The sequence below is a fragment of the Callithrix jacchus genome, chromosome 11 (genome assembly GCF_049354715.1).
Source record: "Callithrix jacchus isolate 240 chromosome 11, calJac240_pri, whole genome shotgun sequence".
Lineage (NCBI taxonomy): Eukaryota > Metazoa > Chordata > Mammalia > Primates > Cebidae > Callithrix > Callithrix jacchus.
In genome coordinates, this window is record NC_133512.1 from 118,116,622 (window position 1) to 118,360,817 (window position 244,196).

The following is a 244,196-nucleotide window of genomic DNA, read 5'->3' on the forward strand; positions in this document are numbered from 1 at the left end:
TTTAAAACACATAGACTAAAACACAAAGATTATGAAGAAAGCCAACTATTTCAAAATATGGTTATCAAAGTATATTTAAAACTTTGATATGGTAATTTATATACTTCTATGCTAATACATTAAATGAGTTCTAGTGGCGGCTCTAGTAACTACCATAATTTTCAAGTAGTGATGAGCATAATAATACATCACAATACCTGCAATATACTGTAATATGAATAGTCAAATGTACTGGTAATACACTATGGTCTTTTGGCTATATTCATGACTGAAAGACATGATAAATTTCCATTAGAGGTTAGTGAAAGTAATCCCACCCAACAAGGTTGCAGATCTCTTTATTCTATCCATGGACTCCAGATTTTAAATCCCTGGTCTTTTTTTTTTTTTTTGAGATGGAGTCTCGCTCTGTTGCCCAGGCTAGAGTGCAGTGCATGATTTCGGCTCACTGCAACCTCCGCCTCCCAGGTTCAAGCACCTTTCGGCCTCAGCCTCCTGAGTAGCTGGGACTACAGGTGTGCGCCACCACACCCAGCTCATTTTTGTATTTTTAGTAGAGACAGGGTTTCACCATGTTGGCCAGGATGGTCTCTATCCCTTACCTTGTGATCCGCCCGCCTTGACCTCCCAAAGTGCTGGGATTACAGGCGTGCGCCACCGTGCCCGGCCGGAATCCATGTTCTAAATCAGTGTTCTGTTATGCATCCGTGTTCATTAAGATGGAGGCCATCATATCTTCTTTCCAGGGAGCAAGATGGAGGAAGTGATGAAGAAGGGAAAGGGGTGAACATGCCAGGTGTCTTTTAAAGAAGGTTTCTAGAAGCTTCTACACAACACTTTCACTTATGTCCCTGGGCTAGAACTTAGTCTCTGTCACCACAGTAGCTGCAAAGTAGGCTGGAAAATGTAGTTTTTATTCCTAGCACTGCGCCAGCTAAGAACTCTGTTACTGTGTTAGAAGGAGGGATTGGCTGGGAGCAGTGGCTCATGCCTGTAATCCCAGCGCTCTGGGAGGCCAAGGTGGGATGATCACTTGAGCCCAGGAGTTCAAGCCCAGCCTGGGCAACAAAGTGAGACCCTGTCTCTACAAAAAATTTAAAAATTAGCTGGGCATGACAGCATTTGCCTGTTGTCTCATCTACTCAGGAGGCTGAGCTGGAAGGTTGAAGCTACAGTGAGCTGAGATGGTGCCACTACACTGTAGCCTGGGCAACAGACCAAGATTCTGTCTCAAAAAAAGAAGATGAAGACGACAAAGAAGAAGAATCTCAAAAAAAAAAAAAAAAAAAAAGAATACGAAGAAGAAGATGACAAGGAAGAAGAAGACAAAGAAGGAGAAGGAGAAGAAGAATTATTAGGCCAGGCGTGGTGGCTCCCGCCTGTAATCCCAGCACTTTGGGAGGCTGAGGAGGGTGGATCACGAGGTCAAGAGTTTGAGACCAGCCTGGCCAACATGGTGAAACCCTATCTCTACTATAAATAGCCGGTGTGGTAGCGGGCACCTGTAATCCCAGCTACTCGGGAGGCTGAGGCAGAGAATTGCTTGAACTTGGAAGGCAGTGGTTGTAGTGAGCTGAGATTGCACCACTGCACTCCAGCCTGGGTGACAGAGCAAGACTCTGTCTTGGGAGGAGGAGGAGGTGGAGGAGGAGGAGGAGGAGGAGGAGAAGGAAGAGGAGGAGGAGAAAGAGGAGGAGGAGGAGAAGGAGGAGGAGAGGAGGAAGAGGAAGAGGAGGAGAAGGAGAAAGAAGAAGAAGAATTACATCAGAGGGCAATTAGCAATCATAGAATTTGGTTTTTTTGATGGAGTCTCACTTCGTCATGCAGCCTGGAGTACAGTGTCACAATGTTAGCTCACTGCAACCTCCACCTCCTATGCTCAAACAATTCTTATGTCTCAGCCTCCTGAGTAACTGGGGCTACAGGTGTGTGCCACCACACCTGGCTAATTTTTGTATTTTTGGTAGAGACATGGCTCCACAATATTGGCCAGGCTGGTCTCGATCTCCTGACCTCGAGTGATAGGTCTGCCTTTGCCTTCCAAAGTACTGGGATTACAGGCATGAGCCACCATGCCCAGCCTAATCATAGAAAGTTAATAATAAGATCAATACGTAATTAGCATGTGACAAAAAAGCCTGGCTCTTAGAATTTGATTGTTTAAACTGAAAGATTTTTTAAAAATCTGTTTGTTAAAAGAGACATTGTTTGGCATGGATTCTTGGAAGAGGACACTTCTGGGAGGTGGACATAGGCATTGCATCATCCCGGAGGCAGGAAATCATAGCCTTTAAATGACAATACAACTTATAATGGCAATACGGAGGCAGGAAGTTGTAACCAGTGGGCTGTGAGTACTCAGCAGTAAGCAATCTGCTGGTGAGACCACCTCTATTGTAGGATGGCAAGCCTAGGCCATCTTAGTGCTGCCTGTTACCACTGAACACTGGGGCTTCGTCTAATTGCCGTGTGTTTTCCATGGCCACTTGGCAATCAACCTTCTCATTTTCATGGTAACCCACTGACCAGAGGGAGTGTGCTGCAGAGAGACTCGTGGAGGAGGAGCAGCTGACCCTGTAACAGTCCCAATTCTCATGGTCGATGAGTGAATTGGCAGCCCGGTGTCTCCCTCAGCCTTCTATGTCCTTTTTCCAGTGTGAGCCTCTGTTCTGAGAGTCTGGTCCTCGATGGGTATTGCCAGGGGTGAGCCTGTGGCCCTTCAGGGTGGAAGGTCTGATCCTGTGATTGCCCTGAAGGAGTCTTTCCCAGCCCCAAACCACTTCCCTGAGACGATATCCATCAGCTTTCCTCTGGTTCAAAGGATATGTTAAAAAGAGTGTCAGAGTTGGCTAGGCGTGGTGGCTCACACCTGTAATCCCAGCACTTTGGGAGGCTGAGGCAGATGGATCACCTGAGGTCAGGAGCTCAAGACCAGCCTAACCAACATGGTGAAACTCTGTCTCTACTAAAAATACAAAAAAAAAAAAAAAATTAGCTGGGTGTGGTGGCACATGCCTGTAGTTCCAGCTACTCAGGAAGCTGAGGCAGGAGAATCACTTGAACCTGGGAGGCAGAGGATGCAGTGAGCCGAGATTGTGCCACTGCACTCTAGCCTGGTGACAGAGTGAGACTGCGTCTCAAAAAAAAAAAAAAAAAAAAGACTGCTAGAGTTAGCTACTTTTTATTTAATTATAGTTCTTTGAGAACTGGGAAGAGATAGTGGGAATGTCCTGGAATATATATGAGGTTTGGTATCAAGAGACTGGTCTAAATTCTGTCATTGCCAGTAACTACCTCTCTAAACCTCAGTTTCCTCATTCATTTGTAAAGTGGGGCAAGGTCATAGCTGTCTTGCTTGCCTTAAAGCTTTTAACACAAATAGTAAAACTCCTTTCTAAGGTAGATTATTATTCTGTGAACACCTGTGGTAGTCAGAGTTTAATACAAACAAATACAATGGGTATCCGTTAGAGTTACACCTTGTCTATAACTTTCAAGCAAAATGTCTTCCTCAGTAGAATACTCAGCACCTGTACCATGTCAGATAGTTTACAGTACCCAAAGGCACTAAAACATCATTTTCATCCTCTGTGAACTTACGGTTTTTCCGCTAATGTGCTCTTTTGTTTTCCAAAATGAAAATAGCTTTTAAAAATTATAAACATCATATATGCTGGCAGGAAAAATAGAAATGTATAAGAAGAAAGTAAAAATCCCCTGTAAGCCCAGAACTTTGGGAGGCTGAGGTGGAAATTGCTTGAGCCCAGGACTTCCAGACCAGCCTGGGCAACATATTTGTCATATAAATCAACATAGTGAGACCGTGCTTCTGCAAAAAATACAAAAATTGGTCTGGCCACAGGTGGTGCTTGCCTGTAGTCCCAGCTACTTGGGATGCTGAGGTGAGTGTATCAGCTGAGCCTGGGAAGGTGGAGGCTGCAGTGATCTGTGATCACGCCTCTGCACTCCAACCTGGATGACAGAGTTAGAGCCTGTCTCAACCAAAGCTCCTTAAATTTCATTGCTCAGAGGTAATCACTGCACATTTTGCTTATTTTTTTGAGACAGAGTTTCGCTTTTATCATCCAGGCTAAGGTGCAATGGGACGTCTCAGCTTGCTGCAATCTCTGCCTCCCAGGTTCAAGCAATTCTCCAGCCTCAGCCTCCCAAGTATCTGAGACTTGTGCTACCATACAAGGCTAATTTTTGTATTTCTAGTATAGACGAGGTTTCACCACGTTGGCCAGTTTGGTCTCAAACTCCTGGCCTAAGGTGATCCACCTGCCTCAGCCTCCCAAAGTAATGGGATTATAGGTGTGAGCCACTGCGCCCAGCCTGTCACTGCATATTTGGTGCTCTCTCTAGCTGGCCTCATTTATAGATATGTACAAATGTAATTAGAGGGGGGAAATTGTACTCACCAGAATGTAAGAGGGGAAGGCCTATTACTCTGTGTGCAGCGTTTCAATATAGTTTTTCTTTTTGGCAGGAGGGAAAGGTAACATACGTGCATAATAAATGATTCAAACAGTAAATAGCATATAATCCTGTAAAAGGGTGTCTTTCTTCTTTCCTTGATTTATAGCAGCCTTCCCCAGAGAAAACTTGTTACCACTATCTTGTGTATCTTTTTTGAGATTTCTTTGCTTAGCTATGTATTCCTTTGGATAAAGTTTTAAAATTTGTGTCTTACAAATTAACACACAGAAAAGGCTAGGTGGCTCACACTTGTAATTCCAGTGCTTTGAGAGGTCAAGGATTTGAGAGGACTGCTTAAGGCCAGGAATTTGAGACCAGCCTGGGCAACATAGCAAGATTCTATTTCTATTTTAAAAATTAACAAGACTGGGGATGATGGCTTACACCTGTCATCCTAGTGCTTGAGAAGCTGAGGCAGGAAGATCACTTGAGGTCAGGAGTTTGAGACCAGCCTGGCCAACATGGTGAAACTCTGTCTCTACTAAAAATACAAAAATTAGCTGGGCATGCTGATGCATGTCTGTAGTCCCAGCTACTTAGGCAGTGAGGGGGCGGTGGTGGTGGTGTGGTTTGAGGTGAGAGGTTTGCTTGAGCCCAGGAGGTCAAGGCTGCCAGTGAGCTGTGATCATGTGCCTCTGCACTCCAGCTTAGGTGGCAAAGCAAGACCCTGTGTCCAAAAAGTAAAATTTAAAAACATGGCCGGGCATAGTGACTCACGTCTGTAATCTCAGCACTGTGGGAGGCTGAGGCAGGTGAATCACCTGTGGTCAGGAGTTCGAGGCCAACCTCACCAATATGGCGAAACCCCGTCTCTACTAAAATATAAAAATCAGCCGGGTGTGGTGGCGGGCACCTGTAATCCCAGCTACTTGGGAGGCTGAGACAGGAGAATAGCTTGAACCTGGGAGGTGGAGGTTACAGTAAGCCGAGATCATGCCATTGCACTCCAACCTGGGTGACAGAGCAAGACTCTGTCTCAAAAATAAATAAAATAAAATAAAAATTCAAAATATATAAAAATTTGGGCTGGGTGCAGTGGCTCATGCCTGTAATCCTAGCACTTTGGGAGGCCGAAGTGGGTAGATCACCTGAGGTCAGGAGTTCAAGACCAGCCTGGCCATGATGGTGAAACCCCATCTTTAAAAAAATTATATCTATCTATCTATCTATCTCTCTCTATATATATACACACACACACATATATATACATATATATACACACACACACACATATATATTAAAAATTAACAGAGAAATTTACATACAGCAATATTGACCCTTTTTAAAAAGTACTATAAGTTTTAAAACATGTACAGATGCTTTTAACCACCTCCACAATCAAGATACGGAACAGCTTCATCATCCCTCTAACTCTCTTATGCTATCTTCTTTTGTTTTTTCTGTCACCCAGGCTGGAGTAGCACAATCATGGTTCGCAGCAGCCTTGACCTCCCTGGGCTCAGGTGATCCTCCTGCTTCACCCTTCCAAGTAGCTAGGACTACAGGTGCACACCACCCCACATAGCTAATTTTTTAAGGTTTTTGTAGAGACAGGTTCTCATGTTGCTCAGGCTTGTCTTGAACTCCTGGACTCAAGCAATCCTCCCATCTTGGCCTCCCAAAGTGTTAGGAGCCACCATGCCTGGCTTCATGCTTTCTACCCCTCGATTCCATATTCCTAGAAATCATTAATATGTACTTCAACACTATAGTTTTGTCTTTTTGAGAATGTCATATAATAAAATCATACAACATGTAACTCTTTTTATTTTTTTATTGAGACAGGATCTTGCTCTGTTGCCCAAGCTGGAGTGCATTGGCACAAGCATGGCTCACTGCCGCTTTGCCTTCCTGGCCTCAAGTGATCCTCTTACCTCAGCCTCCAGAGTGGTTGGGGCTACAGGCATTTGCCACCATGTCTGGTTAATTTTTGCATATTTTGTAGAGATGGGGGGGGGTCCCACTATGTTGCCCAGGCTGGTCTCAAACTCCTGGCCTCAAGCAATCCTCCTGCCTTGGCCTCCTAAAGTGCTGGGATTACTGGTGTGAGCCACTGCACCTAGTCAATATGTAAACCTTGAGACTGGCGTTCCATTGTTAACAGGTATCCCATTAAATGAATGTACTAACCAAAAAGTTTCTTTATAGTATCAGCCACTGAAGAACATCTGGATAATTTCTAGTCTGGGGCAATTATGAATAGAGCTGCTATAAACATTCACATGCAGGATTTTGTGTGCACATGGGTTTTCATTTCAGAAAATACCTAAGAGTGGGGTTGCTGGGTCATGTGATAGGCATATATTTAACTGTTGAAGTTGCCCAACTATTTTCCAAGTGGCTGTACTATTTGGTATTCCTACCAGAAATGAATGGGAGTTGCAGTTGTTTCACATGCTTATCAGTACTAGGTATTGCTAATATCTTTTTTTCTTTTGAGACGGAGTCTTGCCCTGTTGCTCTGGCTGGAGTGCAGTAGTGCAATCTTGGCTCACTGCAACCTCCACTTCCCAGGTTCAAGCAATTCTTCTGCCTTGGCCTCATGTAAAAATTACTTTTTACTGTGGTTAAAAAATATATATAATATAAAATTTACTATCTTCACAACTTCTTTTTTTTTGAGATGAAGTTTTGCTCTTGTTGCCCAGGCTGAAGTACAATGGCATGGTCTTGGCTCACCGCAACCTCGGCCTCCTGGGTTCAAGTGATTCTCTTGCTTCAGCCTCCCATGTAGCTGGTACTACAGGTGTGTGCCACCATGCATGGCGATTTTTTTTTTTTTGCACTTTCAGTAGAGATGGAATTTCTCTATGGTGGTCAGGCTGGTCTTGAACTCCCAACCTCAGGTGATCCACCTGCCTTGATCTCCCAAAGGGCTGGGATTATAGGCATGAGCCACTGCGCCCAGCCTATCTTCACAATTTCTAAGTGTACACTTAAGTGTTAAGTATATTCACATTGTCACCAAACAAAAAGTGGGTCCATTTGCCAGCATGCAACAGAAAGCCAAACACCAAAACACATGGTTTTTGCAGTGAGAAAGGTTTGTGAGTTGACAGACAAAGAGACAGAAAGAAATGGTCAAATCCGTCTCCTGGAGCTGGAGTGCTGGGTTGGGTTTTATCAGCATAGGGCAATGAAGTGTGATCTGACTAGATCCCGCCATATGGTCACCCCGGAGCTCAATCTGATTGGATCATGTGTCTTGCCATGGTATCTGCTTTTTTATTTTTATTTTTTATTTTAGAGATAGGATCTCACCAGGCTGCCCAGGCTGGTCTTGAACTCCTGGGCTCAAGCAGTCTTTCTGCCTCAGTCTCCCAAAGTTCTGGGGTTACTGGTGTGCACCACCAGAGCCCAGCCTGGTGTCTGCTTCTTCTTCTTCTTTTTTTTTTTTTTAATTTGAGATAGATCTCACTCTTATTGCCCAGGCTGGAGTGAAGTGGCATGATCTTGGCTCACTGAAATCTCTGCCTCCTGGGTTCAAGCGATTCTCCTGCATCGGCCTGCTGAGTAGCTGGGATTACAGGTGCCTGCCACCATGCCTGGCTAATTTTGGTGTCTGCTTTTTAATTCAGCCGGTTCCTTGGTCTAACACTTAGGTCCTGTTCATGGTTGCACACCTTGTTCATCCGGTATTGCCCCCTCCAACGTGCAGGGCCATGACCACCGGAAAATGACTCACAACTTTGCTACATAAAAGTTGAACCAGATTGGTCTAACGTGGTTACAACATTGCTGTGCAGCCAGTCCCCAGAACTTCCTCTGCTTGCAAAACTGAAGCTCCGTACCCATCAAGCAGCTCTCCATTCTCCCCTCCCCATGCCCCTGGCAACTGCCTTCTACTTTGCTTTGTGAATTTGACTACACTAGATACGTCGTATGAGTGGAAGCATATAATATTTATCTTTTTGCAACTGGTTTATTTCCCTAGTATAATGTCCTCTTGGTTCATCCATGTCGTTGCATATGTCAACATTTCCTTCCTTTTTTTTTGAGACAGAGTTTGCTCTTGTTGCCCAGGCTGTAGTGCACTGGTGCGATCTTGGCTCACTGCAACCTCCACCTCCTGGGTTCAAGCAATTCTCCTGCCTCAGCCTTCCAAGTAGCTGGGATTACAGGCATGTGCCACCATGCCCAGCTAATTTTGTATTTTTAGTAGAGTCGGGGTTTCTCCATGTTGGTCAGGCTGGTCTTGAACTCCCGACCTCAGGTGATCCACCTGTCTCGGCTTCCCAAAGTGCTGGGATTATAACCGTGAGCCACCGCGCCTGTCCTTCTTTCCTTTTAAATGGACTGTGGTGATGGTTGGTTATGGTTGCCTATTTCTGTGAATATACTAAAAACCATTGAATTGTAACACTTTAAGTGGGTGAATTGTATGGCATATGAATTATATCATAATTGAGTTGTTTGGGGGAAAACAGGGGAATTTGTTAGAAAGATACAGACTCACGTAATTCAGAGACAGGGACTGGGCCTGCTGTATGCTGACGGGCTGGGGACTCTTGCCCAGAGCAGGGGTCCTCACCGTGAGTCAAACCCCTAATCTGTAGCATCGGCACCACCTGGGAACTCCTTAGAAGGGCCTCGTGACTCAGAAACTCTAGTGCCGGGACTCAGCAAACTGTGGGGTTTTTCTTCTTCTTCTTCTTTTTTCCTTTAAGACGAAGTCTCGCTCTGTCGCCCAGGCTGGAGTGCAGCGACCCAATCTCAGCTCACTGCAACCTCCTCTGTCTCCTGTGTTCAAGTGATTCCCCTGCCTCAGCCTCCCATATAGCTGCGAGTACAGGTGCCTGTTACCGCACCCAGCTAATTTTTGTATTTTTCAGTAGAGACCAGGTTGGCCAGGCTGGTCTTGAACTTCTGACCTCAGGGGATCCACCCACCTCGGCCTCACAAAACACTGGGATTACAGGTGTGAGCCACCGACCCAGTTTAGTAATCTGTGTTTTGACAAACTCTAGGTGCTGGTGATGGAGGCTTATGTTTGAGCATCCCTGGCCTAGACCACCTCTGGAAAACGGGGAAAGTTTCCATCTCACCTCTGGTCTGCCTGCGTGTTTCCTCTCTTGATGCAGACAAGCTGTCTTCACTGATCTCCACATTCCTGCAAAAGTCTTCATGGTAGAAACGGCCACCAACAATGCCTAAGTTGAAATCTCTTATGCGGCTGGGCACAGTGGCTCACACCTGTAATCCCAGCACTTTGGGAGGTTGAGGTGGGCAGTTCACGAAGCCAGGAGTTTGAAACTGGCCTGACCAACATGGTGAAACCCCATCTCTACTAAAAATACAAAAATTATCTGGGCATGGTGGCAGACGCCTGTAATCCCAGCTACTCAGGAGGATGAGGCAGAATCACTTGAACCCGGGAGGCAGAGGCTGCAGTGAGCTGAGATCATGCCACTGCACTCCAGCCTGGGTAACAGAGCGAGACTCTATCTCAAAAAAAAAAGGAAATCTCCTTTGGAGCACAAGCCAATCTGAGGTGGGCATCCAGTTCCAGTTGCAGATTCCCAGGGAGGAACTCAGGTGATCCGGCTTGCATCAGCAACCTCCTCCAGGCTTTTCCTGGTACATCCCTGAATGAAGGAAGGCTGGGCTGGTAAGGCATACTTCCCAGAAAAGGCATGAGGGAAACAGAAAAAAAAATCATTTTTTTTTCTGGCAATAGAAGAAAATCTAGGGTAACCAATCATCTGTGTTTGCCTAGGATTTTTCTGGGTTTGGCACTGAAAATCCTGTGTCCTGGGAAACCCCCCAATCCTAAGCAAATGACAATTGGTCACACAAGAACTGAAAAGCTGGCCAGATGTGGTGGCTTAAGCCTGTAATCCCAGCAATTTGGGAGGCCAAGGTGGGTGGATCACTTGAGGTCAGGAGTTTGAGATCAGACTGGCCAAGATGAAAAAAAAACCCATCTCTACTAAAAATACAAAAATTAACCAAGCATCTATCGTGGCGGGCACCTGTAGTCCCAGCTGCTCCAGAGGCTAAGGCAGGAGAATCACTTGAACCCACAAGGCGGAGGTTGCAGTGAGCCGAGATTGCGCCACTGCACTCCAGCCTGGGTGAGGAGCAAGGAGAGAGAAAGAGAAAGAGAGAAAAAAAACCTGAAGAGCCGGCTGGACATGGTGACTCACACCTGTACTTCCAGTGCTTTGGGAGTCCAAGGCAGGAGGATCACTTGAGCTCAATTCAAGACCAGCCTGGGTAACATAGGAAGATCTCATCTCTATAGAAAATTTAAAAAAATAGCTAGGCATAGGGGCATGCACCTGTGGCCCCAGCTACTCGGGAGGCTGAGGTGGAGGATTGCTTGAACCCCGAAGATTGAAGCTTCAGTGAGCTGTGATCTTACCATTGTTCAGCTTGGGCAACAGAGCAAAATCCTATCTCAAATAAGCAACCAAAAACCTGAAGAGCCATGGGGAGTACGTGTGCTTTGACTCTTGGGAGCGCACAAAAGGAAGAAGAGTTGATGAGATTCTCCACTAAGGGCATGTGGAGATGTTTAATGTATTTTGAACGCCACCATGACTGGGGTGTGTTAGTGACAGACTGCAGTGCTTCCTTGCACAAGGAAGAACTGCCCCGAATGCCAGTGGCTCTCCCACTGAGAAACTCTTCTGTAACAAAATGAAGGCATAGCTGTCAACACAGTTGCACGTTAGAATCATCTGGGAGCTTTAAAATACCTAGATTGGCACTCCAAACTTAGCCCCAGAGTCTCAGATTTGATTGCTCTAGGAAGACATCCAGGCATTGGTATTTTTAAAAGTCTTCCAGGTGATTCTCATGTGCAGTGGGTTGATAACCATGATTAAGAATCAGAGCGATGGCCAGGCATGGTGCCTCATGCCGGTAATCCCAGCACTTTGGGAGGCTGAGGAGGGTGGATCACGAGGTCAGGAGTTCAAGACCAGCCTGGCCAAGAGGATGAAACTCCATCTCTACTAAAGATACAAAAATCAGCCAGGCGTGGTGGTAGGCGCCTGTAATTCCAGCTACTTGGGAAACTGAGTCAGAGAATTGCTTGAACCCAGAAGGCGGAGGTTGCAGTGAGCTGAGGTCACACCACTGCACTCCAGCCTGGGCAACAGAGCAAGACTTCAACTCAAAAAAAAAAAAAAAAAAAGAGAGAGAGAATCAGAGTAACAGAGAGTTGCTGAAAGTTGGAGTCCTGGAAGGTAAAGGATTTGGGTAGTGGAGGAAGAGAGAAATTGGAATGTTGGAGGCTGTAGAGAGATCTAGAAGGCTGAAGGACAATGATGAGAGCTTTGAGTTTGTTCAGGGAAAGAGGCCCTGGGGTCTAAATGCAGCGATGTGGAACCAGAGCAGGTATATACTCAGTACACACCAAGCAGAGTGACAGGGAAGTGGGGAGTTATGAGTGGATGTAAATATCTAAATTCTTCAGGAAGTAAGAGCTGGCTGGCAGGCAGTTTGGCCTCAGGAAGCAGGGAGCCACAGGCAGTGTGATAATGTGACGTGGTCTAGGGTGCTTGCTGGTGGGTAGCTGAGCCTTTGTCTTGTTTCCTGACTTGGTAACTCATTAAATACACAGTTCCTCCAGTGTTTCAAAGGGCTATTGGTTTTTGGTAAAAATCTGTAAATTATTTCTTTTTTGTTTTTTGAGACAGAGTTTTGCTCTTGTCACTTATGCTGGAGGGCAGTGACAGGATCTCGGCTCACTGCAACCTTCTCCTCCAGGGTTCAAGTGATTCTCTAGCGTCAGCCTCCTGAATACCTGGGATTACAGGCTCCCACCACTATGCCTGGGTAATTTTTGTATTTTTGGTAGAGATGGGATTTCACCATGTCGGCCAGGCTGGCCTCAAACTCATGGCCTCAAGGGATCCGCCTGCCTTGGCTTCCCAAAGTGCTGGGATTACAGGTGTGAGCCACGGCGCCCAGACTCTGTGAATTATTTCTAAATAAGACCAGAAGTGACTGACTCCACATATTTGTAAAACGGCGTTTAATCATTTCTAGTTGTTTGCAGTGAACCAATTCCAAGGCACTTTCACATGATCTGTTCTCCTGTGTGTCGGATGGGTAGGCATTATGAGCACCCCACCACCAGGCCCTGCTTTTTTTTGGAGGGGGCATCTAACTCGGTCACCCAGGCTGAAGTGCAGTGGCATGATCACAGCTCAGCTCACTGAAGCCTTGACCTCCCAGGCTCCAGGATCCTCCCACCTCAGTCTCCAGAGTAGCTGGGATGATAGGCTCGTGCCATATCACCCGGCTAATTTTTTTATTTTTTGTGGAGATGAGGTTTCACTATGTTGCCCAGGCTGGTCTTCAAGTCTTGGGCTCAAGCCATCCTCCCACCTTGACCTTCCCAAGTGCAGGGATTACAAGTGTGAGTCACTGTGTCCGGTTCCTCTTTTTGTAGGGGAAGCCAGCTTAGGAAGGCAGTTATTTGGCTGGAAAGAAGTGGTGTTGAGTCTGGTTTTTAGAACAGCTCTCTTTCTAGTGCCGTATGAGAGAGTCACGTTTTGTCTCCCGGTCAGCGGTGCTTTTTGTATTTGTGCGGGAAGATCATTCCTCCATCAGCCTGGCTGTCTAGCAGTTCGGACAGATCACACCAGCACCAATGCCTTGCTCACCACCCTGAAGTATTAATAATGCTGGGCTGAGTATCAGTAAACTGAATACAATATGGATTATACAAATTAAGCTTTTGGGGTGAAAGCTACTTTTCCCCCTCCTCTGCATCTGGATTCCAAAAAGAAAACGGATGAGGAAAGACTTTGAGTGTGATAAGAGAGATGAGGTCAGAGGTAGTTTGGTGCTCCCTTTACTGAATTAGGAATTTTTTTTTTCTATTCTCTTTCCCTGGTGTTCTCTGTATCCTATTTCCTTTTCTGAAATGAATTTCACTCTGTTTATGTTCAGAAAACCGCATAGCTACTTAGTACTTTCCCACCCCAGCATTTCACAACTGTCCCTCAGAAAATCTTTGAGCAAGGCTCCTCTTGGCTGTAGGCAGTTAACTGGTGCTCTCAAGATTCATGGAAGTTCAAGTTCTCTCGCCATTCAGCATCCTCCACCTCCAGCCCCTACCACCAGCTTACATTTGCTTTGCAAGTGAAATCCAGTGAAAAGCTGGCTATCACTCGGGGTGGTTCTGAGCTGCAGAGCCAGACAAAGGCAGAGGCTGTCCTCAGTGTGCAAACTCCGAATTGGGTTTAACTGAGAAAAAAAGAAATGTGTTTGGTGCGGGGTTTGTGGTTGTCTCAGGTTGCACAGCTGCAGGAATTTGATCTAGAGTATGTGCCTTGGTGGCTGGTAAGTCAGGAGAAGCTGGGTCTGGAGAGGTTGGTGCCATGCAGCCTTTTCTCTGCAAACAGCCACCACGATTCAGTCAACATTGGCCCCTGACAATGATAACTTCAAGTTTATATATTTTATATATTTTTATTTTATTTATTTTTCTTTTTTTTCAGGCTTTCCTTACACCTAAAACTTCAAGTTTATAGTGTCATTGTTTTGTTTTGGAGGGCAGGGGAACTCCAGCTGTGTTGTTTTTGATAAAATACACTTGTTAAGAATGTAATCACTGGGTGTGGTGGCCCGTGCCTGTAGTCCCAGCTACTTGAGAGGCTGAGGCAGGAGGATTGCTTAAGCTCAGGCATTCAAGGCCAGGCTGGGCAACATGGGCAGACCCTACTTTAGCTGTGAGTGGAACAGGCTGGGCTGTGGGCAGCATCACATCATGCAGAGCAGAGCTGAGCCAAAGCAAGACCCAGAGCCTGAGCAACCATTGCCTAGCACCATTTGAAATGGTGATCAAATTTCTGGAAGTCATCAAGCCCTTCTGTGTCATCCTGCTGGAAATTCAGAAGCTGAAGAGGAAGATTCAGTTGAAGGAGAAAGTGCTGTGGACTGCTAGCACCCTCTTTATCTTCTTAATGTGCTGCCAGATCCCGCTGTTTGGTATCATGTTTTCAGATTCAGCTGACCCTTTCTATTGGATGAGAATGATCCTAGCCTCTAACAGAAGCATACTGATGGAGCTGGGGTCTCTCCCATTGTCACGTCTGGCCTTATAATGCAACTCTTGGCTGGCGCCAAGATAATTAAATTGGTGAAACCCCAAAAGACTGAGCTCTCTTCAATGAAGCCCAAATGTTATTTGGCATGATCATTACTATCACATAGTCTATTGTGTACATGATGACGGGGATGTATGCAGACCCTTCTGAAAGGGGTGCTGGAATTAAAAAAATTAACAGCCTGGGCATAGTGGCTCACACCTGTAATCCCAGCACTTTGGGAGGCCGAGGAGGGTGGATCACTTGAGATCAGGAGTTCAAGACCAGCCTGACCAACACAGTGAAACCCCGTCTCTACTAAATATACAAAAATTAGCCAGGTGTGGTGGGGCGTGCCTGTAATCCCAGCTACACAGGTGGCTAAGGCAGGAAAATGGCTTGAACCCAGGAGGTGGAGGTTGCAGTGAGCCGAAATTGTACCACTGCACTCCAGCCTGGGTGACAGAGTGAGACTCTGTCTCAAAAAATAAAAAATAAATAAAAAGTTTAGAAAACTATAATAAATGTAAACAATCACTATAAAGAAAAAAATTCAGGCTGGGCACAGTTGCTTACACCTGTAATCCTACAATTTTGGGAGGTTAAGGTAGGAGGATTGTTTGAGGCCAGGAGTTTGAGACTAGCCTGGGCAACATAGTGAGACCTCATCTCTACATGAAATTAAAAAAATCAGCATGATGGCACAGGTCTGTAGTTCCAGCTACTTGGGAGGCTGAGGTAAGAGGATCACTTGAACCCAGAACTTTGAGGTTGTAGTGAACTATGATCCCACCACTGCACTCCAGCCTGGGCAACAGAGCAAGAACCTGTCTTTAAAAGATTCAAATTGTGTGAAGCTTATTAACGCATTCAACAACTATTTATTTCCTGTCTACCATATGCCAGCCACTGTTCAAAGCACTGAGGATATGGCAGTGACCAACACAGAGTTTCTGTTTGCATTGTTGACCTAAATGAAAGAGGCAGAGGCACAAAATATAATCTGAAGAGTTTACTAGAGGCTAGGCAAAGTGGCTCATGCCTGTAATCCCAGCACTTTGGGAGGATGAGGCAGGAGGATCGCTTGAGGCCAGGAGTTCAAGACCAACCCTGGTGACAAAATGAGATGGCATCTCAACAACAACAACAAAGAATTTAAAAATTAGCTGGGCATTGTGGTGCACACCTGTAGTCCCGGATACTTGGAGGAGCTACTAGGCAGGAGTATTACTTGAGTCCAGGAGTTTGAGGCTGTAGTGAACCATGATTGCACCGCCACACTCTAGCCTGGATGACAGAGAAAGACCTTGCCTCAAAAAAAAAAAAAAAAGAATTTATTTGAGCCAAAGTGGGAAGAGCTGCCTGAAGACTCAGATCCAAGTACGCTTGGATTTGAGCTCCATTTGGCCTGCATTATAGAGGGTTTTTAAAGTCGAAAAAGGAAGAAAGGTAGTAGACCAATACAAAGTTATCTGTCAAAAATTTTTTTTTATTTTTATTTTTTGAGATGGAGTCTTTCTCTGTTGCCCAGGCTGGAGTGTAGTGGCATGATCTTAGCTCACTGCAACCTTGGCTCACTGCAACCTCTGCCTCCCAGGTTCAAGCGATTCTCCTGCCTCAGCCTCCTGAGTAGCTGGGATTACAGGCTCGTGCCACCATGTCCAGCTAATTTTTGTATTTTTAGTAAAGACGGAATTTCACCATGTTTGCCAGGCTGGTCTTGAACTCCTGACCTTGTGATCTGCCTGCCTTGGTCTTGCAAAGTGCTGGGATTACAGGCGTGAGCCACCATACCTGGCCCAAAAATTCTAATTGGTTTATAGAAATAACATTGACTATTGATTGCCATACACTGTTAAGCTACCGAATGTGGTTTATGGTGTCTGGTATGGCATTATTAGGTTAATTTTAGTTAATTTTCAGCTACCTGTGGCAATAGCAAGCATTTTCAAGGCACGAATACATAGTTCAAAAGTGGGGAGTAGGACATGATTATCATCTCATTTTATGCCTCGCTGGGCGTGATAATTTAAAGAACTCTCATTCCTCAGATAAAAGCTATTTTCTGTTCTCATCAGGGAACTTATACTTTAATGGAGGGAGAAGCTAAAAACAACAAAAGTATGGAATGTGTCAAGTGGTGAGTGGTGATAGCGCTATGAAGAAAAACACAAAAAAGAAAATATAAACCAGCTGGGCACAGTGGCTCACACCTGTAATTCCAGCACTTTGGGAGGCCAAGGCGGGTGGATCACTTGAGGTCAGGAGAATGAGACCAGCCTGGCCAACATGGTGAAACCTGGTCTCTGCTAAAAATACAAAATTTGCTGGGCGTGGTGGCAGGCACCTGTAATCCCAGCTTGGGAGGCTGAGGCAGGAGAATCACTTGAACCTGGGAGGTGGAGGTGGCAGTGAGCTGAGATCATGCCACTGCACTCCATCCTGGGCAACAGAGGGAGACTGTCTTAAAAAATATATATATATATAAACCACTCAAAATCTCATCACCAGAGAGAACCATTGTCAACATTTTGTTGACTATTCTTCCAAACGCCTCTCTTTGCCAGTATACAAATATGTTTTCATATCAACAAGCCTTTTTACAGGCTGATTCCTAACCTGTTTCTTTTCCAATAATATTACCGAGACATCTTTTTAAGTCAATAAACAAAAACTAACATGATTTTGTTTCTAGCTTTGATTTTTTTTCTATATAACGAGTCACCAAGCAACATTTTTTTTAACATGGAAAACTTTATAGAAAAGTAGAGAGAATGATAAACATATTTATCTCCTATAACAATTGTTATTTTGCCATATTTGCTTTACCTTTTTTTTTTTTTTTTTGGTAAAAAAGCTGGGTGAACTGTAATTCAATTCAAAGGGCTGTTGGTTTTTTAAAAAACAACCACTTTTTTTTTTTGGAAACAGGATCTCACTCTCATTCAGGCTGGGGAGTGCAGTGGCACAATCTTAGCTCATTGCAACCTTCGCCTCCCAGGCTCAGGTGATCCTCCCACCTCAGCCTCCCCAGTAGGTGGGACCACAAGTGTGCACCACCACACTTGGTTAATTTTTGTGTATATATATATATATTTTGGAGAGATGGAGTTTTGCCATGTTGCCCAGGCTGGTCTCAAACTCCTGAGCTCAAATGATCTGCCTGCCTTGGCCTCCCCAAGTGCTGGGATTATAAGCAAGTGCCACCATGCCTGGCCCAATTCTGATGTTATTTACCCAGAGTTAGTGTCAGACTCCACCGGGTTAAGGTCTCAGTTTTTTTTTTTTTTTTTGAGACGGAGTTTCGCTCTTGTTACCCAGGCTGGAGTGCAATGGCGCAATCTCGGCTCACCGCAACCTCCGCCTCCTGGGCTCAGGCAATTCTTCTGCCTCAGCCTCCCGAGTAGCTGGGATTACAAGCATGCGCCACCATGCCCAGCTAAGGTCTCAGTTTTTTACAAGATGCTCTCACTTCAGATGACAGCCTCACTTTGGGTGGTCCCTAAGCCCTTGCTTGACCAACTGGCTGCAAACTCAGGGGTTCCCATAGTTCCCACATGCTTGACAATTTGCTAGAACAACTCACAGAACTCAGGAAGGTATTATACTTATGATTAAAGTTTTATTATAAAACATGGCTGGGCGCAGTGACTCATGCCTGTAATCCTAGCACTTTGTGAGACGGAGGTGGGTGGATCATTTAAGCTCAGGAGTTTGAGATCAAACTCCTTTTCCAATAATATTCCCATATCTCCAAAAAACAATGCAAAAATTTGCCAGGTGTGGTGGTTTGCACCTGTGGTCCCAATTACTGGGGAGGCTGAGGCTGAGCCTGGGAGGCAGAGGTTGCAATGAGCCCAGAGTCCCAACCTACTAAACACATGATTTAGTCACCAAACCCCATCCTGAAGTTATCTAGGGGTCTGCAGAGAGTCACTTCATTACTGTAATGAAGGCATTGCCATCACTTGGAAAATTCCAAGAGCATTTGAAGCACTGTGCCAGGAACTGGGGATGAAGACTTGATATAATTCTTTATTATATCACATTGCACTTAAATACTTTAGTGTATGCAAACCCATAATATGTTGAAGATATTGTAAGTGAAAAGTACAGACTAGGTGCAGTGGCTCACACCTGTAATCCTAGCACTTTGGGAGGCCAAGGTGGGCAGATTGCTTGAGATCAGGAGTTTCAGAGCAGTCTGGGTGACATGGTGAAATCTCATCTCTACCAAAAGTAAAAAGAAATTAGCTGGGTGTGGTGGTGCATGCCTGTGATCCAAGCCACTTGAGGAGTTAAGGCATGAGAATCATTTGAGTCTGGGAGGTCGAGGCTGCAGTGAGCTGAGATCACACCCATTTACTCCAGCCTGGGTGACAGAGTAAGACCCCGTCTCAAAAAAAAGTGCATTTTTGATTTGTGATTTTTTTTTTTCTTTTTCTTTTAGAGACAGGGTTTCACTCTGTCACCCAGGCTGGAGTGACAGAGTGGCGTGATCTTGGCTTACTGCAGCCTCAACCTCCTTGGCTCAAGTGATTCTCCTGCCTCAGCCCCTCGCCCCCCAAGTAGCTGTACTGAATGTATATCACTTTTGCACCACTGTAAAGGCAAAAAATCATAAGTCGGGGACCTTCTGTACCTCTAAGTAAGGACATTTTCCTATATAACCACAATATCATTATTATACGTAACAAAATTAACGAGAGTTCTTCCTACTTGATTTTCAATGGCTGCCTACTATCCAATATCCTAAAGTTATTGATGGATATCAAAATGCCTGTTGATGGACATTGAGGATATTTCTACTTTTTCATTAGGGGAAACCACTCTAAGATGAACATTCTTATGCATGCATCCTTTCATCCTATAAGTGTCCCGTTACTACCTGAGAAAATTGTGATTGCTTGTTTTCTTGGCAGGGAGCTGTGAAATCCAATTGAAAGGCATTTCCTTTTAAAAAATAATCTTTATTTTCTTTTTTTCACATCAGGCAGGTAATGTGCAGATGTGGTAACAAGTTTGGAGGGAGGTACATCTCACACATACATGTGAAATTCCCATTATTATACTCGTCAACTACAAAAGGATCAAGGTATTGTCTTTCAGTAAAGCATAATGTATCAACATATCTCTGTCCCTGATGCAGTCAGCATGGCTTTGCCTGAACTTCTACTACAATCTGTGTGCCAAAGAAGACTGATGTTATCAGATTCTTCTGGAGAAGGATGAGTGCCTTCTACTAACTCTCCAAGGCCAGTGGGCATGATGGCAGACGCTATGGACTGAGTTGTGTCCCCCCAAAATTCATATGTTGATGCCCTAGCCCCCAATGTGACTGTATCCAGACATAATGTCTTTAGGAGGTAATTAAGGTCAAATGAGGTCATAAGGTAGAGCCCTAATCCAAGAGGACTGTGGCCTTACAAGAAGAGGAACAACGAAGTGGTCATCTGCAAGTCAGACACAGGGCCCTCTGTAGAACCTGATCAGGCTGGTACCCTCATCTTGAATTTCCAGCCTCCGACACTGTGAGAAAATAAATTTCTCTTCTTCAAGCTGGTATTTTGTTATGGTAGGTCAAGCTGACTAAGATTTTGATGAAGTTTGACTTCAAAATTTTTGGTGGAAGTGACAGAAACTTAATTTGAATTAGCTTAAGAAAAAAAGAATATTTCTTCAAAGAACTCTAGGAAAGAAAAGGATGGGTATTGAAGTAAAACCACTGGCCTGTGCCACACTCCCTTTATAACTTCTCCCCAGAGTGCAGTGGCTCACTTAACCCTGAGGTTGAAGGATGATGTGGGGTGAGGTGGGGTGGGTGTCAAAGGGAGAGAAGAGAATTGATGAGGACTCTATAGGGCCACAACCTATGCTTATTACTGTATCTTGAAGTTCACCACAAATCATGGTCTCATGGCAGATCAAAGCTTTTTTTTTCTTTTTCTGCTGGGGGGGAACAGAATCTTGCTCTGTTGCCCAGGCTGGAGCACAGTGCCGTGATCTTGGCTCACCACAATCTCCGCCTCCTGGGTTCAAGTGATTCTCCTGCTTAAGCCTTTTGAGTAGCTGGAATTATAGGCGCACACCACCACACCTGGCTAATTTTTGTATTTTTAGTAGAGACAGGGTTTCACCATGTTGGTCAGCCTGGTCTTGAAAGCTTCATCCTCATATCATTCCCTATTTCCATAAAAGCTGTTTCTTCCTTTAGGTTCCGTATCTCAAAAGCCTGGGTTCTCTTCCCTCTGGTCATACCTTGCAGCTCAAATAATCACCATTTCAAGATTCGTCCCCCTAAGTTCATAAGTACCTCTGTATCTCCATGCCCACCGCCAACACTTTACTCCAGGCTGCGGTCACTCCTCACCAAGATTATTACAATCATTTCTTATTTCTGTTCTTGCCACCTTCCCAGCTCAAGCCATTTCATGTTGAAGCTAGACAAGTTTTTTTTTTTTTTTTTTAAGACTAAGGAACTAAGAAACGCGTTCCTTAAGACATTTGCTAAGCACCCACTATGTATCAGGTAATGGTGGGAGGTCACAAAGATGGGTAAAACACTGTTTAGCTTCATTTCTTACTCCTACGCCAACTCTATGCTTCAGCTAGTTTCAGTCTTCAGAACGTAATTTTTCCCCTTGCCTCTAGGTTTTCATATTGCTGCTTCTGCCTACCATATTTAACCCTTTGCCTAATTGCTTCCTATTTATCCGTCAGTCTGGTCTCAGCGCAGACATTTCTCCAGATGGTGTTCCCAATCTCTCTACTCTGGGTTAGGTATCACCTCTATCTTCCTCCTCCTCCCCCAACTGTTAGCTAAATATCCAAGTGGTGTTTTAATAATTCCTAACCATAGAACTTTTTTTTTTTTTGAGACAGAGTCTTGCTCTGTCGCCTAGGCTAAAGTGCAGTGGCACAATTTTGGCTCATAGCAACCTCTGCCTTTCGGGTTCAAGCGATTCTCCTGCCTCAGCCTCCGAAGAACCCAGCCCATAGAACTTTTAAAAATTAGTTTTGGTCAGGCACAGTGGCTCACACCTGTAATCCCAGCATTTTGGGAGGCCAAGGCGGGTGGATCACTTGCGGTCAGGAGTTTGAGACCAGCCTGGCCAACATGGTGCAACCCCATCTCTACTAAAAATACAAGAATCAGCTGGGTGTGATTGTGGGTGCCTGTAATCCCAGCAATGCAGGAGGCTGAGGCCTGAGAAGCACTTGAACCCAGGAGGTGGGGGTTGGAGTGAGCTGAGATTGTGTCATCGTACTCTAGGCTGGGCAACAGAGTGACAATCCATCTCAAAACAACAAAACAAAACACACACACACACAAAACCCAAAAAACTGAGTTGTCTTTTCATTGTTGAACTGTAAGAGTTCTTTATATATTCTGGATACTAATCAGTTATTAGATATGTGATTTGCACATTCCCTCCCTGTTGTGAACTATCACTTCACTTTCTTGATAGTGTCCTTTGATACCCACAAAAAAATCTGTTTTGAGATATGGTCTCACTCTGTTTCCCAGGCTGGAGTGCAATGGCACAATCTCTGCTCACAGCAACCCCCACCTCCTGGGCTAAAGCAATACTTCTACCTCAGCCTCCCAAGTAGCTGGGATTACAGGCACCCACCACCACACCCCCACTAATTTTTTTGTATTTCTTTGTAGAGATGGGGTCTCATTTTGTTGCCCAGGCAGACTGGTCTTGAACTCCTGGCCTCAGGCAATCCTCTTGCTTCAGCCTCCCAAAATGCTGGGATTACAGTTGTGAGCCATCAATCCCAGCACTAAATCTTTTTTTTTTATGAATGAATTGATTTGGTAACTAAAATATCAAGTTTCTCTTCTGTGTCTAAAGATATCAACTCTGTGCAGTAACATTGTTTTCATTATGGTATTGGCAGTTAAAGATTCCTTGACTAACAATTCAGAAGCAAATTAACACACAAGATGATAGGGATCGTGTGATTTAACAGCTTTTGAAGCAACACTGATCTGGATTCAAATCCTAATTTTCATTTATGAACTGTATCTTTGGGCAAATTACATTACCTATTTCTCTTTCTTTAAAATGGTGTTTTTTTTTTTGTTTTTTAAGTGCCAGGTGATTATTCCCTCACATGTGAGGTGGCTCACATACACAATACACACAGTACACACAGGTGTTGGCATGGTGGGAGAGGGCAGCACCCATGGCTTCACAATGTAAGAAGGGAGAGGATGATTTCTCTCTCATCCCCTCACTAGGGCCCAGGGGACCCATACCCCTTCCACCTCTCAGCCAAGTAGATGTCACCTTGGTGACATTTAGTTCCAACCATTAGAGTAAGTGGAGAAGGGATTGGCCTGGTTCCAACCATCACAGGGTGAAGGTATAAATTGTAAAGAAAGATACAGTTTGGATGAGGCCATAAGAGGGGACAGATGATACCAGCAGTAGCTTATGCAGGGCAGGGGCAGTTACTGGGCTTCTGGGCTGCTTAGTCCCTAGCTTGGCAGGAAGGGTAGGAAAGATGGATGGTTCTCATTGTTTGGCATTGCTGATGTCCACGAATTCTGGACATTCTGGCATGAGGGAAGCACCACCCCTGAGGAGGCCATCCATGCCAGGCTGTCTGGCCAGCTCCTTGCAGGTTGCCCTGGTCACAGAGCCTCCATAAATGATACCAGTTCTTTGAGCCACCATATCAGAGACTTTGGACTTAAGCCATCCTCGATCTTCTCATGTACTTCCTGGGCCTGTTGGGGTGTTGCAGTCTCGCCCGTACTAGTGGCCCACACAGGTTCATAGACCAGGATGATCTTGCTCCAGTCCTTCACATTATCTGTGATGACTCTGTCTTCTGGAAAACAACCTTCTCAGTGATGCCAGCTTCCTTTTCATCTAGCTTCTTTCCACCACAGGCGATTACCCTCTGCCAGAGCACGGGCCACTCTCTGCCCAGTCAGCTCATCTGACTCCCCCAAGACATGCCTTCTCTCTGAGTGCCCCAGGACCAGACCATCCATGTGCCTCTGCAGTCTTTGATCATACCAGGGTTGATCTCCCCAGTAATGGCCCCATTAGTCACTTTGTAGCAGTCTGGGCAGCCACAGCAATCTTGAGATCTAGCTTCTGCCAGGCAAAGTCGATATAGGCAGTGGGGGGAGTACAAATTACCTCAGTGTCGGCAAGCACTGCGGCCGAGTTCTGAAGGCTGATGAGCTCCCTCAGACACTTCTTCTGTCCGTTCATCTTCCAGTTTCTCCCCACGGAGAACTTCCTGGAGGGCACCATGGCGCTGGAGCCATGGTCAGTGTCAGTGCCTAAAACAGGTTTTATTAATACTTGGTAAGGCTGTTAGGGGGATTAAATGAGATCTTGTAACTAGTGTTTTACACACTGTGAGCATTTATCAAATAGCAGTTATTTACTAGTGCACATACAGTTACCTTTTGTCTCCAGTTTCTCCATAGCAGTTTCCAAGATTTCTATTTTCTTTTGTGAATTGTTAGACCACTGGTTTTGGATTCCGACAGAAAGGCATTCACAAAAATACAGTTTAATGTGAGAATAACCCTACAAGATGTATGCAAAATGCTCTGGAGTTAGAGCACCAGGAACTGTAAGCAGAACGAAAGACCTCTTTAGGGCTTAAGACTTAATAAAGCGGAGCTGAACAGATATTCTAGGCATTTCTCTATGCGGCACATATTTCAGGTTTGTAAAACAGTTCCGTTGACTACGTGTCTGTCTCCTTCACTAGAGCCAGCGTAGGAACTACGTCTTAAGTCATCTTTGGATCTCTAGTACTGTGGCCACTCTACGGAGAGTTGAATTGACGCGCCTTGACCACCAGGGCAGAAAAGGATTCTCTGGAGAGGGATGGGGAAGTCGGAAGAGGGAGGAAAGAGCCGGCTTTATTTCCAAGGAGCTGAAAGCAGCTGAGATATGGTATACATGTCGGTGCTATAGCCCCAAGCTGGAAGCGAGAAATCCAGACAACAACGCTAGCACTTCTCGCCGGCTCCTGGCCCAACAGGGTCACTTCCGGGAGGGGGGCGGAAGACAAGAGGAGGCGTGCCGGGAAGGAGGCCGTTTGTAGTGCACCAGGCGGAAGTGTGCCAAAGGTGTCGGTGCTGCCGCTTCCGGTCCGGGTACACGCGCCTTAAGTACACTCTGTGGTGTGTGGCGTGCGAAGATGGGCTTCTGACGGCAAGTCAGCGAGTGAAGAGGTGAGCACCAGAATCTGGACTCAGAAGTCTAGAGTCTACTGGAAAAACGGGAATAAAGGCCAGGAACCTGAATACGACATAATATCTGTTTCCGAGGGGCAACTTCCATGGGGAACCTTCTGCCCTGGTAACGGCCAAAGAGGAGGAGATGGCGCCAGTCAGGGAGCGGCCGTGGCCCAGACAGTGAGGAAGCTCGAAGGAGGAGCAACCGGGGAAGCCTCAGAAGAAGAATCAGAGCCGTCGCTACCGCCACTGCCGCCACCACCATGGAAGGAGCAAAGCCGACATTGCAGCTCGTGTACCAGGCAGTGCAGGCGCTTTACCACGACCCAGATCCCAGCGGAAAGGAGCGCGCCTCGTTTTGGCTTGGGGAGCTGCAGCGTTCGGTGAGGGGCCCGGAGAGGCAGTTCTGTGCCGCGGGGCCGGGCCGGGGTGGAACCTAGGCTCCTGGGGAGAGCCTGAGCCGGGCGGTTGGCCTCAGGAGGTCCTCCTTGGGGAGGAGCTGCAGCCGTGGGGTGGGGCTGCGAAGCTATATCGTTGCCGCTTTTCGGAAACTAGTCGCTCCTGATCGGTCGCCTTTTCGACCTTTCCCCACCCGGTAGAATCTGATTTGTAGGTCTTCTACTTCTCGATTTGCGGCATCGATCTAGTCCTGTTTAAGTTCTCCCTTTGCTGTTGCTTCTTGGGCCGTGCTTTTCCGTTTTGTCTTCCCACTAAATCCAATCCCAGTGTTTCTCCACCTTCCGCTTAAGAAGGCTTTATTCGTCTCCCCTCCGTGTCCCAGAACTGCATCTGGCAATTTCCTCCTAGTCGTAGCCTTCTGCCTTATTCTTTTTGCCTGTTTTCACTCCAGTTTGAGTCTGCTCTTCTCGAAACTTCTCAGGTTTCTAGATTCTTACTCATGCGAATTTCCCCCTTGCTTTGGAGTGGCAACATAATATAATGAAAAAATATTAATTCTGCTTTCAGAAAATCTTTAGAGTTCTCATTTTGTTTCTTATTAATCCTCTAACCTTGTTATTTCTCTGGCTTTTAGGTTTTTATTTATAAGACGGGTATCACTGCTGCTTTGATGATTCCATATAACTGTAGGTGCATCCAGTGAGATATTTAATTGTAGCTTATATGTATTGTATTTCCGAATTATTTGATTCATGTTTTATGCTTCCTCCCCTAATTTTCACACCTTTGCTGTGCTTCATTTCTGTGTGAATGTGTATACTTGGTGATCTGGCTGAGGTAGGTCCTAAAGTAGGATGTACTTTAAAAATGGTTAAGTACTTTGAAAACTAAAGAGGCATTTTTACAGACTTGACAAAATACTCACCTTTACCTTTATTTTTGCATTTTATACTCACAAGCATATTTTTTTGCCTCCCCCCTTACCTTTATTTTAACTAAGGTGATATTTAAAGGTGTTCTTCCTTATTTAATCAGCCCCTAGGCTGCAAGCGCATTTGCAACTTTGACTTTTTAAAAATCTGGTCTTGGTATGGAGCAACTTTGGCTTTTGTTTGTTTGTTTTTGTTTTTGTTTTTGAGACAGAGTTTCACTCTGTCGCCCAGGCTGGAGTGCAGTGGTGCAATTTTGGCTCACTGCAACCTCCTCCCAGGTTAAAGCCATTCTCCTGCCTCAGGCTCCCTAGTAGCTGAGATTACAGGTGCCCACCAGGACGCCTGACTAATTATTAATTTATTTATTTTTTGAGACAGAGTCTGGCTCTTTTGCCCAGGCTGGAGTGGAGTGGTGAGATTTTGGTTCACTGAAGCCTTTGCCTCCCAAGTTCAACTGATTCTCCTGCCTCAGCCTCCCAAGTAGCTGGGATTACAGGCATCCGCCACCACATCCAGCTAATTTTTTTATTTTTTAGTAGAGATGGGGTTTCATCATGTTGGCCAGGCTGATCTCGAACTCCTGACCTCAGGTGATCTCTGTCTCTGCCTCCAAAGTGCTGGGATTACAGGTATTAGCCACCTTGCCTGGCCATAACTTTGACTTTGAATATTAAACTTAAAAAATTGGCGCCCATGTCCTGGTTTACCTCATCAGAAAATAAAGGAATAAGACTCACTGTAGGCTACCCAAGAAAATCATTCACATATGGTCTCATTTGGTGTTTCTGTGATTTCTAGGAAGTCACAATTCCCTGGTCTTCGTATAGTTTTCTAAAGTATAGATATTCCTATTTATGTATATTTCTAAAGTATAAATACTCCTATGCTATGCTTCAAAAGTCATCTCTTTCTAATTAAACCTGCTTGTTGTGTGTATTTTAAATCAATATTTGAGTGCTTACCATGTGCCAGCAACTGTGCTGGGTGTATGGATTTGGAAATTAACCAGACAAAGATCTCTGCCTACCATAGAGGGTAGTTGTGATTAAATGAGTTAATACCTGCAAAGAGCTTAGAAAAGTTCTTGGAACATAGATAGAGATTAAAATGTTAGCAGTAGTTATTTAAATGTTATCACTTTTCTCTCCATACTTTCCACTACTCTGTTACAGCCTTACCTCATCTTCACCATCACAGTTAATAGAGTCCAGACTGGAACTGATGGCACACTTGACAGGATAATTTGAGTTTATTTTATAAAGGTACTATTATAAAGATTTAGGTATGGTGGTTCAACAGGAAATAGTTTGGTAACCTGTAGCTGAACTGTTAACGTCCCCTAAGAGAGTGAGTAGTTACTTGAAAAGTATGGAGTTAGCTGCCTTGAGAGGAATGGTGACTTTTGGCCAAAGGGATGGCTAGTTTCAGGTGACCTTGAGGGAATGAAGCTGGAGGAATGAATATCCTGACCTTGTTCTCTTAATTTCTTGCTGAGATTCCCCATTGGCCAAACCCAACTGGAAGCCAGAGGACACAGTGACCTCTTGGTCAAGGCTATACAGGTCAGCCTATTGGAGCAGACCACATGATAGAGGAGGGTGGAAAAGTGGAGCTGGAAAATATCCAGCAGTCATACATCATGTTTGGGTAACTTTGGCATCTGGATTGACAGTTCAGCTAACACTTTGGCCTTTTGATTCCTTTACCTCTTCATTCTCTTCAGCCACCAAGTCACAGAATCACACCCTGGATCTTGTCTTTACTAAAAAGCTACCACCCAGGATGAGCAGAGTGGCTCACACCTGTAATCCCAACACTTTGGGAGGCTGAGGTGGATGGATTGCTTGAGGTCAGGAGTTCGAGACTAGCCTGGCCAACATGGTAGAAACCTGTTTCTACTAAAAATACAAAAATTTTTTTTTTTTTTTGTATTTTTAGTAGAAGCGGGTTTATACCATGTTGGCCAGCTCCACCACGCCCAGCTACTCAGGAGGTTGAGGCAGGAGAATCTCTTGAACCCAGGTGGTAGAGGTTGTAGTGAGCAGAGATCACACCATTGCACCCCAGCCTGGGCCACAGAGCTCTACTTCATCTCAAAAAAAAAAAAAAAAAAGTCATCAGCCAGAGCAGGCCCATTGGCTCATGCGTGTAATCCCAGCACTTTGGGAGGCCAAGGCGGAGGATCCCTTGAGGCCAGGAGTTCAAGAACAGACTGGGCAACATAGAGACCTCATCTCTATGAAAAAAAAAATAGGAAAATTAGTTGGGTCTGGTGGCATTAGCCTATAGTCCTAGCTACTCGGAGGATCTCTTGAGCCCAAGAGTTCAAGACTGAGTGAGCTATGATTTTGCTACTGCGCTCCAGCCTGGGTAACAGAGTGAGATTGTCAAAAAAAAAAGTCACCACACCTCCAAATCACTGATTCAGTCAGACATTCTGCTCTGATCCTAAGCCACTGTTTTCCCATTTGCTGGCTCAAGAATCTCAGCGTCACCTAGTTTTTTTTTTTTTTTTTTTTGAAATCTTTATGTGATTTTAATAATATTTAAGTCTTATTTTTAAAACAAAATTTTGTACAACCTTTTTTTTTTCTGGTGGTAATCAGATACCTTTTTTTTTTTTTTTTTTTTTACATTTTGTTTTCTATATATCCACAATAATTCATCTCCAAATCTCAGTAGTGTAAATATCCTTTTGTTCAGACTGGTGATTTGTTTTCTTTTTTGGCTGAAGGAAATATCTGTCCTGAGAGCCCCCCATCTCTCTGCTCCAATCTGGCCTAGTTCTCTAGGTCTGTTGGATAATTCTAGGGAATTCCTTTTGCCTCTTTGTTGTGCTGGATCCACTGATTCTTGGATTCCATGATGTTTTCTTGGGTTACTCTTCCATTTAATGGATAATTGAAAAGGAAACCTTCATCCTTTCTCTCATTGCTTTTCTGTTGGTCTGTTTTTCTTGGGCTGCTTTTATCTTCAGTTCTCTAGTTAGTCTGGGGGTTATAAGCTAGACTGCCAGTGTTCTAAAGCCAGGTCAGGGAATGAAACCAGGGGATGGATCTCACTACTAAGTATGTAGGTTTTACAATCTCTTGTTTTCAGCGTGATACTCCTGTCTTTAGCTGAGTCTGTTGTCCAAGAGTCCAGAGACCTTCTACATCAAACTTTCCATAGTAAACCTTGAATCTTCTGTTATGGTGGGAGAGTAGTAGCCTGGTTGCTCAGAGTCAGGGAGGAAATTTAGGAGCCTACTGCTTCTTACACAGATTTTGACCCTTTTATTTATTTAAACTTTTTTCTTTTTTTTTTTTTTTTAAGACTGCATCACTGGCATATTCCCCCCCACCCCATGCTTTTTTTTTAAAGAAGAGATGGGGTCTCGATATATTGCCAGGTTGGACCCCAAACTCTTAGTCTCAGGCAATCCTCTTTCCTCAGCCTCATTAGTAGCTGAAATTACAGGCACATACCACCACAACCAGTTCTACTCCTTTATTTTCTGTTCCGCCTGTGCGTTTGCCTTCAGATTACCTGTGCTTCCAATTCCCCAAGCCTTCCTGGGTGTTGCAATGGGAATAGTTGATCCCTTGCCTTCCTCATTCTCATCTCATTCTCCCTTCCCCCCACAAAAAGGCAAATTTCAGCCGTTTCGGTTCTGTTTAGACAGTTAACACTATCCTTTAGCTTTCCAGTTTCCACAGTTCTGTTGATAACCGTCATCTGTTTCCATTCTCTTTGTCCTTGTGGGTTTTTGCCTGTTTTAAAAAAGATCTTTACTCTGATATTTAGTGAATTTTTGGAAGGACCAGAGAGCAGACAGCTGTGTTCAATCAGTTAGTTTAGTCGTTTTAAACAGAAGTCCCTGCATTAGTTCTTGAATTTTATCAAAACCTTGGTTCATTTACTGTCCCTTACTTTTTCTTTATAAGGTATTCCTGTCTTTACTTCTCTCCTTATCAGATGTGGATTCCAAGATCTATCATTCTAGTCATTTTATAAATATACCATCACCCTTCCCCTCTAATTTGGTCAAACTTCAGCATGGGCGTATGCAGCTGCTTATTCTCTTGTCAGATCTCGGTGCTTTGCATCTCTGGATCTTCCGAAATCTTTGGGCCTTGATCTTTTGGTTTATCCTGTGTCTTGTCTGCATCTTTAGACTCCTTTACTGAGTCTTTTCCATCAGCATCCAAATAGCTGAGATATTTCTCATAGTGCACAAATGTTTTAGGGTAGAGTGGACTCCGCCTTTGCTCAACTTTATTCTGTGCTTTTACTCTTTCCCAACCCTGTCTTCAAACGCAGAAATTAACCCATCTTTTAAAAGTCCAACCTAAATTATGCTTTATCTTTGAAGGCTTAACTGCATCTCTTCAGCCAAAGTTATTTCTGCCCCCACTGAATGCCTAGAGCACTTTATTTCATTGTTTTCCTTGAGACAGAGTCTCACCGTGTCGCCTAGGCTGGAGTGCAGTGACACGATCTTGGCTCGCTGCAACCTCCACTTCCCAGGTTCAAGTGATTCTCCTACCTTAGCCTCCTGAGTAGCTGGGATTACAGGCACATGCCACCATGCCCAGCTAATTTTTGTATTTTTAGTAGAGACGGGGTTTCACCATGTTGGTCAGGCTGGTCTGGAACTACTGACCTTGTCATCCGCCTGCATTGGCCTCCCAAAGTGTTGGGATTACAGGTGTGAGCCACCATGCCTTTTTTAAAACCTTTTTGAAAATAAGTGTTTTGCCTCCCCTACGAGACTGGGATTCTTGTCACATTTGTTTTTATAATCTAGTACCCATAGTTGAAGATATAAATCATGGTTGTTAAGATAAACAATTGAGATGCTTCACACACAGGTTCTTAAAAATGTTGATTGTCAGAAGTGCGTACATGCAGATACTCAGATGGATAACTCACATTTTTATCTGCGAATTTTATTTATTTTTGCTACCACTCTTCACCATGTACAAGGTTAATTAAAAAGAAACAGTATTCAGCTCCTGTAATGCTCTTCAATCTTTCCAGCCTTTTTTTTCTTTTTAAAAAAAACTTTATGAGATGTATATATTGCCCTCATTTTATACTTGCAAATTTTTAGGTACAGAAAGGGAGAGGAACGTTTTGACTCAATAAGGCCCTCTTTATTTATTTTTTGAGACAGAGTCTGACTCTTATTACCCAGGCTGGAGTGCAGTGGCACCATCTTGGCTCACTGCAACCTCTACCTCCTGGGTTCAAGCGATTCTCTTGGCTCAGCTTCCTGAGTAGCTGGACTACAGGCATGCGCCACCACGCCCAGCTAACTTTTGTATTTTTAGTAGAGATGGGGTTTCACCATGTTGGCCAGGTTGGTCTCAAACTCCTGGCCTTAAGTAATCTGCCTGCGTTGGCCTCCCAAAGTCCTGGGATTACAGGTGTAAGCCACCGTACTCGGCCTATTTATTTATTTTTTTGAGACAGGGTCTCTGTTGCCCACTACACCGCTGTACTGCTCACTGCAGCCTTGCTCACCTGAGCCTGGGTTCAGGTAGTTTTCCCACCTCAGCCTCTCGGATAGCTGGGACTACAGGCATGTACCACTGCACCTGGGTAATGTTTTGTATTTTTTGTAGAGTCAAGGTCTTGCCATATTGTCCAGGCTGATCACGAACTCCTGGGCTCAAGCAGCTCTCTCACCTCAGCCTCCTAAAGTGCTGGGATTACAGACATGAGCCACTCTGCCTGGCCGAGGCTCTCTTTAAGTGGTCTCTAAGTGGCATTTGTAACCAAAAGTAATATGTGGTTTTTTTCTTTCCAGGAGATTTTGTCTACTGGAACAAAAGCGTGTTTTAACTGTAGTAATAAGTATAGCGTTTTAACATCTACTTGAAATTGGTAAGGCATAGAATTTGTGTGGTTTGCTGAAAAACTCCTTTTTGCAAGAATGTGTATTTGCAAAACTTATCCTTATTCTTTCCCGCCACCCCACCTAACTAATTTTAGAGTAATTTAGTATAGTTCTAATGACCTGGTGACAGTAGACTTGGTGTAGAGGTATAATTTGAATAAGCTTTAGCCTGTGCTGTGAGTTAGCATCTTTTCTCTTTCTCTAATATTTGTATAAAACAGTCATTTTCTGAAGAATCTATATTCATTTTACTTTAAACTTTTTCCACCAAAATTCTTGGAGACATACAGCCATGGTTATGTTTTATGTGAAGGGTAGATATCACTGATAACTTCAAAGTGTTCTAAAAGAAAGAGTATTTTGAGGCAGATCTTAAAGGAATCTTTATCTAATAGTAGCCCATCCTGTACATTTAGTAGTTTCATTTGTCCACCCTCAGAAGCCAAAATTAGTAGAAGTTGTAGAGAGCTGTGGAAGGAAAGACTATCTCTTTTTAGGGTCAATGACTTAAGCTACTCAGTTATAAGTTTGTAATTTAAGTTGTAAGTAGGAGATAACTTTTACAGAGATAATCTTTGGGTTAGATGTTACCTCAAAAGTTTTACGGTTCAGTCTGGAAACTGAAAAGGCATGTTTCAGCATATGGGTGTATGCAGCTTTTTGATGAAAAGCATCAAAAGCATAAAGCAGATGAAGTAAAATCATGCTTTGATGGACTAAGTTGGCATTGTCACATTTGGTTTATCACATGTCTATAGGAATTTTCTTCTTAGATCTATCTTATCAGAAAAGAAAGATTGTGGGCTGATATGGTTTGGCTATGTTCTCACCCACATCTCACCTTGAATTGTAATAATCCCCCCTCTAAGGGTGAGGCCAGGTAGAGATAATTGAATCATGGGGATGGGTTTTCCCCATACTGTTCTCGTGGTAGTGAGTAAGTCTCATGAGTTTTGATGGTTTTATAAGTGGGAGTTTCATTTTCCTGCCTCCATATAAAATATCCCTTTGTTCTTCCTTTGTCTTCTGCCATAATTGTGAGACCTCCCAGCCATGTGAAACTGTGAATCAGTTAAACCCCTTTCTTTTATAAATTACCCCATCTTGGGTATGTCTTCATTAGCAGCATGAGAACAGACTCTAATACATGGGTCATGGAATATCAGCTTCAGACTTCTTTCCTAGTGGAATTTCCCTTTTGGAATTTTTTGATTTTTTTAGCCTGGTTCTAAAACCTAGAGTTTTTGGCTTTTCTCTGGTAATTATAGTTATTGATTTATCTTGAAAGTTTAGGCATTTTTCGTGTAGGCTTATGCTTACACTTCCAGTCAAAACATGCTTTTGAAAGGAAAACTTTCTAGAAAATAGAAAATGTTCCTACACAACTCAGTAGATTAGTTCAGTATAGGAATACTGTATGCCTTGCATTGGTAGAAATTGGGAGTATGTAAGTAATAAAAACCAAAGATCTTTCTCCCAGAGAGTTTACCAGTGTAGCTGTGTCATCCAATGTAAGTAGCCACCAGTGCAGTGTGACTATTTAAAATTAAGTAAAAGTTAAAATCAGTTTCTTATTTGCATTCACCCACATTCCAAGTAACATGCAGTGCAAATGTAGAACATTTCATGTCTTTGAAGTATTGACTTGTTATAAGTAGAATTTTCGATGCCACATAAGAAGTAGTACTTGAATATAAATTTCCTCAGCGAGGCAATTTACTTCTATAGAAGGATGCAGCTCACAGATGGAACAATGGCGAGCACACATTTGGACAAGGGAGGAACAGGGGTACTTAAGCCTGATGGGAGTCACCCCTACTGGTGTCATTCCCCTCTTGGCTAAGGTTAGACTGCATAAGCTAGACTAATCCCAATTGGCTATTTTAAAGAGAGCAGGGGTCCAAGCTGGAGTGGCAGGGTGGGTGGTTTGGTGGGAAGGATGGTTACGGGTGGGTCAGAGCAGGTAGCCAGGGGTGACCTAGGTCAAAGAAGGTGATGGGGACCGGGCACGGGGGCTCACGCCTGTAATCCCAGCACTTTGGGAGGCCGAGGCGGGTGGATCACGAGGTCAAGAGATCAAGACCATCCTGGTCAATATGGTGAAACCCCATCTCTACTAAAAATACAAAAAATTAGCTGGGCATGATGGCACACGCCTGTAATCCCAGCTACTCAGGAGGCTGAGGCAGAAGACTTGCTTGAACCCAGGAGGTAGAGGTTGCAGTGAGCCGAGATTGCACCATTGCACTCCAGCCTGGGTAACAAGAGCGAAACTCCGTCTCAAATAAAAAAAAAAGAAGGTAACCAGAATGAGTCAGGATGGAGTGGGGGGCTGGGGAACAGATGTGAACGACTGATTAGAACTGGGGGAAAAAGGTTGTTTACTGAAACTACAAGGAAATTAAACTTTAAAATAGAGAATTAAAGAATAAGAGAGCCGAACATACTGACATACTGATTCTTTGAAGACAAACTTGGGGTTCACTATATCTAACAGATTCTGTGTGTGTGATTTTATGACAGTATTTCTGTTGCCGTGGTAGTCTGTTATGTGGTGACATTTCTCCGTATTTTGATGAGTTTCTCATCTTGCCAGGCTTTGGGCCAAAGTTGATAGTTTGATTTAGGATATAAAATTCCCAGGTTACTGCTACATTTTCTAATTACAGTAGTTTTTCCTAAGCTTTTCAGATATTTCTTCAGCATTCTTTTATAGTAATTGCACTGATGTTTATAGAGGAAATGGAAAGTAGGTTTTGTAGGTTTTTTTTTTTTTGTGGCAAAATATTCACAACATAAATTTACAATTTTAACTTTGTTTTTTTTTTGAGACAAGGTCTTGCTCTGTTGCCCAGGCTGGAGTGCAGTGGTGCGACCATAGCTCACTGCAGCCTTAAACTCCCAAGCTCAAGGCCATCTTGCCACCTCAGCCTCTCAAGTAGCTGGGATTACAGGCATGAGCTACTGTGCCCAGTCATTTTAACCATTTTTAAGTATGCAGTTCAGTGGTATTACATACATTCACATTGTTGTACAACCATCACCATCATCTATCTTCAAAACTTTTTCATCTTGTAAAACTAAAACTATGCCTACTAAACACAATAGGTGCCCATTTGCCCTCCCCTTAGTCCCTGGCACCCACCATTCTACTTTCTGTCTCTATGAATGTGACTATTCTTGGTACCTCATGTACTTGGAATCATATGGTATTTGGCCTTTCTGTGATGGGCTATTCTCACTTAGCATAATATCTTCAGGGTTCATGCATGCGTGTAGCATGTGTCAAAGTTCCTTCCATTTTAAGGCTAAATAATATTCTGGTGTGTGTGTATGTGTGTGTGTATCTGTATGTGTATATATATATATCTCACATTTGGTTTATCCATTCATCCATCAATGGACACTTGCTTGCACATTTGTGAATAAAGCTACTGTGAACATGGTTGTACAAATATCTGTGGGAGTTCCTGCTTCCAGTTCTTTTGGATATACAGTATACTCAGAATTGCCAGATCATATGGTAATTCTATGTTTATTTATTTATTTACTTATTCGAGAAAATCTGTTTCTCAGATTTTCAAGCTTGGTTGAACCTAAAAACAAATCTAATTCATAAGAAGTTGAGATTACTCAGACTATCTGTCCTGTATTTCCCTAGGTTGTACCATGGTGCTGAAATACTACCAGAGAGTATTTTTACAGCTGTATAGTTGAAGCCTCTAAGGATAACCTTATTTCTCTTTATTGGAAGTTCACAGTATTGCTACAGGGGATAGTTTGGTAGTATTTGGTGTGTAGATACTCTTAAAAGTACTGATTTAATTTTCCTCTTCTGGTAGAGTGTCCAAAATGAAATATTAGAAAACAAGTATTTTTCCTTTAGGTGAATTTTCTAGAGTTCGCATAATGGTTTTTACTTATTTTTTCTCAAGCCCACAGCACAATTCTTGTTTTTCTTTTGTATTCATTGCTTCCTATTTGTATTTTCTGTCTCAATCATAATGTAATATCATTTTAACAGTTATTTTCAAAGCGAGAGAATATATTTGGAACTGCACATGAAAACATACATGTTTTGAGTAAGACTCCATCTCAAAAACAAAAAAATTTTAAAAAGGGCCAGGTGCGGTGGCTCACGCCTATAATCCCAACACTTTGGGAGGCCAGAGTGGGCAGATCACTTGAGGTCAGGAGTTCAAGAAAATATACATGCTTTTATATAAATAAGCATTCAGAGATTTAAAAACTACTTTAATACATTATTACAATACTTTAAATTAGACATCTTACATTTATATAAGTTCGAAAAATTTGACTCAAGTACGGTTAACATATGCTTAGTATGTACAATAGAATTATCTTCTGGTTTATGTGAGTTACAAAACTGAGCAAGTCAGCAGAAATAGAGACCAGTGTTGAAAGAAAATAAGTTTTCTGTATTTTTGCTTTCAGGCAGCCCTTGCATGGGCTATTTGTTTCAAATGAAATGGTTTCAAGCTTGGCGTTTTCTATTTTTAAGCAAGACTACCTAGTATAAATAAGGCCCACAGTGAAAGGATTATAAAGCAGTGCTTGCCTTCTTGGTCATTCCCAACTGAAGTTGACTTTATGGATCTAAATTTATTTGTCTTTCTCAGGGTTATTCTTGAGATTAATACCCACATTCACAGGTAATTGAGGAGTATTATTTTGGATAGAGATTCTTGTCATGAAAAAATTGGGGCAAGATATCTCAGTACCATCTTACGTGTGACTGACCAACAACTACATAATTGAGCCAAAATTCATTTATCAGAGGTCATTATGATACAGGATTATTTGAAAATGTTTGTCTCAGAAGCACTGAGATTTTGTGAGAATCTGGGAAGACCACAGTGTTCAGTACTGTCATTGGTCTTATTCCTTTCTCTTATTTTGATTTAATTTCAGTTTATTTTAGAGATAGGGTTTCATTCTGTCACCCAGTCTGGAGTGCAGTGGCAGGATCACAGCTCACTGTAACTAGGACTCCAGTGATCCTCCCACCTCAGTCCCCTACTCTCACCCCTAGAAGCTGGGACCAAAGGTGCACACTGTCACATCCTGCTATTTGTTTTTGTCATGTAAAGACTGGGTCTTGCTGTGTTTCCCAGGTTTGTCTAGAATTTCTGGCCTCAGGTGATCCTCCCACTTTGGCTTCCCAAAGTGCTGAGATGACAGGCGTGAGCCACTGCACCTGGTCCCTCCTTTTAAGTACTTGTGTTTAGCTATTAATATCTTACCTCGTAAGGAAAATACTTTTTTCCCTTTTGATTATATATTTAGCTGTTATGGAGATGGCTGTGAAAATGTAAGTTGACTGAACTTATCTCTATAAGTGAACTTTTTTTACTTCTAGAAAATTTATTTATGTATACCCAAGTGTATTTTGTGGGTCTGGGAGCTTGCTAGGGGATTTATGATTTCTCTTCTTTTCTTTTCTCTTGGAGACAGAGTCTCGCTCTGTCACCAGGCTGGAGTGCAGTGGCACGACCTCAGCTTACTGCAACTTCCGCGTCTTGGGTTCAAGCAATTCTCCTGCTTCAGCCTCCTGAGTAGCTAGAACTACAGGTGCGTGCCACCATGCCCAGCTAATTTTTGTATTTTTAGTAAAGATGGGGTTTTACCATGTTGGTCAGGATGGTCTTGATCTCTTGATGTCGTGATCCACCCTCCTTGGCCTCCCAAAGTGCTGGGATTACAGGTGTGAGCCACCACCGTGCCTGGCTAATACTTTTCTTTTACAACTTTTTTTTGGAGGATGGGAGTTGCTGTATCACTGCTTTGGTGAAGATATTAGCTAAGTTTGATTTCATCTTGGTTTCTGTGTTTCAGGCCATCTTGCAAAAGAAGTAAGATTGAAAAATATTTTTAGGTAGTGATGGATATCTTATGTGCCCCTCAGTTTGTTTCTTAATTAATATCCTTTCAAAACATTTTTCTTCCCACTCTCTGAGAAAATTATCAGGAAGCAATTTGTTGTAACAAGTCTAGCAATTTATCTTGTTTTGTAAAATTCTCATAAAGGATTAGATAAAAGAACTTAAGATAGTTGATGACTTTAAAAAATTACTTTTTCTGTTTCAGGTAAATTAGACTTGTTCTTTCTTTACCTGCCTCATGAAAATGATTTTTTCTTGATTAGGGAAATTCTGACTTTTCTAGCTCTATACCACATGATTGCAGGACATATATTTAAAATGTTGTTTTCTTTGACTGATTTATAGTTTTCTTTTTAGAGTTCTTTTTACTCTGTGTTCTGATGTAGTCTTCTTTCCCGCAATATACTATAAATCTTTGAAAGTCTTCATTTAATAAATAATATTGTTCACTCATTGAAATGCTTAAAAAAATGCAGCACCCTGACACGTTACTTTTCAAGTCTTATTGAATTATCTGTATTTCCAGAACTTTGTTTTTTATTTGCCAGAGCTCTTTGGTACTCAGTGAAGTATTTTAGGTAATTCTGCTTAATTTGAGGAGTTTTTGTGTTGGATTAACTAGCAGCTGTAATGTGCTTCTAATTCTTGGCAGCTAATGAGTCCTTAGGCGCCTGTCTGGGTGTGTGCTTGCATTGTTGAGGGCCTGCTCAGTGATTCTGGTTGATTCGGTAGTTTTAGAAATGTTAGTGCAGAAGCGAGTCTTGGAGCAACAGTGCACCATTAAAGATAAAAGGGAGCAAGTACTTTAGGATCTGCTGTGAAGTATAATGAAGGGCTTAGAGCATGTTAGTGAAAGGATTGCTGGGCCATAGCCTGCCTCATATTCATCACATAGTCATGGAAATATCTTTTGAAAAGACTGACATAAAGGCCTGTTCTGCTACTGCTTTGTGAAATGAAGATTGGAATTAGATGCTTAAATGGAAAATGTTCTCTTGTTGCAGCCTCTTTGAAATGTGCTGCTAGTGGGAGCTGCAGCTTCCTCCTGCTGACTCTGAGCCCCAGGCTTCAGTTGAGATGGTCCTTTCAGAAATGTGGAGCTTAGTCCAATCCTGGATTTCAGTGGGTAGCACCTGGCATCTGTGGCTAGAAAGTCCTATGAAGTGTAAGTGCTTTATTCTCTCCTTATAAAGAATCCCTTTTCCTTCCTTGATTCTCTTCCTTTCCTTCCTTTTTTCTGCTGTTTAGCAGAGGGGAAGAACAGTAAGCAATGTACTGTAGTGTGTAGGGTATCAGGATTTGGTTGCATTTTCTTTATGACTCAGTGGCCAAAACAAGATTTCATTTTGTTTTCTTTTTTGAGACAGCATCTCACTCTGTCACCCAGGCTGAAGGGCAGTGGTGTGATCGTAGCTTGCCCCTGCCTCCAGCTACTGGGCTCAACCAATCCTCCTGCCTCAGCCTCTTATGTAGCTAGGGCTGTAAGTACACCATGCCTGAGTGATTTTTAGATGTTTTTTTGTAGAGACAGGGTCTTGCTATGTTGTCTCCAGCCTGGTTTCAAGCACCTGGCCTTAAGCAAGCCTCCTGCCTTGGCCTCTGAAAACTCTGGGATTACAGGTGTGAGCCACCATGCCTGGCTGGATGTCAGAAATTCTTAAACTCTCCTGGAATTCAAAGTGACAGTTACGGCCCTTAACATTTAGTGTGGGCAGTATCATCATGGGTGATTTTTTCATTGACAACATAGCTTTGATACCCAAGTTTACCAAGTGAATCTTTAGGAGTCACTCTCATATTTAGTTATTATTCTGAAAAAACCAATACAGTATTTGAAAGGAACAGTATGTTTGACCAGCAGGTAAGATAGTATCAAAGTAAATAGGGGTGCTTGAATTTAGGAGATAGTACTTTCCTTTTCCTTCTACTTGATACATTTGTAAGTCAATGTAAAAAAAAAAAAGGTTTGACTTACATGAGTAAGTCGATTTTTCTAGGAAATTCTTAGAAAAATTGTCCTAGGAAATTCATTTAGCTGCCATCTATAGTTTAGTTTAAAAAAACCCAAACTAGTTGCTCACGCCTGTAATCCCAGCACTTTGGGAGGCCGAGGTGGGTGGATCATGAAGTCAAGAGATCCAAGAGATCGAGACCATCCTGGCCAACATGGTGAAACCCCATCTCTACTAAAAATATAAAAATTAGTTGAGCGTGTTGGCACACACTTCTAGTCCCAGCTACTTAGGAGGCTGAGGCAGGAGAATTGCTTGAACCCGGGAGGCAGAGGTTGCAGTGAGCCGAGATTGCGCCACTGCACTCCAGGCTGGCGCCTGGCAACAGTCTCTCAAAAAACAAAACAAAACAAAACAAAACCCCAAACTAGATAATAACATAACGAACATTAAAAGGTGTAATTTTCTGCTTGTAGAAAAATAATTTTTTTAATAATTTTCTTACGTAAAGTTCACCTCCATAAGTGTATGACTCAATGCTTTTTTTTCTTACATGTTCATTTTAGGTAATCACCAATAACATCAAGGCATAGCACATTCTGCTACTCTAGGAGATGTATGAATGCCTCTTCCAAGTAAATCATTCCCCTCCCATAACCACTATTCTGACTTATATCACTATAGATTTGTTTGCCTGTTTCTTTTTTTAAATAGCTTTAGTGAAATAAAATTCACGCAACTATGTTTTTTTGCTCATTTAAAGTATACTGTTTAATGGTTTTTAATATGTTTATAGATTCTTTATCCATCAAGTTTTGGACATTTTCATCATGTCAAAAAGAGACCTGTATCCCTTGGCCTGCAACCTTCCTCTACCTCCAACCTCATTCCTAGGCAACTACTAATCTTTCTGTCTCTAGAGATTTGCCTATTCTGGATATTTCGTATAAATGGAATCGTATAGTTCATGATCCTTTGTGACTGTCTTTCAGTTAGTATGATGTTTTCAAGGTTCATCCATGTTATAGTATATATTATTACTTCATTCTTTTTTATGCTGAGCAGTATTCCATTCAACATATATGCCACATCTTATCCATTCATTGGTCAGTGGACATTGGGACTGTTTCCACTTTGTGGAGATATTTTTGAATAATGCTATAATGCATTCATGTACAAGTGCTATTGAAATTTTTGGATTATATGATAACTCTTTTTCTTTTTTTTTTAGACAGAGTCTTTTTCTGTCGCCCAGGATGGAGTGCAGTGGTGTGATCTCTGCTCCTTGCAACCTCTGCCTTTCTGGCTCAAGCAATCCTCCTGCCTTAGTATCCTGAGTAGCTGGGAATGCAGGTGCACACCACCATGCCCAGTTAATGTTTGTATTTTTTCTAGAGATGGGGTTTCATCATGTTGACCAGGCTGGTTTCAAACTGTTTGGCTTCAAGTGATCCTCCCACCTCGGCCTCCTTAAATTCTGGGATTATAGGTGTGAACCACTGTGCTTGGCTGATAGCACTCTATTTTTAACCTTTCAAGGAATGGCATCCTATTTTCAAAATGGCTGTACCATTTTACACTCCTGCTAGCAGTGTATAGGGTTCCTGTCTTTTCACATCTTCACCAACACTTGTTATTGTCCGTCTTTTTTATTATAGCCATCCTAGTGGGTATGAAATGATATCTCATTGTGGTTTTGATTTGCATTTCCTGATGGCTAATCATGTTGAGAATCTTGTCATGTGCTTTTTGACCATTCACGTATTCTTGGAAAACTGTCTATTCAAGTTCTTTGTCCATTAAAAAAAAAACTTTTAGGTTCAGGGATACATGTGCAGGTTTGTCATATAGGTAAACCTGTGTCATAGGGGTTTGTTGTACAGATTATTTTGTCACCTGGGTGTTAAGCCTAGGACCCATTAGTTATTTTTTCTGATTCTCTCCCTTTTCTCAACTTCCTACCTCCAGTTAGCCCGTGTCTGTTGTTCCCCTTTGTCTTCATGTGTTTTCATTATTTAACTCCCACTTTTAAATGAGAACATTCAGTATTTGATGTTCTGTTCTTGTGTCAGTTTGCTAAGGATAATGGCCTCCAGTTCCATCTATGTTCCTGCAGAGTACATGATCCTGTTCTTTTCTATGGCTGCATAGTATTCCGTGGTGCATATGTACCACATTTTCTTTACCCAGTCCACCATCGATGGGCATTTAGGTTGATTCCATATCTTTGCTATTGTAAATAGTGCTGCCGTGAACATTCGCATGCATGTGTCTTTACAATAGAACAATTTATATTCATTTGGGTATATACCAAGTAATGGGACTGTTGGATCGAATGGTAGTTCTGTTTTTAGCTCTTTGAGGAATTGCCACATTGTTTTCCACAATGGTTGAACCAATTTACACTCCCACCAACAGTGTGTAAGTGTTTCTTTTTCTCTTCAAAATTACCATAATCTGTTATTTTTTGCTTTGTTCATTTTTACATTGAGTTCTTTGTCTTGATGCTTTCATTTTAGAAATATGCTTTCATTGGCTTTAGAATTCTTTTCTTTTTTTCTTTTTTCCTCTCCATTTTTTAGATCTACCTCTCCATGTCTTCTGGCATCCTCATTCTTGACAAGAAGTCTGCTCTAGCTTTTTACTTTTGTTCTTCTGTATTTAATGTGTCCTTTTCTTCTGCTTGCCTTCAGTATTTCTGTTTATCTCTGGTTTCAGGAGTTTGAGTATGATGTATTTAGAATTTGTTCGCATATTTGGGGGAGGAGGGAATAGTAACATTCTCTGTTGCCCTGGTCTACCCTAGTCTTTAGCATTTCTGTTGTCTGCCATTCTCATTGGTAGGGCAGCCTCAGTGATCTTAGTTTTTCTTGTGGCATTCATTCTTTGCCTTGCATCTGGCAGGTATTGTGCAAAATAGTCCCCCCACCCCCCTTCTCTCAGTTACAGAAGACCTCTCATGGTGTTGGTAATATTATAGACTCAAGACTGTTTTATGCCTATCCCCTAGGGGTAGAGGTTTTTCTTTTATGCTTAGTGCAACTGCAGTGAGTCTTAACCTGTGCTTTGAGGGGTGACATGCTTTGCTGCCCCTTCCTAAGGCTTTTGTTCAGGGAAAAAGGGTTCAGTCAGAGATTTTTGCACTTTTCCAAAACAGAGGCTCTTCCCCTCCTCCAGGACTGCACACCAGAGGAGGTGATCTTCTGCCCTACCCAGTCTTTCTCTTGAGTATCTGGTCTGCGGAGGTGATCCTGCTGGGTGACTGAGTTCCCCTTGTGTCTGTGAGTCCCAGGGGTTCTATGTGTTCACATGTAGCCTTTCTCAATTTGTTAGAAGTGTTAGCTGAATTTTTATGAGCTGATTGCCAGGTGCCCTGAGTTTCTTCCTCTGTCCTGTTGTAGATGAGCCAGTGCTTGCCTTCGTTCTCATTGTTAGAGGTCTGTCCTTAGATTTCAGTCAACTTGGTTGCCCTAAGACCTCAGCTTTCTGGTACATTTAAGCAAGGTTATTTTGTAGTTTATTTGCCTTTGTGTATTGCTAACTTGTGGAAAGCAGTATTGTGTCTGTCATTATACATCTTAGGTGGATGTGGAACTCTTCTGAAGCATTTTTATTCTTCATATATTTTAAATCCCACAAGATATTATTGCTTTATATAATCAGTGTTAATTGGATTTACCCAAATACTTAGCTGCTTTTCCATTGTTCTTTGTTAGTTCCTGATTTCCGTTTTCTCTTTTCCTGCTAGGATTTTAATTATATGTTTTAGCCTTTTTCACTCCGTCCCACATGTCACTTACATTCTTCTCCTTGTCTACCTTTTCTATTCTTTTTTTTTTTTTCTTTTGAGACAAAGTCTTGCTCTGTCACCCAGGTTGGAGTGCAGTGTCACAATCTCGGCTCACTGCAACATCTGCCTCCTGGGTTCAAGTGATTCTTCTGCCTCAGCCTCTGGCTGGGACTATAGGCGCACACCACCACTCCCAGCTAATTTTTGTATTTTTAGTAGAGACGAGGTTTCACCATATTGGCCAGGCTGGTCTCGAACTCCTGACCTGTGATCCACCCACCTTGGCCTCTTAAAGTGCTGGGATTACAAGTGTGAACCACCACGCCTGGCCTACCTTTCCTTCTTTTTTTGACTTTGTGCTTCAGTCTTTCTGTTTTTTATTGGCCGGTTATCAAGGATAGTAATCTATTCTTCAGTTGTCTGATTTGCTGTTTGGCCCTATCTAATGGTTCTTAATTTCAGTTACCATATTTTTTACTTCTAAAATTTCCTTTTAATTCTTTTTAATATATTCCATTTCTTAATGGAAATTCTTCAGTTTCATCTCTAAGTCTTTGCATATATTAATCAGCTGTTCATTTTTTTAAACTCTATTTATTTTAACCTTTTAGAAAAAACCTTATAATGCCCTACTCCTTAAACATTTCCACATGTATCTTGTAAGAATGAGGACATTTTTCTAAAATAAACTGTTGTCACTCCAAGAAATTTAACTTTGATAAGATGGTATTATCAGCCTGTATTTGAATTTTCCTAATTGCCCTAGTTATAGATTTCTAGGTTTCTAAAATTTTATTTTTTCTAATCTAGGATCCTTCAAGGGTAATGCTTTTTTTTAAAGTTGTTATATCTCTTTAGTTACTTGGGTATTGTTTTTCTTTTATGATAATTGTATTAACAAACAAATCCAAGACAGGAGTGATAGTGCACACCTTTAGCCCCAGCTACTCAGGAGACTGAAATGGTAGAGTTGCTTGAACCCAGGAGGCCAGATTGGGCAGCATGTCGAGACCCTGTCCCTTTAAAACACACACAGCCAGGTGCAGTGGCTCACGCCTGTAATCCCAGCACTTTGAGGAACTGAGGCGGGTAGATCACAAGGTCAGGAGTTTGAGACTAGCTATGGTGAAGCCCCATCTCTACTAAAAATAAAAAAATTAGCCAGGCATGGTGGTGGGCACCTGTAGTCCCAGCTATGCAGGAGGCTGAAGCAGGAGACGCTGGAACCTGGGAGGCAGAGGTTGGAGTGAGCTGACATCACGCACCTGCACTCCAGCCTGGGCGATAGAGTGAGACTCCATCTCAACACACACACACACACACACACACACACACACACACACACACGGCGGGCCATTTTGTCTTAGTTTTTAGTATGGCCTACTATTTAGATTTGTCTGGTTCTTTTCTCATGAATGCAATCAGGTCAAACATTTTTTGCAAGAATACAGCATAGATGATAATTTGTTGTTTTTACTGAATCACATCAGTTGTCACATACAACTATTGATGTTTTATCACTTTAGTTAACACATCATTATTTTAGTCTTTGATAATTCATTATCTAGATAATGGTTATTTTCTATTGTCTGTTTCTTTCCAGTTGTTGGCACTTGGTTTTGTTTGTTTTTTTTCTTTACTCCAGATGAAGTCTCATTCTGTCACCTAGGCTGGAGTGCAGTGTTGTGATCACAGCTCACTGCAGCCTTGACCTCCTGGGCTCAAATAAATGGACCACCCACTACAATCTCCCAAGTAGCTGGTATTACAAGCATGCACCACCATGTCTGGCTAATTTCTTTTTTGTGTGTGTAGAGATGAAGTTTCACTTTGTTGCCCAGGTTGGTCTTGAACTTCTGTCTTCAAGTGATCCTCCCACCTTGGCCTCCCAAAGTGCTGGGATTACAGGTGTGAGCCAGTGTTCCTGGCCTGGCTTTGCTTTTGTTGTTTAAGAAAAGTTGAAGGGATAAATGATGTTTACTTCCTGAGATTCTTTTCTTTTGCTTCTGGCAGGTCTTTATGACAGGGACAGATATCTTTGAAATTCAAAAAGGAATTGAGCAGATTCTAAGCTGTGTTTCAACCTGTTCCTTTTTTTTTTTTCCAAGACAAAGTCTTGCTCTGTTGCCCAGGCTGGAATGCAGTGGTGTGATCATGGCTCACCGCAACCTCTGTATCCTGGGCTCAAGCAATACTCCCACCTCAGTATTCCTGCCCATACCCCCAGTAGCTGGCACTACAGACATGCCATCATGTCCAGCTAATTTCATCATATTTCCCAGGCTGGTCTTGAACTTCTAGGACTCAAGCAGTCCTCCTGCCAAAGTCTCCCAAAGTGTTGGGATTACAGGCATGAGCCCTGGTGCCTGGCTTAATTTCTGTTTCTATGAGTCTTGCTATTTTAGATATCTTATATAAGTTGGAATCATTCAGTATTTATATTTTAGTGATAAGTGTATTTTCACTCATCGTGTCCTTGAGGTTTATCCATGTTGTGGTGTGTGTCAGAGTTTCTTCCCTTTTGAAGGCTTAGTAACGTTTATTTCACTGCATGTATATACTGTGTTTTGTTTATCCATTTATCCATAGATGGGCATTTAGGGGCATTTAGTTTGCTTCTACCTCTTGGTTATTGTGAATAATGCTGCAGTTGGCTGCAGTTGAACATGGCTGTGGAAATATCTTATTTGTTTGAGATCTTTTTTTTCTTTTCTTTTTTTAGTTTATCTCTGTTGCCCAGGCTTGAGTATAGTGGCGTGACCTTGGCTTACTGCAACCTCTACCTCCCAAGTTCAAGTGATTTTCATGCCTCAGCCTCCCAAGTAGCTGGGATTACAGATGTGTGCTACCATGTCTGACTAATTTTTGTGTTTTTAGAAGAGATGGGGTTTTGCCATGTTGGCCAGGCTGGTCTTGAACTCCTGGCCTCAAGTGATTACCCCCCTCCCGAAGTGCTGGGATTACAGGTGTGAGCCACCACTCCCGGCCCTATTTGAGATCTTATATTTAGTTCTTTTAGATATATAGCCAGAACTGGGATTTCTGGAACATATGGTAGTTCTATATTTTTAATTTTTTGAGGAACCGTCATTCCCTTTTCCATAGTAGCTACACTGTTTACATTCCTACCAGCAGTGCAGAGGGTTCCAATGTCTCCATATCCTTGCTAACACTATTTTTTGAGGTTTTTTGCTTTGTTTTGTTTTTTTTGGATAATGGTCATTATATTAGGTGTGAGATAATATCTCGTTGTGGCTTTGATTTGCCTTTCCCTATCATTGGTGATGTTGAGTATCTTTTCATATGCTTTTTGGCCATTTGTATATCTTCTTTGGAGAAATATTTATTCCAAAAATGTCATCTAAGAAATCATTGTCAAATGCAGTGATTATGCAGCGTTTCCCCTAGGCTTTCTTCTAAGAGTTTCATAGTTTCATGTCTTACGTTTAGGTCTTTAGTCCTTTTTGGGTTAACTTTTATATATGATGTAAGGGACTAACTTTGTTCTTTTTCTTATGGATATTCAGTTTTCCTAGCACATTTGTGTATTGGTGGCATTCTTGTCAAAGATCATTTGAACTTTTGCAGGAGGGTTTATTTCTGGGTCTATTCCATTGTATTGGTCTGTATGTGTCTTTATGCTGTATTATACTGATTTGATTACTGTGGCTTTGTAATAAGTGTCGAAATTGGAAGTGTAGGATGTCCAATATTATTCTTTTTTAAGATTGTTTTGGTTATTTGGAGTCTCTTGAGTTTCCATATGAAGGAAACAATTCCATTCTCTACCAAAAATGTCCTTGAGATTCTGGTAAAGGTTACATTTTATCTATAGATTGCTTTGGGTAGTACTGAAATCTTAACAATATTAAGCCTTCCAGTCTATGAGCATGAGACGTCTTTCCTTTATTGGTGACATCTTTAATTTCTTTCAGCAATGTTTTGTAATTTTCAGTATGCAAGTCTTTTGTCTCTTTGGTTAAGTTTATTGCTATTTTATTCTTTTTTATTCCATTGTAAATGAAATTGTTTCTTTTCAGATTCTTCATTGTTAGTATGTAGAAGCAACTAATTTTAATCTGTTAATTTTGTATTCTGCAACTTTGCCAGATTCATTTATTAAGTCTGACAATCTTCTTGTGGGATCTTTTGGGTTTTCTATGTGTAAGATCATGTAGATGATTTTACATTATGTGTAACCAGAGATTATTTTACTTATTCCTTTCAATTTAGATGCTTTTAGTTTGTTTTTCTTGCCTAATTGCTCTGGCTAGAACAACACTACTGTGTTGAATAGAAGTGGCAAGAGTAGACATCCTAGTCTTGTTCCTGATCTTAGAGTTTTGAAAAGCTTTTAGTCTTTCACTGTTGTATGATGTTAGCTGTGAGTATTTGCCTATATGGCCTTCATTATGTTGAGGTTGTTTCCTTCTATTACTGGTTTGTTGAGTGTCTTTATCATGAAAGGGTGTTGAAGTCTATCAAATGCTTTTTCTGCATAAATTGAGATGACCATATCTTTTCCTTCTTCGTTCTGTTAATGTGGTATATATTACATTGATTTTCATATGTTGAACCACCTTTGCATTCCAGGTATAAATCCCACTTGGTCATGATGTATAATCCCTTTAATATGCTGTTGAAAAGCCAGGCATGAAGACTTATGCCTGTAATCTGACCTATTTGGGAGGCTAAGGCAGGAAGATTGCTTAAGGCCAGGAGTTAGAAACCCGTCTGGGCAACATAGCAATACCCCATTTCTAAATTTAAAATTTTGAAAATAAAAATTTAAAAATTGAGAAAAAATATGCTGTTGAATTCAGTTTGTTAGTGTTTTGTTGGCGGTTTTTGCATTATTATTCATAAGGGATGGTATTGGTTTGTAATTTTCTTATAGTTTCTTCATCTAGCTTTGGTATCAGAATAATGCTGGTCTCATAGAATGAATAGGAAGTGTTCTTTCCTTTTCAGTTTTTGGAAAGAGTTTAAAATGGATTATTCTTTACATGTTTTATAGAATTCACCAGTAAAGCCATTTGGTACTGGGCTTTTCTTCATTGGGAAGTTTTTCTTTACTGATTTAATTTCTTTACAAGTTATATAGGTCTATTCAGATTTTCTATTTCTTCATGATTTAGTCTTGGTATGTTATGTTTCTAGGAATTTATTTCATGTAAATTATTCAATATGTTCACTTGCAGTTCATAATACTTTTCATAATCCTTATTTCTGTAAAATTGGTAGTAATATTCTGACTTTCATTTCTGATTATTTAAATCCTTTTTTATTTCTTTTTTTCTTTCTTTTTTTTTTTTGAGACAGAATCTTACTTTTTCGCCCAGGCTGGAGTGCTGTGGCATGATCTTGGCTCATTGCAGCCTGGGTTTAAGTGATTTTTGTGCCTTAGCCTACCAAGTAGTTGGGATTACAGACATGTGCCACTGCGCCCAGGTAATTTTTTGGATTTTTAGTAGAGATGGGGTTTCACCATGCTGGGCAGGCTGGTCTTGAACTCCTGACCTCAAATGATCTGCCCGCCTTGGCCTCCCAAAGTGCTGGGATTACAGGCGTGAGCCGCCACACCCGGCTTTTTCTTATTTCTTAATTAATCTATTTTAAGCTTTGTCAATTTTTTTTTTAAATTTTGAAATACTTTACTTTAAAAATAGGTCACAACACTAAGCTTTTGGCCCTTTCTGCCATTGTGCAAGTTACAAATGCTTGCTCAGCAGCTGAGGGACACTCTTGAGTAGCATGTCTAAAAAGTGAATAAAAATCCATATAAAACAAATATTTAAATAGTTTTCATAGGGACACAATGTGTGACCCATATCCTAGTCTTTCATATTGCCACATCCATGCAAACCCAACTCTTATGAAATCCACTAATTCAAGCTGGACTCGTAGTTAACAAATGCAAGAGTGATATCTACATATTAATACTAACTGAAGCACAAGTTGCTGAGTGATGTTTCACTCTGTTTTCCCAAGCATGAGACACAGGCAGGGTGCTGATGTCCTGTTCCTCTACTTGGGGTGGGAGGTTGTGGTTGTAGATTTGCTGCATGAGTTGAGATGCTGGTCCTGACACCACATGTAGATTGTTGGCCTCTGAAATCCATTGAAAGTAGAAGTAGCAGCAACAGTGTCAGTGCCCATGTTTTCAAAGAGCATCCAATCACCTACATATGTTTTGGGCGGATCACAGTGCTCAACAATCTGATGAAGGCTGTTATGTGTTCTTCCCATATACTGGCTGAATAGTACTTCTCACTGATGTAGGTCTCTTTTGCAGCAGGGCTTTACATGTGCATGATCATAAAGGATGTGATTAAATGATCCATATACTTCATCATTCATGTAATCATAAAGGTCTGTTCAGAACCTGTTTGTTCTTTTAATATGATTTTTTTTGGCAGTGAAAGCTGATACCGCATAGAATATCTGCCTGGCTGAGCTGTAACTCTCACTCTAGAGCCTGGTGGAAAATACTTGTCTGATGCTGGGTTGATTACGCTGGTAATACTTCACATTTAAGCCTCACATCGTCAGATCCAGGAAAGCAACTGCCAGTATCAAGCAGTTAGATGCTGAAACCAAACTCAACTCCCCTTTCAGAGACACAGTGGACATTGGAGGCTGCCTGGGTGGAGGTCTTAGGATTGGTATAGCCACTTCCTGCATGGAAGCTGACACTAGTGGCATCAATATTTAGCTCTTTTGCCCATTCCAAAAGAAGCCTGCTGGCTTTGAGCATGGCACCAATTTTAACACTGAGGCAACTGATTGCTTTAGAATCATCATTTGCAATCTTAAAAACCAACTCTGCTTTGAGTGTGCTCTGGCAACTGGCATCAACTCGAAATCACCACCAAAAATCCTCATCTGGACTCCATTATTGGCAGTGTTTTAAATCTGAGACATTCGTTTGCAAGGATTTGCATAGATAAACCTTTCTGGGGGTATCCCCAGAATCGGCACCAATTGTATTTCAGCCTTGCTAGCAGTTAAATCCTATCCTGTTGGCAGTGAGAGTCTTCATGATGGCTCTGCTATCGATATATTTATATTTGACTGCATGAAGGGATATGACAAGAGGAATAGTTTTGTTTGTTTTTTTTTTAAGACAGAGTCTCACTGTGTCACCCAGGCTAGATTGCAGTGGTACAATCTTGGCTCTCTGCAACCTCTGCCTCCTGGGTTCAAGTGATTCTCCTGTCTCAGCCTCCTGAGTAGCTGGGACTACAGGCATGTGCCACTGGCTAATTTTTTGTATTTTTAGTAGAGATAGGGTTTCACCATGTTAGCGAGGATGGTCTTGATCTTCTGACCTCATGATCCGCCTGCCTCAGCCTCCCAAAGTGCCGGGATTACAAGTGTGAGCTACGGCACCCAGCCACAGAAGGGCTTTTAACCATCTTAGATGTATCTTTAGAATGTCTCCAAGGTCCACGACATAGAAAGCATCCTAATCATCATCAGAAGAAAATTTATTTTTTGGCCAGGAATGTCCTTGGCAGTAAAACCTTCATCAAGGAAGTGAGTGGCAGTGAAATTATTCATTACTAAACTTTTCATGGTTTCTTGCTGTTCCTCTGAAACAACAAAATCGAAAACTAAGAAATGGAATTGAAAGAAATACTTCCAGCTTCTCACAAAGACAATTCTCCAGGAATTCCAAATCCTGCCTCTCGTGCACTCAGAGCAGCAGTGGAAATGTTCTCAGAGCACCTCGGCACTAGGGAGAATGAAGATGCTGCTGCCTGAGCCACTGCTACAGGACGTCTCTGCTGTGCCAGTCAGTGCCTTGCTTCCACCCGCCAGAGATGCTGCCCCAAGGTGGCACTGGAGCTGTTGGCAGAGGGGTGGCCTGACCACGGCTGCCAGGACTGACCTTGTTGATCTTTTTGTAGCATTCCTTTGATTTCTCTATTGTTTGTCTATTCTCTATTTTGTTAACCTTTGCCCTAAATCTTCATTATTTCCTTCTTTCTGCTAGCTTTGGATTTAGTTTTTCTGGTTCCTTAAGGTGTAAAATTAGGTTGTTGATTTGAGCCTTTTTTTCTTTTTTAATGTAAGCATATACAGTTATACATTTTATTTCTCTTAGCACAGCTTTTACTGCATCCCCTAAGTTTTGGTATGTTGTGTTTTTTATACTAGTTCAGTTTAATAGGCAACATTAGAGTTTTATTGTTGTTCTGTTTCGTTTTCTAAACAAAAACATAGAAACACAATATAAATGTATAACTTAGCGAATTACTATATGTGGATGTCCTTTTAGCCACCACCCAAGTCGAGAAACATCTTCATTTGTCCGAAGATGTTTTCTGATTTCCCTTCCTTGACCCACTGGTTTTTTTAAGAGTGTATTGTTTAATCTCCATATATTTGTGAAATTTCTAGTTTCCCTTTACCTGTTGACTCGTAGTTTTATTTAATTGTGGTCAGAAAAGATATTTTGTATGATTTCAGTCTTTGAAAATTAAGACTTATTTTGTGGCCTAACATATCAGTCTTTTTAAGGAGTGGTGTATTTCTTGTTTCCTTCACTCAGTCCCAACTCAGAGTTTGGAGTGTTTACCAGGGCTCCTCTTCAGTATGCTTTGAAATTCAGTTTTTATTTCCCCAGTCTTGTGAAGCTGTCCAGAGCTCTTCAGCTTCTTAGCCTCTTGTCTTCCACTTTCAAATTGGCAAATGCTGTGAGGGGAAAAGTGGAGCCAAAGAGTGAACTGAATTTGCTGCTCTTCCATTCCCTTCTGTCTGGGATCTGTGGCCTCATACTTTAGTTGTCTTAGTAGCTTTGGTGTCTTTAAAAAGGCTCATTGTAGGGGGTATTTAATGAATCTTTTTTTGTTTTTTTTGAGACAGAGTCTTGCTCCGTTGCCCAGGCCGGAGTGCGATGGCAAGATCTTGACTCACCGCAACATCCGCCTCCTGGGTTCAAGCGATTCTCCTGCCTCGGCCTCTTAGCCTCCCTCTAGCTGGGATTACAGGTGCACACCACCACACCTGGCTAATTTTTGTATTTTTAGTAGAAATAGGTTTAGCCATATTGGCCAGGCTGGTCTCAAACTCCTGACCCCAAGTGATCTGCCTGCCTCAGCCTGGTCTTAGTGAATATTTTCTTAAGAGTTTTTGGCTAGAGAATTGGTATAATACCAGCTAGTCTGTTTTAACCAAAGTTGAAATGGCTGATAAATGTTATGAGAGAGATAGCATTGTTGTTTAGGGAGCATAGGGAGCATACAGACATGAAACTAACTCCTGTGTGTTAAAAAGCTTTGCTACCTTTTCTAAAAAATTTTTACAGAAAAAAATCTTACAGGCTGGGTGTGATTGTTCGTGCTTGTAATCCTAGCACTTTGGGAGGCTGAGGCAGGCAAGCCCAGGAGTTTGAGACTAACCCACGCAATATAGCGAGACCTGTCTCTACAAAGAAAAAAAAAAAGCTGAGTGCCATGATGTATGCCTGTAGTCCCAGCTATGTGGGAGGCTGAGGTGGGCAGGTCACTTGAGCCCAAGAATTCAAGGCTACAGTGAGCTGTGATGGCACCACTGCCCTTCAGCCTGAGTGACAGAGAGAGGCCCTGTCAAAAACAAACCTTATAAGATCTGCACCACTTTTTAAAAAATTGTACGTAAAGTACAAGTTATTTTTAATAAAAAGGTAATTACAAAAGACACTTAAACTGGGTTCTGTTGGGGGGAATAGGGGAGGGATGGCGGGGGGGTGGGGAGTTGGGGAGAGATAGCATGGGGAGAAATGCCAGATATAGGTGAAGGGGAGGAAGGCAGCAAATCACACTGCCATGTGTGTACCTATGCAACTATCTTGCATGTTCTTCACATGTACCCCAAAACCTAAAATGCAATTAAAAAAAAAATCTTATTCCTATGCACCACAGTTTTCAGTCAAGTATTCTTACCTCAGGAAGGGCATGTATGAGTTTGTACAGGTTTAAATGTACAAGTTAAAAAAAAAAAAAAAAAAAGACACTTAAAAAGTTTTCAAACACCAGCCAGGCACAGTGGCTCATGCTTGTACTCCCAGCACTTTGGGAGGCCGAGGCGGACCTGAGGTCAGGAGTTTGATACCAGCCTAGCTAACATGTGAAACCCATTCTCTACTAAAAATATAAAAATTAGCCAGGCGTGGTGCCTGTAATCCTAGCTACTTGGGAGGCTGAGGCAGGTGAATCGCTTGAACCTGGGAGGCGGAGGTTGCAGTGAGCTGAAATCATGCTGTTACACTCCAGCTTAGCCAAGAAGAGTGAAACTCTGTCCCAAAAAAAAAAAAAGGCAAACATCATCAAAGGTGCTTGAAAAATAAATCTCCTTTACATCCCTACCAACTAAGTTAATCAGTTTTGCATCTCTACTGCTAAGATTACTGGTTTGCCCAGGGGCAAGTAATTGTTTTATTTTTGATTCTGCCCTTCATTTTTGAGGTCTTTACTTTTAAAGGAGGTAGAAATGTTTAAAGTCAGAAATACAGATAATTGAGAATGGTTGGTGTTTTCTGCTAGTTTCTGCCATTTAATTTTTGCACAGCATGGCACTGTGCAAACAATTTTTTCCCAAAGGGTCTTGACCCTGTTGGGTTGATGGGTAGATTTCAGTTGGGAAAAAGATTTTGTTTGTTTGTTTGAGATAGAGTCTCGCTCTGTCACCCAGGCTGGAGTTCAGTGGTGCACTCTTGGCTCACTACAACCTCTGCCTCCGGGCTCAAGCAGTTCTCCTGGCTCAACCTCCCGAGTAGCTGAGATTATAGGCGTGCGCTACCACTCTCGGCACATCTTTGTATTTTTAGTAAAGATGGGGTTTCACCATGTTGGTCAGACTGGTGTGGAACTCCTGACCTTGTGATCCACCTGCCTTGGCCTCCCAAAGTGCTGGGATTACAGACCTGAGCCACTGCGCCTGGTTTCTGTTTTGTTTTCTAAATGTAAACACAAACAATGCAAATCTATTGCTTAGTGAATTACTATATGCAGATGTCCTTTTAATTACCCCCCAAGTCAAGAAATAGAACTTTGAGCACAGTCCTTCACACCTGTAATCCTGGCACTTTGGGAAACTAAGGCAAGAGGATTGCTTGAGCCCAGAAATTTGAGACCAGCCTGGATAACATAGTGAGACCTTGTCCCATTTTTATGAAAAAAGAAAAGGAAGGATCTAGAACTTTACTGGCCATTCCACTCTGGAAGCTTTTCTTGTACCATTTGACATAACTGCTTCCCTCCCCATAAAGGTAACTAACCACTGTCCTTTTATAGTAATCCTTTGTGTTTCTTTATGGTTTTATACTTAGTGGCTTGGGTGGGCAGTCTCACACTTTGTATTTGAGAGTCTAGCTGGTTTTTTTGTTTGTTTGTTTGTTTGTTTGTTTGTTTTAGACAAAGTCTTACTCTGTTGCCCAGGCTGGGGTGCAGTGGCACGATCCCAGCTCACTGCAACTTCTGCCTCCTGGGTTCAAGCAATTCTTCTGCCTCAGCCTCCTGAGTAGCTGGGACCTCAAGCGTGTACCACCATGCCCGGCTAATTTTTTTGTATTTTTAGTAGAGATGGGATTTTACTGTGTTAGCTGGAATGGTCTCCCAAAGTGCTGAGATTACAGGCATGAGCCATCATGCTGGTCCCCATCTAATTTTTTAATTTTTTGTAGAGGCACGGGGATCTTGCCATGTTGCCCAGGCCGGTCTCAAACTTCTGGGCTCAAATGATCTTCTACTTTAGCCTCCAGCAAAGTGCTGGGATTATAGGTGTGAGCCACATGCCCAGCCTAAAGCTAAGTTTTATGTCAGTAAATCTGTAATTAGGAAATTCAGGGTCTTTATTTTCTATTGACTTTAAGAATTTGTACAAGCCTTTTATTCTGCCGTCTATATCTTAACTTGCTGCATATCTATCTTTGGAAAGATCTTGAAGGATACGCAAGGATTATATATTGCACTAGACACTATTTGTTAGATTCTAATTATTGCCAGTCCACGTTAGTGTTCTCCCAAGGCTGTTTAGTGCAGAATTGGATTAGAATTAATCGAATTAATGAGTTGTCTACAAACTACTGCATATTTTGTTTCCAAAGTTATCTTCAAAATGTGACTCCCCTTTATAATTGTGGTTAGCTACTAGAGACCAGATATTATACTTTGGTTCTCTTTATTATGTCTGTAGATAAGTTTATTTTTCCTTTGAAAATGATTTCAGTAGCATGTGTAGCACTTTGCCAAGTAGAAATACATCAGAAAATAATTGAAGGGGCTGGGTGCAGTGGCTCATGCCTGTACTCCCAGCACTTTGGGAGGCTGAGGCAGGAGGATCACCTGAGGTCAGGAGTTCAAGACCAGCTTTGACAACATGGTGAAACCTTGTCTCTACTAAAAATGCAAATATTAGCTGGGTGTGGTGGTGCACACCTGTGATCCCAGCTAGTCAGAAAGCTGAGGCAGGATCATTACTTGAACCTGGGAGGCAGAGGTTGCAGTGAGCCGTGATCATGCCACTCACTGCACACCAGCTTGGGCGACAGAGCGAGACTGTTTCCAAAAATAAATAAATAAATTGAAGGATGTGAAATATTTATTTGTGCCAAGATAGTTTTTCTGCTATTTTATTTTATTTTTTTTGAGACGGAGTTTCGCTTTTGTTACCCAGGCTGGAGTGCAATGGCGCGATCTCGGCTCATTGCAACCTCCGCCTCCTGGGTTCAGGCAATTCTCCTGCCTCAGCCTCCTGAGTAGCTGGGATTACAGGTACGCGCCACCATGCCCAGCTAATTTTTTGTGTCTTTAGTAGAGTCAGGTTTTCACCATTTTGACCAGGATGGTCTCGATCGCTTGACCTCGTGATCCACCCGCCTCGGCCTCCCAAAGTGCTGGGATTACAGGCTTGAGCCACTGCGCCCGGCCTCTGCTATTTTATAAGGAACTAATAATTTAAATGTAGGGCTACTGAGACCAACATGAAATATATTCTCATATTCATAGATATATTTAAAAAGCTTCTGGATTCAATTCTTAGAGTGAACAAAGCTTTATTTTAAGCAAGAAAAGAGAAGAAACATCCAACCATAGATTAGGGTTGAAAATTCTACAGCAACATTATAGTTTAGTGGAGACTTTTGGGACATTTTTCTTCATACTCTCCATACCCACACAGTCACTCAAATCAACAAGATTATATCTATTAATTTAATTGATAGCTCTCATGCCTTCCTAGAGTGAGTCAGATTTTAGGTAATCACTGGGTAATATAGCTTTTCAGATTTTTCTTTTGTTATACTTTGGTCTAAATATGTTTATATAAGTATTGAGGTTATATGGCACTAAAATTAGAAAAGTGGTCTTCTTTAAGACATCTTTATCTAATACACTTTCAGGTTCATGCATGGGAGATCTCAGACCAGTTGTTACAGATCCGACAGGATGTGGAATCATGCTATTTTGCTGCACAGACCATGAAAATGAAGATTCAGACCTCATTTTATGAGCTCCCCACAGACTCTCATGCCTCTTTACGGGACTCATTGCTAACCCATATCCAGAACTTGAAAGACTTGTCACCTGTCATTGTAACGCAGGTAAATCCTGTGCTTCTCGTTAGAGAAATTCGTATGGCCATTTGGATTTATCAAGATTATTTTAATTGGTATTGCTAGGCCATGTGAGGTAATGTTAATTTCATTATAGATGCCTGCTATATTCTTGTAAGTGGATAGAAAAATGAAATTTTTAATCTTTTGTATTAATCTCAGAGTTCATTTGATTTCAGACTAACTTAATACCAGAAACGGATAAGGTGAGTATGTGTTTTCACAGGCATGCTAGGTCAGGAGTTTAGATAGTTGCCTTTACAGAAATTCTTTCCGGGCTGATTGGCTTTAGTAAAGGTCTCATGAATGAAAGGTTGAACTAGAGCATCTGTCCTTTCTCCCTTAGATAGGAAAATACATTAGATAGGAAAACTGGAAGCTTCTGTGAGTACCTACTCGAATGTGTTTTCTGCCTGTCATAGAAGTGCCCTTGAAGAAGAGTTTTTTGCTTAAGTCTTCAAGATGAGAAATGGAAAGAGAAGGGAAATGGCAATCCATTGCTTGAGAACTGAGTCAAAGGTCTGAGTTTGTTAGTAGCTTTGACCTTCGCAAAGTATAATTTATATATCTGTGGAGTTCTGTGGTATTGCCAAATAAAAGTAAATGTTGATATATTTTGAGGAACGTCTGTAATCTGTTGTTTCTGACTTCTTTTTTTGTTTTTAATTTTTAAAGGTTAACTCTTAAATTTCAGCAATTTATAGCTAACCCAGAACAGTTTACACCAGGTATATATAGTTGGAAGTTGGGAGCAATTGGGGGAGGGGGAGTTAGTCTTAGTTATCATATTGTTTGGAAGAAATGTAGTTTCTTTGCTTCCCAATGAATATTTATTGTAACCCTGTTTCTGTTCATCTGTCTTCATTTATTTAATCCCTCTTATTAGCTGGCTTTAGCAATAGCAGATCTTGCCCTACAGATGCCTTCCTGGAAGGGATGTGTGCAAACATTGGTGGAAAAGTAAGTAATTTGTATTGACTGTATGTTAGCGTTTGGAGTTGCCATTAACCCTCACAGAGAAAAATTATTAGAAATAGTTAGATATTTGACTATTTCCCTGAACTCTTAACATAGACTTATGTTATTAACCTTTGTTAGATTAAGTGAAACTTATCTAAAATTTTAAATACTACCGAAATATATCATGTGGGCTGTAAAAGTCTCTAGTAATTTATGTAACCCACACTTCTTAAATAAATTGCAGTAAAGTCTTTTATTGCCTTCTGGATCACTCTCACTAACTGGCAATGTAGACATTTTGTAAAAATAGTGTAGAATTTAAGATTATATTAAATGCGAGGTTATGAATATATGTTCTTACTAATTGGGGTTTGTTTCATGTCTATCAGAGGGACAATATTCTTTTTAGAACACAGAGCTCGCTACTTTGAAAAAGCATTTTTTTTCTGGGGGGTCCTGGCAAGATAACCTTGATATTTGCTTGCATTTGGTTGGGAAGTTATTTTTAAACAAAGTAGATGTACTTTTTACCTCCAATGTAGTGTGTCATTAAAGCCTTTTTATGGATTACTTATTATTTTTTTATTTTATTTTATTTTTTTTGAGATGGAGTTTTGCTCTTGTCACCCAGGCTGGAGTGCAATGTCATGATCTCAGCTCACTGCAGCCTCTGCCTCCTGGGTTTAAGCGATTCTTCTGTCCCAGTCTCCTGATTAGCTGGGATTACACGCATGTGCCACCATGCCTGGCTAATTTTTATTTTTTCAGTAGAGGTGGGGTTTCACCACATTGGCCAGACTGGTCTCAAACTCTTGACTTCAAGTGATCTACCCGCCTTGGCCTCCCAAAGTGCTGGGATTACAGACTTGAGCCACCTCCCCCAGCCTAGATAACTTAAAAAAAATTTTTTTTTTATATTTTTGGAGACACAGTCTTGCTGTGTCACCCAGGCTGGAGTGCAGTGGCACAGTCATGGCTCATTGCAGCCTCAGCCTTGACCTCCTGGGCTCAAGTGATCCTCCTGCCTCAGCCTCCTGAGTAAATAGTTTATTTTTTAAAGAAAATTTTTACTGGGGAAATTCACACATGCTCCTTGAAAAAATTCTAACAGTATGGAAGCCTTCAAAATGCAAAATGAACCCCATCCTCTCTCCCTATCCTTATATTTTATTTTATTTTTGAAACAGGGTCTCGCTTTGTCACCCATGTTGAAGTGCAGTGGTGTGATCATGGTTCACTGGAACCTCCACCTCTTGGACTCATGAGATCCTTCTGCTTCAGTCTCCCAAGTAGCTGGGATTTCAGATGCGCACCACCATGCCTGACTAATTTAAAAAATTTTAATGTAGAGATGGTCTCCCTGTGATGGCCAGGCTGGTCTCCAGCTTGTGGGCTCAAGTGATCTTCCTGCCTTGGCCTCCCAGAGTGCTGGAATTATAGGCATGAGCCACCACACCTGGCCCTTAATCCTGTATTTTATAAGCAACCACTGTTAACAGTTGGCTATGTAGAGTTTTCTTGATGTATTTTAAAATAAATAAGTACATGTATATTTGAATGTACATATACCTATGTATTTGTTCAGCCATATTCAGTATGTTTCATACATGTTTATTTTCTTTTTTTTTTCATACATGTTTTTTACTTACTACATTGTGGACATTTTTCATGGTAGGACATATAGATATCACTTTCGTTATAATGGCTATGTTTCATTGAATAACTATGTCTTTTTTTAATCTTAACTAATTATGGAGAGCATTTATGTTTATATCTTTTTTTCTCCCCCCGAACAGTGGTAGGAATGCTGCTTTTGTTGTTGTGAGTTACTCTCCTGGCTGTTATCTTATGTGATTGTGTATTTCTTGGCTAAATAACATATCTCCCTTTTTTCTTTTGCAGATACAGCAATGATGTGACTTCTTTGCCTTTTTTGCTGGAGATCCTTACAGTGCTACCTGAAGAAGTACATAGTCGTTCCTTACGAATTGGAGCTAACCGGCGCACAGAAATCATAGAAGATTTAGCCTTCTACTCTAGTACAGTAGTATCTCTATTGGTAAGTAAATTTGAAATACTAAGTTGCTTCGTAAAGGCAGAAAGCCGTGGTGGATATTGTGTTATCCAATTGCATTATTGTGAAATAGCTTTCTTCACAAAATTTAACGATGATGCTTTGGCATTTATGTAATACCTTACCATTACAATATATTTTCAAAAACCATGCTTTTTAAGCTTTTGTATAATCCTCTAAAGTTGACATCTGTTTTATTAATGAAAAATGAACTAAGGCCATCTCATTATGTATCTTGTGCACTTCTGCTTAATGCTCTAAACTGTTGGCCATTAATAAAGGATCATGCAGAGGGAAGTGTGTGTAAACCTATTTTACTAAGAAAGGATCCTTTCTTTTTTTTTTCTAACTGATGCATGATAGTTGTACCTATTTATGGGGTTACATGTGTTACTTTTATTTTTTGAAACAGGGTCTGTCTCCCATGCTGGAGTGCAGTAGCATGATCTCAGCTCACTGCAACCTCTGCCTCCTGGGCTCAAGTGATCTTCTCACCTGAGGCTCCTGAGTAGCAGGGACTACAGGTGTCTCACCATGTTGCTGAGGCTGGTTTCAAACTCTTGACCTCAAGTGATCTGCCTACCTTGGCCTCCCAAAGTGCTGGGATTATAGTTGTGAGCCACTGTGCCCAACTGCATGTATTGTTTTTATCCAAATATATAATGTGTGATGATCAAATCAGGTGATGATCAAATTGAGATATCCATCACCTCAAACCTTTATCCTTTCTTTGTGTAGGGAGCATTCTAAATCTTTTAGCTATTTTGAAGTACTCAATAAATTAACTACAGTCACCCTATTGTGCTGTGTAACACTGTAACTTATGCTTTCTATTCAGCTATATTTATGTACCCATTAATCAGTCTTCATTCTTCCCTCCCCATTACCCTTCCTAGCCTCTGATAACCATCATTCTACTCTTTACCTCTATGAGATCCATTTTCTTTCACTCCGACATAGGAGGGAAAGCATGTGATATTTGTCTTTCTGTGCCTGGCTTATTTCACTTAACATAATGTCCAACAGGTCCATCCATGTTGCTGCAAATGACAGGATTTTATTCTTTTTGTGGCTAATATTGTGTATCTATACCATTATTGTTTCTTTATTTAGCCATTGATAGGTGCTTAGGTTGATTCCATATCTTGGCTCTTGTGAATAGTGCTGCAAAAACATGGGATTGTAGACATCTTCTTGATATACTGATTTCTCTTCTGGGTATTTACTCAGCAGTGAGATTGCTGGATCATATGGTAGTACTATTTTCGGTCTTTTGAGGAACTTCCATACTGTTTTTCATAATGGCTATCCTACTTTACGTTTCTACTAATAGTGTATGCGTATTCCCCTTTCTCTGCATCCTTGCCAGCATTTGCTAGTGATCTTTTGCCCATTGCTTAATCTTTTTTTTTTTTTTTTTTTTTTTTGGCTATTGAGTTGTTTGGGTTCCTTATATATTTTGGTTATTAATCTCTTGTTGGATGGGTAGTTTGCAAATATTTCCTCCTATTCAGTAGGTTGTCTCTTCACTTGGTTAATTGTTTTGCTGTGCAGAAGCCTTTTAGCTTGATGTAATCTCTTTGTCGACTTTTTTTTGCTTTGGTTGCCTTTGATTTTGAGGTCTTACTTAAGAAATCTTTGCCCAGATCAGTGTCCTGCAGTATTTCCCTAATGTTTTATCGTTGTAGTTTTATAGTTTCACATCTTACATTTAAGTCTTTAATACATTTTGATTTAATTTTATATATTGTAAAATATAAAAGAAAGGATCCTCTCTTAAAGATGAACTGAAATTTTGAGGGGGAGGTGATAGAAGACTTTACTTGACCTTTGAGCAGTATTGCATTATTGATGAGCTAACACACATTCTTTTTGAAAGAATTAGAGGTGGTTAAGCTTCTTTCAATTAGTTGGCATTTTTAATACTCTAGAGCAGGAGTAGGTCAATCTATGGTTTATGGGTTGGCTGCCTCTTTGTTGGAACACAGTTATACCTATCTGATTATATTTTGTCTTTCCATTATTTTGGAATACATCAGCATAGTTGAGTATTTTTCACAGAGACTATATGACCTACAAAGTGTAAAATATTTATCTGGTTCTTTATAGAAAATGTTTACTGATTCCTAAAGTAAATGGTAATAAATTGATTAGGCAATATCTCATTTTTAGGTCTTTCCAGCTTAATTTTCTCAATAATAATGTGGGTATACAGCTTGAGTATCCTTATCTGAAAGGCTTAGGACCAGAAGTGTGTAGGGTAGGGCAAAAAAAGTAGTATTTAGCATTTCCGAGTTTTTTAAATTTTGGAATATTTGCATTATACTTACTGGTTCAGCATTCCTAATCTGAAATGCTCCAGTGAGCATTTCCTTTGAGCATTATTTTGGCACTCAAAAAGTTTTGGATTTTCGAGCATTTTGGAGTTTTGGATTAGGGATACTTAAACTGTAATAAATTATTTTTCAGAGATGTGTTTCAGTACTGTGCGATCATAGATCTTTTTGTTTGAAAAAAATATATAGCCAGGCATGGTGGCTCACACCTGTTATCCCATGATTTGGGGAGGTGGCTCATGCCTGTAATCCCAGCATTTTGGGAGACCAAGGTGGGCTGATCAAGTGAAGTCGAGAGTTCGAGACCAGCCTGACCAACATGGATGAAACCCCATCTCTACTAAAAATACAAAATTAGCTGGGCATGGTGGCACATGCCTGTAATCCCAGCTACTCGGGAGGCTGAGGTAGGAGAATGGCTTGAACCTGGGAGACAGAGATTGTGGTGAGCCAAGATCATGCCATTGCACTCCAGCCTAGGCAACAAGAGCAAAACTCTGTCTCCAAAAAAAAAAAAAATTTATTAAAAATTGCATTCAGTTTTGTAATAGAAATTCACTGGAGGACCGGGTACTGTGGCTCACACCTGTAATCCCAGTACTTGGGAGGCAGAGGCGGGCGGATTACTTGAGGTCAGGAGTTCAACACCAGCCTGGCCAACATGGTGAAACTCCATCTTTACTAAAAATGCAAAAATTAGGTGGATGTAGTGGCAGTCTCCTCTAATCCCAGCTAAATGGCAGGCTGAGGCAGGAGAATCACTCGAACCTGGGAGGCGGAGGTTGCAATGAGCTGAGATTATGCCACTGCACTCCAGCCTGGATGACAAAGGGAGACTCTGTCTGAAAAAAAAGAAAAGAAAAGAAAAAAAAATTGGAAAATACTTCTTTTAAGTTAAAGACGTGTTTTTCACCTAGCCATTTATTTTAATGAAATAGTATTATGGAAGATTTATGGACAGCAAATTATACTCAAGCCATCTGGAGATGATACTGCTAACCCTTTAATACATATCCTCTATGAACATATTTCTTTATGGACATATATAGAGATTTTTTAAGCCCAAATGAGATTATACTTTACCTGTTCTTCTACATCTTGCTTTTTCAGTCATCTGCTTACCTTTTCATGTTAGTAAATTTTCGTATCATCTCATAAACCTAGACCATATTCACATTTCACCAATTGGTCCAAAGATATTCTTTACAAGCCGGGCACAGTGGCTCACACCTGTAATCCCAGCACTTTGGGAGGCCAAAGCTGGCGGATCACGAGGTCAGGAGATCGAGACCAGCCTGGCCAACATGGAGAAACTCTGTTTCTACTAAAAATATAAAAATTAGCTGGGCATGGTGGTACATGCCTATAATCTCAGCTACTCGGGAGGCTGAGGCAGGAGAATTGCTTGTACCTGGGAAGCGGAGGCTGTAGTGAGCCAATATTGCGCCACTGCACTCCAGCCTGCGTGACAGAACAAGACTCCATATCAAAGAAAGAAAGAAAGAAAGAAATACTCTTTACAAAAAATATCTAGTCTAGAATGATGCCTTGTATCAGGTTCTTAGTCACAGTCCCACATCCTCTTCCTTGTTTAAATGACTTGTTGAAGAGATTGTACCAGTCATTTTATAGAATTATCTTACCTTTATGATTTTCTGATTGCCTCTTCTTTGTTTCATTTAGCTTGATTTTCTTTTCTCTGTATTTCCTCTAATTGAAAGTTGTATCTAAAGAAGCCCTTCTCGGTAGGGGTTCCTCAAGAAAATTAATCCTAAAGCATCTGTTATGTGTAATGAATTCTTTCCTCTACATTAATAATGGTTCTAGCTATATGCCACCCTTAGGATAATTAAGAAGATAGGCACTCAGATGATTTTCTGTAGGGCTTAATTCTTATACAATAAACTTTTTGTAGATATAGAGCCTCTCTATGTTGCCCAGACTGGTCTCAAACCTGGTCTCAAGTGATTCTCCCTCCTTGGCCTCCCCAAATGATGGGATCACAAACGTGAACCACTACACCCAGCCTATGGGATTTAATTCTTTCCTAGAATCCTGATTTAGAAAAACAGAGAGGTTTGGTGGATTAGTTTTTGGTTTTTTTTTTTTTTGAGATGAAGTCTCACTCTGTTGCCCAAGTTGGAGTGCAATGGCATGATCTCGGCCTTCTGCAACGTCCACCTCCTGGGTTCAAGCAATTCTCCTGCCTCAGCCTCCTGAGTAGTTGGGACTACAGGCACGTACCAACATGCCTGGCTAATTTTTGTATTTTTAGTAGAGATGGGGTTTCACTATGTTGGCCAGGCTGGTCTTGACCTCCTGACCTCATGATCCGCCTGCCTTGGCCTCTGAAAGTGCTGGGATTACAGGCATGAGCCATCACGCCTGGCCATGAATTAGTTTTTAAAAGTTGAACATTTTGGTGTAGAGTACATCATAGGTAGTTGATGCTGTGTCTTGGTAGATATACAGCCTCCAGTTGACTTTTTATTAGTGATGCTAGGATTGACCACTGGATTAGAATGAAAGTCTGATCCTTCCATTTTTAAAGTTCACTTTCCTCCTTTGTAATATAATATAGTTTGTGTGATGGTAGCTTGTTATTTCATGAATGTTCAATTCCCTATCAGACTTTAGCCTAACTGTTTTACATTCCAGTAGATAATCCTTACCTTAATCAATAATTTCATTATGGGCTAGGCAATGTGGTTTATGACTGTAATTCCAGCATGTTGGAAGGCTGAGGTGGGAGGGTTGCTTGAAGTCGGGCATTCAAGATCAGCCTGGGCAACATAGCAAGACCCTGACTCAAAAAAAAAAAAAAAAAAAATTAACCAAGCATGATGGCACATGCATGTAGTCCCAGATACTCGAGAGGCTGAGGCAAGAGGAATCACTTGAGCCCAGGAGTTCAGGGTGGCATTGAGCCATGATTGTGCCAGTGTACTCTGGTGTGGGCAACAGAACAAGACCCTTCCTCTAAAAACAATCATGGTTTGAAAAATGATATTTGACTATTTCTTTCATTCCTTGTACATATATATTAGTTGGCATTCTTATGGGCTCCTACTAGAAAGGTAGGCTAAATCTTAATTCTTTTCAAAATGAGGGTTTATTTTAAAGCTGCCTTGAATGTTAATTTTTTTTCCTGCCTCTGTCTTTTTGAAGTGTGATGGACTCATGTTCATTTAGGTCCAACCAGTTGTCTCCTTTTCAAGTTTCAGAATCCCATACTTTACCAGTCAGTTTCCTAACTTTCACAGGAAGTATGGAGAGACTGTAAATTCAACTGGTGTTTGTAATTCATCAAGACACACAACTAAGTTTTGTATACAAGTTCCAGCAGTACTAACCTTATAGCTACACAAAGTAGGAGCTACTTTTAGATCTGGCTTGAAGGTTCTGGTGCTCAGACTATGGCTTGAGTTGAGAGTTAATGAATTTGAGTTTGTCATTTTCGTTTTGTAAGCACTTGTGAACTTAACGTAATCTAACCCACCTGTATTTTGTGTCATGGCTACTGCCACAGCAGCCACTTGGGCATTCAAGGCACGTGCTTAACTTAGCACATCATCACAATCAATCCAGGTGATATTTTGACTATTGGTGATACAGTCTGAAAAATATGTTTCCTGTGGTGCTTAAAAAGGTCTTGCAGCTTGTCATGTTCTAGAACCTAGGGGATGAAATTAGTCCAAAATGGCCAAGAAAAAATAGGCATGTGGCTGTAATGCCAGGTATCAACCCCTCTTAAGACCTTTTCTCATTTAGTTTCCGCACACTCTCCTTTAGTGGTTACATTCTGTCCTATTTCTTGCTAGTATTATACTTTTGTGGTCTGTCCTTATGGACCCATTCCTAAACATAGTATTGAACTTTTTGAAGTTTTAAACCTCTCTCCTTGCTCTCATAACTGAACGGAACCTGTGCTTCTAATATTTTTGTCTCTCTATCTTCTATTTTGTTGATTTAAGATCTCAATTCTTACTTATCCCTGCCATCTTTTTACTGGTGAGCTTTTCTGGACTCTGTGGCATTTATCGTGAAGCTTTTAAGGCCTTACTTGAAGAGACATATTTTTAACGTAGCATAGTTCTCAAAGAGGAAAAGAAGGTAGCTCTTAGTTCTGATGCTTTAAAATGTACATTTGATTAATTTGCAGAATTTCATATTTTCAAAGAGATTAGTTTTACATACAGGTTTTTTTTTTTCCAGAATTCCATCCTTTAGTTTGAGTCAGTAGTTAGAATGTACAAGCAAATCTTTCCTCTTGTAAACATCATGCCTTATTAAAATTGAAATGTTTAGGAAGTATAAAGGCCAAGCAATTACGTAATGAGCTTATATCAACAGCTTCAAAGATTCAGTTGAGAGTTTGAGAGAGGTCGAGGGGGAGAGAGAATAAGTATCAGCATTAAAGAGAACTCTCAGTGGCTCCAGTTCATGTTAAGGGAACTTAGTTACTCTGTACATTTTGCTGTTTTCAGCCTTGAACAGTATTAAATTAAGTGCTCTGGTGCATTTATGAGTTTATGTATTACATATTTAAATATATTGCATATATTACTGTCATAATCCTTTCTAAAAATTCTGGGCATTTTAGTGATTCTAGGCAACTGCCTGGGATCTCTTGAGTATTTTGTCTCTGAGTTTCAGGGGAACAAAGAAAGTCTTGAGGTAAAGAATAACTAGAAGAACTTGATGGGGATAGAACTGTATTTGTGACATTTTCTTATCTAGTGTGTTTTCTGGTGACTTTTAAAAATGTTATTTTAAAACTTTTTTGTAGAGACAGGATCTTGCTTTGTTGCTCAGGTTAGTCTACAACTCCTGGGCTCAAGCAATCCTCCTATCTCAGCCTCCCAAAGTGCTGGGATTACAAGCATGAGCCACCATGCATGGCTTCTGATGACTTTTTACAAGAACTTTCCCCTAAAGCAAGGGCTCTCGGTCCTTTGCTTTCCTGCCGTTCTTCCTCCTATAGATACTTGGATATTTACTCCGTGCCTCTTGTGGCTTTAGACAGTGACAGAAGCCTCAAAAGTCACTTATATCCTAGACATAAACTTACATATATATTCGTAGTTATGTGGTTAATTTCTCTGCAAGTTAGCTGCAACTCCACCTTTTTCCATCAAGCATATATAATGTAATACACACAATAAATAAAAATGAGTGGAAGTGAGTCTGCATTTAGTTTTTAAAAATAAACAATCAGGCTCTGATGTTATTCATTAAAAATTATGTATACGTCAAACTGACATGCTTAAAACCAGTAAAATAGTTGGTTGATATGCAATAGATGATTCTGTTTCCATGCTGTTAAGATTTCCTGGCATTCTTTGGTAATACACTAATCATTATCCAGGTAAAATAGTATACAATTAGTTATACTGATAATGATGTGTAATATCAGTAAGATTATTGTTACAATCTGCCTGCCTTTAGAGGCTTTTGAAATATAGGAAGTCCTTGATATATTAATCATATCTTTGTTCTGTATATATAAGCAAGTAGAGAAATTTGGGAGGTAGCTGTGGTGTAGTGGTTAAGATCATAGACTTTGAAGCTGGACTTCCTAAGTTTAAGTCCTGGCTATGTTATTTACTAACTGTACCATATTGGGCAACTTACTTGACCTGTCTGCCTCAGTTTTCTCATCAGTATAATGAGGATAATAGTATCTGTTTCATATTGTGGGGGTTAAATGAGTTAATACATGTGAAGCTCTTACAACAGTGCCTGCTGCACAGAAAGGGCTCAGTAAATGTTGCAATGACTGGTCAGCTTATTTGTTATGTACTTTTCTTCTTGCCTCTGAAATGTAATGGCCTGGAAGAGAGAAGAAATAGGAAGAGTCTGGTATATTCATATACTTGGACTTCCTTTCTTCTGTCTTCTGAGAAGGAAAGGTAACTTCCAGACCTGAATATCTTAAATAGCTAATAGCTTGATAGTTCTATGAGAATGAGCTGGTATACAGTCATTCATTAACCCCTTGCTTCTCTTCGTCTTAGCAACCTAGCAGTCTTTGGAGAACAATACTAAAGACAGTCATCTTCAATGTAGATTATGTAGTAGGTGAAGCTTTGAACTGGGAGAACAGTCTACAAGGAGAAACACTGAGTTTTAGTCTAATTCTGTTTTATCTTTTATAGTATTCGTAGTAGTGTCACTTTCTGTGGGATGAGATGTTTACTATTCTATTGCCAAAGCTGAAACATTAGCTTTTCTTGTGGAAATATACAGTAGTATGCCTAGCTTACTCTAGCTTATTATCTATTCTATGACCACCAGGTATATACATAAGTAAATATTACTTGTAAAATAATATTTTGGATAATACAACTTTAATGGAGAAGTGGGGACTAAGAAATCAGTAAGTTATTTCTGAAACAACTTGGGTAGGTTTGTAACCTCTCCTGACCTGTTTTCCCATTGAGAAAGTAGAGACAATAGTAACTACCTATAAAGTTTTATTTGGGAATTATGTTAGTCCAGTCTCACACTGCTATAAAGAAGTACCTGAAACTGGGTAATTTATTAAAAAAAAGAGGTTTAATCAGCTCACGGTTCTGTGGGCTGTACAGGCTTCTGCTCAGGCCTTAGGAAACTTAATCATGGTGGAAGGTGAAGGGGAAGCAGGCACATCTTTACGTGGCTGGCAGGAGAGAGAGAGAGGAGGGAGAGGTGCTACACACTTTCAAACAGCTGGATCTCATGAGACCTCTATCACAAGAACAGCAAGGGGAATGTTCATTCCCATGATTCAGTCACCTCTCACCAGGCCCCTCCTCCAGCACTGGGGATTACAATTCGACATGAGATTTGGGTGGGGACACAGAAGCAAACCATTTTAGGGATTAAGTAGATTAGTGGTATTTAGAATAGTGGTACCTAGCTGGATGCAGTGGCACATGCTTGTAGTCCCACTTGGGCAATATATCAAGACCCTCTCTTAAAAGGAAAAAAAAGAACAGTGACACTTAAAAAGCACTTTTAACCAACCGTTGGCTTTTTTTATTGTCATCCTTCGCATTATTATTCTTGTAAAGTGATTGTAATAATGGTTTAAATATATAGATTAACATTATTCATTTAAAGTTTTTTTTTCTATTCAGATGACCTGTGTGGAAAAAGCAGGAACAGATGAGAAAATGCTTATGAAAGTTTTTCGCTGTTTGGGAAGTTGGTTTAACTTGGGAGTTTTGGACAGTAACTTCATGGCTAACAATAAATTACTAGCACTTCTTTTTGAGGTTTTGGTAAGTAATGACTTTCTTTATCAAAGTATTTCTGCCAATCTCTTTCTTAACTAACCTACTGGGACATAACAGTGTTTTCAAAATTTTGCACAGTAACTTGAAGGTGTGTATTAAGAATGCAGCAGTGTCCCTTCCTTGCTACCAGGTACCAAATTAAAGTATTAGTTTTAATACTTATAGTTATGTTTAAGAGGAAATAGGATATAGTTATGTTTAAGAGGAAAACAATCTTATTTGCAGATACATGATTTATATCTTAAAATCCAAATAACCATTGGTGTCTTTTTTCTTGTCTTAAAAATATAAAATTATGTATTTCTAATAATGATCATTGATTCTAGATATTTCTATGATGTAATTACATGTGCATCACAAGTTTAGAAAAAAAACAACAGAAAGAATTTAAAATTAGTGCACCCAGAGACAATGATAGATTAAGACATTATCTTTGTGGTTGAGATTAAACATCATTGTACATGCAGAATGGATTTGGGGTTTTTGAGATTAGTAGAATAAGTACTAATGTCTTTTTATATACCTGTGTGTTTCTTCTTTAATCTTTGAAAGTAGCAGTGCCTAGTAATATAGTCTTGCTAGATAGGAGTTAGGGAGTGATTAGAATAAGATTACATTTTAGAACAAGAAACATATCCCAAGCATAAATTATTATTGGACGGGTCTTTGGAGAGGAGAAAACTTTCTGTTTCTGCTAGAGGATTTCCTTCAATGAAGTTGTATTAGCATGGAAACTGCATGTATTCTTAGTGTATGCTGATGCACTATTAGAAGATGGTACCATGATGCTATATTGATGCTACTGTGAATTAAAGAAAGAAAAGAAAGACATTCTTCAAGGAGACATTTGGCGTGTTGTTGTTAGTGTATTTCTACTGTCATTTTTGCATCAGAAGCTAAGTCTGAGGAAAATTAGGATGCCAGTCATTGTTTTGCTTGCCATAGTCTGTCTCCATGTATGTTGGTACCCTTCCTTAATAATGATAATATTTATTCTCACCTCAATAAATTGTGTGAAGAATAGTCACTGTAAATAAAGTCATGTCCCACTTTTGTTTAAAAAATTTATATGTGATTACATATAAATGGAGGACAGTCTAGAATGCACTTCAAACTTAACAGTGGTAATTTCTGGGAATTGGTATTGCAGTAAGGAGGAAGTTAAGTAGTATGCCAGGATTATATTATCTTCTCTATTGATCCAGTGTCGGGACCTCTCTGTCACTAGGAAGAGTGTTTATCCAGAGTCAGGGTAAAATATATTCCCATTTTTGTATTCATTCAGTGGTTTAAAATCATGCTACTTTTTTCCTTTTGCGGGGAGTGTCACAGGGAGTCAGGGTGTCTCTCCGTTGTCCAGACTGGAGTAGCTTCAGTGGCATGATCGTAGCTCACTGTAGTCTTAAAGCCCTGGGCTCAAGCAATCTTCCTGCCTCCGCCATCCAAGTAACTGGGATATAGGCATGTGCTATCATGCCTGGCTAATTTTTAATTTTTTGTAGAGACAAGGTCTTTCTTTGTTGCCCAGGCTAGTCTCGAAGTGACCTCAAGCAATCCTCACCTCAGCCTCCGAAAGCACTGGGATTACAGATGTGAGCCACCACACCTGGCCCATGTCACATTTTATTTTGCTTTATGTTTGGACCACAACTTTCTTGTACAACTTTTCCCCTATAGCTCTTTAAAAAAGAAAGAAAGAAAGAAACAACTTAATAAAATACTTGATATATACAAAAGAATAAGTATGAACACTTAACCTTTTATAACTTGGTAATATAATGTGTATCTTTGAACCTACTATTCAATTGAAGAATAGCCTAATGAATAATTTGCATCTGTATGCTCTCCCAAACCTGGTTATATAGCTTTTTGTCCCACTGGAGATTTTAAATATCTTTTTTTTTTTTTTTTTGAGATGGAGTTTCGCTCGTTACCCAGGCTGGAGTGCAATGGCGCGATCTCAGCTCACCACAACCTCCGCCTCCTGGGTTCAGGCAATTCTGCCTCAGCCTCCTGAGTAGCTGGCATTACAGGCATGCGCCACCATGCCCAGCTAAGTTTTTGTATTTTCAGTAGAGACAGGGTTTCACCATGTTGACCAGGATGGTCTCGATCTCTTGACATGATACACCCGCCTCGGCCTCCCAAAGTGCTGGGATTACAGGCGTGAGCCACCGCGCCCGGCCCTTAAATATCCTTTTAAAAAAATTATTGAAGAAAGACTAATATGCCTTTACTAAGTGTATTCAACCTCTCAACTGTACTCTCTTCACTAGAAACCTGGGAGGATTCCCCTGGACCTTTTGGTCTGCTCTGATTTACATCAGTTGTTGTTGGGTTTTTTTTTTTTTTGGAGACAGAGTCTTGCTCTCTTGCCCAGGCTGGAGTGCAGTGGCACAGTCTCAGTTCACTGCAACCTCCACCTCCCTGGCTCAAGTGATTCTCCTGCTTCAGCTCTCGAGTAGCTGGGACTACACGGGCGCGCCACCATGCCTGGCTCATTTTTGTATTTTTAGTAGAGATAGGGTTTCACCATATTGGCCAGCTGGTCTTGACCTCTTGACCTTGTGATCCGTCTGCCTCGGCCTTACAGAGTGCTGGGATTACAGGCATGAGCCACCGCGCCCAGCATCATCAGTTGTTCTTTAGATTTACTCCCCAAGATCTTGTCATCTTGGGACTTGCCTTTACTGTGCTTTCTGGATTCGATTAGCTGTTTTTCAAAACCCCTCAAATAACTTCTTCAGAAAAGATATAATGGAAAGTAAAATTCGAATTTTTGTATACCTGAGAACTATTTTAATTTTGCTTTCAATCTTGATTGATGGCTTGAATATTATTTTCCTTCAGAATTTTAAAGGCCTTGCTCTCCTTTACTAGCATGCATTATTATTGTTAATGAAAGTTGGAGAACTCTGATTTCTTCTCCTTATTATTACCTCCTTCTCTCTTTCACAGAAATTTTATAGATCTTTGTTTAACTTTGGTATTCTGAAATTCCACAATGATGTGTTTAGGTATGTGTCTTTGGTACTTGTTTAGCCCTTTCATTTTAGGTAGTACTTGAATATCAGAAAAAGGATGGAAAGATATTCACACTTGGTAATGAACACATGGCGTTCTATTGTTGGGGCTGGTGTGAACAAGAACATGAAGATTAGAAATGATATGACCATAAATGAGGGACAGAAAAGCTGATTTGCTTGACGTATAAGGAGATAGAAATAGGATTAGGGGCTGGGCACGGTGGCTCACTCCTGTAATCCCAGAACTTTGGGAGGCTGAGGCAGGTGGATCATGAGTTTAGAAGTTCAAGACAAGCCTGGCCAAGATGGAGAAACCCTGTCTCTACTAAAAATACAAAAATTAGCTGAGCACGGTGCCAGGTGCCTGTAATCCCAGCTACTCGGGAGGCTGAGGCAAGAGAATGGCTTGAACCTGGGTGGCAGAGGTTGCAGTGAGCCGAGATCGTGCCACTGCACTCCAGCCTCTGTGATAGAGTAAGACTCTGTCATCTCAAAAAAAAAAAAAAAAAAAAAAAAAAGAAAAGAAATAGGATTGGGAAGATGGATGGATGTTGTCTCATGGAAGGCTGTCACTTGACTGTTACACATTTAAAGTACATATTCAGAAAGAGGCTATAATTAGAAAGAAAGAAGCTCTAATTGTTTTCCTATTACAGTCATCCATTACGATCCTTAAAGGATTCGTTCCAGGACCATCCACCACCCCTGCCCCTCTGTGCAGTTCCCAAAATATGCAGATGCCCGAATCCCATACGTAAAATGGTGTAGTATTTGCATGTAACCTACCTACATCTTCCTATATACCCAAAACACCTCTAGATTACTTACAATACCTAATACAATGTAAATGCTTTTTAAATAGTTGTTATATGGTGACTTTTAAGTTTGTGTTTTTCATTGTATTATTACTACTTACTTATATTTTGAATATTTTCTATCGATGGTTGGTCAAACCCAAGGGTGTGCAGGGCCAACTGTAGATCACTCTTTAGTTATCATACATGTTTTCTTATTCCTGCTACCTCCCCAGCAACAGGACAAGACCTCATCTAACCTACATGAAGCTGCTTCAGACTGTGTATGCTCAGCTCTCTATGCCATTGAGAATGTGGAGACTAACTTGCCATTAGCCATGCAGCTTTTTCAGGGAGTGCTGACATTGGAGACTGCCTATCATATGGCTGTGGCACGTGAAGATTTAGACAAGTGGGTAATTGTTTAAGTCTGGAGCCCTGGGTTTACCTACAGTCTGGTCATTCTTTTAAGTCACTTTTTATTATTTATCTGTCATTTGTGATTCTTGGTGATTCTGTAAATATACATAGTACTTCCTAAAGATGCTCTGCTATTCTCATCTGAACCTAGAGTGACAAATTGGATACAGAGTTTGTAGAATTACCATAGAGAGGGTAAGGCTTTAAAAATTAGAGGCAGACTTTAAAATATCAAGTGCGATTTGATGGGAATTTTTATTCAAATATTTTAATAATTGAGAATTTGAACTGACAAGTCACATGTCTAAGAGTATATTATCTAGATAAAGGTGTCTGTCATGGAGATTGTGATACAGCATAGCAGATAATCACTAGATGTCCCTTAGACTGGGGAACCTATTATTTATTTGATTAACTGTGCCTGTATATACTTACAATATCCAGATTTCTGACTCGTTGCTCTCATTCCCCTATCTTCTACAGAGTTCTGAATTACTGCCGTATTTTCACTGAACTATGTGAAACTTTTCTTGAAAAAATTGTTTGTACTCCAGGCCAAGGTCTTGGGGACCTCCGAACTCTGGAGCTGCTTCTTATCTGTGCAGGACATCCTCAGTATGAGGTAGTGTTTATACTATGCTAAGGCCGTTATTCTCCAAGTTGTGTGCTGCATATTATCTGTATTTCATTACCTCGTGCCCACCTTTTTATTCTTGAGAAATTATAGTCTTGTTTTTAATTAACGTGATTTCCTCTGTTTTGGAATTAAAAAAAAAATTAGATTTGGGTTTCTGTGTTGTGTCCATTTCTATTTTGTTACCTGGTTAGCTGGGCTGACTGTTGTAGGTCCCTCAAGGAACTCATTAGAAAGCAAGCCTTTCCACCGAACCCCTTGTCTAGCTTGTCTCTAGAGCTTTATAGCTAAAAACCACCAAATCCTCACTATACCTCCACAAGTCTGAACACCTCAAATTTTTCTCCAAATGATGGATGAGAATGAAAAAGGAATTGAAAAGACTTATAAGGGTCTCTGTCATTCAGAATCCTTGGACACCCTACCTACCTCTTTTAGGTTTGCTAGATTTTTAAAAATATCATTTATTTGAGAAATTTTACCTCTTTATAGTATAAGAAATGAAAAAGGGCCAGGCATGGTGGCTCACGCCTGTAATCCCAGCACTCTGGGAAGCCGAGGTGGGTGGATCACCTGAGGTTAGGAGTTCGAGACCAGCCTTTCCAACATGGGGAAACCCATATTCACTAAACATACAAAAATTAGCTGGTTGTGATGGCTCATACCTATAATCTCAGCTACTTGGGAGGATGAGTTAGGAGAATTGCTTGAACCTGGGAAGCAGAGGTTGCAGTGAGCGGAGATTGGTCACTCACTCCAGCCTGGGTGACAAGAGCAAAACTCCATCTCAAAAAAAAAGAAAAAGTGAGAAAGAAGTGCTCCCAAGTTGGACATTGTTTTAAATAGCTCTGTTTTGGATCCTTGGTGGGGAAAGGGTGGGAGGCCTTTTATACTGCCTTAGGCACTGTGGTCCTGTAACTCACCCCTTTTTCTGTTATCAAATACAAGACAAGGTTTATTTGTTTTACATAAATCATGAGGATACCTAGATTTGAGTGAAACCCAAAACATTTCTGGCAGAAGTATAACACCACACCCTTATCACTCCTGTAAACAGTGCCATATGGAAAAGAGACTGTGAGTAAAGTCCCAGGCTTTTTCTTCCTCTCTCTCTCACTCAAAAAAAGCAGGTGAATAAAAGTGACATGAAGCTGAATCAGTTATGTTCAGTGAGTTACAGATGGTTTGCCAAGTAAGAAATGTTCTAATCTCAAACATTCAATGAAATCATTTCAGAATTTTCAGAAAAATACTTTAAAAAAGACTTCTAGCTGAGCATAGTGGTTCATACCTCTAATCCCAACACTTTAGGAGGCTGAGGTGGGAGGATCGCTTGAGCCCAGGAGTTCAAGACCAGCCTGGGCAACATAGTAAGACCTTGTCTCTACAGAAATTTTTTAAAATTAGCTGGGTCTACGTAGTGCTGAGCAGGAGGCTCACTTGGGCCTAGGAGTTCGAAGCTGCAGTGAGCCGTGATTACACCACTACACTCTAGCCTAGGTGGCAGAGCAAGACCCTGTCTCTACAGAAAATTTTAAAAATTAGCCAGACATGGTGGCAAGCGCTTGTAGTCCTTAGCTACTCAGGAGGCTGTGTGGAAGGATCACTTGAGCCCAGAAGTTCAAGGCTGCAGTGAGCCAAGATCATGCCACTGCACTCCAGCCTAGGTGACCTCATCTCTAAAGAAAACATGTATTTTTTGAGACAGGGTCTTACTCTGTCTCCCAGGCTGGAATGCTGTGGTGTGATCACGGCTCACTGCAGCCTCAACCTCCTGGTCTCAGGTGATCCTCCGACCTCAGCCTTCCCAGTAGCTGGGAATACAGGCATACACCACATACATGCCTGGCTAATTTTTGTTTTAAATAAAATAAAACTGAATGTGGTGTCTCATGCCTACTGTAGTTCCAGCACTTTGGGAGATTTAGGTGGGAGCGTTACTTGAGGCCAGGAGTTTTAAAACCATCCTGGGCTGGATGGTAAGACCCTGTTTCTACTAAAAAAAAAAAAAAAATTAAAAAGTTAGCTGGGCTTGGTGGTGCATACCTCTAGTCTCAGCTACTTGGAAGGCTGAGGCAGGAGGATCCCTTGAGCCCAGGAGGTTGAGGCAGCAGTTAGCTGTGTTCGCGCCACTGCACTCTAGCCAGGCAATAGAATAAAATTCTATCTCTAAAAAATAAATAAATAATAAGGACTTCCATGTCTGTTATCATTTTCTCTAAATTCAAAATTCAGTCTACTTTTAGAGATACTACCTCAGGGCTAAATGGAATGTAAAGCCAGTCATTGTAAATGGACAGTTTGAGGGGATGATACTAAATCTGCTAGAGAAAAGGTGGCTTCTTAACTGGCTCCACTCATATTATTTAAAAATATATCTTCCTTCCTATGCGGTTGTGGTGATAATAAAAAAGTATCATTTTACTCTATTTCTCCTTTTTTTTTTTTTTTTGAGACGGAGTTTTGCGCTTGATACCCAGGCTGGAGTGCAATGGCGCGATCTCGGCTCACCGCAACCTCCACTTCCTGGGTTCAGGCAATTCTGCCTCAGCCTCCTGAGTAGCTGGGATTACAGGCATGCGCCACCATGCCCAGCTAATTTTTCGTATTTTTAGTAGAGACGGAGTTTCACCGTGTTGACCAGGATGGTCTCGATCTCTTGACCTTGTGATCCACCCACCTTGGCCTCCCAAAGTGCTGGGATTACAGGCTTGAGCCACCGCGCCCGGCCTCTATTTCTTTCCCATTCAAATAAATCATCTCTTTTCTTTTAATCTAACAGGTAGTAGAAATTTCCTTTAACTTTTGGTACCGACTAGGGGAGCATTTGTACAAAACTAACGATGAAGTTATTCATGGCATCTTCAAAGCTTATATTCAGAGGCTGCTTCACGCCTTGGCTCGACACTGCCAGCTGGAACCAGACCATGTAAGTTCCCTTCTCTACTTCTGCAAATCTTTGTTTTCTTTTCCGGTCAGTGTGAACTTGAAAAAGAACCAAGAAGTTAGATAATAAACCTGGCAGGGCACCGTGATTCAGCCTCTAGTCCAGCACTTTGGGAGGGCGAGGCAGATGGATCGCTTGAGCCCAGGAGTTCATGACCAGCCTGGGCAACGTAGGGAGACCCCTGTCTCTACAAAAAGAAATTAAAAAATTAGCCGGGCCTGGTGGTACACACATGTAGTCCTAACTACTCAGGAGGCTGAGGTGGGAGGATCAGCAGGTTTTGTCACTCTACAGCTTAAACTGAAGAAGTCAGTACCAGTATCATCTGTTAGGCCTATTTAGGGGAAAAAAACCACTCTAGCTAAACTAGTAATTCTTTTCCTAGGAATTTATCTTAAATCTGCAGAAGAAAAAATAGCCATTTTATGTACAAATGTTATCTATAAAAATAAAAATTATAAACCTATGTATAGCAGTATAAGAAAAGTTATGTGAATTATGATTTAGGAACTTGATGTAGCAGTTTAAAAGTAGTATTGGCAAGAGAAAAATTAGAATGTACTCTTATTAATAGTACTCTTAATTTTGTACTCTTATTAATAGTAGAAAATAAGTGGTGAGATGAAAACTAATACAAAAGTGAAATATTTTTGTGTATGATTTTCCCCCATAAACATACACATTTTACAGATCTTATTTATACTGATTTTATAGTTTTAAAGAAAATAAAGAAATAATTTGCTTAGAAAAAACTGGAAATATTATTAATTTATGAGAAAACTCTTCAAACTTTATGCTTAGTCTTTTCAAATTTTGCCACATTTATTTCATCCTGTTGGTTGGTTGAATCCGTCTTTAATGTAGGACCTAGAGTAAGTTTCATTGCTTACAGTTAAATTCGACATGCTATTCTCTTAATTTTAATGTTAATATTGTGTTTGAGTCATGGTATTTTGTGTATCCACAGAACGTTAGTCATGATCTAGTCTAGTGGTTTTCAAACTTTAGCCACCCCTGCTTTTTTCAAAGTGAAAAATCTGGCCTTGAGTGGTGGCTCATGCCTGTAATCCCAGCACTTTGGGAGGCCGAGGCAGGCGGATCCTTTGAGGTCAGGAGTCCAACCTGGCCAACATGGTGAAAACGCAACTCTACTAAAAATACAAAAATTAGCTGGGCATGGTGGCAGGTGCCTGTAATCCCAGCTGCTCGGGGGGGGGGGCTGAGGCAGGAGAATCGCTTGAATCCAGGAGGCAGAGGTTGCGGTGAGCCAAGATTGTGCCACTGCACCCCAACCTGGGCGATAGAGCAAGAAAGGCTCTGTCTCAAAAATAAATAAGTGAAGAATCCTATCATCAACTATATTTTACTTGGAAGCCTGATTTATAAAGCAGGGCCCCTTTGGTTTAAATGACTCTAATGCTTAATCCCTTTTTTGCCTTTGCTAATTCTGTGGCACCATTTCCTTTGTGGGTAATTTCTTACACTTGTAAGTGTATCATGCTTTATAATTTGTATAGTGAGCCCACAAGGTCAAGGCTGCAGTGAGCTGAGATCATGTCACTGCACTCCAGCCTGGGCAACAGAGCGAGACCTTGTCTCAAATATAAAAGTAAAATTTTATTTTCTGTATGAAGTTATTGTGACAGTGGTTGATTTTGGTAGATCTGGAAACATAAATCTTCAGAGTTTGTTTGGCATCTTCTTTAGATAGGCTTATCACTTAATTTACCACTTCCAGGTCGCTTCTCACTCTCACCAAACCACATTTTTCCAACAACATAATAAGCTGTAGCTAGGAAATACAGAATATGGCCGGGGCATGGTGGCTAACGCCCGTAATCCTGGCACTTTTGGAGGCCGAGGTGGGTAGATCACCTGAGGTCAGGAGTTTGAGACCAGCCTGGCCAACATGGTGAAACCCCATCTCTACTAAAAATACAAAAATTAGCCAGGCAGGTGGCTCATGCCTGTAATCCTAGTTACCTGGGAGGCTGAGGCAGGAGAATCGCTGGAATTCAGGAGGCAGAGGTTGCAGTGAGCAGAGATTGTGCCACTGCACTCCAGCCCGGGTGACAGAGTGAGGCTCCATCTGAAAAGAAAAAAGATACACAAAACACACACACAAATAAAAGAGTTTCTTGTGGTAAAGGCAGAGAATAGGTTGTGTTGACTTGGCATATTTGGGAAATCCTCTGTCTATAATAAAATACCCTTGTGATTTAGGCAACTTTTGTTCATTGAAACTTGACTGCTTAATGATTTAAGTAAAAATTCTGGGTTGATTCTTGATTTTATAGAGGTCATTGAAAGCTGCAGTGAGTTTAAAACAAATGATATCTGATTTGAAATTTTAGGAGGGGGTTCCTGAGGAGACTGATGACTTTGGGGAGTTTCGGATGAGGGTGTCAGACCTGGTAAAGGACTTGATTTTCTTGATAGGGTCTATGGAGTGTTTCGCTCAGGTAAGCCTATTTGGAGATTGTTTCCAGTTTTACTGATCACCTTAATTGTGTTCACTTCTGTGTCTTTGGTAAATGTTCCATCTTATTTCTTCAGTCTTAGTGGCTGAATGAGATAATAGATGTGCAAGTGCCTAGCACAATGCCTGGCATATAGTAGCTATGTTTATTTAACATTTTACACGTCAGTTGTAGTCTCTGGATGGTTTACTCTATATGCTTAACAATGAGAGCTGTTCCACTTGTACAGCTGGAATAGAAGATCATAGATAAGCTCTAGGATACTTATAGGGAATTTGGACCTAGCCAGGAACAATAGGCAAGTGTTTCTGCTTTAGTAATTATGTACCAACTCCTGGTAACTCTTTTAGTTATTTGGCATTATCTTTGTCCATGCTTATGGTTAGATTCCTGTGCACTTTCATCCCAGAGATGACTATGCTAGAGTAGAAGATTCATAGTCCAGAGGTTTTCCTGACAATCAGTGAGTAACATTTTTACTTAATAAGGTTACAATCATCATCATTCCATATCACTTAACATTAGTATAATTTCAGGTGGTTTCTATATTGCTGGATTATACTCTAATGAGCTCTGAATACCACTTTAGAAGTTTTGTCACAGCAATACTGAATTAACCTAAATTTTTTTTTGTAACTGATTTTTTGTATATATGGGCATAATACGATGTAGAAAGTGTTAATAAAAGTGTAACTATTTTCATTAAGCAAAGCATACTTATTGACCCATCTAGGAAGAGTTGGGGATTCTTAGAAAACCACTTACATGAGATCCCTGGATCTTAGACAGATGACCTCTCCTCAGATTTCATTTGGCTCTTTTTTCTTTGACTCTATAGCTTTGTGAAATCCTTTGATCTTCTCCAGACTTACTATACAAATTTATGTAAATTGTCAATGTTGTTCAAGATATAGTTGTGGAACACAAGTCTCATGAGATGTTTTTTGCCAAAAAAAGTTATATCATTAATGAAAGTTAAGAAATGATGTAAATAGTGTATTAAAGGCTCTATGAAGTTGTATAACAAGAGAGCTGTTTAATTTTGCCTTCCCTAGCAGTATCTGTTATTTGACTGTAAAAATATTATTTAGTCACATTCTGTAGGTGGATATAATCTGGGAAATTCTGGACCAGAACATCTCTGAGTATTCTGCAAGGTGTACCTTTTTAAAAAAAAAAAAAAAAAAAAGTTAAATTCTGCTTGGATACAGTATTGTGATAGGTGCTTCTAAACAGCTGTTTTTTAGGAATTTTATCAATACTACCAGTGTTAATGCAAACAAGTAGTTTAAAACAATAGAAATTTAAAGCCAATACATATGCAGAGGATTTAGATTGTGTCTCCATTTTAAATGTGTTTATGTATTTGTCAGTTATTATCAGGACCAGGAAAAGACACTCATGTACTGTGTTTTGTTTTTCTCATAGCAGTCATTTTCTGGGGGCAGATGATAATTTTGATAAACTCTTGGGATTCTAAATCGGTTTATTTCAAATATTAAAATAGTTACTCTAGTTAGTGATGATGTAAAAAAATGAAAATAATATTCTTGTCTGGCTTGAGAGATAATTAAATTTAGAAGCAGGGAGCAGGGTTTACTTTAACTGGATTTTTTGTTTGGTTTGTTTTGGCATTGTTTTCCATTTAATGGATGCATAATCCACCTCTTCTTCTCTAGTTATATTCTACTCTGAAAGAAGGCAACCCACCCTGGGAGGTGACAGAAGCGGTTCTCTTTATCATGGCTGCTATAGCAAAGAGTGTTGATCCGTGAGTGTCTCCTAAGTCTTTTGCTGGGAACTAAATATCAAGAGGAAGGAAAATTACACTATTTTTTTCTTATATGGTATATAACTGGAGACTTTTAGAACTTCTCACTTCTGTTGTGCTGTCTAGTCTTCTGAATTCTGGAGTCTAGTCCAGGTAGCCTGAATTGCTGATACTGTATTTTAACCATAATTCCTAGAGCTGAAATTATTCTATTCTTGATGCTAGGAATGGAATGCCGATTTATTTTTCCAACTGAGGCTCCCTTGTGAAAGTTGGTATGGTAAAGAATTTGTTAGAATGTTTAATTCTTGGTACTTGCTTAAAAGCAATTGAATAATGGGTTTCCCGCTTTTGTGACCTTGGGTAAGTTATTCTTACAAAATTAATCACATTGTTTTGAGTTTCAGAGAGGCAAGGCATAGGCATCTTTTCACCTAAAAGAGCCAGATCTAAAGGGCAATTACTAGTTTGGTTATGGCTATTGAAAAATTTCAAATTGTTCAAATTTTACTTATAATTGTATAGCATAGAAATTCTATTTACTTTGTGCCATGAGTATATAAATTATGTTAGTATTTTCCACATTGAATTGTGATCTGATACCTGCAATCAAGCAGGTATTCAGTCGTGATTGGAGAGATCATTAAGGCAGATATTTATAAAAAGCACAGTGCTTCTTTCTTAGCTGCCTTTCAGGGCCTCAGTGAGATCTTATATTGTTTCTAATCCAGTAAATATTCAAGGAGGTAGAATAGGTTTATTTTTCTCTGTTAAGAAGTTCTGGTCCTTTATTACATACATATCGCACTATTTACTCTTAAACCCATTTTGGTGTCATTTTGACCCTTCTGTGATAAGTCTGAAGATTATTAAAATCATTAATAGTCTAATATGTCTTGGTTTGAAAAATGATAGTCTTCATTAATTGGCCTAGTGTCCCTACGAAATATAAGGCATAAATGAGATATTTGATACATTTTTCTGTTTATCTGCGTTTCAAGCCAACTGCATGATTATAATTTTTTTAGTGCATATAAAAGGACTTAATAGACCTAGTTTATCAGCAGAGGGTAATCTTGCTCTAATCCAGGACATTATTTACATTTGAAACATCTTCATTTCTGGATTAAGTTGTGCCATTTTAGAGGCATTCTCCACTCTACTCAAAAGGCCTTTAGCCAGTATAGTTTGTGGCGGGCAGGGGGAGAAGGTGAGGGAACAGGAGCTGTGGAAAGTGTTTGGTTAATTTTCCTCATGTTCCAAATCGGGGCACCTTAACCTATTTCTGCAGCTTGTTTTCTTGTTTCAGTTAGTAAGCTGGCTACCCATACTCACCTGTTCTTAAAGTTTCCAATATCCAGCTATAAGAAATCTTTTGGAGAATAACAACAGAGAGTAGTCTATGAGAATTATTCATTCATCTGATTAGCCATTCAGCAATATTTATTGAGTGCCCACTATGTGCCAGGCACTGTTCTAGGTGCTGCAGCTATAGGAATAAATAAAATAAATCCTTTAAAAGAAGACATTCATCCACAGTAAATGTCTGCCTCTCCAATTTAAAGAGCCTGTGTTTGATAGCTTGGTGTGTCTTTAGACACTTTACTGGCATTCAGAAGATTAAGGAGCAGTATGTTTTTTCTGAAACAGTATCTTTCATTTCTGTCTTTTCCCCTTTTTTGAGAATTTGAAAATCTTTCATAACAAATACCAAGTACTTTTATCTTAATGGTTATTTAGAAAGAAGCCTTTTAGCAATGCTATGTGTCATCACAGGCTGTTATTTGGCCAGAATATAACTTCTGAAATCAGTAACTATGAGTACTTACTGTCTGTACTCAGGGAGAACAATCCAACACTTGTGGAAGTCCTAGAAGGAGTTGTCCGCCTTCCAGAGACTGTACATACAGCTGTGCGATACACCAGCATTGAATTGGTTGGAGAGATGAGTGAAGTAGTTGATCGAAATCCTCAGTTCCTTGGTATGTGTGATCTCTCTCCTCTGCCACTGTTAACTTGTCATTTTTCTGATTTTTCTTCTCATCTCTTACTTTTGCATTTGTTTTCTTTCTGTTTCTTTTTTTTTTTAACAGAATGTTTATAGAAACAGAGTAAACAATATATCCTAAATTAGTGCTTAGTTGATATAACATAGTCTAATCTGGGAGAAGAGACTTTTGAAAGATTAAATCTACAGATAAAGAAACTGAACGGTTAGCTTCTAGTAGTCTGTTTAAGCATGAACGTTTATGTCTCTGATAGTCTTTGCAATATGCTTAAGCTAAACAAACTCTCTCACAGTTCTGACCTACTAGAAGCTTCTAAAGAGCCAAAGCAAAGGAGGTAATTTTTCACTTGTAATACATGCTCCATTTAAAAACCAAGAATTAGTATTCAAAACTAAATAATGACAAATTAAAATGAAGACTATTATATAACCACTGGCTGTCCTACTGACTTGAAAAAATAACTAAAGATCATAAGTAACAAGTTTAGAATTAAAGATAAAATTAGAAGTCATTTATTCTAACCTCCTCATTTTATAGACAAGGAAACTGAGGCCCAAAGAGACTAAATAACTTATCCAGGGTAATATATATCAAGTCCTGACTTTTAAGAGGGATACATTCTGAGAATTTTAGTAATGCCAAAATTTGTGATTAGTATTGTATCATTAAATTTGAGGTGTTTCCTGTGTATATCTTTATTATCATCATTTTACTAGATTTTATTTTACCCATCTGTTTTTATTGACTGAAAGACATGCTAAAAAGTGAAGGTGTTCTTTGTTTCTATACAGTGAGCTGCTTTCTAAGTTCAACATGCTATTTCTGTCTGTCTGTTTTTTTTTTTTTTGAGATAGAGTTTCATTTTGTTGCCCAGGCTGGAGTGCAATGGCGTGATCTCAGCTCACTACAACCTCTACCTCCCAGATTCAAGTGATTCTCCTGCCTCAGCCTCCCGAGTAGCTGGGATTACAAGTGCATGCCACTATGCCCACTGTTTTCTGTATTTTTTAGTAGAGACAGGATTTCACCATGTTGGTCAGGCTAGTCTTGAACTCCTGACCTGAAGTGATCCTCCCGCTTTGGGCTCCCAAAGTGCTAGGATTACAGGCGTGAGCCACCACACCCGGCCCAGCATACTATTTCCAAGTGTTTTCAAAATGCCTTTTTTCTAGTTCTTAGATTTCTGCACTTTATCTGGCTCAATATTTGGCTTTCTTTTCTGAACTGTTTTTCTACCAAGAAACATGGTAGATTTATTTGTGTGTTTTAATACCTTCAGTTAATTTCCAGAAAGCAGCAAATCTAGGTTGAATTGCAGACTCTTATCAAAAGATTTATCATTCAGTGCCACCTTCCTCGAAGTGTCTCATTCAGATTTGTGCCTTAGCAGTAGACAGACTGCTCTATGTTCATTCTCAGAATAGTCAAAACCACAAATACCCAATTGAGAATCACAGAAGTCTACATTATTAGAGTTGCTTGAGCTAGGTTCTAGAGTCTAGGTCTTTTGATCCCTGAACTAAACAGGGTTGGGTTTTGGTTTTGGTTTTTTCTTTTTGGTGGAGGTAGGGCAGGTTGTGCTGAGTTTGGACATTGTATTGATTGTTAGACTAAAAATGAACATAATTGTTTTAAATGGGCTTTAAGACATTATTCTTAGCCGGGTGTGGTGGTTCATGCCTGTAATCCCAGCGCTTTGGGAGACTGAGGCAAGTGAACATCTGAGTTCAGGAATTTGAGACCAGCCTGGCCAACAGGTGAAACCCCGTCTCTACTAAAAATACAAAAAGGTTAGCCATGCATGGTGGTGCATGCCTATAATCCCAGCTACTTGGGAGGCTGAGGCAGGGAGAATCACTTGAACCCAGGAGGCAGAGGTTGCAGTGAGCCGAGATTGTGCCACTGCACTTCAGCCTGGTTGACAGAGCAAGACTCCATCTTAAAAAAAAAAGACATTATTCTTTTGGTTCTTTATACTTTTTCACAGTTTGCTACAAGGTCAATCTAAAGTACTCACAATGACCTTTAACAATATATGGCGTTTTGGCCAGGCACCGTGGTAATCCCAGCACCTGGGGAGGCTGAGTCAGGTGAATCACTTGAGGCCAATAGTTTGACATCAGCCTGACCAACATAGTGAAACATTGTCTCTACTAAAAGTACAAAAATTAGCAGGGCGTGGTGGTGCATGCCTGTAGTCCCAGCTACTTGGGAGGCTGAGGCAAGAGAATTGCTTGAACCCACGAGGCAGAGGTTGCAGTGAGCTGAGATGACACCACTGTACTCCAGCCTGTGAGACAAACACTGTCCCCAGGAAAATATATGTGTATATATATATCCCTTAGAGAAAACACACACACACACACACACACACACACACACACACACACACACGGTTTTTCTAAAGGTTTTTTCCCCATAGAAAAACATACTGATTTTTATAAAAGATGCTAAAAAGATGAGTATAATTAGCTCAATAGAAATTCAACTTTATAATAAACTTTCTTGCAACACTTATATTTGATAAAATTAAAACATAGTGAATTAATTCATCTAGAAGTGCTGATAATTCATCTGCATATTTTAAGGCCTTTTGTAACTAGAAAGAAGCAAATGCAAGTTTCAGCTTCAGATACCTATCCTTGTCCTAATTCATAAATCTTGTTTTACTGAGTAATTCACCTCTTGGTATAATTGTAACTCTCTGAGCTTTGCATTCTTCTTTACATTGCCATATTTTTAATACCTGGATTACCATATATGCTCTTAGTCAGTGGTTTACAAGCTGCTCTATGAGTCCAGTTGACTGCCCTGAGGGAAGAAATGGAAGATGAAGTAGATGAGGCTCAGGGCCTATTGACAATATGTAAGTGAGATCAGCTCCATTTTTATGTGTTGTATTTATTGTGATTCTGAACACATTTTGCTTTTTAAAGGGGTTCTTTTGCTTTAAAAAAAGAAAAGCAAGTATATCTCTGTTCTAACAAACTACAAGTTTTCCTTTAGTTTCAGATACGTAATCTCTGCTTGCTTTTCTTCTTAGACCCTGTGTTGGGCTATTTGATGAAAGGCCTGTGTGAAAAGCCCCTGGCTTCTGCTGCAGCAAAAGCCATTCATAACATTTGCTCTGTCTGCCGAGATCACATGGCTCAGCACTTTAATGGACTCCTGGAGATTGCCCGTTCCCTTGATTCCTTCCTATTGTCTCCAGAAGCTGCTGTGGGCTTGCTAAAAGGTATTTACTTGATGTTAACCATTAATAGTCACCTCATAGCCACTACTTGGGGTAATCTTACATCTGTCATATCTCAGTTTTTCAGTTGCAATGTATTAGTGATGGGGAAGGTGGCTTTTCCACTAGATGGGGTAGTGTTGACTATATATATGTACATGATTCTTTTCTTAAACTATCTTAAGGCTATATAATTAATACTACTTGCAGTATGTATAGCACAGACCTAGATTTGGGTAGAGACAACATATTAAAACTAAACATGGTTGGTTTTTAAGTTGGAAGAATAAAAAGGGAGACCACAGAAGCATCGCTATACCAAAGAGGGAAGGGGGATTTGAAAGGTAGCATACATGGATCAGTGCCGTTAAGCAGAAGTCAGGGGTCCTGGTCTCTTAGTAACCTTTAACCATTACTGATTAGCTTATACTCAGGAATTGTCTATCAAGAGGCAAACAGACATTATGATGATGAGGCTCAGACTTAATAGAACTAGAGAAATTAAGGCTAGGGAAAAAGAACAGTCTTTAAGCGTGATGGCTATTTTTAAATGTTTGAGAGATGATCTTTTCAAAGAAGGATCATATTTATTTTATGAGTAGTTACCTGTCAGCCATTTATAGAGAAGCATATACTGTCTCCTAGGAAGCAAACACTCTAACCATACTTTGTGAACACAGATTGGGGTGCCCTGTGAGGTAATGAAATTCTTACTACTGGTAGATTAGAGAGGATTGAGGTATATTAAATAAAGGATTGGGTAAAATAACCTGTGTGGTATCTTCTAAGCTTATGTGACTTGTTAAACAATTAGCCTTGACAAGAGTGGATGGCCTTATTTGTGAATTCTGTCCTTTGTCATTCGTATGACCAGATTCCTTACCAGCTACTGTGACTGTGTTTTTTGTCTCAGATTTTCTTTCTGTACTTTGGGTTGTTTTTTGTTTCCCTTCAAAGGCACAGATAAATCAAATATTCTTGTCATTTTCTATTGGAATTTAACCTTCATATTGAAGTGATGTCTAACCTGTAGTACAATGTGGCCTCCCAATTATCAGTGGTATCTAATAGATGTAGAAAATGTTTTTCAGTTTTATTTATTTTTGTTTTTTTTTGTTGTTTTTTTTTAAGAGACAAGGTCTTGCTTTTTGCCAGGTTGGGATGCAGTGGCATGATCATAGCTCACTGTAACCTTGAACTCCTAGACTCAAGTGATACTTCTGTTTCAGCTTTCCAAGTGGCAAGGACTACAGGTGCACACCACTATGCTCAGCTAATTTTTTAAATTTTTAGTAGAGACAAGGTCTTGCTGTGTAGCCAAGGCTGGTCTTGAACTCCTGGCTTCAAGTGATCCTCCCGTCTTGGCCTCCCAAAGTACTGAGATACCAGGCATGAGCCACCACGCCTGGCTGAAAACTTTTTACAGTAACATACTTTTCTGTAGGAATTAATTAAAAGGAATAGGCTTTTCCCTCCTAGTTTTAAAGAAAAGTCTAACTCATCTATGGCTTATACAGTGCTAAGATGACTCACTGTTTTTTTTTAAATTATTCAAATTTGAAGATTTAGGGATAAATTACTGTTCTGCTGAATGAAACTACAGGAAATGAAAACATTTATATTCAAGGTGTTTTTTGACCTAGAAGGGACCTAGGCATTATAATATGTAATCCTTTGGATTTCGGGAAGGTGTTTCAGCGGTTGGTAGGGATAGAATGGAGATTGCAGCAAGTGGGAGGCTGAGTAGGAAGGATCTGGGCCTTCTGTCTCCACTGGAACCTAGAACTGCCTCTTTTGGGTTTTTTTTTAACCTATTTTATTGGAGTTGCAAGTCAAGATTTTGTTTAGGAGGGAAAAACAAGTAGGGGGTGGGAGGCTTTTGTAACAATTATTTTTTAAAAGAAACAAAGGCAAATTTAACTGTTACTTGGCTGTTCAAGTCTCTTATTTCATAAAGAAATTGAGGCCCAGAGAAAATGTCTTTCATAACCTTACAGAGAGTGTTATATTGTAAGAGTGAAATCTCTAATTTCAGCCATTCTTCTAAAAGCATTATGTCAGAATTTCTCTTATGATAAGAATTGCCAGAAGTACTTATCAAAAATGAAGACTCTCTTTGACCCACTAAATCAGAATCTCTGGGAAGTTTGAGAAACATTACACTGTGGTATACATTTTGAAATAGGTTTGCCATTGGCTTTGTGAAGGAGATTTTAAAAGTCTGACAAATATTAACTTCGGTTGTGTCAGTTATTCTTAGCCTTCTGAGCCAAATAAAGAAAAAGCAACTGTAAAAAACAAAGTGTTGTAATTTTAAACAACAAGGATTCTTTTTAAGAATCAGCATTGTTTCACTTTTTCTGTTCACTCATGTGATAGAGACCTGTTGAGTTACCTCAATTCAACATTTATTTTTCATTTGCATCTTCCTTTGTTTTTCAGGGACAGCACTTGTTCTAGCCCGATTACCTTTGGAAAAGATTACTGAATGTCTTAGTGAACTATGTTCTGTTCAGGTTATGGCATTGAAAAAGGTAAGTCTGATTAAGGAAGGTGTGAAACAAATATAAGACATTTACATGTTAAAAATGAAACAACAAAATTGCTTATTTTATAGATATTTTATCTACCTAGAAAATCCAAGAAAATGCACTAAGAATTTATTAAAATTAATAATGCTATCAAAGTAGCTGCATACAAGAAATAGGTATTTCAGAATTAATGGATTCTCACTGTATCAGTGTTAACGCAAAAACCAAATTTTATAAAATATTTTAAAGAGGTTTATCCTGAGCCAATATGAGTGAACACGGCCCAGAGAAACCCAGTCTGGAGGAGTTCTGAGAAAGTGTGCTTGAGGTGGTGGGATTATGGCTTAGTTTTATACATTTCAGGGATGCAGGAGTTAGAGGCAAATACATAAATAAAACATGGAAGGTATACATTGGTTTGGTCTAAAAAGATGAGCTATCTTGAAGTAGGGGCTTACAAGTCATATGTGGCTTCAGAGATTAAAGAATCTATAGATGTGACTTAACTCTTGCCTTGTGTGACTTCAGATCTTGTTTATAATTTGGTATCTTATTGCCACAAAGAGTTTTTGATCAGCTGGGCGTGGTGAGTCACACCTGTAATTCCAGCACATTGGGAGGCCAAGGCAGGTGGATCATGTGAGTTCAAGACCAGCCTGATAAACGTGGTGAAACCCTGATCTCTACTAAAAATACAAAGAATTAGCCGGGTATGATGGTGCACACTTGTAATCTCAGCTATTCAGGAGGCTGAGTAGGAGAATCACTTGAACCTGAGAGGCTGAAGTTGCAGTGAACTGAAATCGCACCACTGCAGTCCAACCTGAGCGACAGAGGGAGACTCCATCTCCAAAAAAAAAAAAAAAAAAGTCTTTGATCAGTCTTACCTCCATTTAACATTCATGCTGGCCAGTTTTACCTAAACTCCAAAAGGTGGGGAGTATAATAAAATGTGTCTGACCTCCCTTCCCGTCATGGCCGAGAACTCCATTTTTAAGGTTTCTCTGGGGTCCCGTTGGCAAGAGGAGGGGCCTGTTCAGTTGGTGAGTGACTTAGGATTTTATTTTTAGTTACATTGGTAATCATCAGTTAGAAAATATAATAGGAAAAGAATTCATTCAAGTTAGTAATCAATGCCAGAACCTACCTTGTTTCCTTAAAGAATATTTTAAAGATGTCAACTCTTCTCTAGTTACGTTTATATTGCAATAACTGTAGACATACCAATGGGGTTTTTAGAACTTGATATAATAATTCTGTAGTTCATCTCTGATGATTTACTAATGGGAGTATCTAAGAAATGTTAGGGAAGAAGAGTAAGAGGCCACAGTATAAAGCTGAATATAGAATCTTTTACATATTGTGTAACATAACATGTATGCAGTCTATATTACATAATATATGTATAATTATAATTAAAGTAATGGGAAAAAATCAACTGAGACTGTTTTCTACTCCTCAGTGATCAGACAGTAAAATGTAGTAATATGTAGTCTTGGCCAGGATGCAATAAGATGGAAGAAAGTAATTGACAGTATAAATTAAAATTTGTACCATTTGAGTAACTTTTAGGACTTTATATAAGGAAATAAGCAGAGATTGAGACAAAGGCTGATGTATGTTCTAGTGTTGGCTGTAGATTTGTACCTGTGACAATTGGGTGTTAATGTCCTTTTGTCTCTTCAGCTATTGTCTCAAGAGCCCAGCAATGGCATATCCTCAGATCCCACTGTGTTCTTAGATCGCCTTGCCGTAATATTTAGGTAAGAAAGGAGACTCTGGATGCCTTACTGGGTTAAAGGCTCAAATGAAACCATTATGTGTTGAAGTAAGCAGGTGTTTTTTTCCTCACACTTGCAAGTATCTTCCTATGTTTGAAGACTAATTAAGCCAACTGTTACCTTAAGTTCCAGGGCAAAGGCAAATTCTAAGAATTCATTCCTGGTAGGTGTTTGTTAAAAGACTCTTTAAAAGTGGACGGCCAGGCGCAATGGCTCGTGCCTTAATCCCAGCACTTGGGAGGCCAAAGCAGATGGATTGCTTGAGCTCAGGAGTTCCTGACCAGCCTGGGCAACATGGCAAAACCCTGTCTCTCCCAAAAATACAAAAAACTAGCTGGGTGTGGTGGCATAGCTCTGTGGTCCCAGCTACTTGGGAGGCTCAGGTGGGAGGATTACTTGAGCCTGGGAAGCAGAAGTTGCAGTGAACTGAGATCATGCCACTGCACTCTAGCCTGGGTGACAGAGTAAGAACCCCATCTCAAAAAAAAGAAAGACTCTTTAAAAATGGGATTCTTGGCTGGGTGTGGTGGCTCACATCTGTAATTTCAGCACTTTGGGAGGCTGACGTGGGCGAATTAGGAGATCAGGAGATCGAGACCATCCTGGCTAACACGGTGAAACCCCATCTCTACTAAAAATACAAAAAATTAGCTAAGCATTCTGGCACACACCTATAGTCCCAGCTACTTGGGAGGCTGAGGTAGGAGAATTGCTTGAACCTGGGAGGTAGAGGTTGCAGTGAGCTGAGACACCACTGCACTGCAGTTTGGGTGACAGTGCCTCTGTCTCAAAAAAAAAAAAAAGGAATTCTTTTGGACTCCAGTTCTGTGGAGACCAAAAGACCAGAATTTCCCATGCATCATCATTTCACATGGATCAGAATCACCAGGCCTTATCAAAACACAGATTGCTAGGTCCTATCCTCCGAGGTCTGATTCATTGGATCTTGGGTAGGTAGGACCTGAAAATTTACATTTCTGATAATTCTCGGGTAATGCTGATGATTCTGCTTGCTATTGCAGAGACCATACTTGCAGAACTATTGCTATATAGTGTATGGGTACAAAAATAAAATGAAGCTTCTTCAGTGATCAGGTGAAATTAATGCGTCTTTGACGTCAAGAGGAGCCTAATGATTAAAAAGGCATTTGAGTGAGAGTTTTCAAAGGGTTGTTGTAACTGGGTAGCATAATTTATAATTTGTGGGAACCACGTATAACTGGAATGTTAGAGTAATCATTGCGTAGAAGCTAATGTGGGATAAATATAAACAAAGGTAATATTTTCATTCATTAGTTATTGCCAATAGGCATCTTTTTCTGAGTTGGTGCAATGCTTTTCTTTTATAATTAGGAGAGCCCTGTTAATAGGCCATTCTGGAACCTATTAACAGTAATATTTCACAGTAAATGAAAGTCTGCAATAGATGTAAATGCTTGAATTAAAGAAAGTTAAATTTTTATTAAGTTGTTGAGCTTTTTAAAACTAAAGAGTAACTTTCCTTTAAAGTAGTTGGTAGTTAATCCTGGGTTTTTTTTTCCTGCTTTTCCTCAAATTAGTGGGCTCTAGAACTAGACAAAGGAGTTGTATTTGGCTGATTGTGGATGGGACATTGGATTCAGACTAGAACTACATCTTTGGACTATAGTTCCTATAGCTTTTTGTCTTTTAGTGCAAGGAATACTTGTCTTTTAAAGCAGTACTTGGTTTCTAATAGTGGATTTAGACAAACTGTATATTTTTTGTTAATTTGGAAGAAACTGCATATTCGGGTATTTTGATTGTTTGTTTTCTTTTTGAGTTGAATTTTTACTCCATCCACTTGTTCCCCGGCCAGAGTACAATGGTGTGATCTCAGCTCACTGCACCTCTGCCTCCCAGGTTCAAGCAATTCTCCTGCCTCAGTCTCCTGAGTAGCTAGGATTACAGGCATGCACCACCATGCCTGGCTAATTTTTGTATTTTGAGTAGAGACAGGGTTTCACCATGTTGGTCAGGCTGGTCTTAAACTCCTAGCCTCAGGTTGTCTACCCACCTCAGCCTCCCAAAGTGCTGGGATTGTGGGCATGAGCCACTGTGCCTGGCCCATACTCAAATGTATTAAGGGAAAAAATGAAAAAGATATCTGTAGTGCCTCACAGCCCATGTACACAAAGTTGGATTGAATTTGCGTGTTCTATTGGAAGTGACTTGAAGGTGACCAAAAAAAATGATAGGATGATTTTAAAGTATGTGCTTATAAAGGTAATGTAAGTAAATTACTTTAATGTCTGGTTTTCTTTATTTGGTGAAAATGATACTAAGTAAGCAAGCAGGGCTCAGGGCTCTGGGTCCTCAGTGAAATTGCTCTTCATTCACTATTTTGGGCCTTTGTCTTTTTTCCCAGACATACCAATCCCATTGTGGAAAATGGACAGACTCATCCGTGCCAAAAAGTCATACAGGAAGTAAGTGCTAATGGATGCTTATGGAATCAAGGCTTGCTTCTGATTTCCTTACAGGGCTTTGGGTAACTCACTTGAGAAGGCACTGTCTCTCAAGTTCATAGGGAGATTCAATTTGCTGATATGCTTTCAGTGAAATGAGGGAAAGAGCCATCCAGATATCTTTTATTTTGGATTTGATAACAAAACAGGCTACAGGGTAATGCATTGAAATGCCAGAGAAGTTGTAGAAAGAGATTCACTGTGTGCCTCCTATAGAGTTGCTAGTAGGACTGATCAGTACCAGCAGAATATTTTTGGCAAAGCTAGTGACTTCAATTTTCTTAGTGATGACATATTTCCCCTCTACTTTTTTCACTGAGGGTTATGTGAGCATCAAAAGTCTCGTTTTAAGAATTGCTTTTGAGACTGCAGAGGACAAACTACATAAACACTAAATATCCTTAAGTGTCCAATGGTCTCAGATGATGCCATTTCCTTAACTCTGGTCCTTTTGTTCAGTCTTCCACCTTCTAGGAACTATCTTTAAACATCTCTTCCTGTATAACTCATATTCATTCTTTTCATCATTTTTCAGGAAAGTTTAGAAAATTGTGTATCTGTCTTTTAGCAAAGTTAGACACGCTCTTCTTCCAATTTTAAAGAGGCACTATTTCTCTTGTTAAGTGGTAGGGTTTTGTGGTGGGTCTATTGAACCTGTGCATCCTGGCCATGTGTGTTCCTATAAAGAAAATTTTGTCCCAGTTATTTAAAAACTAAATGAGATGTTACCAACTTAGCAGTTTTTCAGGTCCTAGTTGTTGAATATTTTCTTTCTTGTGCTCTTTTTTCTTTTAACCCAGATATGGCCAGTTTTATCCGAGACTCTAAATAAGCACCGAGCTGATAATCGGATTGTAGAGCGTTGTTGCAGGTGCCTGCGCTTTGCTGTTCGCTGTGTAGGCAAAGGATCTGCAGCGCTGCTGCAGCCACTAGTCACACAGGTAAAGTTGTCTCTAATGGGGGCATGTGTTTCATGTACAGAATTTGAAATAGGAAGCTGGGTGCAGTAGCTCACGCTTGTAATCCCAGCACTTTGGGAGGCCAAGGCCGGTGGATCACCTGAGGTCAGGAGTTCGAGACCAGCCTGGCCAACATGGTGAAACCCTGTCTCTACTAAAAATACAAAAATTAGCCAGGCATCCCAGCTACTCGGGAGGCTGAGGCAGGAGAATCACGTGAACCCAGGAGGCGGAGGTTGCAATGAGCCAAGATTGCCCCACCGCACTCCAGCCAGAGTGACAGAGCAAGACTCGGTCTCAAAAGAAAAAAAAATTTGGAATGGGAGCCTTTAGAACAAAAACTCTGCTGATGAAATGAAACACTTTTTTATTTATTAATTAACAGACCAAAAGAAAACTTGAAAGAGATTAATGCCTTTGATAGGTACATTGTCTATAAAGGAAACAGCTTAAAATCTCTTCCGTATAGTAGGTATAGTAGTATTCTAAATAGCCACACAGTCCAGTCCAGTGTGAAATTCTGTGAAGCAAATAACTGGTGCTCAGTCCTTGTATACTAATGGTAAGCATTTTTTGTTCATATCCTTGGGGAAAAAAATGTGGCAAGTCCAACTTTGCTGTTTCTTGGCCCAAAGGGATTTTCTTCAATCTTGGCCACAGTTAGTTGTCCACAGAAGTTTCTTATTTGTTAAAAAATAAATTTGACTCTTTTAGTCATTAAGATTGATATGTAATTATGATGGTATGACTCACTAAATGATGTACTCTAAAATCATATTCTCATCTAGAACTATATGAGATGCCTGTGCTTAAGTCACTAAGTAATTTGTGTTGATATTAACCTTATTGCAGGGCCAGGATGCCAGTGCCTAAGGCACAAGATTTAGGGGTATGAGGCAAAGTGCCAATTCTGCATTTGCAGGACTCTGAGGTGCTTTGTGAAATTTTGTACCCATGCTCTGAGGAAAATAGTCACAGGCTAGAGCCATACCCCACCCAATCTGAAGTGACAGTTCTCCACCTAGAGAGGGCACCTAGGATGCAGGTTTTAAGGAGGCACTCGCCTTAAGCATGAGTGCCCCCTTAAATTCTGCATCCTAGGTGCTGTCAGCCACAGGCACAGGCATGCTGGTACAGTGTTGGTACTTGGATAACCTTACCTCGCTAAATTGTAGATTTGATTAAAGGTTGTACAGGTAAATATTTCAAAAGAATTTTAATTTTTAGTGATTTCTCTACTTTCACTATATGCCGAGCACAATAATGTTTTCATTTAGGCAATTACCACCTCTGTTCAAGTTTCCCCTTCAGTGCAATACATTCTGGGTCTACTACAACTTGATAGAATGCCCCTTTGCTATTGGAGGATACCCTCTTGACTTTGATACCGTTTTTAAATTCCTGCTAGTTAAGTATATGACCAACCCAATGGAGTAGGTAGCACCATTATATGGGAGGTGTGTTCTAGAGTCAGTACATGTGACAAAAATTAAAATTATCCTTAAAAATCCCTTAACTCAGGAGCCAGCAATCTATAGACAGTGGGCCCTCCACCTGTTTTTGTTTATTGTTTTTATTTAATGTTTTACTGAGCTATAGCCATACTTTAAGTATTATCTGTGGTCATTTTTGTTCTATACTGGCAAAGTTGAGTGTGCAAAGGACTGAATGGCAGACAAGATCTATACTTTTTACTAAATAGCCCTTTAAGAAAATGTTTGGCAACCCTTGACTTAATCATTCCTTAGTAAAGCATATAATTTTAAGTTTACAACATGGAATGGATTCATAGCTCTCATCTCATGCTCACTCCATGACATATGCTGATAGAAGAATTAGTTACTATATCCTCTCAGCCCCCACCAAGTTCATAGAGTTGAATTTATATATTAAGATCAATACATATCTATTTGGTGGCATTTTAAATAGGTGAATGTACAATTGCTTCTTAATTCTGGGAGGATAGTGGAGTAAAAATTTTAAACAAATCATTTAAATGCATATTGTCGCTGGGCATAGTGGTGCACACCTGTGTAGTCCCAGCTGCTTGGGAGGCTGAGGTGGGAGGATCCCTTGAGACTGGTAGGTTGAGGCCACAGACCTTACCACTGCACTCCAGGCTGGGCAACAGAGCAAAACTGTATCTCTTTAAAAATAGTAATGTGCATATTATATTAAAATATTTGCTCTGTTGAAATCCAAATATCTTCATAGAAAACACTGTTTTTTACTTAAAAGATAAAATAGGTTTAGGAGCAACTCAAAATTTATGCCTTCACTGTCTTCTCCAAGATGAAGGCATTTGATATTGTTGTTCCAACTGTGGCTATATATCTTATTTAAAAATATGACCTATCTAAGGTGCAAGTGAGAGCAACCTTTAGGTACTGGATGAAATATTCTGTGCTAGGGTTTTGCAAATATTATGTGAGCTCCCTGAGAACTTCCAGCTTTAAGTATTAGACAACTCCTATACAGCGTTGTCTTGGGAAAATCAAAGGTCAAAGGGTCAGAAGAATAGAGAACTTGAAAATTACTGAGAAATTGAGCCCTATGTTTCATAAAATAGTGGTAATAAGTTTTACTATATTGCCTTAAAGAGAAGAAAACAATCAATCTCTGAATTTCTTCCTGGAGAAAGCTTCATAAGTTGGTACTTTTTGAAGGGCAAAGCATTGAACTAATTGTTTCCCTTGACAGATGGTGAATGTGTACCATGTACATCAGCATTCCTGTTTCCTGTACCTTGGCAGTATCCTCGTGGATGAGTATGGCATGGAAGAAGGCTGTCGGCAGGGACTACTAGACATGCTCCAGGTATCTTTTCCCTGGGGAGTGTAGACGCATCAGGCCTGGAGGGTCTAAAAGCCTAGCAGCACATTCTTTATCATGTCTTTAATTCCGTTGCTTCCTTATGTTTTCCCCCAGGCACGTTGATTTTCTAATAACAGGGAAGTAAAAGCTTCCTAGTGTTTCTCTGAACAGGCCTGCTTGAGAGAATGAGAGACTGACCACAGGAGTGTAATGATTATTAGATGTTACTGCCTGGTTTATGCTCTTCCAGAGATAGGGTATTTGGAGGGGGGAGAAGATGAGCAAGTGAATCTCTTAAGCTCAGGCATTATTGTATTTTTAACTTCTTGCCTGGAACAGCCAATTGACTAGTTTACTTCACAGCAGGGAGGGTTTTAGAGTTAATAGCTGGCATTAGAAATGGCTCTTCAGATACTACTTTTCCATTCCTTCTAGTCACAGAGGGGGAGTATTGAGTTGCAGTATGCCGTTTCTTTTCCCAAGACGTCTTTTCATTTAAAATTGATATTTCATAATTATTATGAAAACTTCCACTCCCTTAGTGGACTAGATCATATCTAGTACCTAAATAGAATCTTTGCTTTCAAAAATTTTCTAAAACTTTGAGATGACATCTATTGAGTTTTAACAACTAAAATCTGTACCCTCAACCCTTTCTTAAAGTCCCCAGTGGACTTCAGGTGGGCACAGTGGCTCATGCCTGTAATCCCAGCACTTTAGGGGGTTGAGTTGGGCAGATCACGAGGTCAGGAGTTTGAGACCAGCCTGGCCAATATGGTGAAACCCCGTCTCAAAAAAAAAGAAATATAAAAATTAGCTGGGCGTGGTGGTATGCACCTGTAGTCCCAGCTACTTGGGAGGCTGAGACAGAAGAATCACTTGAACTCGGGAGGTAGAGGTTTCAGTGAGCCAAGATCATGCCACTACACTCTAGCCTGGGCAACAGAGCAAGACTCCATCTCAGAAAAAAAAATAAAATTAAGGACTTCATAGATGAAAACTGTTTATGTCAACTGGGAAGGATTTGTGTCTTTTCTTTTCCTGATCAGATATTCTCATTACAGTCTTTTTCTTTTCCCAGCTGTGCTTTTCTTTGTTCTTTTTGTACTTATTATAATATGTGGCAAGTCTGAACGCTGTGGCATTTCTAAAAAAGCATTTCTTTTAAAATCACTCTTCTGTTTTAGGCACTGTGCATCCCCACCTTTCAGCTCCTGGAACAGCAGAATGGTCTCCAGAATCACCCTGACACTGTAGATGACCTGTTCCGGCTAGCCACTAGGTAAACCCTTCTGAGGAGCACATTTCATTTTTAATTGCTCATCCCATCACTGCTTAGTCTTGCCATCTGACTCTTGTTTTATTCTTGTAAAATGAAGTCAGTGGAGTAAGTAGATTAATGATTCATAACCCCAAGGTAAATTGCAAGCTAATATATCCCCAGCAATGATGCAGAGTATTTCTGGAAGCAAGGGTAAAGAAGCTGAGTTCCTGCCAGGAAGGAGGGAGCACACACAAGACAATGCAGTGTGCCTGGTAAAACACTTAACTAGATCATTTCTACAGTCCTCCATAGTTTTTAACCATTTGTGCTGTTGCGATTTCATGTTTCACCTCAGCCTTCCCCTTGAGAAGCTTAGCATCCTTTGGATATAATCAGTTTCAGAATAAAAAATGTTTAGGATTTTAAGGTGCCTTAGCAGTTGTCTCATACTGTATTTCTCAGCTGTATCAACAGCTTGCTTCAGCAGTAGCACTGACAATATGATTGCCAAACTTCTGCTTGAATTCCTTAGTCCCTGACTAAGGAATTTTAACCAAACCTATTAGCATATAAGCATTAAGAAAAAAAGAAAAAGATTATTTTCTTTTCAAAACAAGAAAAACCCAACTGTTATATCATTACAAATGCAAAATAATATTGACTTGATAGTTTCATCTCAGGATTGAATATTGGACACTTTTTTTGTTAGTTTTCGGATAGGTTAGAAAAACTTTTTTTAGTAGATAGAATTGTTGGATGGGCTATCAACCTCTTTTCTTAGGGTTTGTATTCCTTGGAAAACTAGTCCCTAGAAAGGTTCTTTGTACAAACGATGAAACAAGTTTGGAATATACTGCATCTTTTTCTTAAGAGATTCTCCCAGTGTATTAAAGGAACTTAGAAACCTGATAGTAGTTTAAAACAAAAAATAAACAAGCAAAACCACTTTTAAAATCAGCAGCATTTCCCAAGCTTACTTGAATACACAACCTTTTCTTTGAAGGATTCCTGTTGACATCCTGGGGAACTGGAATTCTGTGAACTTTAGTTTGGGAAATGCTGTTTGTAGCATCTTTAGGGCATTTTAACCAGGAGAGTTTCTACTTGTAAGTCCTTTTGACTGGTCTTTCTTGATTTATAAAATTTTAGTTGAAAATTGGGTGTGGTAACATCTTTTAATATGCTAATCTAAGATATAGTCCTTTTTTTTTTTTTGGAAGAGCAACTTAAGATCACTGCAAAGTTGAGTAAAATTGCTCCCATATGCCCCTCCCTTCTAACACACACAGCCTTCCTTTCTCTCAGCATCCCCCACCAGAGTAGTACAAACAGTGACCCTTTATTAACAATTATCATCACCCAAAGTACACAGTTTAATTAGGATTCACTCTTGGTGTACATTCTGTGGGTTTTGACAAATATGTAATGACATGTATCAATTGTTATAGTATCATATGGAATACTTTCCCTGCCATAAAAAGTCTCTGTGTTCTGTCTGTTCATCCCTTCTTTCCTGAAAACCCCACCAACTACTGATCTTTTTTATTATCTTCGTTGTTTTGCCCTTTTACTCTGGCTGCTTTTATAGCCTAATCTTGTGATTTATACTTAGTTTCCCTTTCCACACCAGGTTTATTCAGCGTAGCCCTGTCACCTTGCTGAGGAGCCAAGTAGTCATCCCCATCTTACAGTGGGCCATTGCCTCTACTACCCTGGACCACCGGGATGCCAACTGTAGTGTCATGAGGTTCCTACGAGACCTCATTCATACAGGGGTAGCCAATGATGTAAGTATAAATGTGATACCATTTCTACTTTACAGCTTTTTTTTTTTTTGGTAGTTATTTTTTGTCTTATTTATTTATTGTACTTTAAGTTCTGGGATACATGTGCAGATCATGCAGGATTGTTACATAGGTATACACATGCCATGGTGGTTTGCTGCATCCATCTCTTTGTCACTCCTTAGGGGAAAACCAGTATTCAGTATTTCGTTACTTGGTCTGTATTGGTAGACATTTATCACAGTGGATCGTTCACTAGCCAAAATATCAACTAAGACACGTATGCTGGGTGCTTTAGGCTATATAAAGCAGTATAAAACTGTTCCTGCTCTCAAACCATTTGGTGTCTAGTTGAAGAGAGAAACAAGTTTAAAGAGTTAAATAAACAACAAGAAGGCAGTATTTGGTGTTCTCATTTGTTTTTGAGACAGAGTCTTGCTCTGTCACCTAGGCAGAGTACAGTGATGTGATCATGGCTCACTGCAGGCTCTGCCTCTCAGGCTCAAGGGATCCTCAGCCTACTGAGTAGCTAGGACTACAGGCATTCACCACCATGCCTGGCTAGTTTTTATATTTTTTGTAGAGATGGCATTTCACTATGTTGCCCAGGTTGGTCTTGAACTCCTGGCCTAAAGTGATCCTCCCACCTTGGCCTCCAGTATTTGATTATCAGATGAGTGATCAAAGTCATGATTGCTATGAGATTAGACAAGGGAAAGCTCTAGACAGAAGAGAGTTGGAATAACTTTCTGAAAGGGGACGGATTTAAATGGAGCCATGAGATAGAGGTAGAATTTGGTTGGATTCGAGAGAGTTAGTCTAACTGCCTTTAAACTAGGATCAGAGCAATTCAGAATAGTACTAAGTTTGTTAGTAGACAGCTAAGCAATGGGACTAGTAAAGTGGCTCACAGGAATTTTGAAGGTAGGTTTGGTTAGATGTGGAGTAAAATTGTAGATAAGGAAGAACAGGGAAGAAGTACGTATTCACTTCTGCATTCTATTCAGGCTGTTCATTTAAGAAGTTTGGCAGTAAAAGAGAAAATTACTAGAAGGGAAAGGTAATTTAAAAATATATTTTTCTCAAGGTATTAGAAATATGTATGTGTATGTTTAAAGACCACAAGAAGGAACGGTGCGGTGGCTTATGCCTGTAATTCCATCGCTTTGGGAGGCCGAGATGGGCAGATCACTTGAGGTCAGGAGTTCGAGACCAGCCTGGCCGACATGATGAAACCAGTCTCTACTGAAAATACAAAAATTAGCTGAGCATGGTAGCGCATGCCTATAATCCCAACTACTAGGGAGGCTGAGGCAGGAGAATTGCTTGAACCTAGGGGGCAGAGGTTTTGCTTAGCTGAGATCATGTCACTGCACTCCAGCCTAGGCAACAGAGCAAGACTCTGTCAAAAAAAAAAAAAAAATTAAAGACCACATAGAGGGCCAGGCGCGGTGGCTCATACTTGTAATCCCAGCACTTTGGGAGGCTGAGGCAGGCGGATCATGATGTCAAGAGATCGAGACCATCCTGACCAGCGTGGTGAAACCCAGTCTCTACTAAAAAATACAAAAATTAGCTGGGCGTAGTGGCATGCACCTGTAGTCCCAGCTACTTGGGAGGCTGAGGCAGGAGAATTGCCTGAACCCCAGGAGGTGGAGGTTGCAGTGAGCTAGGATCTGCACGCCAGCCTGGTGCCTGGTGACAGAGCAAGACTCTGTCTCCAAAAAAAAAAGACCACATAAAGAAAGAAAATAAGGGTTTTTTTAACAGGAAAAAATTCAGAATCTGATAGACATCTTCAATTCTTATTTCAGTTGGTTTTGTTTTGTTTTGTTGTGAGATGGGGATCTGGTTGTGTTACCCAGACTGTAGTGGCCATTCACAGGTGAGATCCCACTGCAGATCAGAATGGAATTTTGACCCACTCTGTTTCTGACTTGGGCTATTCACCTCTCCCTCCTTAGGCAACCCAGGAGTGGGGATCACAATATTAATACTGAATTTAGTGCAGGCACCAGCCCAGAACACCTGGGTTCAAGCTGTCCTCCTGTCCCTCCTTTGGAGTGGCTGGGACTATGGTGTATGCTGCTGTGCCAGGCCGACTTGGTTTTTAAACAAGAAAATAGGAACGCAAGTTATTTTTCACATTAAAAATATTTAATTGAAGATGAGGGAAAAAAAGTTTTTAAATTGCTAACTTAATTCTGAACAGTATTTTCTTTTCTGCCTTAAAATCATGAAAAATCTAAGCATTAATCTCTGTTGAAACCCATGCTCATTCCTCGATACTAATAAACTCTTTAATTTTCTTTTTGAAGGTGAAACACTTTGTGAACTTTGTGAATCCAGCTGTTATTTTACACACACGTGCACACACATACACATACTTTCTTCCCTATTAAAGATAAATTACTAGGCTAAAGGGGGAATAGTGCTTGGTCTTTGGAATGTTGAGACTAGAATTTATCTGATGTTCCTGCTTTCCTATATACAGCATGAAGAAGACTTTGAATTACGGAAGGAACTGATTGGACAGGTGATGAGCCAGCTTGGACAGCAGCTTGTCAGCCAGCTGCTACATACCTGCTGCTTTTGTCTCCCCCCCTATACCCTGCCAGATGTGGCTGAAGTGCTCTGGGAGATCATGCAGGTTGATAGACCGGTAAGATGTTTTCATAAGGAATTTATCTCATAGTTACTAAATGTAATAGGCTTTGGTTCCTTAAGGCCAACCCTAATTTTGAAACTAGCCCTGTTCTGTGTCCGTGGAGCCAAATTTAGGCGTATTGCCAAGTTAGATTAGTAGATGAAGAGGCTCACAGAAGGTCAGTAATTTATTATTGAGTCCTTTAAAGCATGTTTATATGTCACTGTCATAGAATTTGTATTACCAAAAATAAGTATCAAGCATTGAATTCAGTCGTGTGGCTGTCCAATGTGAAATATGTTCACTTGTGAGAGATGCCCAAATGTCAGTCATATTAGTTATGTATTATTCAGGAAGTATTTCATCCTGTCAGACCTCTTCTATAGCACTGTATTATTTCTTGGTGATACATCTAACCAGAACATTTGGAAGCACATAAATGTAAACGTAACCCACAATGTAGACTTGGATATATTTCCCCTTTGGATTTCTTTGAACCAGATTCTTAATCACCTAAGGATGGAATTGTTTTTTTAAAGCTATCTGATAATGCCCAAATATTTTCAGTACTAGGTCACATGACCATAACTCAGTTTATGTGTGCTGTGTGAAAGTTGAGCAGAATGGTAAAATGTAATATAATCTGAAATTATTTTTAAAATTGAATTTATAATTTTTAATATTACTATAAAAGCAGTTTAGGAAAGTACTCAATAGGACCTAAAGTGAGCTATCTTACAGAACAACAGAATATAAAATGGATAATAATAATATAGATAGTACCTATTCCTTGCTGGTTCAATACTCATGTTCCATTTCAACTTAATAGAGCAGCATATTTGGTTTTCTAAAGAAAAGTACTTTTTGAGCCTCCAGGAATCAGCAAATTTAATTCCAAAAGTCCTTGACCTGAGGGAAAAAGTCTCCATACTCTGCTTAAACTTTTTTACAAATATACTTGATTCCCAAGTAATAGAAAACTTAAATAAATCTAACTTTATAAAAACATTCTTGAGTGTAAACAAATTGTTAAGTGCTAACAAAAACAAACAAAAGATGAGAACAAGAAGTTTGGACAGGAACAGAAACCAGGTAGCCATGTACTCTTAGGAGTGTACTATATATATACCTGCCGGGCACAGTGGCTTATGCCTGTCTTCCCAACACTTTGGGAGACCAGGGCAGGAGGATCACTTGAGGCCAGGAGTTTGAAACCAGCCTCGGCAACAAAGGGAGACCCCACCCCTACAAAAAATGAAAAAAAAAAATTAGCTGGGTGTGGTGGCATACATCTATAGTCCCAGCTACTCAGGAGGTTGAGGCAGGAAGATTGCTTGAGCCCAGGAGTTCCAGGCTGCAGTGAGCTATAATCATGCCACTGCACTCCAGTCTGAGCAGCATAGTTCCTTTTGAGACACTGTCTCAAAAAAAAAAAAATGCTATATAACAACTATTATGAATCCTTAATTAAGAATTAAGGAACTGGGCCAGGTGTGGTAGCTCACACCTGTAATTCCAGCACTTTGGGAGGCCGAGGCTGGTGAATTATCTGAGGTTGGGAGTTCGAGACCAGCCTGACCAACATGGAGAAACCCCATCTCTACTGAAAATACAAAATTAGCCAGGCGTGGTAGCACATGCTTATAATCGCAGCAACTTGGGAAGCTGAGGCAGGAGAGTCGCTTGAACCTGGGAGGTGGAGGTTGCGGTGAGCCAAGATCACACCATTGCTCTAGACTGGGCAATAAGAGCAAAACTTCATCTCAAAAGAAAAAAAAAAGGAACTGTTATATATCCATAATTAAGAAATGCTTAGTAATTCTTGAGCATTTATAATACTTTTGCTCTGGCCTATTATGGTTATAACTAAATATCATGGGAAATAAATAATGTAAAACAAAAAATTAGGTATAAGAGAGTAATTTTACAGCCCAAAACTATGACCAAAGTATACATTCCACTTAAGAAAGGGATGAAGAAATATTAGAGCTGACTCAAAGGACAACAGTTAAACTGAAAATAACCCAGATAAAGTCTCTAGAATTCAGATTAAGTCTCTAGAATTTTTATTTTAGAAAGGAAGGAAGTAAAGGGAGTAGAGCCAATTATTGTGCATATGAAAGGCATAAAGAGAATGCTCAGATATAAGTAAATTGAACAGCAGCAAGAGTAAGGTTTTTTTAATGCGAAGAGCAGGTAGATACCACGAGGGAACTGAATGGATAGGACTTCATCTGAAAGAGATGACCTTAAAATCCTTAAGATTCTGGACTCATATGTATAGTTTCTGACATGGTGGCTTAAATATACTTTTTGCCCTTGCTCTTTCAAGTATCTGAACCTTTACTTTGGATTGATTTTTGTTTAATTTTAAAAATATACTGACCAAGTGTTTATACCTGTAGTCCCAGCACTTTGGGAGGATCTCTTGAGCCTAGGAGTTTGAGAGCAGTCTGGGCAATATAGAAAGACACTCCATCTCTTAAAAAAAAAAATAATTGTTTTTAATTAGCCAGTCATGGTGGTGCGCTTCTGTAGTCTGAGCTACCTGGGAGGCTGAGGTAGGAGGATCACTTGAGCCTGGAAGGTCAAAGCTGCAGTCAGTGCACTGCATGCTAGTCTGGGCAACAGAGTGAGACCCTATCTCAAAAGAATTGTGTGTGTGCCGGGTGTTTATGCACACACGTGCATATGTATATATGTCACATACATTATGAAGAAAACAGAAAATAACCTCATCCAGAAGAAACCTCACTTCTAAGGTGTAGAAGGTCCTTTTCTGAAATGATGCCTGCCGCCCCTTTGAAGGGAAGTCTAGGCATGCATGTGCAGACTGCATCAACCCAGAGGGTTTGAAAGGCTAATGAGAGCACTTTTGTTGATTACTTACTTCCAAGTGTAGGAAAGTAAATGCTACTAGGAAAATGTGTGAGGTTTCGTAACTACCTGTAGGGTGTCAGGTGAGTAAACCATGCTTCCTTTTAAAACTCTCACCTCCTTCCCTATACAGACTTTTTGTCGATGGTTAGAAAATTCCTTAAAAGGTTTGCCAAAGGAGACAACTGTGGGAGCCGTCACAGTGACACACAAACAACTTACAGACTTCCACAAGCAAGTCACTAGGTGAGTGACACTGGGGGGTTCTTATGTGCCCTTGGGAATTTACACTTTATAGTCTATTTAACCTCGAATTGCACAAATTGACATTGGAAGCCAATCTAGTGGGAGAATATCACCATACTGTGTATGTATGTACATATATATTTTCCATATGTACTAACTGGTATAAGTTATAAAAGAAGTTCAGGAAAGTACTTAGTAGGACTCAATGTTTTTGAGATCATACAGATTTTAATGATAAGTGGAGGCACTATTTCTCCCAAAGGAAAAATGCACTGTGCAGCTCACTCCCTGTCAGGAGATCTGTCTGTATTTCCCAAGTCCTTCTGAGTTTTTATCCACATTCAGGGGTCACGAATGTAGGTACCTAAATAAGGCAAAGCATTGGTTGTAAAACACTGGAAGTGATGTGTAGACTACAGTGAATTGGAGAATGTTCACCATGCCTGAAGATAGATTCTAATTTCAAAGAAGTTGTGTAGTCCAAACAAAACATCTGTCTGGGATACATTAGGTCCATGAGGCACTTACAATCTCTGGATTACAGCTTAAAATGTAAAGTGGGTGTGTTTTATTACTGTGAACATATAAACATTTTTAATATAGTTACATAGTCCTCCTGAATATTGTTTATAGCCATAAAAGTGTTACTTAATATACTTATAATGCCTGTATTAGTAGGCATTTAGATTATTTTTCGGTTTTTTAGTATTGCAGATAATGTCAAAAATAGAGCCTTTTCCTTCTTTTGAATATTTTCCTTTAAAAGTAATCACCAAAGCCAAGGTTATGAGACTTATGGTGTTAATATTAATGATAGCAACTTACGTTGGATTTTATAGCTATGTGTTTTCTTGCCCTGATGCTCTTTTTATATCTAGAGTCTTTAAGAGTTTTGACTAAATTTTAGGCAATGGCTTATAATCATGCAGTGTGGAAAGATACATAAGTCAAAGAAGGAACATTACAGCAAGGTTAGAAGTAGTGAAAAAAACTTGAAATATTCTAATTGCCCACCAATAAAGAAATGTTAAATAATTAACAATATGCTTATACTAGTAAATAGTTCCAAAGATGAACAAGGAAGAAGAAATATGTGATAATACAGAAAAATATACAGGATAAATTGTTGAGGTTAAAATAGTAGTATCTTATAACCTAACTTGAGCTTTTAAAATAATTTTTAAAATTTCTAATTGTGATAAAAATACACATGATATGAAATTTACAGTATTAACCACTTTTATAAATGTGTAGTTCAGTAAAGTATATATTCATGTTGTTGTATAACCACTCTCAAGAACTTTTTCATCTCGTAAAACTGAAACTATACCCATTAAGCAACAATTCTCCTGTCTCCCCATCTCCTGGCAATTACCTTCCTACTTACTGTTTGAGTCTGACTACTCTAGATACCTCATATAAGTGAGATCATACAGATTGTCTTTTTGTGACTAGCTTACCTCACTTAGCATAATGTCCTCAGAGTTTATCTGTGTTTTAAGGCTAAATATTATTCCATTGTATGTATGTACCACATTTTATTTATCCTTTCATCTGTTGTTGGCCATTTGGGTTGCTTCTACCTCTTAGCTGTTGTAAGCCTGCTGCTGTAAACACAGGTATACGCATATCTCTTTCAGCTCCCGCTTTCAATTCTTTTGGATACCCAGAGGTGGAACTGCTGGATCATATTTAATCTTTAATTTTTTGAAAAACCACCACATTGTTTTCCATAGCAGCTGCACCAGTTTACGTTCCCACTAGCAGTGCACAAAGTTCCAGTTTCTCCACTCCTCGCCAACACTTGTTATTTCCTGGGTTTTTGAGAGTAGCCATCGTAGCACTTCACACCAAGTATGAAGTGATACCTCAATGCAGTTTTGGTTTGCAGTTCTCTAATGATTAGTGATGTTGAGCATTTTTTCATATGCGTATTGGCCATTTGTCTATCCTCTTGGAGAAACATCTATTCAAGTGCTTTGACCATTTAAAAACTGGGTTTCTTTTGTTGTTGAGTTGCAGGAGTTCCTTTTATATTTGGGATATTAATTTCTTATCAGGTACATGATTTGCAGATATGTTCTTCCATTCTTTGGGTTGCCTTTTCATTCTGTTGATTGTGTCTCTTGATGCATAGAAGTTTTTAATTTTGATGTAGCCTAGTTTATCTGTTTTTGCTTTTGATGTCTGTTTGGTGTCATACCTAGGAAGTCATTGCCAGATTTAATGTCATAAACTTTTCCCCCTAGGTTTTCTTGTAAGAGTTTTACAGTTTTAGGTCTTATGTCAGGTCTTTGATCCATTTTGAGTTAATTTTTGTATGTGATGTTAGGTAAGGGTCCAGCCTCTTTCTTTTGCATGTGGATATCCAGTTTTCCCAGCACCATTTGTTGAAAACACTGTCTTTTCTGCACTGAATGGTTTTGGCATCCATGTTGAAAATCATTTGACAATATACAGGAGAATTTATTAATAGGCTCTCTGTTCTTTTTTATGATGTATTTCTTTATGTCAATACCATGCTGTTTTGTATTACTGTGGCTTTGTATTAAGTTTTAGAATCAGGAATTTGAGGCCTATAATGTTCTTTTTAAAGATTATTTTGGCTACTTGGGGATCCTTGAAATTCCATATGAATTTTAGGGTAGATTTTTCTGTACAAGAGGTTGGTTGTTGGGATTTTGATGGGGATTGTATTGAATCTACAGATTGCTTTGAGTAGTATTGAAATTGTAAGCATATTAAATCTCCAAATCAACAAATACAGTATATTGTTCCACTTATTGGTGTCTTTAATTTTGTAGTTTTCAGTGTGTAAGTTTTTCACTTCCTTAGTTAAATGTTTACATAAGTATTTTTAATGCTATTTTAAATGAACCAACTTACACTTTAAAGATCTGTTTATTGTAAATTAGACACACACAGAGGCTACTTTATGCACAGTAAGTTTTTGGAAAGATATATAAGTGAGGCTAGGAAGGGAAGGAGGCTTTTACTTTTCATAACTTTCTGTACTATGTGCACTTTTTTATGAGTATAAATTATACTTTTATGGGTAAAATCAGACTTAGAAGGGAAAGAAAATAAACTTTAAGCAGTGGTATAAGAGCTAGTTGTCTTTTCTCAGAATTGATTTCTTAATGTCACTTTCCAAAATAGTTTACTTTCTCGTCTTCTGGAATGTCTCCAACAATTTTGTTAATGTTACAATCCCAAACTGTGGAATGCTATTATTTTATAGTTTACTAAGTGGCTTAAGTAGTAAGCCTAGTATGCCCCAGAAATAACTTACTTTTAGCCATAAATCAAGTGACGTGCATGACTGAAAAACAACATGTGACCACCTTCATGACACATTTTGCCAGAAGTGGGGATTTCCACTCTACTGGGTAGGCATATATTGACTGGGGCGACCTTAAAAAGTCATTTGGTTGCTTTTACTATGACTCTTCTCAGTAGAAATAGTATTCTGTCTACAAGGTATCTCAGGGGAAAGAAGTATAGTAGTTGCTTCTCTCTGCCTGTTTTGCATTATTCCATTTAGTGCTGGTTACAGTATAAGGGCAGGATCTCATATTGGCTCTAATTTTCCTAGAGCAAATGGGAACCTAGGGGAAACCCTCTAGAGATGGGGTTTGGAGTCAAGTATGTTGGTTTGAATCTTGCCATATACCCTATTACTTCGAGCTTCAGTTTATTTATCAAGTGAAATTAGGTTAGTACTACCAGTCTCATAAGATTATTATGAGATACCAAATGGAAATCTGAAGACCTTGCACACAGTATGTGATCAGTGAATGTTAATTCCTTTCTCCTTGGAGGAGAAACTGCTGAAATGTCATTAGGTACTTGCAAAACTAGCTGGGGCATGTCATTCCTGCTGACTCTAAGACAGCCACCCACATGTTCTGGAATCCCACACATTCTAGAATAAGTCTCTGTCAACCCCTCATTCCCTCAGTAGGACTAAAAAATGACAGATAAAATATTATCGTAAAACTGAAATCGAGGTCATAGATATCCTTTTCTAATTTAAAAATCTTGGGGCAAGGAAAAAGAGACCTAAGTAAAGCAGTACTATGAAAAAAAAAAAATCTGTGATCTTTGCCCTGTGATATGGGAAAATAAGGTACACCACTAATATGACCTACTTGATCTTTCATTGCTAAACAAGTTTTGCAGCTCTTCCTATAGCAGGTTGTAACATGGTGGTGGGAATGAACAGAAGTAGGAGCTAATGTTGAGGTATTAGAAAAGGACTTGAGATTGCTCATCTCCTCTTAGTAATTCTCTTCCTCTAGAATGCCCATAGCCCTTGAACTTTCTGTCCCATGCATGATTCAGTCTCCCTTTTGATTTTAAGGTCCTGTAACACCTGCCTCAACATGCCACTTTGTTTGCCATTCTGGCAGAGAGGGTGAACTGGTTCAGTTTCATTTCAGCGAGTCCAAGCCTGCTTTTCACATGGGACTGGTAATTAATTCCCTAGCTTTTTTAGTTGGTCAACTTGAAGAAAGCTGGGACTTTCATTCTAAAATAACATTCTTGCTTTCCAAATGTCAATGAGCCCATCATTAACTAAGAGTAATTGGGACTAGCAGAAACCCTGCCATCATTTCCATTTCTCTGTCTTGGTCTTTATTCTGTGACTACTTATCACTTGCCCAGGGATCTTCAAAGCCAAAAGATATTGAACATGGGAAGCACTGAGACTGGAATTAGAGGCCAGTAAGGGGTTGAATCCCTAGTCAAGTCATCAGTCTCATTATTTTCTGTTACCTACCAGGTCGTCAGATCAAAAGGATCTCATTTCTCAGAACTCCCCTAGTAATCTTATGGGGCTTGAGAAATACTGACCATAAAAGCTTTCAGAAATATGGTGGAAGGATAGGAATTTAGGGGCTAGAAGCCTGAATATAGAATCTAAAAACTACTGGCAGTTGAAAAATAAATAAAAAACTAAGAAATATCAAATGTCAGAAGGACTGAAACAGAAAATACAGTCATGTGTCACTTAATGATGGCGATATGTTCTGAGAAATGTGTCATTAGGTGATTTCGTTGTTGTGCAAACATCATAGACTATACTTCTACAAACCTAGATGGTATGGCCTACCACACACCTAGTCTATATAGTGTAGCCTATTGCTCCTAGGCTACAAACCTGTATAGCAGGTTACTGTACTGAATACTGGTAGGCAGTTATAACACAATGGTAGGAATTTGTGTATCCAGACATATCTAAACATAGAAAAGGTACAGCAAAAATACAATATAAAAGAGGGAAAAAAAGGGTATACCTGTATGAGGGCACTTACCATGAATGGAGCTTGTAGGACTAGAAGTTGCTCTAGGTGAGTAAGTGGTGAGTAAATAGTGGGCCTAGGGCATTACCGTATACTACTGTAGACTTTTTATAGATACGATATACTTAGGCTACACTAAATTTATTAAGAAATATTTTTTCATCAATAATAAATTAACCCTTGTCCAGGTGCAGTAGCTCACGCCTCTAGTTCCAGCACTTTGGGAGGCCAAGGCGGGCAGATCACTTGTGGTCAGGAGTTTGAGACCAGCCTGGCCAACATGGTGAAACCCCATCTCTACTAAAAATTTAAAAAATTCACCAGGTATGGTGGTACGCACCTGTAATCGCAGCTACTCAGGATGCTGAGGCAGGAGAATCGCTTGAACCTAGGAGGCAGAGGTTGCATTGAGCTGAGATCATGCCACTGCTGGGCAAAAGGGTGAGATTCTATCTCATGATAATAATATATTAACCCTTGCTTATAATCCTTGCTTACTGTAACTTTTTTACTTTATAAACTAAATTTTTAAAAAAATCTTGGACTCTTTTGTAATAACACCTAACTTAAAACACAAATTGTGCAGCTCATAAAAATTTTTTTGTTTATATCTTCATAAGTTTTTTTCTCTTTAAAATTACCTTTTTTTTTTTTTGCTTTTAAACTTTTTAGTTAAAAGCTAAAACATAAACACATATTAGCCTAGACCTATACAGGGTCAGGAACATCTATATCACTGTCCTCCACCTCCATATTTTGTCCCACTTAGAAGGTCTTCAGGGGCAGTAACACAGAGGGAGCTGTCATCTCCTAGGATAACAGTGTCTTCTGGAATTCCCTCCTGACGGATCTGCCTGAGACTGTTTTACAGTTAACTTCCTTTTTTGTGTAATTTTAAAATACATAAACAAACCAGTAATATCGTTGTTTATTATCAAGTAATGTGTACCGTAGCTAATTGTATGTGTTGTTCTTTTATATGACTGGCAGTGCAGTTGGTTTGTTTATACCAGCATCACCACAAACGGGAGTAATGCGGCATGCAAGTTTTCAGCCCCATTATACTCATAGGACCACCGCGTATATGCAGTCTATCGTTGACCAGAACATCATTGTGCAGCACATGACTGCAGTTCTAACATTCAAGGAGCTTTTTATTTATTTATTTTTGGTAGACAGAGTCTTGCTCCATCGCCCAGGCTGGAGTACAGTGGTGCAATCTCAGCTCACTGCAACCTCCGCCTCCCAGGTTCAAGTGAGTCTCCAACCTCAGCCTCCCAAGTAGCTGGGATCGCAGGTGCCTACCACCATGCCCGGCTAATTTTTGAATTTTTAGTACAGGTGAGGTTTCATCATGTTGTCCTGGCTGGTCTCGAACTCTTGACCTCAGGTGATCTACCCACCTCGGCCTCCCAGTGATCTACCCACCTCGGCCTCCCAAAGTGCTGGGATTACAGGCGTGAACCACCACACCTGGCCTCAAGGAGGTTTTTGATCCATTTCTTTGGGCTTTCCACCAAGGACACTTCAATTAAACATTTGGATGAAGTGTTTGACACCAAAGCAGTTCCCCATAGGATTGGGGCAGAAGCCGAGTTGACAGTGTGGCCTGTCCCTCCTTTCACCCTATCTCACTGCAGTTCTCCCGTGCTTTCATTTTGGTTTCAATACTTTTTCTCATGTGCCACAAAGGAAGCCGTGGAGTTACCATTTCTCTTCCAAAGTCTCAGCCAGGTACAGTGGCTCACGCCAGTAATCCCAGCACTTTTGGAGGCTGAGGCAGGATGATAGTTTGAACCTAGGAGTTCGAGACCAGCCTGGGCAAAACAGTGAGACCCTGTTTCTATCTTTTTTGAAAACAAAATTTTCAAAATTTTACCTTTTGAAGAAGGGTAAAATTTAAAACATGTAAGACATTAGGGTAGCAAAAAAAAAATCTCAGTCTCCAGCACTGTCCTAAGTTTCAGGATTTTCTGTTATCCTAGTCCCTTGTAATAACATACCACATAGCAACTTCTCTTGGGTTACAGATCTTCCTCCTTCCTGTCGTTGGGAGCATGAGTGATATGGGCTGATATACCCTGGCTGCCTCCTTAATAGTCAATATTGATTTGGAAATTAAATGAGAAATGTAACACTTTAATCAAAGTTTATTAAATCCACAGAGGTAATGGCGATTCCAATAAAGCCAAAAGACCTTTACTGTTCTCAGTTTCTTTTTTCCTTTTTTGAGACAGAGTCTCACTGTGTTGCCCAGCCTGAATTGCAGTAGCACAATCACGGCTCACTGCAACCTCAGCCTCCCTGGCTCAGGCGATCCTCCTGCCTTAGCCTCTCAAGTAGCTGGGACCACAGGTGTGTGCCACCACACACAGCTACTTTTAAAATTATGTGTAGAGACGGGGTCTCCCTGTGTTGCCCCAAAGTGTTGGGTTTACAAGCATGAGCCACTACGCCTGGCCACCTGCCTCATTTTCATTACATTTTTAGGATGGAGAGAGACTAGAAGAAAGTTTCCAGAATGTTCTGTTGAATCAAGTCATGGGATCTAAGTCAAGGTTCTTCATGATGTTTCAGAACTTATAATAGGTGGGGAAATCTGGATGTAGGAACCTAAGTGGATAGCTCTATTTTCACCTTTTCTGTTGGATCACTTAAAGCAGTTCCCTCTCCTGGTGTTAACCATTATGAAGTGGAAGGTGCATTTTCATCTACATTGAATCCTAGGCTGTAGGCACTGCTGAGTTTGCTGAGCCAGAGAGAGGGCCACTGAAAGACAAGCATATTAAGAAGTACTTCCTGGCCAGGCGTGGTGGCTTATGCCTGTAAACCCAGCACTTTGGGAGGCTGAGGCAGGCGGATCACAAGATCAGGAATTTGAGACCAGCCTGGCCAACATGGCGAAACCCCATCTCTACTAAAAATACAAAAAATTAGCTGGGCGTGGTGGCAGGTGCCTGTAATCCCAACTACTCTGGAGGCTGAAGCAGGAGAATCACTTGAACCTGGGAGCTGGAGGTTGCAGTGAGCTGAGATCGAGCCATTGCACTGGGGCAACAAGAGCAAGACTCCATCTCAAAAAGAAAAAGAAGTGCTTCCTTTTCCACTGCTTTACCTTAGCCTTATGTTCATTTAGCAAAAACTGTTATGAGAACAGATACAGTAGATTGAGGCTGGCATCAACTGGTATCTTGGTGACAGTTTTGGAGGTGGGGGGCTTTTGAAAAAACAGGGTCAGATGACCATTGGGCTATTTATATCACATAGGCATCTCCTGCTTCCTCGGTCTCCCTTTCTACATGCTTTAACCCTTTCCTCTCTCCCTCCTCCTCCCACAGGAGGAAATCCTGCGCAGCCTGTTAAACTAGAAAATCAATGACTAGAAAGTCAATGAAAATCAATGACTCAGTTGCTAGACTGGCCTTTGTAAACAAAATCTATCTTTGGAAGAGAATGAGGAAACTTATGAGAGCCTTAGCAACCAAGTGTTATTGTAGTAGCCTACTTTATTGAATACTATTTTGTTCACTGCTTTACTATCATAAGCACTTGGTATATGGACTGTTTTAATCCTGTAAACAAAGTTATGAAGTAGATAATAGATGAGGAAACTGAGACAAAGATTGGCAGCTTGTTCAAGGGCACAGTGGAGCCAGGATTCAAACTCGTGCAGTTTTTGTCCACAGTCTACTCTTTGAAGACTATCAACCTTATAACTGTTGTCATATATAATAATTTTTTCCCTGAATTGCAGAAAGACCTGAAGCCAGGGTTGGTCAGGAGACTATGGAGAGAGCTCCTAGCAGAGTTGGGACGGTTCTCAGTGTGACCCAATGTTGTGGTTGTTTTTCAGCATATTCTGTCTTTCTCCTCAGTCAAAAACCAACTTACCTTTTCTTTTCTAGTGCTGAGGAATGTAAGCAAGTTTGCTGGGCCTTGCGAGACTTCACCAGGTTGTTTCGATAGCTCATACTCTTCCTGCACTGTGCCTGTCACCCAGGTGAGTGATACTAGCATTTCTACTGGTGTCAGGGATGCCTGGGAATGGGGATAGGTTTTAATGCCTATCATGGGACTGGTAGTGAGAGTCAAGGAAGGACTCAACAATTTAACTGTGGTGAACAGCTGGAATATACAGGGCCCTGATTTTCTTGGGCCAGGGCAGCCAGATAATTGTCAGTGTCTTTGTGGGACCATTTTTACCTCCATAAGAAAGTGTTGCAAAGTGCATTGAAAAATTTTCTTCCTCTTTCCTGTTACAGACACTTCTAAGATGGTAAGTGTACATGGCAACAAACAAATAAGTATTTTTAACCTGGCTACTTTGGCGAAAACAACCTCAAGTTGACTGTTACATGGGGTGCCAGTCTCGATGATCTGAATGCTAAAGTGCCAGGTTTTGATCAGGGCAGGAGGTATGAGTTGAATATTCCTTATTCAAAATACCTGGGACCAGCATTTTCATAAGTGTTTTTTGGATTTTGAATATTCTGGGATTTTGGAATATTTGCAGGATGCACACCAGTTGGGGATTCCATATCCAAAAATTCAAAATCCAAAATGCTTCAGTGCGTATTCAAAAAGTTTCAGCTGTTGAAGCATTTTGGCTATTCAGGTTAGGGATGCTTGGCCCTTACAGGAAAGGAGGAGCATCTTTGGCTCCCAGTCATCACTTTTCTCCATGTGCGTTCTGTCTCCTGATTCTGAAGCAAAGCACCAAGCTTAGCTAAAAGGAGTGGGTAGTTGAATTTGGGTGCCAGTTTCTTGACAGAGAGAAGAAAGGCAACTTTCCTCCAAGCCCAGCTTTTGATGTCTCAAGGAGAGTTTCTTCTCCCAGGAGGCAATTCTTGATGTACTCACTGGTAGTTTCTGTGATAAATGCATTCATAGGTAAAGGTGATGTTCAGCAGTGCCTTGCCACACCCAAAATCATTTCTTAACTTCAGTTGTTTTAATGAGTAATAATATCATTTGGGATCATCAGGTTTTGCATGGTGTCTGGGTTAGCTGACATGGATACACCTCATAAGGTTGCTTATGGACATCTGTAGGTGTCTGTGGTTAACTTTTATTGTGCTCTTACTGTGTGTCAGGGCACCATTTTAAGTGCTTTATATGTATTAACCAGGATAAGCCTTATCTGCTTTTCTGGGTTTGTTACTATTTTTCCTATTTTACAAAAGAGGAAATTGACATTTAACGATTTGCCTGTTACGACAGGCAAATGGTATTGGTGGAGCCAGAATTCACATGTGGATATTCTGGTACCAGAGTTCTCACTTTGAACCACTCCACTTAACACAGTATCCTTTCGGTAGCATCCCAATTGGTGTTTTGTTTTGTTGTTTTTAACTGTTGTTAGTAGGCAGAGCCTTCTTTCAAAATAAAATTGACATGAAGCCTGTGGGGTTTACAGCAGACTGAGGTGGAGCTTCCTTGGCTGCTTTGCAATGGGAAGCCTGGGCCTGCTGGCTCTTTTCCCTCCCTGACACGTCATCCCTTGTTTCCACAGCACACTCAGCATTGGAAGTGCACTGCATATGGTGTCTCCTTAAAGCAGTAGCTCCCTTGAACCCACAAGTTAAAACTTCAGATGTTTATTTTGGCTTTTTTTTCTGAGTTCTTATGGTAAAGTTCAGAATGAGGTACCTGAGGAAATATAGAAAACTCTGCCTTAAGGTTGATTTTACTAAATGCTCTGTTTTCTGGTGTGGTTATTGACTGTCTTATCTCTTTTGCCAGGAATGTCTTTTTAAATTAGAAGACAGGAAGAAAACAAAAACCAGACTGTGTCCCACAATCAGAAACCTCCGTTGTGACAGAGGGGCCTTCACCGCCACCAGGGTGTCCCTCCAGACAGGGAGAGACTCCAGCCTTCCGAGGCCATCCTGAGGAGTTCCTGTTTGGGGGTGTGAGGGAAAATCAGCACAGTTTTTAAAAAGATGGCTATGGCCTGCCCGGTGTGGTGGGAGGGGAGCTGGTTTCCTGGTGAACTTTCTAAAAGGAAAAATAATTTTAAGAAAAGAAAAAAAAAAAAGGAAAACTAAAGAGAAACCAGAACTGAAACATTCACCTGGTAGCAAATGACACATGCACACACACACATACATGCACAAGTGCCAGTGCGCACGTGCACAAGGAAAAACAAAAGGACAAGCTTTCTGTGAAACAAAATATTTACTTAGGGAGAATGTGGGGATTCAAATGAATTAATTAGCTGCAATTGGAAGAAGAGGGTCAGGGTCCTTTGTTCAGGTTTTCTATGGTTTTGTCCTCTTTTTCCTCTCCTACCCTTCCTTCTCTTTCTCTCTTCTCTCCTTTTAACGCAAGTGAGTAGAAATTTCTGCCTTCCCCAGGTGTTTCTTCCCACCTTAGAATTGTTTAGACAAGGGAGAGTAAGCAAGGAGCCTTCTCTGCTTTCTATCGTGGTCACATCAGTGATGCTCAGGACCTGCCAGGGTTAGAATTTATGGATATCTAAACCCTGACCCCATTCATTGTCTCAGTCCATTTCTAGTCCACATCAGGTTGTCCACCTTTGAAGAGCCAAAACTGGGGTAGGGTGGGGGACAGGATATAATTGTATAAATTTTTGTTTTTTAAAGTTTTTTTCTTAGCAAATTATTCACCCACAGACATGAGAGAAAAAAAAGAGGGAGGGTGTGTGGAGAAAAAAAATGTTTACAGGGCTAACAAGGGTTGATGTGTTGTTTAGTATTTTACTAAAAAGTGTGGAAATTACTTGATTTCAAGGGGAGGGTGAGGCCAAAGAGGGAAGCCCAAAACAGATCTTAATGTTTCAAAGGAGCGCAGCCCTGCACAGCCATCAGATATGAGGGCACTGTTCTGTCTGGTGTTGTAGCCATCTCGAGAACAAATCAACAGCAGCAAAAGAATAAATTTTTAAAATTTAACTAGTGTTTGTTTTTACTTTCATTCACTGCCTTGTAGCTCTGAAGTGGTACAGCTAGACTAGCTAAGGAAGCAGTCTTTGTTACCTGATAGACCTCTGGGGATGGAGTTGAAAGAGCAGACCCTGCCCTGATGCCACAAACCCTTCATACTTCAGGGAAGTGGCTCATTCTGCATCTTTTATTCTCCTAATTCACACCAAAAGTCATCACGCTTAACATTCTACCCTTTCATGTAACCTCAGTGGGAAAGATAGTTGGGTTACTCTGTCATGTTAAACAAAAGTGTGGTATGGTTTTCCTACTGTGGCCACCCAAGTAGACTGTTTACTGACCTACAGATTTATTGGTCTTTAAAAAAAAATTTTTTTTTGAAGTGTCATTAACATGATCTGCATGTGTTTAAGGTATACACTTTGATAAGCTTTGATACACACCCATGAAACCATTATCACAATCAGGGTAGTGAACATTTTATTGCCAAAAGTTTTCTTGAACCCCTCTTTGAACCTTTCCCGGTGGTCACTTGGGAACGGGGATGGCTGGGAAGAGGCAGGAAGTAATCCCTCCCTCCTTCCTCTTCCCATCCATCCCCATTCCCAGGTAACCTCTGGTTTGCTTTCTGTCACTAGATTAGTTTGCATTTTCCTGAGTTTTTAATAAATGGAATCAGTCTGTTATGGCAATTGGGTTTTGAGCTAATAACTGCAGAGCTGTATTCTAATGTGATACATGTTAATACTGACACTTCTCTGCCTTTTCTTTGCCTGCCACTGTAACTTTTTCACTCCTGGTCATAAATCCTCAAGCTATGGTAGGAATCAGTCAGTGAAACAAATCTTCCAGCATAACAGCAGTGGTACACAGGGTTTTAATCTCTAAAGAGGCAATATTAGAAGGAGAGCAAAAACTTGAGTGTTAAGAGTGATACCAGATTCCAGGGATCAGCACATTACCCCAGCCATGCCTCTCGTGTTCTGGCTAAATAATAAAACCTTTAAGTTTTATCCCCCTAGGTCCTTGAAATAACCAGTTGATTTTGCTCTCTTTAAGGAATTTGGCTTTCTTCACAGGCAGTTGTTCGGGGTACTGAAAAAAGAAACATTTGGAAGACATTACAACCCTCCCCAGCCACTGAAAAACAGCATATGGAATGCGTATCTAAAGCTCGAGCTTTGTAAACAGCCCTGTGTTATTAATGGTGTCAGAACCTCACTGCTTACGTAAGCTTTATGGATTATTTGAAAGGGCTGCTCTGAAGCTTTTGACATAGCAAGGATGCCCATCTGGATTTTAATTTTAAAAATAACTTCAGGATCAGATCCTCTGATGGAAATGCTGTGTTTCTGCATGGCGTTGTCTAGTAGAAATAGAATGAGTATCTCTCATCCATGTGGGCAGGTGAGCTAACTGCCTAGCTCATCTCCCCACAGAACTGTCTGTTTGGTGATAGGATTAGCCATGAAATGTTAATGGTGATGTGGAGCACAGGTCATCCATTGGGGCTATTTCCAGCAAGACTATGAAAACAAAGTAACTTGCAATCCTTACATTATCTGTTTGAAGACAGTTGTTATAAAGAATAATAACTGAGAATGCACGCCTAAGACATAAAGGAACTTTTGCTTTTGAATGGCATCAACATTCATGAATTTATGTAAAAGTCTACTTTGTGTGGCCCTGGTTTAAGTGTATCATAAGATGAAAGCCAAAACCAAGAGACCTTAAAAATTCAAGATTTTGCATCAAGAAATGCCTGATTTTAGGGGACAAATTACCAGCAAATAAGAACACTGCCTTTCAAGAATGCTCCTTCAGCAAAAATGGGAAAAGCTGTTGATATATTCTACTCTACAAAGACTGAAAAGGGTTGTTTTGTTTTGTTTTTGAGACGGAGTCTTGCACTGTCACCCAGGCCAGCGTGCAGTGGCACAATCTCGGTTCACTGCAACCTCCGCCTCCCAGGATCAAGAAATTCTTATGCCTCAGCCTCCTGAAAACTGGGATTACAGGTGCCCACCACCATGCCTGGCTAATTTTTGTATTTTTAATAGACATGGGGTTTCACCATGTTGGCTAGGCAGGTCTCCAACTCCTGACGTCGTGATCCACCCGCCTCATCTCATGATCTGCCCGCCTCGGCCTCCCAAAGTGCTGGGACTACAGGCGTGAGCCACCAAAAATACCTGGCCAGGGTACTTTTGCTCAAGGAAAAGCTGAATAATAGGAAGGAGTCTTAAAAGGGTACATTTAGTTGGTTATAAGGTTGAACTTGGGGATGAGGAGCTTGAAAAGGGAGAGAAACTGCTGGGGGCTAAAGGGATGTGTTCATCTCCAGGGCTGTGGGTGTCAAGATCCTGTGGGTTCCAACAAGCCCCAGCACAGGCCCCCAGAGCAGCCGAAAGCTACTACCAAGGGGAGCCCTAGCCTGGCCAGGGAGCAGTGAATTATACCACACACTGGCCTGTCTTTACCTCTGGCATTTGCTACATCTGTCACTTCTGGATAACGTTCATCCACAACTGGCTACTACAGCACAGAAATCTGAAAGTGACAGCCAGGTCTTTGATTGTTTTTCCATGTTTTATTTTTAAGAAACCAATAAATAGAAATGCAGGGAAGATTGTTGGCAGCGACTCAACGGCTAGCAGTACTGGGGAAATCAGCCCACCAGTGGTCTCATGGGGCACCTGGCCCTTCCAAACCTTCACATTTCATCTACACTTGGTTTCCCTGCTCCACCATTCATCAAGGGTTGCAAACCAAACGCCCTTAGGGACACAGAGAGCAGTGAAAGGAAGCAGGCCGGGAGAGGACCCTAATGAAGTGGGAGAACGTTCCCCACCCAGAGTTCCGGCCGATTATTACCTTCGAGGACTGTATGACAATGTTTTCATAATTGCCACTTTTTTGAAATAAGCTGGAAACCAGGTATGTGACATCTCCCATCTCCTAATCTCAAAACATGACAATTTCAGGAGGGAATAGAACTGCACAGGCCTGTGAGGAAAAAAGGTGGTGACCTTTGTAAATGATTGAAAACTAAGACTAAAGACAAAAGGAGCTGTACACAACCACTGTACTCTAGTTGGTAAAGTTTAAGAGGATGCAGGTGAACAGTTCTGAAACCACTGTACATGTGTACACACAGAACAGGGAGGATGAAGAGTAGTTTCATGATAGAGGAACCTATCACTACCTCAGTCAGACGACCAAGATCAAAAACTGATAAATCAGGTTAGTCGCATGCACACTTGGCACGATGTAGTGGAAATGATGCTTCACCTCAGTGGTCTTCCATACAAAAACCATGAAAAACAGGCAGGGCACGGTGGCTCAGGCCTGTAGTCTCAGCTTTTTGGGAGGCCACGATGGGAGGATCACTTGAGACCAGGAGTTTGAGACCAGCCTGGGCAATTTTGAGACCAGGTCTGTAAAAGAAAAGAGCCAGGTGTGTTGTGCACCTGTAGTCCCAGCTATGTGAGGGGATCCTCTGAGCCCAGGAGGTCAAGGTTGCACTATGGCACTCCAGCCTAGGCAACAGAGCGAGGCCCTATCTCTAAAAACAAATGAGTACATCAGATAAGCCCAAACTGAGGGACATGCTTTAAGAATTTACCAGTATTCCTCAAAACCATCAAGATCAACAAGAAAAGTCTAAGAAACTGTCATAGACCAGAGGAGTCTAAGGAGACGGGACAAGTGAATGTAATATGTTATCTTGGATAGGATTCTGGAACCAAAAGATATCAGAGAAAAACTAATGAAATCCAAAGAAGAGCCAGGCGCGGTGGCTCAAGCCTGTAATCCCATCACTTTGGGAGGCCGAGGCGGGTGGATCACGAGGTCAAGAGATCGAGACCATCCTGGTCAACATAGTGAAACCCCGTCTCTACTAAAAATACAAAAAATTAGCTGGGCTTGGTGGCGCGTGCCTGTAATCCCAGCTACTCAGGAGGCTGAGGCAGGAGAATTGCCTGAACCCAGGAGGCGGAGGTTGCGGTGAGCCGAGATCGCGCCATTGCACTCCAGCCTGGGTAACGAGAGAAACTCCGTCTCAAAAATAAATAAATAAGAAATCCAAAGAAGAAAGTTGAGTTGATCGTAATTGTCCACATGGTTTCATTGGTTGTCACAAGTGTGTCATAGTAATGTAAGGTATAGTTAACAACTGGAGAAACTGGGGGTACATAGGAACTCTGTTAGGAACTTTTCCTTAAATTTAAAACCATTCTAAAATTACTTATTTTAAAAAATCTGTACAGGCCACTTAACCATGTGAAAAGCTTCTCAGTCTTGCTCATAATGAGAAGTGGCACTGAGATACTACTATCTCATCTGTCAGGCTGGCAAAAATTTGAGCAGTGACTATGTAGTCTGTGGATGAGGCTGTGGGGCAAGGTATCCTTGGACATTTATAGGGGTTTCATCCATTTGGTGTTCCTGTAAAGGAAAACCTGAGGCTGGGTAATTTCTACAGGAAAAGGTATATTTGGCTCACAGTTCTGATGGCTGGGCATCAAGTTGGGCATCTGCATCTGGTAAGGGCCTGGGGTGGCTTCCACTCATGGCAGGAGGCACAAAGGGGGCTGGAGTCTGCAGAGGTGACACAGGGGTAGGGGGGTAGGTGCCAGGCTCTATAACAGCCAGCTCTGGGAGGACTAACAGTGAGACCTCACTCCCTCAACCTCGGGGGACAATATAATAAATATATTAAATATATCAGGATGGTTTGTATGCATCGCCCAGATATGTTTAATAGCACAGGAATATACATGAGAATGACAGATTTGAATGATCCCAAATGCAGCTGCAATGCTAGCTTGTCCTTTTCCACCATTTCTTATGAGAAAACTGATTCTGACAGTTTTCTAGACTGTGCACACATTTAAAATTCCACACCCTTGCTTCAGCCAGCTTCCTCCTGGAAAGCAAAGTCAGCCAGTTGAGTGTTTATGAAGGCTCAACTGACTCATCAGTCCAGAAGGCAGGCCCTCCCAATGCCAATGGCCACAAGCAGGGGGCAGGTGCTCGGGGAACAGCTGGCATCCGAAACAGGGCCTGGCAGAGCAGCATGGGAACAACTGGTAGCAGAAAAAGGAAAGAAACAGCTGAGTCTGTTTTTAACATTTATTAATCCAAAAATACATGAAAATTCTTTCTACCTCAGGTTCTTGGACTCAGGAAAAGGGGGAGCTGCCAGCCGTCAGCATCTGATGTGATACCTAAGTGGCCACTCATGTCTATCTCAGAGGAGAGGAAGTGAGGAAGTGAGGCTCAAACCGGGAAATCAGGGCAATGCCCTGCAGAGGCCTTGCGGGAGGACTTGGCCCACAACACTCTGGCTTTTTGTGCCACAGGAAATGGGGCAATCACAAGAGTGGGCCACCCTTAGGCAATTCCTCCTGTAAAGTAGGCCCAAGGGTTGGGGTGGGGGTTCCTTCCTTGCTCATGGCTGAGTTTCTCAGGAGCCGGGCTGACAAGACCAGAGAGAGGCCCGGGAACACAGAACCCTCAAAGCAAAGCTTTGAGGGAGAAGCAGGGGTTCACGCCTCTCTCCCCATTTCTTCTTGGCCCAAATCCACTTCCAGGAAACCCAGAGGTGGGACCCTGCAGCCAGCCAGGTGCTCACCAGGGCTCCACATTAGTCTGCACAGCCACCCAGGAAGCCAGGGTCAGTCACCATCTGCAGCCTTGTTACTGCATACCAGCTGGGTGCATAGTCCAGGGCCCCTGGCCAGCACCAAGGCCTGCCCCAGGAGGGGCCTGGGCCACAGGCTGCAACCGCTGCTGAGACTGCCAGATGTGATGAAGCTCCTTGAACTGCTCCACCATGCGGTCTTTGAGGTCTGGGTTTGAGATCTGTAGCCGGATACTATCTGCTGACCAAGATAGCTCCCCTGAGAACATCTCCAGCAGCATTCGAGCTGCTACAGGCACCACCTGGGAGGTAAAGAGGAGACAAGACAGGGAGACCCATGGCAGGGCTGCCAGATCCAGCTGTGCATGAGGGCAGCCATCAGGGGTGAGTAACAGACTGCATTCTCTGGCCCTGAGTCTTGATGGTCTCTGGCCGCCAAGTTCACGCTGCTCGGGGAGCCCTGAGCCTCCAGCCTGGGGCAAGGGCCTAGCCCCAGGATTCGCCAAAGTCAGTCGACTTTGGGGAAGGGGAGACGTACCTGTACAGTAATGAGCTTCTTCTCCCGGGGTTTGCGGTCAGGCCATTCTTCCCCAAAGCAGAAGAAGATCTCAAAGGGTGGTGGGGTGTTGGTCTGCCCCTTCTGGAACAGGATGAGCTCTGCATCAAGATCAAGGTCCCTAGTCAGAGGCTGGAACCATGCTCCTGGGCAAGAGGCGGCCGGGAGGATCACAACTTAAGACACTCACCATTGAGAAAGTGCTCCAGACTGAAGAGCTTGGTCTTGACCTCCCGCTGGATGGGGTTGGGGCATGAGTCATCGGCTGAGGCACAAGGCCCGCTCCAGAACACCTTGCACTGACACAGGCGGATGGCATACAGGTCCTGGCCCTGGAGCTGGAGGATGAGCCCGCGGTCCAGGACATCCAGCAGCTGGTTCGTATAGAAGCGCTGCTTGTCACTGGGGATGTCCTCAGGGCTGGGGAAGCGCACTTGCTCCAGGCTTATGGGGCCAAAGAGTTCCACCTGCTCCTGGGTGGCTTCCAGCTGGCTGTAGAAGAGCCGGCAGCCATGGGGGTTGCTGATGGTGAGGGCCCGGGGTGGCCGCCCCCGGTACTGGAACTTGATCTCCAGGTCAGTCACTGTGGGGCAGAAGGGCAGGCCCACCCCATCCTTGAGCCCTATACCTCCCCATTCTGCCACCCAGTGGCCAGGCCCAGCCCCATCAGCTCTCCCACTTTCTCTCCCCACTCAAGGGGCTCCAGCACCCTCCACCCTCCTTGCCAATCCTACCACCATCCCCAGCATTGCTTCCCCCTGCCCAGCCGTGGGTCCTTACAAGGCAGCATGTGGGGACTGATCAGTAGGTCAGGCAGGAGCTGTTCGTCTGCAGGGGGCAGGCTGGCATCCAGGGGCCCAGGCTCCAGGACCTCAGGGAGAAGCTCCCTGAAGCCAGCAGGGTTGCTAAGGGGAGGAGCCAGGGGACTGGGGTCCGGAGCAGGGGGACCCAGCACCACGGGTGGCTGCAGAGTGGGCAGCTGCAAAGTGGGTGGCCACTTGACATTCTCTTTGGGTAAAGAATAGGGTGGCATGGCAGGGCCCGGCGGCACTGCATCTGGAGAGTGTGTGGATGGCTGTCAGTGCCACATCCAGAAACTGCGTCCTGGGCCCAGCTACTCCCAGCCCTGGGCCGCCCCAGCCTCCCATCAGCCCCTCCCAGGTACCTATGGTACCTACAGCTCCTCCGTATACTAGACTCCCAACCACCACCACTCCCAGCCTCACCTGTGAGGCTCAGACTTGGCAACATTCTCTGCAGCTGAAGGGATGCCATAGGCAAAGGAGGGAAGAGATAGGAGAGAAGGGAGGACAGGTTATTCCACTGAGCTGGGGAAATAACACATGAGAACCACGAGGCTACTCCCCAAGCCTCAGCTTAGCCCAGGCAAGACCCTGCCTGCGGTCCCAGCTCAGCCATCCCAGAGAGGTCAGAAAAGCCCTGTGCCTCACTTTCCTCAGTTGCCTTCTGCAGGGAGTCAGACCTACCAAGCCCAAACTGCTTCTCGGGTCACACACTCAGAGTAACGACAACGTCCTGGGGAGGAGCAGGTAGGAACTGTGCTCCTATCGTTCACAATCCCAGGAGAAGAAACAAAGAGAAGACCCACTGAGAGGACCATGGGCCTCCAGGGGAGCCAGGCTGTGGAAACCTAAGGCCACTGGGACAGCAGAGAGCCCGCCCAGGGCCCCATCTGCCTCCCTGCCCCTCTTACTTCTTCCTCTTCCTCCTCCTCCTCTTCTCCTGGAATAGAGTAATCCTCAGAGGGCTGGGACTCTGCACAGTGGGGAGAGAAAAGGACAGTAAAGGAGTCAACATCAGAGGAGGAGCCAGATCCCCCGAGAGGCTGCCTGTAGCTCCTGTGTGGCTTCTGCCCTCCCCAGAGCTGCCCCAACCCAGGGCGAGGGGGAGGGCACAGCCACCAGGATGGGGAAAGACCTCCCCAACTCCATGGGCCATGAGACCTAGGCTGGAGCCAGAAGCCAGAACAAGGGCAGTGGTAAGGAAGAAGAACCAAGGTCCCTGACTGCACGCCAAGCCATCCTGATCCACCAGTGACCCATCCCAGCCACTCCTGAAAGCCCTGGGTGTCATGACCTAGTGGAAGCCGTGGCAGCATGTCCTGGACCACTGCACGCTAGAGGGGCCCTGGGCCTGCCCACACTCGACAGCTCATGGCTGGGGGCCGAGTCATTGCACAGCCTCCCAGGTGGCTCACACAGAGCTAGGCCTGATACCTGTAGGAGCGGGGCCATTGGAGCAGACCTCGTAGATCTTGTAGGGCTGAGGTGGCATGTCCCGGGGCCCGTCATAGATGAGGCGGAAGTCTCGGCTCTTGTTAAGGGCGCAGCGCAGGTTGGCCTTCCACTTGGCTGGATCGGCTTCATCCACCCCTTCAGTGTATTTCCCTGTCTCCTTGGCCCAGGCCTGGGGCAGGAAGAGACAGCTGACCACAGAGAATCTTGTCTCCACCATAGCCCCTGTCTGCTTCCCATTCCATAGGAGACCCCACTGTGTGGGGAGACCTTCGGCCACAGGCTGAGCCTCACTGAGCTCAGACCTGGTTTGCAGCATGCGGATCTGCCACAGTCCTGTCCCAGCCCTCAGGCTGCCAGCAAACTCCATGAAATCTAGGGGCTGTGTGATGTAGCCACAGTCCCTGCTTCTGGAAAGGTGAACCGATGTGATCTTGTGATCTCTAAGGACAGCATGGGGGATAAGAGTGAGCACCCTGGAGCCAGGCTGGGTCCGAATCTGGAATGTGCCCCCTGCCAGCTGTGTGCCAGGCCATGTCACTGCCTCCCTTTCTCTTGATCTCACAGTGGCCACCTCATGGAGTAGCAGTGAAGACTCAAGGGGTTGATGTTGGCTGGGCACAGTGGCTCACACCTGTAATCCCAACATTTTGGGAGGCTGAGGAGGGAGGATCGCTTGAGCCCAGGAGTTGGAGACCAGCCTAGGCAACATAGCAAGACTCTTGTCTCTACAAAAAATACAAATTAGCTGGGCATAGTGATGGGTGCCTGTGGTCCCAGCTACTCAGGAGGCTGAGGTGGGAGGGTTGCTTGAGCTGGAGAGATGGAGGCTGCAGTGAGCCGTGATTATGTGCTGCACTCCAGTCTGGGTGACAGAGTGATACCCTGGCTCAAAGAAAATGAGTAGGTCTGATGTCCATAAAGCACTCAGAGCTACGCCTGCACATAGGACAGGCTCAGTACACTGGTGCTGTCGGTATTATTTCGAATGGCAATTAGGTGAGGTGAGGGTTACCAACGTTTCTTTCTAACTCTTTAACCCAGCTATTTGATTTCTAGGAATTCATCCTAAATATCATAGAAGCATTCACACAAAATATTGTACATACAAGGTTATTCACAGTGGCACTGTGTGTAAAAGATGACCCAAAATACCCAACGCAACATCCATTAGTGAGGGGCTGGTGAAATGATGGCCAACCCACTGAATGAAAATACCAGGCAGCACAAAAAAAGAAAAAGCAGGAAACTGTTTATATACTGACATGCAGCAATTGTCAAGAAGTATTAAGTACAGACGGATATGCAGACATGGGCACCGTGGCTCATGCCTGTAATCCCAGAACTCTGGGAGGCCAAGGTGGGTGGATTGTGAGGTCAGCAGTTTGAGACCAGCCTGGGCAACATGATGAAACCCCATCTCTACTAAAAATAAAAAATTAGCCAGGCGTGGTGGCACGCACCTATAATCCCAGCCACTCAGGAGGCTGACTGAAGAATTGCTTGAACCCGGGAGGCAGAGATTATGTTGAGCCAAGATCATGCCACTGCACTCCAGCCTGGGCAACAGAGCGAGACTCCATCTCAAAAAAAAAAAAAGAAAAAAGAAAAGTAGAGGAAATGATAGTGCACACTTGCTTATATGTGCATAAAAACATCTCAGGAAAGCTAAAAAAGAAAATGACAACACCGCGGCCTCCAGGGAAAGGGAGTGGCTGGTGGTGGAACAGGGTAGGAGGGAGATTTTTGCTCTAAACCATTCTATGCCTTTTCATATTGAATTGTGTGACTTGTATTATTACCTATACAAAAATAAGAAATGGATTAGCAACAGAACTTTGGAAAGGTAAAGATCAAGTCCAAAAACCAAGAAAATACGTATCCAAAGTTGTAAAAAATAAGCCTCGCCTTTGGCCCAGCAATTTTCAACTCTAGGAAATCAACCCCCAAAATAATTGAGGATAAAAAAAAGGAAGTGTTAAGACAGCCTACATGACAATGTGGTTTTTAACTTCGGGTTTTAAAAGCAACCTCAAGTATCCAAACACCAAGAATCGGTTACCAAATTGTGCTAAAACCTTGCAGTGGAAATTCTACAGTAATGAGCAGTGATGTGGATGTATGTTGGAAAGGAAAGCTGAACCTGATATTGGGGTGAAAAAAATCCAGCTTATAAAACAAGATACATGACTTGATTCCAATTTTGCATTCCATATACACTCACATGCAAAAAAACTAAAAATGTAAGCAAAAACATTACACTAGGTACATCCTAGCATTACTGGAGAGAGCACAGTGGCTTGAGCCTGTACTACCAGCTACTCAGGAGGCTGAGGTGGGAGGATCACTTGAGCCCAGGGGCTTGAGACCAGCCTGGGCAACAAAGTGAGACCTCATCTTTACAAAAATCAAAATCAAACAATTAGGCTGAGCATGGTGGCTCATGCCTGCAATCCCAGCACTTCAGGCGGCTGAGGCAGGTGGATCATGAGGTCAGGAGTTCATGACTAGCCTGGCTGAGATAGTGAAACCTCATCTCTACTAAAATTAAAAAAAAAAAAAAAATTAGCTGGTGTGGTGTTGGGCGTCTGTAATCCCAGCTACTTGGGAGGCTGAGGCAGGAGGATTGCTTGAATCCAGGTGGAAGAAGTTGCTGTGAGCCGAGATTGCACCACTGCACTCATCAGGGAGACAGAGCAAGACTCCGTCTAAAAAAAAAAATTAGCTGGGCATGGTGGCAGGCACCTGTAGTCGCAGCTCCTCAGGAAGCTAAGGCTGGAGTTGAAGGTTGCAGTGAGCTATGACTGCACCACTGCTCACCAGGCTAGGGAACAGAGCAACACCTCATCTGTTTAAAAAAAAAAAAAGGTACATATGTATAATTGTTATATGTCGATTAAAGAAAAAAAGATTGGGCCAGGTGCAGTGGCTCACACCTGTAATCCCAGCACTCTGGGAGGCTGAGGTGAGCAGATTGCTTGACTCTAGGAGTTCGAGACCGGCCTGGGCAACATAGCAAAGCCTCTACTAAAAGTACAAAAAAATTAGTCAGGTGTGGTGGCAGGCACTTGTAATCCCAGCTACTTGGGAGGCTGAGACGAGAGAAACACCTGAGCCTAGGAGGTTGAGGCTGCAGTGAGCTGAGATCACCACAGTGCACTCTAGCCTAGGTGACAGAGTGACCCTGTCTCAAAAAAAACAAAAACCAAAAAACAAAACAATTAGAGCCTTATCAACAGTGTGAGGCCCTGTCTAAAAAAAAAATTTTTTAATTGGCCGGGCACGGTGGCTCACGCCTATAATCCCAGCACTTTGGGAGGCCGAGGCGGGTGGATCATGAGTTCAAGAGATCGAGACCATCCTGGTCAACAAGGTGAAACCCCGTCTCTACTAAAAATACAAAAAATTAGCTGGGCATGGTGGCGCGTGCCTGTAATCCCAGCTACTCAGGAGGCTGAGGCGGGAGAATTGCTTGAACCCAGAAGGCGGAGGTTGCGGTGAGCCGAGATCGAGCCATTGCACTCCAGCCTGGGTAACAAGAGCGAAACTCCGTCTCAAAAAAAAAAATTAATTAATTAATTAATTAATTAATTAAAAGATTGATGATATGTCTGAATCTCATATTAAAAATAGTTTGTTCCCAACACAAAGAAATGACAAATGTTTGAAATTATGGATATGCTAATTACCTGATCTGACACTGTACTTATCAAATCATTACTATACACAGTCGTGAACCAGTGAACTCATAAATATATATTAATTTTAAAATTTATATATATTAATTTAGAAATTTTAGAAAGATGATGGGTGGATTTTTGGCTTTCTTTAGCATATGTGTGCACTGAACATATCCTCATGAGTAATAGAAGCGAGACAAGAGCAAAGAGTGAGTATGATGAGTTACGGGAAAGTCTTCCAGAGACCCTTAGTCCCTACATTGCTCTGGGGTGCAGGTCAGAAGAGGTGTGCCCTAGGCCGGGCACGGTGGCTCACACCTGTAATCCCAGCACTTTGGGAGGCCGAGGCAGGCGGATCACCTGAGGTCAGGAGTTTGAGACGTGCCTGACCAACATGGTGAACTCCCGTCTCTACTAAAAATACAAAAATTAGCTGGTGTGCTGGCGAGCGCCTGTAGTCCCAGCTATTCAGGAGGCTGAGGCAGGAGAATTGCTTGAACCCAGGAGGCAGAGGTTGCAGTGAGCCGAGATTGTGCCACTGCACTCCAGCCTGGCAACAGAGTGAGACTCCATCTCAAAAAAAAAGAAAAATGAGAAGCTGTGACCTGTGGCTATGTCTGCATTCCCTTAGTCCGGGCCTGGTGTCCACAGCAGCGTGGTAGCTGGGTGAGTGGCCAGCCTTGAGGAGCTATATGTGTGTGTTATGTGTGCCCTGTTCTAGGGACCGGGTACCCTGGAGGTCCAGACAGCCTCCTTGCCAGGGCTTACCTTGAAGATGGTGTTATCTCCGTCCTGGCTGGGACCATGCCTTGTGGCATGCCTCCAGGGGATGTAGAAGAATTTCTTTTCCCCGTTGACCCATTGAAGCCCTGGGTACTGGCAGCTGTTCACCTGGGCCACCAGCCAGGGCTTCAGCCGCACGCGGCGGGGCGGGGTGGGAGCCCCTGGGATGGACTGGTTCATGGCAGAGGGGTCTGCAGGAGAAAGCCAGAGGGGACTCAGCAGGTCTGCAGGTGGATGGCAACAGGGTGCTCAAAAGGTCAAGCTATGGGCCCCAAAGAATAGCCTCTCCAGTCCATCTAGGTATTTAAGGCCAACTGTCTTCTCCAAGGATCAACTTTCTTGTTAGTGTCACAGAATTTTGTGTTTGGGGGAAGGCAAGGAAGAGTTATGAGTCAGTGAATGCTGTGGGTGCCCCCTCGCCAATGTCGTTTACCAGGCAGGGGCATCCATCCTCCAGCTGCTAACAGCATCGAGCAGCCCCTTGGCCAGAGAACTGCCTTCCACTGCTCACAGCACAGGTTAGGCCCATCCCTCGCTCTGGGGGGACAGCCACAGTCAACGACTGCCTGATGCTAGGGACAAAAGCCGGCTGTCTTACTACCTGGGGCAGCGAGCGCTCCCATGGGCTCAGCCTGAAGCCAGCCTCCCTCTCAGTCCACATCCCCGTTTCAGTTCTTCCCTGCCCAAGTTTTCTCACCCTCCATCCCCTGAGAATCCCCTCCGGAGATGCCCTCAACAAGAATCCCATCTTGGCCGGGGGTGGTGGCTCATTTCTGTAATGCCAGCACAATACAGAGGTCAAGGCAGGCAGATCACCTGAGGTCGGGAGTTCAAGACCAGTCTGACCAACATGGAGAAACCCCATCTCTACTAAAAAATACAAAAAATTAGCTGGGTGTGGTGGTGCATGCCAGTGATCCCAGCTACTCAGGAGGCTGAGGCAGGAGAATCGCTTGAACCTGAGACGTGGAGCTGTGGTGAGACGAGATATAGCCATTGCACTCCAGCCTGGGAAACATGAGCGGAAAAAAAAAAAAAAAGGAATCTCATCTCAAGCTCCCCTGGCACCTGGAGGAAAGCAGACCATGTGAGTGGAGGCTGGGTTTCCACACCCAGTTCTCAAAGCTACCTTTCTTCCTCAGTTTCCCTCTGGGAGGAAGTTCCCCAACCTCGACATCTTTAGAGAAATCCCATCAACCAACTCAACCTACCTCCAATGACAGCAGCCACCAAACTGAGATGTTACCTCTCTAGGGCCATTCATCTCCTAGATTCCTGGTCCTTCCCTTCTCCTCCCAGTGGATATGCATTTGTGCAGCACTTAGGAAGGCCCTAACACCTGCCAGAGCCTGTTAGGAAGGCTGCAGGAAGCAGAGGCCAGAGCTCTAACCGCTACCCACCCAGGGGCCGGAGCCCTGCCTCCCAGGCCACAGCCTCGATGCCTCCCTGGAGTCAGGCAAGTGGGACCCTGCCTCCTCCCCTCCACCTGCCCAACTCCCTCTCCAGCCCAGAACTGGAAACACTCCACAGTCCTGAGCCCCCTTCTGTCCCTCTCTCCTCCCCTTCCCCATGCCCTTGGCTTTTCATTTGAGAACGCAGCGTGGAAGACAGAACCGGGCCATTGTACAACACAGCCCATCAGAGGTGAATGAGTTGCTCAGCAAGTAAGAAGCAAAGATTTGGGCTGAACTCCCTCTGTCTTTCCAGGCCTGCTTGGACCTTGCAGCACAGAGCCTCAGTTTCCCCTGAAATTCACTGCCCAGTACCTTTTGGGGTTGCACCTGCCTAATGCCATTTCTGAGCTGTTAGCATCTCGCCTTGCAGGCCTCTCTCAGAGCCCAGCTCAGCTGCCAAAGTCCCGAGTGAGGTAAGGCAGGCACTGGCCTGGCCCCGGGGCTGGGGCAGGGAGGTGTTCAGAACGCTCCAGCCCTGCCCTGGCCTCAGAACACGGGGGCCCAGTTCTGCTTTCTGTCCCAGCTGCCACCCAACCACAGGGGAAATGAAAGTGGCCGCGCTGGGACAACTCAGAAACCAGACTCACTGTGGGCTGAGGGAGGGAAGAGATGCAGAGAAAATTCATGAGTTGGTCCCCCAGACCAAATTTCCAACCTCCCGCCCAGAGCTGTTCCCTGCCCCCCGAACCTGCAGCCAGTCGTTACGCATTTAGTGTGGTTTGTAGCAAGGGTGTGCCCACCCATTTTTGTATGTGTAGACCCCTGAGAGGCCTTGGCCCTAGAATAGAGGGGTGCCAGTTACTAGCAGCACACAATTCTGGCTGGGTGAGGGTGGCCAGAGGAAGCTCTGTCTGTGCAGAGTCGGGGAGAGCTTCCTTGATGACGTCCTGGGCTGAGGCTGTGCCGGGGCTGGGAGATCAGAGGGGATGCCTGTCTGCCCTCTGCGGTTGGTCCAGCAGTCTAGACCTGCCCAACAGAACTTTTTTTTTTTAGACAGTTTCACTCTGTGGCCCAGGCTGGAGTACAGCGGCATGAGCTCGGCTCACTGCAACCTCTCCTCCCCAGGTCAAGCAATTCTCCTGCCTCAGCCTCCTGAATAGCCGGGACTACAGTCGCACACCGCCATGCCCGGCTAATTTTTTGTATTTTAGTAGAGACGGGATTTCACTGTGTTGCCCAGGCTAGTCTCAAACTCCTGAGCTCAGGCAATCCGCCGTGCTCGGTCTCCCAAAGTGCTAGGATTACAGGCATGAGCCACTGCGTCCGGCCAACACGGCTCTATAATGCAGAACAATGTTTCGAAATGACTACTCTGGCCTCAGCGTCAGAGGGCAGCATCTGTACAGGCAGCTTAGGGAGGGGTGTGGAGCAGGAGCCCCTGTGACAAGCCCGGCTGTGCTGAGTGAGGGTCTGTCCACCATGCCACATAAGGGACTCAGCCTCTAGACTTTTGCCTGCAGCCAGGTCCACAGGAGCTCTAACCCGAGCAGCATTCATCTTCCCAGAAGCTCCCTCCTTCCCTGAAAAGGGCTAGGTCTGATTCAGACCACTGCAATCAAGGCCCATGACTTCAGAAGTTCGGTGTCAGAACAGGTCTGCTGTCTCAGGCTCTGGAGGCTCTGGGTGAAATGTATGCAGCCTTAGACCTAAGTCTATGGACCTGAGCCCCTGAAAGGAGGGAAATCCAACAGCTGAGGGCCTGAGGAAGCCCCCACAAGTGGGTGAGGCAGCAACGCATCCAGAGGGCGCCCTAGAGGCCCTGCTGAGGTGGGAGAGCCCGAAGCTCAGCCCAGGGCCCTGCCAGAGCCCAGGAGACAGTGCCCCACCATCACCCAGGAGCTGCAAGGCTTGGGCACCAGGGGGCCAGTGGGGGAGGGAGGAAGTGCCACAGCCATCCTTGATCCTCATAGGAGTGGCCAGACATCAGGCTCCCTGCTGCGCCCAGGGTTGGTTTGGGTCACATGTCTCCTTGCAAACCCACACCCAGCTCAGGGAGAGGACAAGGGGTTCCCTGTACAGGCCCTGACCCTAAATCCCAGCCCTCTGGGTGAGCTGCCCACACCCTGGGCCCTGCTGCCCCCTGGTCCAGATAGGCTGAAGCTCTGGGCAGCAGGTGCCCAGGAAGAAGCTGCTTTCTGTTTCCTCTCAGGGGCATGGTGGGGAAGACCAGGGTACAGGGGGAAAACCCCAAAGTAGGGCCTTTGGATAAAAAGGGGTGATTTCCCAGTGCCTCCCTAGACTCTTGGAGTCCCTCAGCCCCAGCACCCCAGGCCCCATAGCTACTGGGAATGTGGGCAGGAAGGAGGTTCCTACATCCCTACAGCCGAGCCCTCTCTGGTCCTGGTTACTTATCCCCACTCTGGGCCCTCAGGGAGCCCAGGCCCAGGCCAGTCCTCTGCCCCCGCCACGGCTCCCCTCCACCCCTATGCCTCCCGTTGGCTCCACTGGGTCACACCCCCCGGACCAGCCCGCAGAACCGCCCCCACCTCCCTGATCGGCCTCAGAACCACCCCCACCTCCCGGATCAGCCTCAGGACCGCTCCTCCTGCTGCTGGAGGAACAGCGCCCCTGCTGTGCCCAGCGTGGCTGCGAGGTTGGGAAAGTCCCCCACTCCCGCCTCTGCTCCCGGTACCCGTTCTTGCCCCTCCTGGGGTCCGTAGATCTCGCCTTCTCCCCTCGCATTGCGGCCACGCTAGTCTTACTCTTCCTCCACGTCTAGCCTCTTCATTGTTGCCGCCTTAAGCTCTGGGACAAGCCTTACAGAAACCAGCTCAGGAACTATTGCGCCCCATCCTTCTCCGCTGCACCGGGGCCGGGCGTCTGTCATTCCCTGCCACCAGCTCAGGGACGCCGCCTCTACCTGACACGGTCTTCCTCCAAACTCTAGCACAATTCCTGCTATCGGCCTCAAGATCCCGGGGGATGAACTTTTTAAACCTCAACCTCTTTTCCAAAAGGGTGAGGGTGGCCTGGGAAGAGCGAGGGCGAGTGCATCGAAAGTAGGGATCGGGCCTCGCACCTAGGTGGTCCAAGCCAGCCTCCTGCGGGGCGTCCGGGAGCCCTCAACCTGGGCGATGGCGAAGGGGAAGGAGAGCAGCAGAGTTGGCGCCCCCACCCGCAGCGGTGCCGACTCCGCCGCCTGGGCCTCGGGGCTCCCCGGGCGCTAGCACCCCAAACTGATCGGGATGTGGGAGACGCCTTGGAGGTCCCAGGCCGGTGGGGCGCGCCGTGCTGTAGGCACCCACTCGAGCTCGGTCTCCAGGCGCAGCTGGACGCGGACCCCGCCCTACTCCAGTCCTCATCCCGCCTCCCACAGTTGCCTGGGGGGCAGGTGGGGGGCGCGGGCCTGGGGCGAGGCCTGGACTTGGGGGTGGGCAGTAGCTGGTACCGCTCCCGCCACCCTAGGGGCGCACCAGGCTGGGACGCGGAGAGGAGCGCGCGGCGGCCGGGACCCACCTGTCTGCGGTGCGCCTGCGTGGCTGCGCCCGGGAGCACCGGCCGGGCGGCGGGGCCAAGCTGAGCTCTGCCCGGGCTGCGTCTCCCGCCGGTCCGCCAACCGCGCGGGCACTTCCGCGTCTTGCCGCCCCCGCCCCTGGGCAGCGGCTGCCGAGCTCCGGGCGAGGGCAGTGCCCCGCCCCGCCCAGCGGATTCACTCCGGGGCCCGCACAGACCTGGCGACTGCGGATCTGCGCTGAGCCTCCGGCCAGGCCCAGGGCCTCCAGGGAGATGCCAGACGGCGCGGTGCCCTAGACCGGCCACTGGCTCTTTTGGCAATCTAGAACCTCAATACTGTCATTTCACAACCTTGTACCTTCCGCTGCGGTGCTTGGTTGGGCCCTGGGAGAGGGTGGGGTGCTTCCCCACTCTAGACCTCCGGGGCTGCGCACAAATGAGGGCGCGGTGTGGCGGACTCCCAGCCCCAGGCGCTCCTATCGCTTGCCTACATCCCTGGCGAGGGTGGCTCTCGCCCCAGCGCACAGTCGCTGGCACCGGGATCCAGACATCCCCTCCTGACGTGCTTGCAGGCGAGATTCCTCCAGCCACTCTGTACCTCTCTTATCCTCAATCGCTGCACCTGTCTTGCCCCAGCTCCCCTCTCAAGTCGCCTTCCAGTCACCCGGGGGCAGCGCTGTGGTCTCCTGTCCCACCTCCTCTCACTGCTACCTTGACTGTCCACCTGGGGTTCTGAACCGTTTTCGATTCCGTAAGACCCTCACCTGAGGGCCTCTACCTTCACACCTCCTGTCCCTTCTCCTGGAATGTTCTTTGCTTGGTAACTCTTGCTCTTCAAAATGTCTGTTTCAGCATCACCTTCTCTGGAAAGTCTGCCTTGACTGCCCCTCCCACGTGGGGTTCCAGAGGTGCAAAGAGCTTCCTGGTGGATTTCGATTGTGATTTTGTTTTGGATTGCCAGGAGCTTGGGCTAGGTCTGGCTGCTCACCGCACAGAAAGCCTATCACTGAGGTAACGAATATTGCCAGGGAAGGCTTTATTCTGGTTACATCAGCCCGTGAGAGGGCAGACAAACCTCTAATCTGTCTCTCCCCGACTAAAGTTAGGCGCTTATATAGCAGGGAAGGAAAACAGCGGGACAAAGAGCAGGGACTGTCAACAGGCGGTAGGTGTACCGATGTAAGTATCTCAAGCTTCAGTATGGGCATCTGGCTTTTTGGAAAATTGGGCGGGTTTCCATTTTGATGTCTGAGTTCTACTCGAATCAGCTATCTCAAGGACCCACTCCTGTCTTTTCATTGTTCTTTTTTTTTCTTTCCTTTTTTTTTTTTTGATATGGAGTCTTGCTCTGTCACCCAGGCTGCAGTGCGATCTCAGCTCACTGCAACCTCTGCCTCCCTGGTTCCAGCGATTCTCCTGCCTCAGGCTCAGATGGGGTTTCACCATGTTAGTCGGGCTGGTCTCAAACTCCTGACCTCAGGTGACCCACCTGCCTCCCAAGGTGCTGGAATTACAGGGGTGAGACACTGGGCCCAGCCTAGCGTTGTATTTTTAACAAATAAAGTAGTATTTGTTGATGAATCAGAACTTTAACCTTCCCTCCCCTCCCTTCTCCTGGGTTGAAATTCAACAAGTTTAAAAAAGACACTCATGTGTTGTGTTGCTTTCTCTTTTGTATCTCTCCCTCTTCCCTGACCTTTGTAGTCATAATATGAAGTATAAATATCATTATGTATAAATAATTTATTATGTGTATCTGCTAAGTATTTCATTATTTCATATTTTTAAAATTTAAAGTATGGATGGGAAAATGTGAATGGGTAGATCGTTTTGTATTTCTTTCTTTAAAAATGAAATTGCTGCTTTCAGCTTTCGGCTCGGAGGAGGCCAAGGTGCAACTTTCTTCAGTCGTCCCGAATCCAGGTTCATCCGTCACCAGCTGCCTCCACCATGCAGCCGAAGTTCGACCCCAACGAGATCAAAGTCGTATACCTGAGGTGCACTGGGGGTGAAGTCAGTGCCACTTCTGCCTTTGCCCCCAAGATCGGCCCCTTGGGTCTGTCTCCAAAAAAGGTTGGTGATGACATTGCCAAGGCAACGGGCGACTGGAAGGGCCTGAGGATTACAGTGAAACTGACCATTCAGAACAGACAGGCTCAGATCGAGGTGGTGCCTTCTGCCTCTGCCCTGATCATCAAAGCCCTTAAGGAGCCACCAAGAGACAGAAAGAAACAGAAAAACATTAAACACAGTGGGATATCACTTTCGATGAGATTGTCAACATTGCTTGACAGATGCGGCACCGATCTTTAGCCAGAGAACCCTGTGGAACCATTAAAGAGATCCTGGGGACTGCCCAGTCTGTGGGCTGTAATATTGATGGCCGCCACCCTCACGACATCATAGATGACATCAACAGGGGTGCTGTGCAATGCCCAGCCGGTTAAGAAGCACAAAGGAAAATATTTCAATAAAGGTCATTTAGCAACAACAACAACAACAAAAAGTGAAATTGCTAGGCCAGGCGAGGTGGCTCACTTCTGGAATCCCAACACTTTGAGAGGCTAAAGCAGGCAGATCACTTGAGTCCAAGAGTTCAAGACCAGCCTGGGCAACATAGCAAAACTTTGTCTCTACAAAAAATTAGCCTGCGTGGTGGTGTGAACCTATTGTCTCACCTACTTGGGAGGCTGAGGTGGGAGAATTGCTTGAACCCAGGAGGCACACCACCACACTCCAGACTGGGCATAGAAGTGAGACCTTATCTCAAAATAATAATAATAGTAAAATAAGATTGCTATTTCATTGAAAGTGGCTCACAAAATGGGAATCTTTTTCACTGGAGGTCAGTTATGCTTAATAGGGCCAGGCGTGGTGGAGTACGCCTGTAATCCCAGCACTTTGGGAGGCCGAGGCAGGTGGATCACAAGGTCAAGAGATTGAGACCATCCTGGCCAACATGGTGAAGCCCTGTCTTTACTAAAAGTACGAAAATTAGCTGGGCATGGTGGAACATGCCTGTGGTCCCAGCTACTCAGGAGGCTGAGGCGGGAGAATTGCTTGAACCCAGGAGCTGTAGGTTGCAATGGGCCAGGATTATGCCACTGTACTCCAGCCAGGCAAAAGAGTGAGACTCCATCTCAAAAAAAAAAAAAAAAAAGTTATGCTTGATAGAAAAATATTCTATGTTGGTCCCGAAAATATATTTGGAGCAATAGCTAAGAGGTGCCTTCTTTTATTGTCAAATGCTCCTCACCCACTCTGAGGGACCATGAGACCCTAGGATTCTGCCCCCTTCCCCCTTCCCACCGTCCAACTTGCTCAGGTGAGGCCCCTCCTTTAGAAGGCCCTCTCTCTGAACCTCAAGAAGAAGCAGCAGCTACATGCAGAGAAGCCACTGGCACCTGGCTTTGCTGTGTTCCAGCCATGCAGCCTTAGGTAGGTCCTCGGATCTCATTTCCTTGTCTCTAAAAGGGGGATGATGGTACTGAAGTCACAGCAATGATATGGGGCTCCAGGAATAGAGGCTGTGCAGGGGGCTCAACTTGGCTTGGGTCTTGCCTTCCCTCAACTGAAAGAACCTGAGCCAAGATCCACCTGGGACCAGAGACAGGAGGCATGGGAGGAAGGAAGGACAGAGCAGCACTGCAGTGCTTCCAGGATCCAGTATCCCCTGGCCTCCCAGTGCCATCCTGGGGATGGAAGGGCAGGCAGAGGGGAAGTGAAGCCACACCCGGCCCCTGCATGAGCACTCCCACTTCCCCCTGATGGGGCAGGAGGCATTGGGGACAGGGAGGTATGTCTACACCCCCCACTCCCTATGGTGAGATGGCCCCTGCCACCACTTCCTCTGGCTGGGGCATCACAGACTGACAGTGTGGTAGGAGGCACCCTCCCCTGACTTGAGTAGAAGCTATGCTGTGGGAGCCTGAGCGGAGTGGGGTGGCAGGCATGGGGGAGGAGGGAAGCCCATGTCACCAAAGGGAACTGAAAGAAACCGAGAGGCCCACAGGCAGCTGAACAATATACCACAGCTCTGGACAGCCCGGTCAAGGCCGCCTGGGTGGGTGATAATTGCCTTTGCCTCTCTAACCCTCCTCCCCAGGAAACCCACCCTCTCAGGCCTGGGCTCTTGGGGTTCTCTAGGCTGCCTGTCCTATTTCTCAGAAAGCCTGAGTTTCTGAGAACTTGTTGGCTGGACGTCGGGCTCTGAGGTCAACGGGTCTGAGTCAAATCCTCGCTCTGCAATTTAGAATTGCGTGACCTGAGCAAGCCATCCACTCCCCCGGAAGCCCCATTTCCCATCCGTAAAGGAGAATGGTAACACCAGTGTTGCAGATTGGCTGTGAGTCTGCACTCAACAATGCCTGTCGGGCACATTGTACCTGCCAGGTTCAAGTGGTGGACAATTTCTACTTTGTCTGAAAACCCCTGCCCTCCAGGAGCTTCCATTCTGCAGAGTAAGACAGACAATAAATCCTCAAGTAATGAAATTGGGTAAGGGCTTGAGGGGCTCCTCACAGGCTACGGCTTTGCTAGGGTCAGTCACAGGAGGGTTCACATCTGAAGCATGACAGTCTGATTTAGGTTTTAACACCTCTGGCTCTTGTCTTTGAAGTGTTCACTTGCTTCGAAGTTTCTGGCACATAGAAGTGGTATCTTTTTTTAGGATTAGTGCCCAGGACACCACAACTGGGCCTTCCTCCTCATTTCTTACTAACATCAACTCAGCTTTTTGGGGTGTAACCTGGAAGTCCCCCATTCAGCCAGCACTGTCACATGGACACCTCTACTCGGAGTCCCCATTGTGCCCAGTCCACAGATCTGTCTTCACACAGCCTGTCGAGGAAACTGCCCGAGCCCTTGCTCCAGGCCCTGACAGGTCACCTGTCCTCTCTGATGCCCTGCCTCCTGGCTCACGCCCTTGTCCGTGGACTCTGTGCTGGCCCCACCTCTCCTCTGGGCCTTGGATCCACGGTTCAAGCAAATGCTGAAACCCACAAAAACTCCCCCAAAACTCCAGTCTCTGCTGACCTCCTGTACCTACCACTCTTTCTCACCTAAACCCTCAGCTCTTGGGGTTTCACTCTTGCCTGGATTTCTCACCATTCCCTTTAAATAAACGTGCTGAAGCCCTCTCTCCTTCTCTGGGATTCCTCTCCCAGCTCAGCTACCTAGGTCTGCACCCCTTCTCCACACCCCCCCCACCTACCAGTACACCGGCCCAGAGGTTCCCTCCTCCCCTACTGGCTGCACATAGTCTAATTCAAGTGCTTCTAAAATTTGCTTAGCTCAGCACTGTGCTCAAACCACTTCCCTCCTGGCTCCTGGGCTTTGTCAAGGAAGCGGTGGGGACATTCATCCTTCCTGCATGTCTCAAGGACTCGCTGTGGAGCACGAGGCACCTGGACAAGGAGGAAAGGGAAGACCACAAAGTCCAGCTGGAGACCCCAGCCTTCCGGGGCCCCTGCTTTACACGGACAGATGCCAACCCAGCCCCACAGGTGCCAACTGAGGACCTCAGGTGTGCTCTTTTGTTCCAGAATGATCCATGGTTGAAGCTCAGCATCAGATGTCCCAGCCAGGCCCACAAGGTCCACCCATCTTTGATGTGGGGTGCATTTCCGGCCCCCTCTGAAGCATTTCTGAGCCAGATTCATCTCAAGCTCCTGCAGCTTAGAACCAAGGCGAGGGCTGCTTCCTGGGCAGGACGGTGGTCTCTCCCAGGTGGGCTCAGGCAGGAAAAGGGGAGAGATTCCATCTCTCCAGGATGGTAGGGCCAGCCCAAGGGCATGGGGTGCTCTCCTCAGAGTAGTGGGGAGGTGACAGAGCCACCCTTTGCAGGAGACTCCTCCAGGGCTGACCCCGACACTCTCTGGCCTGCAGTCGTTCATGTATGAGGTCACAGGAAAGGTGCAGAGTATAACATTCCTCCTGCGTGGCCTCTGACACTCAACCAACCTCTACCTTGGACCAGAGCTCGGCAGACAGCACCCTGCACTACTCTGTGGTGGATGCCAAGAAGCTGAGCATCACTGGGATGAGGAGCAGGGCCCTGGGTGAAGATGGAAGGGCAGAGTTTCTCTCTCATTATGCACCCCACCCCCAACCAAGGGCTGAACTCTGGCCCCCTAAGCCCTCTGTCCAGCCCCAGTGGAAGTCTGAGTTAGTGGCAGGGCGCCCTGTCCCACCAGGTGGCCTCGGGTGTGTAGGTGACCCTGGGTCTTCACCTTGTCCTGTGGCATACCTGCTCCCTTCTCTCTGGTCTATTTCCAAAGATTTCCAGATGTGTGGAGAGTGGGTTCCCATAGGGACCTGGTTCTTTCTCAGCAAGGCTTTGTCTGAACAGAGAAGGCAGAGCATTTCGCCAGCCTCCATTCCCAATGCCTTCCCACATCAGATGTCCCCGCTCTGCCATTCATTCCCTGTTAGCCCTCTAGCCAGTCCCAGCCCAGGCCTTAACACATTTCAGGATATGCAAAGAAAGCGTGGGGCAGCTGCCATTCCCACTGAGCCCTGCCCTACAGTCTTACTGGCCCTTGGGGCAGAGGGCAGTGTGGACAGTTCGAGGGCTCACACTGGGAGGCATTCAAGGCATGGGACGGGGCGGCAGGGGCAGTTGCCAGGGCAGCCTGACAGCAGTGGTACCCAGACCCTAGGATGTGCCTTTTAATTCTCACCCCAGGCCCCGGAGCCTGGACATCTATTCTAACTCGTAAATCTAAGGTGATCCCCAGGGCCATGCAGCCCCCAAAAATGCCCATCAAAGCTACAGCCACTGTACTGCTCACTGGGGCCACCCTGTGGCCATCTCAAGGCCCCAGTTCTCCTCCTTGGGGCTTTCTTGTCCCAGGCCACACATCCCTCCTCAGGCAACTTTCCTGCTGTGCCTCCACCAGGGACCTTTGCTGTGGACAGCTTACCTGGATGGAACAGGAAGACAGTACAGCACGCTGCCCACAGGTGAGCGCTAGAGCAAACGCGATGAAATTCACTAAAAAATGTGGTTTAAAAATCATTAAAGGAGTTCAAATCTCCCACTAGAAAGTATTCACTTAATGCAAAAGCAAGCAGTGAAGGAGAAATAGAGGAACAAAAAAAGACATGAAATGTTTAGAAAACAGCAGATGGAAATTCAACCGTGTATATTGACATACTGTGCCTGGCCATATTTTTAATAATTTTAATTTTTAAAATTTATCTTATATTTCCTCTTGTTTATTCACAATAATTAAATACAATTAATGTACTTATTTAAGTAAATTCAAAAGACCATTTAAAAAGAAAAGTTAAAACATAGAGATAAAAATATTGTATTGGGCTGGTCACCGGGGCCCATGCCTGTAATCCTAGCACTTTGGGAGGCCAAGGTGGGAGGATCATCTGAGATCGGGAGTTTGAGACCAGCCTGACCAACACGGAGAAACCCCATCTCTACTAAAAATACAGAATTAGTCGGGCGTGGTGGCACATGCCTGTAATCCCAGCTACTCGGGAGGCTGAGGCAGGAAAATCTCTTGAACCTGGGAGGCAGAGGTTGTGGTGAGCCAATATTGTACCACTGCCTGGGCAACAAGAAGGAAACTGTCTAAAAAAAACAAACCCGAAAAGACAACCGACATAATGGAGAAAATATTTGCTAACCATATGTCTGACTCTTACAATTGAATAATAAAAAGACAAATAGCCGAGTTTAAAAGTGGGCAAAGGATCTGAATAGACACTTCTCCAAGGAAAATATATAAATGTCTGATGAGCATGTAAAAAGATGCTCAATATCTTTACTCATTAGGAAAATGTAAATCAAAACCACAGTGAAATACCACTTCACACTTACAGGATGGCTATAACAAAAAAGACAGATAATAAGAAGTGTTGTCAAGAATGTGGAGAAACTGGAACCCTCACATACTTATGTTATGTGTGAAACGTACATTAGTGCAGCCACTTTGGAAAATAGTCTGGCAGTTCCTCAAAAGCTTAAACATACAGGCTGGGTGTGGTGGTTCATGCCTATAACCCCACCACTTTGGGAGGCTGAGGTGGGTGGATCACTTGAGATCAGGGGTTTGAGACCAGCCTGGCCAACATGGTGAAAGGCTGTCTTCACTAAAAATAAAAAAATTAGCCCGGTGTGGTGGCGCACACCTGTAATCTAGGTATTTGGGAGGCTGAGGCAGGAGAATTGTTTGAATCTGGGAGGCGGAGGTTGCAGTATGCTGAGATCATGCTGCTGCACTCCAGCCCGGGTGACAGAGCAACATTCCATTTCAAAACAAAAATAAAATAAAAAGCTTAACATAGAGTTACCATCTAATGCCACAATTCTATGTCTTGGTATAAATGAAGCCATATGTCCACACAAACTTTGTATGTGAATTTTTTTTTTTTTTTGGGTGAAGTTTCGCTCTTTTTTTTTTTTTTTTTTTTTTGAGATGGAGTTTCGCTCTTGTTACCCAGGCTGGAGTGCAATGGTGCGATCTCGGCTCACCGCAACCTCCGCCTCCTGGTTCAGGCAATTCTCCTGCCTCAGCCTCCTGAGTAGCTGGGATTACAGGCACGCGCCACCATGCCCAGCTAATTTTTTGTATTTTTAGTAGAGACGGGGTTTCACCATGTTGACCAGGATGGTCTCGATCTCTTGACCTTGTGATCCATCCGCCTCGGCCTCCCAAAGTGCTGGGATTACAGGCGTGAGCCACCGCGCCCGGCATATGTGAATGTTTAAGCAATATTATTCATAACAGCCAAAAAGAAACAACCCAAATGTCCACCAACTGATGAATGGATAAATAAAATATGATATATAAATGCAGTGGAATATTATTTGTCAATAAAAAGGAACGAAGTACTGCTACATGCTACAACATGGATGAGCCTTGAAAACATGCTCTGTGAAAGAAGTCAGACACGAAAGACCACATATTGTGTGATTCTGTTTAAATAAGATGTTCAGAATAGGCAGATCCACAGAAAAAAATGTAGATTTGCGGTTTGCTTTGGGACTGGATAGGGTATAGGATTTTTTTTTTTTTTTTTTTGAGATGGAGTCTTGCTTTGTTGCCCAGGCTGGAGTGCAATCGCAAGATCTTGGCTCACTGCAACCTCGCCTCCCGGGTTCCAGCAATTCTTCTGCCTCAGCCTCCTGAGTAGTTGGGATTAGAGGTGCCCACCACCAAGTCTGGCTAATTTTTGTGTTTTTAGTAGAGATGAGGTTTCACCATGTTGGCCAGGCTGGTCTCGAACTACTGACCTTGTGAGCTGCCCATTTTGGCCTCCCAAAATGCTGGGATTAAAGGAGTGAGCCACCGCACCTGGCTGGTACCGGATTTCTTTTTGGGGTAATGAAATGTTCTAAAATTGGTTGTGGTGATGATTGTATAACTCTGTGAATATACTGATTTTCTTTTTTAAGAAAAAAAGAAAGAGAAAGAGAAAAGGGGGAGAACAGGAGTCTTGCTCTATTGCCCAGGCTGGAATGCAATCTAAAAATAGGTATTAAAAACCTGTTTTATGCCGATAATTGTGCTTAACAGTGGAGACAGGAAGGAATAAAGAAAATAACAACCAACCAACCAATATTTCATTTAAATCTGTGAAATGCTATGCAAATGCTGAAGAGTGATTTGCTTCCATTTATACGGTCACTTTCAAAATAGGTGTAATGTGATACTGAGAAAAATGTATGTTCTGTGGACCTGAGGTGAAAAATTCTATAAATATTCACTGAGTTTACTTGTTCCAGATCTGAGTTCAAATCATAAATGTTCCTGTTAATTTTTTATCTTGTTGATCTGTTGAATATTAACAATGTGGTGTCAAAGTCTCCAGCTATTATTGTGTGGGAGTCCAAGTCTCTTTATAAGTCATTGAAAACTTGTCTAATGTATCTGGGTGTTCCTACATTGGGTGCATATATATTTATGATCATTGACTCCTATTGTTGCATTGATCCTTTTATCATTATGTGATGTCCTTCTTTGTTTCTTTTAGTCTTTGTTACTGTTAAAGTCTTACTTTGTCAGAGACGAAAGTTACAACTCTTGTTTTATTTTTCTCTCCATTTGATTGGTAAGTCTTCCTCCAACCTTTTGTTTTGAGTCCTTGTGTGTCCTTGCTTATGAGATGGATCTGGATACAGAGTGCCGATGTGTTTTGACTTTTTATTCAATTTGCCTGTCTGTGTCTTTGATTGGGGCATTTAATCCATTTAAATTTAGAATTAATATTGAATTTGTGAGTTTAATATTGTCATTTAATGCTAGTTGGCTATTTTGTCCATTAGTTGATATAGATTCTTCGTTATGGAGATACTCTTTACCTTTTGGTAAGTTTTTGGGATGACTGATACTGATTGTTCCTTTCCGTGTGTAGTGCTTCTTTCAGAAGCTCTTGTAAAGCAGGCCTAGTGGTGATGAAATCTCTGAGTACTTGCTTATTCGTGAATAATTTTATTTTTCCTTCATTTCTAAAGCTTAGTTTGGCTGGATATGAGATTCTGGGTTGAAAATTCTTTTCTTTAAGGATATTGAATATTGACCCCCACTCTCTTCTAGTTTGTAGAGTTTCTGCTGAGGGATCTGCTGTGAATCTGATAGGCTTCCCTTTATGGGTAACCTGACCTTTCTCTCTAGCTGCCCTTAGAAGTTTCTCCTTTATTTCAACCCTGGTGAATCTAACAATTATGTGTCTTGGGGTTGCTCTACTTGAGGAATATCTTTGTGTTGTTCTCTGTATTACCTGGAATTGAGTATTGTCCTGCCTACTGGATTAGGAAAGTTTTCCTGAATAATATCCTGAGGAATATTTTCCAGCTTGGATTCATTCTCTTCATGACATTCAGGTACACCTATCAAACGTAAATTAGGTCTTTTCACATAGTCCCATATTTCTTGGAGACTTTGCTCATTCCTTTTTACTTTTTTTTCTAATCTTGTTTTCTCATTTCATTTCATTAAGTTGGTCTTCGACCTCTGATATCCTTTATTCTGCTTGATCAATTTGAGTGTTAAAACCTGTGCATACTTCGTAGCATTCTCGTATTGTGTTCTTTAGTTCCATTAATTCACTTATATTCCTCTCTAAATTGTCTATTCTCGTTAGGATTTCGTCAAACCTTTTTTCAAGGTTCTTAGTTTCTTTACATTGGGCTACAACATGTTCTTTTAACTCACAGAAGTTTCTTACTATCCACCTTCTGAAGCCTAATTCTGTTATTGGAACACACTCGTTCTCCATCAGGCTTTGTTCCCTTGTTGATGAGGAACTGTGATCCCCTGTAGAGGGAGAGGCATTCTGATTTTGAGTATTCTCAGCCTTTTTACGCTGTTTTTTCCCCCGTCATTGTAAATTTATCCACCTGTCGCCTTTGTAATTACCGACTTTCAAATTAGGTCTCTGAGTGGACGTCCAACAGGTTGATTCTCAGTGCCAGAATCTGAGCAACCCACTGCAACGGCTAAAACAGTGGTATTAAGATTCATGGTGCTTTTCTGCCTGGGAGTCTCCGGTCTGGCTTCCTTCCTGAATCCCTTCTTCAATCAGCTGAATGGGTGACTCTACCTTCACGGAGCTCCAATTGTCGACCAAAAGGGGACCCAGTCCCGTTTACTCTGCACCGAGAACCGCAGCACCGGCCACAAGAGTCGCACTGGTGACCCGTGGGGCTCCTCCGCTGGGAATCTCCTGGTCCGTGAGCAACAAAAATTTGTCTGAAAGTGTGGCGTCCTCTCATTCTCTGTGCTTTCACTGGGAGCTAAAAGCCTGAGCTGCTAGTGATTGGCCATCCTGGATCTCTCTCCTGAAATTTTTTTTTTTTTTTTTTTTGAGTCAGGGTCTCACTCTGCCACCCAGGCTGGAGTGCAGTGGTACAATCATGGCTCACTGGAGCCTTGATCTCCCAGGCTCAAGCAATCCTCCTACCTCAGTCTCCCAAGTAACTGGGACTACAGGCATGTGCCACTATGCCTGGCTAACGTTTTATTTATCTTTTTTGTGGAGATAGGGTCTTGTTATGTTGCCCAGGCTGATCTCGAACTCCTGGGTTTAAGTAATCCTCTGCCTCAGCCCCTCAAAGTGCTGGAATTGCAAGCATGAGCCACCGTGCCGGCCTAAACTATTGAATTAGTATACTTAAGATGGGTAAATCATGTGGTATGTGACTTATATCTCAATAAACCTGTTAACAAAAAGGGGGAGTGGCCTGAGATGACCCCTGGGTGGCAGGATACCTGGTGCCCAGGTGTAGTTTTTATCCATGGGCCTCTAACTATCCTCTTGCATTGGGCACTCTTGCTTCATGTTACTTGGCAGCAGCAGCCGCCATCTCACGGTCTCAGCCCCTGTTGAAGTTCCTGTTTACCTCTAAACAGTGAGGTTGAACTGATGGTGCTGGGTGAGGCCAGGTTGTTGTCCAGAGGCCCATTGGCTAGTCTTCTCCTCTGGCAAGCCAGCTGGGGAAGGCAAGCATTGGCCATTCAGGGCCTGATCACTCAGGGGGTCAAGGGAATAGCTGAGAGGTGCTGAGCTACCCCAAAGCAGAGGGTCCTTGGCAGGTGTGGGCTATCCTTCCTACTCACCCATCCCCCAGGTTGCTCAGCCCCAACAGGCATTGTCTGTCGGGGGTCTGAATTCTGCAGCCACAAATCAGGATCACAGGAGCATGGGCCAAAGGGGCTTCTGAGTCTCAGGACTGCCCCCCAACCCAGTTCCTGAGTGGGCAACGCTGCATCTTGGCACTGTACCTGGAATGCAGTGAGGTAGACCTGTGGGGCATTTTAAGGATGGGCAAAAGAAATCCCTCCTGAGGGGACTGGGTAGCTACAGAGTCTGAATTTATGAAAGGCATCGCCAGGTTATGGGATCCGATTGTGGGATTCAAGTCTCAGATCTCTGATAAACAGCCCATCTCCCGCCCACCTTGGCTGCTCAGCTGGCCCTTCAGCTTATTTCATTTCTCACAACTGTTGTGATTTGAAAGATATCAAATGAAGTAGAAAAATCTGATCATTTACTAATCCCTTCTCTCCCCACCTCCCCACAGTGACCTTTTGTTTCCAGCCACCAAACCCGAGAAAAACAACCACCTACTACTGCGAGCAGTGCAACCCAAAGCGGGTAAGAACCGCGAGTCACTTACACTAGGGTCTCCTGTGTGCCAGGTACCACGCACACAGGAATGAACCAATGTGTTAGGCTTGCCTGGTCGAATCCTCCTAGCTTAAGGTAGAGGGTATTACTTCATTTTACAGATGAGGGGTTTGGGCTTGGGGTGTTAAGTAACTCATGGAGCAAGTGGTTATGGTTAACATATCAATTAACGAAGCAGGAGGAAACAGAATTCCCCAAAAAGGATTTGGCCAAAGAGAATGTAAAGGAAGTGTTTGCAGATCTGCAGACAGTTATGGTTATGAGGACCAGCAAGGAATGTTGCGGCCCCCCAGGGACTAGCAGCAGCAGGCAACCACTGCCACCTCCCAGGGGACAAAGGGAAGGAATAGTGTAACCTCGGTAGCCCAGGCAGAGCCCAGGAGGAAGCCAGGGAAGAAATACCCCAACCATTCTCCCCTCCTGCCTGCTCAACCCCTACTGGAGCCTCTCATTGGCGGAACCACCAGGAAACCAGAAGGCATGAAAGCCCAGAGTGATGGCATCTGTAGGGGACAGGGAATAAGTGGCAGAGGAGGAGAGGAGGGAGAAATAGAGGCCACTCGGTGCAGTCAGTAAGTGGGGTCTCAGGAATTGAACTTGGAACTCACTGACTCTGAACTTCGCCCAACTTAGCATTATACACTGCTACTGTGGCCACCTGCCTCCCAGGGGCCCATGCGTCATGGTAAGAAAACCAGTGGTGTCCCCACAGAGGGGCTTCCAGGCCAAGTGGGGACTCGCTCAAGCCATTTCTTCCTGCTTTCTCTAGCCAATCCTCTTCTTCTAAAGAAAGAGCTGTTTCTGGTCGGAAAGACTGCATCCAGGTCCCCTCCCCCTTCCCCCACCATAGCCCAGCAGACACATATTCCAAGCCTGACATTTGTGTGCACCCGAGTCTGGCATTCATGCTGTTCCCTTTACCAGGTGTCTCATTTCTCGGAAGGTTCTGGGCAGGACCCTGTCTCATTCACCATTGTACCCCTGCATCGACCACAGTGCCTGGCACCCAACCAAGAGGCCCATGGTGATCACACTCAACTTCAGAACTCAAGTGCCTTGCAAACAGCACCCTTTCCTTAGGGCCCAAGGCTTTCACTTCATAGGGTTTTTTCCAGAAGCTTCTTTACCTTCTGTTGCAGATAAAAAAATATTAATATGGACTTTTCAGTTTGGACCTCAGAGGGAGACGATGATGATGACAATAAAAATAATAATAGATTGTGGTGCCTAAAATGTGCTGGGTGCCGTCACAAGTTTTCTGTGTGTATTATCTCATTTAACACCTGTGCTGGCCACCTCTCGCACAAATCCTCTCAGCAATGCCTCATTGCCCGCAGCTCCACACAGTGCATCCTGCCAGCATCCCCCCTGACTGCAAATCTCCCTCTCTGTCGGAATTTCTCTGGGAACCCACGTGGGTACTGGTGCCTGCACAACTGGGAGCAGCTAATGCCCTGGGGGCCTCCCAATCCCAATGGATAAAGGCTTCTACTGCCGGCCTCCCTTTCACACGGCTCGCCTGGTCCTGGAGGACTGAATGGTCAGATGCTCGCCACAGTGCCAGCTCCATTGCACCCGAGTAGTCTCTTGATGGTTTTTTGTTTTTGTTTTGTTTCGTTTGAGATAGGTTCTCAATGTATTGCCCAGGCTAGAATACAGTGGCTCCATCGCAGCTCACTGCAGCCTCAACCTTCCCATTTCAAGTGATCCTCTCGCCTCAGCCTCCAGAGTAGCTTGGACTACACAGGTGCTCACCACCACACCCGGCTAATTTCTTTTTATTTCCTTTGTACAGACTGGGTCTCCTTATGTTGCCCAGGCTGGCGAACTTCTGGACTCAAGCCATCCTCCTGCCTGACCTTCCCAAAGTGCTGGGATTACAGGCATGAGCCACCACCTGGCATCCTAACGCTCTTGACCTGGGAAACCATCTCTTTCAGGTGCCAGAGCTCACCAAGGGTGTAGGCTGGGGAAGACCGGAGGACCTGCAGAGCTGGGGGGAGTCAAAGGTGGAGGGCGCGGGAGGAATTTGGGGTTATGGAATTATCATGTTCCTGTTCCAGACTGCCAAGGGAGCCCAGTGGTCGTCTAGGGCACTGCGCTGTCTATCTGGCGTCTCCTCACAGGCGCTGGGCCTGGCGCGGTCCAGGTCCGGAGTCTCCGGTAACTGCAGGCCGCCTTGAGTGGTCCCTCGGGCGGGGCCGGCGCGATGCACAAGACCCCAGCGCAGCCCGGCAGAGCTCAGCTTGGCACCGCCGCCCGGCCGGCGCTCCCAGGCTCAGCCACGCAGGCGCACCGCAGACAGGTGGGTCCCGGCTGCCGCGCGCTCCTCTCTGCGTTCCCGCCCGGGGTGCCCTGAGGGTGGCGGGAGCGGGTACCGGCTACTGCCCACCCCCAAGTCCGGATCTCGGCTGGGCCCCGCGCCCCCCAGGCACCTGTAGGCGGCAAGATGAGGACTGGAGTATGGCGGGGTCCGCGTCCAGCTGCACCTGGAGATCGAGATCGGGTGGGTGCCTACAGCAGGGCGCGCGTCCCGCCAGCCTGGGACCTCCAAGGCCTCTCCCACTCCCCGATCAGTTTGGGGTGCTGGCGCTCGGGGAGCCCCGAGGCCCACGCGGGGGAGTTGGCACTGCTGCAGGGGGCACCGGCTCTGCTGCTCTCCCTCCCCTTCGCCATCGTGCAGAATGGGGGCTTGGGGCACCCCACAGGAGGCTGGCTTGGGCCACCAAGATCCCTACTCTCAATGCACTCGCCCTCGCTCTTCCCGGCCACCCTCACCCTTTTGGAAAAGAGGTTGAGGTTTAAAGCGTTCATCCCTCGGGATCTTTGGGCCAACGGCAGGAACTGTGCTGGAGTCTGGGGGAAGACGGTGTCAGGTAGAGGCACCGTTCCTGGGCTCCTGGCCAAGAATGGTGAACTCTGCCCCCCACCCCCAGCAGCGGAGAAAAATGGGGCGCAATAGTTCCTGGGCTAGTTTCTGTAGGTCCTGTTCCAGAACTTAAGAAGGCAACAACCAAGAGGCTAAAAGTGGAGGAAAAGTGAGACTAGCGTGGCGGGGATTGGGGGGCACATGGGCAGGACCCTCGCTGACCCTGCGTGATTGTCTCTGGACCCCAGGAGGGGCAGAAGCAGATACCAGGAGCAGAGGCAGGAGTCGGGGAGCGGGGGGTGCTTTCCCAGCCTTGCAGCCACTCTGGGCACAGCAGGGTGAGGACCAGGATGCTGCTCCTCCACCAGCAGGAGGAGCTGTCTGGAGGCCGACCCTGGGGGTGGGGGTGGCTCCGCAGGCTGGCCCAGAGGGTGTGGCCCACCGAAGCCTGCAGGAGCAGTGGGGGTGGAGGGGAGGGAGGAGCAGGAGGCAGAGGACTGGGCTGGGCTTGGGCTCAGGCTCCCCCAGGACTTAGTCACCAAGGCCTGAAAGGGCACCGGCTGTGTCCCTAGAGAAAACTGGCAAGACCTCACCTCCCCCTACATCTACCCTCCCCCTACCCTGCAGCTGTTGGGCTTGGGGTGCTGGGGCTGAGGGGCTCCAAGAGTCTAGGGAGGCACTGGGAAATCACCCCTTTTTATCTAAAGGCCCTACTTCGGGGTTTTCCCCCTGTACCCGGGTCTTCACCAACCATGCCCCTGGGAAGAAACAGAAAGAAGCTTCTTCCTGGGCAACTGCTGCCCAGAGCTTCAGTCTGTCTGGACCAGGCTGGGCAGCAGGGCCCAGGGTGTGGGCAGCTCACCCAGAGGGCTGGGATTTAGGATTGGGCCCAGTGCAGCGAAACCTTCCTCCTCTCCCTGAGCTGTTCGAGGAGACAACCCTGGGTGCAGCAGGGAGCCTGCTGTCTGGCCACTCTTATGAGGAATGCTGTGGCACTTCCTCCCCGACTGGCCCCCTGGTGCCCGAGCCTTGCAGCTCCTAGGGTGAGGGAACTGTCTCCTAGGACTCCAGTGGGGCCCTGGGATTAGCTGTGAGATTTTCCCAGCCCATCAGGAGCTCTCGTGAATTGCCTCCTCATACTCCTGATCTGGGGCTCCCCTAACAAGTTCATCTCCCCTTCCCCTAGAGCCCTCCAGTCCTCCCTGTTGACCCACCTCCTCCCCAAGGCCCTCCTGGGTCAGTCCAGCCATACTCAGCCTCCCACATCTGAGTGCTCATGTGCCCACAACTGACACAGCCCATCAGACACTTGCCTTCTGCTTCCCAGTGTGGGGCCCTACCTTCCTCAGCCAGGACATCTCTCATCTGCCTGGTACCCAAAACAGCTAGGCTGGTACCCCTCAGAGCAGGTATGCACTAAGGATTACACACCAGACCCTGGTTCCTCCTGCCTGCAGGCTGGGCTGGCAGGCAAGGGCCAGGCTGGGTGTGGGGCAGTGGCAACTCTTCACAGAGGCTACCCAGGGAGCTGGGGCCCAGCCCCTCTTGGGCCACAAGCCCCTCCTGCCCTCAACCTTGCTACCTCTGGCCCCCAGGTGTATCATCAGAGTTCATTGTGAGCACCCTGAATGCTGGCTCGGGGGCCATGTCTGTCACCGTTGATGGCCCCTCCAAGGTGCACCTGGACTGTCGGGAGTGTCCTGAGAACCACATGGTCACTTACACTCCCATGGCCCCTGGCAACTACCTCATTGCCATCAAGTACAGTGTCCCCCAGCACATCATGGGCAGCTGGGGGGTCACAGGTGAGTGCTGGCTCAGAGGAGGTCCACACAGCCGGCAGCCCAGCCCAGCCTGGAGGGCTCCGGTGGCCACGCACATCCAGGCCATAGTCTGCCCTAGACATCATGGTCAGTTACCAGGGATAGAGGTGGGCCTGGCTCTACACAGCACACACTCCATGGAGCCTCGCATGACCCTGTACATATCCCTTTCTTCCTCCCATCTCGGCCCTCCCTCCTTCATCTCTGGCCTTCGCTGGCTCCTGAGGCTCTAGAGTCACTTTCTTCCCTCCTGGCTTTCCAAATTCCTCGGCTCCAAGAAGACACAGTCAGTACTGAGCAAACTCCCCTTCCTGGGGCTGTCTATAGGACAGGTTGGGTGGGTGTTCCTTTGCAAAGTGACTCTTACCCTGTGACTTGGCCTGAGTTCCCGACAAAGCCTGCAGGGATGAGGGACGCAGCCCTCCGAGGCCCCAGCCCTAGGGTGAAGCATGAATTGGAACAGGCAGCTCCAGCCCTGGCAGGGAACGGGGCTGGGCTCATAGAGTGGCCCTTGGAGGAATCTGGGGGAGCCCCAGATGCAGGCAGTGAGTCCCACTGGGTGGCAGCGCTGGCTGAGGGTCCCCCACCTGGGGAGCACCAGGAAGCCCTTCTGACCAGGTTTGTGCCCCTCCACCCGCCCCGCAGGTCCGAGGCTGTCCGGAGGCCACAGCCTTCACGAAACATCCACGGTTCTGGTGGAGACGGTGACCAAGTCTTCCTCAAGCCGGGGCTCCAGCTACAGCTCCATCCCCAAGTTCTCCTCAGATGCCAGCAAGGTGGTGACTCGGGGGCCTGGGCTGTCCCAGGCTTTCGTGGGCCAGAAGAACTCCTTCACCGTGGACTGCAGCAAAGCAGGCAGGTGGAGGTGGGGAGGGCGTCTTCTGGGGAGGGAGCAAGAAGCCATCTGGGAGCAGGGCGTGGGTCCCCATCAGGAGCTCCCTGGTGTGAGCCCGGCCCTCTGCCTCCCTCTCCAGGCACCAACATGATGATGGTGGGCGTGCACGGGCCCAAGACCCCCTGTGAGGAGGTGTACGTGAAGCACATGGGGAACCGGGTGTACAACGATACCTACACCGTCAAAGAGAAAGGGGACTACATCCTTATTGTCAAGTCGGGGGACGAAAGTGTCCCTGGAAGCCCCTTCAAAGTCAAGGTCCCTTGAATCCCAGAAGTGCCTCCCCAGCCTCAGCCCCCACCTCCAGCCAAACACACATCACACATCACACACACACACACAAATGTGCCACACCCAGACACACGCATAGAATCAGACACTACAAACACCTGCCTTGGGGGTGAAGGCACAGACTCCCCCACACCGTGCTCCGGGGGTTGGAGGACCTTGTCTGTTTCAGGATGGTGTCCCTCCCTGGGAATGTGACATAAGGGCAGACTGGGGCCAGGCTCAGGGGCAGAGGCCAGGGCACCAAGGACCGGCTGTGGGGCCAGGGAAGACCTGTGCATCCTCCCCATGTGGTTTAGGGCTACTCACCCCATTTACTCTGATTCCTTTCTGTAAAATGGGGAGGGAGGTGCCCCCATTCTTTGTAAAGAAAGTAATAAGCACTCATACCTCTGTGCCAGCACCATGTGGTATTAACCCTTACAAACACTCCATGAGTTGGGTGCTGTTAGAGCTCCAGTCAGAGCTCAGAAAAAGCCCCAGAAAGTGAAGTGACCTGTCAGAGGTCCCACAGCAGAAAGCATGAGCCCCGTGGTGTGCCCTGGCAACCCTGCCAGAGTGTGCACTCTGAACTGTCCCGATACCCAGCCATCTGGAGGACTTGCCTTCCAGAGGCACCCAGTAAATGAGGCCACTTTCCTTAAACCTGCTGGGAATAGTGCTGCCACTTCCTTGTCCTCTTCTGGCCAGCTGGCCCTGGCTTTCCTGTGACCCCAGCTGAGGCCAGGTCTTAGTGTGGCATGACAGCCTCCCTGCCCCCTGCGGCAAAGGCTTAGGCCCACTAGGACCCCGGCCCACACTCTGGGGCAGAGAAGCTGCCCTCTCCTCACTTATAGCCCTAAGCTCTGTGGAGAATGGGCTGGGGAGGGGTGGCTTCTGACTTCTGGTTTTTATGGCAGGGAGGGAGAGCTTTGGTAGGGTTCACAGCTCCGCCCTCACTGTCCCTCTTTGCCTGTGAGCTCCGGACCCAACCCTCTGCTTCCCAGCTGCAGAGGAGTTTCCCAGCCCAGAGGGCCCATGTGGACAGCTGTCCTCACTTCCTGCCTTTGGCTCCTCTGCCTGCTGAGCCAGGACCCGGCCCTGCCCCCTACCCAGGCTCACCTCACAGCCAGGCCTGAACTCAGGAGTGGGAAATAGGCTGAGAGCAGCCATTGAAGGCCGGCCTTGACATCTGGGGCCAAGTCTGGGACTGCCAGAGTGGGGAGGGGTGTTGAGTGGAGTCCAGGAAAGAAACTTACAGGTGGAGAGAGCAATACACTGGTTGTCTTTGATTTCAGAGATGAGGAGTAGCACTTATTGTTATTTGTTATTTACTGAGTATTTACCATGTGTCTACCAACTGAATAATCTCACTTATGGCTCACTGCAAGTCTATAAGGTAGATGTGGTGATCCCCAGTTCACAGATAGGAAAATTGAGGCACAGAGAAGTCAGTGATCAAAGGCCACATGGAATTGGCTGAGCAGGGATTTAAACCCAGCTCAGGCTCCTTCTCCTATAAACTTGTGAGACAGGAAAAATCAATCTGGGAACCGCAGGCAATGGAGTAACCTAAAGGGCAGGGAAACTGTCGCAGAGCCCAGAGGGGTGGACTTGAGTTTATTTTCTTTTCAGAGTTCCCTCCTGGATCTTGAGCGGAGACAGGGCTTGCAACCCCGCTGGCTTCCTGCAGCTGGAGCTGCTCTCTGAGGTCAAGACCGCCGGGGCCAGGGCGGGTGGAGGTGTCCATGGGAAAGGCTCGCAGTGGGGGTTTGAGCCCTCCCTGAACAAAGCCTGGGTGGGAGCGGCCTGTGTGTCCCCACTCCACCTCCCCCAGCGCCTCCTGAGCCGCGACCAGCGAGCCAGGCGGAGCGAGCATGGCCATGGCCGGGGCCGCTGTGCTGTCCCTGCTCCTGCAGCTCGGGGGCCTGGCGTTGGCCGCGGGCGCGGGTGCGGGTGCGGTAGGTGAGTCCGGGCGCGGGAGACTGGGGGTCCGGCTGGGTGCGCCCCGCCTCCTATCAGCCCAGCCTGAGGGGGCCGAGCAGGGCCAGCCTCGTCCTCCCCCTGGGGGAGCCAGCAGCGTAGGGAAGACCGTAGCCAAGGCAAGGGGTCCAAGAAAGGGGGGTTCCTGTGGCCTGTAGCGGGAGAGAGCGCGGCTGCCCTGGCATCTGGGAGTCTGAAGTTAATTATTTGACAAAGGAGGGGGAGAAAGGAGGCCTGCTGTGGAAGCTGACTTTGAGTCTGTATCTGGCCCTTCCCGGAGCGGGACAGGCAGGAATGGAGTGCTCGGTGTTGGCGTGGGGCCAGGGGTGGCTGAGAAAGGAGCCGGGGACAGTTCCTTGGGGAGCAGCAGGGTTTGTGCCACTCGGAGCTCTTACTGCAGGTCCCTCCAGGCAAGGCCAGCCCTAGCTTCACCGAGGAGTCCCGGAGGATCCAGCTTCTCCCGGGCTCCTGTTTAAGCGGGACTGGAGGAGTGGCCTGGGAGGAGGGCCCTGGGGCAGCAGGGTGAGGCCCCACGGGAGAGTAGATTGAGTGGAAGGTTTCAGATGCTGAGATGACCATCCTGGCCGCCCTCTGTGTGCTTGGGAAGGACTGAGACCGAGTGCCATTCCGGGTGACAGGATGCCCAGTACAGGGATGGAGACTGGAACAGGCATCTGGGGCCAGTATCCATCCGCTCAGAGTGTGGGGTAGGAGTTAGAACTCCTGATGTGGGCGGGCAGCAGGAGGGCGAGAAAGGTGGGCGGTGCTTGTGATCGGTTTCACTGGGACTTTCTCCTGGGAGCCTTCAGCTGTGTGATTCAGAAAGGCGGAGGCAGGGACGCTTTGTCTTCAGCCTTCTGTGTGGAGACCGTGGAGAGCGGAGAAGCAGGGATGGATTAGGGGGCAACTCCGGCAACAAAATAGGGGAGCTGAGCCCCAAGTTTCTGGCTTAGGGACAGGTAAGTGGGATGGCGTTAACCAAGCCAGGGAACTTGGGACAAAGCAAGTTGAATTTTAGCCTCGAGTTCCCTCCACCCTTGATGGTGGCAGCTGGTGACATTGTTCCCCTGTCTCACAGACCTAGTGTCTGTGAGAAATCCTTTTCATCCACTCCAGGCCTGGCCTCACTAATGAGCTGCCATGGTGGGAAGGACCCAGCCCTCTCCCTCCTCCTGTCGATGTTCCTCTTACCTCCCCCTCCACACCCTCCACTTCACCTGCCTGGAGGAGGGACCCATGTCTGCCTCTTCCCCTCCTGCCTTTACTTTCCTGGCTGCAGGAGAAGGATCACTGTGAAAAGGTGAAAGTGGCCATCTCCAACCTCAACCCAGAGCTCAGAGGTGCCCCATCCCCCTTTCCTGGACACAGTGTCTTCTAGAAACGGGGACAGGCTGTTTTCACTGGATCTGGTGTGTTCAAAGCTAGTAGGGGCCTTGCCAGCACCTTCCTCAACCCCTTCAGGAAATGCAACCAAGTCCTACTTTCTGGAGCCCACCCCACCCAATGAGGGGGGCCCCGGAACCCCCTGTCACAAACCTGGAAAACTGTGCTCAGGGTTGGGGACAGAGCAGGGGGAACAGGAAAGGAATGTGTCTTTCCCTGAGCACATTCTCCAAAAGTGGTGGCCTTTCTGACAGGTGTAGACAGAGAGTCAGGGGTTGGGGGACTGCCCGTATGCTCCCTTGAAAAGACTCAGCCAGAGCCCCCAGGCCCCTGAAAGTAGCCCTGCCTGGTATGTGTATGTGGCCTCTTGGTACGTTTCAGCCTGTACTGGATTCTGGGCCCTTGAGGCATGACATGTCTGCTCCCCAGCCATCCCTGACCAAGCCCCTGGCCCAAGAGAAGTGGGATGATCCTGACACACCCACCATGGCTGGGGACATCACAGAGCTGGGGCAGGCTGCAGGGAGGTTCTGCTCTAATACTGCTCTGCATCCCTTGGGGGGTCAGGGGCCCTGGGGCTCAATTCCAGTTAAGGAGGGGAAGCTGGTCTGGGCCACATCTGTCTACTCAGAGCGTCCTCCCCCTTCTTCCAGACCATGGCCTCCAGCTTTCACTCCCCAACCCTCAGAGACCAGTCTCCTTCCCTGGATGGTGGGTGGGCAAGTAGACAGGGTGGGGTGCACAGGATGAGCCCCTCCCCTGTGGGTCAGGAGACAGAACCCAGGAAACGTGGCCAGGCCAGCCCCTCACCCTCAGGCCCACATGGGATTCTTGTGCCCTTCAGGTGGGGCCATCCCCAGGGAGCCCCCTGGGCAGCAGACACCTGCCCACTCCTCAGCCCCTGCTGGGAACCTCCAGGAGCAGTGGCACTCCCTTCGAGAGTGGCTGGGACGACTGGAGGCTGCAGTGGTGGAGCTCAGAGAACAGGTACCATGGAGACAGGGCTGGTTTGTATTGGGTAGGGAGGGCTTCTTATAGTAAGAAGGAGAGAAGGGGTTAGGCTTGCAGGGGTGGGGCGGGCCGCTAAAATAGAGCTTTGTTTTCAATGCACATGGAAAGGCTCTTATCTGAACAGTTCTTTTATATCTTCCTTCCTTCCTTCCTTCCTTCCTTCCTTCCTTCCTTCCTTCCTTCCTTCCTTCCTTCCTTCCTTCCTTCCTTCCTTCTCTCTTGCTTTTTCTTTCGAGTCTCCATCTGTCACCCAGGCTCGAGTGCAGTGGCGTGATCTCAGCTCCCTGCAACCTCTGCCTCCTAGGTTCAAGTGATTCTCGTACTTCAGCCTCCCAAGTAGTTAGGACTACAAGTGTGTGCCACCATGCCTGGCTAATTTTTGTATTTTTTTTTTTTTTTTGAGATGGAGTTTTGCTCTTGTTGCCCAGGCTGGAGTGCAGTGGCACGATCTTGACTCACCACAACCTCCGCCTCCCGGGTTCAAGCCATTCTTCTGCCTCAGCCTCCTGAGTAACTGGGATTACAGGCATGCGCCACCATGCCTGGCTAATTTTGTATTTTTAGTAGAGGCAAGGTTTCTCTCTGTTGGTCAGGCTGGCCTTGAACTCCCGACCTCAGGTGATCTGCCTACCTCAGCCTCTCAAAGTGCTGGGATTACAGGCATGAGCCACCATGCCCAGCCTACTTTTTGTATTTTTAGTAGACATAGAGTTTCACCATGTTGGTCAGGCTGGTCTTGAACTCCTGACCTCAAGTGATCTGCCCACTTTGGCTTTCCGAAGTGCTGGGATTACAGGCGTGAGCCACAGCACCCAGCCTGAACAGTTCTTAACATCAGTTCTTTCATACAAGTGAAGAACCTCCAGTCTATTCATTTTGTCAGTCTGTATTTCATACTGTTCATGTGTTTGGGAAATGTTATGAAATGTTTTCTATATAAGGCATCATGAAGAAATATATTGGATGGGTAAAGATGTCTTTAATTCTTGGGGCAGGGGTTGGGTCCTCACTTTGTCAAAAGGAGAGAATGGGGCCCATGCTCCCCTGAGAATGGTGATGTTTTGAATTGGATGCTGACCGAGGGGTACCCATCTCTGCTCTAGAATTGTCAAACTTCTTCTCACCCTTCCTTATTTTCAAACCCATTAAATCCACTGGAGATGGTGGGGGAAGCTGAACCAGTGCCTGCTATTCCCATCTCCTTCTTCCAGAGCAAGGACCTGCAGATAAGGGTGAGGCAGCTGGAGTCCTGTGAGTGTCGCCCTGCATCTCCGCAGTGCTGGGGGCTGGGGCACGCCTGGCCGGAGGGGGCGCACTGGGAGCCTGACGCCTGCACAGCCTGTGTCTGCCGGGATGGGGCCGCTCATTGTGGCCCCCAAGTCCACCTGCCCCATTGCAGGGGTAAGTGCCACCCTGTCTGCCCCCTAGGGCCACCTCAAGGCCTACAGATGGCATGGGTGCCCGAGTGACACTGCGGTCTCCTCAGGCTGCAGCCAGAATGGCCAGACCTACAGCAACGGGGAGACCTTCTCCCCAGACACCTGCACCACCTGCCGCTGTCTGGTGAGCTCCCAGGACCCACCTGGATATCCCTCACCTGTCTGGTCTGCCTCGCTTCAGCTACCAGTCGCTGCAACATGGCACTCGAGATGTGGTAGAACGGGCTCTGCCTGCCACTCCCCACACCTTGCCACGGTGTCTTTCAGTTGATTCCGAGTAGGAAGAGGAGCTCGACACCCATGGACAGTCAGGGGGCCCCCAAGCCTCTTGATTCAGACCTGGCCAACAGTGGTGTGGAGGGCTGAGGATGTATTAGGTTGGTGTAAAAGTGATTGCGGTTTTTGACATGCCCTTTTTTTTTTTTTTTTTGAGATGAAATTTTTTTTTTTTTTTGAGACGGAGTTTCGTTCTTGTTACCCAGGCTGGAGTGGTGCAATGGCACGATCTCGGCTCACCACAATCTCCACCTCCTGGGTTCAGGCAATTCTCCTGCCTCAGCCTCCTGAGTAGCTGGGATTACAGGCATGCACCACCATGCCTGGCTAATTTTTTGTATTTTTAGTAGAGACAGGGTTTCACCATGTTGGCCAGGCTAGTCTTGAACTCCTGATCTCAGGTGATCCACCTGCCTCAGCCTCCCAAAGAACCAGGATTACAGGTGTGAAACACCATACCCGGCCTGACAAGATTTTAATGGCCAAGACCGCAATTACTTTTGCACCAACCTAATAGTTGCTTGTCCTCCTATGTCACCTCCCACTCTTCCACTGCCCATCTTCTACCTTGGAGCCCCTGGCCTGCCTGTCTCCCTCACCAGACTCCACATCCACCTTCCCCCAGCCTTTTCTTCCTCCTTTCTCCACCAAGAAAGACCTTGGTTCTCTTCCTAGGATCTCTTCTCTCTGGGGAATTTGCTGGTGCCTGGAACAGATGGTTTTCCAGGGTCAAGAGCATCAGGAGACGATGGGTGTGGGGGCAGGATGTCTCTTTTCTGCCTTTAGATGGAGGGTAGCCCACATCTGCAGAGCCAACTCATCCTCCTGTCCCTCTGACTTGTCCGAACCTGGGCTGAGGACTTGCTTCCAGATGCCCTGCCCTCCCGGGCTCTGATGCCTGTGCAGCCACCTTGGTCTGCTCCCACAGGAAGGGGCAGTCACCTGCACCCAGAAACCATGCCCAAGAGGACCCTGCCCTGAGCCAGGAGCATGCTGCCCGCACTGTGAGCCAGGTGAGCCTCCTGCCAGCCTCAGCCCTACCTCCTGCATGCATTCTGGGGCCCACAGCCATGGCCTGCCACCTGAGAGTGAGCGAGTCTGGGACATACCCAGGGGTCCTGCCCACACACTCTGACAGTGGCCAGGGGAGAGCAGAACCCATGCACAAGCCAGCAAATACTCTGGCCTGGGACTGAGCCAGAGACCGTAGGGAAATAGGCATGAAATCTTTTTCCTGCCCTAAGGGAGCCTCCAATCTAGTTGAGAAGATAAGCTCATAGCTAAACTACCATAAGATTCAAGACCCAATGAGCAGATTAAGAGGAAGTGTAGGCCGGGCATGCTGGCTCATGCCTGTAATCCCAGCACTTTGGGAGGCCGAGGTGCATGGATCACCTGAGGTTGGGAGTTGGAGACCACCCTGACCAACACGGAGAAACCCTGTCTCTAAAAAAAAAAAACGAGGCAATGTAGAAGGCAGTGCATGATGTGTACTTTGCCAGAGGAGGACACAGGAGGGCAGGAGAAGCCTGTCCAGGCTGGGCAATCAGGGGGCCTTTACAGACAATGGGCCTTTTGAGCTGGTCTTCGTGGGAAAGGGGGGTTGCACTTGAATGATAGAGAGTATGTGAGGGTCCTCTGACCACAAGGAGAATCGCTTGAACCCGGGAGGTGGAGGTTGCAGTGAGATGAGATTGCGCCATTGCACTCTAGCCTGGCAACAAGAGTGGAACTCCGTCTCAAAAAATAAAAAAATAAATGTTTGCTTTTTACTTTGTGCTCCCAATCATGAGACATGGGTCAGCCCTCAGGGTTGACCACTAGAGCATGACACTGAGTCATACACTAATGCAAAATCCTGTAACAGTAAGGGCAGGAATAGAAGCAGGCACCAGCTATTGTGCGCATTCAGAGGAAGGAAACTGAATGCAGCCTGGACACAGGAGGCAAAGTATCCTGGAGGCGGCTGGTCCCAAGGTGGCCCTTAAGGATAAAGAGCAGTTAGCTTGGTGAAGGGGTGATAAAGGCAGTGGGCCTTCCAGGAAGAGGGGAGTGCCCCAGCACAGGCGTGGCCCTTACACTAGGAGTGGGGGTGTGATGCTGGCTGGGAAGGTGCAAGAGGTGATGAGGGGTGGGAGATAGATGGCCACGTGGGCATGGCTATGCTCTGTCCACAGAAGACCAGAAAGGGTGGACTAAGGATCTAAGTACTTACCCTGCCCAGGGCACTGGGAGCCACTGGGGAATCTAGGCAGACATATGACCCCATCTGATCTTGGCTCAGGAGAGGGCCCTCAGAGGGCACATGGAAGAGGAAGGCAGGCAGGCTGAGGCTGGGGTCTGGGCCAGCTCCCAGCAGGTCTCCCTCTGCTCACCCCCTCAACCCCAGGCTGCACAGAAGGTGGCTCTCACTGGGAACATGGCCAAGAGTGGACGGCACCCGGGGACCCCTGCCGAATCTGCCGGTGCCTGGTGAGTCCCGAGGCTGCTACTGGGCTATCCCCATCCCTGCCCTCAGGCCCACTGTATTCATGCCTTCATTCCATGGAATACTTTGCAAAGGCGTTGAGAGGGGACCCAGTGGAAAAGACCAAGGAGCTGTCTGCTGGGGGCTGTGTGGGCGAGGGCTGGGTGGAGCTCATCTGTGTGCCCAGGTCTGAACCCAAGAGATGCTCAGCCCGGGGTCAGTGAATGAATTCAAGGAGCTCATGGACCAGACCAGGCGTGGTGGCTCATGCCTGTAATCCCAGCACTTTGGGAGGCCAAGGCGGGCGGATCACTTGAGGTCAGGAGTTCAAGGCCAGCCTGACCAACATGGAGAAACCCCATCTCTATTAAAAATACAAAATTAGCAGGGCATGGTGGCACATGCCTATAATCCCAACTACTTGGGAGGCTGAGGCAGGAGAATGGCTTGAACATGGGAAGTAGAGTCTGCAGTGAGCCAAGATTGCACCATTGCACTCTGCCATTGCACTCCAGCCTGGGCACCAAGAGTGAAACTCCATCTCAAAAAAAAAAACCGAGCTCACAGGCTGGAGGAGGAGACCAGGCAGGATATGGCAGGTGGCAAAAGCTCCAGGGCGGGAGAATCACAGCTTGGCTTGAGGCATCTAGAACTGTGCTGTCCAATTCTTAGCCACGACTACATGTGGCTACCAAGCCCTTGAGATGTGGCCACTGAGCCCTTGAAATGTGGCCGGGTCCAAAATGAGATGTGTCATAGAGTAAAATACATGTCAGATTTCAAAGACTTCCTATGAAACAGAGGAATGTAAAATAGTTATCCATTATATATTGATTACATATTGATATAACAATTTGGATATATTGGGTCAAATGAAATATGTTGTTAAAACTTCATTTCATCTGTTTAACTTTTAAAAATTTGTTATGGCCAGGTATAATGGCTCACACCTGCAATCCCAGCACTTTGGGAGGCCGAGGTGAGTGGATCACCTGAGATCAGGAGTTTGAGACTAGCCTGGCCAACATGATGAAACCCCGTCTCTACTAAAAATACAAAAAATTAGCTGGGTATGGTGGCAGGCACCTGTAATCCCAGGTGCTCAGGAGGCTGAGGCAGGAGAATCGTTTGAACCCAGGAAGCGGAGGTTGCAGTGAGTCAAGATTTTGCCATTGTACTCCAGCCTAGGCGACAAGAGCAAAACTCCATCTCAAAAAAATAATAATAATTGTGAGGCTGGGCATGGTAATTCATTCCTGTGATCCCAGCACATTGGGAGGCCAAGGCAGGATCACTTGAGGCCAGGAGTTTGAAACCAAAGTGGGCAACACAGCAAGACCTTGTCTCAAAAGTTTTTTTTTGTTTGTTTTTGTTTTTTTTTTGAGACAGAGTTTTGCGCTTGTTACCCAGGCTGGAGTGCAATGGCGCAATCTCGGCTCACCGCAACCTCCGCCTCCTGGGCTCAGGCAATTCTCCTGCCTCAGCCTCCTGAGTAGCTGGGATTACAGGCACACACCACCATGCCCAGCTAATTTTTTGTATTTTTAGTAGAGACGGGGTTTCACTATGTTGACCAGGATGGTCTCGATCTCTTGACCTCATGATCCACCTGCCTCGGCCTCCCAAAGTGCTGGGATTACAGGCTTGAGCCACCGCGCCCGGCAAAAAAAAATTTTTTAATTAAAATTTGCTAGAGCACTTAAAATGACACAAGTGGCTGACATTATATTTCTACTGGGCAGCACAGATCTACAGCATCTTCATGGAGGGGCAGTGTTTACTTAGGCCTCAAAGGGTAAGTAGGATTTGATCAGGGAAGAAGAGGGGAAGGTATCCCAGGTATAAGGAATAGCCTGAGGGGTTAGGGACATGGAAGCTGTGATGGCCAGGTGGGCACCTGTTTCATGGGAGCTTCCTGCTAAGGACTAGGGACTCCATGTGAAGGCTATGGGGCACAGAACCCCACTGCAATTGTTACAGGAAAGGGGTCCTGATTCAGACCCCAAAAGAGGGTTCTTGGATCTCGTGCAAGAAAGAATTCAGGGCAAGTTCACAGAGTAAGATGAAAGCAACTTTAATAAGAAGGTAGAGGAGTGAAAGAATGGCTACGCCATAGACAGAGCAGCCCCAAGGGCTTCTGGCTGCCCATGTTTATGGTTATTTCTTGATGATATGCTAAACAAGGGGTGGATTATTCATGTCTCCCCCTTTTAGACCATATAGGGTAACTTCCTGATGTTGGCATGGCATTTGTAAACTGTGATGGTACTGGTGGGAGTGTAGCAGAGAGGATGACCAGAGGTCACTCTCATCACCAGGTTGTTTTGGTGGGTTTTGGCTGCAACCTGTTTTATCAGCAAGGTCTTTATGACCTGTATCTTGCACTGACCTCCTATCTCATCCTGTGACTTAGAATGCCTAACTGTCTGGGAATGCAGCCCAAGAGGTCTCAGCCTCATTACCCAGCCCCTATTCAAGATGGCGTTACTTTGGTTCAAACACCTCTGACACAACCATGTCCTCTTTCCCCACCCAGAGAAGTTATTGGCTGCTCAGACTCTGATGGGGCTGGAGGCGGTGAGCCCAGGGATGTGGATGTGAATTCTAGGCATGGGGTCTTTTTGGGTTAGGCCGTGGGGGAATGGCAGCAGCCACCAGTACCAGCTTCTAAAGGTAGACACCACACCAGACCCCGTACTTCATTTCATTCTATAGTAAGCCTATGAGAACAGGACTTTTACTGTCCATTGTTTTCAGAAAAATAAACTAAGTCACAGAGAGCTTAACTGACATGCTAATTTACATATCTGTATGAGTTTCCTGTGCTGTTGTAACAAACTGACACTTACTGGGTGTCTTGAACAATAGAAATATATTCTCTCACCGTTCTGGAGGTCAGAAGTATGAGATCAAGGTGGGGGAGGGTTGGTTCCTTCTGGGGCTATAAGGAGGACTCTGCTCCAGCCTCTGCCCTCACTTCTGGTGGTTTGCTGGCGATCTTTGGCATTCCTTGGCTTCTGCAGCACCCAAACCTCTGTCTTATTTCTGTGCCATTCTCCCTGTATGTGTGTGTGTCAATTTTTCCTCTTTAGAAGGACACTGCCTGGCGCAATGGCTCATGCCTGTAATCCCAGCACTTTGGGAGACCAAGGCAGATGGATCACCTGAGGTCAGGAATTCAAGACCAGCCTGGCCAACATGCTGAAACCCCATCTCTACTAAAAATACAAAAATTAGCTGGGCATGGTGGTGTGTGCCTATAATCCCAGCTATTCAGGAGGCTGAGGCAGGAGAATCGCTTGAACCCAGGAAGCGGAGGTTGCAGTGAGTTAAGATCATGCCACTGCACTCCAGCCTGGGCAACAAGTATGAAACTCCATCTCAACCTGGAGCCTGCAACCTGTTTTATCAACAAGGTCTTTTTTATCATCTCCAAATACACACACACACATACACACACACACACACTCACTCTAGTTCTATTGGATTAGGGCCACCCTGCTCCAGTATGACCTCACCTTAACTAACTACACCTGCAATGACCCTGCTCCCAAATACCGTCACATGCTGAGGTGCTGGGATTTGGGGGGGTCGGCACACAATTCGACCGGTAACAACATCTAATAAGTGGATAGCTGGGATTCTAATGCATTTCCACCTCTCCGTTGAGTCCTGATGGTCCCTTCCCCTGTTCACCCTCCCTGCTAGGGGGGTCACATCCAGTGCCGCCAGCAAGAATGTGCCAGCCTGTGCCCATACCCGGCCCGGCCCCTCCCAGGCACTTGCTGCCCTGTGTGCGATGGTGAGTTGGTGGGTAGAGAAGGCACCCGAGCAAGGGGCAATCTGGAGAAAGCTGACAGGTGGCCCTGCTCGGGAGCTGGGCTGTGAAGGCCAGGACAGGGCAGGGAGTGGCCCTGGAGGAGCATCTAAGGCCCCTCTTCCCAACAGGCTGTTTCCTAAACGGGCGGGAGCACCACAGCGGGGAGCCCGTGGGCTCCAGGGATCCCTGCTTGCACTGCCGCTGTGCTGTGAGTGTGGCTGCCTGGCAGGGAGGGCTTGGCTCCCGGGCCTGCCTCGGGAGTGCTGACCAGGCCCTGTTGGCAGAACGGGAGTGTCCAGTGTGAGCCTCTGCCCTGCCCACCAGTGCCCTGCAGACACCCAGGCAAGATCCCTGGGCAGTGCTGCCCCATCTGTGACGGTGAGTGGGGGTCAGAGTCACTGCAGGAGGGACAGGCCCTGGCCGCAGAGGCCTTAGGTGGGGGAGGTTTGTTTCTCTTGGACCCAAGCCCTTGTTCCCAAAGTAAGTCCTCACCACACCTTCTCATGGCAAACTGGCATCATGGTGGAGCCTGTGCTTCTGTGGCATAGCTGTAGGGGGTGGGGGCTGCTGGCAGGGACCTCTGGAGGACTCGGCTGGTCTGCTTTGTCAGGGTGGAGGTTGGATGCCTCAGGGTGACGTGAGGCTTCCCATCCACCTCCAGCCCTATACCCCCACGCCCCTGTCGTCCCATCCAGGCTGTCAGTACCAGGGACACCAGTATCAGAGCCAGGAGACCTTCAGACTCCAAGAGCGGGGCCTCTGTGTCCGCTGCTCCTGCCAGGTAGGCATCCCGCGGGTCGTGCCCAGAGTAGCCTCATTCCTTCAGGGTCTCTCACCTGCTTCCCTCCTAGGCCGGTGAAGTCTCCTGTGAGGAGCAGGAGTGCCCCATTACCCCCTGTGCCCTGCCTTCCTCTGGCCGCCAGCTCTGCCCAGGTGTGTGTGTGAGAGGAGCAGCTGCTACGGGCACTGCAGGTGGAGGGCGCTCCTTCCCCTGATGGGGTACTTGTTGCCAAGCCCACTAGCCATTCTACAGTGTCAGTGGGGATGTCGAAGCTGGGGTCCCTGTGCCTTGGGAAGGAAAGGGATGGCTGGGAGGTGTGTAGGCCGCAGGTGACAGCCCCCTTACCATAGCCTGCATGCTGGATGGAGAGGAGTTTGCCGAGGGAGTCCAGTGGGAGCCTGATGGTCAGCCCTGCACCTCCTGCATCTGTCAAGATGGGGTATCCAAGTGTGGAGCTGTGCTCTGTCCCCCAGTGCCCTGCCAGCACCCCACCCAGCCCCCTGGTGAGTACCTGGGTCAATCTTGGCTTTTTTCCCCTGCATTTCCCAGCTCACCCTGACCAGCCTGTCCCACCCAGGTGCCTGCTGCCCCAGCTGTGACAGCTGCACCTACCATGGCCAAGTGTATGCCAATGGGCAGAATTTCACAGATGCAGACAGCCCTTGCTATGCCTGCCGCTGCCAGGTACCCACCCAGCCTCACTGAGGCCCCATTGAGCCTCTCGTGGACACGCCCCGTTGCTCTCACCCCTGCTCTCTCCCAGGCTGGAACTGTGACATGCTCCTTGGTTGACTGCCCTCCCACGACCTGTGCCAGGCCCCAGAGTGGACCTGGTCAGTGTTGCCCCAGGTGCCCAGGTATGTATGCGCTCACTGTGCCTGAGAGGACCAGGGCCCCAGATGTTGCTGTCCCACAGCCCCATGGACCCAACAGCTACCTTAGAAAGCCATGGCCTTCTGAATTGTTCCAGTCCTACAGAGCTTAGAATTCACTGGAACTCACAGGGTGTGGGTGGGAGGGAGAGTAGATTTGTTCATTCCTGCCTGTACCTACACCACACTCCCCTCCCATGCTCCGTTTCCTCTTCCAGTAACTAGTGCCCCGGCTACCCTTGGGTCCCCACCCCTGTACCCTCCTAGGTACACCCATGTATCTACCTGCATAACACAGGTCATGAGCAGACACTTGAGCCTGCCATGTAGGAGGCTGGGTGCTGGGCTGCATGGGACACGTCCCTGCCCCGTAGAGAGTCTGTGTGAGGGCGTGTGTCACAAACACAGTTACACCCCGCGTAAGCACTCCTCCACTTCCCCTCACAGACACACATCTGCCTATGGGTGGATGACCTCCAGTGCGCACGCACATACACGCACTTGTGTGCTCAGAACGATACACATGCCAGCACACATGTGCACATGGCGGCTTCCTCCCTTCCCTCTCCTGTCAGTTTCCAAGTGGGCACTTGGGCAGGGGCTCTGGACTCCAGGGTTGGAGGGGCTGTCAGGCTCTGCCCACGTTCCTGCTCCCACTGTCCCTTGCCCAGACTGTATCCTGGAGGAAAAGGTGTTTGTGGACGGCGAGAGCTTCTCCCACCCCCGAGACCCCTGCCAGGAGTGCCGATGCCAGGAAGGCCATGTCCGCTGCCAGCCTCGCGCCTGCCCCAGAGCCCCCTGTGCCCACCCGCTGCCTGGGACCTGCTGCCAGAACGACTGCAATGGTGAGGTGGGCGGGGCGGGGCAGCCCTCTGGGGTGGCGTGGTCCCCGGAAGGCAGCACGCCCTGGGGGAGTCGCCCTCTCCCAGCCTATAGCTGCTCCCTCCCCCAGGCTGTGCCTTTGGCGGGAAAGAGTACCCCAGCGGAGTGGACTTCCCCCACCCCTCTGACCCCTGCCGTCAGTGTAGCTGCCTGGTGAGTCCACACCTGGGTGGGAGGAGCCCAGGGGAGTGGAGGCGGGACTCGTGGAGGCCAGGAGAGGCCTGCCCAGGTGGGAGTGGGTGGGAGGGGTCTCCTCGGCCTCCCCCTACTAACCCACTGACCCGTGGTCGGTCCGTCGATCCGCAGAGTGGTCACGTGCAGTGCCTGACCCGCCGCTGCGCGCCACCGCCCTGTCCAGAGCCGGTCCTGCAGCCGGGAGAGTGCTGCCCGCAGTGCCCAGGTAGGGGCTGCACCCCTCGGCCGCTCCTCCCCAGGGGTCCCCCGGGAGGCCTGTTCCTGGGCCCCTTTGACGCACGCTCTCGCCACAGCCACCCCCGCTCCCGCCGGCTGCCCAAGACCGGGTGCGGCCCCCGCTCGTCACCAGGAGTACTTCTCCCCGCCCGGCGATCCGTGCCGCCGCTGCCTCTGCCTCGACGGCTCGGTGTCCTGCCAGCGGCTGCCCTGCCCTCCCACGCCCTGCACGTACCCGCGCCAGGGGCCCTGCTGTCCCTCCTGCGACGGTAACGCCCTGGCGGCCCCCCTCCCAGCCACCCGCTTCTTCCCGCCCCGCCCGCCCTGTCCCGGAGCCCTCTGCCCAATCCCCCCCCCCCGTCCAGGCCCCCTCCGCCCACGTCAGGGATCTCAATAGGAATGTAGTGCCGGGTCAGCAAGGCCTGGGAGCCAGCCCGCATGGCCCCCAGACCCCCTCGACACCCACCCTCCACGGACCTCAGCCCCCACGGAGTCTACGGTCTCTCGGCCCGCAGGATCCCCCAGTCCTCCACGGACCTCAGCCTCCCACGACACCCAGCCCCCACGGCCCCCACGACACTCGTCTTCCACGCCTACCAACCCCACGACCACCAAGTCCCCACGGTCCCCCAGCCCCCACGACCAGCAGCCCCTGAACTTCTCTCCAGGCTGCCTGTACCAGGGGAAGGAGTTCGCCAGCGGGGAGCGCTTCCCATCGCCCACTGCCGCCTGCCATCTCTGCCTTTGTTGGGAGGGCAGTGTGAGCTGTGAGCCCAAGGCATGTGCCCCTGCACTGTGTCCCTTCCCCACCAGAGGCGACTGCTGCCCTGACTGTGATGGTGAGGGTTAAGGGATAGGGGACTGCGGGGGTGGGGTGGGAGGACCAGAGCGCTGGGTGAGCCTAATCTTCACCGCCCTAGGATCTCAAATATTTATTACAGTAAGAAAGAGCCCTGAGGCCTGGAGCCCTAGCTAGCACCTGTGACCCCAACAATTTGGGAAGCTGAGGCAGAAGGATTTCTTGAGCCCAGGAGTTCAAGATCAGCCTGGACAACATAGAGAGATCTTGTCTGTACACAAAAATTTTTAGTTAGTTGGTCATGGTGGCTCTTGTAGTTCCAGTTACTGGGGATACTGAGGTGGGAGGATCCCCCAGGAGTTTGAGGCTATAGTGAGCCGAGTTTTCCCCTGGACTCCAAGCTGGTAACAGAGTGAGACCTTGTCAAAGAGAGAGAGAGAGAGAGAGAGAGAGAGAGAGGGAGGGGGAGGGGGAGGGGGAGGGGGAGGGGGAGGGGGAGGGGGAGAGAGAAAATGAGTGAATGAATGAGAGAAAGAGAGAGAGAGAGAGAGAAAAAAAAAAAACAGGGCGTGGGTGCTCATGCCTGTAATCCCAGCACTTTGGGAGGCTGAGGTGGGCAGATCACCTGAGGTCGGGAGTTTGAGACCAACATAACCACCATGATGGAGAAACCCCATCTCTGCTAAAAATACAAAATTAGCCGAGCATGGTGGTGCATGCCTGTTATCCCAGCTACTTGGGCAGAGGCAGGAGAATCGCTTGAACCTGGGAGGCAGAGGCTGCAGTGAGCCTGGGCAACAAGAGTGAAACTCCATCTCAAAAAAAAAAGAAAGAAAGAAAAAGAAAAAGAAAAAAGCCTGAGACTAAAACCTGGATTTTCTTCTGTCTCTGTTGCTATTTGTCCTGTGGTCTTGGGCAAGTTACATAACCTCTCTGGGCCTAAATTTGGCTCTTGTAAAAAGAAACCAGAGCTAGCCTGGGTCCGCAGCCTTCCCTGTCTCCCCTCACTCTTGTACCATCTTGGCAACATTTGCCACTTGCTCTTTACCAACTGCAATTTTATTTATTATTTGCCTTCAAATTAACTCACTTATTAATTGAAATTGATTTAGAAAGGAGTTTTATATCATACTATAAATGGAAAATTAGATTTGCCAGGATCAGATTACCATAAAAATGAATACAATTAAAATTATCATATTGTTAAATCCTAGTCAGATACTTTTGCCCACCAAGGCTTAGAGCCTGAAATTCACCCTCTTTTTATTTATTTATTTATTTTGAACTAAGTAGCTTTTTTATTAGAGAAAGCCAGAATTACAAAGGACTAAAGAGTTGGCATTGGGGCCCTTCTTGCCAATGGTGGGCACGTTGACAAAGCACTGGTTGGACTGCATCGGCCACCTGTCTTCCTCCTCCTCCTCCTCCTCCTCCTCCTCCTCCTCCTCCTCCTCCTCCTCCTCCTTCTCCTTCTCCTCCTTCTCTCCTTCCTCTTCCTCCTCCTCCTCCTCTTCTTCTTCTTCTCCCTCTTCCTTCTTCCTTCTCCTGTATGGCCACCTTAGGAGTCTGACCTCTCACTTTCCCAGCACAGGCCAGGAAACCATGAACTTTACCTCCAAGCATGCGGCCTGCTACTTCCAAGGAGGTCAGGGTCTCCACCCCCAACTGTCCCAGAGTGGCCTCATCCTCCAGGGGCATGCCTGCCAGGAGCATGACTTGATCTTCCGGGGCAATGCCCTCCAGTGAGGCCACATGAGCTTTGATCTGGGCGACCATCTCCTGGCCAGTCACCCTCTCTTTTTTAAAAAGGGAAGTGAGCCAATGCCAGAGGTGCCAAGGGCAGGCTGCCACCACCCTGGGACCCCACTCCCTCCTGGATTCATCAGAGGACTTGGAAGAGTGTAGGAAAGTCCCTACCTTGGGTCTGCACCACCTGAGTCAGCTGGGGCTACTCCTGGCTCTCTGGGTTGAGAAACTGGTGCCTCTGGCAATGATCTGCTGATTGTTTAAGCCCAGGGCAGCAGATTCTTTATGGGTGTTTTTCTACAGGTTAAACGGGAAGGTTTGTTGCCGGTTAGAGGGGAGAAAGTTTGCCCTCTGGACTTGGACTGTGATCCGCCCCCCCCCACGCTAGATCTTTGAGATCTTGGATGCCCCCCAGGCCCAAGCTCAGAGCCTACAACTGCTGCCCTCTCATCCCTTTCTGCCCCTCCCCTCGGCCTCTCTGTCTCATCTCCGAAAGGCTGTGAGTACCTGGGGGAGACCTACCTGAGTAATCAGGAGTTCCCGGATCCCCGAGAACCCTGCCACCGGTGTACCTGCCTTGGAGGCTTCGTGACCTGCGGCCGCCTGCCCTGTGATCCTCTGGGCTGCAGCCACCCGTTCATCCCATCTGGGCACTGCTGCCCAACCTGCCAGGGTAGGGCCACACCTGCCCTTCCATTCCCCCTGCTGGGGCTCCCAGGGGCCAAGCCTCCCACATCAGCCCTCCCTTGAGACAGACACATGCAGGCACTCTCCCCCAGCCTTCCCCAGGTGCCTCTCACCCATCCTGCTCTCCCACTACCTGCCGACCCCACTCTCTGACTCCCTCACCCATGATAGAGGTCCCAGGCAGGGCTGTGTGTGTGTGTGTGTGTGTGTGTATGGCTGTATGTGTGTGTCTGTCTGTGTGTGTCTGTATGTGTGTATGCATGAGTATGTGGCTCGTGTTGTGTGTGTGTGGCTGTGTGTATGTGTGTGTGGCTGTGTGTGTATGTGTGTATCTGTGTTTGGCTGTGTGTGTACCTGTGTGTTACTCTGTGTGTTTGGCTGTATCTGTGTGTAACTGTATGTGTGCATGTGTGTTGCTCTATGTGCGTGGCCATGTGTGTATGTGCATATGTGTGTGGCTGTGTATGTTTGTGTGGCTGTATGTGTGTGTGGCTGTATATATGTGTCTGTGTGTGTGACCATGTGTGTATGTGTGTGTTTATGTAGCTGTGTGCATGTGTGTGTTGCTCTATGTGTATGTGTATGTGTCCCTATGTGTGTGTGTGTGTATGGCTGTGTATGTGTGTGTGTGCATCTGTATTTGTGTCTGTGTATGTGGGTATGTGTGTGGGGGTGTGTGTATGTAGTGTCTGTGTGTGGGTGTATGTGCGCTTCTGTGTATGTGGGTTTGTGGGTGTGTGAGTATATGGATGTGTGTATGTGTGGGTTTGTGGGAGTTTGGGTGTGGGTAGGTGTGTGTTTGTGTGGCTGTGTGTGGGTATGTGTATGTGTCTGTGTATGTAGGTGGGGGTGTCTGTGTATGTATGGGGGGTGTCTGTATGTGTGTATATGGGTGTGTGTGTGTCTGGTGTGTGTGGCTGTGTGTGGGGGAGGGACTGTGGTGTATGACAGTGGAGGTTCTGTTGATGGCAGCTTTTCTGTTGCACTCCCTGCTGCTGTGTGTGTGGGTGTGTATGTAGGTGCTGTGTGTGTATGTGGGTGTGGGTGTAGGTGTGTATGTGGGGGAGGGGCTGTGTGTATCTGTTGTTCTGTTGATGGCAGCTGTTCTGTTGCACTCCCTGCTCTGCCAGGATGCCTCTACCATGGTGTCACTGCTATCTCCGGAGAGACCCTTCCTGACCCACTGGACCCCACCTGCTCCCTCTGCACCTGCCAGGTGAGGCGGCCCCTTTGGGACCTTGGTAACCTTTCCTCCCTTGATCCTCCTCTCTGGCCAGGAAGAGGCTATCTCCTCTACTCAGGTGGCAAGGGGTACACTGTGCCTTGACATCTCATGGGACAGGACTGGGCTCATGTCTTCCAGGCCAAGGGTGGGGGCTTGGGCCCCTGCAGGCTCAGTAGAGGCTCCAGCCCTGGGGAAACGTGCAGTTCAGTTGAGGGTGTGATGGATCTCTCTCCCCCAGGAAGGTTCCATGCGCTGCCAGAAGAAGCCATGTCCCCCCGCTCTCTGCCCCCACCCCTCTCCAGGCCCCTGCTTCTGCCCTGTTTGCCACAGTGAGCTGCCTTCCTCGTGCCCGACTCCCATGCCCTTCCCCATCTCTCCCTCCCCCTTTCCTTCCTGCCAAGCCTAAGGTTGGGCTGAACAGGGCAGGGTGGTACAGGCCCCCCCACCCAGGAGGTGTGTCCCCCACAGGCTGCATCACTCAGGGTCGGGAGCACCAGGATGGAGAGGAGTTTGAGGGACCAGCAGGCAGCTGTGAGCGGTGTCGCTGTCAGGTATGGCAGGAGGTGGGGGCGTGGAGTGGCGCCTGGATCAGGTCGCCTCTGGGCCCCAGCCTCGGCAGCAAGCCAGTGTCCCTGCATCACCTACAGGCTGGCCAGGTCACCTGTGTGCGGCTGCAGTGCCCACCGCTTCCCTGCCAGCTCCAGGTCACCGAGCAGGGGAGCTGCTGCCCTCGCTGCAGAGGTATAGCCAGCCCCAGCCCTACCCCTGGCTTCAGCCTCTTGGCCCAGTGTCCATGTCCACCCCAATTCCCTCCCCTCAGCCAGCTCTTCTCCCATCTCCCTGACCCCCAAACTGGCCCTTGCACACCCTTGCCACCTTCAGCTTCTCCTGCCTCTTCCTGTCCTGGCCTGCCCAGACCATCCCCATTCCAGGTTCTGGGTAGAGTTCCCTCAAAGCTGCCTTTCTCAGGCCGGGAACGACGGCTCACACTTGCAACCCCAGCACTTTGGGAGGCCAAGGTGGGAGGATCACTTGAGCCCAGGAGTTTGAGGCTGCGGTGAGCTGCATTTGCAGCACTGCTTTCCAACCTGGGAAACAAAGACGACTCTGTCCAAAAATAAAATAAAAAGCTGCCCCTCTTTCCAACCACACCCCATTCATCATCATCATCATCACCACCACCATCATCAAGATACCTGACATTTAGTGAGCAGGTAGCATGAGCCAGGCCCTGAGCACTTCACCTGTATTATCATTTAATCAGCACAACAACTTACCAGATAAGTACTCTTCTTCCTCCTATTTCACCGATGAGAAAGTGGAGGTACAGAGAGGTAGAGAAGGTGGCAGGTGGCCGGGCACAGTGGCTCACACCTGTAATCCTGGCACTTTGGGAGGCCGAGGTGGGTGGATCACCTTAGGTCAGGAGTTCAAGACCAGCCTGGCCAACATGGTGAAATTCTGTCTCTACTAAAAAGACAAAAATTAGCCGGATGTGGTGGCACATGCCTATGATCCCAGCTGCTCTGGAGGCTGAGGAAGGAGAATCTCTTGAACCTGGGAGGTGGAGGTTGCAGTGAACCAACATCCTGCCACTGCTCTCCAGCCTGTGTATGAGAACGAGACTCCATCTCCAAAAAAAAAAAAGAAGAAGGTGGCGGCAGATTCAGGATGGACATCAGGACCATCTGGCTCTGAACATGAACCTTTCTTAGCCTGCCCACTGCCTCCTCCCCCCACACACAGCCCAGCGTGGTGTTTCTGCAGAACCACAGCACTGTCATGGCATTTCACTTGCTCTGGCAGGAGTCAGGACAGAGGAAATCCCCACTTAACAGATGAGGAGACTGAGGTGCAGAGAGATTGAGTTACGTTGGGCACGTGGTTAGCGATGGAGCCATTCATCTGGTTCACATGCATTTAAGACACGTCCGCTGCATGCCAGGCACTGTGGCCAGTGCGGGCTGCACTGGGCGGTGCCTGCTGCCTGCAGCTTGGTCTCAAGAGCAGGCAGGAACAGAACAGGATCAGAACCCAGGTGTTCTGAACCCTCCACAACAGCCAGGAGTCCTGCTCCATCCCACCTTTCCACCACATCCCTACAGACCCTCTCCTGGCACCACATGCCTAGCTGGTCACTGAGGGTGGGAGACCAAGAGCAAATATCCAGATCTCAGCCTCCAAGCTCATCCCTGCCCACCTTGCACTGCAGGCTGCCTGGCTCATGGGAAAGAACATCCTGAAGGCAGTAGCTGGGTGCCTCCCGACAGTCCCTGCTCCTTCTGTGTGTGTCACGAGGGCGTCGTCACCTGTGCACGTGTCCAGTGCATCAGCTCCTGTGCCCAACCCCACCAGGGGCCCCATGACTGCTGCCCTCGATGCTCTGGTACTGGACACCTGGGACGGGAGGGGAAAGTTGAGGAGGGAGCCCTGGGCCCACACCTCTCTGTCTCTGCTGGGCCAGGTGGCAGAGACAGGCAGCTGGAGATGTGGCCTCCGTTCTTGGGCACACCCCATGCCCTGGGGTCTGGGGAGGCTGGAGACAGAGGTCTCCACCCTGGTCTCGCTGTCAGCCCCCCGGTCTCATTCTGCTCTCACCCCACCTCGAAGACTGTGAACATGAGGGCCGGAAGTACAAGCCTGGAGAGAGCTTCCAGCCTGGGGCAGATCCCTGTGAAGTGTGCATCTGCGAGGTAAGCAAGGGCACAGTGGAGGGCCTGGGGCACCTCATGGGGTGGGGAGCGGGCAGCATGGGATCAGGCCCAGCCAAGCTGGACACTGCCTGGAGCGGGCACTCTGGGGACCAAACGAGCGTATCCCTATGGCCAGGAGGCGAGGCAGGCCTGGGGCTAACAGGGCCCCTCTTTCTAACCACACCCCATTCATCATCATCATCTGGGTCTGGGTTTAGACAAGGAGCCCAGGTTCCAAGTGTTCGGGAGGCCATGGGTAGCCCCCTGGCTGTGGTGCGGGGCATATGGCTGGGGAGCCACCTGGGATGGGGCTGGGAGTTGTATTGTGGAGATTCTGTTTGAAAGGCCATGGAAGGGCTTGGAGCAGGCAAATGACATCACAGATCAGGGGACTAAGCCATGGGGGTGGGGAGGAGGATGGCCTGAGCTTGCAGGAGGATCAGAGGTCACATGAGGACTCAGGCCCAAGTGACTGAAAAGAGGAGACATCTCAGATGCTAGGGCATGGGGTGAGGAGCACATCTAGGGGACACTGAGTCCCTCTTAAGCCTTGAGTTCAGAGTCTGAGAAAGGCTGCAGGGGGTGGGAGCTGGGGGGAAAATCCCCACCAAGGCAGCTCTGGGTTTCCCTGGCCCAGAACCCACCACTGCTCTCATTCTTGTAGCTACAGCCTGAGGGGCCTCCCAGCCTTCGCTGTCACCGGCGGCAGTGCCCCAGCCTGGTGGGCTGCCCCCCCAGCCAGCTCCTGTCTCCTGAGCCTCAGCACTGCTGTCCCACCTGTGCCCGTGAGTCCAGGGATGTGGGAGTAGATATGAGGGTAGGGCTGCCACCCCCGATGGCCTTCCCTTATTTTTGCTGACACCAGTGGACTGTTCTGGAATTCCATGCCTGGCTGGCGAGCAGGGAGCTGGGGAAGCTGGGGAAGCTGGCAGGACCCCTTGCCTCTCCATAGCTGGGTGCAGTTTGTGGAGCATCTTGGCCAGCAGGTGACACTGCAGAGCGACAGTTGTGCTGAGACTTGCAGACCAGGACCAAGCATATCACTGAAATAATAACCTACCTTTGCAGTATAGGTTAACATTATCCTTACACAGAAAAACAGACTTTTAATTATGATAATCCTCCTATTTTCTCCAATTTTTTTTTTCTGTTTTCATTTTTTGAGACAGAGTCTCGCTTTGTTGCCAGGCTGGAGTGCGGTGGCATGATCTAGGCTCACTACAACCTCTGGATTCAAAGGATTCTCCTGCCTCGGCCTCCTGAGTAGCTGAGATCAGGCATGCACCACCACATCTGGCTAACTTTGTATTTTTAGTAGAGATGGGGTTTTTACCATGTTGGCCAGGCTGGTCTCAAACTCCTGACCTCAGGTGATCCACCCGCCTCAGCTTCCCAAAGTGCTGGGATTACAGGCGTGAAATACCAAGCCCAGGTTTTCTTTATTCCTTTTTTTTTTTACTGTGGTAAAAGACACTAAAATGTACCATCCTAACCATTTTTAAGTTACAGTTTGCAGTATTAATTACGTTTGTAATGCTGTGCAGCCATCCCTGCCATCCAGCAGGGGGTGCTGCTCTGATCAACACTTGCTAGGGGGTGCTTCGGGGAAGAGAAGACTAACATTTATTAAGCACCTACTGTATGCCACACGCTGTACTTGGCACTCTTAATAAAGTCTCTCACCTTGTTTTCAGTTACCCAGTGAGGGACGTATTATTACTCTCTTTTTACATATTAAGAAACTGAGGCTCAATCCCAGCACTTTGGGAGGCTGAGGCAGGTGGATCATGAGGTCAAGAGATTGAGACCATCCTGGTCAACACGGTGAAACCCCGTCTCTACTACAAATGCAAAAAATTAGCTGGGCACGGTGGCGCATGCCTGTAATCCCATCTACTCAGGAGGCTGAGGCAGGAGAATTGCCTGAACCCAGGAGGCGGAGGTTGTGGTGAGCCGAGATCGAGCCATTGCACTCCAGCCTAGGGTAACAAGAGCGAAACTCCGTCTCAAAAAAAAAAAAAGAAAAGAAACTGAGGCTCAGAGAGGTGGATTAATCTAACCTAATGAGCACGGGCACTGAGTGCTGGCATCAGGATTCCAACCCAGGACGCCTGGCTGTGTGCTTCCCTGCACTGTTGCAGCTGAACTGTATTACAGATAGCCAGAGAGCGAGCAGGTGCTCAGGTTGGCCATTCTCAGTGACCTCAGGCTAAGAAGCCACCCTTGGTCTGTTTCCAGACACCTTGCACCCCCACCTGGCCCCAAATAATAGCCTCGCAAAGTTTCTTTTAAAAACGTGTAAATTGGGCAGGGTGCGGTGGCTCACGCCTGTAATCTCAGCACTTTGGGAGGCCAGGGCAGGTGGATCATGAGGTCAGGAGTTGGAGACCAGTCTGACCAACATGCTGAAACCCTGTCTCTACTAAAAATACAAAAATTAGGTAGGCGTGGTGGTGGGCGCCTGTAATCCCAGCTACTCAGGAGGCTGAGGCAGGAGAATCACTTGAACCCAGGAGGAGGAGGAGGTTGCAGTGAGCAGAGAGTGTGACACTGCACTCCAGCCTGGGCGATAGAACGAGACTCCGTCTGGAAAAAAAACAGCGTAGATTTGACTGAACTAAAGAGAAAGAGGACTTATCCTCCTTGGAGTTAAGGTGCTGGAGATATGGGTATGCCCATGAGTTCCACTTAGAAGTCTGGGGACATGGTGCGTGGGGACAGCTGGGATTTCCAGCCCTGCGCCCCTCTTTCTGTCCCCCACTCTGGGTTCTTGCCTTCACAGAGGCTTTGAGTAACTGTTCAGAAGGCCTGCGGGGATCTGAGCTGGCCCCACCAGACCCCTGCTACACGTGCCAGTGCCAGGTGAGCCCTCCTGCTTTCGGGACTCACAGAGCCCCTCTTCTGCCTTCCCTGTGGGCCGTGGCTGCCACTGCTCTCCCGCAGCAGTTCTGGGGCTCTCCACTCACCCTGACATTCGCCTACTTGTCCTGACTGTCACATCCTGCCTACGCCCTACTCCTCCACCAGTTCCCTGAGATCCGCTGTTCTCTGCCTCTTGTGTTCCATGGGCAGGACCTGACCTGGCTCTGCATTCACCAGGCCTGTCCTGAGCTCAGCTGTCCCCTCTCAGAGCGCCACACTCCCCCTGGGAGCTGCTGCCCTGTGTGCCAGGGTAAGTGCCCAGCCTTGGCCTCTACCCTCCAAGAAGAGCCCAGGAGGAAGACAGGAAGGGGAGGCATTCATGGGCCAAGTGGGTAGCCCAGGGCCTGTAATCCCAGCACTTTGGGAGGCCGAGGTAGGCGGATCACCTGAGGTCAGGAGATCGAGACCATCCTGGCTAACACGGTGAAACCACATCTCTACTAAAAATACAAAAAATTAGCAAGGTGTGGTGGCACACGCCTGTAATCCCAGCTTCTTGGTAGGCTAAGGCAGGAGAATTGCTTGAACCCGGGAGGCAGAGATTACAGTGAGCCGAGATCACGCCACTGCACTCCAGCCTGGGCCACAGAGTGAGACTCAGTTGAAAAAAAAAATAATTCAGGGGTCAAGAAACAGAGGGGGGCTGTTCCTTGAGGTGGAGGAGACCCATAAGGCAGGGGAAGCTAGGATGAAGCCTAGACTCTCAAGGCCTGGCCTGATGCCTGTCGGGGCTCTGGAACCCCAGGCCCACTAAGAGGGCATTGCACTGCTGATCAGGCAGCTGGCCTAGAGTGGGGTTCCAGCCTCTGGCTGTTTGGGCTCCCAGGACCCTAGAGACACACCGAGCACTGATGCGAGGCCTGACATCTAATAGACTCCCTGGATATTGGCTGAAGAAATCAACACCATCAGGGTGCTAGGGAAATGGAGGGGGCGCTTTCCTGTCATGAAATGCGGGGTGAACTCTTGGGAGGGAGGATGCAGCTGGAGGAACAGTGGCTGCCCATCCCATGTCTCCCTCCTTAGAATGTGTGGTGGAGGCCGAGGGCCGGAGAATGGCAGATGGAGAGAGCTGGCGGGACCCCAGCAATGCCTGCATTGCCTGCACGTGCCGTGTGAGCAGGGGTGGGGTTGGGAGGGTGGAGGACCTCACAGATGGTAAAAGGAGGAGTGTCCAACACTCCAGCACTCCACCAGCAAATGTGAGGTCTTTTTTTTTTTTTTGAGACGGAGTCCTGCACTGTTGCCAGGCTGGAGTGCAGTGGTGCGATCTCAGCTCACTGCAACCTCCGCCTCCTGGGTTCAAGTGATTCTCCTCCTTCAGCCTGCCGAGTAGCTGAGACTACAGGAATTCGCCACCCCGCCCAGCTAATTTTTTGGTATTTTTAGTAGAGACAGGGTTTCACCATGTTGGTCAGGATGGTCTCGATCTCTTGACCTCGTGATCCACCCGCCTTGGCCTCCCAAAGTGCTGGGATTACAGGCATGAGCCACCATGCCCTGCAAATATGGGGTCTTCAAGGGGCAGGGGCATCCCTGCGTCAGGTCACAGAGCCGAAGGCCGGATTTCATTCCCCACTTGAACTATGAAGAGTGTGTTATGGGAGGAGCAGGCAGAAGTTGTGCCCAGAGGCCCCCAGAAGCATGAGGCCAGGGAATCCAGCAGTGCAGGAGAAACCTCAAAACAGTGATGTCTGTTCTCAGAGGGGCCATGTGGAGTGCCACCTCGAGGAGTGCCAGGCCCTCTCCTGCCCCCATGGCTGGGCGAAGGTGCCCCAGGCTGGCAGCTGCTGTGAGCAATGCCAAGGTGCATGGCCAGGATGATGGGGGAGGGGTAAGCCAGACCCTCTGGGCATGTGGGAGGGGCAGTTGACCCTCCCAGCTCCTATCCTTTCAGCTCCCACCCAGTCCTGTGTGCACCAGGGCCATGAGGTGGCCTCTGGAGAGCACTGGACCGTGGACGCCTGCACCAGCTGCTCCTGCATAGCGGGCACTGTGCATTGCCAGAGCCAGCGCTGCTCGCCGCTCTCGTGTGGCCCTGTGAGTACACAATCTAAGGTGGTGGGAACAGGGTGGGGGCACATGGTACCGACATCCTGGTGTGACCAGGCATTAAAGAGGGAGGCTGGGCTCCTGCAGCCAGCCAGGAGCTGGGGACAGTGCTGTTCCCATTGCAGCCATGAAGTAAGTGGTGCCCTGGCCTTGCTCGAAGGGAGTTTGGGGGCCAGAGTCCTGGAGCTCCCTGGAGACTCCTGGGAGATGCTTGGTTTTCTGGGAGGGTCTTCGAGAGGCATGGCGGGGAGTGCGGGGTGTCTGACAGTGTCTGGGGCTGAATGCAGGACAAGACCCCTGCCCTGAGTCCTGGCAGCTGCTGCCCCCACTGCCTGCCTCGGCCTGCTTCCTGCATGGCCTTTGGAGACCCCCATTACCGCACCTTCGACGGCCGCCTGCTGCACTTCCAGGGCAGTTGCAGCTATGTGCTGGCCAAGGACTGCCACGGCGGGGACTTCAGGTGCGCATGCCCCTCTCTCTTCCCCTGACCCCTACACCCAGCCCTGCTGACATGAGCACCCAGGACTTTCCCGCCCACAGTGTGCATGTGACCAACAATGACCGGGGCCGGCGCGGTGTGGCCTGGACCCAGGAGGTGTCAGTGCTGCTGGGAGACTTGGCTGTGCGGCTGCTGCAGGGCAGGGCAGTCACGGTGAGCAAAGCCGAGAGAGCGGAGGAAGGTGGGTCCTGTGCTGTCCACCCTTGCACCCCGATGTCGCCCCTCCTCCCACTCCCCTTCTCCTCCAGGTGGATGGGCGCCCGGTGGCCTTGCCCTTCCTGCAGGAGCCGCTGCTGTACGTGGAGCTTCGAGGCCGCACCGTGATCCTGCATGCCCAGCCAGGGCTCCAGGTGCCGCTCCAGGGAAGTCTGGGTGGGCTGCCTGCCTGAGAGCTTCAGTCCTGTTTAGGCTTCTGCATCTGTAGGGGGAGTGGGGACACCAGCTACCTCCTGGCCAAAACAGGCAAGGAGTCAGGTGCAGGGGTGTGAGGGGAGGTGGATCAGGGTCGGAGATCTCCCGGGCAGTCAGGGGAGTTCTGAGTTCTGAGCTGGATTTCTAACCTTGGCTCAGTCTCTTAAGCCACCTCCAGCCTCCTCTGGGCCTCACATTTCTCATCTGTAAATTAGGGAAGGGAAAGGGTCAGTGGCAGTGGGGAGGATCTCAGCTAAAGTCTCCCAGGGGCTGTTTCAGGTTCCTTCCAACTCTCATGTGGAAGAGTAATTTGCCCCCTGCCCCCAGCAGGAAACACAACTTGTAAATTCATAGAATAAGGCCGTGTACACTTCTGATCCGAGCTCTAACTGCTTGTCCTCTGCAAGGCCCAGATGCCAATGAGGAAGTGAATCCCTGGAAAGGGGGTTGCATTTCACCTGGGGCCCAGTTCAGGGATGGTGGCGGGAGAAGCTGCCCTCATGTGGGAGCTGTGGGCAGCTCCTCCTGGCACCTGTCTATGCGCAGCGCTGGCACAGCATGCATCCACTTGGCCTTGGCCATGGCAGTGTTTCTTCCAAGGGGAGCCTCCACCTGTCCATTCTCCGCCCTTGCAGTACTGGCTTCGCTGAACACAGTGCCTGGGGCCATGGTGGGTCCCAGGCTTCTGGAGGCCCCTGTCCCCTGCTCCTCAGTCCCAGGCCTTTCCACACAGGTGCTGTGGGATGGGCAGTCCCGGGTGGAGGTGAGCGTACCTGGCTCCTACCAGGGCCAGACTTGTGGACTCTGTGGGAACTTCAACGGCTTTGCCCAGGATGATCTGCAGGGCCCTGAGGGTCGTCTCCTGCCCACAGAGGCTGCATTTGGGAACAGCTGGCAGGTTAGTGGCACAGGAACTGGGGATAGGGGTTAGGGGAGGCGCAGCTGAGCATGAGTTTCAGAGCATCCCTCTGGCATGGAAAGCAAAGGAGGGGGGCAAAGTCACACAAGATGGGCTTTTGGGCTTTCAGGGAGGTATGGGGGCTTCTTGCCTGTCTTGGTCCCAGAGAGGTAGGGCGGCTTGTTAAAAGAGGCCTGTCACCTGCACTGTCACAAAGTCCTGCTTTGCCATTTACTGGCTGTGTGACATTGGACAAGTACTGACCTACTCTGGGCCTTGGTCAATCCATCTGTAAAATGGGGACAAAAAGAAGGTAGACAGTGCTCTTCCTTTGTTGTTCTTTTAGGGAGGTTTTGGGGACTAAAGCAAATGACTGGGTGGGAAGGGCTTTGAAGAGCATGGCAGGCAGAGGTCAGCTGCCACTGGCGCTGTCACATCAGGGCTGCCCTCCCTACCCAGGTCTCAGAGGGGCTAGGGCCTGGCCAGCCCTGTTCTGCAGGCCGAGAGGTGGATCCATGCCGGGAAGCAGGCTACCGTGTCAGGCATGAGGCCAATGCCCGGTGTGGGATGCTGAAGTCCTCCCCGTTCAGTCGCTGCCATGCTGTGGTGCCACCAGAGCCCTTCTTTGCCGCCTGTGTATATGACCTCTGTGCCTGTGGCCCTGGCTCCTCCGCTGATGCCTGCCTCTGTGACGCCCTGGAAGCCTATGCCAGTCACTGTCGCCAGGCAGGAGTAACACCTACCTGGCGAGGCCCCACACTGTGCGGTGAGGGGTGATGCCTGCTGCAGGTTGGGGGAGGGTGAGCACAGAGAAGAAGGGCAGTCTGGAGGGCTCAGAGTGGAACCAGGAGGGTATGGCGAGTCTCGCAGGGGTATGCACAGCGACTGGGGCAGTTACAGGTACCTCGGTGACCCCCGCCTCCCACTCCCCCTGCAGTGGTGGGCTGCCCCCTGGACCGTGGCTTCGTGTTCGATGAGTGCGGCCCGCCCTGTCCCCGCACCTGCTTCAATCATCATATTCCCCTGGGGGAGCTTGCAGCCCACTGCGTGAGGCCCTGTGTGCCCGGTTGCCAGTGCCCAGCAGGCCTGGTAGAGCATGAGGCCCACTGCATCCCACCCGAGGCCTGCCCCCAAGTCCTGCTCACCGGAGACCAGCCACTCGGTGCTCTGCCCAGCCCCAGCGGGGAGCCCCGGGAGACATCCTGAACCAGGACAGTGCCTGACCAGGGTTCACCACGCCCAGTGTCTCCCCTTGGCAAGCAGTTCCCACCCTGGTCAACGCTGCGGAGAGAATGCCTGCCTGGACACTGGAGCCTGGGCCCTTGCCCTGCAAAGACCCCCGCTGTGTTGAGTCACAAGCAGTAAACTCTAGGCCTGCCAAAGGCTTTCTTGTGTGTGTGTGTGTGTGTGTGTGTGTGTGTGTATGTGTGTGTGTTTCCTTCTGGTGCTGGGACAGAGGCTGGGCTGCCGGGAACATGGGGTCCAGCAATCAATGGCCCCAGAATCACAGCGCCATGCTCATTCCTTGCACCTGCATGCCTGGGCGCCCCACCCAGCCACTCCCTGGTGCTGTCTGGGAAACCCTGCAGTGGGCAGAAAGAGGATCCAGGTATCCTGTGCTCATTCTGTGTAGCAGGCATGGCCCATGGCCCCATGTGGTACCTTCTGTGGGTCCATGTGGGATCCCGCAGGGGCTGAGGAACCATGGAGAAGGGGCCTCATCAAAGAATAGCCTCCCCTTTCCTTGTGGCTTGGGGGTGCTGAGTGTACAGGCACCTTCTGGGCCACTCTGAGAGCTAGTGACACTGGGACCCGATGCCTGGGGTGAGGAACAGGAGAAGCAATAGACCGAAATGCAATATGGACTGTGCCTGTGTGTGCACACAGAAACACAGAAACACAAACACACACAGAAACACATGCAGAAACACAAACACATACAGAAACACACAGAAACACAAACACATACAGAAACACACAGAAACACAAACACATACAGAAACATACATAGAAACACACACACAGAAACACAAACACATACAGAAACATACACAGAAACACACAAACACATACAGAAAAACACACAGAAACACACATACAGAAATATACACAAACACATGCAGAAACAAACATACAGAAACATACACAGAAACACAAACACAGAAACACACACAGAAACACACAAACACAGAAACATACACAGAAACACACACAGAAACACATGCAGAAACAAACATACAGAAACATACACAGAAACACAAACACATACAGAAACACACACAGAAACACAAACACATGCAGAAACACACACAGAAACACAAACACATACAGAAACACACACAGAAACAAACACATAAACACACACAGAAACATACACAGAAACACAAACACATACAGAAACACACACAGAAACACAAACACAGAAACACACACAGAAACAAAAACACATACAGAAACATACACAGAAACACAAACACATACAGAAACACACACAGAAACACAAAGAAACACAAACACAGAAACACACACAGAAACAAAAACACATACAGAAACATACGCAGAAACACAGACACACACACAGAAACACGGAAACACACAGGAACACAAACACATACAGAAACACACAGAAACACACACAGAAACACACAGAAACATACACAGAAATACAAACACATACAGAAACACACACAGAAACACAAGCACAGAAACACACACAGAAACAAAAACACATACAGAAACATACACAGAAACACAAACATACAGAAACACACACAGAAACAAAAACACATACAGAAACACAGAAACACAAAGAAACACAAACACATACAGAAACATACACAGAAACACAAACACATACAGAAACACACACAGAAACACAAACACATACAGAAACACACACAGAAACAAAAACACATACAGAAACACACACAGAAACATACACAGAAACACAAACACATACAGAAACACACACAGAAACAAAAACACATATAGAAACATACACAGAAACACAAACACATACAGAAACACACACAGAAACACAAACACATACAGAAACACACACAGAAACACAAACACATACAGAAACACAGAAACACACACAGAAACACACACAGAAACATACACAGAAACACACACAGAAACATACACAGAAAAACACATACAGAAACACACACAGAAACAGAAACACATACAGAAACACACACAGAAACATACACAGAAACACAAACACATACAGAAACACACACAGAAACACAAACACAGAAACACACACAGAAACAAAAACACATACAGAAACACACACAGAAACACAAACACAGAAACACACACAGAAACAAAAACACATACAGAAACACACACAGAAACACAAACACAGAAACACACACAGAAACACAAACACATACAGAAACACACACAGAAACACAAACACAGAAACACACACAGAAACAAAAACACATACAGAAACACACACAGAAACACAAACACAGAAACACACACAGAAACAAAAACACATACAGAAACATACACAGAAACACAAACACATACAGAAACACACACAGAAACACAAAGAAACACAAACACAGAAACACACACAGAAACAAAAACACATGCAGAAACATACGCAGAAACACAGACACACACACAGAAACACGGAAACACACAGGAACACAAACACATACAGAAACACAAACACATACAGAAACACACACAGAAACACAAACACACACACAGAAACACAAACACACACACACACAGAAACACAAACACATACAGAAACACAGAAACACAAACACAGAAACACACATCCCTCAGAAACCCAGACAAACATGTGCAATGCATACCTGCCTGTCTTCACAACCACACCCACCTTGGGCAAAAGTGTGGGCAGTAGACAGGCAGCATGTGAAGACACCACTGTAGGGAGAGAACATGAGTTTTGAGGTAGAAAAAGGCCAGAGTTCGAGTTTTCTTTGCCACCTACCAGCTCTGTGGCCTTGGTATTTCAGGGACCTTGGTCATGAGGTCAGGGGACTCCAACTTCATTGCTCAGCCCTGATATTCCAGCAGGGAGTAAAGGGCTTTGTGCTCAGGCAAGGACACAGGAGAGTGCTGGGTTGAACTGCAGGCCACTCGGCCTGCTTGCTCTCTCATGGACTGTTCTCTCTTCTGGCCAAGAGGAGGGTCTGCGCCATTCTCCCATGGAACGGGACAAAGTAGCAGGCAGGCAGATCTTACCACAGAGAAGGAGATAAAGATGGCAGAGCTCCTGCACTCAGCCCTTCTCCTGATTGGATAACTTAGATGATCTGTCTATTCATCTGTGAGGCGATGATGATAACAAGCATCTGGTATGTGTTGAGGAATGAACAGTGACCCACGGACAGCACTTACTTGGTGGGCCGCACGGACAAGCACGTGGGCGGTGCTCGCCAGGGCAGGGCCTCTTACCACTCTCCTCTTGCTGATGGACAGCATGGGCTCCCAAGACCGTGTCTTCCTAGAGGGTATCACGTCCATCCAGCTCAAGAGGAAAAAACATTGCAGCATGTTAGGACCAGTTATTCCTTTATTTTTTAGAGACAGAATCTTGCTCTGGCCTGCTGCAGCCTTGACCTCCCAGGCTCAATCAGCCTCCCAAGTAGCTGTGACTACAAGTGCATGCCACCACACCTGGCTTTTTTTGTAGAGTTGGGGGTCTTGCTATGTCACCCAGGCTGGTCTCTAATTCTTGGGCTCAAGCCATCCTCCCACCTCATCCTCCCAAAGTGCTGGGATTACAGATGTGAGCCACAATTAACACACTTGACCTGGGACAAGTTTCTCTTTCTTTCTTTCTTTCTTTCTTTCTTTCTTTCTTTCTTTCTTTCTTTCTTTCTTTCTTTCTTTCTTTCCTTTCTTCTTTCTTTCTCTCTCTTTCTCTTTCTTTCTTTCTTCTCTCTCTCTCTCTTTCTCTTTTTCTTCTTTTTGAGATGGAATCTCACTCTGTCACCCAGGCTGGAATGCAGTGGTGCAATCTTGGCTCACTGCAACCTCCACCTCTTGGGTTCAAGCATCTCCTGCTTCAACCTCCAGAGTAGCTAGGATTACAGGCATGTCCACCATGCCCAGCTAATTTTTTGTACTTTTAATAGAGACAGGGTTTTGCTATGTTGGCCAGGCTGTTCTTGAACTCCTGACCTTGTGATCTGCCTGCCTTGGCCTCCCAAAGTGCAGACAAGTTAATTTCTGAGTCAGTCTTACCTATAAAGTGGGAATCATAATAGAGCCTACTTCATAGAGTTGCTACAAGAAAGGATTACACGGACGACACATCTTCATCCTGGCACAAGGTAAACTGTTGGTGGCAGCTGCTATTGCTGCCCACCATTATTGGGCAAATAATGCAGCTGTGAGGCTGATATGCAAGTGTACAGTATATGTCAAACAAATGCTCACTGGGGTTTCCTGTAACCAAGCATATGCGTACACCTCCCTCGCTCGGGGCCACACTGCTCACTCCACACTGCCACCCTAGGGCCACAAAAGCCATCTCAGAGGCAGGTCAGAGTCTATGAGACTTGGCCGCATTCCAGCGGGGGTTCAGGTGTCAGGCCCTGCATTATCGAGATCGGAGCCTTTGTCCCTCTTTGCTCCTGGCTCCTAGCTGCCTGTCCTCCGTCTCCCTCCAGGCTCCTATGGTGCAGGCAGCCCCCCCAGGGGGCTTGGGGCTCCCCTGCAGCCCCAGGCAGGCCTTGGCTTTGTACCAGTATCTCTTCCAGTGCCCCGCAGGCCCAGGCCAGCTCTGGGCTGCAATTCAGCAGGTGAGGGAGCGGCACTGCCTCAGAAGGAAGGGGACAGGTGGGGACCTGACGCCACCTTGCCCCTCCAGGTGCAAAAGAGCCGGGGCTGTCCCCTGGGCCTGGAGCTGCCCCCTGTGCTGCTGCAGATGGAGCGGAGCCAGCGGGCCCAGGAGCAGGTAGGGGCTGACCAGGGGGTATGGCCGAGACCAGGGAGGGTGCCCCTCACTCTCTGGCACCTCATCTTCCTGCAGCTCCTGTGGGACTTGGAACTGCTGACTGGCATGGGGCTGGGCTTCTTCTGGCCACCTGAGGCCCAGTTCTTCAGTCTGAGGAGCCAGGCCCGCCATGCATGGAGCCAGTGCTGCCAGCCAGGTAGTAGCACTGGTGGGGACCCTGAGCAGCTGGTGAGTGGGTGAGGGGGCACGGCGGGGACAGAGGTTCTGGGGACACTGGGGCCTCCCTGTGGTGAGGGCAAGCAGAAGGGGCAGGGTTTTGGAGACAGAGCTGGGTTCAAATCTCCACACTGGCGCCCCCTGTGGGCTCTGAGTCTACTTTTCCTCTCAGCTAGAAAATGACTGAGAGATCTTTTCCCCAAGGGCTACCAGGAGGACCAGTGGACTCGTGGGGCTACGCCTGGGACACAGGGCCTGCTCTCTCCAGGCAAGCCGTTATTCTCATTCCACAGTTAACTGTCTTGGTCAAATCACCTGCATGGTGATACCTGGAAGCCTTTCTATGTGACCCTTTCTATGTGCAGGAAAGGGGCCTGGCAGGGCCTCAGAGGACAAAGGCACTGACTCCCAGAGTGCCCCCGAGACACAGGCGCTGACAGTCCCAGCCGATGGCCCCTCCCTCCAGGGCTGCAGCTGGGCTGAGCCCCCACGAGGGAGGTGCTGTGGTAACTGAGCCCAGAACAGAGCTGGGAACTGGGAATGTGTGTCCCAGTCCTGGCTCAGCCACCAGCTGTCTGAGTCACTTTGGGCAGGTTGGTGCCCCTCTCTGGGCCAAGGCACCCTCAGCTGTAGCAGGAGGGGGTGTTAGTGGTGCACCTTAGGAAGGGTCCAGCCGACGTTGCTGGCAAGAACTGTGGTCTCATCTGAGGCTCAACGGGGCAGGAGGGATCCATCTCCAAGCTCCTTCATGTGGAGGGGAAGGGGGGTCACAGAGGACATGAATTCCAGGAGGCAGGGATCATTTAGAGGCCATCGTAGAGGCCACCCGCCACACTGGGGGATGGAGCCCTGTGGACTAGGGTGCTCCCGACTCTTCCAGAATTCTAGGCTACACCCTCTACCCCAGGACAGGGACTCCCTGAGCCAGAACCACCAGCTCCCAGAGGGGTGAGTCTCCCCTATGAATTCTGCCTTTCCCTCTGTGTTGCCACACAAAGTAACTGAGAACTGGGCCCTTCCCCTGTCACCTCCTGCAGTCCTGCCCCATGTCCCTCCTTATACCTCCTGGGCTCTTAGTTGCACCCATGGTTGCCCCACAGCCCCTTGGGAAGGTTAACCTCCAAATTTCAGTTCCTAGGATCTGGTGATGGGGTGGGGGGGAATGGGGGCGGCCATCCATCAGTGTTTGGATCCTCGGGTGGGGTCTTGGGAGACTGGCAGACAGACTCCCTCCGATTCCAGAGCCCATGGGCCCAGAGAGGTGCATCAGAGGCAGACCTTGAACTCCTGCAGAGGGCAGGTGGGAGACCCATCAGCAGCCCCAGATCTGGGTGAAGCTGGGAGTGGTGCAGACCCAGGGCGGGAGAGCCCTGGAGGACCCGCAGAGCTCATACGAGGTATGCTGTCGGACAGCCGGGAGGGCAGGGAGCACCTGGGGCTAGGGCAGCCAGATTGGATTGGGACAAGGCAGGAAAGTCCTCTCCCCAGTCCCAGGACTTCATTCTTCATCTCACACTTTCTGATTGAGTGCTGGGACACCCAGGGATGGCAAGTGGGTTTTGTTTATTTCTTTGTTTGTTTTGAGACGTAGTCTTGCTCTGTTGCCCAGGCTGGAGTGCAGTGGCGCGATCTCGGTTCACTGCAATCTCTGTCTCCTGGGTTCAAGCAATTCTCCTGCCTCAGCCTCCTGAGTAGCTGGGATTACAGGCACATGCCACCATGCCCAGCTAAAAATTTTTTTTTTTTGAGACAGAGTTTCGCTCTTGTCACCCAGGCTGGAGTGCAATGGCGTGCTCTAGGCTCACTGCAATCTCCCCCTCCTGAGTTCAAGCAATTCTCCTGCCTCAGCCCCCCGAGTAGCTGGGATTACAGGCGCCCACCACCATACCTGGCTAATTTTTGTATTTTTAGTAGAGAGGGGGTTTCACCATCTTGGCCAGGCTGGTCTCGAACTCCTGACCTCGTGATCCACCCTCCTCAGCCTCCCAAAATGCTGGGATTACAGGCGTGAGCCACCGCGCCCAGCAAGTAGGTTTTATTTGATATGCCAGTTCCACCAGTTTGGTATCTGCTGTCTCAGGTACTGTGTCCAGTAGGATTCTGATACTAAAGTGGAGTTCAGGGGGAGTTCAGGAATGAGCATTGCTGACTGCCCAGCGACAAGGAACAGAATACAAGCTCCAGGCCACCTATTTGCCACCCTTCGGCTGGGCACTGGAGATATACAAAGAACAAGAAGCCTGGGTGCCTGTCTTTAGAGCACAGTCTAGAAACAGCATGACAATGAAGAGGCAGTGGAATGGATACTGTGAGCCTTGAGCCTATTAATTTAAATGAAACATACTCTCAGACTGCTTGTTAAATAACAGCTCTAGCAAAGCCATACGCTTTTTATTGTTCCATCATGCACACAAGAGAGAAGGAAAGTAACAATAATTATTTTCTGATTGACAGAGAAGTTTTTACAAGTATTTTACATCTTGAGAAGATGGTGATATCAGTTATAACATTATTACCAGAGAAATAACTGTTCTAGTAAAACAGAGGAGAATTACAGGGGTGGGAGGTTGGAGGTTGTTTTCAGTTTATGGCAATAATTTACAAAGACCTGGGAGGTTTTTTTTTTTGAGATGGAGTCTCGCTCTTGCTGCCCAGGCTGGAGTGCAATGGTGTGATCTCAGCTCACTGCAACCTCCACCTCCCAGGTTCAAGTGACTCCGACTCTCCTGCCTCAGCCTCCCGAGTAGGTGGGATTACAGGCGTGAGCCACCACACACAGCCAATTTTTGTATTTTAGTAGAGACAGGGTTTCTCTATGTTGGTCAGATTGGTCTTGAACTCTCAACCACAGGTGATCTGCCCGCCTCGGCCTCCCAAAGTGCTGGGATTACAGGTGTGAGTCACCGCACCCGGCCTAAAGGCCCAGGAGTCTTATATGACTCCTTTGTTCAAAAAACCCTTCGAAAGGTGTGATTTCACAGAGAGCGCACCCATTTGGTTACTGCTATGAACGTTCATAAGTCTGTATATTGCACAAGAGAACAAGATGCAGTATTCTTGGGAAAGTTCTCAATTTCAGAGCTTATGAAATCCATTTTCACTGATGCAGAACAGCTCTCCTTCCTCCACAGCTGCAGTGGAGCGATATCACATCATCTTTTTTTAGATTTCTTTTGTTAATTATGAACACTTGCAGTTTTTAGGCCAGGCTGTGGCCTAAAATTTCATCTCAAATGTCCTTTGATTTTGCTATCAGAAACAAAGAAAAGGCTAAGGAAGGTTTTTCTGAATAAGAGTAAAAAGTAAGATACCCAGAGCAGGTTTCTTCTCTGGGCCTGATGGGCACACCAGGACAAAAGTGGGCATGGCCGCTACTGAGGGACCCTGGAGCCCAGCACTGTGGCCCTTCTCACTCCCAGGCCTCCTGTGGTAGTCTTGAGGAAAAGGCTGTGCAGGTCCTTTTGGGGTGGTCTGCCTTGGCTGGGAGGATGAGAAAGATGGGGTAGGCTGTTGGCAGGCACACCTGACTAATAGGTGTGTGGCTGTCTGACTGATGAACTGTGACAGCCCTGAGGTTCAGACGGCACCCCCGGGGCATCCCCAGCCATGCACTGGGACTCCTTAAACTTCCTGGCTCTAGTCTAGGTGGACTGTGCATGAGAGGCTGGGACATGAACTCCCAACACTGGTCTTTCTCCCTCCTTACAAGAGCTGAACCCCACCAGCAGCAGGAGCTTTGGGGTGCCAGGCAGCTCAGAGTACAAGGTGAAATGTCAAGGGTGTCAGGTTGGGGATGGCAGGGGTGGACCTGCCTGAGAAGAAGCTGCTGGGGTGAGGGGGGCTCATCGCCGAAGCACCTTCCACACCACATAAAATGGCTTTAACAAATTCAGCAATCAGGCAAGGATTGGCCCCTGGAGTCTGCAGGTTCCCCTGAGAAAAGCGGCCCTGGCCGGGGGTTCCCTCTCAAGCCTGGACCCAAAGTGCTCTTCCTTTCCGGGACCTGGCCCAGAGGGAGGAGAGGAGCCAGGCAAAGCCTGAGACCCAGGAAAGAAAACTCACCCCCAGAACCCCTAGGGCACGGGGCCTGCCCTCCCAAAACCTGCCTTCCCAAGATGCCCCTGAAGGGCTGGGCTCAGACCCGTACCTGGGCCAAGGATGGACACCCTTCAGAGTCTGAGAGAGGAGGGCCCTCAGGATCAGAACATAGAGACCCCTCAGCATAATAGAGGGGAGGCCTCCAGGGGCGAGATCAAAGATGCTCCTCAGAGTCAGAAGGTGAAGACACAGGTGGGACAGAGCCAGAGGCCTCCTCAGGGTCAGAGGGAGGAGGCCCCCCTGGGTGAGAACAGGGGTGCTTCTCAGAGTCTAACAGAATTTAGTCTGAAGTTCCAGGGAATGGGGAGTCCCCAGAGTCCAGGAATGAAGATGCTGTGGTCTTGGGAAGGCAATATCTCTCGAGCATGGGAGGTGGCTCCCGGAGAGGCCACTGTACAGCCCCAGAGAAAGCCGGCCCCCAGAGCCATCCGAGGGACTCCTGCGGGTCCCTGAAAGCACAGACTACAACGCCTGTAGGCAGGGAGAGCCCAAACCTCCGGAGAGGGACCACCAGGCTGATGAAGGGCATGAGCAAAGGCGAGAGGCAAACGTCGGAACCTGCGGTGGCAAAGCTGGGGGCAGCCTGGGAGGGGGCGTGGGCTGCGCTTCCCAGCCCAAGGCTTGCGGCCTGGCGGCGGCTCCCAGGTCTCGGAGCCATGATGACAGCGACCCTGCGCCCCGAGGTATCCCGGAAGCAGGGGCTTGCCGCGGCTCTCTGAGGGCCCCCAGGCCTGGAGCGCGATCCGCACGGGCTGCAGGGCCCTGGAGCAGGCCCCGGCCCGGGGGAGCAGAAGGTGGGCTCCGCTCGGCTTCCGGTGACCTGCGGGGTCGGGGGAGCTGCCCTGAGCTTTCGAAGGCCGCGTGGCCGGAGCCCCACGGCAGGCCCAAGGCGCCAGCGGGCGTGAGCGCGGCGCAGCAGGAGGCGGCTCTGCAGAGGCTGCTGGAGCTGCACAGCGCGGCCAGGCGGCGGCGCCGGCGGGACCGTGAGCAGCAGCGGCTCCGGGTGGGTCCCGGCGCCAGGATCTGGGCCTGCCTGGGGCGCGCGGGGCACCGAGGGCGGTCGGACGCTGACTGCCGCCTCCGCGGGTCCTGGAATGCCTCCACATTGGCAGGAACCGCCACTGCCGGGTTCATCCCCTGGGGCACCCGCCTAGCGCGGCTCAACTCCCTCCACAGGCAAGACCCCCAGAAAGTGGTCACAAGGAGCCTGAGTGGGGCTGGGGTCAAGCTTGGCGCGCTCGGGTCCCTTTGAAGTGCGCAGTGACTCGGGCGGGGAGGGAGGGGCGGGTATGCCAGGTGCTGCCCTCCGGCCCCACTGAGCCGGGGACGCTCAGCGCTCTGCACCGCCAGGAGCATGCGGCCGGACGGCGACACGCCCTGCGAGAGCAGGTGGAGCAGATGCCTCGGGAGAGGACCGGGAGGCTGCGGGCCCTCGGGGCCAGGTGAGGGACTGACAGGGAGGGGTGTGGCGGTGGCAGGAGTCCGCTTTCCCCGGCCTCCGAGATGACAGGCCGTCCCCAGGAACACCCAGAACTTCCAGGAGCTCCTGTGGCCCCCTGTCGCCGAGGATCCCGTGCCTGCAAAGTAGTGCTTGCCCTTCCCAGCCCCCTCTGGGCATTGCTGTGTCCTCAAAAGGATGATTAAAGAGATGAGGGTTTGCTGTGGCTCATGCCGTAATCCCAGCACTTTGGAGGCCGAGGTGCGTGGATCATGTAAGGTCGGGAGTTCAAGACCAGCGTGACCAACATGGAGAAACCCCATCTCTACTAAAAATACAAAATTAGCCGAGCGTGGTGGCGCATGCCCGTAATCCCACCTACTTGGGAGGCTGAGGCAGGAGAATCGCGTGAATCCGGGAGGTGCGGGTTGCAGGGAGCCGAGATGTCGCCATTGCATTTCAGCCTTGGGCAACAAGAGTGAAACTCCATCTCAAATTAAAAAAAAAAAAAAAAAATTTTTTTTTTTTTTTTTCATTAAAAGAGCGAAAGAGTTATGGGAAAAGCGGGCAACTTGCAGGTCAGAGATAGTTTCAGAAACGCCTGAATGCAGCCGCAGGGCCAGAGAGAACAGAGAGCCACAGACACACACAGCAGCTTTGCCCCACCAGGAGGCCTGTTATTTTTTCTTCCCTCCCCTAAGCCCATGCCTGGCTGATGGTCAGAGGGCCAGGTCCCGGGGATCCAGTAGTGCGAAGGCCCCGTTCTTGCGGAAGAATGACTCAGTGCGGCACATCTTGCAGGAGACCAGTTCTTGCTTCACTGGGGGGCCTGGGAAAAGAGTTAGAGGCCAAGCGTGGGTTCCTGAGGGAAGGTCAGCAGAGCATGGGAGCCCTGTCGGTCTGCACAGCCCTAGGAATCCATCAGTGGAGTAGCCACTTTGTGGGAAGAAATAGAAAACACTTTGGAGGCGTGGGAGCTACGGGCACATACTGGGAGCTGACTGGATGCCAGGATACAGCAGCCATCTGCCATCATTACCCCAGCTTCAGGATCCTCTACCTGCCGGGTGGGGGGCCACCTAGGCCTGCTTGTCACTTGTGGAGAGATGGGGCTTGCTTCTGCCTCCTGCTCCCCACTTCTAGGGCTTGCCTCCTGCTTTTGTTAGAAAGTTACTTCCCTGACTTCCCCCGTAGGGCCCTGGGGGAAAGTGGTGTTTGGGGGTAAAATCTCAGCTGAGTTGATCCCCAGCCATCCACCTTTTCTGCCAGCTACTCAAGCAGCTGGAGGACACAGGGCGGGGGAGTCTTACTTGACATTCATGAGCAGATAGCAACATCACCCAGCAATCCCCTCTGGCACAGGCCTGCTCCACACCTTTCCTCTTCATCTCCAACTACTACACTGCCTGAGCTTGGCATCCTCCCAGCTGATGGCCTTGACTCAACCTCACAGAAAAAAGACTCAGCCTAGATGGACAGGCTTCCTGCCAACACCATCCCCTGACCGCCTCTGGCTCAGCCCTCCTGTCCCCACTCCCATCAGATTCCAGCAACTTGAGCTCTCAGGTGATCTCATGGATTTAAATAACACCTATAGGCCAAGGGCAGTAGCTCAAGCCTGTAATCCCAGCACTTTGGGAGCCTGAGGTGGGTAGATAACAAGGTCAGGAGTTCGAGACCAGCCTGCCCAATGTTGTGAAACCCTATCTCTACTAAAAATACAAAAATTAGCCAGGCATGGTGGTACATGCCTGTAGTCCCAGCTACTCAGGAGGCTGAGGCAGGAGAATTACTTGAACCCAGGAGGCAGAGGTTACAGTGAACTGAGATCGTGCCAATGCACTACAGCCTGGGCAACAGAGCAAGACTTCGTCTCACACACGCACACACGCACACACACACACACAAGCACCTATATTCAAATGACCTACAAACTTGCAAATTTGCATCTTCAGCTCTGACTTCAATCCAGACTTAGAGAGAGAGCCACCCTATGGACACTTGAAGCATAACATGGCCAAACACGCATGGTTAAATAGGACCTGTTCATGCACGCTTCCAGTCTTCCCTGTCACTGCAGCTTTAGCTAAACACCCAGGCATCACCATTGAGCTCTCTTCCCCTTATTCTCACATTCTATCCGTGGGTGAGTTCTACTGAGTCTTCCTACAAAACATCCTGAATTGATTCCAGCTCTATTGCTGATCCCTCAAGCCACTACCACAGGGTAACAAAACATGCCCACTCTCACATGCCAGATTGCACAATTTCCCCTGAAAAAGCCACTGCCTACATATAGGTCAGGGTGACTTTTTTTTTTGAGACAGAGTTTCACTCCATTGCCCAGGCTGGAGTGCAGTGGCATGATCTTGGCTCACTGCAACCTCCGCCTCCTGGGTTCAAGTGAATCTCCTGCCTCAGCCTCCTAAGGAGCTTGGACTACAGGAGCATGCCACCATGCCCGGCTAATTTTTTGTATTTTTAGTAGAGACAGGGATTCACTGTGTTAACCATGATGGGCTCAATCTCCTGACCATGTGATCCACCTGCCTCGGCCTCCCAAAGTGATGGGATTACAGGTGTGAGCCACCATGCCTGGCCTAGAGTGACTTCTTAAAAAGTTCATCAGTGTCACTCTTGAAACCTGCTTAGAACCCTCCATCGGCTTCCCTGCACACCAAATAAAATCCAAGCCCATTCTTGTCATCTGGCTCTCGGCCTCAGGTCCTCAGAAAGGCCTTTCCTGACAATCCAATAAATAGCAGCCCATGCCCCCTGCCTCCCTAGTTCTGTGGGATGTGTCCTTGGCCATCTCCTTGCTCTGTTTATGGTCTGGGTCCTTCACTAGGATGTCCACTCCCTGGCACATAGCAGGTGCTCTGTCTTTAAGGTGAGTTAATTTCCAAGAGGTTGGGCTCACCCAGCTGCCAGCCATATGTGAAGTTGGTGGTGATGGGAAAGAGGTATCTCGTCTCTGGCATGTCCAGTTTTCGGGTATTGAGGTAGCGATAGCGCCCCTGGAAGTCGTGGGAGATGCCTTCATACAGCAGGACTCGGATGGCAGGTGGTACCGGGTACATTTCTGCCTCAAAAGGAGCCTCTGGGACAGGGCTGGGTGCCTTGGAAGGGGCTGACTTGGGGGCGGGTGGGGGTGAGAGTGGGGCTTTGGGGTACAGGGTGGGCAGTTTGAGGGGCAGGCGGGCTGCAGCCTTAGCCTTCTGCTTGGCCTTCACCATCGACCCATACTTGCGGTACCATTCACAGCGCAACATCTTTTCCCTCATATATTCCTCCTTCCAGAAGTTCTGCCGCACCGTGTCCATGTTGAACTGCCGTGCCATGGTGGCTGGGAAGGAGCGGCACCAGGGTGGCTGCAGCTGAGGGGTGAGCACAGCAGAGTGCTTCTGATGGTGGGTGGCTACCCTGGCACCGTCACCTGGCAACCATGCCTCACCTCACACAGGGCCAGGGTTCTACCTGCATGCCCCCAGCAGACCTCATGAGCCTGGCTTCCTGAGACAGCCTGGGGCCCAGGTCAACTGGCTAAGAGCCCTGCTCCCCACACCCCCTACAGGGCCCACACAGGATCTGGTGTCACAGGCTCCCAGGTTTCTGGTGCTTTCTGCTTCTGTCCTTTGTGTTGGGCCCCCTTCCCAGCCCGATGGTGAGCAAGGTGGAGGCAGGGGCTGGGCTCAAGCCCTCCTTTTACTCCGCCCCACCCAGAGCTGGTCTTCTCTGATCTGAAGACCGGTCCCTGAGTTCTGCCTCCCAGCTTAGTCTTCCTGGGAGACAGCTCTTCCATGCCTGTCTTTAGCAGCACCTTTTGCATCCTTGCCAATCAAATCTGCCCCACAGCCTCACCCACACATGTCCTTTCCAGCACCCAGCCCCAGTTGGGAAAGAAGGAAGAATATGACTTTAATTTAACATCAACAATGACACTGTAACAGCACAGGGGAGAGGTAGTGGACAGAAGATGGTCAGGCTCCTGTTCCTTAACCAGCCTTGATTTTACAGCAGAGCCCCAGCAACCTAGAAGCGCCTCACTTAGCCTCTTCATGGAATGGGAAGGGGCAGGGAATTGGAAATCAGAGGCTCAAAATGTAAAGAGGCTGATGGCGAGGCTGGGGAGAGGCCTGGAAATGAGGGAAGGGCTGGGGGCTGTGAGGAGTCCCCTAGCGAAGGTCTTCAGCAGTGAACATGCCCCTGGCCCTGCGTAGGATGGAGTCCTTGGCGGCGTCATACGGGTGTTCCTTGGAGGGGATCTCCAGGACAGCTGGGATGGAGTGCTGGTGGGCGTCCAGGGCATGCCGCACCATCTCTGCGATGTACTGGTTGATGAGGATGATGCCAATGTCGTCCCGGTGTAGAAACTGCCTGTGGGGAGAGATGAGGAAGAAGTTCGGGACAGCCCTGGGGGCTGCCGTCTCGCCTGCCCAGGCAGCCCTCTCCAAGTGGTTGGGCTGGGCTATGGAGGGGAATAAGCATGACCCAGAGGGCACAGAATACAAGGGAAAAGGCTGCTATGCTCAACTCTCTCTCAACCCCACCTAGAATCAGTTTCATCCTAAAGCGGAGGGTCATGTTCATTAGGCTTGGCTTCTACAACACTGCCTAGAAGGCTGCCAAGTGAGCTGGTAATGAAGATTAATAAGGGTGCACAACGGTGTATTCAACATGCAGGGACGGTGTCAGGAAGGGGGATGATAAGATTATATGTACGCAGATCCCTTTTTATGAGCAGATACCGATGGCTGGGTTCGATGGCTTACACCTGTAATCCCAGCACTTTGGGAGGCTGAGGCAGGTGGATCGCTCAAACCCAAGAATTTGAGATCGAAATGGGCCACATAGTGAGACCCTGTCTCTACAAAAAATATACACACACACACACACAAGCACACAAAATAAAAAAATTGGCTGGATGTGGCAGCACATGCCAACTACTTGAGAGGCTACAGCCCCAGCTACTTGGGAGGCTGAGGTGGGAGAATCACTTCAGCCTGGGAAGTTGAGGCTGCAGTGAGCTGTGAACACTCCACTGCACGCCAGCCTGGGTGATAGGAGAGATATCCCGACTCAGGAAAAAAAAAAAAAAGAGACACATTAGGCTGGGTGCAGTGGCTCACGCCTGTAATCCCAGCACTTTCAGAGGCCAAGGCGGGCGGATCAGGAGGTCAGAAGTTTGAGACCAGTCTGTCCAAACTTCAAATGGGGTTTCAAATACAGTGAAACCCCATCTCTCTAAAAATACAAAAAAAGTAGCCAGGTGTGGTGGTATGCACCTGTAATCCCAACTACTCAGGAGGCTGAGACAGGAGAATCACGTGAACCCAGGAGGCAGAGGTTGCAGTAAGCCGAGATCGAGCCATTGCACTCCAGCCTGGGTGACAGTGCAAGACTCCATCTCAAAATAAAAAAACAATAAAGAGAAGACACATTAACTTTTAAACAAACTTTTTTTTTTAAATAAATAAGGCCATGGAAAAAACTAAATTTTTTAAAACTAGGGCGGATGAGACTAGTGAAGGCCTCAAGATCTAGATGATGAGGGTGGTGAAGGAGTCCGAGGGAAAGTTTGGCATGAACCAAGATCACAAGCTAGGAAGAGGGCACTCAGTGATGAGGGAATCACACTTTCTCCACAAAAAAGAACCTAGCCTTGTGATCCTTGTCTCCTGTGATCACCCACCCATTCATTCATTTATTTTATTTTTTTGAGGCAGGTCTCCCTCTGTCACCCAGGCTCGAGTGCAGTGGTACAATCTCTACTCACTGCAACCTCCACCTCGCGGGTTCAAGCGATTCTCCCGCCTGTCTCCTGAGTAGCTGGGATTACAGACACTCACCATCATGCCTGGCTAATTTTTGTATTTTTAGTAGAAACGGGGTTTACCATAATGGTCAGGCTGGTCTCAAACTCCCAACCTCAAGTGATCCACCCACTTCGGCCTCCAAAAGTTCTGGGATTACAAGTGTGAGCCACCGAACCAGCCTCATTTGTTTATTTGCCAGTTAAAAATTATTTACTGAGCACCCACCCCCAGCTGGTAACTGGGTTAGATTTGTTCTCTGAGGTCCCTTTTGGTTGGAAACATGGAAAATTCTTGAAGTAAAATTTGTCCTTCTCCCATGACAACTTGGGTCACTTTACCAGACAGCTTAGAGATCGGCAGATAACAGCCTCCCAGGTCAGGGGCTACCATACCCCAGGCAGCAAGAACCAGTCTCAGCCGGCAGCCCTGGGCTGGGCTGTTTAGGGGGAAACAGGTGAGTGGCTAGGGTCAGGGGCCCTGGAGATGAGGTGAGGGAAAGAATAGGAGGCGGCTGGTATCCTCAATTCCAGACACCAGGCCACCAGGTGGATTAAAGGCATGCCTTCGACGACACTTAGGCATGCCTGACCTAAGTCAGGGAGTGAGGGATTGAGTGCAAGTTTTAGCAGAAGGCTCTCACAGTCCTGATATTTTCTGCCTACTGTGCTCAGGACCAAAGAGAAATTCCGAGGCCGACTGAGGAGAGCTGCAGAGTGTGTACCTGGCTTACCAGAGGCAGAAAGGGTTGGGATTGGGTTCAAATTCCAGCTCTGCCTCTGTCGACTCGTGACTTTGGTGTGTGCCTTAACCTCTCCGAGCTTTAGTTTTCTCACCTGTAAACAGGACAAAATCACCCCTGCCTTCCAGGTCGATGGTAAGCCTCTAAAGGAGGGGAAAGCAGAACAAAGTCCGAACCCACTGCCTAGGTGCTCATCGGGGATGCGGTTCCTTTAGGGGGGCAACTCGCAAAAGAGCCGAGCCCTACTTGGGAACAGGCGTCCAGGTTGGCAGTCGCCGGGGACTGGGCGCTCTGAACGCTCAGCCATGGAGGGGGACAGGTTGTGCTGACGGGCGGTGCCCGTCACGAGCTCTGTTCCCCTTCTTTCCTGACACACGATCATGTGAGACGGGAGCTCGTGGACTTGATACAGCTTCAGTCCCACCGAGTCCCAAACGGGAACTTGGGGCGCGGAGGCCTCCGCTCCGAAAGGGCGGGCGGACTTCCAAGACCGTCCCCTTACCCGCGTCCCGGCCTCACGCCTCGGTCCCCCGGCCACCTCCGCCCTCGCCCCGCACTCCATCCGGCAGCAGAAGGGCCCATTCAGGCCTCGCGGGCTACCGTACCGGAAAGTGTCTTCGATCTCATTGATGGTTGTATCCTTCTCCACCACCAGGAAATTGGGGTGGCGGTTCTTGTTAAGCTCTCCTATGCCGCCCAGCAGGAAACCAGTCACCGTGTCCTCGTCTCCGATCACTGCGATGAGCTTCCCCCTCCCCGCCATCCCTGCAGCCGGGCAGAGATCACCCCCGAGCACCAGAAGCCACCGAAGCCCCGCCTCCGCCGTGCGGCTCCCCGTTGGCCTCACCCCCACCCTTCGAGCATGCGCAGTTCTCCCAGCCGCCTCCCGGGACATGCGCATTAACAGCAACACGGCCTCAGTGTGAATGCGCCTGCGCCGTAAAGACAGGCCCGAACCAGCGGACTACGGTTCCCAGAAGGCCGCGCGGCACGACGTCCTTCGCGGGAATTCATTCGTTCATTCACTTCTTCCTTGGTTCATTCGTTAAACAAGCGTTTTGAACCAGGCACTGTTAAACGCCGAGACCCCAGAGCAGAGACGCAGTTACTGTTTCCTGGGATTATTCTCAGGGGCAGGGTCTGGGTCTTTATTGTGTATGTATGTATGACACATAGTTAACTCATACACATCTGTTCAATTAAAGGAATGCAGAAGTTAGTGATGATACTGTCTAGTGAGGTGGAAAGTCAAGGGAACAGGCGATTACAAAGCTGTGTGTTAATTGTTAGAATGTAAGAAGTACATGGAAGCGCACATCTATGGCAACTAACCCATGGAGAGAGGGGGCGTCCAAAGAACCCTTCCCCCAGAAACTTGCTTCGCATCTAAGCTGAGACCTGAAGGACCTGCAGGATGAAGGGGATAGAAATGAGGACAAGAGGGTGTTCTAGGCAAAGGAACAGTATATGCAAAGGCGTACTGAGTAGAGAGCGTAGGGCCTTCAGGGAAAGTTAAAGAATTGGTAAGGCCGGGCATGGTGCCTCACCTGTAATCCCAGCACTTTGGGAGTGCTCCCGAGATGGGGGAGGATCACTTGAGCTCAGGAGTTGGAGACCAGCCTGGGCAACATAGTGAGACTCTGTCTACAAAACACTTTAAAAATTAGCCAGGTAGGCTGGGTGGTTCATGCCTGTAATCCCAGCACTTTGGGAGGCTGAGGCAGGTGGATCACCTGAGGTCAGGAGTTTGAGACTACCCTGGCCAACATGGCAAAACCCCATCTCTACTAAAAATACAAAAAAAATAGCCACAAGCAGTTGCGGGTGCCTCTAATCCCAGCTACTCAGGAGGCTGAGGCAGGAGAATTGCTTGAACACAGGAGGTGGAGGTTGCAGTGAGCCTAGAATGCGACATTGCATTCCAGCCTGGGTGACAGAGCAAGAGTCTGTCTCAAAAAAAAAAAAAAAAAAAAAAAATTAGCCAGGCATGGTGGTTGCACACTTGTAGTTCTAGCTACTTGAGAGGCTGAGGTAGAGTGGCTCACTTGAACCCAGGAGTTCAAGGTTACAGTGAACTATGATCAGGGCACTGCACTTAAGCCTGAGCAGCAGAGCAAGATCCTGTCTCAAAAAAAAAAAGCACTTTGGGAGGCTGAGGTGGGCAGATCACCTGAAGTCAGGAGTTTAGACCAGCCTGGCCAACATGGCGAAACCCCAGCTCCACTAAAAATACCAAAAAAATTAGCCCAGTGAGGTAGTGTGCATCTGTAGTCCTAGCTACGTGGGAGGCTGAGGCAGGACAATCGCTTGAAACTGGGCAAGGGAGGTTGCAGTAAGCTGAGATGGCATCACTGCACTCCATCCCAGGTGACAGAGCAAGACTGTCTAAAAAAAAAAGGATCCGGAAGTTCTCCTGAGGACAGAGTTATTCTGAAGCTGCTGAGGGATTTCAAGTAAGAGAGTGCTATCATCAAACATGTTTTACAGCTGTTGGTCACTGTGACTGTGCTGTGTGCAGAGGTGAAACTGAGGGAGGAGGAACCAAATTGGGAGCCACTGTGAGAGATGATGGTGGCCAGACTCAGGTGGTAATAAGGGAAATGCAGAGAAGTAGGTAGAGCTGAGAGATATTTACATACTTAGGACAAAACTGGTTTTGTGGTGGACATGTTTGGGGAGTGAGGTAGAGAGACCTGGGTGACTTACAGGTTTCTGGCCTGTGCAGCACATGGATGGGAGTAACATTCCGGGGAAAGTGACCTCTGTGAGATGAGCAGGCTGAAGAGGAAGGGGCCACTCTTTCCTCCTCCCTTTTTTTTTTTTTTTTTTTTGAGATGAAGTTTCAAAACACCTCCTCCCAGGTTCAAGTGATTCTCCTGCCTCACCCTCCTGAGTAGCCGGGATTACAGGCGTGCACCACCACACTCAGCTAATTTTTTGTATTTGCAGTAGAGATGGGGTTTCTCCATGTTGGTCTGGCTGGTCTCGAACTCCCAACCTTAGGTGATCTGACCGCCTCAGCGGGATTACAGGCCTGAGCCACTGCACCCAGCTCCTCCTCTTTTAACAAACCAGCACTCTCAGTGTCTGGTGTGGGGTTTGTGAGTTTGGAGTGCTTGAGACCTACAGGTGGTCTGGTGTAGTGATTCCATGTGTGATATGCTTGGGATTTCAGCACACCTGGGTTTCAATCCCTGCCCCACTACTTAGAGGTATGGTTTTGGACTCATCACTGACATTTCCAGGGCCTTGGTTTCTTCAGATGGTGGTAGCCCAACCTCACAGGACTGTTATGAGTTAGGATTAATGAGGAAGGGCCTGTAAGGGCTACCACCCAGCGCCACACTGGCTGGCTGGAAGCAGACAGTCTCTAGGTCTGTGGGCATATGAGCCACACACAGGTGGAGGCAGCCCAAGCTGAGGGACCGGATGGAAAGTAGCACATCTAGGGGTGAGGAGGAGGGAGAGCAGCGAGGGAGGAGGGGTGTGTGGGAGGGGGTGAAAGAGGGAGGAAGCAGAGAGGCTGTTGAATGAAGAGGTAGGGAGGTCAGGGATTAGAAGTTGGGGCCTTGTGGGTTTTTCTTCTAGGCCCACCACTGCGTTCTGAAATGTCCAGGTGGGTCGAGTTGTGGGATCAGTTAAATGAAAGTCTTCTTTGCCCTGCTGCAGCTACTCAGCTGCTCATTTACTTATTCATTCATACACATTCATTCATTCACACCAGGACCAGGGAGCTCAGTCTGGTGGGAGAGCCCTGGATATATGGCCACAGTTTAGGGTTGTAAATGCAGCTAGAGATGTGTACCAGGGCGGTTTGGGAGCTGGGGGCGCTGATCCAGGAGGGGCAGGGAGGGGTCCAGGAAAACTTCCTGTTGGCCAGGAAGATGAAGAGGATGGGGAGGCAAGGGTGTTTCCGGGCAGGGGCCCAAATCACAGCATGGGTGCCCAGTTAACTAGAGGTGGTGAAGGGGGGTTGGAGGTAGAGGGGAATGGGTTTGCTGCCCAACACATACAGATGGAGAGGCTGCTGTCTGAACCTGGGGGACCCTGGAGACCTTGTCAAGAAGAGACTTTACTCTGGAGCAGGAGGGAGCCACAGAGGGCCTAAACCAGAGGGGCATACTCTCTTTAAAGTGACCACCCTCCTCAAGCTGCAGCAGGGAGGGGAGATTGGAGGGAGCTGGCCAGGGCAGGGCTAGTGCAGGAGTTCAGGAGGGAGGCCCTGTGCAAGCTCAGTGCTGGAGCGGGGCACGGGATAGCCCAAGTTGATTCGGGAACCCGCTGGAGAAAAGGTGCTGGGGTCTGCACGTGGTTCTGCCTGCATACTGGTCGAGGAATATTCCTATTTGAGTCAGAGCTCAGTTTTAAGGTCTTAATTTGAAAAACATCCTCGAGGTCAGGCTGAACTGAAACTGGCCTCCCAGGGGTCCTGGGGCAGTACTGTAGAACACTGTCCACACTCTGTACTATCCACAAATCCTCCTGCTGGGACCCCTTCCCACAAGCCCCTGATTCTGCTTCTTTCAAGCGATCTGCCAACATCCCAGACCTCGCTTTTGCCCCAAGGATCTTCCCCTTGATCAGGGTCAGTCTTCCAGGGGACAGCCAGGTCACCTCTGCCTCCCCAGGGCTGGGTTTTTCGTGTGGCAGGACAGAGGGCAGCCCACAAAGAACAGCCAAGTGTCTGCGACAGCCGCACTTTATTTAGAGTTTTCCACCTAAGCGGCTCCCAGCTGAGCCACATGACATGTGCAAAAGTTCCCCTACAAAGCTGGGCCTCGCAGTGTGTAAAAAAGGCCCCCAATGGGGCAGAGACGTGCAACCATTTAAAAAAAAGAGACAGCGAGAGAGAAATCAGGCCCCCAGGAAGCCTGGCCTGGGCGGAGTGCACACCGCTCAGCCAGTCCCTGTGCCAACCCACTGTGGTGCTTCAGGGTTTTTCCTCTCTGGTTGTATTTTCCTTTCCAAGTCCTTAAAACTCTGGGGTTGTAGCCACCAGAAGGACCAGACCAAGTCCTCAGAGGCAGGAGGGTGATTGGCCAGCAGTGCAGTTTGAGGGTGACCTCTCACACACAGATACCCCCAACACAATGCTCCCCCACTGCTCAGCCCTGCCAGAAAACTCAGGGCTTCAGCCCACTTGTGCCCCAGCTTTTGTCCCTGAGCCTGGCCCCAGTTGGCCCTCAAGTCACATCCCCGGGGAGGGACACTGTCCTGAAACAGACAAGGCCCCCCAACCCCCAGGGCACGGTGGTAGGGGAGGCTGTGCCTTCATCCCCAAGGCAGGTGTTTGTAGTGTCTGATTCTATGCGTGTGTCTGGGTGTGGCACATTTGTGTGTGTGTGTGTGTGTGTGTGTGTGTGTGTGTGATGTGTGTTTGGCTGGAGGTGGGGGCCGAGGCTGGGGAGGCACTTCTGGGATTCAAGGGACCTTGACTTTGAAGGGGCTTCCAGGGACACTTTCGTCGCCCCACTTGACAATAAGGATGTAGTCCCCTTTCTCTTTGACGGTGTAGGTGACGTTGTACACCCGGTTCCCCATGTGCTTCACGTACACCTCCTCACAGGGGGTCTTGGGCCCGTGCACGCCCACCATCATCATGTTGGTGCCTGGAGAGGGAGGCAGAGGGCCAGGCTCACACCAGGGAGCCCCCAAGGGGGACCCACGCCCTGCTCCCAGATGGCTTCTTGCTCCCTCCCCAGAAGACGCCCTCCCCACCTCCACCTGCCTGCTTTGCTGCAGTCCACGGTGAAGGAGTTCTTCTGGCCCACGAAAGCCTGGGACAGCCCAGGCCCCCGAGTCACCACCTTGCTGGCATCTGAGGAGAACTTGGGGATGGAGCTGTAGCTGGAGCCCCGGCTTGAGGAAGACTTGGTCACAGTCTCCACCAGAACCGTGGATGTTTCGTGAAGGCTGTGGCCTCCGGACAGCCTCGGACCTGCGGGGCGGGTGGAGGGGCACAAACCTGGTCAGAAGGGCTTCCTGGTGCTCCCCAGGTGGGGGACCCTCAGCCAGCGCTGCCACCCAGTGGGACTCACTGCCTGCATCTGGGGCTCCCCCAGATTCCTCCAAGGGCCACTCTAGGAGCCCAGCCCCATTCCCTGCCAGGGCTGGAGCTGCCTGTTCCAATTCATGCTTCACCCTAGGGCTGGGGCCTCGGAGGGCTGCGTCCCTCATCCCTGCAGGCTTTGTCGGGAACTCAGGCCAAGTCACAGGGTAAGAGTCACCTTGCAAAGGAACACCCACCCAACCCGTCCTATAGACAGCCCCGGGAAGGGGAGTTTGCTCAGTACTGACTGTGTCTTCTTGGAGCTGAGGAATTTGGAAAGCCAGGAGGGAAGAAAGTGACTCTAGAGCCTCAGGAGCCAGCGAAGGCCAGAGATGAAGGAGGGAGGGCCGAGATGGGAGGAAGAAAGGGATATGTACAGGGTCATGCGAGGCTCCATGGAGTGTGTGCTGTGTAGAGCCAGGCCCACCTCTATTCCTGGTAACTGACCATGATGTCTAGGGCAGACTATGGCCTGGATGTGCGTGGCCACCGGAGCCCTCCAGGCTGGGCTGGGCTAAGGCTGTGTGGGCCTCCCCTGAGCCAGCACTCACCTGTGACCTTGGCCTTGAAGGGGCTGCCCACAATGTGCTGGGGGCCACCGTACTTGATGGCAATGAGGTAGTTGCCAGGGGCCATGGGAGTGTAAGTGACCACATGACCCTCAGGACACTCCCGACAGTCCAGCTGCACCTTGGAGGGGCCATCAATGGTGACAGACAAGGCCCCCGAGCCAGCATTCAGGGTGTTCACGATGAACTCTGATGACACACCTGGGGGCCAGAGGTAGCAAGGCTGAGGGCAGGAAGGGCTTGTGGCCCAAGAGGGTCTGGGCCCCAGCTCCCTGGGCAGCCTCTGTGGGGACTTCTGGCTCAGAGAGCAGGGCCCCTGCCTCTGGAGGAAAGCAGCACCAGACTAGTGGCCAAGCACCCCCAGAAGTCACCCTGTTCCCCAGCTCCTGGCACTCACCAGTAGTGCCTCCCTCAAGCCCAGGACCATAGGCTGACACCAAGCCTGGGTCCCCAGCCTGGCTCTGCTCCCCAACGCGGATCTTGAAGGGACTTCCAGGGATGTGGGCACCGTTGAACTTGACATCTATGGAGTGGACACCATTCTCGTGGGGGATGAAGCGGATGGTGTGCTTGTCTGTAGATAGAGGGGTAGTGGCTTAGCTTCCATCCTTCCCTTCCCCTTCCCAGAAGGCCCCAGCCTTCAGGGTGTGGGCAGGGGCAGGGGCAGCTCACCACTGTCCAGCTCAGAGACATAGCACTCCTCCACAGCCCCCGAGGGTGTGTGCACTCGGGCATCAATCACGCCTCGGGCACCGTTCAGCTGCACTGCAAAGGATGCTGGCTGGTTCACCTTGAGCCCCGTCTCCTACAAAGGCCATGGAGGATGCTCAGACTCCTGGGAGGCTGGGGCTGGAGCAGCCTTTTCTGCAGCCCCACACCATGCTCACTATAAGCTCAGACCAGAGGCTACCACCACCCCACATCCAACCTGGCCCCTTCCTGCCAGTCCAGCCTGGGAGCAGGAGGAACTAGGGTCTGGCATACAACCCTATGCATGCACCTGCTATCCTAACTGTGCTTGGCGTGTGGGAAATGAGAGATGATGTGCCCTGTCCTGGCTGAGGAAGGAAGGGCCCCACTCTGTGTGAAGCAGCCTGAGGGCGGAGGGCCAGTGCCTGATTGTCTGTGTGGGCTTGGGGTGCTGGAGAGCTCTGATGTAGGAAGCTGAGTTTGGCTGGACTGGCCTGGGAGAGCTTCCTGGAGGAAGTGGACCAACAGGGAGGACCAGAAGCATCCTAGAAGGGCTCTGGGGGAGGGAACTGGAGCCTGCATGGGGGAGCCAGGTTCAGGAGTGGGAGGAGATGCACAAGGGCTCTGGACGGGCTAATGTGACCACCTAAGGGGCAGCTGGGAGGGGTGCAGGAGAAGGAGCTGGGGTGAGGCCTGTTCTGTGCCCCCTATGCAGAATCTCCTTTACAGTGTGTCCCCTGGACACCTGGCCCCTGGTTTGCATGTGTCAGTGTGACTTGCTGAGAGCCTCCCTTGCACATGTGCCCTAGGACAGAATGAAAGGAAGACACTACCTCTCTAGAAGTCAGCAGCAAGAGAAAGTAAGCCAGGCCCCCAGGGACCAGGAGAGGACACAGCCCAGGCTCTGCAGGCCATAGGCAATGGATTTAGAGGAGCCCCTCACACCCTCTGCAAACTGGTTTACTCTTAGTTTATATAGATTTTATACTCTCATTCTCATAAATGTTAGCATCTAGCATTCTTAAAACAGAAAAAGGTGGAACACTGTAAAAAGAAATGGCAGGTGGCAGTAGGACAGGCAGACACACCTTGAGAAAGGCAGAATGAGGCTTTGTGTGCCCGAGTGCAGGGGTGAGCCCACAGGGACGGAGCCCACCATCCCCAAGGGTCCTGCCTTGTGCCTTCCGAGAAGGGACTTCTAACTGGCCCTTCCAAAGTCACTGCTAAAACCCTGGCCCCATGGACCTGCTGTCCTCAACTCCCGCCCATCTCTCAGGTAGCAGAAACTCTCCACCCCCATCCTGGGAACAAACCTGGAGGCTGGTGACAGTGAGACGGCGAGCATCATCTGAGAGGGAGGCCACAGGCACCACAAAGGGGCTGTCTGGGATGTGCTCATCATTGAACTTGATGGAGACCTCATAGTCACCTGGGGAAAGAATCCAGTCAGCACAGGCCCCAGGATGGGGCAGGAGCCTCCCCACCCCAGCCTTATCCCAGTACAGGTTCCGTGGTCAGCACTCAGCCCTGAAGACAGACACAAGTTTCTGAGGGTGTGGGGTGGAGGAGACGGGGCAGAGGAAGCGCAGGGATCCTGGGTAGGGGAGTTCTGTGGCCCCAGGCATCTTCCTGGCCAGTGAGCAGAATCCCAGTCTGGAAGGTCAGGTAGGCCCAGCCCCCACCGCCAGCGTGGATGCCTACCTGGTTCCTGGACGACATAGGAGACGCCGCAGGAGCCATCTTTTCGATCCTCAAATGCAATCTCTGCCTTGCTAGGACCCTCCACGGCAATGGACAGGCCCCCAGCGCCGGCCTCCCTCGTCCAGATGCTGAACTCGGCTAAGGACAGGAAAGGTGGGGAACTTTTCAGCACCATCGCCCCTCACACTGGCTGCTCTGACATCGTCCCCACTCCTGGCTACCTGCCCCTTACCTGGCACTCCGGCCACACCTCGCTCCAGCCCTGTGCCTCCGGCCCTCACCTTGTGAGCACCACCTTCACCCAGCGGCCCCACAGTGAATTGAAAGGGGCTGCCGGGCACGTGCTGGCCACGGTACTTGACAGCGACCGTATGGGGCCCCATCTCCTGGGGCACAAAGCGCACGCTGTAGGCGCTGTCCTCGCCCTCGACAATCTCCGCGGCTTCCATCTTGCCTGATGGGCTGGTCACCTGTGCAGTCATGTCCTGAGAGCTGGCCTCACCTGCAGGGTTTGGGGATGTCAGGGTGACACTGGGATTCTTTCGAGCCCTGGCCCTTCCCTACCCTGTCAGTTAAACCTCCTCCTCTGCTCAGACCAGCCCTGGTCTTCGGGCCCAGTCTGCCAGCGTCAGGCCTGGTCAGCAGCACCCTCAGTGCTCACCTTCCTGCTGCCGGGTGATGCTGCCGAAGGACCCTAGACGCTCCCGGCCCAGGAAGTCCCCAAACACAGCGGGGAAGGGGTCCCCGCCGACCTGGGTGGACTCCTCCACCCGCACCTCCCGCTTCGTCTCCCCGCCCCGCGTCTTGCTGATCTCTGTTCGCTCTGTGCGGGTGTAGGTGTGGCTGCTGCGCGTGAAGGTGCGTGTCAGGCGCTCCTGGGCAGACACCATCTGGAACCAGTTCCCTGTGTGGGCAAAGGAGCCAGGGTGAGGGAGAGAAGTGAGGGGTGAGGAAGCAGGGTGGAGACCCAACAGGTGGGCTCTGGCCCGGGCCAGCCCTACTCCCACCACCCGCCCACCCAGGCTCCTCCAGGCTTCTACCTGGGATCTTGAGGTTGAGGTCACAGGTGCTGCCAATGGTGGCAATGGAAGGCGCCTGTCTACGCCGGGTGATGCTCTCCTTCATGCGGCCCTCGCCGGTCACCTTCACAGTGAAGGGGCTTCCTGCAGTGGGGAACAGAGGGTGGGTCAGGAACCTCAGACCCCGGCCTGTTGGCTTCCCTGTGTCTTGATATCCGACCTCTGCCCAGAGCCTTACCAGGCACGTGCTTGTCAGCAAACTTGATGTTGATGATATAGGTGCCGGGCTCGGTAGGGCAGTAGGTGACTTTGCATGTCCCATCCTCCATGTCCTCACAGTTAATGTCCACTTTGCTGGGGCCTTCAATACTCAGCCCCAAGCCGCCATAACCTGGGGGAAAGCCAGGAACATGTCTCCCTCAGTCCTAGGCTGGCCCAGCCACAGTGCTCTCCCCAGAATGGAGGCTGCACCCAGAATGGTCACCTGATGTGTGTAGTGACCAGTAACAAAAATGGCTCAGTGGGAGGAGATGGGGGCACCATGGGACAGGCAGTCTGGAAAATTCCCTAAGGTAAGCCTCTTGAGTTTCAGTGAGCAAGGGAGAGACAGAAACTCAGGACAACTGAGGTTTCTCTTAAATGTGAGAAAACTTGGTCAGGCGCCATGGCTCACGCCTGTGATCCCAGCACTTAGGGAGGCCAAGGTGGGTGGATCATGAGGTCAGGAGTTCAAGACCAGTCTGGCCAATATGGTGAAACCCTGTCTCTACTAAAAATACAAAAATTAGCCAGGCATGGTGGCATGTGCCTGTAGTCCCAGCTACTTGGGAGGCTGAGGCTGAAGAACTGCTTGAACCCAGGAGGCAGAGGCTGCAGTGAGCTGAGATGGCACCACTGCGCTCCAGCCTGAGTGACAGAGCAAGAGTCTATCTCAAAAAAAAAGTGAGAGAACTAATCTGGAGCCATTCACTTTCCCCCAATGGGGCCCAGAATTCAAATCTTGGCACAGATTGGCCACGAAGTTTTGGGGAGGAGAGTGTGGCCAAGGGGGGTACTGGGCAGGATAGAAGGACAAGTGCCTTCGAGAGGCACCCACTGGAATGGAGGTCTCGGGGGCAGGAGGTACCTGCATTTCGAGTGTCCACGATGAACTCTGCCACCTGGAACGTGTGGCCCTCGGAAAGTCCCTTGCCCCAGACCCGCACCTTGCTGGCATCCCCGATCTCAGACGGCCCCACCAGGATCTTGAAGGGGCTGTTGGTGACGTGCTTGCCACTCTTGCGCACGCTCACCACGTGCTCCCCGACCTCCTTGGGGGTGAAGGAGATCCCTGTGGAAAGCGGGTGTCAGGCAGAGCAACCTGTGGGCCTCCACCCCTGACATCCCACAAGGCCCCTCACTCACCAATGTGCCGGTTGGGCAGGCGCTTCAGCAGGCAGGGCTCCTCGTTGCCTGAGGGAGCGCGGATGCTGGCCGTCAGCTGGCTCAGATCACTCTCGGTGATCTTCAGCGACACGTCCGTGGAGGTGCCCACGTTCAGCTGTGAGGTCCTCATGGAGTCATCGCCTGGTGGGGGATTGGGGCATCAGGCTGATGTGACTCCAGGCAGGCCCTGCCCTCACAGGGCTCAGGAACCTTCCTGGGCAGGCGCTGCTGAATTCAACAGACATGGGGACCACTCCCAGGCACATGGAGGCCAAGGCCTGGAAAGCGTAGTCCCCACTCACGTGTGAGCTGCCAGAGGCTAAGAGGGGCCTGTACCCCAGTTCCACTGTGGCTGCCTCAGTCCTTGGTGGGCTAAATCCCTAAAGGAAGCCTCCTGCATTTTAACCCTGAGTCACATGGTGTTCGTGTTAACAAAACACTAGACGGGACCACACAGACCCCTTCCTCGCTGTGTGGCTGTAATCATATTGCTTGGCCTCTCTGGAATGGGGTTCCTCATCTATCAAAAGGATTATCCAGCCTGGCGTGGTGGCTCACACTTGTAATCCCAGCATTCTGGGAAGCCGAGGTGGGCGGATCACGAGGTCAGGAGTTTGAGACCAGCCTGACCAACATGATGAAACCCCGTCACTACTAAAAATACAAAAATTAGCTGGGCGTAGTGGTGAGTGTCTGTAATCCCACATACTCAGGAGACTGAGGCAGAGAATCCCTTGAACCTGGGAGGCAGAGGTTGCAGTGAGCCGAGATCAAGCCACTGCACTCCAGCCTGGGTGAAAGAGCAAGACTAAAAGGATTATCCATGTCCTAACTTCTCAAGAGTGACTTCAAAAACTAAACGAGGCAATGTGTTTTCAGGCACAATGAGTGGCTGACTGCGTCTTAGCTTCCGTGGAGAATATGGTGTTTCTACATTTATCAAAATATGACCCCTCACACCTCGAAGGGTCTCTGCCTTTATGACTTGAAGGGGCTGGGCTTGCACATCCCATCCATGCACTGTATGCAGGGTGTGTGTGTCCTGTATTCAGGGTGTGTGTGTCCTGTATGCGGGTGTGTGCACTGTATGTGGGGTGTGTGTGCCCTGTATGTGGTGTGTGTGCACTGTATGCGGGGTGTGTGTGTCCTGTATGCAGGGTGTGTGTCCTATACGCGGGGTGTGTGTGTCCTGTATGCAGTGCGTGTGTGTCCTGTATGCGGTGTGTGTGCCCTGTATGCGGGGTGTGTGTGCACTGTATACGGGGTGTGTGTGTCCTGTATGCGGGGTGTGTGTCCTGTATTCGGGGTGTGTGTGTCCTGTATGTGGAGTGTGTGCACTGTATGCGGGGTGTGTGTGTCCTGTATGCAAAGTGTGTGTGTCCTGTATACAGGGTGTGTGCCCTGTATGCAGGGTGTGTCTGTCCTATATGCAGGGTGTGTGTGTCCTGTATGCGGGGTGTGTGTATCCTATATGCGGGGTGTGTGCACTGTATGTGGGGTGTGTGCACTGTATGCAGGGTGTGTGTGTCCTGTATGCAGGGTGTGTGTGTCCTGTATTCGGGGTGTGTGCACTGTATGCGGGGTGTGTCTGTCCTGTATGCGGGGTGTGTGTGTCCTGTATGCGGGGTGTGTGTGTCCTGTATTCGGGGTGTGTGCACTGTATGCGGGGTGTGTGTATCCTATATGCGGGGTGTGTGTGTCCTGTATGCGGGGTGTGTGCACTGTATGCGGGGTGTGTGTGTCCTGTATGCGGGGTGTGTGCACTGTATGCAGGGTGTGTGTGTCTCGTGGGCTGCACGTGCCCATTCATCCGCCTCACCCGTGATCTTAGCTGTGAAGGGGCTCCCTGGGATGTGCTTGTCATCGAAGCGCACAATGATACTGTAGTCCCCAGGTGCGGTCGGCAGGTAGGACACGGTGCAGGTGCCATCCTTGTTGTCCTTACAGGTGATCTCTGCCTTGGATGGGCCCTCCACGGCCAGCGACAGACCCCCTGTAGGTGGAGGTGGGGCCAAGATCAGAGTTCCTGCCCTTGCCCCTGCCCCTGGTGAGTCTCCACCCCAGCCCCCCACCTGTCACTCTCTCACCTTCTCCAGCATCTTTGGTGACAATGGTGAAGGTGGCTGGCTTGTTGACCATGCCATGGCTCAGGCCTGGCCCATAGGCACTGACATGGCGGCTGTTGATGGCGTCCACATAGAACTGCAAGGGGCTCCCTTGGGGGCAGAGAGAAAAAGGGGGCCAGGTCAGCATCGGAGAATGTCTGAGCCCACTTCGGCCCCAGTGCCTTCCAGCAGCCTCCCTGCCAACCCCCTCTGTCTCTGCCGTAGGGACCCACCTGGTGGAGTTTGCCTCCCACCAGGGTATGAGCCTCCCTGGGGCCTCGCATGGTGTCTGCACACAGCGGGTGCTCAATAAATATTTGTTGAAAGAAGGAAGGCAGGACTGAAGCTGCTGCCAGCTCCTCTCACCCAAGCCCCAGCCCAGCCCAGCCCCCAGCTCACCAGGGATGTGGTTGCCGTCGTACTTGATCCCCATCTGGTGCAGGCCTTTCTCGGTGGGCGCGTACCTCACCGTGATGGTGCCGTCCTTGTTGTCGGTAATGTTGGGCCGTGCTGTCTTCCCAGAGGGCATCCGCACCTCCCCTGCAGGGAGATGCAGTTACGTGGGGACCCTGGTTTCCCCCACTGCAACCTCCCTGCTGTCCCAGGCCTGCACCTGAGTGCTTCTGTTGCCACCTGGGAGGCCAGGCACCAGGAGACAGCCTGTGGCAGTTGCCTGAGCCCTGAACTGGGGGACAGATGGTTTGCACCCGAGTTCTGGCTCTGCTCAACCTGCTATGTGGCCCTGGGTAGAGCTCGCTTCCTCTCTCTGGGCCTCGGTTTTCATCTCTAAGACACAGGGCATGCCTGGGGGCCACAGGGCAGTACCTGTAAGCTCCCCTTTCTGCACCGTGAAGGGGATGACCAGGTTGAAGGGCCTCAGCATGGACTCCATTGGCTCTGCAGGCACCACTGGCTCCTCTGTGGCCTGTGGCAGGTAAGAGGGAACAGTCAGTGACTGGGGAAGGCCCGGGAGCTTGGCCTGTGCCATGACTGAAGTTGGAGAGTGAGGAAAGAACAAGGTAGTTAATGGTGAGACCAGCATGGCAAGAGAGGTGCGTCAGCTGCAAGAGAAGGAGTGCGGTGCCCAAGCGGGGCTCCATCTGCCCAGCCTGAGCCCTGCCTGTTCCCCAGGAGGCCCCCAGACCACGCTTCAGCCCTGGCTACAGAAGATTAGAGATGAGAAATGAAGGAAAGGGAGGAGGAGAAGGAGGACATTGCCCAGTGGAAGGCGCAATACCCAATGTGTGGGGCGGGCACCAGGCCTGGGAGAACCGTAGGGCTGGTGGGGAGGAGCATAGGGCTGGTGCAGCTGCGGCACTTCAGAGGGCTCCTCCTCATGCAGCAGGGGGTCACACGCCTGGGGAGGCAAGGCAAGGGGGCACAGGGTGTGGTAGGCTCACAGGCCCAGGGGCTGACTCAGAGAATGGCCCAGGAATCTGAAATGCTGGGTGATGTCTTGGGTGCTCGCCTCTTGGAGGGCTTCATCCTCCTGCAGGGCAGCCTCTGGGGAGCCGGAGCTGGGGATGGTGGAACACACAGCAGGTTCCGGCAGGGGGCAGGGCCCTGTTCTCCTCCCACTTCGGGGGACTGTGGGGAAAGCTAAGGCTCCATCCTGGAGCCCTCTGGCCCCAGGAGCCCTCAAAGTGGTATTCCTTGGGGACAGTTATCTGGGATCCCTGCTGCTGCTAAAAGGGCCAGTCCCCCCATCCCCCCATCGACCCCGGCCAGCTAGTCTTTTGTGGTGGCTTTGGAGCTTACCAGCACGTGGAAGGGGCTGTTGGGGATGTGCTCGCCCCCGAAGCGGATGGTGATGACGTACTTGCCCGGTTCGGGCGCTGTGTAGTAGATGTCAAAGGTACCATCATGGTTCTCAACCACGTCCACATCGAGCTCTGCCCCATCCGGTGTGGACACCGTGCATGTCACCTTCCCCTCGCCGGCTGCCTTGGCATCCACTGTGATCACCGTCTCCTGCCCAATCTGGATTCGGGGGCCCAGGCAGGCACCTGCCATGTGGGAGATCCTGCTCAGGAGGCTGGAGGTCTGGAGGCAGCCCTCTCTGTTCCTGGCTGCCCACCCCCCACTGCTAACCACCCTGGCCCACAGCAAGAAGAGGAGAGAAAGGGCACTCACCCAGGCCGTGGCCTCCAATGGACACTGGAAAGAGAAGAGTGTGAGGTCAGGCCGTGCTCAGTGTGGACTGGGGCATTGTGTCGGGGAGGGCAGGGCCAGGGCTGGGACGTGTGTGTCCTCTCACCAGCAGACCCCTGGGGACCAGGCCAGGGCTCTGGAGGGGATTTGAGGGGCTGGGTGGTGAGCAGGGCACAGGGAGCGGGTGTACACCTACCTGTGACGAGGCACTTGCTGGCATCCCCAGTGGGCAGAGCATGGATGCGGAAGGGCGAGTAGGGGATCTCATCGCCGCCATATTTGATGGTGATGGTGTACCGACCGCTCATGTCTGGCAGGTAGGACACGGTATATGTGCCATCCCCATTGTCCCGGATGTTGGCCTTCTTGGGCTTACCCTCGGGGTCCTGAGGGAGAAGAAGAGGTCAAGGTCCACCTGTGCCTGGAGCATGACCTGGGGGGTGGGCTGTGCAGGGACTCACCAGGATCTGGACAGTGAGCAACCCCTCGCCCGCATCCCGTGCATCGATGGTGAACTCCACCGGCAGGCTGGCAGGGATGCCAGAGGCGTTGAGGCCGGGGCCACTGGCCCGCACCTTGCTGGCATCATGAGCTGGAAGGACTTTGATCTTGAAGGGGCTTGAGGAGCAGAAGGGATAGATAGTTGACTGGGGCTATGGACAGGGTAGGGGGTGATTTCATCTTGAACCAGATTCCTACCCATAGACATGGGCAGGAAGGAGGACTGTGGACCAGGGAGGAGGGACCAGTTCCCAGAAGCTGATTACATTCTGAGTCTGGGGGCAGGGCCACTCTGGGACTCCTGTGACAGAGACAGGGCACTTCTCCATTCCCCAGGAAGGTGCTATGGGAGGGCCTGGGGGGAGGCCCTGGCCCAGGCCTCCTGCTCATTTCCTAAGGCGCTAGTTTTGCTGTAAAAGCTCCTGGGGCAAGACAGCCTCAGGGCAGAGCCCTGGGGAAGAGCTAGATAGGGCAGGGAGACTGGATGAGGCTGACAGCGGGAGGGGCTCTCCCAGGGGCCCCCAGCAGTGACCCTGCAGTGCCGCCCCAGCAGGAGCACCTCAGAGCTCAGCTGCAGCACGGGAGCCCAGCGCTGGTCCTCACCTGCGTGGCACCTCCTGGTCAGCATATTTGACGGCTACCGTGTAGGGCCCATCTGTGGCTGGGGTGTAGTGGACAGTGTGGGTGCCATCTCCATTGTCCCGCACCTCCACAGGCTCGGCCACACCTGGACAAGGGCGCAGGGTCAGCAGAGCCTCCGGACAGCCCCCCCCAACTTCCCTCCTCCCTGCCCCGGCCATTCTATACCTGTGGGACCCAGCACAGCCACCTGCAGAGGTGCCCGGCCAGCCTGACTGCAGTCCACGGTGAACGTCTGGGGGACCCGGGCCCTGACACCGGCCCCCAGCCCTGGGCCTGAGCATTTCACTTTCCCGGGGTCCACCACATCCTTCACCGGCACCCGGAATGGGCTCCCTGTGAAGAGAAGGACATCAGCTCCTGCCCACCACCTGGGAGGGTCCCCCTGATGCTGAAGAGTCACGGAGGAGGAGACCTTCCTGCCTTTGAAATGCCCACAGGGAGGTCACACCAACATGGGAACAGGCCTAGGAACTTGCTAAGAAAGCACACACAAGAATAAACGAACTTGACTGCAGACTGAGGCCGGGCAAACCTCACTCATGTGGGTCCCAGGCCTGAAAGATAAGGCCTTCCTAAAAATGTGGAAATAATTTTTTTTTTTTCTGAGACGGAGTTTTGCTCTTGTTGCCCAGGCTGGAGTGCCATGGCGAGATCTCAGCTCACCACAACTTCCGCCACCGGGTTCAAGCAATTCCCTTGCCTCACCTCACCAGTAACTGGGATTACAGGTGCCCGCCACCACATCCAGCTAATTTTGTATTTTTAGTAAAGACGGGGTTTCTCTATGTTGGTCAGGCTGGTCTCGAACTCCTGATCTGAGGTGATCTACCCACCTTGGCCTCCCAAAGTGTTGGGATTGCAGGCATGAGTTACTGCGCCCAGCCATTTCATTTTTTTTCATTTAAAAAAAAAAAGGGTTTTTTGTTTTTTTTTAAATGAAAAAAAAGGGGCTAGGAGGCCAGAGTGGGTTCCTGGCATTGACCTGGAGGGGCTGTCCTATCGACCCCCACTGCCTATCTGCCTCCTCCACATCCTCCCTCTGGCTGGGCTCCACCCTGACCCGCTCTAGGCTGTCCTCTGAACATTCTCATCCAACTTCCTTCCAGTCTCCCCCTCGTGGGGCGAGTATCCGGCACCCTCCCTTGTCTTTCCTGAGACTCCCACCACTCTCTGCACACCTGGGATGGGCCTGCCCCCGAAGGTGATGTTGACGTCATAGTCTCCAGAGGTGAAGGGGATATACTCCACGGTGCAGCTACCGTCCTTGTTGTCCTTGCAGGACATCTTGGCTTCTGAGGGACCCTCAATGGCTAGGCCGAGGCCCCCAGTGCCGGCTCCTCTGCGAGATGACACCCCCCGTCAGCTTCATAAGACCAGTGAATGAGGATGGGGGAGGAGCGGAATGGGGGATAGGGAGGAAAGATAGCAGGCCGATGGGGGCCCAGAGGAGGAGAAACTAGCTCCTGGGGGAGATCTGCTCCCGCCTCACCCCTGAGGGAGGATGCGGTGAGGCTGAGGCACAGGCAGAGGGATGAGCAAGGAGGGCGAGGGGATGGGAAAGGGTGGCCACAGGCTCGGGCTAGCAAAGCGGGAGGGTACCTGGTCTCCACGGTGAAGCGGTTGGCCTTGTTGACCAAGCCACCCTCCAGGCCTGGCCCGAAGGCCCTGACACGGGTGGGATCACAGCCCTCAGTCACGCCCACTCGGAAAGGGCTCTTGGGCACAGCCACCTCATCATACAGGACCTCCACCAAATGCACGCCTGGAATCCGGCCACGGGGCATCCGTCAGGGAGTGTGCACCCCCACCACCCTCCTGCCCCAAGGGCGATGTCATCACATCCCGGCCCTGCCCGCTCGCCCGGCCCTCACCCTCTTCGTAGGCGGTGTACTGCACCCGGTAGGTACCATCCCCATTGTCTGTCATGTAGGTGTCAGTCTTGGCGCCCGAGGGGTTGAGCACGCGAGCCGTCACATGGTTGCCGCCCGTGGCTGTCAGGGATCTTGCATCCACAGTGAACTCAGTGGTCACCTCCCGCAGGACACCTGAAGCCCGGGAGAGGTGAACTCAGCAGGGGTGGGGGCAGCCTTCACACAGATGCTCCCTCTCCTCTCCCCCTCCCCAACTCCCAGGCTGCTCCTCCAATCAGAGACTGGGCCCCCCACCCTCCCTGGCACCCCCGTGAACTCCAGCCTCTGCCTTTACTCCCTTCTCCACGTAGGGATGTTCTCTGTGGACATGAGTCACCCACCAGGCTGTGGGCCTGGGTCTTGCATACCTCCACCTTGCCCCATGCCTACCAGGGTCCGACCCCTTGCAGATGACCCATTCTCACTTACTGTCTCCTGACTCTTGTCACCCTCTACCCCAAAGCTTTCCCCTGGCTCCTCCAGAGCAGTTTCAGCTTTTTGGATCAGGGTACCCCTTAAGCAGATGAAAGAAGGAATCTCCCCAGAAAAACGCCCAGAGGCACGTGCAGTTTTGCCACAAGAGCAGAGGCCAATCTCCACCCCTTGGTCTTCCCGTGCAGTCCTTCTTTGGGGTTTCTGTGCCAGGAAGGACTCTGGGGCTGCCCGAGAGCCCTCCCTTCACCCCAGGTTGTTCTCCCGGCCCTCACCTCTGCTTTCCTCCCTCCCACCAACTACCTGGCCCCTGGACCTGCCACTTGACCTTGCCCAGCTCCTCCTGTCCACTCACCATGTGGCTCAACACCAGGCCCCGAGACCTTGACGCCACTGGTATCGACCGCGGGCTGCACGTGGACTCGGGTGGGGAATTTGGGCACAGGATGCCCACCATACTTGATGGTGATGGTGTAGGTGCCGGGGAAGGCGGGGCTGTAGGTGATGTGGTAGGTGCCATCCGCGTTGTTGTGGATCAGCACCTCAGCCTTGACACCAGCATCTGACAGGATCTCAATGGTCAGCTCCGCCTCGCCTGCCTCTGAGCAGTCCACAGTGAAGGTGGCTGCCTCCCCGGCCTTGCCGCGCTCCAGGCCCGGCCCACTGGCCCGCACCTTGCTCGGGTCAAACACAGGCCGGATGGTGGCTTTGAAGGGCGAGCCGGGGATGTGGGCTTCGGCAAATAGGATGTTGATGGTGTACTCGCCCGGCTCCGTGGGCAGGTAGCTGACAGCACAGGAGCCATCACCATTGTCCTGGCACTCAATCTTGGCCTCGCAGGGGCCCTCCACGGTCAGCCCCAGGCCACCTGTGCCAGCCCCTTTGGTATCAATGGAGAATGGTGCGGGAGTGCCGACCAGTCCGCCCTTGAGACCGGGGCCGTAAGCACAAACCTAGGAGGAGAGGCAGGTATGTGGGTTCTCTGCACCTGGCCTACCCATCCCAGACAGGGCCCCCCCAGCTCATCACCTCCAACTGTGGCTGCTACTGCGGCCTGAGTGCTTATAATAATTCCAGGTGACGACCTGGAGGCAGCGAGATGCAGCAATCTGTCCCAGTTAGTGGACCTGGGATTCTAGCCCAGGTCTGACTCCAAGACCAGGCTCTTAATAGCTAAATTGTCTTCAAAGCAGGGGGTGGGGTGGGGCTGGCCTTGGCCCCCATGTCCTTGGCTGTGCCCGCTCCAGGCACACAGTCCGTCTGGCCTCTGCCCCTGTGACTCGTCCATCTTCCCAACAAGTCCCCAACTCCAGCCCCAACCAGCTCCTGTCTCCTCACCTTGGAAGGATCAGGGGGCAGGACACCCTCCACAGCAAAGGGGCTGCCAGGCACTGGGTGGCCGTCGTAGGTGATGTCCACCTTGTAGGGCCCCTCCTCGGGGGGCATGTAGCGCACAGCCTGGGCTTCCATGCCCCCGCACGGCTCCAGCTTGCAGGGGATGGGCCGGCGAGAGGGTGAAGTCATCCGCACGTCCAGCTGGCCCTGACCGCCAGCCCCTCGTGTGTTCACAGAGAAGGCTTGTTCCTGTCCCACGGCCACCTCTGCATGGAGGGCAAGTGACACCATGAGGAAACTGGTCTACCCCACCCAAACAACCCTCATTCCCAGGGTGGCTCTTGCCTCACTTACTGCTGTTGAGGCCCTGAACTTTTATTTTGCTGAGGTCCAGTGGGGGTGCCACATTCACCACAAAAGGGCTCTTGGGAACAGGGTCCCCGCCATAGGTCACTGTCACTGCCATGTTGCCCTGTTGGGTACAACAGTAGGTCAGAACGGGGTGTAAGGCACGGTTCTGCAGCAACCCGATGGTGAATCTGAAGCTCAGATCCACCAAGAGTGACGGCAGGAGGCAGGGAAGGCACGGAGGAGCCAGAACTGGTCCCATGGGACTGGAGAAGGGAAACCCAGGGCTCCGGCAGCCTGGCCGGGCAGGGTCGTGGGAGGGCAGAGCGCACCTGCTGGACAGCGGTGTACTTGACGGTGTAGGAGTAGTCATGGTTGTCAATGATCTCAAAGTCCCGCACAGCTTCGCCCTTGGCCGTCCCCGCAAACTGCACGTCCAGCTTGGCCTTGCCGGCTCCCTTGGTCAGCACCGTGAAGTGTGTGGGCTTCCCAACTTCCACACCTGGGGAGCCACGCAGAGATGTGGCAAGGGCCTGGCAGCCACCTAACCCCAACCTTGAGTCAGCCCCAGCCCCTGGTCAGACACCCACCTGTGCGATTCAGCCCAGGGCCCTCAGCCTTGACCTTGCTGGCATCATGGGATGGGTCTACCTTGATGTGGAAGGGGCTGGCGGGGATCTCCTGGATGTGGAAGAGGCTCAGTCAGGGCTCTTGAGGGGACCACACCCCTGCTCTGCGCTAGGTGCTGGCACAGGATGCCCCAGGGGACCCAGCAAGGACAGGGGCAGCCCCCAAAAGAGCTCCCTTTGCTTTCTCTTCAGCACCCTGCCTCACATGGGAAGGGCTCCACCATGTCTGTGAAATAATCCCTCCCTACCCCAAGTGACAGCATCTCCAGCTGCCTTCTAAAGCTGAGAGGTGCAGGCTGCTGTGACTACCCAGGGGCTTGAGTACCTGGTTGGCAAACAGCACCATGATGGTGTAGCGTCCGGCCCCTGGGGGCGTGTACTTGACCGTGAAGGTGTCGTTGTCATTCTTGATGATGTCGAAGTCGATGTCAGCCTCTGCAGGGCCCACCACGCCGGGGGCGCACTTGATGCCGATGCTCACGTCGCCTGCAGGGAGGCGGGCACCGCTGTGAGTAGGGCTCAGACTCCCCTCAACCGCCCAACACCCCAACCGAATCCACCCCTTCTGCCTGGGCGCACCTTGCCCCGCCTCGCTGCAGTCCACGGTGAAGTAGGTGGGCTCGTTGGCTTTGAGGCCCGTCTTCTCCACGCCAGGGCCGTACACCTTCACCCGCTCAGGGTGGCTGCCCTCGCCCACGTTCACCTGCGTGGGGGTGGGGGGAGGTTTCAGCTTAGCATGGTCCCCTTCCTCAAGGTTCATCTTTCTGCCCAGCATACCTGGCCCAGCCTCAGCGGCACCAGCCCAAGCCTCAGTTCCAGCCTGAGCCCAGGGACAGCCAGGGGCTCCAGCGAGGGGTCCACCCTCCCTTGGGGACCCCTGGCAGTGGGCACGGGGCAGGTTGGGAGGACGCACCCGGAAGGGGCTCTTGGGCACGTTTACGCCTCCCCAGGAGATGATGATGGTGTGCTTAATGGGCTTTGTGGGCACATAGGAACAGCGGAAGGTGCCATCGCCGTTGGGGATCACCTTGATGTCGATGGGACAGCCGTCCGCGTCCTGTGGGCATCACCGGAACAAAGATCACAGCTGTGGCCTCTGCAGAGCACCCTCTGCTGGCCACAGGTGGACCCAGAGCCTGTTTTCCCACAGCCAACAGGCTGGCACTCCCCACCCCCACACCAGCCACTGAAGCCACCTGAGCCCAGGCCCATGTGCTCTGGTGGCCAGAGCCCACCCTAGGAGCCTGGAGGCATGGCTCAAGGCCATCTGTGTGGCTTGCTTTCCCAGCCTAGGTTTCCTCATCTCTGAAATGTGTTGGACCGGAAGAATGTGGGCTAAATTTATGTTCCTAACATTGAATAATGGGCCTTTTAAAGAAGAACCACCCTCTTAGATCCTCAAGAATATGTTCATTAACCTCCAGGGGTCAATGGACACCAGTGTGACTTGAGAAACCAATGTCTTATTCAATGAAACAATCTTTCAATTACAAATTAGCACAAGTGACTCTTTGGTGAAATACGTTTTTAGGTTATGATCTATAAGAAAACACAAAATTTAAAATTTTCCATGGTACTGATGGGCCCATGTGAATCAGTCCTGCCTGATCTTCTGTGACACTATCATTTCCTGCTGGGAGGCCTCTGCCTCTGGCCTGGCCCTGCCTTCCAGGGTCCCTGCCATGGGTAGTAAGGGCTGCAGAGACTGGGCAGTCCCCCACCTGTGCATAGAGCTTCAGATCTCCCTTGCCAGCTGCACGGGCATCAATGGTGAATTCAGCAGGCTTGTCCACAATGCAGCCAGTAGGCTCCAGGCCGGGCCCAAAGGCCTTCACCTGTGCAGAGGGAAGAGGGCTGGGTTGGGGACTGGAGGAGAACCAGCTCGCCCAACCCCTGGAGCATTGTACCAGAGCTGGGACCATACCTTATCTGGGAAGCAGTCAGGTGGGGCAGGCAGGATGTGGGCAATGAAGGGTGAGTCTCGGATGTCCTCATCGTCACAGATGACATGCACAGCGTACTCCCCAGGCTCTGTGGGCCAGTACCGCACATCGCAGGAGCCATCCCCCTTGTCGTCACATTCGATCTTGGCTTGTGAGGGCCCCTCGATGGAGAAGCCTGGGGCAAAGTGGGGGAGGGTTGGTGGGTCCAACATCTGGCAAGACCCTTCCATCCCCCAGCTCTCCTCTGGCCTCCCTCATGTCTGAGCTCCCTGCTCACCCCAGGGCTCCCCAGCATGCGCACTGCACCCATTATCCCCAGTGACCCCCGCCACCCTCCCCCAAGCACTTCCTCCTCCTGCCTCCCAGCTACTTACCCAGTGTCCCCACCTCGGTGCCAATGGCTTCCACCACAAAATCAGCTGACTTGCCCACCTGACCAGTCTCCAAACCAGGACCCCAGGCCCGGACCTTTTGCACTCCTGCCTCTGGGCTCACCTGTACCTCAAAGGGGCTAGGCAGAGAGGGAGCTGGTGTCCATGCCAGGAAGTGACCCTCCAAGGCCCCCCCTTCATCTCCCCTCAAACTCCCCCGCAGCCTGCTGCCCCTCATCCCTTCCCGTAATGGCCTAGATGGGACAGCACGGGGGACTCAAGGTACTCACCTGCGAGGGATGGCATAGCCGCCCCATGTGATGGTCACCACATACTTCCCAGGCACCACCGGGTAGTACTCGCATTCGAACACACCATCCCCAGCCTCCCGAATTTTCACCGGCTCCTCTGTGCCCTCTGAGGAGGTGGGGGTGGAGTGGGGGAGAAGGCAGATCAATATCCTTGAAGTCCCAGCTCCTCAATCCCCTCAAGGAGCTCTTGGGACCCTGGCCCAGCCCGAAGGCAGTGCTCTAGTGGGCAATGCTCAAACTCAGGGCAGGTACCACTTGTCATCCCCGTGCATAACACCCCGTACAGCACTTAGGGTGGAGAGAATCATTCCTGGCTTGCAGACTCAGAAACTGAAGCAGAGAGGAAACAATGTGTGTGAGATTCTGGGGTGCCGCTGGTGACTGTGGAGCTGTGGTGCTGGCTGTCACTGCCCTCTGGGAGGCAGAACCATTGGCCATATTTACTCCCTGATTCCCCCAGCCCCACCCCCATGACCCTGGGCTCTGGCACTCACTTGGCCCCTTAACTGTGACCTTGAGCTCCCCGCTGCCGGCACCCTTGGTAAACACCTTGAAGTCAGCCACCTCTTTCACACGAACACCCTTGGGCTGCAGGCCTCGCCCAGAGGCACGGCAGGCATTGGGGTTACAGGCTGGGAGAAGAGGAGAGAGGAGGTTGGGGGTGTTGAGGGGCCTTGGACAGAGGCTCAGCCCCCATCTCCCTGGGCACAGTCCTTCTAACCCCTCCCAGGCATAGGCCCCAAGCCCACAGCCCTGCTCTGGAGCCCTTTGTGCCCCCAACACAACAGGGGCTGCTGGGCTGGAGCTGGCTACAGGTCCCAGACCAGACAGACCACAAGAAAGCTTCTGAGCCAATGCCACTGGGGAAATGCATGGCAGAGCTAGGCTGAGAGTGGGCTCAAAGAGACAGGGAAGGCTCCTTTACCCACCCCAAGGCTTCTAGAGCCCTCCATGCCCTCTCAGAACACCAAAGCAACCTTAGGATCTAAGTCATGCCACAACACATTCAGCAATGCCGTGGAACAAGAGCTGCTTCAGATAACGTGAAGCATGCCACAGAACACAGGCGATGTGTGGAAATCAGCTTCCCACAGACGGTGGCCAGTGGCAATGAGCCCAGACCTTGCCACAGAACACAGGCAAAGGAATGGGAATCTCAGTCTGCCACAGGATCCAGGAAATGGCATGGAACCCACGGGTGCTACAAAACACGACGACACATATTCCAGAACTACCATGACCATAGGCGATGGCACCACCCAAGGGGGACCACAGAACACAGGCAATGCCTCAGAACCCAGATTTCATCACAGAAATCATCAGGCAAGTGGCAAAGACACTAGACCTGCCACAGAACACAGAAAACACCATGGAACCTGGGGCCTGCCACAGAATGCCACGGAAGGGGGCGATTCCACACTGCCCGGGTCATGCCACACAGCACAGGTAAGGCCAGTCAGCTACGGCCAGGCCCGGCCCCGCCTCCACTGGAGAGCACTAAAGTGGCACCACTCTCTTGGCCTGGTGGATGATGGGCACTGAGTGCAGGGAGAGAACAAGTGGGGCAGTCATCACCCGAGGGCCCGGTGTGCGGGCAGCACTCCCCAGATACACCCCCACCCGTACGGCCCCATCACTTCCACTCAGCCCTCCCAGGATGGAATGTGTTTTGAGACCCTTCAGTATGGCCCCCATCCCTATTCTTAGGGACTCCAGCCATCTTGGGGGTGAAGTGGAAGGCTCAGAGAGGGGGTCTCTGCAGAGCCCCTCCCCAGCTCTTCCTCCTGTCCCTTGCAAGCCTCAGGCAGCTGCGCCCCTCTGCCCCACGGTGTGAGTGCTTCATGTCCCCCCAGTCCTCAGGCCTGGAACTTGTTGGCAATTCTCTGCATCCTGGCTTGGGTGAGAGCTACCGTGGGGAGCGGTGAGGAACCCTTACCTTCCGCCACGTGGACAGGGAAAGGACTGCGGGTGATGGGGGCACCCGCAAAGGCCACATGCACAGTGTGTGGCCCCTCCATGACAGGTCTGTATGTGCAACGGAATGTGCTATCACCCTTGTCCTCCAGGGCCACCTCCACTGTGTCCCGCCGGCCCTGCGGGTCCACGATCACCACGGCAACATCACCAGTGCCAGCCCCTGCCACAAACAGAGGCCATCAGCACCACTCTGGACACACACATCTGCCCCGGTGCCCTCACCCTGAGGCTGGTCACCCTCTGGCTGGTATCCCCACCCAGCCCCCCACACACAGCCCCACACCGTCAGAGGCTTTCTTCCTGCACCCCCTGGGGCCCATCCTACCGGCAGTGTAGATGTCAAAGTAGGTGGGTTTGTTGGCCACGTTGCCCACAGGTTCCAGGCCAGGGCCACGGGCTGACACCTTGTTGGCATCCCCCAGGGCCATGCCCACATTCACCTCAAAGGGGCTGCGTTCGATGTTCTGACCAGCAAAGAGCACGGTCACCTGGGGTCAGAGGTTAAAGGTTAGCTTTTAGGGGAGAGCCGTCCGAGATGGGGCAGAGGGGCACAGCCACGCCAAGGAGGGTGAGAGGCAAGCAGCCAGGGGCGAGATGCAGACTGAGAGAGGGGTCCATGCAGCCGGAGCCAAGGACGTGAACAGCAGGACGTGCAGGGGGCCTCAAGGGAGATACCTTGTGTAACCCAGCAACCTTGGGCACGTAGGAGACAGCGTAGGTGCGGTCCTTGTCATTGTTGGGAACCACCTTGGCCTATTGGGAAGGACAAAGATTGGAAGCCTCTCCAATGACTGTAGTCCCTCCTGACCCCACAGCGCCTTAAGCACCCCAGCCCCACGAAACCCCCATGGCGACGCCTTCTCCAGACTGCACAGCACAGTATGTAGCTCTGGCAGTCACTTCCGGGCCATTTCTACTGTTGGCCCTACACTCTCTGGTTCCAATCCCAAGCAAATTCCTCTGTCCCCGGCAGCCTCTGCATACCTCCTCGGTGTGGCCTTCGGGGTCCTCGATGTAAACCAGCACCTCGCCCACGCCGGCGTCCACCGTCTGCACGGTGAAGTGGGCAGGCTGCAGCACGGTGTTGCCCTGTGGCTCGATGCCTGCGGGGCGGGAGCAGAGCCCAGGTTACTCAGGGAGCCTCTGTGTGCCCAGCCCCCTAGCAGGGCCACCAGGGGCTCACACGTACCAGGACCATAGGCAATGGCTTTCTTGGGGTTCAGCTGCTTGGATCGAACAGGGGCACCAGGTTTGAGCTTGGCCTTGGGGAACTGGGACAGGTAGGTCATGACAGAATGCTCATCCACGTTGGGGTCCACAATCTCCTCAGGGGCGATAACCTGTGGCGGAAGGGACTGATGTCACACGGCGCCCTCTTTTCCCAGCAGCCCCAGTGTCCCCCTGCACCTTGGCCAGGTATCCTTACAGACCCAATCTCTGCCCCTGCCCCCTGCCCGCTGCCCCATCTGTGTGTGTACCTGAGGCACCCCAAGCCAGTCGTCAGCCTGCTGCATGGCTTCCCGGGCGTTCTCTACAGGCTGGTTGGGATCCCAGGCCTCCCAGTCAGGGCAGAGACCTGGAGAGGTGATGGAGGGAGACGATGGTGAGGGACAGCCAGCCGGCCAGGATGCAGAGCATTTGTTCACCCCACACCCTCGGAGCCTGTGGCTTCACGCCCCTTCCCACCAGCTCTAGGCCCTGACCAGCCAGGTTCCTGCTGACCCCATCAGCTGTGAGGCCCCTCACCACATAGGGGCACGACAGCCCTCCCCACCACCAACAATGAGGCCTTTCTGCCCCGGCTGACGCAGCCTGGCACCAGCCCTGCTGGCCGGCCTCCTGCCTGCCCAGGCCCCAGCTCAGACCTTGAAGCCCAAACCCTGGGAAGGTACCCCTCTCAGATATCTCTTGCTCATTCAGCTTTCTCAGGGTAGGCAGAGGAGGTCAGAGTGCCTGTCCCATATACGCCCCTGACATTCCCTAAAAGGCCTCCTCACCCTACTCGGAAGCCCTAGATCTCCAAGCACTTTCTATACCAGTCTGAGGGCATAAGACTCCCTATTCCTTCTAACTGCCCACATAGGGAAACTGAGGCATCTCCCCTGTGGGGAGAGAACGACTTCTCCTCTGCAGCCCTCAGGAGCCCTGCCCTCCTAACAGGAAGGATGCCGAGGCAGCCCCAGATCACTCCTATGAAGGGTGCAGGTGACAGCGTGCTTGGTTCAGGCCAAAGCTGGAGGAGGGGGACAGCACACATTTCGGGGAGGGGGCCGGCTCAAGGCTGGAATCCATGACTAGCTGGAACAGCTGAGCTCACTGCTGGCAGCCACACCAGCTATGGGCCATGGCTCAGCAGCTGGGAATGCTTCCCGGGAGGCTGTGCCCCCGCCTCCCACCCCCTGCTCCCCAGCTGACCCCAGGGTAGAGGAGGATTGTCCAAGGGCCTGCGACTCCCAGAGAAAGCCTATCTTTTCGGGAAATGAGGGGCAGAAAGGGAGCTGCCCATGGGATATCCTCTAGCTAGTGATGCCTGGGTTTTTTTTATGGCCCCTGAGCTCCCCTCACTTGACCAGGCCAGGACCTACATGGAGAAGGGGCAAGGCTGGGTCACCTGCTACTGGGCAGTACCCCACTGACCTCATCACACATCAGCCTGAGCCTCAACCCCTTGTCAAAGCCATCCCAGGGTCTCCCAGAGAAGAGACTTCTCTGGGTCTAACTCTTGGTCTCACTACAAGTCCCACCACACTGTCTGTCTCCCAGCTCGGCAGGAATAGTGCCTTGTGGCACAGTGAAAAGTTCACGAGGCAGAGAGTCCAGGCCCTGGGCTCTAGGTGGCTCTGCCATGGATAAGCTGTGTGATCTTCAGTAAGTCACTGGCCCTCTCTGGGCCATGGTGTCCTTGTCAGTAAAATAAGGGGTAAAATAACCTCTCCCGGCTCTGTGAAATCTGGCACACTTTTCAGGTAGGGCCTGCCACCAGCAGACAGCCGCAGCTGGAGGAGGGCAAACCCCGCAGGAATCCTGCCTTCCAGGCCCCTGGGTGTGCATCCTGACAACCACGGGCCTTGGCAGCCCCAGCTCGGCCCCTCTGTCTTTGAGACCTAAGGGCTCCATGCTGTGCTCGCTGGCCCACTCACCGGGGGCGCAGTTATCCACCAGGGCACCCAGAGCTTTGCCATCCTGCCAGTCACGGTTGAAGTTGGTGATGGGCAGCTGGGGCACCTTGTTCTGGATCCAGCCGAGCAGTCGCTGCTTGGGCGTCTGTTTGCGAGCATCCTCATCATCCTCATCCTCCCACATGGGCATGGAGATGGAGTAGTGCAGGATCAGCGTCCAGATCAGGCCCAGGATCAGCTTCAGGTTCCCATCCACGATGGCCTTGCTGTCTGCAGAGGGGAGGGCACAGGCAGGCTTAGAGTCACCCCACCCTCTCCTGCCCCAGGGCTCCCTACCTCACCTGCCCAGCTCCTCAGCCAGAGCCCTGGGGTCAGGTCTCTCGTCTCTGCTATCCATCCCTCTCCCTCCTGAGAGGCGCCACTCAGATGCCAAGTCCTTTACGGGGCCTTTCCGGTCAGAAGGCCGCTTCTCTGTGTTCCTGCGGTTCTGGAAGCTACCCTCACCTCTGCTATAGCACGTGAGTCTGCCTCCTGTCTGTGTACTTATCTGGTTTCTGTCTGGCCTTGTGGAATTATAAGGCTCCCAGGGCAGAGCCTTTTTGTATTGTTAACAGTTCTACTGAGGTATGCTTGACATACACGCTACGTCAACTGCACACGTTAGGAAGTGAAGTTTGAGAAGCTTTGACACTATGGATATCTCCACAAAGCCATCACCACATATCGAGAATAATAAAGGTACCATCCATCACTCCCCAAAGTTGCCTTGCTCACACCCCTTTGTGAGCGCTCTCTCCTGCTGCCCTTGTCGTTCCGTTCCAAGCAACAACTAATCTGCTTTCTGTCGCGATAGATGCTTTGTATTTCCTAGTGTGTTATATAGGTGGAATCACACATTCTATACTCTCTTTTTTTGTCTGCTTTCACTTTAGACACTAGGTTTTATCTTTCTACAATGAAGGTCTTGAACTTAGTAAGGACTCAATAAATAATGGTTGAATGAATGAATATTTTAAACTGGAGTGGAGTAGGACCAGCTTCCACTCAGATTCTACCCTGAATGCCAGAAAGAGCTTTAGAAACCAAGGGGTTCTGATAGCAGGGTAGGGGTGGGTGGGTGGGGTCTAGTACATTCTCAGTTAAGGCTTGGAAGTCACGTTGTCAAAGGCTGGGGGCCGGAGGGGCTCCAGGAGCTGACACACTCCACCCCTCACCTCCTTTGAGGAATCCTTTGAGTCAGAACTGGTTCCTCAAGATTTGGGAGGGGGCGCTAATTCCCCCTTGACAATCAGAAAGAAATATCCAGAAGCCTGGGGTGGCCTAGAGAGTAGACAGATCTTTGGAATTCAGCTTACTTGTAAAGGGCAATGAAGTTCTGAAATCTATCAGCTTCCCAAAGCACTGCTTTCAGAAGGCTGGAAATGGGTGGGAGACTCGGTCTTGTTTACTGATGTTGCCCGAGTGATGGGAGAGGGTGGAGTGGTCTCCCCTCCCACTTCTTCTCCCCTCCACCCTTCCCCAGACCCTGGGGCAGTGCCTGAGAAATCCAGGGCATCCCCTGCCCCACTCCCACCTGCCCCGGGAGGGCTACCTCAGTCTCCCTGTCCCTCTGGCTGGGGCTCTGGCCTCCTGGGCTACCCCACCCTGTCACTGATTCATCCTTCCTTCCCCAGCAGCTCCCCAGCCCGCCCCCTTCCCCTGGATCCACTGCAGCACAATGGTTTGGCAGCTTTCAGATTCCATGACACACTCACTCGCTGCCTCCCGGTGCTTTCTCTCAAACACACAGGCTCTGACACTTTCACACAGTCTTGATGCCCCAGGGCCTCCAGCCTCTCACAACCCCGGCAGCCTCCAAAGCCAGTGCTCACAAGCCCAGAAGTACTTCTTGCAAATTGGAGCCAGACCCCTGGGCAGGAAGCCTTGAGGCTGCAGGAGTTGGAAGGAGTATGTATATGGGGAGGGCGGTCATTCATATTTGCTGGAGAGGGAGGTTTCTCCCCAGCAACTGGCCCTGGGCCAGACAGCAAGTGGTCCAGGCCTGGAGCAGAAGAAGGGCAGTGGGGCTCCAAGTCCCACTCTGGGAGCAATGACCTCCCTCTCCCTCCTCCCTCTTGGAGGGCCAGGCAGAGGAGAGGAGCTCAGCGCCAACAGGGCCCACCAAGCATTTCTCCATCTGCCTTAGGGATACCCCCAAAGGAGTGGGAAGAGTCAGACAGCTAGTTCCTGAGGCCACCCCAGGCCTCAAACAGAGGGGGAGGAGAAGGCTGGGCCTAGGGAGGTGCTGGGACAGCTGCTGCCCCCTCCAGCCCCTCCCTTGGTTGTTGGCTCCAGGAGAAGGAATAGCAACTGGGGAACAGCTGCAGGACAGAGCTGCCTCATAGGCCTCTTTGTTCGGAGGGGACAAGCGGCAGTGGGGGGCAAGGACAAGGTGATGGGGATACAAAGGGCACAGCTCCTTTAGCCTTCACTCAGTGCCCCTTCTTCAGGTGGACCTGGATTCCAGCTCCCACTCCAGACCCTGACATCCCTTCTAAAAAGAGAAGTGGGGAGTCTTTCTGACACCCCCTCAGGTGCCCAGATGCTGGATTTCAGTGCTGAGACAATACTCAGGAGGCCCCCTGGATAGCCCCTTCCCACCACTAAATGGAGTCGGGGAGCTAGCAGAAGCAGGATGCCCCCCTCGTGGGCAGCCCCTTTGACCTCCTCATGGTGGGGCATCCCAGCAGGTCGCTTGTGTCCCCTTCCCTCCAGCCTCTGCCTGGGGCCAGCAGCTGAATTGCTGGCAGCTTATTTCATCAGCGCCAGTGAGAGTAACTTGGCCCGAATGGGGACTGCCTCCCCTTCCTCCCAGCAGGAACCTGGGAGCTTCCCTCCACCCCCAACCAGCTTTTGCTTCTTCCCCTTGGCTCTGAGTGGGCCCCTCCTCCACTGAGCCAAGGGGGCTGGAGCCAGGCACCACCACGGGGGAGGAGAGAGGTGAGCTCAGGAAGGACTAGGCCTGGAGAGGGGCGGGAGCCCCCCACCCTCGCCCACCCCCAGCAGGCTGGAGGGGAAGGGAAGGCTGAGCGGTTTCCTATATAGTCTTGCCGAGGCCTCCCGCTCTTCCCCCAGACCCCACCTGGGACAGTCAGTCCGGCCTTTCAAACCCCACCCTGCTGAGGATGCCAGCCCAGGACTGACTTCTCTCTGACCCCTCAGCCTCCATCACGTAACCCTCAGCCTCTGTACATACTCCAGGCCCCCTCCCCCACCCCCTGCCCTCAGCCTTGTCCTTCTGGAAAGCTCAGAGACATCTGCTGTGTCACGGAGGCAGGGCTATTTCCAGGGCAGGCGGGTGGTGGTGGGGGGGCAGTATTGGGGCAGGAGGGTGTAAGGGCTAGGGAGGGGACTGGATGGGGCATAGGGCCCTGGGCTGACCTCAGCTGCTATATCAGGAAGCCTAGAGGTGGCCCTGAGGGAGAGGGGCTGACAGACATCCAGTCATCTGGAGAAGTCTCAGAGAACAGCCTGTGTGGGGCCCACCTGGCCCCACGTGAAACTCCCCTCTTGGGGCCAAGGGGTGCCCTGTCCAGGGACCCTGTCCTGCAAATCCCAGCAGGGTTCTTAAGAGCTCTCCATGGGGGTGGGAGGTCTCCCCCAGGTCCCCAGCCTCAGGGATGACTGCAAGACTCAGGGTAGGTCCGACCTCTGCCACTCCAAGCCCACCCTTGGCGTCTCCGCTTTCAAGATTGGAGTGCCTCCCCGCCCCCACCCTGCACTACACACCTTCCAAATCTGGTTACACTCAATGACTTCCTCCCTTCCACAGGCCTTCCCCTCCCTCCCCGCAGCCCAGACCGTTAGCTGCAGCCAATCCCGGGGTAGGGGGTGGGCTGGGACAGGGCCTGACGTGCGGAAGCCCCCTCCGCTGCAGGCTGAAGCTGGAGGAGGACAGGCAGGGGTTAAGTCTCCCCGCGCTCGCTCAGTGCCTTTTTAGGTTTCTGAGGCTGGGCCCTGCCGGCCCTGGCCCCCAGGCCTGAACCCAGCTGCTGAGCACATGCACGCAGAGGGCCTCCCGCGCCAGCTCCCCTCGGCCCCAGAGCCCGCAGACGCGGGCAGTGGTTGGGACCTGTCTTCAGCCCTCTCCCGGGCCGCAGAGGGGTTGTGAGGCTGGGGAGCCACTTGCTTTGTTGGGGGTGGGGAGGTGCCTCCAGAACTCAGTGACAGTCACTGGTTCTGTCCTCCCAAGTGTGGGCTGGGGTTGCCCGACGGAAGGAAATGGGACAGTGAGCGGAGGCGAGCGGTGGGAGTGTGCGTGGGGAAGCTGCAGCTGGAGGACTCGCAAACTCCAAGGCCTGGACTCCTCGGCGCACCCAGAGGTGCTCACTGTCCCCAGAGGGAGTGCAGGCAGTGCCCGTGGCCCACGTCGGTGGGTGGGAGGGCTAGGGCCAGGGCCTTCTCTCTGTACCAGGGGGTCGCCCTCTGCCCTGTCTCTCAGCTCCCCGTTCGCCCACCTCGCACTTGTGTCCCCTGCCCCATGGGACGACCCTACCCCCGCCGCGCCCGTGCCCTCGCCCCCCGCACTTACCTATGGACACGAGCTTGATGTGCTCGCGCTCCAGGAACTCGAGAGCCACGGATACGTTCTCCAGCTTCATTTGACGGAAGTTGGGGCGCGGGTGGAACTTGCGGTACATGCGCTTCTGGCTGAGCACCTCGAGCAGCGCGATGAGCCGCAGCCCGTCGCTGAGGTCGCGCTGCAGGTCGGTCAGGCGCTTGCCCACGCACTTGAGATGCTCATTACACCAGCGCGTGAACGTGTTCTGCTGGATCTTCTTCCACGGCGCGTCCTCTGCCAGGTCCTTCTCCGTGGACGGCATCTCGTCCGCCTCGTCGCCCAGGCCGAGGCCGGCGTCCGAGTAGCCGCTGTTGTTCATCATGCTGGCGCGGGCTGGGGCTGCGTCTGGGGCTGGGGCCGGGGCTGCGGCTGGCGGGCGCTGTCGGGGCTGTCGGGGCGCGACCACGGGACTAGTTGCCCTGCGCTGCTCTGCGCTCCTCTCCAACTTCTCTCGCTCCGGGGCTGGCGAGGCTTGGCGGGGCTCGGCCGCTCTCCGGCTCTCTCTCTCCCTCGGGGGCGGAGCGGTGCTCGGGAAGTGGCGGCCAGGCCCGGGCGGGGGGTTTAAGAAGCCCCTGGGCCGCCGCCCCCCCGCCGCGCCCGCGGCCCCCGGGTCCACGTCAGAGCGCCGGCCTCCCAGGAATGCCGCCCGGCCCGCGGGTGGGGGCCCGCGCCGCGCAGGACGCCCCGCCCCCGCCGCTCCTCCCCCGCGCCGCCAGAGCAGCAGGACGAGGTTGGGGGCTCCCACCCCCTGGGCCCCCGGTGCCGCTGCGAAAGGTGGCGGGGAGGGCGGACAGTTCTCCATCCACACCCAACACACCAAACTAAGCATTGTCAGGAATGAAATAGTACTCCTTCCACACCCCGCAGGCGCCACAGAGGTAAACGGGGAAACCGAGGCCAGTGGTTAGGGCTAACCCCACTGATCTGGTGTTGACAGAATTTTCTAAACTAGCTGGTGGCAAGCTGTTGACAGGTCCTGCGAGGGCTGGCTCCTAGACCAGGGCATTGTCCACCTGTGGACAGGGAAGGAAAGTGTGCATGCTTGCGCAGAGACGGCCTGAAAGAAACAGGCCCGTGCCAATGAAGGAGAAGCCTGGGGTGGGGGGGGCTGCTTTCAGCCATTGCTTGACTTTTCAGATAGAAAAGCCTCATGTGGGGCCCAAATCCAGAGGCCCAGGGGTAAGACTAAGGCCCCCACCCCGACTCAGTGTCCCTGTCACCAGCCCGTTTGGCCTCATCACCTCAGAATGAAGCTGAGCTCAGGAAAAGGGTACCCAGTGACTCACACTGTGTGTCCCCCTCCCCCGAGCCTGACTCAACTGAGGTGATAAGAGGGGAAGGAGAGACTCTGCCCTCATAGTGCCAGGGAGCCCCCTGGGCAACATGCCCACTTGGGGCATGGGGCAGATGCTGCCAGGGAAAGGGCAGGTCAGTCAGGCAGATACAGGGAGAGCCCTGGCCAGAGCAGCCAGGGGGAAACGTGACCAGGCAGGTGGGCAGGGCCAGGGGCAGAGTGGTCAGGGAGAGCCCAAGGGAGCCAGCCAGAATGCCCAGACAGGACTGCACTCAGGGCAAGCCAAAGGCTGGAGGCCTGGGGCATAGAACAGCAAGGAAACTGAGGCCCAAATAGACCCTCCAGTATGAGGTGAGGAGAAAGAGCTAGAGAGCATATTTCTTTTTCTTTTCTTTTCTTTTTCCTTCTTTTTTTTTTTTGAGATGGACTTATTTCACTCTTGTTGCCCAGACTGGAGTGCAATGGCAAGATCCCGGCTCACTGCAACCTTTTGGGTTCAAGTGATTCTTTTGCCTCAGCCTCCATCCAATTAGCTGGGATTACGGGCATGTGCCACCACGCCTGGCTAATTTTGTATTTTTAGTAGAAATGGGATTTCTCTATGTTGGTCAGACTGGTGTCAAACTCCTGATTTCAGGTGATCTGCCGGCCTTGGCCTCCCAAAGTGCTGGGATTCCTGGTGCAAGCCACTGGCCTAGAGAACATATTCCTGTAAGGAGAAGATCTATTCTGCAACTGTAGCATACTTGCAGCCATATCTCCCCAGTTCCCGCTTTTCAAGCCATGCATTGTCAGCTTTCCCATCCTTCTAGAAATAGTAAGTTGAGCTGACCATATCTGAGCCTGAGAAGTTTCTTTAAGCCAGCGAAGGTTCTGGGCCCTTTTAGGTGAATCAGTTTCCCCATTGACCTCTTTAGCCCCTGCGGGGTGTGGAGGGAGCATAGTTTGATGTATTGGATGTGTGGATGGTGGGCCTCTCCACCACCTTCCATCACGGTGGCACCGGGGGCCCAGGGGGTGGGCGCCCCCAACCCCATCCCTAATTCCTCTTCTACCTCTAGACTTGGAAAAATAAGGGATAGTGAGCATCTTTGGGGGCATTTTCCCCCAGGGGCCAATGAGGGCACCCCCTATTATGGAACTGAGGAAAAGTTTCAGGGTTCTGTGGGGGACAGTGCTTATGATGATGGGGTCAACGAATAATTTCTCTCTTCTAATTGAATGAAATCACCTCCTTAGGTAGGGAGGGAGAGAAGTAGAGAAGGGACTAGAAAGAGCAAAGGGACCTCCTTTGTGTGGCTGGGGGTGGGGAGAGCTCTGGGGACCCTGATAGTGACAGGCGAGGTATAAATAGCCTGGGCCCTGTGGCTCATGTTCTGTCGGCTGGCTGCCTGTGACGAGGTGCTCAGGAATTCCACTCTCCCTGTTGGCAACTCCTTCTCCCTATCTCTAGCACTCTCATTCTCCCCAAGACACTTTCAACTCATGGCTAAATCCACTCATCAGGCACCAGTGCTGTCCATCCACTTGAGAGGCTGAGCTCTGCTGTGGTGAGAGTCCCGGCTCCTGGGACACACAGCTGGGTCACACAAGGGAACTGTATATGTACAAATGCCGACTTCTGACAGCCAGCCCAAGGTGCCAGGAGCTCAGGGTTCAGCAGTGCTGCCTCTGAAGCCCTGGTGAGGAAACCGAGGCACAGATCTGAGAAAGGATACATTTCTCTTTGAGCTGCTGGGGTGGAGAAAGGGTTAAGGTGGGGTAGCTTGAGCTGACAGCCCCTTTACAGACCCTGATGGTTCACAGTCCTGTTTTGCAGGCAGTATCTGAGGTCTCTCAGCCAGCTGAATGCCTCTGTCCAGGTGGGAGAGGCCTGAGGAAGCCGGGGAGGGGAGAAGGAACTCCAGTATAGATTCCCTTGCTTTCCCTCTGACTCATGAGCTTGCTCCAGGAGAGGGCCCCAGGGGATCGAGTGAATGGTTGGCAAAGGAGAGGAGGGTGCAGAGTGCCAAGAGATGGTTCCCATCACCCACCCTCCCCACCGCAACCGTCCTCAGAAACCTGAGCCTGTTGCTCTCCAGGATAAATCGGGGCCTGACTCAGGCCCCAGCAGCCAGTGACAGTCAGCCTGACCCAGGCACAGGCTGGTGACTCAGCCCTCAATATAGCCCATGAGCCCAGGCCCCAGGCCTGGCCAGCCAGGCTGGAACAGACCGTGCACAATGCTGGGCCTGGGCCTGCCAAGCAGGGCCCCCTCCCCGAGAAGTGCTGACATGCTCCTCCCCAAGCCAGGCAGGGGCACACAGGGGCTTACAAGGGGTTTCATCAGCTGAGTATCTGGGCAGTGCTGGCTGGGACCACAGGCCGTTTATAGCCCCCTGACGCACCACCGGCTGACCTATCTCAGGAGACCAGGTTGCCTGGCTCTTCACCTGGTCCTGCCTCTGCCATCAAGGGGCTCTGCTCATCAGCCCTCATTATTGGCCATATTTAACTTGGGCTGAGCTAAATCCAAGTGAGCGGGTACAATGAACCATGTTGAAAATCCTGTTTTTCTGGAACCAGGGACATTTCCATAGTCACCTGTGATGATACTGGGCTGGCCAGGCTCACAGAAGACACTTTCAGTGATACCGATACAGACTGTGGCTCTGATGCAGGTGCCAGGGACAGTGTGGTAGAGTGGAATGAATTCCAGCCTCTCCACTTCTAGTTCTGTAACCTTGGGCAAGTAATGTAACTCTTTTGGGCCTGTTTTCTCATCTGTTTTTTTTTTTTTTTTTCTTTTAATGCGTGAGAATGAAATCACCAGAAGGATGACTAGCATGGTGCCTGGCATCTAATAGGTGATCCAAAAAAGTTAGTTAGCTTCCTCTGATAATCTTAGAGACCAAGGAGTTCTGGCGAGTGAGCGCTTCCCCTGCAGCTCTGTGCCCACACCCCCATGGGGACCACTGCCTGGAACTCCAGGCTGTTCCCCTCGCCCCTTCACTGCGACCCAACACTCCATCTGCTGCAATCAGAACTGGCAGTACCTGTCATCTTTAGAACCACCCACCCTGCCCCAATAGCAGCTGGTCCTTGACAGGAGTGGCAGCGGGTGGCTGCTCTACCTCTTGGCCTGGGAAGGGAAACCAGAGGGGGCCGGGCTGCAGGGAGCTTGCAGAAAGGAGGCAGTTATGCAGAGGGCAGCATTAGGGAGAGACCGAGGCTCCTACAGGTGCTTTGAGTCCCTTGTTCTAGCGCACCTAGGCCCAGGTGCATACCTGCCTGTGGCTTCCAAGGGATACCCCTCCAGATTTGAGATCAATTCCTCCTGTGTTTTTTTTTTCCGGTTTAAATGTAGCGGGTACAAGTGCAGTTTTGATACATGGATATATTGCTGAGTGTGAAGTCTGGGCTTCTAATGTAACCTCACCTAAATAGTGTGGGCTGTACCCATTAAGTAATTTCTTGTCCCCGGCCCCCCGCTTCCAAGTCTCCATGTCTGTCAGTTCACATGCTGTGTCCCTGTGTACACATTATATAACTCCACTTATAAGTGAGAACATCCTACTGCCTTTTTTAAGCTAGCTCAACAAAAAAGACTCCGCTTTAATATACCTGAGTAACAGTGTATCATTAAGACAAGGAGACAGAAAGCTCAAACCAAATGAAGAGAATGGGATTCTAAAATGAACAGAGGGCGGGGCACAATGGCTCACGCCTATAATCTCAGCACTTAGGGAGGCTGAGGCAGGCGGATCACCTGAGGAGTTTGAGACCACCCTGGGCAACATGGCAAGACCCCATCTCCTCTCTTTTTTTTTTTTTTCCTGTGATGGAATAGGATTTTTTTTTTTTTTTTTTTAGACGGAGTCTCACCCTGTTGCCCAGGCTGGAGTGCAGTGGTATGATCTCGGCTGACTGCAGTCTCTGCCTCCCGGGTTCAAGCAATTCCCCTGCCTCCCCTCCCAAGTAGCTGGGACTACAGGTATGTGCCACCTTACCTGGTATTTTTTTTTTTTTTTTTTTGTATTTTAGTAGAGATGGGGTTTCACCATGTTGGTCAGGATGGTCTCAATCTCCTGACCTCATGATCCACCCGCCTTGGCCTCCCAAAGTGCTGGGATTACAGGTGTGAGCCACCACGCCTGGCCACAAAACCCCATCTCTACAAAAAATACAAAAATTAGCTGGGCGTGAGCACCTGCAGACCCAGCTACTCTGGAAGCTGAGATAGGGGGATGGCTTGAGCCTGGAAGGTGGAGGTTGCAGTGAGCTGAGATTGCACCACCATACTCCAGACTGGCAGCAGAGCCAGACCCTGTCTAAATAAATAAATAAAAAGAATGAACAGAGAAGGACATGCCCTAAAGGGACAGGTTTTATATTCTTAGCAAAATGGTGGGAAAAGCAGGCCCACATTCCTGTCATTAGGCGGGCTCTAGGTTCAGGTCCCCTACCTAGGGACCACCCTACTAGAACCTGACCTCTGCCCTGGCTTGTAATTCCAGGTTAAATCAGTGATCTTTGGTGTCTTAGTCCATTTGGGCTGCATTAACAAAATACTAGAGACCAGGTGGGTTATAAACAACAGGAATTTATTTCTCACAATTCTGAAAGCTGGGATGTCCAAGATCAAGATGCCTGCAGATTCCATGTCTGGCAAGGGCCTATTTCCTCACAGGTGGCTTTGTCTTACTGTAACCTCACATGGCAGAAGGGGTGAGGGATCTCTCTGAAGTGTTTTTAATAAGGACGCTGATCCCACTCCTGAGGGCTCTGCTCTCATTACCTAATCACTTCCCAAAGCCCCCCTCCTGAGGGGGTTAGAATTTCAACATATGGATTTGCAGGGTAGGGGATAGACACAAACATGTGGACCATAGCATTTGGCTATAAGTCATCTTCTAGTCCTTTCCACTACCCATGTTCTTTAATCAACTGGTGGCGGCAGGAAAGTGGGTAAATAGCAGTTTCACTACGCTCCAAAGCAAGTGGCCAGCTGCACCAGGTCAGTTGTAAAATAATTTCTATAGGTTACAAGTGAGAACATACAATCTAATGTAATTGACTAGGTCAGTGCTTCTCAAATCTTACTGTGCATACGAATCAACTGGGCATCTCATTAGAAATGCAGATTCTGCATCAGTAGGTCTATGTTGGGGCCTGAGATCTGGTTTTCTAATAAGCTTCCAGGTGATGCCGATGCTGCTGATCCACCGGCCACATGGAGTAGCAAGGAGCTAGACCAGCCTGGGTCAGAACTGTCTGCAAAGAGGAGTCATTTAGAGCAGGGGTCCGCAACCCCCAGGGCATGGACCGATACTGCAAGGGATCTAGGTTGCATGCTCCTTATAAGAATCTGGCTAATACCTAATGCTCTGAGGTGGGACAGTTTCACCCTGAAACCATCCCCATACCCCGCTCCATCCGTGGAAAAATTGTCTTCCATGAAACTGGTCCCTGGTGCGAAAAAGTTTGGGACTACTGCCTTAGACGAAGGCAAGAGGCATGTGGCACTGTCCTCAATTTGCCTAATTGCAATCACGTTTCTAGGAGGCTAGTCAAAATTTCAGCACTGGCCCCATGTCTGTGAAAATGGACTCTCAATTCAGCCATGTCACTTCTCTGGGTTGAATACGTGAAAATCTCCTAATTTTAAATGTCTTTGCTACTCCCCCTAGGTAAGAGCTAGAGAAGGAATGACTTCATTTAGCTTGGCAGTGGTACCACGTACACGCTCTGTACATGTGTTTCTTTGGATGTTTGGTTGAATGGAACAAAGTCCTTTCAGGTGAGGGGGAGGAAGAAAGAGGCCAGTAGTCATGGAGGTCATGCTTTCCACTCTGGTTTAAGAATATGCTTGGGGCTGAATGTTGTGCCTCACACTTGTAATCTCAGCACTTTGGCAGGCCAGGACAGGAGGATTGCTTGAGCCAAGGAGTTGGAGATCAGCCTAGGCAAAGTGGTGAAAA

The 244,196-nt window shown here is 47.9% G+C and overlaps 6 protein-coding genes, 1 non-coding gene and 2 pseudogenes across 19 annotated transcripts; 3 read left to right on the forward strand and 6 right to left on the reverse strand.

Annotated features, from left to right (window-relative positions):
• Positions 1-19,512: 19,512 nt before the first annotated feature.
• On the reverse strand, positions 19,513-19,616 carry LOC118144011 (small nucleolar RNA U13). The gene has a single exon (XR_004728481.1). It is a non-coding gene; the product is annotated as a small nucleolar RNA U13 (small nucleolar RNA).
• A 3,311-nt stretch (positions 19,617-22,927) lies between these two features.
• On the reverse strand, positions 22,928-23,940 carry LOC100395490 (triosephosphate isomerase-like; annotated as a pseudogene).
• Positions 23,941-24,668: 728 nt separating this feature from the next.
• TNPO3 (transportin 3) lies at positions 24,669-118,776 on the forward strand. Of its 9 annotated transcripts, none has more exons than XM_078343809.1 (25): positions 24,881-25,130; positions 25,781-25,832; positions 56,992-57,192; positions 57,880-57,932; positions 58,091-58,164; positions 60,067-60,223; positions 69,696-69,839; positions 73,911-74,086; positions 74,578-74,716; positions 77,511-77,657; positions 80,030-80,137; positions 81,835-81,926; positions 83,769-83,908; positions 86,979-87,170; positions 89,610-89,701; positions 91,385-91,461; positions 93,866-93,926; positions 94,766-94,906; positions 97,625-97,741; positions 98,926-99,020; positions 100,633-100,789; positions 103,281-103,448; positions 106,444-106,556; positions 115,768-115,862; positions 117,605-118,776. In XM_078343809.1, the coding sequence occupies exons 5-24, from the start codon at positions 58,124-58,126 to the stop codon at positions 115,826-115,828; spliced, it is 2,418 nt and encodes an 805-aa protein (XP_078199935.1). In that variant the 5' UTR covers positions 24,881-25,130; positions 25,781-25,832; positions 56,992-57,192; positions 57,880-57,932; positions 58,091-58,123; the 3' UTR covers positions 115,829-115,862; positions 117,605-118,776. The 9 variants fall into 9 exon arrangements, with proteins under 9 accessions (XP_078199929.1, XP_078199928.1, XP_078199932.1 ...); XM_078343808.1 differs by lacking the exon at positions 25,781-25,832 and adding an exon at positions 38,870-39,030; XM_078343810.1 differs by lacking the exon at positions 25,781-25,832 and adding an exon at positions 52,479-52,603.
• Positions 118,777-123,889: 5,113 nt separating this feature from the next.
• Positions 123,890-136,685, reverse strand: IRF5 (interferon regulatory factor 5). Of its 3 annotated transcripts, none has more exons than XR_001913301.4 (9): positions 136,599-136,685; positions 131,674-131,879; positions 127,208-127,397; positions 126,685-126,746; positions 126,197-126,230; positions 125,751-126,026; positions 125,161-125,553; positions 124,953-125,054; positions 123,890-124,716 (listed from the first exon to the last, which is right to left on the reverse strand). XR_001913301.4 is itself a non-coding variant. In XM_009003104.6 (9 exons), the coding sequence occupies exons 2-9, from the start codon at positions 131,866-131,868 to the stop codon at positions 124,471-124,473; spliced, it is 1,515 nt and encodes a 504-aa protein (XP_009001352.3). In that variant the 5' UTR covers positions 131,869-131,879; positions 136,599-136,685; the 3' UTR covers positions 123,890-124,470. The 3 variants fall into 3 exon arrangements, 2 of the variants coding, with proteins under 2 accessions (XP_009001352.3, XP_002752074.1); XM_009003104.6 differs by having other exon boundaries at positions 124,953-125,071; XM_002752028.8 differs by lacking the exon at positions 125,751-126,026 and having other exon boundaries at positions 124,953-125,071.
• Positions 136,686-137,465: 780 nt separating this feature from the next.
• On the forward strand, positions 137,466-139,129 carry LOC100404907 (large ribosomal subunit protein uL11 pseudogene; annotated as a pseudogene). Its single transcript, XR_013524278.1, has 3 exons — positions 137,466-137,606; positions 137,698-137,774; positions 138,465-139,129. The product of XR_013524278.1 is annotated as a large ribosomal subunit protein uL11 pseudogene (transcript).
• Positions 139,130-157,466: 18,337 nt separating this feature from the next.
• On the forward strand, positions 157,467-186,240 carry KCP (kielin cysteine rich BMP regulator). The gene is made up of 38 exons (XM_054237723.2): positions 157,467-157,563; positions 159,809-159,951; positions 161,187-161,376; positions 161,462-161,538; positions 162,619-162,703; positions 164,080-164,162; positions 167,866-167,959; positions 168,106-168,185; positions 168,262-168,355; positions 168,673-168,758; positions 168,829-168,910; positions 169,109-169,261; positions 169,336-169,442; positions 169,522-169,615; positions 170,302-170,475; positions 170,583-170,665; positions 170,819-170,912; positions 171,001-171,192; positions 171,592-171,762; positions 173,965-174,141; positions 175,286-175,371; positions 175,619-175,709; positions 175,849-175,931; positions 176,028-176,121; positions 177,593-177,766; positions 177,991-178,073; positions 178,738-178,858; positions 180,856-180,935; positions 181,146-181,245; positions 182,022-182,110; positions 182,700-182,802; positions 182,893-183,035; positions 183,335-183,507; positions 183,588-183,699; positions 183,795-183,896; positions 184,691-184,855; positions 185,315-185,621; positions 185,793-186,240. Exons 1-38 carry the CDS (start codon positions 157,476-157,478, stop codon positions 186,059-186,061), a joined length of 4,722 nt encoding a protein of 1,573 aa, XP_054093698.2. The 5' UTR covers positions 157,467-157,475; the 3' UTR covers positions 186,062-186,240.
• Positions 186,241-197,211: 10,971 nt separating this feature from the next.
• Positions 197,212-199,960, reverse strand: SPMIP1 (sperm microtubule inner protein 1). The gene is made up of 2 exons (XM_009003107.5): positions 199,481-199,960; positions 197,212-197,389 (listed from the first exon to the last, which is right to left on the reverse strand). Exons 1-2 carry the CDS (start codon positions 199,899-199,901, stop codon positions 197,280-197,282), a joined length of 531 nt encoding a protein of 176 aa, XP_009001355.1. The 5' UTR covers positions 199,902-199,960; the 3' UTR covers positions 197,212-197,279.
• Positions 199,961-200,453: 493 nt separating this feature from the next.
• On the reverse strand, positions 200,454-203,960 carry ATP6V1F (ATPase H+ transporting V1 subunit F). Its single transcript, XM_002752030.7, has 2 exons — positions 203,721-203,960; positions 200,454-200,937 (listed from the first exon to the last, which is right to left on the reverse strand). Exons 1-2 carry the CDS (start codon positions 203,876-203,878, stop codon positions 200,736-200,738), a joined length of 360 nt encoding a protein of 119 aa, XP_002752076.3. The 5' UTR covers positions 203,879-203,960; the 3' UTR covers positions 200,454-200,735.
• Positions 203,961-207,798: 3,838 nt separating this feature from the next.
• On the reverse strand, positions 207,799-237,479 carry FLNC (filamin C). 2 transcript variants are annotated; one of them, XM_002807068.7, is made up of 48 exons: positions 236,913-237,479; positions 232,364-232,612; positions 230,702-230,799; positions 230,413-230,563; positions 230,208-230,326; positions 229,899-229,976; positions 229,549-229,711; positions 229,183-229,383; positions 227,741-227,878; positions 227,226-227,352; positions 226,939-227,075; positions 226,546-226,739; positions 226,343-226,456; positions 225,535-225,678; positions 225,201-225,324; positions 224,947-225,107; positions 224,583-224,673; positions 224,325-224,494; positions 223,999-224,116; positions 223,648-223,910; positions 222,665-223,262; positions 221,839-222,012; positions 221,567-221,729; positions 221,146-221,306; positions 220,133-220,300; positions 219,929-220,052; positions 219,286-219,442; positions 219,021-219,210; positions 218,807-218,830; positions 218,432-218,679; positions 217,911-218,030; positions 217,499-217,598; positions 217,073-217,213; positions 216,656-216,784; positions 216,388-216,561; positions 214,548-214,709; positions 214,270-214,473; positions 213,382-213,534; positions 213,165-213,287; positions 212,786-213,028; positions 212,357-212,626; positions 212,125-212,262; positions 211,737-211,852; positions 210,406-210,538; positions 210,131-210,307; positions 209,716-209,934; positions 208,844-209,053; positions 207,799-208,724 (listed from the first exon to the last, which is right to left on the reverse strand). In XM_002807068.7, exons 1-48 carry the CDS (start codon positions 237,262-237,264, stop codon positions 208,537-208,539), a joined length of 8,199 nt encoding a protein of 2,732 aa, XP_002807114.1. In that variant the 5' UTR covers positions 237,265-237,479; the 3' UTR covers positions 207,799-208,536. The 2 variants fall into 2 exon arrangements, with proteins under 2 accessions (XP_002807114.1, XP_035110674.1); XM_035254783.3 differs by lacking the exon at positions 217,911-218,030.
• Between the last annotated feature and the right edge of the window lie 6,717 nt (positions 237,480-244,196).

Excerpts from the sequence above, each read along its gene's own strand:
- TNPO3 (XM_002752026.7), top strand. The coding sequence starts at position 25,011 with ATGGAAGGAGCAAAGCCGACATTGCAGCTCGTGTACCAGGCAGTGCAG. Across the intron at positions 74,087-74,577 it reads GCACGTGAAGATTTAGACAA|AGTTCTGAATTACTGCCGTA; the intron begins GTGGGTAATTGT and ends TATCTTCTACAG. Across the intron at positions 91,462-93,865 it reads CGCCTTGCCGTAATATTTAG|ACATACCAATCCCATTGTGG; the intron begins GTAAGAAAGGAG and ends CTTTTTTCCCAG.
- IRF5 (XM_009003104.6), bottom strand. The coding sequence starts at position 131,868 with ATGAACCAGTCCATCCCAGGGGCTCCCACCCCGCCCCGCCGCGTGCGG. Across the intron at positions 126,747-127,207 it reads CAATGGCCCCGCTCCTACAG|AGTCCCAGCCCTCTGAGGAT; the intron begins GTATCAGGCCTA and ends CCCACTGTGCAG. Across the intron at positions 125,072-125,160 it reads TCTGGAGCACTTTCTCAATG|AGCTCATCCTGTTCCAGAAG; the intron begins GTGAGTGTCTTA and ends ATCTTGATGCAG.
- KCP (XM_054237723.2), top strand. The coding sequence starts at position 157,476 with ATGGCCATGGCCGGGGCCGCTGTGCTGTCCCTGCTCCTGCAGCTCGGG. Across the intron at positions 167,960-168,105 it reads TTGCTGCCCTGTGTGCGATG|GCTGTTTCCTAAACGGGCGG; the intron begins GTGAGTTGGTGG and ends TCTTCCCAACAG. Across the intron at positions 184,856-185,314 it reads CATTTGGGAACAGCTGGCAG|GTCTCAGAGGGGCTAGGGCC; the intron begins GTTAGTGGCACA and ends CTCCCTACCCAG.
- SPMIP1 (XM_009003107.5), bottom strand. The coding sequence starts at position 199,901 with ATGGCACGGCAGTTCAACATGGACACGGTGCGGCAGAACTTCTGGAAG. Across the intron at positions 197,390-199,480 it reads CACATATGGCTGGCAGCTGG|GCCCCCCAGTGAAGCAAGAA; the intron begins GTGAGCCCAACC and ends CTCTTTTCCCAG.
- ATP6V1F (XM_002752030.7), bottom strand. The coding sequence starts at position 203,878 with ATGGCGGGGAGGGGGAAGCTCATCGCAGTGATCGGAGACGAGGACACG. Across the intron at positions 200,938-203,720 it reads GAGATCGAAGACACTTTCCG|GCAGTTTCTACACCGGGACG; the intron begins GTACGGTAGCCC and ends CTCTCCCCACAG.
- FLNC (XM_002807068.7), bottom strand. The coding sequence starts at position 237,264 with ATGATGAACAACAGCGGCTACTCGGACGCCGGCCTCGGCCTGGGCGAC. Across the intron at positions 229,712-229,898 it reads AGGTTGCTGGGTTACACAAG|GTGACCGTGCTCTTTGCTGG; the intron begins GTATCTCCCTTG and ends CTCTGACCCCAG. Across the intron at positions 229,384-229,548 it reads CTTTGACATCTACACTGCCG|GGGCTGGCACTGGTGATGTT; the intron begins GTAGGATGGGCC and ends TGTTTGTGGCAG.